We start from the raw sequence: 266,857 nt of genomic DNA, 5'->3' as shown, positions 1-266,857 counted from the left end.
TGCCCACCCACTGCCACCCGTCTCCTCACAACGCACCCCTGAGGGGGAAAAGGGAGAGACAGAGACGCGGCAGCTCGTGCGCGCGCTCTCTCTCGCGGCGGAGGACCCCGAGCCGCTGCTTCCTTCCTGAGCCAGGTGAGCATGAAACCCGGGAAATTTAAGTGACATCATCAATAAGGGACAGCAGTGGAACACAGCGCTGGGATAAGGGAGTTTCCCGCCAAATAAGGGACGGTTGACAGCTATGCTTGGTGCATTGCTTCCTGCTTTGCCAGTTCCAGTTCTGACTGTCTCAGCCTCAGTGGTGGGGCAAAGAGCAACCACTCCATAGAGTGCCTTCCATAGTGATCTGGAATAACAATATCCAGGTCAGGGCTGGTCCTGCCACATAGCTCTTTGCATAAGCTGGTAGCTTAATATCAACTGATATATTATATTGTCCACATGACTTGGAAAGCTGTCTGTGGACAAATGCCGGCCTCCTCGGCCTGAAAGCGGCCATGAGTGCAGTACCCCATAGTCAAATTTGACTGAACTTAACCGTCCAGGGTCCTTTACCTTTACCTATTATATTATGTAGCATGCATGGGAGCTTGTAAAGCTTTATTAAGTTGCAAGTACTAAACATGGAAGCATCAAATATTAAGATAAATGTTGGAAGTGTTGCTGTTAGAGCAGGGACTGCCATCATTTCACACATGGTTCTATTTTACTCTTGTCTTAAAGAAATGCAGTTGTAATGTGACTTGTATTTTGGTCGATGCAGCATAAATTTGGGGAATCTTCATAATTTCTACACATTCCAGCAGATGGCAGCAACTGTTTCAGTATATGATATAATACAGCCTGTTTAAAACAGAGGTTTAGCCACTTGGCTGACTCCAGATTGCCACTATTTTGCAAGAGGGATTCAAGTGCACACTGGAAGGTTAGGTTTGCACAGTTAAAGTGGATTAATGGGTTCTGTCACCCTAGCACAACATATCCAAATTTCAAAAGAATCAGCTTTAATTTTTATTTTTTGTAAATAGTTTTGATTGGTTTTCATAAATGTATAGCGAAATTTAAGCATACAATTAAATCTAAGCATACAGTCATACCACCCCCCATACCACCTCCCCAGACTTTTTGAAGTTTGGAAATGATGGGGAAATGGTTCATAGAATCATAGAAAAGTACATTGAAAATGCATTGAAAAGTGTGGGATGAACAATTAATCAACAGAATGATATCTGAATACCTCATGAGCAAATCAGGATTAATGCAGGATGAATGTTCATTGTTGTAAAACCATCCTGCAAAAAAAATCAAAACAAATGCTCAATGAAATCCAGACATAATTTAACCTTTCTGTCTGCTTTGTGTAAGCAAATGAGGATGAGTGTTCATTAAACAAGTCATCTAGAGAGGGCTAGAGAAGATTCAAACTATGGCTAAGAAATTGTTCCCCTAAAGAATATGTGGTTTACTTGACACCATGTGATGCGGCTTCTTTGCTTAAGTAATTTGAGTTTCTCTTACTAAATTGACTTCCTACCTAAAGACCTCTGCACTTAGTCCTTCCTGCTATCTGCATATTGCATACTATAATTTGACTTGATCATAGACTTCATTCTTCTATTATATGGTTAATCTACCAGGAATGCCTCTGTGCAGTGGGATGGTCTATGTTCCTTAATCCTTTATCAGTGCTGCCCTTTCTTTGATTCTGTAATCGGGAACCTTCCTTTATATACCAGTATGTTGAAAGCAAGCCTGAAGGTTTATCCATACGTCTAGCTTTCCTTCTAATCATCTAATTGAGTTTCGCACAGGCCCCATTACAATTGTGCGGGAACATAATGGCATCAAAAGAAATGCTAATCACACCGTTGAAAATCTGGTTCCACTCCTTCAATTTCTCCTTGTTTCTCCTTCTCCCCCCCCCCCCCTGTATGTGCTATATAATTTTCCTTTGAAAAAGACATAACTCAGCAATCTGCTGACACTCCCAAGTCTCTCTCCTCAGCCCTCTACAATGCAACTCATAGATGGAACTCACAAATCATTTGGAAGCTATTCCTTGGTTGAGCAGAGCTGGAGCTGAACAAAAGGAGGTCACCCCATCCCAGTCCCCTCACCCTCTGTGGAATGGCAGGAATTTCTCCACACTCTATAGTCTGGGGGAGTAATGGCATCGGTGGATGGCTGATTGTTTTTACATCTAAAGCCTGTGCAAGGCCCCAGCTTAGCGCCTGTCAACTGTGGGGGTATTAACCCTAGATCTCTCAGAGTTAATAGAAATCTTGAATACTAGGGAGACAATGGAGGAGGCAATGGCCCTGCCCTTTATTTTACGAACAGTTTTCCTTTGAGTTGAAAAGAAATGCCGGCTGGCTGAGCATTAATCTTGCTCACCTGATACCAGGAACGTGGTCTGGTAGGTTCTTGAGGGTCTCTCTCTGCCTTCATCAGTATTTCTTCAATTTATTTCCTGATAGAGACCACTGATTTAATATACCAATCTGAGTAAGATGGTTTCAAAAAATGGGTTGGACTCAGACTAACCACTGGAGGACTTTTGCTAACTGCTAAAAGGCAGAAGAGAGAGGAGGAGATTTTCAGCGTTACCTCCTTCCTCCCGCAGCCTCTTGTGTCACAGTGTCCCCCACTGAAATTTGCACCAGGAGGTTGGTGGATCCTCAGTAACAGGTTGAGAGGTGGCATGGGACTGCAGGGTAGGGAAATGGTAAAAAATGATCTTCTCCTCCTTCTGCACGCAGGAGCATCCATTTAGTAGAGCACGAACCTCCCCTAGATCAGAATCTGCAAATGGAAGTTGCCGGTCTGGTCATGGAGGGAAAACTCTAGCTCCAACTCACCTTTCATTAAATTCCTGTTTGTGGAATGCTCTCCTCAGGGAGGTTCATCTGGCGCCTTCATTATACATCTTTAGGTGTCAGGTGTTGTTCCTCTTCAACCAAGCCTTTAGCTGATGAATATTTTACGGCCTTTTAAATGTGTTTGTGTTTTGTTTTAGTTTTAGCTATTTATTTTGTGCTTTTGTCCTGTATTTTTACCTTGTGAACCACCCTGAGACTTTCGGATGAAGGGCAGTGTTTAAATTTTAATAATAATAATAGTGATAATACAGTTGATCTATGGTTCTGCAATAATTGTAGTTGTCAAGATGAGCAATAGAGCTAGAAGGCAGGGTTGTTTATGTAGTAGCAGATTAAAAACTTTCTCTTCCCTCTACCATCTTGATTCAGAGGCAGGATACAGGATACACAGCTTTATGCTATATGTAAACTGCTATTAGACTATTTTGTAAACAGTTTTGCATTATTATTTTTTACAACCACGCAGTATAGAAAGTTTATTAAATAAATAAATATGCAATCAAGGCTGGGGAAGGGAGGAGGGAATCACAGAACAACAGACGAAATATCTTTGTGTGAGAAAGTGATAGGTAAGAAAGCCTTACTATTTCTAGTGAACTAGCTAAAAATACTTGGGCAGATTTTTGTAACTCTACACACAGTCCTGTTTCAAGTACTCAATGGGTCTTTTTCTTTTCTTACCTTTTGGCGGTATTGGTGTAGTCTGCCATTCCAGGAAATATCAATGAATTAAGAACCAGTAACTTTGACTATTTGGAATGGAAGGTCATACTGGGTATATGTGGAAAGGTCATTTCCTTGGATTTGCAATAAAGCCTCAGAGCTGCCCTATAATCTCAGCATTACAAGGTGCTAATCTCCACCCAAACCAAAAGAGGCCTGGTCTAGGAGCAGGTATTAACAATGACCTCCATACTCTTAATATTTAAGTAAACATATGGCCTTACTTAAAAGGGCAAGTAATGTTTTCCTACTTTTCTAAAGATAAACTTGGTTTGTAGAACTCCACTTTCCAAAGTGCAGCAAAATTGACATAAAATGAATTCATTCCGCAGGTGAGGATCTCCAGTAGCAACACATAATCTCATTATTATTCTGCTAAACTTTCCAAAAATATTGTGTGCAGTACTTTAGGGACATAAGTGGAACATTTCTTGGTATTTCCAGACTAAAAACCTGACACCAAAAGGATGTGAGGAGACCTAAGGGAAAACAGCCTAGCTTCAAAATGTGCAAGGAACATGCTTGCCTATAATGGAAAATGCAAGTGTCCTTAACTAGGCACATTCTTCATAGCTGGCATGGCACAAGAATGCACACAGTGCTTTGCAGACTGAGAAACACCTTAATGTATGTTATGTTACTGTCTCGGTTTGCATTTGTTATTTCATGGCAAGTCTGCTCATCCAGAGGTACATAGTGTCGATCTGTTTAAAACATCCTTTGTTTTTGTGGCATTCTTGCTGTGCAGGATACTGTATTTTGGGAGCATAGAAAGAAGCAGAATGTGAGATATTACGGTAATTCTTTCACCAGATATCAGGTTCCATGATAAGAGACTCCAGGTGTTAGATCAGCTGGCAACTTGTAAAATTTGGATTTCTGTAAGATTCTGAAGGCAGAAAATATAAAAGGCAGCAGGTAGTTGCAGAGGTAGCTTCTAAAAGGCACTTCCAGCATCCTGTTACTAGTACAGACCGCAAACCTCCATTCTCAGGCTGGACCTGAGAGCTATGACTAGTGGAAGAAACTGGTCCAATCTGACTCACTATCAAAAAGAATACTATTTATGAGGAACGTGTTGGCTATTTTCACATGGCTCAGATAAGGATTTCTCCTAAAGGGAATGCAAATATACACATCTTTATAGAGAAAAACATCTACCCAGGATTTTACAGAAGGGCGAGATTCTGAGAGCTTTTGCTACATTAACCAGTTTCATGCACACACATAAGCTATCCTTGCTACCTTAATTAAGACATATACACATTTAATTAAATAATGTGCAGATACATTTATGTCATGTACCACATGGGATCTGAAGGCATGGTTTTTGGTTTAAAGGATTTTCCGTACTGCATCAATGGCCAGCAAATGTAGAGCAGTGGCTAGATTGGCAGAGACTGTCCAGGGTGTAAGGCAATGCCATTCCAAGGCCTGCTGTTTAATTATATTTTGTGACTTACCTTTATATCACACCGTTCTTCCATCATAGAGTTCACAGCAACATACCTGGGTTCCAAAGTGATTGCTCATACACACACTGAGCCAGACCCAAACTGCTTAATTTCCGAAATTTTACTTTATCATATACTGTCAGACCATGCACTGGAAACTAATGGCTATCTTTTTGGAGATGTCAGGAACTGAGCCTGCTTCAATAACATGCAAAGTTGATGTTCTACAGCCTAATTTATGGCTTCTCCTCAGCTGATGTGCTACTGGTGGCTGTTTTCCAGGGCCCTTATTTTGTTGTTGTTCATCAGTCGTAAGTAATTATAAGGGAAAGGATTTTGGCAAACCATCGTTTTTTACCTCTGTATCCTCAGGCAATCCACAACCTTGCACTGTCAATAATGTTTGCCCTGTAGCACATTCCAAAATGACTCTTTCAAGTGAGGAGATAAACAATCTACCTGGACTGTTTTTGACAAGTGCCCACCTGAATTAACCCAGGCATGTATTGCCCCATTCCAGAACTCTTTCAGATCTTCAGCATTAAAGTGTGTGTGTGTTTGTGTTTGTTTGTCTGTTTGTGTTTGTTTGGTCAGTCCTGTGTGAATGTGTGATGGCAGGTTAAAGTTAAAATAAACTGTAGACAAAGCTTTGAATAAATTTTGTTCTGGCAGCTTCTGTTTCAGTTTCACATCTGAGCTCAGGTCCCTCCTGTTCCAGAGCACAGACCTCTCAGCCTATAAATCTTCCAAGCCCAAATCCCAAAGGATAGTAGTGTGTGTGTGTGTGTGTGTGTGTGTGTGTGTTTGTACCACATCCCCTCCCTCCTGCAGTGGCTGGCAATATTAGAAGTCTCAACTGGCCAAGCTGTGTGTGCGTCTGTGTGCATGTGTGTTTCCTGCAGGTGCTCAAAAGGAAATCGAGTTCCTCTGTAGTCTCCAATGACTTGAAGGTGTAATAAAGGTTGGTGTCCCAGGAGAGCTGTGAGCAAGCAAGTTTATATACTGCTTTAATGAGCTCAGTCGGTCTTTCTGATGAAGTTAATTTCATTTCCCCCCCTTCATCTGGTTCATACAGTTGACACAGATATTTCATCTTAAGTGCTCTGCAGCTTTCAGTATGAGGCTATACTTTACATTAGTTTGTTTACTGCTTTGCAGCCGGGCTTTCCCACCTATGCCCCTACTTGTCTGGTGATGAATTAAACACCAATGGGAAAACAAAACTCTCTCCCTTTGCACTGAGTCTGAAGAGAGCTTGTCTACCACTTAATTCTTTTTTATTATGTTTGTATTCTGCTCTTCCTCAGTATAATTTCCCTCCCCCTTTTGTCCTCAAACAATCCCGTGAGGTAGGTTAGACTGAGAAATAGTAATTGTCTCAGGGTTAACTAATAAGCTTCATGACTAAGCCATGCACGTAGTGGTTAGAGAGTCAGACTAGGACCTGGGAGACCAGGGTTCAAATCTCCACTAGGCCATGAAGCTAAATTTGGGCCTTGGACCAGCCTCTCTTCCTAACTACCTCACAGGTTTGTTGTGCAGATTAAATGTAGGTGGGGGTGGGGATCATGTATACCACCTTGGGCTCCTTGAAGGAAAAGGTGGGATATAAATGCAATAAATGAAATAAAACCAGGAGTGATATTCAGTGTTGGTCATAGTCATAGTAGACCCACTGATATCAATTTACTTAAATCCACTTATTTCAGTGCATATATTCTCAGTATGACTTAGTGAGATATCACCTATATCCACCACATGTACTACCAACCTTACTGTATGCTTGTGAAACATGGACCAGTTACAGACGCCATCTCCAACTTCTCGAAAGATTCCATCAACAGTGTCTCCGAAAAATCTTACACATCACTTTGGGAAGACAGTGTACTGGATGAAGCAAAGATCACCAGTGTTGAAGCAATGATTCTTCAACATCAGCTTCGTTGGACTGGTCATGTTGTGCGGATGCCTGATGATCGTCTTCCAAAGCAACTACTCTCTTCCAAACTTAAAAATGGAAAGCGTAATGCTGGTGGTCAATAAAAGAAGTTTAAAGACTGTCTCAAGGCAAATCTTTAAAAATGTAGTATAAACACCAACAACTGGGAAACACTGGCTTGCAAGCGCTCCAGTTGGAGAACAGCCTTTACCAAAGGTGTCATGGGCTTTGAAGACACTCAAACTCAAGATGCAAGGGAGAAACGTGGTAAGAGGAAGGCTCACTTGGCAAATCCACACCGTGATCAACTCCCACCTGGAAACCAATGTCCCCACTGTGGAAGGACGTGTGGATCCAGAATTGGCCTCCACAGTCACTTGCAGACTCATTGTTAAAACCGTGTTCATGGAAGACAATCTTACTCTGCTACGAGTGATTACCAAAGAAGAAGAAGAATATCCACCACACCCTGTTAGTTGTCTAATTCAGTGGTGGCGATGTTTTGTCAAGGCCATTGACATGGAAGTTAATCCTCAATTCTCAAGAGCGTATTCCATTTATATAATTAATCTGAGTATATTTGGATGTCCTTTGTACATATGCCAGACTTTTTTTGGCTAAGCCCCAGATAAAGGGGCATATAACATCATCATAATCAAACATACATTTGGATTCTGTGATTTAGACACCCAATATTATGAGACTGGTCTTTATAAGTTTGAATGTGGAAGTTTTATACATCTCTTCTGATCCTTGCACCCTGATTTTGAAACTGTTGTTGTTGTTGCATTTTTAAACTGCCCTATACCCGCAGGTCTCAGGGTGGTTTACATTATTGACACATGTATAATTCTGTATGATGATACAGTGGTACCTCGGGTTAAGAACTTAATTCGTTCCGGAGGTCCTTTCTTAACCTGAAACTGTTCTTAACCTGAGACACCACTTTAGCTAATGGGGCCTCCTGCTGCCGCCACGCCGCCGTAGCATGATTTCTGTTCTCATCCTGAAGCAAAGTTCTTAACCCGAGGTACTATTTCTGGGTTAGCAGAGTCTGTAACCTGAAGCATCTGTTACCTGAAGCATCTGTAACCTGAGGTACCACTGTAGTATGTTCCTTTCAATCTTATTTCCAAATTGCTTCCAGCCTAATGTATTATTGATTAGCAGGCATTAGGGCAAATCCTTTAAGAACATGGAATGATGGGTTTTATTGCATGCTGTAACAAATCCCCTGCACCCAATTGTAGCAAATATAACACAATTCCTCTGAAGTGAGCATGTAGAAATTGTACCCTACCGCAAAATCAGATGCTGTTAAGTTGTGTCTGCAGCCAGGGGCACACCATTCCCCCATAAATTTCAATACAAATATCAGATGATAAATGGATTTGATATGCTGTGGTCTCTTGACTTTTCCACTTGCCTCCCTGATAACAATGAGCACAGTGTGCATGGTAACATTCATTTTAGGTGGATGTAGTAATACAAAGCAAAACCTGTTGTGGATAAGCCATTACTTTTGCCCTAGGAACCCTCCAGTTAGAAACATCTAGACACAGCCATTTGGAAAATCCCAGCATGGCCTTCTTGACATTCTGCTTCCCTGCAAGTTCCAAATCTCCATAAACTAATGATCACAAAGAAAATAATCATGGCATCGCTTTCTAGATTAGAGTTGCCAGCCATATTTTTTAAAAAAGAGTTCTAGGGATTACTTCTTTAGTAGATGTAGAGCAGGCAGATTGCAACCCAAACAGCTTTCCCATCACCAACTCTCCAGACTAGGAATGTTATTCGGCCATCATATTGGGGGTCAACATCAAATGCTTCTTTTGAGCTGAAGGTGGCTCTCTTTCCCACTATGGAACCACATGGAAGCTTCATATACCTGTATAGGGAATTATTTTCTATGTGTCTCTTATACTTCAAGAAGTCAAGAGGTGAACAAATGCAGTAGACTAAAGCAGTAGCCTGTATGCTTTTCAGACCTTGCATGTGGATACCTTCATTTTTTCACCCTACATTTGTTTGGGGGGTTGTGCTGCTTTACTGCTTTACCCTGTGACCCAATAGTGTGTTCTGACCTTGAAGACCAGGGGATTAGAGAGCAGGATTCCTATATCACTGTGTAGAAGAGGAAATTTTTCAGTCCTGCTGCACTATGACACAACAAGCTGTAATTCCCTCTCCTGTGCAGCTGTTAGGGTGGTCAGTTATGTATCACCAAAAAGCAAAGAAATTTATCATCAAAAGAAGAGGACAAAACAGGACTGACATTTGCTTAAAATATATGCATATGCTGATTTACGTACGCAAATTTAGAAAGGATTGCTATCGCTTAAATAGGAATGCAGTACATCTCACCATAGTGGGGAGGACTGCTTGTGACCTGTTCACCTACACGGTCTACTGCTCAGTCTGTTGTTGATGGAAAACTTCAAGGTTCCTGCTGTCCCTTCCTATGGTTCTTTACCTTGAATGCAAAATAGCACCAGAAACCTATTCCAACAGTGAACACCTTTAAAAATGAGACTGTCCTCTGTAAAGTAGGTCACATGAGTATCCTAACAACTATTCAAGGAACAGGAGCCCTGTCCTACTTTGTGACTGGTCACATAGGGCAAGAGACCTAAATCAAAGCTGCTGTACCAGAGTCTTCTATCCAAGTAGTGTGCTATATGTCTGCTGTCTGGATCTTATACATAGGCTTCAGCCAGGTTGTTCCTCTTGCCATAGTGAAATTATTTGACAGCACTAAATTCTGGGGAATTCATTATTCTTACTACATTTGCTCCTTTTACGCCCACACCCACACAAACCTTGAGTTCAGCAAATTGTCATTGTTCTGCTATTACATGACAGAGGAATGGCAGGCATCGGCCTTGATTATGAATAAGATAAATGGTAGTTATAAGAACAAGAGAATACTGTGTTTTTTTCCTATTATGTGGCATAAATCAGAGCTAGGATTAGCAGGACAAGGAGAAAATGTGTGCATGTATCTGCAAGTTTGGATGACTGTTTCTGTGTACTTGCACTGAGCATTGGCAGGAGAAGAAAGAGCTGGGAATGAATGTAGATGTTTAGAGTCTCAAAATATGTTAATGCTCCCATTATTTTTAGGCATATTTACCTGGGAGTAAGCTTTCAGGTCCAACTCAAGATGAAGGGCAAGAGGGCACCTCTCGTACTCTGTGGACTGGCAGATGAATATTGTTTCAGCAAGGACAACAGAACAGTGTCCAGGCTAGTTTATGGGATGCAGGGCATGTGGGACGTACAGCTCCAGGGCTAGCCCAACACATTTTGTTACCTGAGGTGAAGGACAAAATGGCGCCTCCTGCCTTTTACCATGTACAAAAGCTGACCAGGCTGCATCACACTGGTGATGGAGCAGCTTCCTTCACTGCTTCTGAGGCAGCAGATTTGTTTAGGGTGGTCAGGGTAGACCAATATAGACCTTTGCTTGTCCACACTTCAGCAATGTTTCCCGGGAATTCTCTTAGAAGAGCTTAGTAATAAATACATTGGGTCAGGTCAATGCCCCTAGGTAACATTTTCCCCTTTAAAGTGCTGTCTCAGTGCCTAGGTAAGTGCAGTTGAAAGGGTTTTATTGTAACTATTTTTTTTTCTAAGGGCTGTACATACATCATCTTGAAGAAACCATGTTTGGAAATTAAAAAAAAGCAAAACACCCAACCTCTAATAGCTCCATTCTGAATGTTGAATCTAGCAGTGGCATTTGTGAAAGTGACAAAATATTTGCGCAGTTGGCTTTAGTCCTGGCTAGAGCTTCTGGAAATAAACAGATGTCTTGTTAAGCAGAATAGAGGTGGGGAAGGAAAACGCAAGGGGAAAATGTCTTGACATATTACACAACATGTGCAAATAAAATCACAGGTTTTCTACAGGGTGAGAAAACTCAGGAATTAATACTCCTCTTTGGGATTTGGAGTCAATCCTGAATGGAATCATGCTGATCCCGTCTTCCAGAATGTCTGAGGGCCACTTCCTGTGTTACCTTTTCCTACACTGTCTTAAATTATTGTGGGGAATGGCCAGAAGAGGGATAACTATGCCTGGCTTTATAATGCACAGAAAGGGAGCGGGGTTGAAGCTACCGATCAGCTGTTAGCACCTGGACAGCAGACTGAGCAGACATGCAGTATTTCTCCATTTCTGTTTAAATTATAATAATGGTTTCTTTACTTGTATCTATACAGCTGTTTGCATCCATACATATAAATTAGCATATGCAAACTGACATCCTTTTTGACATTTTTTTTTGGGGGGTGGGGAGTTGCTTTTCTTCTTCTTCTTTTGGAGATGCCACCCTATTCAGTTCTTGCCCAAATACTTCCAAGCCTGTGATTGATTTGTTTTGTTTTTTGGTGATTTTGCTATTTTACATTGCTTTGATTCATCCAGCGAAGTTGGTGTCAAACTTATTGCTCTGCTTTCCTTTCGACCACATCGGTGAGGCCAAGAGTGGGGTCTTGTCATCTGGGCAGCCTAGGACCTCTCTAGCACCCCGGGGAGGTCACTTCGGTGCTGGTAACACAGCAGTTTGATTTCACTCCTGGAGGTGCACTCCATTGTCTCTTGAGACAGATAGATGCCAACAACAATACAAAAAGGAAATGTTTTTATTTGTTGATCTTTGCTATTGTTGTGAGTTGCTTTGAGCTCAACTTGGTTGTTGGAAAAATGGCATAAACATATTAGATGCTATCAAAATCAAATCTTTGCAACCATATGGACTAGAAACTTGCTTTCCTCACCTCATTAAAACTGATATACTTGGATAGCTGAATTCTGAACCCAATACTGCATTCTGAGCTTTGTGCTTGCATGCCATTGCACATATACACCACACTGCCCGTAATACTAGATTGTATGACAACTGCCACAGTACATACTGCAGAGATTCACCCAGGATACAATCTCTAATCTCAACTTTGAAAGTTCACCCATTCACTTATTATCCTGGTTTATGGAGCCTAACCATGACAAAATGTGAAATTAACACCCTTAGTTACAGTTGCATCCTATCCCTGTTTAGCCTCACTGATTTCAATGGGTTTTCCCCAAGGAAATGTTCAATGTGATGTTCTTCTTTTGAGGTTAAGGGTGACAAATTCTGTAACATGGCAAGATGCAAAGTATAAGGATTTCTAGCTAAGCCTATGCTAAAAAGGCTAATGGACTGAGCTCATCTTTTAAAAAATAAGCAGGTATTTCCCCACAAATACACTTCTATATAAGATAATGCATAGAATAAAATTATTACAAGTCAGCCTAAATATTGCATTCAAGTTTATGATGCAAAAACTTAATCAGATCTTTCTCAGGTCAGATTAAGGTCATAAACATATTTGAAAACATTGCTGAGCATAACTAGAAAATATATATTATTAGAGCAAAAGAGGGAAACGAAAATTAGAGGTAGTCAAGTTATGCCATTTGCTTTTTTGCATATTGTCTGTTTTAGCTGATTAAATGTAATTTTTGGTACGTGAAATTATAGGGTTACTAAATCCTATGATTTTATCTTGAGGACTTTTAGCTATTTCTTAGAGACAGTCTCACAAGATCTCAGCTTTCTTTTTTTCTTTTTTAATGGCCCCAGTCTTAAACATACCCTTGAGCAAATCTCACATTTCTAACCTTCCTGCTTGAGAAGAAAAACAAGATGTTATGACTGAAAAGAGACCCTAAAGTTTTAGAAAGTATAAAGCAAATAGCCTTTCTTTTAAAAATCTCATATTGATAAACCAATCCCATGGGCCCCACTCATGTTTTCTAGGACACTTGGAGTCAGCAGTCCTGCACTCAACACCTAATAACTGTTCTAGTTCCTATGTCAGCAAACAAGCATTCTGTTAGCTGCTTTTGGTCACTGTTTATAATTTCTGACTGCAAGTTGTTAAGAGCTATTGATTCATGAACCGCCTTTGAAAGGGATTATCTTCCAGACAGACCAAAAAGCAAACTTGGATGTAGTTTGCAGGCTCCCAGATATGTGGTCAGCCTTCAGTTTCACTTTATGTGAGGCAGGGAAAAACATGAACTTATGCTGCAGTGAGCCTTGTTATAGCAGAGAACCTGTGGCCTGCTCAATGTTGCTGGAGCTAAGTTCCCACTATCTGTAACCATTGGTCATTCTGGCTGGGGCTCATGGGTGTTGCAGCCCAACAACATCTCAGGAGCCACACTTGAGGTACAGTAAATGGTAAAGGGGACCCCTGACGGTTAAATCCAGTCGTGAAAGACTCTGGGGTTGCGGCGCTCATCTTGCTTTACTGGCCGAGGGAGCCGGCGTACAGCTTCCGGGTCATGTGGCCAGCATGACTAAGCCGCTTCTGGCGAACCACAGCAGCGCACGGAAACTTTGTCCCGCCAGTTGTTGCTGAACTACAACTCCCATCAGCCCCTGCAAGAATGGCCATTGGCCAGGGGTGATGGGAATGGTAGTTTAGCAACATATTCAAGGCCAAATTTTGGAACAGCCTCAGGAGACACAGCTTGCTGGTTTAGGCTAAATTGAAGGAAAGATCACAGTTGTGACTGAGCAACCAGAAGATCCCAAATTCTCCCAATAAAACAGGGATGGAGAACCTGTGGCTCTCTAGCCAGTGTTCAGGGGTGATGGGGGCTGTAATTTTGACACCCACATGTTCTCCAAACCTGAGTTAAAAGAATTTTAGGAAGCACATTAGGGAAAGTCCTCTGCGTTAGCAATCAGTAATCTGATTCAGTGTAAGGGACCTGCTTGGGTTTACCAAAAGTCTTGCATGCATGTGCTCAAGCATGCTTCAAACATTTCTGCATCAGAGCTAGAGCACAGGATTCAAGTGTTTCAGTAGATGCAGCCTTTCACTTTACATGCCATTATTTCCTTTCCCATGAATAGTACATTTGCAAGTGCAGAAGCTGAAGAAGAGGGAATGAGGGAAATCTCTTCAAGAGACTGCTGTTGCGACCTGACAGTTGTCTACAATAAGTTCTTGGAGGAAGTCCTGGGTTTAGTACCTGTTGTGCTGGCGGCTGTTGGTCATATGAATCCATTTAATTTGCATGTGTTTGGCCTATGAAAGCCATCCTCCACTTGCATACTGCTGGACTAGCTTTCCTTCCTCTCCAAAAGTGTGGTTAAAAGCAGCTCTCTCCAAGGAGTGAATGTGGTCTCATTTCTCTATTCATGTGCTTAGGTGAATGCCTTCATTTCAGTCTTACACTCATCTAGCCTGAGTTGTTGCTTTCTGAACTGCTGGACCTTTCCAATTCAGCAGAATTACATTGTTTTAATTGCATCATCTCCATCAGGGCCAGCCCAATACATTTGGGCACATGAAGCAAGCCACAAAATGGTGTGTGTGTCCCTATCCACTAGGGACCAAGGAGGAGTGAAGAGCTACATCGGGAACAGAGTGGAGTGAGGATCAAGTTAACCTTACCCAACGGTTGAAGTAGGAATCAATGGCTGGGGGGGGGCATAGCTGTTAACTTTTCCCTTTTCTTGCAAGGAATCCTATTTGGAATAAGGATTCAGGGTGTTTTTACATGAGTAGATTGTATGCTTTTATTTAAAATGCATCTCTGGGTTATTTGTGGGGCATAGGAATTTGTGTACTTTGCAGATATATCTGGAAATTTGATTGTATTATTCAATAAAGTTATTTTAAAATAAAAAAAAATTGGATCTCATCTTGATCTCATCACTGAAAATGCTTTGAATTTGCACAGCTGTGGGATAAAGTTCTGTGGTAGAGGAAGTCAGATCTGGTTTTTGTTCATAGTCTCTGAGCCCCTAAGCACATGTAGTCTGAAATAGATTTAATTGATTTCTCTTGGTCTTATTTCCAAGTAATTGTACCTAGGACTGCAGCCTTGGACAAGTTTCTCCATTCCTTAATCCAGCTGTAAAACTGGGACAATTTTCTCCTTTCTTCACTTTTTTTTTTTAAATGATATTTATTGAAAATTTTAGAATTACAAAAGAAAACAAAGAAGAAAAAGAAAAAGAAAAAACAAAGAAAAAACAAACCACAATCAAACAATACAAATTAATAGAAATCAAAATAAAAAAATAGCACAACACGATCAAAAGACAAAAATATACCACAAACATTTAAAAACAAATCCAATATTCTCAAATCCTTAACTGTCATTACCTTCTTTCTTTGACCTCCTCCTCCTCCCTTTTTTGTATCCTGGTTGTTAATTGTCGCAGCAAATCCTTTCCATATTTCATAATATTCTGTCATTACATTACCTTAATCTATTTTAATCTTATCTTACTATACAAAACCTTAAAGCTTAAAACTTAGATCTTATTTTTACCAATTTCTCATAACCATAATATTCTTACATAATTCTTTAAACATTTTTGCTAAAGCCAAATAATTTTGTTCGAACATTTTTCTAATATTCATCAATTTTATAAAACAATCCTAATAAAAAAATAAAAAACAATCCAATCTTCATCCAGCGTCTCTTCCTCCTGGTCCCGGGTTTTGTCAGTCCTTTCTATCCCATCAATCTAGCGCATTAGCCTGGTAATCTTATGTCCGAGGCCCTTAAGTCCCTTCCATGTCCCTTCCGCGGCTCTTCTTCATATTTATAGCTGTATTTTCCTTTATCTCCTGCTCCTTTCACTCGTGGGAACTCCAGCTTGACAATGTTTTTGACCCTTCTCGACAAATCAGCCCCTTTTCCATAGTCCACACTAAACTCCATTTGGTATTTAAGAACATGTTTCAAAGTCCCTCCAAAATTAAGAGCCCCCACAACCCCAAACATCTCACGGCCCATTGCCAGACTTGAAAAGTCCAAACATCCCTGCATAGGGGGGTCTATCCAACCCCCCATTTCCAAACCAAACCAAACTTTATCTTTCCAAATCTGGCTTTTTCCAAGTTCATTTGTCAAATCCAAGAACTCATGTTCCTGCTGGGCCACAGCTCCCTCCATCTCTGGCGCCAAGATTCAGCTGCATCCTCTTCCCTCATCTGTTCTGTCAGGGCACACTCCTGATTTGATTCCTGGGTGGGCTCTATATAATTTCCCACTGCCTGTCCAAAATTTCTGATCGCATCAGTCATCAAGTCCGTCTTCTCATGTAGCTGTTCCAGTAGGGCACTTGTTTTACAGAAAGCACACAGCAGAGCTTCTGAATACATTGTCCTGCAAGGTCAAAAGTCTATTCCCACGATCGTAATCTGTAGCAGCTGCAAGCTCCCCGATTCAGAATTGGTTACAGTTTCACAGGATCCCTCTAGGGGAAGAACTTCTATTTGTTCTTTTCTTTTAAAAACAGATCTAACAACAAAGTTTCCTTTTTCAGATATTTTGTCAATATTTGTTCCTTTAAAATGCGAAGGGGAACAATGGAATCACTATGTTTCTCTTCTTTTAGCTATCTGTCAAAAACGTTTGTCTCTGGTCAATGAGCTTCAAAGAACGTCAGTCCTGACACCCCGCTCCAGGATAAAGACGGTGGAAAGTTACTTTGCTTTACACTCACTTCTGCAGGTTTAAACAGTCCGGAAAAAATCCCCCCTCTTCTCCTGCTTCCGAAGGGGGTTCAACAATTTTAAATGATGAAAGTTAATCCTTTACAAGCGATTTTCTGAACTCTAGTTTGCCATGTCTTTGCTTTAATCTATCTACAAAGAAACGGAAGGCTGACTTCCTGTTTAGACCTTCCCGTTTCAGTGCCTAATTGAAATAAACTTTTAAGTCCAATTTTCCTTTCTACTCGCAAATCCTTATTTAGAGTCCAATTGTCCGAAATTTAAGTACTCATGGGTGATTGTTTTAAAAGCCAAATTGTCCCAGGAAAAAGGCAGCGCTCTCCGACAATGGCTGTGCGGCTTTGCTCCACGGAAGAAGCAGTTGACTCTCAGCACCGCGCCACTTCCCCCTCTTCGCTCCGGAGCCCATTAGTGGGTTCCTTTGCGGGTTGGGGGGGCACTAAAGGTGCCCGCTGAGTCCCATGGTCACAGGCTTCATCCGCCTGTGATTTTTGAAAGGGTCCCCGCTTCGCCGTAGCGGAAAAGACCCGTTTCCCGTGGAGCTGGTCCCTCCAGATCAGAGGGAGTCCGCCATTACCGATGGCGCCACTCCGGAAGTCCTTCACTTTTTTTTTCTTTGACGTGCACATTATTTCCTGTAATAACTGATTCTAAGGGCAAAGACTGCTATCTTATACCGCCTTATCTGGGTGTAAGCCCCATTAATTCCAGTGGGACTTAAACATGGTAGGATTGAGCTTTTCCTCTTGACTATATCCCTCCTGTGAATTTTTCCTCTAAAATGAAGCCCCTCCAAAAGAAATGGGACGTGAACTAGGGAGCTCATGATTGCTCAGTGTTTCCTGTTGCATGTACAAGGGCCAACATTGATGCCGAAATCCAGCATCATCTGAGCTCTGCGAGTGCTGCTTTCTCCCGATTGAAGTTCAGAGTGTTTGAGGACTGGGACATTCGCAGGGAAACCAAAATACTTCTTTACAAAGCTGCTGTACCACCAACCTTACTATAAGCTCGTGAAACATGGACCACGTATAAACGCCATCTCCAACTCCTCAAAAGATTCCATCAACGGTGTCTCCAAATTTTTTTACACATACTTGGGAAGACAGGTGAACTAATATCAGTGTACTAGAAGAAGCAAAGATCACCAGTGTTGAAGTAATGATTCTTCAACATCAACTTCCTTGGACTGGTCATGTTGTGTGGATGCCTGATGATCGTATTCCAAAGCAACTACTCTATTCTGAACTTAAAAATGGAAAGCGTAATGCTGGTGGTCAACAAAAGAGGTTTAAAGACTACCTCAAGGCAAATCTAAAAAAAAATGTAGTATAAACACTGACAACAGGGAAACACTGGCCTGCGAGCGCTCCAGTTGGAGAACAGCCTTTACCAAAGGTGTCATGGGCTTTGAAGACACTCGAACTCAGGACGCAAGGGAGAAACGTGCTAAGAGGAAGGCATGCTTGGCAAATCCACAATGTGATAAACTCCCGCCCGGAAACCAATGTCCCCACTGTGGAAGGACATGTGGATCCAGAATTGGCTTCCACAGTCACTTATGGACTCATTGTTAAAACCGTGTTTATGGAAAACAATCTTACTCGGCTACGAGTAATCGCCAAAGAAAGAAGAAGAAGACAACTCTTTAAAAGCACGTGCTGTTTCTAGTTATGTGCAAAGACTTATTGTAAAATGGCAAAAGCAGACAAGAATTGTCAGGTTAGATCAGAATTTGGCCTTAATTGGTGGCCAGCATTGAGGTGCTAGATAAAATGCAGAGTGATCCAACTTTTATTCTGAGGCTTGGGGACACCATAAACATCTATCTTCACTAATAGCTTTTGATGGACCTGTCCATAAATTTGTCTTACCCTTTTAAAAATCCTTAGCAAATCCCCATGGCAATTTGTTCTACATATATAGGGTCCCTTGTTCATGGGCTACATTCACATAATTACTGATCTCACAGATTTTTGTCAGATGGTGTAGCATTTTCTTCCAAAGCTAAGAATCCCATTATTCTTCCATTTCTCCTTGTATGGGAGGTATTCCACTTACCAGATCATTTTTACTGACCTTCCCAATAATTTTTCCTGTATGAATTTTGGCATGGAAATACTCTAGACAGCATTAAAGGGAAAGGATGTGACCATCAATGGATACAGTACTGAGATGTTGTTTACAGTGAATTCTGAAACTAATGCTCGCAGACCAGTACTAAACCCTCAGTACTGTCAACTATGATCGGGGTCAGGCAAAAGTATTTCCTAACCTGAGTTTGAGATTGCCACTTGAAGTTGTCCCTATCACTGTAAGCTGTTCCTATCACTACACCTAAATAAGAAATCAATCTACATCCTGAGAATAAGGCTCCTTTCATGCCTTTCTGTATCTCATTCAAGACTTTAAAGGCACAGGAAACTGTCAGTTAACTGTGATTACAATACCTAAAATCATTTTCACCAGGCATTGGACCTAGGATCTTCTGCTTGCAAAAGGATATGCTGAGCTTTGACTCCTCCTTCTAAATAGTTGCAATAAAGGGCAAGACTTTTCTCTCGGGTGGGGGGGCGGGTGGAGTGCAGGTGTATGTAACTCATCCGCCCGATTATTCCTTTGGAGCTGTGTGTCCCAAATGCAAAGAGCCAAGATCAGCTGCTGGTGTGATTCAGCAAAGTTTCATTGCTTTCATCACACATTAAAGACAATTAACATCAGATGAGGCTCAGACTGCTCAGCCTATTTAGAATCAATATTTTAATCCTATTGACTTCCCTATGGAGTGGCAGCTGGCTCTCTCAGTGCATCTATTGATTCTGAATTTGATTGTGGAGTGCAATGCTAATACCCTGTGTTTTCCTAGCCAGTGTTATGTATGTAGCTGTTTAGTGTTTTGGCATTTGATTGCATGTAATACTGTGGATATAAGCCTGCTTTATGAGTGTTTACACTAGTGTGTAAATGTGTAATTTATAACTTCAGCATATAAATCAACATAGTTAAAGGTCTTGTCCCTTGTGCCTTGAAGTCTGTTTCCAGATTTAGAAGAAATGTGCTTTTTTAAAAAAAAAATACTGTTTAGTTTTCCTCTAGTTGCGGTGTATGGAGGGAGCCATATACTGCTCTGAACTAAAGCAGGCAGCAGCAAAATCAGCCAACCAACCATCATTGGTTAAAGCAAAGTTATATCCATGTAAAAGAAAAATGAGTATGTTTTATCCAAAAATGTTGGGGCAACAACTTGTCAGAAAATTTAATATTTACACAATGAATGGCTTCCTATTTGGATCTTTCAGTGGTGTTGTCATGGCCCCAGGGGCTTCTCTTGTTGAGCCAACATGATTCTCATACTGAGACCCAGCTGTGGGGTGACGTTTAATATTTGAGAGAATAAACCAGCTGAGTTTTGTATCAGCACTTCGCCCAGAGTTACTTTGCTCCTCTAAAAAGTCCATAAAGGAGGCATTTTTACATCTATCATTTGAACCTCTTACCACAAAAACCGCCTTCAAATGTGCACCTTCAAGTGTGGGAACCACTTGCACACAAAACCATCCGACATCGCTGGTGAATAATGTTAACTACGTAGGGAGGGATGACTGCATGAGTTTGTCCCATCCAATGGGCCCTCTCCCTCTTGGAAGAGCATTGATTGCAATAGGGGCGAGGGACTCAGAGCCCACCCCTGTGATCATGTTATATGCACATGGGCTGTTTCACAACAAGTTTACACCACACAGAAGTGGCTCCCACGCTGCTGGTTACATATGCAAAGGGGAATGAAGTCTGTTTCGTTTCAGGGGCAAACACTCTAGCAAGGAGCAAGCTAACCAAATGTATGTATGTATTCCCGGGATGTGTTTAATAGCACCCAGCAAGAGGCACTCCAGTAACCACAATGATTCTCTTTAAAAGGAGGCAGCTCAAAGAGCAGGAACAGGGGTATAAACCCACAAGGCTAAAGTTGTTGTAAGACAATGTTGTCACTGAGACTTGTAACAGCAGCAGCATGAAGATTCCTTGCATCCTTGAATATGGGCTTGGAGAGACATGAATTTAAACTTTCTACTCAGTCATTGGCACCCTTGCTGGTCTTGTAATTTCATCTTCTCTAGGCATCTGCTTCCCGTTTGTAAAATGGGTTGTTACAATGATGAATGATGCATCATAATTGCAATGACGAAGGATATGCTTGTTAACATCTACTTTCATATGAAAAAGTGCTGCAAATGATAAAAGATGAGGCAGAAAATATGCAAAGAAGTCTCTGACTTTTTACACCTCTTGCTTTTAGTCATTATTGCCAAAGGAGACTGAATCATTTAAGAAGATATTTTTAACATCTGACAACTCAGAAGTTTTAGAGTTGGGTGTCATCAGCATGCAGATGACATCTCTCTTAAATCTGATTCAAATGAGGCAGAGAAAATGCTAGTTTAGAGGACCTTGGAAACAGTAACAGGCCAGGTGATGATTAATAGACAAGCTCGTAGAGCCAGCCATGCCGCTGGAGATTGCCACTCACTGACATAGGTGTACAAATTGCAGCCCCTTCTGAACAGAGAAAACCTAGCCACAGTTATCCCTGCTCTAGTAAACCTCTGGTTAGATTACTATGATGCATTGTACAAAGGGCTGCTCATGAAGGCTGGGAACTGCAGTTACTCCAAAACGCAGCTGCTACGGTACCAACTGGGACTGGTCATTGGCAACATATCTCACCTGTGCTTAAAGGGCTGCACTCTCTCTCACTCAGACTCTGAGTCAGTTTCAGAGTGCTGATGCTTACTTTTATAGCCCTGCATGGCTTGGGATCTAGATACCTGAAGAACCATTTATTCCATTATCTTTGGAGACCCTCTTCTGAGTGTCTCCACCATCTAAAACAAGCTGAGTGGTGGGTAGGGAGAGGGAGCAGAAATATCTATCTATCTATCTATCTATCTATCTATCTATCTATCTAAGTGTGTGTGTGTACTCTGGAGCTATTTACTGATGGGCATAAATTAATTAAACAAATAAAATAAAATAACAAGTGAAAGGATATAAGAAGAATCCTGCTGCACTGGATCAAAGCTCCATGTACAATGCAATTCTAGACATGTCTACTCAATAGTAAACCCCAGAGAGATCAAGAGGGCTTACTTCCAGGTAAATGGGTACAGGGTTGCAGCTTGGGAGTAGTACTCTGTTTTCAATAGTGGTGATCTGGATGCCTCTGGAAGACCCACAAGTTGGCTATGTAGGGAACAACCCTCTCCTGTTGTTTGTCCCCCAGGAGCATATTGCTCCTATAGGTAAGGTAAAGGTAAAGGACCCTTGGGCAGTTAAGTCCAGTCAAAGATGGGGGTGATGCCCATCTTGCTTTCAAGCTGAAGGAGCCAGTGTTTGTCCGCAGACAGCTTTCTGGGTCATTTGGCCAGCATGACTAAACTGCTTCTGGCACAACGGAACACCGTGACGGAAACCAGAGCGCATGGAAATGCCGTTTACCTTCCCATCACAGCGGTACTTACCGTATTTTTTGCACCATAACACTCACTTTTTCCTCCTAAAAAGTAAGGGGAAATGTCTGTGCGTGTTATGGAGGGAATGCCTACCGGTGGCATGCCTACGGATTTTCCTCCTCTAAAAACTACGTGCGTGTTATGGTCGGGTGCGTGTTATAGAGCGAAAAATACAGTATTTATCTACTTGCACTGGTGTGCTTTCAAGCACACCATGTGCTATAAGTGCATGTGCTTTAAGTGCATGGTGTGCACATTGCCTGTTTACCACTTTTTTTTGGAAGGGGAGCCTAAAATCACAGGAGGCATATATTCCACTGCTGCAGAGGGGGGCTGCTTAGAACCAAAAGAAAACAACAACGAAAAGGATAGAAAAGCTATAGGGGATAATAGCAGGAAATGGAATAGACTTATTAGAATTCTTTCCTCCTTTAAAGAAAAAAAAATGATATTCATGGAGCCACATTCCATACAGCACTGACTCCAAACAGACACAAGGAGGGAAGACAAGATGCAGAAGTCTCTGGGATAGTAGGGAGCGGGTTTCTCCCATCCCTACTTGGAGATGGCAGCAACTGAACCCGGAAACCTCTGCATACAAAGCAGATGCTCTACCACAAAATGCCAACTCTGAGTACCTCTGAATCCCGGGTGCTGGGAGGGACATAGGGGAGAGGCAGGGTTTGGTCTTCATAGCTTATGGGTTTCCTGGAGGCATCTGGATGACAGCTGTGAGAAACAGGTTGCTAGATTGGTCTTTGGACTGATCCAAGGTATTGTCTTAACACAAAGCTACATCCTTGCTGAAGCTAAGCTGGTCTGGTCAGTTTCTGAATGGGGAGAACTATATGTGGCTTTGGGCTCTATGAGATAGAAGCATCCTTGGGCTTTCAGAAGAAAGGCAGGATATAATTGTAAGAAAACTAATACTGAAAAAAGAAGCCTTGTTAGAAGGGCTCCATGTTGACACCGAAGTTTGAAGGTAACTGAGCCATACATTTGCTTGACTCAAGTTTCGGTGCTGTGGTGCATGGGCCGTTAGTCCTGCTGGCTCCAAGTCTCCGCATGCATTCATGCCAGCATTAGGAAGCATCTGCTGTCAACGTGATCCCACAAGGTCAAAGGTAGGACGTACAACACCGCTGATTTCCGCAACCTGATAGTGCAAAAGATTTTTGTTTCCTGGAAAACCCTTCTTCGCTTGCCGCTGCTACTTTGCCCCTCCCCCACACCAATTCTTCCTGCAAAAATTTCCCGGCAACAACGGACTGCGGTTAAGTGCCGGGGGGAAATAAAGTGACATTTATCACAACAGATGGGCTGCTGAGAGAATGATGTTTGGATTCCCGCAACAACTATGTAACAACTGCATCAGCCCATGATCTCTGACATTTCAGCACACTTTCCGACTCTGACCTTTTCCCCAGCAGCTACAAAATGGTTGTTGTCTCCACTCCCGTTGGTTCTTCTCTGTGGCTATTGACAGATATAGAATGGAAATCTCACAGTACGAGCTATTCAAGATTCTTCAGAGATCAGAGCTGTTGATGGAAGTTCATGTAAACATCCTAAAAACAATAAAGGAAATAGTTTTGATTTTCCACATTATTCATAAATAATCTATGACTGGGATGGGGAGAAGGGGAAATAGGGTGCATCTGTGTTATGCATAGGCTTGCATATGTTCAGGATGTGTCCATGCTAAGTGGTGTGTGTGTGACTGCATGTCTTTGTGTGGCACCACACTCTGGGAATTTGATTTCATGGTAATGTGGCCCTTGGTCCCCAAAAGATTATTATCTCATTGCCAAAACTCCACCAGTTATTCTGACTAAATTGATTACCCTGTGTGTGTGTGTGTGTGTGTGTGTGTGTGTGTAAAAGGGAGTGGGTGGCGCTGTGGTCTAAACCACTGAGCCTCTTGGGCTTGCCGATCAGAAGGTTGGCAGTTTAAATCCATGTGACAGGGTGAGCTCCCATTGCCCTGTCCCAGCTCCTACCAACCAGAATACTGGGAAAGGTAGTTTGTTAAGGGTGATGTAGCTCTGTGAGAGGTAAGCCACAGTTTCCAGGATTATTTGGAGGAAGTCTTGTGTAAGAACATGTTGCACATTTATTGCTGGGATGGATGAGCATTTGTATTTCATGGTTTTAAATGTGATAAAACAATTTTTAAAAAATACAATATATTTTATGTACCCAGAGAAATCCCTTTTTGCTTGCAAATACTGCTTTGCCCACTCAGTTCTTCTTGCAAGCTCTCTCTCTCTCCCCATCCTACCTTTGTCTTTCTATACCTATAATCAACTTGATAGGTATAGTCCCCTGGGATAGTCCCCTGGGATACTGCTGGGTCCTACTGCTATTGATTCTTATTGCATTGCTATTGATTGTAAAGAGCTGAAGTTGGCCTAGAGCTAAACACTTTTCTAGTGTTAAGGCAATCAGCACATGATCTTCAACTTGCTGAGGTCTAGGTTCTTATGTGATGTTGACTGAATGGCAACAAAATCTATATTATTGATTTTCCTCCAGCCGCTTTGTTACATGTGTTCCTTCAGCTCATCTTTGCGCTATCTGATTACACAGCTGATCCTATTTGATCCAGCGGGATGAGATCTATTCTGACAGCTGTGAAGCAGGAACTCCAAAAACGGGCCATTATAATTCTTATTGTTGTCCCATGTAACCCCTGCCCTCTAAAATAAGGGACAGAAGCGGTAATGGACATGATATCTTGAAATGTGGGACATCACATTGCAAAGCCTGCAAACTCAGTCCCCAGGTAATGCAATCTCTGTTTGTTTTAACAAATTTTAGTCCATCTTTTCATATTCAGCTCTGAAGGCAGGTGATGAAAGAGCTTCTCACAACATCCAGAATCATTCTGTTGTTAAGTCTTCTATGTCAGAGCTTTCCAAACTTTTCATGTTGGTGACACACTTTTTAGACATGCATCATTTTGTGACACAGTAATTCAGCTTTGCATTATTTCACGACACGATAATTCAATTCTACTAGCAAACTGGACGTTAAACTAGCCCCTTTCCAGCCCCGGGAGGAGCGTGAGGAGTGTTTGTGTGACACACCTACACACTGCAGCCAACACACTAATGTGTCACGACACACAGTTTGGAAAACTCTGTTCTATGTTGTCTTGTGTGTGACATTTCTGACCTCCCCTTTACTAATTCTCTCTTCTTAACATGAGTATTGCCATAATTGCTGGTAGTTGTCACAGAAATAGTTCAAAGTAGGGGTTAGGATCATTTGCATGAATTGGGATAGGGTGCTGAGGGCTGCATTGGGGACCTGCATTGACATGATATGGTTCTTGGACCTTACATTTGACACCTCCGATTTAGATGCGTCATCTTTTTTTCCATTTGTTTTTCAAAACTTCACATTGGCTAGATATTTTTAAAAGAACTATTTCCCACTTTCTGCCTTGCGTGAGCAAGCTTGAAACTTACAAATTAATAGTAGGACAGAAGTTCAAAGGCCACTTTAGCAATAACTACTACATATTTCATGACAGGGACCATGATGTCATCTCTTGGGCACTGCTTGCCAGGACTCTGCATGCCAGATAAGCTTTTGCAGGGAGAAATCCACCCAATAAGCCAGATAGAGGAGGAGGTAAGTTACATTAACGTATGTGTCTTATAGTTAAAACTGCCACTTTTATTTTGAAACTTTCCAAATCTCTTTAATCGTGACCAACTGAAATGTTGACTCACCTCAAAAAGGAGTTGCAGAGTTGGAAAAGATTCAGGAAAAGGCAACCAAAATGATCAAAGGGATGGAGGGCAACTTCCCTGTGAGTAAAAGGTTGAAGCATTGGGGAGTTTTTAGTTTAGAGAAAAGGTGAGGGAGAGGAGACGTGATCGGAGTTTATAAAATGATGCATGGCATAGAGAAAGCAGATGGTGAAAACTTTTTCTCCTTCTCTCATAACGTTAGTACGCCAGTGAAGCTGTGTGCTGGAAGATTCAAGACAGGTAAAAGAAAGTACTTCTTCACACAGTTAAACTGTGGCACATGCTCCCACAGGAGGCAGTGGTGGCCACTAACTTGGGTAGCTTTAAAAGAGGCTTGGGCAAATTCATGGAGGACAAGGTTAGCATCAGTTACTAGCTGCTATGGCTATGCTCTGCCTTCCATAGTCAGAGACAACATCTGAATACTAGATCCTGGAACCCAAAGGAGAAGGAAATGCTCTTGTGTCCTGTTTGTGAGTTTCCCAGAGGCATCTGGTTGGCCACTGTGAGAAGATGCTTCACCAAATGGACCATTGGCCTGATCCAACAGATTCTTCTTATGTTTTTTTGTCACAAAATAGTGAGCAAGCTTTTGAGTTCACCAGGCTGAATGTTAAACAAAGCGCTGAGTGGAGTGAGAAACGCACAGCAAGGACACATTTCATCCATGACTGCCCACTGGTGTGTTCCAGCTAGGAAAAACATGGCATGAAACCATACGTGTGTGCAGACCCTTGTATACCAGCCACACACACATGTTGCTTCTGGGTTGTATTTTTTTTTGGGGGGGGGCGGGAGGATTCAGTTCCATAGTGGAAATGTAGGTTTGCACAATTAAAGTGCCCTGTTGCCCTGATGGAACAAATCCATTAACACACACACACTTTTGTGGTTCAGAAAGTGATGGAGAAATCCACTGAAAGATGGATGAACAAATGATTAATGGGGAGATGTATAACCCAGTGCAAGCAAACGGAAGCTCATTGTCCTATAGCCACCCTACATAGAAATTAGAATGCTCAATAAAGACTGGATATAACCTAACCTCCACATAAGCTTTGTGCAAGCAAATCAGGATGAATGCTCAATGAGCAGGTCTGGAGAAGCCCACAGAAAAAGCAGATCTGGACAGGCCTGTGAGTTCAGTCCTGATACTGCAGACAAATTCCTGGGCTGAACATCTACTCAAAGGCAAACAATGTTTCTTGCTCCTAAAAGCCTGTCGTGTCCCCCATCACCACCGCACACACCATTTTTCACCTGGCTTCACTTGGTGGATCTCCCAGTTCAGGTAGATCCCACAAGCCTGAAGTCTGCCCAACTGTGCTAGAGCATTTCTTTGTGGGAAATAGACCACCGGTTGCTCCCGGACTTTTCTGTATGTAACTCTTGGGCTCCAAGACAGCAATGATCGTTCTTTAAAAACAATAGTAACAAATCGTTTGACTAATGAGGGATTGCAAAAGGCCGGTCCAGAAAGACGCACGAGGAATGGGATGGTGACCTTCCTTCAGGAGGGAAATCGCCCCCCCTGGGGGGTATTCCTGGAGGAGTTTAGTAGAACGTGGCAAAGACTCTGTCGAGCGTTTCTGTTTTGTTTTGTTTTTAAAAAATTATTTCTGCCTCCTCGCAATCCCACCCTTCCCCCTCCGCTTAGCCGTATGGGGGGGAGAGAGCGAGAGAGCCCAAGGCTCTTTGATCTGGAGTTTGCATTGATCCGAGAGCACGTCTCTTGCCTTCAGCCTAGGCACACCAAAAAAGTAAAAAGAGAGAGAAGGAGGGGGGGGGACTAAAGTGTTGCAGGTCATGGCATCTGCAAGCTGGTTTCTCGCCCCCTCCTCTCCTTCCCTTCTTAATTCTCTTTTCTGAGCACAATCCCCCTTTCTCATGCCCCTCCCCTCTTTCCTCCCGAGCCGGGCAAAGTAGGGGGAAGAGCCTGCGAAGGGAGCTTGTTGGGTCTGGAGCTCGCACGGGAGTTTGCATTGATCCATTGATTGCACATGGTCTCTCGCCTGACCTCCTTGCTCCCAGGGAAGCGGTCTCCATGGCTACTGGCCCGACTCCCCCAGTGGCAGACTGTAAATTCCTGCAGGCAGAGCTGAGCGCAGCCCGGGCGGGTGGGAGGGAGTGAGGCAGGAGCAGCAGCAGGAGAAGGCAAATAGAAAGAAAGGGAGAGGGAGAGAGAGAGAGAGAGAAAGGGGTGGGGGGAAAGGGCGTTGCTTGGATGGACCTTTCACAGGTCCCCAGCACTAGAGAGCAAGGCACTCTGTGGCTTTTTTTAATCTCTCCCCCTCTTTAACCAAACTGGAGCTGGCTGGGAATACTTATTCCAAAAGGAAGCAGCTGAAGGGAGAAGGACGATCAAGTCCACTTAAAAAAGATACCGCGGCGGGTCTGCCTTCCTACTTAAAGTAGCATCAGGGAAACCCAACGGAATCCTGAGCAGATTTGGCCATCCTTTTCTCCTAAAGCGCTTTCTCCAGTATACACCACCAGGAAAGAGTAGACCTCTCTCTCTCTCTCTCTCTTTCTTGGCTTAAAGTTTGCATGCGCTCAGTGCGTTGTTTGAAAGCATCAGAGAAGACCCCCCCTCTCTTTTCCTGGCCCGACCTTTCTGCATATACAAGCCAATTGTAATGGGGGCCCTGGAGATTGTTGGATTGTACACGCTTTCCTTTCTCCTGTACTCTGGCAACACCATGGCTAAAGCCAGTCAAGGTAAGAAGAATCTCTCCCCCCCCCTTCCTATTACCCCAATTGTGTATGTATGCATCGTCCCCCGATTTTTAACCCTTTAGTCAGCCAGTGAGATTGGCAAGCATCAGCAAAATACCTAATTTGATGCAGACCTTTTACTGCCACCCTTTAAACTTTTTTTAGTAGCTGTGTTTTGTCGGAGATTCTGTTAAAATTGCTGTTTGGTTGTGGGGGTGGATATTGTAAAAAGTTTCACTCCTCCCATGAGCTGGAAAGGAGGAGATCATTATCTGTAACCCCTTCCCCGGTTCCTCTTATCTGTTATGGGATCAATAATGGTTTTAGAAATAATTACCTGTGAAATATTGATGAGACATGCACGTGCATGATTATCTTTGTTGAATCCGATGAGTTATTGTACGCTGCGCATATATAGCTTGAGAGCTAGACACAGATATTTGGAGCAAAGAGACATATTTTGCATGTGTCTACCTGCAAGTTGCCTGATTACTTTGTAGTCTCTCCTCATGGAAAAAAGCAGATGCACACATGGACAATTATACAGCCTATCTCTTTATAGTTTTCCTTTTGCTGTAATAGTAGCATATCACCTCCAGTTGAAATGGATGGAACAGCATGTGATGGAAGTAGGGGAATGATCTGGAGATGTTTTAAAGGACTCCACCATATAAGTATTAGGTGATATGACAATATATTAGGCATGTGGCTTGTACCTATTCCTTTTCTCCTAAAAAGTTTTTTTTTTTTTTTTGAGGGGGAAGCACTTTCAAGGTTACTGTGACATATCTTTAGAAGTATCTATTTTTTAATAATGAAACACACAATAGATGATAAAGGAAGTCAGACTGGAAAAGTAGAAGAGTGTGTTCTTTATAGAGGACAAAATAAAAACAATAAAGAGAGGACCTGGCTTCATGTAAAGCTGTATGCTTTTAGCTTAAAAAGGAATGCTCAAGCTTTCCTCTCCTCTCTGATTATCTTTGGTTCATACATTGCTTTCATACCCTTATCACAATATTTATTTATTAAGGCCTTTTGGTTTCAAATTCCATTGAAGCCCTGGCCAGATTTATGCTAAAATAGCAAAGCAAAATTCCATCCTGTAGAGACTTGACGGATACCTTCAGGGGAAGAAGGGGAGGAGAACATGATGTGGAGCTGGGCTTGATTCTTGGTTGGTTAAAAATGAGCAGGTTAAAAACAGCCACTGCCTCAGTTTCCAGTAGAAGAGATCTGAAATGACATTTCAGTGGAACAATGCTGACTTACATTAGTACAAAGTTACTAACCTATCTAAACCAGTATCAATAACTTAAACTTTTTATACATAAGCGTGTATTTTTGTAATACTTTAAGTTGTCTGTTGTTGTTTCTGTTTTCTGTACACTGCTTAGAGATATACTTAATATATTAAGTAGTATAAAAAACAAATAATAATAATAAAAATCAATACATTGGCTGGGGATCCTGACCATTTTTCTTTCTTATTTTTTTTTTAAATTATTCCTGATGTATTGAGGTCATTCTATTTCATACCCAGAACAGTAGCTCATCAATGTACACAAGAGGTGTACATTGATTATGTTGCTAGCGCACTTGCTGCTGTTCATGAGAACGATATTTACTTGGGGAGGAGTGAGCCATAGCTACACACAAAAAGTTTGAACTTGAGGCTCTTTGTCCTCTCCGTTCTTCTGGAAACCGTTGTGATTATGAATCAAAATGGCACACTTTTCCTAAACCCTTAAAAGAAGGAGAGATCCAAGTATGGTGCATGCACACTGCCTTTCCAGTGTTGCCAAACGTTGGCAGTAGAGAGCAACTGGTGGGGTTGGGAGTGAAGCTGACAGCACAATCCTATATATGTCCGCTCATAAGTGAGTCTCGTTCGAGTTCAATGGGACTTACTCCCAGGTAAGTAGGTCTAGGATTGCAGCCTAAAGGAACCATGCTGTTTGCATCTCTGTGGTCCGAGGCCAAAACAAGGGTGAACTCAAGCAGAGGTGCTTCAGTGACTGGTTCCAGAGATTGCTCCATACTGCCCTGACCCTCTGCTTAGAGATCTGCAGGCTGGAACAGTGCTTCTGAGCATGTGTGACCTACTGGATCAGAAACTGAGGATCAGCCAGATCGATGCCCATCCATGCTGCTGCAGTTTGCCTACCCTGCTTTTAGTGGTACCTGCATTTGGATATGCAGCTCTCTGCGGATCTCTGTGCGCAGATCTCTTCGCTGAATGGGGGTGAGATAGCAGTGTGTGGATGATGTGGATGTGGGGAGGCAGGGGGGAAAGGAAGCAACATTTCCTCCTCCTTGCTCTGTCCCTTTTTATTCCAGTTCCACAACTTTCTGTATGTGAGATCCACCCTTAAGATTTAAACTTAAAGAACATGATTAATTTACAGTAAAAAAAGGAGGTAAGAAAAAAGGTGCCAGGGGAAAAAGTGGTTTACACTTGAGCTGAATAAGATACTTAGGAAGCATGTTTATTTTTTCCACCTACATTGTTGTGCAACAGCTGGGCACTGTGGCTCTTACGAAAAGTTTGCCCACTACCTTCAAGAATCAGAGAGTGGGAGCCCCAGGGTCACACCTGGCCTCATGCAGATTGCTGGCTCCATGGCTCAAAAGAGGATATGGAAGAAGCAGTGCCTCTGGCTATGAAACGTGGCAGCTATGAAACTTTGAGGGGTGGGGTGGGGAAGAGGCTGGTCTATCCCTCACCCTCTGACCATCAAATTAGCCCTCATCAATTGCTGAGCAGGCTTTCAAATTATAAATCTGTCCAGCTTCCACCTGTCTACTGCCTAGTCACAGCAGTGCTGTAGGCATCACAGCTATATGTTACAGGATTTGCCTACATTTTAATAAACAATTTAAAACAACAATGATTCTTGCATTTGTTTGGCTCACTGATTTATTTGGAATATTAGACTGCTCCTTGCTGACATTCTTAATAACATTATGAATTTCCCACTGCTTGTTTAGTCTGAAAGAAACAGCTTTATTTCAATCATTCTCCAGCACTCTTTCAAGAGAAGCCAGGGGATACAAGAATGGTTGGATCGCTACTAAACTTGCTGGGTCAGTTTTGGAATGGTGGGCAGAATTATATAAACCCACGTAATCTGGATTTCATAAACAGACAACAAAAGATGGTAACAAAGAATTGTAAGTGTTGAATGTCCAGCACATTCTGTTTCCATTTCATAAACTTGGAGGCAAAGTGCTCAGAAAGTGGAATTTTGTGTGGCTGTTCACTGATGTAGAAAAGCAGAAGGTCTGGCTAAAAGATGAGGCAGTGCTTCAACCTCGTGGCCAGAAAAATCTGAAAAATGTTTGGGGGTGTTTTTTTCATGCTTAATGTGCAAACTTTGACAATTCACATAGGTTGCAATTGAACCCAAACCAACAAATCATGTAGACTGGCACTCCTTTGAGTAAGTGGATTTTATCTTACTAGGCCAGGCATCATCTGGAAGTGAGTATAGTGATGATAACATTTCTACTAACGTTGGAGTCGATATGCTTTGGCAAACATGAATGGGGGGAAATATCTTATGTTCATGGTTTCTGTTGTTTACATCAGTGAAGCCTACTAGCGGACTTTTGCCTTTGTGGGAGGCTCATCTATCAAATCCTCCCTTTTCTGAAAGTAGGGCCACTTGGGCAGATTTTTGCCCAGCATTCTCTCTGATGACAGACTTAGAACACACCCACCAGGTTCCTGTGATGTTCTGATACCTGTCAACCCATCTTCTGGGAATGGCTAATTCAGATAGTTAGAAGTTTGCTTCTAACATTGCGGTGTTAAGGTAGTGGATGGGGACGGATGACTCGCTTCATATCCATTACAGCTCACCACCTGATCACCATTTTGTCTCCCTTATTGGGCTAGGCTGGATCCCGTTTTATCTTTGTGAAAATAGGCAGTGGTAAGATACACAACTAATTCAACTCAGTGCTTATCTTCTCAAGGCATTCTGCTCCTTTAGATCTTCTTCAAATCAGGAAGTCCAGTGACAACCTCCCTGTGTTCAGAAACAGATAACAATGCATTGGGTTAACCCTTTGGCCCAGAGTTCAAAAAGAACATTTTCTGCTAACAATTTTTAAATGCACCTTTGTACATGCTAGTTAGCATATAAATCCTTCGGGTGCCAAAAGCAGTGAAGCTAAATGAGATTTTGGAAGATCTAGTGAGAATTAGATATGGTAAGCCAGTAACTCAAATAAATTGTTAATGCACTGTTAAAATCATTAATTTGGCTATGCTAAAATCTTAATATTCCTGTGGATTGTGTTTCAATGGTGAAATATACTCAGAGTCGCAAAGTGATTTCATGCTCTTTATTCAGCTCATAGTGGTGAGGAGGAATGAATAAATGTCCCCTCACAGTATCTGCTTTATATACATTATTTACACAATGGGCTGCACATGATTGGCTAATTCTGGAATTCTACTGTAAGCCAATCAGGTTGTGGATTCACTTCTATCTGGAGCAGGATTGGGTGGTTCCTGCCAACCAATCATACTGCTGCATTGTTCTAGGACCAATCAGACTGCTGCATTCTGAATCCTATTGTTCTAGGACCAATCAGACTGCTGCCTTTTGGATCCTATTGTTCTAGGACCAATCAGACTGCTACAGTTTGGATCCTATTCAACTCAGTACATAACAAATGGAATTGAAGGGACTCTGCCTCCCATTACAATTTATACCTTCCCAGAGGCAATGGGGCAGAGTATGATTATGAGAAGGCTGATGCGGAGCATTGATGGATTGGGAGATAATGGGTTGGGTTCTTTTAAAGTCAGAAAGCACCTGCAGGGCCTCAAACAAGGGAATTTTTAAAGAATATAATTCACTTGATTGCAGATACATCATGATCTACTCCTCCCCCCTCCCATCTCACCACCTCTTACTGTAACTCATGGCTAGGCAAACTAAGGCCCGGGGGCCAGATCCAGCCCAATCGCCTTCTTACTCCGGCCCGCAGACGGTCCAGGAATCAGCGTTTTTACACGAGTAGAATGTGTCCTTTTATTTTAAATGCATCTCTGGGTTATTTGTGGGGCATAGGAATTTGTTCTTTTCTTTTTTTTCGAAATATAGTCTGCCCCCCCACAAGTTCTGAGGGACAGTGGACCGGCCCCCTGCTGAAAAAGTTTGCTGACCCCTGCTGTAACCTCTCTCCCCCCCCCACATCCCCTTTATCTCCTCCTCCTGCTTATTCACTCAGAAAATCATATGGGATGATGATAGTCTTCCGCACCCCTGAAATATAAAACCGTAAACATTTCAACATGAAGCAGTTCAAAGAAGAACTTTGATTGAAGACATCTAACGTGCCTGTACTTAGATTTGACAGGGGGAGGGGGCTGGGAAAGGGGCTGAAAGCCTTTTTTTGTAACACCGAAACGTTCAGACACCTCGAATCATCCTGTCCTGAGGGGCATTACTGTCTCCCAAGTGTAAGGGTTATATTGTTTTGACTACCACCACCACAAAAAAAAAAAGAGGCACACTGGAGTAATCTACATAGGAAAATATTCCAGAATAATTTTAACCTTCATTTTCAAAGTTATAAGTCCCCAGAGAGGCTTAGGAGAAGCTTACGATGATGGTAAATAAAGTGTACTCTGTCTGCACAGTCTTAAAACTAGCCTCAGTGTGCTGGCTTCTCTTCAGCTTACGCAGCAAACATCATGGGCTTCTTTTCCATCCTCGAGCTCTTGCAACTCTCGCTTTATCCAACTGAGTGTTAATACTTTAAGGATAGTTTTAATTAGTTAAAATCAGCACGCAGAAAAGTGCAGGTTTCTATCTTTGCGGAGGTGGGGTTGGAGAGAAGGTAGATTATTAGTTTTTATGACTAATGTGTCATCAATTTATGTAGAAATTTAATTAATGATGCAAGACCCTACCTGTAAGTTAGCACGTTAATGGCTGTCTCCCCCCCCCCCCCATATGCAGACTTAAGTATAAGCAGTAATCACTAATCCTAATGTTTTTCCAGGATAGATCATAGCAGAGGTGCCAACTTGTGAGGGTGATTCGGAGGGCCTGGCTTCACACTTGCGACACTACATGCATGCATGGTGCAGAGAAGCTTGGGGGTGCTAAACATGGCAGTAGCGCAGCTTCATTGGCTGGCAGCACCTCTTGCAGGTCCTCCTGCTGCCACCACCAGCTAGGACCTGCTCCTTCCCCTCCGTGTCAGAAGAAGGAGTAGGAGAAGGAGTTGGCCACTTAAGCCCCCCCAAAATATTGAGGGGTCAAAAGGTTTGGGCCCCCAGGAGTTGGCATCCCTGGACCATAGAAAAACAGTTTGAGGCCTTACTTAAAACCAAACTTGCATCTTAGGGAAGACAACAGTAATTTAACAAAATATGTGAAGGAAATATAAGTTTTAGGGAGGCATTTGATTTTGCACAGCCCCATTTATAGTAATCAGTTTGTCAGTGTTAAATCAGAGGACCACAATCTGATTGTAAAAAGCAGCAAGAGACACAGGACACACAGGACGCTTCCAGACATTTTTCAGGGGGGATTTAGTTATATATAAGGAAATTCATGTTCCACGATTATAGTTGATTGGAAGGTCTTGTGCCACAAACCTACTTCCTCCAAAGAGCAGACGTTTTGCAATAAGGAAAACGAGGAGAAAACGAACTGGAAAATGGGAAAAAACACTTGGTCTTGATGCAATGTCATCTAACCTCTTTGCAAACAAATCGGGATGAATCCACAAACAGGTTGTCTGGAAGCACCCAGGGAGTACACAGCAACTTTTGAACACAGAAAGTTCTGTCAGATGCTTCATTTTTAATATTTGGCCCCAGCAGACCTCAGGAGAGTTCAGAACCTGCTCCTCTCTGTTCCCATGATTTTAGGGGTGTTCAAACTGACTTTATCAGGTCCAAGAAAGTAGTGGGAGCTTCATTTAATGACTGGTTATTCAGAGGAATGCAGATGAGAGTGGAATTAGCTCACTGAGTCCTCTTAATGGTAGGAAAAAACTATACATCACATATTTTATGAACTTCAAAGACATGCCAACCGTATAATGCTGTCTCATGATTTATGTTTACAAGGTCTGCTATCTTAGTGTAATCATACAGTATAATTACTTTTCCTTGCTTAATGTGCCTAACAAGAAGCAAGGCATGTATCAACACAATGCATTATGATTCAGCCTTTCAGCAAAATGCTCCATGTATGAATGTGGACAGGACACCTTTGGGGAGAATCATATGTTGGGGACTTGTATGGATCAGTTAATTATGTACTGGGCTTTGGTTGTAGCATCTCAAATTCTGTTTTCTGAGCCTTTGTTTCACTGTTCTGTAGGTGGAGTTATGGTGCTCCATTCTGTGGATGATATTTATTTAGTGGACCCACCTTCCCTCCCATGAACTTGGAACCTTGCAGACTTCTCACATTTTATGTTTTTTTCTGTCTAAATCAGCAAACTGGTTTGAGCAAGCCCCCCAAACAGTGGTTTCCAATCCTGGTTTGGAGGGCTCATCCAAACCATAGTCTGCTGGTCCAGACAAAACACCCAAGTGTGTTTTGAGTGTTTAATACATTGAGTAATGTATTACGAGGGGAGAAGAGAGTGCTTGAGCCCCGTGGTGCAGCGAGGAAATTTTAATCCCAGGATTTAATGGTTTTATTGGGGCGGCGGCAAAGGTTTTGGATAGCCATGTTCAGTTGTGAAAGTAACATTTCTCCCACCACTACTCCATGCTTTATAACTGTCCTGATGTGTTAGAGCAGAAAACGGGTTGTCAGCCCTGTTAAAAAGAAATAATCTGAGCACGCGCGGTTTCACATTTTAAACTCACTTAAATCATAGCCCAGTCATGGCTACAGGAATATGTGGGGCTGGCTTCTGCTATCCTGATGCTAAACACATTTACTTTGGACTAAGCACAATATAAAGTAAAAATAATAAAATGAGTACTTGTAACTATGTACATGCCTGGCTGGTTGCCCCTTAAGTTTTTTGTAGTAGGAAATGACACCCCTGAGGTCCAGCCTAGCTGTAGCACTGCTTCAGCCCTCAGTGTATTTGGTCAGTTGTCTGAATGCTTTCGATGTGTCAAGCATGGTTTGGAGGATAGAGTTGCTTCGTTTGGCACTCACCACTGAACATTGCTAATAGAAAGAAGGGTACGGTTAAATGACTTAGACTACCTAGATCAGGGGTAGGCAACCTAAGGCCCGTGGGCCGGATGCGGCCCAATCACCTTCTCTTTCTCTTTTCCCCCCCAATTTTTTTTATTGATTTTCCAAAATTTTAAACAAACAAACAAACATACATACATACATACATACATACATCTTAACTGCGCTTAATCCAATCTTACTGACATTGTTAAATGACTTCCTCAAATCCCCCTGGCTGAGTTTCATTGTATATCATTGTAACAGTTTTCCAGAACCAATTTTCTCATAAAATTAACTTAGTCACTTATCATCTTTCTTCCTTTTCATTTTAACTTTAAACATATTATTCTATAACATCACATATTTAAATCCTAAGCCTATCTGGTATTTGCAAGTTTTTCCAATTAAGTTATCTTAGCATATTTAACTAAATAGTCTTTGAATTTCATCCAATTGTCCTGGTACTCGTCCTCCTTCTGGTCGCGGACTCTTCCAGTCAGGTCAGCTAGCTCTGAAAAGTCCATCATCTTCATCTGCCATTGGCTCAATCACCTTCTCAATCCGCCCAGCAGACGGTCTGGGAATCAGCGTGTTTTTACATGAGTAGAATGTGTCCTTTTATTTAAAATGCATCTCTGGGTTGTTTGTGGGGCCTGCCTCGTGTTTTTATATGAGTAGAATGTGTGCTTTTATTTAGAATGCATCTCTGGGTTATTTGTGGGGCATAGGAATTTGTTCATTTTTTCCCTCCACAATATAGTCCGGCACACCACATGGTCTGAGGGACGGTGGACCGGCCCATGGCTGAAAAAGGGAGTCGGTGGAAGAAGATTGGAAAAAATTTAAAGATTATTTACAGAAATACTGTAAAATCAATGAATGTTAGAAAAATGTTGGAATGAAGTTACATGGCTTTAGTAGAAATGTTATAAGGAATTAAGTATAAATAGATTAATAGAGTATTAAAGGAAAAAATAAGGTTAGAATGAGTTAAGATAATTATAGGATAGTAAACAGAGGAAGATGGAAAGGAATTGCTGAAATAATTAATAGAAGTGGAATACAAAAAGGGAGGTGTGAGGAGGTCGTGGAAACAAGTGAATGAAAGATGGGATAATGAAATTGTCTGATTTATTTTATTGTTTTTGTTTTGTTTGGTTAGTTTAATGTATTGTATTGGTTTTGTTTTTTTTTAGTGTTTAAATTTTTTGGAAAAGTAATAAATATTACTAAAAAAAAAAAAAGGTTGCTGACCCCTGACCTAGATATATGTTTTGGCTGTTGTGATTCCCTATTCCCATTTAGTAAAGGGGGCAAAAGGACTATCCCCAGCCAGTATGGCCAATGGTTGGAAAAAGCTGGAATGTAGTAGAATGTTGGGGACTAGCTGTTGTATATACAGATGATTCTGCTGAAAATCTGCCACAGAATGCCAAGTTCTTTGTGGATGCCCCACAAATGCCTCCTCCAGCTCTTCCAAGCCATCTTAGGAGGGACACGAGAGTTTCAGCAATTCTGACACCCCTTTTCATCTTCTTCCAGACAAAGCAATGTGTTGTCTTCTGACCAGACTCCTTAAGTGCAATACAAATTGCCTTAGCTCCTTCGTCTTCTCCCTTGCTGTTCTCTGAGCCAAACAAACTGTACCACAGTGTCTGAGGTGGTTATTAGTGCGCTGGTAAAGAAAAAAAAGAAAAAAGGGGGGGGGCTGCTGAAGTTATAAAGCTTTAATTTGGCCTTAACTCAAGTGGAAAGTCTGCAAGACTGCCAACAGCTACACATACACATTCACTAAATATTTTTTTTAATCCTGTTAATGTACATTATATTAAATTAAATAATAAAAGTTGCTTTTAAAACTTATGAAGTTGTTTGAGACTGAAGAAAATAATGATTTTTTTTGTTTAATTTTCTATTTTTATTAGCTGCCCAGTTCCCATCTCTCTCCCCCCCCCCTTTACAATCATTGACTAAAACTTTAAACATAAAACACAGGGATTCAATACCTGGAGGGGAAAGTAGTGTGTCCGTATGCAAATTCAAGGTATTTCATACTCATTTAAGAGAGTTGACAAGCATGTGAAGTGAGATAATTCTTTTCTGTCTGCCTATGTAAAGAAAATAATATATAAATCCTACCTTGGTGGGGGACAGTCACTAATAACATGCACTGGGATTCCTCCGGTTTCATCATAGGTGAAGCAACTTGACCACTCCTCCAGAAACATCCCTCTTAAACTGCTAACAAGAAGGACCAAATAATTTTATTCCTCTACAGAAGTGTTTGTTTAATAGGGCCTTGTATATAGCATTCTAATAATCTGTCTTTTTGTGAGGGGTAATGTTGTGTGTGTTTGTAATGTTGTAAGTAGGCAGCATTTGGATTAGAGAAGACAAGGGGCCAAGACTTAATGAGAGAATATCAATGGCTTCTGGTCATGGTGGGTATATGTAGAGTTGCTGTGCCCCAAAAACCAATTGCTGAGGAACAGAGGCAGTGAGCAATTATTATTCTCTGTGTGTGCTCCCAGGGGAACCCAGTTTGCCAGCCTGGGAGACACCATGATGGACTAGATAGGTTTTTGGTCTGACTCCTCTTCTGTTCTTAGTGGGCATTCACATGTGTGAATGCATATCCCCCCTTTCTTTCTACTTCAGTAATCTGGTTTGAGAGCAAGGGTGGGGGACCTCCAGCTCCAGGACCACATGTGGCCCCCTAGGCTTCTCTGTCTGGCCCTTGGGGACTCTCCCTGGGCTGCATCCCTTGCTGACTCTGTTCTGTGTTCTCCTTGAGTGCTTTTGCCTAGCTCCACCCACTTTTACCTCTGCCCCTACCTACCATGCATCCCCAGAAAGTTACCTGTGAGGGATTGAAGAAGGTTGGGTTACCTGAGATGCAGTGCTGTCAGCACTGGAAAGCAGAGGGCCAATTCACGCAACTTGGGGCAGATCCAAACCATACATTCAAAGCACATCCAACACACTTATAAAACACATGACTTCCCCCCCAAAGAATCCTGGGAAGTGTAGTCCCCCCCCAAGGACTGTACTGTAACAAACTACAGTTCCCAGGATTCTTTGGGGGAAGTAATGCACTTCGAAAGTGCTTTAAATGTGTGGTCTGGATCTGCCTCAAGTTGGTATGCTGTGAGTATGGATTGAGGGGATCCGATCCATGGAGTATTCAGCACCTGCAGAAGCGGTTGTGTGATTGCTTCAACATACAGTGGTACCTCAGGTTAAGTACTTAATTCGTTCTGCAGGTCCATTCTTAACCTGAAACTGTTCTTAACCTGAAGTGCCACTTTAACTAATGGGGCCTCCTGCTGCCGCCGCGCGCCGGAGCACGATTTCTGTTCTCATCCTGAAGCAAAGTTCTTAACCCGAGGTACTATTTCTGGGTTAGTGGAGTTTGTAACCTGAAGTGTCTGTAACCTGAAGTGTATGTAACCCGAGGTACCACTGTATTGCTGAACCTGCTGCTCTCAATCCATATTCATTTTGTGACAGCTTAGTTGGCAAAACACTTAACTGCTTTAGCTTGTGCCAAATTGTTGTTGGATCCATTCAATTAATGCACATTTTTAGCACTACGAGTTTGAGCCCTTAGTAGCAGTAGCAGAATAGCTACTGCAGCCCAATAATTTTAGCCACACAACAACCTCCTAAGAAATCGTTGCCTCACAGAAGGGAGCAGGATCTTCAGGGCAAGGGCTGTGGGTGTAGAGCGCTGGTTGAATAATAAGTTCAGAATTCTTCCCGAAGGTAAGAACAGCAGTGTGATCACATGCGACAGAAAAGAAAAGTGCAGTGAGAGCCACCAAATACAAATAAAAAAACTGTGTTTGTTGAAACTTCCTTGTATGAGCTTCCAGTGTGCTTTACAAGGGCATCCACAGAGCTCATATCACATATGAGAAGGCCTGTTTCAATTGGCAGTACACAGGGGCAGAACTAGGCTTTATTTTACCCAGATCAAAGACCGAGTTTGGCACTCCCATATGCACATTTGCGCACGCACACACTGGCTAAAAACCTCAATGGCACCCCTCTGGAGGCTTCACCCGGGGCAAAGAACCCAGTTTAAACCCTCCCTGTGCCCTGTAGCTATGACACTGCAGTACGTACATAGGTAAAAATCAGATTATGAACAGTTGCAAATTGAGCAATATATGCAGCCATCAGTATAGTGGCCACTTAAACCATAGTCACAAAGATAGGACTCTCATAGATAAGCTAGTCATGTGTGGTGGCGCCACATATAATTGCAGTGATTTCAATGATGTGCTAAGTCAAATTAATCTCTCTCCAGACTTGCTGTGGCCCAACTGAAATTACTGCTGCTGTTTGAGGAATCTCTTAACGTAAAAAACTTAGCATGTGATTGCAGCTCATGTACATGGCTACAGTGTGGGGACATGGAGGGAAGGAACCTTTGACATCTATTTAAAAAATAAATAAATCATGGAATTTCTCCAGTTACAGAGATGGTCCATCTCACCAGGGTGCTATTGCACACTCCCCGGCTAACAACAACCCTGTTGTTGTGTTAAATGTCCTAAATAAAGTGCCCCATCCCTTTTTTTTAAAGAGAACTTCACAGCCATACAAGTATATAGTCCAGGACTGCTGTGCTGTAATTTTATTTGCTTGGTGTTACACTTGTTTTCCTAGTTTTTAGACTCCTAGTTTTATTCACATTGGGATGGCTGTATGTTTAAAGTACACAGAGTTCCAGAGAGTCTCTGTCCTAAGTTTGGTTTTCCAAAGGCAGCCAAGGTAGGAAGGATCAAGTGGGAGAAAGAACATTTCTTCCACTTAGGTAACTCATTCCACAAATGAACACTCCATTGCTTTTTTGGGGGGGGGGTGTCAAATGTAGTTCTAGTTTTTTATCATCATCAAAAACGTTGCATTTTAAGTACTCAGTAACCCAAGGTGCAAATGCCACTGAGAAAGAATTTTTACTGCAGTGCTTCTATTACTTAGTACACTAAGACAAAACCTAGAGCCACCCTACCTTTGACACAGTGGAGATAACTGTTGAAGTTTGGTGTTCAGTCAAGATGAGCACAAACCTTGTAGCATCCTGATGAAATAATAAGACATACCACAAGGACTGCCTCCGCCCATATGAACTGACCCAGACCTTGTGATCATCACCTGAGGCCCTTCTTTGTGTGCCTCCTCTGCAAGAGGTCCAGAGGAATGGGCCTTTTCTGCAGTGGCTCCCCACTTGTGGAATACTCTTCCTAGAGAGGCTTGCCTGGTGCCTTGGTTTCACATACTTAGGCACCAGGCAAAAGCATTCCTCTTCTCCCAGGCCTTTGGGTAAATAAAGAAATCTATGAACTTTAAAACTTTTCTGGGGGGTTGGGAGTGTTAGTGTTTTGGTTTGTGATGTATTTTTGTGGTTTTTGTGTTTGTGTTTTTGTATAAAGCATCCCGTGATGCAACTGTAGTATGCCAGAGAGAGGAAAGACCCCTTTGCAAGGTGGCCAGAGGGCTTTCTGCCCCATCACAATGTTGATGTCGGAGGAGTGGTTCTCCTTTTCTCAGCCCGGTGCTGTGAAGGGGAGGAGAACCAGTTTCTCCGCTCTTCAGACACCAGCCTCTGAAGAACAGGGAGAGCAGTTTTCCTCTGAAGAGCAGCTAAGCTATTTGGATGTCTGAGGGTCTGGTAGTTTGCCATGGACTGCAATATCCTACTAGCTTTGCAACTGCAAGCCTTGGAAGTTGCCAACAAATCAGAAGTGCCTGTGAAATCCAATTGTTAACACATAAACTTAGCTTTTGGGGGGAATAGATGCTCTTTCATGACTTTTATAATGTTTCTCTTACCGTTTCCCTTAGCCAGTGTCCCTAGAAGTCCCTAGAATATAGAAACATAGTCATATTGGAAGCAGCCTGATACTGGTTCATCTACCTCAGTATTTTTAAAGCTGACTGGTGTTACGGTTTCACACATGGGACATCTCCAGCCCTATGTTGGGGATTAAACCCAGGACCTTCTGCTGCAAGACAGATGCTCTAGCCCTAAACTAGTCAGAATGGCAGACAGCAGTTATGCTTACTGCCCTCAATGGCCCTTCAAAAGAGAAGGAAAAGGTTACCCAAAGTTAAATATTCCTTTGCAGACGGATGCAATGCCAAATTATTAAGGCCAGCCAATTCCAGGACTTCTGTCTTTGCTGAATTGCCCTTTGAATGTGAAGCAATTTAGATGCATCTTGGCAAGCCCCTGCGGTGAGATCAGGCTTGCTGCTGCCCAGGGCTCTGGTACCTGCACCTAGAATTACTCAGCACCAGCGGCAATTTGCTGGGGGACAAGTTGCTATTGTTTATGCCAAGGCCTTTGCCAAAGTCTGCAGAAGCCCTAAATCTGACTTGGGCCAGAAAGTGGAGCCTGTGGCTACATGTGGGCAGCAGCAACCGCTTTGAAGCGGAAGGAAAGGGTTAGGGGGTGCTGCATATCCTGCTGTGAGCATTTAGTATTTAACTTATGAACCCTCAACCACAGCCTCACTCGTGGGTAACTGGCCTAATATCTCCAAGGGTCTGGAGCCGCTCCCATTTTGTGGCACGCTCTCTATGAACCCCTAGTCTCATTTAGGAAAATGCGGTCACAGAGTTTTCTGTATGGTCTTGTTTGGAAGGCTGGGTTTTATTCCCAGGAGTTAGAAAATATGACTCAAAGTAGAATTTACTTTCTTGAGGGCTGTTGCCATTTTCCCCCCTCATCCGTTTTATTTGCACACATTTTAAATGTGAAAAATGATGTCATTGCAGGTGTGTCGGGTATATCTCTGTGTGCATTGGTTGCATGTATATGTAGATTTGAATAGAAACAAGCTTCTTACACCAGAAATGTTTCATAGGAAGAGAGAAGTCTTATTATTTTACTATGAGTTGCCAGTATCCCAGATCCGTAAATCTGGAAAGCATAATTGGGTCTCCTGCAAAGCAGATACAAGCGCACATTGCCAAATGATGTTTAATGTAACCTGTAGTTTTGGACCACAGGCTTAGATCCCAAGTAGTGTTAAGTCTCTCATTCTATTAGTGCAGTGATTTACCTGTGCGGAAGTGAGCTCCCCGCCTCTCCCCTTCCCTCATTTCTGAATCTGTTCTGTGGTTTCCCCCAACCCTCCAAAGCAGATTTGGGGAGGGTATGGGTGGAGGTGGTGAAGGGTGGCAGGTCCCATTGCACAAGGGTAAATCCTTGCACTAATGGAATAAGGGCTAGGACTGCTTTGTCAGAGGTCATGGCTATCTGTTCTCTCATGAATGAAGAATTTGTGCTTTGCAATACATTAGGTCTAACAACGGAAAACTAATAAATGACTTCTACCATTTCCTTCAGCACCTTCTGGTGCTATCCTCTTTGTCTTTTTCTGACTGGGGGCTGAGTTTCTCTCAACTACCATCTTGCTCACTCTGAAAACTTGGTTGGTAGTGGGGTGAATTAATAATACAGGCCCCACCCTTTGATGCAAAAACATTTCCAATGTGGTTTACAAAACTTGTGATATGCACATGGCTGTGCTCTTACACACGTGGCTCTCTTAATTCTGTAGTGAGCACACTGCACATTCTGGGTCCTATATACATCTCTGCGCTAAACACACTGCGCTAAACAGCACTACACTGTGCGAGTCATGCAAAGAGATCTGCTGTGTGGTGGTGTTTCTAAGTTTGTAGTTTAAGAAAGGACCCCACTCTCCCGAGCACACACAATTATTCAAATACATACAATTAGTTCTACTTCAAATAAAAGTGTATTTCCATATGTCCCTGTGAGTTTCTGGTGGTCTGTATCCATGTTCTTTTGTAGTTTCATAGGAAGTAAAGCTGAACCCAGTTTTATAAAACTTTGTATTTTTTCTTTGGACTCGAACTTTCTTAGCTAGCTTTTCCATTAATATCAAGTCCCATATGTCTATAAACCACATTTCAGACAAATCAGTGTTTAGAGTTCTCCATTGTTGATCAATTGCAAGGTGTGTTGCCATCATGAGGTAAGTTATGAGGTACTTCTGGGTGAGGTCCTGGGCATCTGCTGATTAAATAGAAAGAAGAACAGTCTTTGGGTCTGTTTGAGCTTTGGTAAGTTCTGTTTCCCAAAAAACATAAACCAAAAGTCTATACTCAAGGGCAGGATCACCAGTCTACTGCTGTGATGGGCGATCTGCATGTCCTGTGGATGCCCACAAGAGGGCATTTGCTTGGGACAAACCCAGGTTTAAAGAAACAGGCCTGTCACATCTAATTTTAAGTCGCTGGGATTTAAGTGCAGTTTTTTCAGTTCTACCATAAGCTTCCTACAACTTGTAACATTTTAGTTGGCCTTCATAAAATCATTATCCTAATGTGGTTTTTGGAATCCCCCTCCCCCCAGGTGCCCAGTCATGTTGGTGCCCCAGTCTTTCCCCATCCCTACTTGACGCCTTTAGCTTCATTCTACAAGTGACCGTGCAAAGGCTTTGACAAGCACAACAGAGGGAGCAAACAGTGGCATAAGCCATCCATCCATCCTCATTAATAGGAGACAGACTTGCTCTCACAGTCTGGGAGGAGTAAGAGCTCTGGATGCATGCAAATGCCTCTGTTCACTCATTGTGAACACACACTGCAATTGGACCACCAGATAGCCCTGTTGAGAAAGAAGCAGAACACCTCCATCTGTAATTAACAGCTATTTGCATTATTTAAGGATAGGATTCCCGGTCTCCATTTTGCACTGAGTAAACTGTTGCCACTACACAGCTCATGATGCTACCTCATCTTACCACTCTACCTGGTTGTTAAAAACAACACCATCCATCCTCCTCTTGGCTAGTTGACATTAACACTAACAAAATTAACCTTTCAGTTGCACATGAACTCTCTCTGCTGTTGTACTTCCAATACCTCAGTGTAAGGATGAACAAGCTCATTAAAGTCTGACTTATCTCAGGTCTCAGAGATAGCATTCAGGGGGAGATTATGTGTGCCTTCTCAGGGCTCTTAGGGTTTCAGGTCAAGTCTAGAACACATCAGTTTTGAGTGTTGATAATTGTACGTTTTAGCCAGTATAGTTTTACAACCTAAATACTGATCCAGGAAATGCAATAAAGGAAACTAAAATAAATCCCTACTTCAGCATCACTTGTGAAAACAGCCTCCCTTGATTTAAAGAAGCTGAGATTTTCATTCGGTGATTAGTTTTGGCTTTCATATATGTGGTGAAATAAGGAAACTTGGCAATGCCAAGCGTCACCCCATGCCAGTTTAGCAATCTAGTCATGTTATCAGGCCAAATTACAATAGCACAATGCTCCTTTACCACAAGACAAGGAAGTGAGGCTCTCAACAAAAAGTTGGATTCAGCTTTCCTCTCCCTGTTGTAAATCTTTTCATGTCTCCTGTGGTTTGGGTCAGATTGTAATTCTTGATTGATGACCCAGGGATGTGGTGGTTACCCTGGGCTGTGGTTAATGTAAAATAACAAATATGAATACATTGTGTAAATGTTTATATAGCACATATGTATGTACTGCCTTGCTGATGCAAATTTAAGCTTCCTTGTAAAACATACTGGAAATATGAGAATAATAGTGGGGGGAGTGCATTATTACATGTAGGGGTTTCTCCTGCTTGATATGTGACCTTTTTCATAGCATACAGCAGTTTACGGAAGCTATTTTTGCAGCTCTTCTTAGTGCAAAAAGTCAAACCTAGAACTGTGCTCTGGGATCCTCGTGTTGGACAATAGGCTTGCCTTTTAACATCTAGTGAAGTTTGTTCTTGCAGTGACTATTCCTGCCTGCAGGGGTGAGGGACCAATTCTAATGGTCCACCCCCAGACACTGATGCGCTCCGATGGGTTTCTTCTGATGGCTCTGGATGGACTTCCCAATGTATAGAGACCCTGGTGGTGGAGAGGGTTGTGATAGAACAACTGCAGGTGTTTCCAGGTGACACTGATTACCTAGATCCACTCCAGTCTGGGTTCTGGATTGTTTTTAGGAATGAATCCACCTCTGTTGCTCTGGTGGAGGACCTTTATTCAGAGAGAGGGTCAGGGAGAGTGAAACCTAGTCTCTCAGTAGCTTTCAATATCATGGACCTTGGTTTCCTCCTGGACCAGCATTAAGGATGGGTATCAGAAACACTTTATTGGAGTGGGTCCATTTCCCACCTGCATGGTCGAGTCCAGGAAGTAGCCTTGGGGGAGTGCACTTTGGTTCCTTGGCACTTGTTCTACGTTCCACAGGGCACTATTTTGTCCCCAATGCTCTTTAACATCTACATGGAGCTGTTGGGTGTTGCCATTAGGATTTTTGGACCATGATGTTGTTAGTATGCTGAAAACATGTGGCTCCATAACGTCTGAATCTGGGAAGCCTGTATTAGCTGTATAAGTGGTGCTAGATTGATGCCTGAATGCAGTGGTGGACTGGATGAGGGTCAATAAACTGAATTTGAATTTTGGGAGGACAGATGCTTTGTGGGTAGAATAATAGAAGTGTAGAGTTGGAAGGGACCATGAGGGTCATCTGCTCCAACACCCAGCAAGGTAGTAATCTCAACTAAAGCATCCAAGGCAGATGACCATCCAACCTCTGCTTGAAAATCTCCAGTGAAGGAAAGTAGGTGGCCCCCAAGTCTGGATGATAGGCCAATTGCCTGTTTTGGTTTGCTTTGTTCTGTTCTGGTATGCCAGCTGTAGCTATATTTGGAGCAGGATAGCCAGACTGCTTTAGTCCATGTGTTAGTAACCTTGAGACTGGATTACTGCAATGCATTGGATGTGGGGGCTGTCCTTGAGCCCGGTCTGGAAACTCTAGTTAGTATGGATTGCAGTGGCTGGATGCAGTGCTGATGAAAGCATGTGACATCTCTGCTAAAAAAACCTGCATTGGCTGCTCATATGCTACTGGGCTAGGTTCAAAGTTTCTCTATTAACATACAAAGCTCTGAACAACTTGGGTCCAAGGTACCTTAAGGACCACCTGAGCCTAGGGGCAGCACAGCCCGTTTTGCTGCCTGAGGCAAAATGAGAATGTGCTGCTGCAGTATCCAGGTAAGGGAATCTGTGGTGAAGGTGTGGCAGTGCCCACAAAGCCGTGGTGGCTTCCAGCGAGATCTCGCAATATTCTAATGAGATCTCACAAGACCTTGCCAGAAATTGGCACTGCTGCTGGCACTGCTTCTCCACTGATGAGTTAGGCAGGGTGCCTGTGGGGGTGACACTTCTTCAACTTCTGTCATCCAAGGCGGCTGCTTCGCCCCACCTCATGCTGGCCCTGCCTGAGCCCTTGTATTCCAGCTTGAGCAGTGAGATCTTCTCAAGGGGCACCTTTAATTGTCCCCCATGATTCAGAAACTCATTTGGCTTCAATGAGAAGTCCGACCTTTAGTATCTCTGGCCCCAAGCTGTGGAATACTCTTCCAGAAGAGTATTGGCAGGCATCTTTGCAACTGATTTTCCAGACATCTCTTGAAGACCATTTTATGCCAACATTAATATTATTATTAGTATATATTTAGCTATACCCTGCCTTTTTCCCTGACAGGACTCAAGGCAAAATTACAGATTAAAACAAGTACTTCTAAAAACATAGAAAAATCAATTATTAAAATGCAATTAAGCATTGAGAATTGAAACTATATACTTATATAAAATCTGTTTAAAAACATATCAATGATTACAACAAAAATAACACAGCACCAGCTCCTTAATTAAAAGCAGTCAATTCCCAAAAGCCTGTTGGAACAAGAAACTCTTCACCTGCCAGCGGAAGGACAACAAGGAGGGAGCCAGTCCAGCTTCTCTAGGCAGGGAGTTCCAAAGTCTGGGAGCAGCCACCAAGAAGGCCCTCTCCTGTGTTCCCACCAAGTGTGCCTGGTGAGACTGAAACACCCCCCCCCCCAAATCTCAAAACCTGGGCACATTTGCATGAGAGAATACGGTCTTTCAGATAGCTTGGACTTAAGCCATGTAGGGCAGGGGTCCTCAAACTATGGTCAATGGGTCAGATTTGGCCCGCCAGGGTCTTGAACCCATCCCGCATGGCAATTGCAGAACCCGCCGCTGTCTAAGGTGAAAGGAAGTATGGCATCCCGTGCATGAGCGCGAGCTTAAGCCTTATTGCAAGCAATATCAGCAACGTGGGAGCAGTTGCGAAGCATGAAGCAGCGGAGGTGGGAGAGCACAGGACTGTTAATTGTGCAAAGGCGGCCCCGGGGGTCTCCGATAACCCTGCTCCAATCGCAGTATGGCGAAGGCGCGGGAGCCAAAGCAAGCAGCCTGCACGGTGGCAATTCCATGCCCCAGCCTGGGGCTGCACTCGCTCGCGTTCAGCTGCCTGTGGGAAGCCACTACCGCTGTCGCCCCTGCTGTGGGCAACTCTGGGTGCGAGGAGCGCCATCCTGCCCTGCAGGTGAGGGGGTGGGAGTTTGTGGCGGTAGCAGCAGATTCCCTCCCAGCGCCAGCAGGAAGTGAGTGCTCTGACTGCTGATATGTAAGTGAGGCTAAGCATCACAGCAGCAGCTTATCCACTTTGGGTGTGGGTGTGGGTGTGTGAGAGAGAGAATCCTGTTTATCTATCCATCTTTAATTTAGCTATCTGTGGGCAGCTGCCCCCCCCCACCTAAATCAAGTAAATCAATAAAAATATTGATCCTGCCCCCCCAGCATGAAGCCTGCCCTCCCTTCCATAGCCCTTCCTGGCTATGCCCATGTAGCTATCCCTCCCTTGAAAATACCATTTCTTCCTGTTCAGTCCATCCCTACAGCAATGATGTTCATGATATAAAATATATGAGCAGTGTGCATAGGAATTCGTTCATATTTTTTCCAAACTAAAGTGGTACCTCTGGATGTGAATGGGATCCATGCCGGAGCCCCGTTCGCATCCTGAAGCGAATGTAAAACTCATCTGCGCATGCACGGGTCATGTTTCGCTGCTTCTGCACATGCACATGACGTCATTTTGAGTGTCTGCGCATGCGCGAGCAGCGAAACCCGGAAGTAACACACTCCGTTACTTTCGGGTCGCCACGGAGCGCAACCCAAAAATATTTAAGCTGAAGCGTATTCATCCCGAGGTATGACTGTATAGTCTGGCCCCCAACAGTGTCCGAGGGACAGTGAACTGGCCCCGTTTTAAAAGTTTGAGGACCCTTGATGTAGGGCTTTATAGGTGAAACCCAGCACTTGTGCCCAGAAACAGATGGATGGCCAGTGGAGCTGTTCCAACAAAGAAGTCATATGTTCCCTATAACCAGCTCCAGTCAACAATCCAGTTGTTTAAACTTTTTCAAGATGAGCTAGTCAGTTTTATTATAATTTTTTTTATTTTGTATTGTATTTTATGTTTATTGTGCCTGCATATTTTGTTGTACACTGCCTCAATATTTTATATGAAGGGGAGGTCTTTAAGTAAGCTCATCAATCAATCAATCAATCAATCAAAATCCTGCCAAACCATAGAAATTCAACCTGTGAAGATTTCCTAGGAACATCTTCCCATGTGGCTCACCTGTTGATTTTCTGTTTGCTATGCAGCTTTTTAAATTTTAGGAACTCTGCCAGAGATGGTAACCCTACAGAAGTGAACAAAAGAGGCCATTATAATATTTGGGGCTGCTTTTCTTTATACAACAAGCAATGAAACCCAACCCTTACACAAGTGCTTCCTGAATAAATAGACCATGGGTTGGAACACATCCCCAAACACAAGATCAGCTGTTTAGGTAAATCTGGGCAATTGTTGCATTGGTTTTAGAATGTAAGTTGTACTGCTCTTTGAGGATTATGATGAGAAAACTTGCGAGTTCTTCTCTACCAGTGTATTTCAGGCTGATCTCTTTTCCACCCACCAATTTTGAAATTGATCTCTCACTTCTGCTTTTCCTCAGATTAGTTTCATCTTCTCTGAGGTTTTCCGGTGGCTACTAAATGAATATTTTCAAGAGTCGAAGATGGGAGGTAGAACAAAAACTATGCGAATCAGTTTTCCTGCAACTCAATGAAATAAGCTTTATAAAACCTGAGTTTATAGATCAAAACAGAGCACCTTGTGAAATTTCTGCTCTATACATTTTGCTAAATTTGAGCAGTTTGGTAGCTAAGAATGAGCTCATATACACAGCCAATTTCTGAAAGCCAGATGCAACATAGCTGTTGGATAAACTGGACTTGGGAGAGGATGAGGAAGGCTTTAAGTTTGTCTTTGCATTTCCTAAGACCTGGTGCCAGCTGGAGACTGGCAGACTCCTTTTAGTTGTCTTCTGTTGGGTAAAATGATTTTATTTTTGGTTAAAATACACACTGTGTAGTTTGGAATCTCATGATGCACACACATAGGTAAAGCCAGAAATAATAACTTTGGCTGGGAATACAGCCAAAGTTATTATGTCTGGCTTATGATGGCAACAGATCAGGGGGAAATGAGGAGGACAGGGGTAAATTCTTCCCCATTCCTTTTTAGCACAGGGGGATGGACGGATGGGCCTTTCACCTTCCAGATGTTGTTGGAATCCAACTTCTGTGAGCTCCCAGCCAGCATAGCCAATGGTGAAGGGTGATAGAAGTTGCAGCCCAACAACTTTTGGAGCTTCACAGGTTCCTCTCCCCTGTCCTACAGATTCAGGTGTCTGTTGTTGTTGTTGTTGTTGTTGAGTAACTATTTAGGATCTGGCTTTTTTCACACACTCTCATACTTTTTGAGAAACGTAAAACTGTGGTGTCCTGTTCCCTGCAGCACCAAATACAAATTGCAAGTGTAACAGTAATCACAGGTGAAACACTGCAGACAGAATTCAGTCAGAACTGAGATGAAATATACAGTGGTACCTCGGGTTACATACGCTTCAGGTTACATACGCTTCAAGTTACAGACTCCGCTAACCCAGAAAGTGTGCTTCAGGTTAAGAACTTTGCTTCAGGATGAGAACAGAAATCGTGCTCTGGCGGCGCAGGAGCAGCAGGAGGCCCCATTAGCTAAAGTGGTGCTTCAGGTTAAGAACAGTTTCAGGTTAAGTTCGGACCTCCGGAACGAATTAATTACTTAACCCGAGGTACCACTGTAATGGAATATTACATGACCTAAGAAGATGCATTTTTTGAAATAGTCTTCCTTTCTTTATTTCACATATTTATGAAGAGTTCTGAACTTGTTATTCCTCTACAGCATCCTCTTGGGCAAGTCCAGACCTGTTTAACTTCAGCACCAGATCATGTCCCTTTTGACTATTCTCTGGGCCTTAAGATCTAAAGCGTTGAACACTCCACCAACAATGCCTGGATTACAACCAGTAGAGGAAAAGCTGTAAAGGCTGTCACTGACAGAGCTTTATTCAAGATTCAGGCATGACCCAAATCTGACCATTTACCAACTGAACCACATCCTGAGCAAAGCCAGAGCTTATAGTTGTTATTAATCATGTTATTTCCTGAAGGACCTGAGAACAAGAGTTAGTCACTGTACTGTTGAGGCTTGGAAGGAGCCAGGTGAGCAATCTTAGTAACAATGCTCGGGAGAAGGAAGCCAAAAATTATTCACTTAGAAGAGGCCACAGTCATCTGCACTCACCACTAACTATGTCTCCTGCTGGCTTTGTAGATTCACAGAATTGTAGTGCTGAAAGAGGCACAAAGGCCGTCCAGTTCAGCTCCATGCAAGGAAGTGGAATCCTCTATACCAGATCACTCTGTGATGGAAGAATATAATGTAAATTATAGGGTTCTACAAGCAGAGCAGAAAGAGTCATAGTGAACCTTGCCAATAGGATATGTGGCATAAGGAATACGTTTAACAAGACAAAAGCTGCATTCCTCTTGTTGAGAATCATGCCATTGATTCCCTTATTTGAATACTATTAATTGCACATCCTATTTATATTTGTTACATGCAAACTGCCTGATCCTATAAAAAGTTAGGTGTGTCTAAACCTATTAAACTCAGTGGATTTAGATATGCCTAATTATTGCTAATGTCAAGCTGAATTTTTCCTCCTTTGCTATATAATAAACACAACAATTCAAAACAGTTACCTGGTTTCTTATTAAGCTGAGATGTGCACAAGCTTTGTGCCCACTCAGTTGGTATTTGTACTTCTCCTTCCCTCTTCACATCTTGGTGTATTGTGATTAACCCAGGAAGTTTCTGTCAACCATAGATGCCCTTTACATAAGGATGGGAATCTATAGTTACCATGATCAGAACAAGGCAGCATCTTAAACCAGCTGCAAACTATGGTTTGTAATCCTAGCATGTGCAAATCCTGGTAACCATAATTTCCAGTTCAAGTGTAACAGGACACTATGGTTAATTCATTCAGGAAGTGTTGAATCATGCTGTAGGCGCAGGCATGGCCAAACTTGGCCCTCCAGATGTTTTATGACTATAACTCCCATTATCCCTAGCTAACAGGACCAGTGGTCAGGGATGATGGGAGTTGTAGTTCCAAAACATCTGGAGGGCCATGTTTGGCCATGCCTGCTGTAGGGGAAATGAAGAGGAGGTGCAAGGAGGAGTATATGGCACAAGGCTTGTGCCTATCTCAGCTAATTAAGATGTGATAGATGCATCTGAATTGCAGCACTCTCTTGTATCAAATGCTGTCCTCTAATATAGCATATAATTGATCTCCCTGTTTCATGTAATGGCTGGATATTAATAGCTTATGTTTGATATACTGTCAGATTGACTAATGTCATTATCTCTGTAATGTATGAATTCTGAAGCCATTCCCTTTTATTTAGTTCTGATTGTGCTCTTCAGTGTTTAGCAAAGGCTAATTTTGTATCAGCCAAGGAAACCAGAAGAGAGACTGGGGGTAGGGGGCATTATTCATTTATGTATGAGATTTTGTACCCAATCTTCACCACTAAGTCCCAGGGCAGAATTACAACAAAGGTTTGCTGCAATGGGTTTTCGCCACTGAGGAAGGGTTTGCCATAATCCTGGAAACTGACCTATTGCTCCAAAATGGGATCATCCTGGAGCACAATCTTGATGCCTGGGGAGATTCAGCTGACAGGCCTGCTCTTGTGAATTCAGTTTGCAGGCTTCCCAGAGATAAAGGTTGTCTGGTGTGTTTAATGAAACTCAATAACTCAGGCTTTTATGATGTCATTTCCCCCCTCTCTTTCATTTGCAGATATTGATGAATGTGTTGATGGGACTGACAACTGCCACATTGACGCCATCTGCCAGAACACTCCCAAATCTTACAAATGCATCTGCAAATCCGGCTACACCGGAGATGGGAAGCACTGCAAAGGTAGGGAGAATAGGTCAGCCCATTGAAGCAAAGATGGGGAGGAAATACTTGCACGCTCTTTTATGCTGTTTTATGCGGAGGGGCAAAAACCCATTATATTTCAAAGAGTTTTTTATTAGTTGTGTCTTAGCTGCAGTGAAGTTCCTTTGGTGTCTCTGAAAAATGTGAAGATCACTCTGCTACACTCACAGCCAATGTGGTCAGAATAATGGCTCTTCCAGATGGTTTTAATTTTATTTATTAAGCTAAATAAATGGATTATTCATTTTGTGCGGGGGTGAAACAGCATGGGGCTACCAGACTGCCTCTAGTTAAGCACTGATGAGGGAGAGGCTTGCTTAGCTTTAATAAGTATTCTCAGATAATTTCAGAGCTCTAGAGAATTTGGTGAGTTCTGTTTCATTATCCTCCTTACCACCACCACCACCACCACTGTCAGATGCAGTGGTTTCCACTGGTCAGCATGGCTGAAAGAAACTTGCCCACGGTTATGGTGGACTGTGTGTACCTGTGTTCATAACAAGGGTGCTGATGTGTGGGGTTCCCTTCTACAACACAGGGACCCCACTTATGGGACATGCCCTGAAGGGTTTGTGGATCATAGAATGATAGATCTGGAAGGGACCATGAGAGTCATCTAGTCCTGAGATCTCGTGCTCCACCAACTGAGCCATCTCAGTTTATGTTCATCATGTTTGATAGCTTCCATTGAGATACAGTGACTTGGGGAACAGCTGTAGCTCCATGGTAGAGTATCTGCTTTGCCCGCAGGAAGCCCCCAATTCAATCCCTAGCACCTTCAGGTAGGGCTGGGAAAGTCTTCCTTGTCTGACAGGAACCTGGAGAGCTGCTGTGAGTCAGTGTAGACAGTACTGAGTTGGTTGGACCAGTTGTCTGATTCAGTATAAGGCAGCTTCCTGTATCCCTGTAACCAGTGCTATTTTTCTAGAAAACACACACCTTGTTCTCTTATAATGGCAATGGCACCCACCTTGAAAGGTGCCGGAAAACTAAGTTCCAGCTGACAAAAAGCCCTGCCTGCAATCTATCTCCCCATTGATGTGGAGGCCACTCCTGAACAACTATAAACCCTGACTGCTGCAAGTTGGCAGATACTGGGAGCTCTCGCACCAGCCAAGAAGTTCTTAAGCTGCAGCTGTGACTAGAAACAGGGTGGCCATCCCACTGTGTGGCTCTAATTCAACTGCATCTGTCAGGAGGAGGAGTGAGAGGCGAGGAGAAGGAATGGAGTGAAAGTAAGGAGGGACAGAGGACAGGGAAGAGATTGGAGGGGGTGATCAGGAGCCAAGGGCAGGCAAGGAGGGGATGGTGAGGAGGGGAAAAGAAGAAGATGATAGTGGAACAGTCAAGCCAGAGGAGAATGTGGGGAAACTGAGAAGCTGCACAATAAAGGACCTCAGGCAAGAAGGTTGTTGGGCTGATGCTCCCTCTTACTCTGAGACACCCCAAATAGCAGATGAATAGTCCCCAGATGTTTCTGTGGAGCACCCCTTTCCAAATTCCAAACTCATTTTTAAAACATTCTTAAAAAAACAAACACCAACCTATTTTTTGCTTCCTCCTTATCCATGCAGTTCTTGCTTGCAGTTTGGGCTTTTGCTGGGTGTCCAATAGGCTTTTCCAATAGGGTGGGTAGGTGGGTTGTGGCTATCTGAGTCTCTGTGTGTGTTATACATGTGGTATGTGGGCCTATGTGAGTGTGATCCTCAGTGCAGCCCTTGGACCTAAAAAGTTTAGCCATCCCTATCTTAAAATCCCTGCAGATGTGGCTGCCTCTGCTCTTCACAGATAGCCAGCCAAAATGGTCAGGGAACAATATAATCTGTAGGACCGGAAGTGGTCCCAGACTGGACTTAATAGCCCTCATAGGCTTTCCTTACAGCAAAAAGGCTGCTACTAAGGCTCATACTTACATGTTGACCCAAGGGCTGAAACTTGGGTTAAATATAATTATGGGATTTCCCCCCACCCCCAGCAAACAGATTTGGTTTTCATGAACAGTCTTTCTAAATATTTTTTTTATTTAAAAAATGATATTTATTAAAGTTTCAAAGAAAAAATTACATATATAAAAAAAAGAAAAAAAGAAAAAAAGAAAAAAATACAAAATACAGAAAAAAGAAAACATTTAAAAAAACAAAAACACATCAATCTTTCCATAACTTACATTTCATTTCCTTACTTCCCTGACTTCCTCACACCTCCCTTTTTTGTATTCCAGTTCTATTAGTTAATTCAGCAATTCCTTTCTCTCTTTGTTTTTGTCTTAATCCTTTAACTTAACATATTATAACTTTAGATTCTCATCTGTTAACAATCCATTTGTACATACACCTTTATAACATTGCTGCTAAGACCACTTAATTTCATTCTGACATCATTCTAACATTCATTAATTTTGCAATATTTCTGTAAATAGTCTTTAAATTTCTTCCAATCTTCTTCCACCGACTCTTCTCCCTGGTCTCGGATTCTGCCAGTCATTTCCGCCAGTTCCATATAGTCCATCACCTTCATCTGCCATTCTTCCAGAGTGGGTAAATCTTGTGTCTTCCAATACTTTGCAATAAGTATTCTTGCTGCTGTTGTGGCATACATAAAGAAAGTTCTGTCCTTCTTTGGCACCAATTGGCCGACCATGCCCAGGAGAAAGGCCTCTGGTTTCTTCAGGAAGGTATATTTATATACCTTTTTCATTTCATTATAGATCATCTCCCAGAAAGCCTTAATCCTTGGGCATGTCCACCAAAGGTGAAAGAATGTACCTTCAGTCTCTTTACATTTCCAACATTTATTATCGGGCAAGTGATAGATTTTTGCAAGCTTGACTGGTGTCATGTACCACCTGTATATCATTTTCATAATATTCTCTCTTAAGGCATTACATGCCGTAAACTTCATACCTGTGGTCCATAACTGTTCCCAGTCAGCCATCATTATGTTATATCCAACATCTTGTGCCCACTTAATCATAGCAGATTTAACCGTTTCATCCTGAGTATTCCATTTCAACAGCAAGTTATACATCTTTGACAAAATCTTAGTTTTGGGTTCTAACAGTTCTGTTTCTAATTTTGATTTTTCCACCTGGAAGCCTATTTTCTTATCCAAATTGTATGCCTCCATTATCTGATAATAATGAAGCCAATCTTGCACTTTGTTTTTTAGTTTCTCAAAGCTCTGCAATTTCAGTCTATCACCCTCTTGTTCCAGAATTTCCCAATATTTCGGCCATTTGGCCTCCATATTGAGCTTTTTCAGAGCTTTCGCTTCCATCGGTGACAGCCACCTTGGGGTAAATCATGATGAACGTGGCTCCTGTCCCCAAAGTGCTGTCACAGTGTCATCTCATGTGACATTTTTTTCTGGCCCTTTCTTGCTGAAATCCTGAATCAAAGGAATGGCTAAATTACTCTGTGCGTCTGAGTTACTGGATTTCCCCCCCTATGTGGTCCCACCAATTATTTTCAATTAAGCAACTTGGCCACCTCAGTGTTGGAGTTTTATCTCCAGTGAATGATCAAAGTATCAAGCCCATCTTGAAACAGAACTGAGAGAGCCAAACTCTGAGATCACATAATAAACAAGGACTTGTTTTGGGTGCATCCCTTTATCAAGTTTCCAATAGTACTGCATGCATAAATTCCTGATTGGATAATCAAAAACTAAAGGCTATATTTCTGGGATTATGTTGGACAATGGTAGAGATGCATCTACCATTTAATATAGAAAACACAATTATGGTGGCTTTAACAGATGACCTGGTGCCAAAGTTTTGAGCATGAGTGGCAGTTTCTGACAGGATATGTAGTGGGTCATTTTGATCCATGTGACATGTGAGCAATTTCGTTGTAAGCTACTTTGAGTTAATTGATGGCGAATACAATTGTTTGAACAATACTATTGATGGTCTAGTAAACTTATAAACTCTAGCTAAAGCCCTTCAATGATTTTCATGCATGCGCTCAGTGAAAAGTTGGTAATTCTTGGACCGCTGATGTTCTCTGTTCTATGTACAGATGTTGATGAATGTGAGCGTGACGACAATGCTGGCTGTGTCCATGAATGTGTCAACATCCCAGGGAATTATCGATGTACCTGCTACGATGGCTTCCGCCTGGCACATGATGGCCATAACTGCCTCGGTAAGAGATTCATGCATTGTCAAACTGTTTATATTCAAAACATATAAAAACGACAGTGTAAGATTTGCCATATAGACTTCCTATTTCAGAAGCAGCCTGAAACAAGAGCCCTCAGAGGTATGAATATTTGCATTCTGGATCCAAAAGTTGAATTCTTTCTGTGAATTGCTGGGTGCAACTTTTCTGACTCAATTACACTGGCAGGCAGGTGTCCTCCAGAAATTCCCTTTTTTGTGTTTGTTTGTCAATCTCATCTCTGTTATGTATTTGGTCATAGAGCTCTGCATTGTTCAAATCAGACAGAGGCAATGAGCTCTGAAATGTGCGCTGTATCTGCTGAAGCATGCTTTCTTAGAATCCATTGTTTCTTCTCTGTTCTTACGTATATTCAGCGGAAAGATGAAAACATCTTGGCCCAGAACTACAGTTGAAATGCAGCAGTTTTCTATTTCTGCTGACTCCGCCATCACGTGCCATTGCATAAACACCCCAGCTGTGAAGTTTTGCTGCAGGGTAGATTGATTCTCTATCTCATAGAGAAATACAAACTTTTCTGAAGTGGCTTCTTCTCTCAGGTTGAAGATTAAAGTAAAGTTCTTTAACACTTTCTTGGGAGACAGAGATAAGGCAGCTGGATTTATTTTCCAAACAACCTATGGAGAAAAATCATGTTAGTGAATAAAGCTTCTTTTGTCTATCATTTTGTTCCAGTGGGAAAAAGCAAGGGGTGGGGGAGAGATGGAAAAAGTTAATGTATGTTGAGTGAGTGCCTGTTACAAAAGCTTCTTCCTTTCCCTGCTTAAGTTATGTTAATATCTTATCTTTAAGGATAGTGATCCCGCTTATAGTTCCCCATGTAGGAAAAGATGCTCTGCTGGGGCCTGGGATTGCCTGCCACCTCTGCTGCTGCAATCTTCTACCCCAGGCATGAGAAAGAGAAAGTGCAGCGACTAGTACCCTTGAGCGTTCAGATTGAACCTTTGTGGGGTAAACGCTGGGAGCATCTTGGTCCCTAATTCAGACACTCCTTCAGCTCTTGTTCTAGCAAGTGAGCAGGTCTACAGGTTTTCCTGAATACCGTCAGAGGCAGCATTCCTAGAAAAGTTGCCTGTCTGCAGCAAGTCTTGGCGAGCCCCTGGATTCTGCCAGCTGGCAAATGGATTGCCTGCCTGCCAGGGTGACTCACCGAGGCACTTGCGCAGGGATGAACAAAATCATTAGACTTGCAGGCACAAATGATGAGAAGAATTTAATTATGGGCTACAAAGTGCTTTCTTTTCCCTTTTGATTTCTGTGTTTTCAGGTGGTGTGCACCACTTTGGTTTTTACACTTCTGGAACACGTTGTAAAACAACAAAGAGGAGCGTATGAAGCATCAGGTATGGAGAACCTTTGGCCCTCCAGAACTACTACTCCCATCAGCCCAATGGTCAGGGCTGATAAGTGCTGTAGTTCAGCAACATCTGGAGGACCAAAGGTTTCCCACTCCTGTCTTAGATAGAAAGCATATGCACTGCAACTGAGTCATAGTGGAAGTGGAATGATTCAACTCCCCCCTCCCCAGATTGTAATGATCAATAGGGTTTCCATTCTTGATATGCAATGTGTTGCTCACCATATGTTGTTGTACTACAGCTCCCATCAACCTTAGCCAGCAAGGCCAGTAATCAAGGATGATGGAAGTTGTTGTCCAGCAGCATGTGGAGGGCACCACATTGAGAAACCTCAAAAAATCACAAGCTTGAAAATAAGGTTGTTAAAGCTAGTGCTGTTTTTCTAGAAAAAGAGGTGCCAGAACTCACCATGGACATCTTCCTTGTTCTCTTATAATAGCAGGGGTACCCACCTGAGAGAGAACTGTCATGATATACATATAGGGTGAAGCAGTACCCTATCCCACAGGATCTAGAATGCCATTGGGTTGCAAAAATAGCATAGCCAAATCTGAGTTTGTTTCAATATTGTCCTCCCCACATGCATGAGAACTTTTCTTAAAGCTGCAAAGAGTCTAGGTTGCTGACATCACAAATCCACCTTCACACCTCTCATAGTAGCAAAAGTCTATATCACTCTCATTGCTCATATGTTGGGCCAGATATGCTTTTTAGCCCTCTGTAAGCAAAAACCATTCACTGTTCTGTCCTGGTTGCCATGCAGTTACTAAGGCTTGAACTACAGTATTTCTTATTAAAGTTGATACATTCTTTGGCAAAGCTCATAATTTACATTTTCAATCCAACTGGATTAAGAACACAATTTAACTTTTAAAAAGGATAGAATAGATTGAAGAGGTTTGATGCATGTTTTTAAAAGTATTATGTGTGATTATACCATAAGCATAAATGTCTCTAATAAACATTAACTTACTGTTGTTGTTTAGTCGTTTAGTCGTGTTCGACTCTTCGTGACCCCATGGACCAGAGCACGCCAGGCACTTCTGTCTTCATTAACTTACTAGGTTGCCAAATATACAAGTTGGCCCTAGTGCTTCTGCATATTAGGGTTGCCAGCTTACTAAAGCCACACTTAAAGATACAATATGCATTTTAATTGCGACACTTGTAGGAAAGATGGAATTTAAATGAAATGGGAAGGTATAAACAAACAAACAAACAAACAAACAAACAAACAAACAGGTATCTAGACCTCTAGTGAATGCCAGGGTGTTTAGTCACTTGCTTTTCTGTCAGTGATGTATCTCGGCCCCTTTTACCCCCTCTCATTACCAAATGCTCTGTTTCCTTCTCTGAAATGGGTCTTGGCTTCCTTGTCCAAATTTGGGCTGCGGGCGCATTCTGCAGCCCTGTATCCTATTCCATAGTTGCCTGCTTTCTGCAGCTATATTGGAGTAGTTTTCTGCAGGAACTGTTTTGTAAAACTTTGCTGTTAAAGCCCTGTATACTATTTTTGTTGTGTCTGGACATATGAGTTTAAGTAAAAACAGCAGCAACAGCTGGGATTCTTCAGAGTTATTTAAACACTGACATTTCATCAGTGAAATGCTGCCCCTCCCACCCTCACTGCCCCAGGGTCTCATGTTGAAAGATTGCAATCTCCAAGTTATATATTTCAAACACATTTTTAGGGGAAATTGCTGACAGGGGAGGTAGCTGGCTCTGAATTCTTACTCCCATGCAGTAAATCTGTGAGTGGAGAGCCGCTGATGGGCTGATAGCAGTGTACAAGCCTTGAATGATTTTCTCCCCTTCTGTCCCTTCTCAGCTTAAGGCACTTCCACACCAGGTATTTCTGCACATTTGCAGTGTCCAAAGAACTTTTTTGAGGAGGAGGAAGACACAGTGATATGCTTGAGTTTTATCCCATTTTTCCTCTTCCTGGAATAATCTGATCAGTACTGTATAGATGTGAAAACTCCAAAGATGAGGCTGTTTCAAAATGGAACTGTTCAGTGTTTGGGAGCAGTTTGTTTCTAACGTGTTATGTGATGTTTCTGGAGGGTGATTTCTAATGCCACACTGCCTTGGTTCCTGCTTGGCATAGCTAGGCACACCTGAGCCATTTTATTTCTGGGAGCAGCTGTGGTAAGGTTACCAGAATTTTTTCAATAAATCCGGGGACACTTTTCAACTTCCTACTAAATAGATGGATTTTGTCCGGGGACAGATATGTAAATCTGGGGACTGTCCCCAGGAAACGGGGATGTCTGATAACCTTAAGGTATGTGAAGGTTGTTGCTTCAGAGGTGGCAACCTTGCTCTGTATAGAATTTTATTTTATTTGTTTTTAGTATTGTAATGGGACTTGCATAACATCAGAAAGCATAGCCTGGAATTTATGAATGGCCCCTGTCTAGCTTTCCTCACTTGGTTCTATAACATGAAAGCATTTGAAGGTCATCTGCTCTTCCTTGGTTGATATAACTGCACTGATTTTGGCATAACCTGGATGAGCTGTGTTCCCTTTTGATACTTTGCAAATTCTGCTGGCTTAATTGCCTATTAGTTTAGAACAACCTTGTTCCCACTAAGACCAAAAAAACGACCTTTTTTTAAAAAAAAACCTGAGCACCACGTAAACAAAAATATTTGCTTATAGGCAGAAAATATAATGGAGGAGAGGTTTTTCCCCTGATTTTGAATACAGCCACTTACTGTGTGCTGAGGTAGGAACGATGGGCAGAACTTCATTCTGTATCACAATATGAGAATCAAATGCTGTGATTCCCAGTGCTATACAGTCTTTGTAATAATCTGCAGCTTCCCACAAGGATCATTTAACATCTTTAATGTATCTAAATGTCTAACATCAGTTGCCCCTGCTGCTGTGTGGGAGCTCACCTCTTTTTCCAATTAGCCCTGCTGTGGGCGGATGGGGGGGGCAGGTTTTCCTCCCAGTGTAGAAGCCCCAGGATCCTGCTCTACTGACACAGGGTGAGCCCCACATCTGACCAAACAAATGAGTTAATAGCAAACATGATGAGAATCATAATATGGGGAGGAAGTGTGCAAATAAAGCCCAGGCCAAAACAAACCTCCAGCCTCACTTTGGAGAGCTTGAGTTCGCCTTGATCCGACAGTATGTATGAGCCACACTGTTGTCATTCATTTATAAAAACAAGAGATATCAGTGCTCAGGTTTGCTTGGAAATCACACTGCGACATAGCCTTTCCCCACTCCCCACATCCAGATGCATGGGCATGGTGACTGTGGGAAAGAATTGTTTGTTTTATTGAGACAACTTATATAGCCTGCTATTCCAATGCACTTGCATTGTGCAGGGTGGCTTGCAGGAAATTAAAAACAAAACAACCCCATAAGAAATAAAATCAACAGCATAAAAACAGAAACTAGCTTGGCAGATAAAAACAATTTTAAGCCAAGCATCATTCTACCAGATAAAAATCAAACTGCCAGAAAAGGAAAGTTTTAACCAGTCATAAAAAAATAAATAAGAGGGGTGGGTGTCAGACAGATCTCATGGGGTAAGGTGGATACGACCGCTGAGAAGGCCTTTTTATTTTACTTTTCGGTTCTGTCCAGTTGTGCCTCAGCTATGGCTGGGACATGGAGAAGAACCTCTGCAATAGATCCAAGCCGTTTAGGCAGGCATAGGCAAACTCAGCCCTCCAGATGTTTTGAGACTATAGTTCCCATCATCCCTGACCACTGGTCTTGTTAGCTAGGGATGATGGGAGTTGTAGTCCCAAAACATCTGGAGGGCTGAGTTTGCCTATGCCTGATTTAGGGCTTTAAAGGGAACTAGGGTTGTTTTTATTGTTATTCTGTGCTTCTTACTTGTCCAAGAGTTTCTTGTTCTCTATTGCATGTTCATTCTTATTCACTTGCTACTCCATATACTTGAAATCATCTTCTGGAAGATTTGTGGGTCCGTCCCCCAACTCTGAATGTTCAAATCAGCCTTAAAAACATACCCCCCATTGGTTTTTTAAGATAGGTAGTATAACTAACCATATTTTATCCCCCTACAGACCCATGTGTGTGGGTTAACAGACAAATTAATCAGCCTACCCCTTATGTTTAAAAGCATGGGGCTGAGGAGAGTTTCAATCCCATCTTAAGCAGTTTAATTGAAAGCATAGAAAGAAATAATTGGTTAGGCCGATCACCCCCTTTCATTAACCCGTTTATCAAAGAAACATACTACAGACTGCTGCGGAATAGGTGTAATATGACCCCATGGGTCATATTGCCAACTAACACAAAGCACAGTGCACGTGCTCAGAGGCACTATTTCCCCCTGTTCAGACTATGTGATAAGAAAAATGGGGCTAATTAATCTCAGAAGATTGCAGGGCATTATTTGATTAAGGGCTCATCTATTCCTCTGTTTGCCCCACCATTGCCTTCTGGGGAAACCTGCTGTTTACCTCTGAATCAGATCAAACAGCAGATTGCTGTTTGTTCCAATTCAGTAGTAAAAAGTGTGTTTTCCAAGGGAAAGCTACATGTCAAATGCAAGACCTCCTAGAAAGCATGGGACCAGTGGAAAACTGCTCGGACTCATGCTTTCTAGGCACAGCACAAGTGGAAGTGTGAGTGAGCCTGTATTCTAGTTGTAAAAGCAAAGCTGGTGAATATGCATTCTCCATTAAGAGAGATTGATTCATTTCTGTAGTTTATCACAAGACCTAGAGCAGTGTCCAGACAAGAGGCTAGAATGGCTGGGAGCTTGTTTCTTTTGAGCAAGAGGTACCAACTTCACAGGTTTCAGTGCTGGCACCTGGTGCTAAAAGCAGATTGCTGTGCTGAGTTTAAGAACAACAGCAGCAAACTGTGTTTCCCAGTATACAATTTCCTGTCCACTTAGTCCCTTTGCATTCTTTAGGCTTTCTATGCCAGGTATTGCTTTGACCCACGCATAGGAGTGGGCTTTTGATGTCTTGTAAGTTTGAAAGAGAAGCAAGGGGGAAAGGATAATTCTGGAACTATCTTCAAATCTCCTTGAAGTGGGAAAAATAGGCAGGGCAGATCTCATTCCAATTAGTGTATGTGGGGAAATCGCTAGTGAGCTTATTATGCGAGGATTATTCATGCATAAGCTTTCCATTAAACACAATCCAGTGGATTTGTCGCTCAACCCTAAACTCTACAGTTAAAACATCTGGAACTAGCCAAGGGTGGGGCAATTCTCCTGCTATCTTTTCCTATTATATGGTGAGTTCAAGAAAAGGAAGGGAGGAACAAAGAGAGGCTGAATGGAAGAATAAATATTAAGTCAGATCCATGTTGAATATGGTTTTGGCAGAAGCGACAATGGGGCCAGTTGTCAGTGCACCTGTGGTCTCCCCCCCCCCCCTCTATGGCTCCATATGACACATGCTTTCCAGTTGAACACTTGAAGGAGGAAGAAGAGAAATATTGAATTGGTTCTTTCTTGGGAGGAAAAGTGGCAGATTCACTCTTAGTCTTTTTGCATCTTGTGTAAGGACTGAAGCAGCAACACCACACATTTCAGCCCACAGCGACATATCACTATGGGTTGTTTATGTTTCCTTGGACATTTTATGCTGCATTATTATGAACTAATCCAGTAATTCTGGTTGTTATTTTAAAGATGCTTTTATGGTAATGGTTAACGTGATTTGTGTTCATTTTATGCGGGTTTAATGTTTTAACACACCTTTGGATCAATATGATGATGGGGGTTTCAATTCAAATGGAATCAATCAATCAATCAATCAATCAGTCAGTCAGTCAATGTACAAATGGTTAAATGGCCACCAACTTGATAATGGCTTTAACATGGAATTAGGCAAATGCATGGAGAATAAGGTTATCAATAACTATTGGCTCCAATAGCTGTTGGAGGCACAGTGCCTCTGAATACTGGTCTTTGGGTATCCTAGGCGGGGAGAGTCCAGTTGCACTCAGGTCCTGTTTATGTGCTTCTTGTTTGGCATTATGAGATCAGGATGCTGGCATAAATGGGTCTTTAGTCTGATCTGGCAGGGCTACTCCTATGTTTTTAGGTTCCATGAGACAGAAAGATGATGGAGTACAGATGAAGAACAAGATTCCATCAGGCTTTCCTCTCAGACATGTCATTCCACGCACTGTTTTCATAGTCCAGTTCACTGTACACCAATAAAAATGAAGTTTTCAGTATAAACTAATAGCAATCCAATCACTAATGGGGCACAAAAGTGTACAGCAGTAATGTTCAATGCAATGCTTTAAATGCAGCTTTTAGAAAACTGGTAGCTGCAGACTATACTGCTATCTTTACTCATGACAAACCTGGGTCATTTCCTTCTGGTTTCTGCCTCCTGCAGAGCTGGTTTATTAACAGCTGATTTCAGGGAAGCTGAGTAAGAACTTTGACATTTAAAAACCAAGATCATTAATTTACTTGGCCTTGGCAAGAACATCACTTGGGACTAGTACTGTAGGAATTAAGTGGCTTCTTTCTAGATATTTCTCACATCCATACACTCTTTTTGTACTGTCACCCAGTCAAACCTGTAAATCCATCTTCTGCTTCGTCTGACTTATCAGAGAGACACTAATTTATTCAACATCTTTATCAACGACTTGGATGATGGACTCAAGGGCATCCTGATCAAATTTGCAGATGACACCAAACTGGGAGGGGTGGCTAACACCCCAGAGGACAGGATCACACTTCAAAACGACCTTGACAGATTAGAGAACTGGACAAAAACAAACAAGATGAATTTTAACAGGGAGAAATGTAAAGTATTGCACTTGGGCAAAAAAAATGAGAGGCACAAATACAAGATGGGGGACACCTGGCTTGAGAGCAGTACATGTGAAAAGGATCTAGGAGTCTTGGTTGACCACAAACTTGACATGAGCCAACAGTGTGATGCGGCAGCTAAAAAAGCCAATGCAATTCTGGGCTGCATCAATAGGAGTATAGCATCTAGATCAAGGGAAGTAATAGTGCCACTGTATTCTGCCCTGGTCAGACCTCACCTGGAGTACTGTGTCCAGTTCTGGGCACCACAGTTCAAGAAGGACACTGACAAACTGGAACGTGTCCAGAGGAGGGCAACCAAAATGGTCAAAGGCCTGGAAACGATGCCTTATGAGGAACGGCTAAGGGAGCTGGGCATGTTTAGCCTGGAGAAGAGGAGGTTAAGGGGTGATATGATAGCCATGTTCAAATATATAAAAGGATGTCACATAGAGGAGGGAGAAAGGTTGTTTTCTGCTGCTCCAGAGAAGCGGACACGGAGCAATGGATCCAAACTACAAGAAAGAAGATTCCACCTAAACATTAGGAAGAACTTCCTGACAGTAAGAGCTGTTCGACAGTGGAATTTGCTGCCAAGGAGTGTGGTGGAGTCCCCTTCTTTGGAGGTCTTTAAGCAGAGGCTTGACAACCATATGTCAGGAGTGCTCTGATGGTGTTTCCTGCTTGGCAGGGGGTTGGACTCGATGGCCCTTGTGGTCTCTTCCAGCTCTATGATTCTATGATTCTAATTTCCTCAGCTTGAGGATCTCACCTTTCAAGCAGATGAGAGAAGAGAAAGGTAACTGTGTTCTGTTTATGTTCTGAAAATGCAGCATGGCCTAGTGGTAAGGATGTCAGTGACACAATTGGGAATAAATACATTTTTGGAAGTATGTAAACAATGCCTTCCAATAGCTTAGAAGAGCAAAGTTTAGCTCATAGAACTCAATGGGACTTACATCTGCATAGAACACAAGCTTCTTTTCTTCTGCTCTGGAGGGTAGGACCTGAACCAGTGGATTCAAGTCACAAGAAAGGAGATTCCAATGAAATATCAGGAAGAACTTTCTGACAGTAAGAGCTGTTTGACAGTGGAACAGATTTCCTCGGGAGTTGGTAAACTCTCCTTCCTTGGAGGTTTTAAAGCAGAGGTTGGCTGGCCATCTGTAATGAATGATTCAGTTGAGATGCTTCCATTGCAGGGGGTTGGACTAGATGACCCTCATGGTCCTTCCAACTCAACAATTCTATGATTCTATGAATTGTACATTAAAGGCTGATTTATCATGCTGTTGACTGAGAAGGGAAAGGAAGGACTAATTTTAGGTCAGTAGCTGGGAGAAGCATGAGCTGTTTTAAACCCAAATAGGGAAGCAGAAAATGACTAAATAAGGGGCCTGTAGCTGAGAGAAATGAAAGCCACTTTAACACACTCTAGACAGGAGGACCTATAATGATTGAAAGGTGCAGTCCTAAGCACCCTTTCTAGGGGTAAATTCCATTGAACCAAATGGGATTCACTTTGGAGTAAATGTATTAGGCTGTTGCCCCTGGCTTGTGTGTTGCAAGATTGTTACAGTGAAAAGAAACCTATATTAAGCGTTGAGTGGAACCATTGTTTTGATTCGTCTTCCAGATGATTGTGGAGGAGCTTTGCCCCAGCGGTACTAAAGACTCTATTGTGGAAAGATCTACATAACAGGCTGCGTTCTGTATTTGGCTGCCTTCCTGTTCTGTAATATGGGAGAGAAAAATGTGTAGGTCTGAGGAAGGTATTACAGACTTGCCTCTTCCGAGACTTGTGGAAGTTTTTTTGGAACTTGGTTATTGCTAGAATAAATCCCATTATCATCCTTTTCTTTATCCCTAATAAGATTCCGAGTGACCTTTTGAACCAGAACAGGAATTTGAGCTGTTGTCCAAATCAAAGATGGGGGTCTTTAGTCTTCTGCCTGTCTATGTTGCCTTTAATAAAATAGGCATTAGGTCTGCCGTCTCACTTTAGCTACTGGTTTTAACCAGCATCTTGTCTTTCTTGGGTTGACTTCAGGGAAATTATGGTTTCTTTATCAGTAAGAGTTTTACAGACAGCTATTGGCATTCAGGGGACTTAATGTGCCCAAGATAAAAATCACATTATTGAGAAAACACAGGAGCACACATGATCACAAACACACAGTCCTTTCTGCCTTGTTGAAGCCATCTGACGTAATCTGGCTATGGCTTAATCTAGCTGGAAATATATATATAGCTCCTTCGCACAAATGCATTTGCAGGATGTATGTTTCCCTTGACCTTTTCCACCACAAACTGATTTTCCTTTATATTATTATTTACCTTAAGGTTGTCTCTATTGTATCCGTGGACAGTTTCTCCATTGAACACTGATACTGGCATGGGACACAGTTCTATTTAGAACAAAAGCTGCAAATTGCGTGATCAGGAGAATATTGTCTAGGTTAAATATGAGCAGTGGGAGGCCCTTTTAATACCCAGATCAAATTTTTCCAGTAACCATAGGCACTTGAAACAGCTTTCTAGCTAGCCTCTATTGTCCTAATCGTTTGGACAGGTACAACAACCCTGTGAGGAAGGATTGATCTTACTTCATTTTACAGATGGGACGTTGCCTGAGGCCTCCCAGGAATTCATGGCACGGGTGGTACTTGAATGCTTCTTGTTGGCATTTTGTGAGCTCAGTGCACCCTCTCTTTGTTTACAGATCATTTAATTGTAACAAGATGGGACTTGAAATCAGGCATCCAGGTCCAAGTCTGTCTACTAAACCAGTTGCCTCTGTGCTAATCTTGCCACTAGTCAAAGAATAGTTCAGAAAGGGAAGTCCTATTTGGGCTTTCCCCTCTATGCAGCAATTTGTCTGAAGGGAGAGAGCTGGCTGGCCTCACATCCACCACCACATCCTGCACCACCCTTACCACTGCCATCCTATCACTGCTGGGAATGCCTGTAAAAGGGAGCCTGCTGTATGCCTACCAGTGTCTACCATTAATTAGGAGCTGTTGTCAATTGTGGGCCTTAAGCAACCATTGAGGAAGAAACAGGAGTCAAGCTCAGTAGGCACTATTGCTGCTGTGTAGGCAAAATCCATGGCAGACTGGGAGACCTTTAGCTTCCTTCCAGATCACAGAAGAGCCAATGGCCTTCTGTGGATGCTTTCGCTTGAAGCTTGATGGCTCACCACAGAGGGTGGCAGCACGCAAACCATGGGTCTTTGATTTTAGAGTTGGCAACTTCTGACACAACCTCAGCTTGGATTATGAGTCTTTCTTAGCCCCCAACTACTGATTACTTTGCTATGAGGTTATATGGACAGGTAAAAAGGATATTACTCGTTCTCAGAATATTTGTCCCTGCATAACTGCCACATTTTGTGGTGATTTTCCTTTCTTTCTCAGTTGGTATGAATAATATTTGGTTCTTTATGGATATTTTTGATGGTGGAATGGACTCCCTTGGGAAGTTGTGGACTCTTCTTCCTTGGAGGTTTTTAAGCAGAAGTTGGATGGTCGTCTGTCATGGATGCCTCAGTTGAGATTCCTGCCTTGCCGGGGGTTGAACTTGATGACTCTTGGGGTCCCTTCCAACTCTATGATTCTGTGTTTCAGAATCTGAAAGATCATGAGGCAAGACTCCAAAACACAGTAGTGCTCTTTTAGAACGTTATTATTTGACAAATCATTGAGGAGTTTCTTTTGTTCTAAGCCATTTGCCTATAGTTTATATCTATACATCTTTCCTTTGGCGTCATAAATCTAGACATTGGCTCTGTACACATCATATCTCACATTCGAACCACATTTTCCCCCTCCAAGAATTCTGGACACTATAGTTTATTAAGGGTTGCTGGAAATTGTAATTCTGTGAGTGGTAAACTACAGTGCCCAGAATTCCCGGAGGCAAATAATGTGCTCCAAATGTGCTTTAAAAGAACACTGTGTTGAACAACTTGGTTAAGCAGTCCTTAAAATGTTCATGTTTTGGGATAGAATCTTAATAGTTGGCAACAGTCTGCAAGACGCCATGCATGACAGTGCGTTTGACTTTTCTGTGCATATGAGCTAGTCTGTGTGTTTTAATTAGCCCCTTAGACATTTGTTCAGGTATTCGGGTCTGATCTGAAATTCCTTCTCTCTGCATGCTGTCATCGACCTGCTATTCTGACTTTTCCGGAGTCCGCTCCATGGCCCCACGGCTGATGTCCGAAGGGCTCAACTTTCCACTTAGCTGTTGGGCTTCAAATGCTCGAGTTCACAGGAGGTTTTCTTTGGCACTGGGCCTCTTGCCTTCTGTGTGTGTGTGTGTGTGTGTGTGTGTTGAGAAATGAGTTTGGTTGTATTTCTCTTCTGTTCTATGATAAAGTATGTGAGGGATCCTGAGAGCAAGAAAATGCATCTTTCTCCTGCCTGAGGCACCAGCTCGGCACTCTACTTGGTCATCCATGATAACTTGAAGGAGAAGGTGTGTATTTCTAGCCACCAATATTTCAAAAGATCAGACGTAAAGTGGCAGGCAGATACTGGATAAGCTTTCACAATAGGCTGAACCACTGCTGTGATTAGATCTACATGTTCTGCCGGAAGCTCGTTTAGTTTTGGTTTTCCAAAAAGTATTGGATCAGAGATTATTAGTCAAGAAGGAGACATTGGAGTAATAGCAGCTTACAGAAAATGATAGTTTGTTGGACTGCAGGCAGCAGAAATGACAGTCAGGAAAAAGAGGTACATTAGTCACAATATTAGTAATATGTGAAGTTCTGGTCTTGAAAAGGACAGAGGACAAGCAGGAAGTGGTGAGCAACAATAGTCGGGGGGATGTGAGACATGCCAATAAAAAGTTAAAATAGTTAAGACATTACCTTAGATAAGAGATGAGTAAGAAGAAATGTGATTGAATGATATGAAGTCATAAGTCACTTAGAAAATGTGGCCAGGAACTGGTGGTTAATGCTTTCATGTAAACTGTTGCCAAATTCGTTTGCTGGGTGGGTGTGTAGACACAGCCAACCTGCTGAGAGGCTGCTCCTGAGGGGTGATGCCATTTTGCCACCCTCTGGAATACCTTGGTCAGAAACAATCCAGATCCTTATGATATAGACATTGGAAGCAAACCTCCTAGTGCAACCCCCTCCCCAACAACAACACCCAACAGGAAGAAGCCTTTAGGGTGGCTTCCACTTACTCTCTGAAAGCAATGCCTGCTGGTTCAGAAAAGGTTAGTGCAAATTGTCATTTTAATGTTGACTGACAGCAACACCAGTGTTGGGAGGATGGCTCTGCGGCTCTGCTCCACAACATTGGCCGTTCCTTTTTTAGAAAATAATTTTTATTGAATTTTCAATTTTACAAACGAAACAAACATTTTACATACCATTGAATATGCAGTGACCGCCCTCCCTCTCCTTCCTTGGTTCATTTTACAGTGGTACCTCAGGTTAAGTACTTAATTCGTTCCGGAGGTCCGTTCTTAACCTGAAACTGTTCTTAACCTGAAGCACCACTTTAGCTAATGGGACCTCCTGCTGCCACTGCGCCGCAGGAGCACGATTTCTGTTCTCATCCTGAAGCAAAGTTCTTAACCCGAGGTACTATTTCTGGGTTAGTGGAGTCTGTAACCTGAAGCGTATGTAACCCGAGGTACCACTGTATTTATATTCTCTTCCTGCATATTTTACTAAAACCATTTTTGTCAGTTCCCCATTTTTACATCCCTCAAACAATAATGACACTGTTGATTTTATCTTAATGCTGCCAGCGTTTTCAACTGTGTACAGTTACTTTCCATATAGTCACTAAATATTTTCCACTCTCCTTGCACTGATCTCCTTTCCTTTGTTCCCTTTAATGGCCCATCACCCAGCAATCACCTCATCAGGAAACTGGCCTGGCTTATATTTTAACAGTTGCTGGATCCAGCAGTTAGAAGGGTCTCAACATACAGGCTACTCCCCTCCCCTCCTCCCCGCCCCAAACTCACAACATATCTTTTAGCACCCTGGGCTCTGCCTGCCTAAAGTACTAGTGTAGGGAAGTACACAGCAGTATGTTTTAATCAGGCTAACAAATCTTTAAAGCATTATGCCATGTTTACAGCTTTGTTTTATTAAATCAAAATAGACAAGTGGACAAGAGCTCACAAGAGTGGATTGGGTGTGTGAGGTTCCTTAAAATTAATGAGTTCTGAGGCTTTTCTGCTCCAAATAGCAAAACATCTGTTATGTTCTGGGCCCTTAAAGAAGCCAGAAAGAATGGGAAAGCGGCTCTGCCCAAGATTTTGAAAGTCTGTGTTGCTTAAGGTTCGTGCCTTCTCTGTCAGAAATAAACAACCCCTCCCCTCAAACCAACCCAACTTTTTTCAACTTTTCTTGTAAGTGAAGCCTATTTCCTTCTAGGCAAAACTGTAGAAATGGTGGCTGTTATTTTCTGGTGCTGTGCTGTGTCTTGAGTTACCACCAAGCGATTTTTGGTAACCTTAACACCTTGGCCAGCACAACAGCTGCAAAGGTGCACCAGACCTATGAAAAGTGTGCACTGACCAATCAGGGAAGTCCAGCATGTGTTTGAAAATAAGCCATAGAGCCAAAGAAGTGAATTGTGTGTCTGGCTTGGGCTGAGGTTAATTGCCAGAAGTGACACACACAGAGAGAATCTATTTGCACACAATGTCTTCTCAAAGGAACCTCAGTGAACTTCATTTTTTCCATGTCACCAAATAAAATGAAACCTATGCATTTTCTTTAAGTGTGTGGGGGGGGGGGACAAGAGGGAATGTTAGACCTGGATCTTAGTTTTACAGCAGGTTGCAGTTGAGGTCTAATCCTGGCACAAAGAGGTGAAAGTCAAATGGGCCATAGGGAGGAGACAGGCTGGAGATTAGGCACTTAATCAGGCAAACAGAAGCCATGGTCCAGAGGCATAATCACATGTGGCCCAGTGGCAACATACTGGAGCAGCCAGGTGGGGCAAAGCAAAGGAGTCTTATGTGCTGCTTGGTTCAATGAGTTGCTCACTATGAGGAACTGGCTTCCATGGACAGGTTTTATAAGGTCTGATGTGTCTCTGTTAGCTTGTGAGGTCAGTTGACTGGCAGCTGAAAGTACTTAGCCCAGTAATGCAGCCTAGGGGGTGCCCTTGCCCCACAGACCTTTGGCTGTCTGGCTGAACAAAACACTGAAATGCAATGGGTAAATAATTACTCAGAAAGTGAAATTCAGCAAGAAAACAATGGTGCCATGCGGATGAACAAAATAATGGCAGGGTTTTTTTTGGGGGGGGGGGAACCACTCCCAAGTCTCCACATTTGTTTTTGCCCATCGAAACAGTGTTCTGTAAGGTGTTTATTAATGCTGGTCAGTCACTATGATCAACACCAGAATTTGTAGGGAAGAAGGATTTATAATGCATGGTGTGTCTATTGATAGAGGATGGGGCACCCAGCATTACATGAAAGCGTGTCTAAGAGTGGCACTTACTTTTCCCTGTGGGAAAGGTAAATGAATGTACTCAGGAAGAACACTGGATTTGGGTGTAGCCCTGTTTCCTTGTCCCTGGTGGTCCCAACCACTAAAGATCAAGGCATCTATCTCCATTATCTCCATCCTCTATTCTGTTATTTAACTGTGCTAGAATGTTGGGTCAGTTTAATGGAATATTGGAAACTGCTTTTTATAAAGTGATATGTTTATATACTTTGATGTCTTTCTGTTGTATAAATAGTGTGATGTAAGCATCATACTCTCATTCTCTCCTTTGCTTCCCAAAACAGATGTGGATGAGTGTGCAGAGGGGAATGGTGGCTGCCAGCAAACATGTGTCAACATGATGGGGAGCTACGAGTGCCACTGTCGTGATGGCTTTTTCCTGAGTGATAACCAGCATACCTGCATCCAGCGCCCAGAAGGTTGGTCATTAACACCTTTATTTCCTGCCAGGCATGTCACCCTCTGCCTCTCTATTGGATTTTAAGGTTACATAAATAGATGGATAAACCTCTGTATGGGCATTATGAGATGTCAGATTTGTGTGTGTCTTATTATATGGTTGAGCACACTCTAGCTTACAAGTTGGGCCCTTTCCAATATCACTCCAAACAGTGATGGACTGATAGCATCAAACTGGAAGTCAAGGCCAAAAGGAGGCTGGGGTAGGGTAGCCATTCACTCTGATTTTGCTTCTCTGTCTTGGATTAACAGTGATCATCATAGGGATGGTTCAGTCCCAGTCCCCATATGAACTGCAGGTTTTAATATACTGATTAAAAGCATTCGTCAACCACAAAACTTGGAAATGCCCCGAGTTAACAGCTGATTGTAGTCTTGGTTGGAGAGCCCGGCTCTTTAGCTTAAGCTGCAGAATTCTCGAGACTCTCTGCACTTAATATATCACATGTTGTATTTTGTTTCTTGGATACAGATGTGCTAATAAAAACAAATGCATTTACAGCGTAATGTTAATAATTACTACTAAACCATTTACAACCAGGGCTATTTATATAAAGTGCCAACTTCTTTGGGATATGAGATGTCAGAAATCATGTGCATGTGTTTAAATAATTGTTTTAAAGTTTATTATCGACAGAAATGTAGGATATAAATGTGTGTGTGTGTGTATATATATATATATATATATATATATATATATTACCCATTTTATCATTCACCCTACATTTACACTTGTCTAGCCACATTGGGCACTACAGTAGTGGTGATGCTGTGATGAATATGGGTTATGTTGGAAGCTGGGAGTGGGCAGTCAATTATACACTTGATTCATCTAATGCGAAGTTTGCACTGAACTATTTAGCCCACATTATCAACATAGCAGATTGTTAGTTTGAAATGATACTCATACTGTGCCCACCACAGTCATATCTAATCATTACCATTTCATCATCCATAAGCTTTTTAGAAGAATTATGATTTAGTGTTTTTCCTTAAAGGAAAGAAGAAAGAACAGCTGGATTAGCTATACCTAGTAGCTATACCTAGATTTACATAAAGACCTAGATTTACATAAAGACCTAGATTTACATAAAGTTTTTGGAGTGTTCAAAGCATTTCACACATTTCTGACCCCCATAAAATTTATATATCACTTGATGGTAAGAAACAAAATTCAATGTGGTTGCATCTTGTCATCCTCACAACCACCCTATAAGAAAGATCAGTAAGGGTGTCGCTCTCTTATTGCAGCTGGGGAAACTGAGGCTGAGAGAAAGTGACTTCTATACAGTGGCGTAGCGTGGGGGGTGCCAGGGGGGCCGGCTGCACCGGGCGCAACATGGGCGGGGGGCGCGCTCGCACTAGCAGCTCTCTGCCCCTACTAAAATCCACGGGTTAGGGAGCCCGCGCTCGCTCGGCTTGGCGAGGAGGTCGCGGAAGGGGGAGAGCGAAGCCTTCTGCCGCAGGCAAAAAAAGGAGAGGAAGCCGGGTGGGCGGGCGGGCGGGCTGGCTGGCGGGGGTCTGGCTGCGCCTGCTGCTGCCGGTGCAGGGCAAGGCAAGCAGAGCGAGGAGGAGAGAGAGGGGAAGGGGGGGGAAGCAGCTAGGAAACGCTGCGGTGTGGAGGAGGAATCAATTAAGGAGAGAAAGCGAAAAGCCTTGGAGAAAGGGAAAAAAGGAAAGAAAAGAGGCAGCTCCAGGAGAGCGCGGGGGAAAGAGAAGCCTCGCTGCTGCTGCTGCTTGGGAGAGTAAATTACTGTACTTGCCTTGCCCCGGGTTAGGGGGCGCAAATTATTTGCCTTGCCCCGGGTTAGGGGGCGCAAATTACTTGCCTTGCCCCGGGTGCTGATAACCCACGCTACGCCGCTGCTTCTATAAGGCTGTTTAATGAGTTCATGGAAGAGCTGAGATAAATATCAGGTGTCAAGGCTGACAGCTGTCAGAGGTGAGCCAAGAGCAGGAAACTTTGCGTTGAACCAGGGTGTCAAAGCCAAAGGCCAGGGCCAGGAGTTAGCACAGAAGCACACCAGAGCCAGGATGCCCTTGCTGCTCATGCAAGATCCCAGCCCAAACGGGAAGTCTTCCTAACCTTTCTTGTTCAGGAGGGCCCAAAGCCCAGCCTGGGTGAATGAAGCCAGTCTAGAACAGGCTTCCTCAACCTTGGCCCTCCAGATGTTTTGGACTACAATTCCCATTATCCCTGACCACTGGTCCTGCTAGCTAGGGATCATGGGAGTTGTAGGCCAAAAACATCTGGAGGGCTGAGGTTGAGGAAGCCTGGTCTAGAACCTGGTAATACTTCACTGCCAGAAACAACTGCCAGCTGCAGTTCTGATAGTTCACTGCTTGGGGCAACTGCCTGCAGAACAAACAGTTCTCAGTTGTTAGCTCTGACAGCTCTCTGATATGTAGTTCAGTCTCATAGCCATTCTGCTAGATAAGCTCTATGCAAGCAGAGCAGAAGACTCCAACATCAGCTTTGTCAGGAACAGGCTCATCTATGTTTGATGTTGACGGTCAGGCTTAGTTTTGTTGGAGACTATGTCAGTTAGAGAAGCTGCGGCAAAACCAAACAAGCTTTTTGATGCAAGCATCAAAGACCTTTCAAAAGCCTGTGAAACTCTAATGCCAAGTAGTGGCAGCTAATGCATATCCCTAACAATTTACCGAAGTAAAAGAGGGAAATATCTTGCCACAACAACCCACAGGACTCGCCTTTTCTTGTCATTTCTTGTGTCTTGGTTTTACCACCTCATCTTTGGCATTTATTTTCAGTTGCTTGGAATAACCTCTAAGAAAAGCTAAAAAGCCAAGAAAGAAAGAGTTATTGTTTTTGCCATGAAATTTGCAGTCTCCAGCTGGCACAGGATTCTGTTTTGATTTGTCTGTCCCCCTCAATCCCTGCTTTAGCCACAATAGTTTATTGAGGTAACTTTTTTCTTTGGAGTTTCTGTGCACCTGGCATAATTCAAAATGTTCTGAATTGACTGAACCATGATCTCCGGCATTGTAATCCCAGATCTGACTCCTGCTTCCTAATGATTAGAGTGGGGGGGGGGAACCTGTGGCCCACCAGATGTTGCTGTTGTTAGACTCCAATTCTCATCAGCCCCCAGCTAGTGTTGCCAGTGGTCAGGGATTGTGGGAGTTGCAACCCAACAACATCTGGAGTGCCACAAGTTCCCAGCCCTTGGATTGTTTTGTTTTCTTAATGACTTTCTTGCTAATTATTGACAATTCTCTTCTGCCTTGCGCAGGCAAGGGATAGCGAAAGTGCTTTTGTTCATGTGACGAGCTGATTTCATTTACATATGTAATTTCTAATGCAACATAATTGCCCTTTGAGCATATGTATTTGTTGTCTTCTGGGCAAGATAACAAGGTCAGCAAGGTTGTGATCCATAAGAAGCAAACAGTAATCCTCAACTCTTGCAGTAGAGTAAGGAGAGGAATTTCCCTCAAATGGAACGCATTAATAGTGCTGTATCAGGCTGTGGTAAAAGAAATTGTCCTCATGGGAAAAATGATCTAATTAGAAGGAAGAGAACCTTCCATACGAGATATAATTCAAAGATACAAACCTATCATAGGTTCAGGGAAGACGATGGTTTGCCATGATGACGTGCAAATGAGGTCAATGGCTTGCTTCAATTTTCTCTTTATTTTATTTTTGGACTCTCTCAAGCTCACCCCTTTTTTATCCTCTTCCTCTGAGTAATTTGACTGTTCTTTGGCCTACAATATTTCTGATGGTATCCTCACAAAATCCAGCTGTCTGTTCCCTCCTCCTTTCAGATTTTCATATAGCTACTTCTGTTTACATGCCTGATCATTGTCTTAAACGTTAGAAGTATAGTGTTTCTCACTTTTATTTCTTTGTTGTCTCTGAGTTATCAGCTGTCCAGTCTAGGCATTGCCTTTAATGCTTCTCTTTCTTTCCCAGCTCACAATACTGTTTGCAAGATTCCCCCCTTTAATACTTCTCAGATTTGTCCTCTTACCTGCTGATTCTACCATAACCCTTTTTCAGACTCTCATTCTGTCTTGTGTTGATTAATTGTTGATGAGTAAGTAATGTTTTGCTTACTGGTCTTCCTGCCTCTCAGCTACTTTGAGAATAATTATTTTGAGAAATATTTTTTTGCAGTTGCATCGTGGTATATATTTATACTCTTCTTTTTCGGGTTTTCTTTATTGTTCTTTATACAGTTTAAACTTCTTCTAACCTTTAAATCTCTTTGTGATCTTGCCCCATATCTGTTCTGTTCCTCGGTTCCTCCATTTATCAAATACTAATCTTTTTGCTAAACTTCCACACCCCTCTGCTGTTACCCATCTGTGCTGTTCGTTATGCGTAGCATTTTCTGCCTTTGATATTCAGTTGTCCTCCTCATTGTCCTACTTTAAGAAAAAGATTTCTCTCTCTTTTATTTCTTCCTTAGATCCCTCTGATTTTTTAAAAGAATCACTTTTATCAATTAATTACTGAAGAGGTGTTGTTGTGTTGCTGTAACTCTTTTGCTTCACACACAGCACATGCAATTCCCCACTCCCTCTACATTTCCTTGGCTTTCGCCTCATATGTGAGCCCGTGGGCAGATCAATAAATCACGGCATATGGCAGATTCTGATTCTCAGGTTATGATGAGTTCAGTCACATTAAGCAGATATGCCTGGTTTTATTCTACTCTTGCTGGTCATTGACCGTATTAAAGATACTTGAATTTTTATTCTACTGTCCTGCTCCCTGTGAGACCAAAGAGAAAAGAAGGAGAAACTGGAGAAAAGCAATGGAGAAGCTGGCTGAAATTACTGGAGACTGAAGAGATAGGCTGACTCAGGCACCCATTCTCAGAGTCTCCCTTTCCTTATAAGTTAGTTGTTTTTTAAATTATTATTTTTTGTCAGAATGGTTATTGACATAGCACATAAAATTGCAGTAAGAATGATAAGTGTAATATATAAAAATAGAAAAATAAAATGAGAATACAGAGGGGAGGGGAAAACCAGGAGAGAGTGCAATGTTGTATACAATTGTCACATATAAGAAGAAAAAGGTGAGTCAATTTAGTTCTCAATAAAGCCTCTCCACTTATTTATCTGTAAAGCAGGAGTTTTAGTGGGAGAAAAACGTATAGAGTGGTATACCTCTGGATACGAACGGGATCCATTCCGGAGCCCCGTTCGCATCCTGAAGTAAACGTAAGATGTGACTGCTCATGTGCGGGTCACATTTCGCCGCTTCTGTGCATGCTCGTGACGTCATTTTGAGCGTCTGCGCATGCGCAAACAGTGAAACCCGGAAGTAACTCGCTCCGTTACTTCCGGGTCGCCGCGGAGCGCAACCCGAAAATACTTAACTTGAAGCTACTTCGACTCGAGGTATGACTGTACCAATTAAAATAAAAGTCATCTATTTTTGATGAACCATTAAGGGCTATCTGTTGTATGTCAGGTGTTCTGAAGTGCAATGTCCCATACTTTTGCTACCCGCCTCTGTTGGGAAGCAGGTGAGTCGGATTTCCAATGGGAAACCACTGGCATTCTGGCTGTGGCAAGAAGCATAAACAGAGATTTATGCATAATGGGTGAATTGGTACCACACGACAAGGATAGGAGCACTAGGAGGTGATGGTGGAAATAGTGTCAAAAATTGGGGTCCAGAATCTCTGAACTATGCAGCAATTCCACCACATGTAAAGCAATGTTCCAATGTTTCCACAACCCCACCAACATAAATTAGAGTAACCTTTGCCAATTTTTGACAGGTGGAGTGGAGTCCAAATGCCATCATAACACTGTTTTCAGTGTGACTTCCTGTATTCTTACAGAAATCATTTTAAGTGGGGGTTTGGACCACAACTCTTCCCACAGTTGTTCCTCTATTGTGAAACCCAGGTCACTCTCCCATACTAATCATAGCCCCTGAAAAGAGCCTGATTCCATGCTAAGTAAAATTCTGTATAAAGTGGTACCTCTAGCTGCGTTCCACTCTTGTTATGGACTTTCAGCTTACGAACGCGGCAAACCCGAAAGTGTTTACTTCTGGGTTCAGCATGTGCGCATGCACAAAAGTGATTTGCATGCTTCGTGCATGTGCAGAAGTGCTTGATCGCACTGTGCACATGTTGGAAGAGGCGCTCTAGTTGCTGACCTTTCGGGGTGCAAATGGCACCCCGGAACGGATTAAGTCCACAACTAGAGGTACCACTGTATATTGGAAGCCATGCTCTTTTTACTTGAGGTAGCATTAAGACAAAGTGATTCATAGAGCGTCAGGGAATAGTGACCTTCTCCTTTGCTCAGCAAGAGCTAGGCAAAAGAGTAGACCTGAGTTAGTTGGAGCCAGTTGTGCAGGGTATCATTTAGTTTTTCCTTTAATGAAGTTGCTGAAATAGGACAACCATTAGGCAGAATATCTTTGATCCTACATATTCCCTTTAGTTCCCAACATCAATACTGGAGGTATTTGTCATTAAAACAGAATGCTGAATGGTCCAGAATGGGTGTTAATGTTTTAAAATAACATTATAGCATTATTGTGTTATAGCACTATACTCTTTCTTTCTTTCTTTTGAAGTGTATTAGTGCTAATTAAAAGATTATGTGAGGGGAAAACCTGGTTCATAATATGGCATCCACTGCAAAGGGTTATAATGAATGTTTGTTGAGCTATGGTAGGTTTAGTTTCTCAGTATGTCATTGCCTTTGTCAAAACCACATGACTTTAAAAAGAGTAATGCTAAAGGCATGGAGATTGTGCTGTTTTGAAAAAGCCAGACTTTCTACCACTGGAGAGATGGGATAACCACAGGATGAGAATGCTCAGATGGTGAAGTTGTGTAGATGCCCTGTAAAAAGTGAATCCACGAAGCCTGGCAGTTCCACCTAAAGTGGAAGCACCCTTTGTTTTACTACATTCAGGATGGGAAAGAATGTGTCCAGCTGATCATTTAAATCTTAAATCTTCCACTGGTAGTTGCTGATATAACAGTGTTGTTGTTTCAGGTCCCATTCAGATATCTAGAGTCAGCCAGTTTCTGTTGAACTTTCTATGGACCTTACATGAAATTATAAGCCTTTGACCTTCTCTAGACTTCATCTCCAAATCTTATGAGCGGTCAGTGTTTGCTACCCTCTCTTGGAACTCAGGTATGTCTGGCTAGGCTCTGGTGAACTTAGTCTAGTAGTGAGCCATTGGCTTAACTATTTGTCCCAGGAGGCAGTTCTGCTGCTCAGTTTTGCAGTGCTGGAGCTGCCGATTGTTTGCACTCATCTGTATGTGGATATTGAAAGTTCACTAGAAATGAGCACCATGTTCTCTATTATGATTTGTGAATAAATTTCTCTCTCTGACATACCACCATTCCTCCTTAGTGCTGCCATGGATGCTCAGTCTATCTTTCCTGTTTTTGCTTTCAAAGTAAGACTGCCAGAAAGGGGGAGGTGTTGGTTAAAGTCTGCAGTGGCAGCAGTTTTTACAATGTAAACTGATCATAAACTGCTCCTTCTCAGAAACTGAAGCAAGCTCTTCCAAAACTCATTTCATGCATCTAGCTGGATAGCTATGAGATGGAAACAGACTTGATTTTAATGACTCAGGCTGGATTCAAACCAGTAACTTAGAATTGGAGGCGCTATTATTTCTTACTCATTCCCCTTCCAAACATAGTGTTGGTTTTAGGTGTTTTCAACCCTAGTTTTGTGAACCGCTGGGCCTCTTCGTGTTTCTTCGTCCAACCCCTGCACTCTACAATGAACTCCATCCATGTTGCCTCTCTGTAGTCTTTTGCAGTGCTTTGAAAGGGGGTTTGTGTAGTTTTTATAGTCTGCTTGAATTGATGCACAGTCTTGTCACAGATACTCTAGAAAGCATTCTTGCTTTTTCTATTGATGCTTCCTCCATACTCGAAAATATTGCAGATAAGCTTCCTTTGTGCTGCAGCACTGAATACAGGAAGCCACTGCGCAGAGGTCCCCTCAGTAGAATTAGGGAGATTGTGTTGCATAAGGTTTGGAGCTGCTTCTCTGGGTTTGGGTGTGTGACCCAGTCTAGCTTTCATGCCTTTTGTTCTGCATGTTCTACACACATGTAAATGGCCAATTGCAAAAGAAATCCAACATGGTCAAACATTTGATTTCAAATGATGAAACATATGGAACTCGTCCACAGTAGGCAGTGATGGCCACCAACATGGATGGCTTTAAAAGAGGATTAGACAGACATTCATGTAGGGATAATGCTATCAACAGCTACAAGCCACATTGGCTGTCTTCTGCTTCCACATTTAGAGGTGGCATGCCTCTGAATAATAGCTGCTGGAAATCATAGGTGGGCAGAGTGCTTGTCTTGCTTGTATCCGGTTGGCCGCTGTGAGAACAGGATACTCAACTCTATGGGGGCATTGGCCTAACCCAGCAAGTCAGCATTTCTTCTGACATTGTCTCATTGCATCAAAGACTTTGGGTTATATTAAACACAGCATTAAAGTGATTGTTCTATCAGCACAAGGATTTCTCTTTGTTCAGCAGAACATTTCCCCCTTCTCCCACCACCTTCCAGAGCAGATTTAGGGACATGGGGTGGTGGGGAGATTGGGGCGGGGGAGACCTGTTGTGATAGTGGTCATCCTTGTGCAGTTAGCTGAATACTGCCCTTTCTCAGCTCCTTGTATCTTCAAGGAATGGAGAAATAGATAGAGGTTGAACAGTTAAACTGAGGAGAACTGATCCATGAATAGCTTTCATGCAGAAAAACCTTCTGACCGTTAACATGTCCCTATCCTCATTAAATGCACCTTGTTTACCAGAGGGGATCTTTCTTGGGTTTCCCTCCCCACCTCAGGACCCCTCAGCGTTGTTGTTGCTGGCCCATCCTCTACCAGTATCTGCCCTGAAGTCAAGTAGTTTTTTGGCTCGGTTTTGGCACTCTGTGCCGACAGCACCTCCAAGCAAGCTTGAGATTATACCCTGGGTAGACTGTAAAATAGTCAGACAACTGTTGTGGTTGCATCAATTCCCCTCTTGATGCTATAAAATGGCGTGAGAAACCCTGCGCTTTCTATGTAGTTTTTCCCAGAGGGAGCCAACCAGCAGCTGCTTGCTTGGATACTCATGCTCAAAATGAGATGCTTCTGAGGGAACGCGCCAGAGTATTCTGCGTGCAATCTCTTACTGGAATCACGCTGTGTGTGACCACACTAGCTGTCTCCATTCCTCCTGTCTGCCTGTGGATTTTGTTAAATAATATTTAATATCCGTCGAGTGTTATATTCAGTGTCCACAGAACCCAGCTTTTAGAGCTGAGGTTCTGGCAACTTTTTCTTGTCTGCAATAGTAGTGGGATAGCGAGGCTGTGGGTATCATCAGATCCTTGGTTTTCCAGTTGTGATGGAGCCAAAGAGCTCAGGTAGGGACGGCAGGGGGAGGAAAATATTCAGCAATTGGTTGGTTCTGAAAAAGCTTTAGCATAAAATAGGGAAGGAAGTAGGGAAGCGTGTGAGAGAATGTAAGGTATTGGGAGAGCAAAGCAACTGTAGACAGAAAAAAACCAAGATAATAAAAAAAACTGTTTCCCCAGATGCCTATCCTAGTTATTTCTCCTTGCTTATTCTTCGGTTGCTGATCCTGGACAGTGAGTATTTCATAAACTATGTTTTAGCATATTTGTGGGACTGAGTCCCATAAAACCCTGTTCATTTTCCAGGCCATGTGCAGCAGTAGCAAACTTCTGCTGGTACTGGTCCTTCTCAACCACTAGCTCCCCTGTCCCTTGGCAATGTCTGTAACATGCTCTGATTGTGTACATGGTTAGGCCTATAATGACAGCCACAGTTTCCCTCTGCACACACACACACACACACACACTGCGCTATACTTTCATATTACCAGTAAACAGTCACATAGACTGAATTAATTTCTGGTTATAGTTCTAGCGGACAGGGCCTAATGTGTTGTGCTGGCCTTTGTTAGCCAATAAATATTTTTGTATTGGTGCATTTATTTTTGTGTGATATGCTTATAAAAACAGTGTGAAGAGGAAGTGAGGCACATGCTGCATTTCACAATCTGTCACTATTTCTGCTCTACTTTCAGACTTGTCTACACAAAAGCTTTTGCATAATCTGGGAAAACCATGATTACGTACTTGCACCTCTGTTTTCCTATAGGGTTGAGACTTCACTATTTACTGTACTATGCTTCAAAAAACATATCATAAGTGATTCATTCCAAAGACAAACATAAAGAGAGCCAGCAGTAAGTGGCAAATTGTGATTTCCTACACATTTTCCTAAATCCTTGTTCCAAGCATCTCTAAATCAGCAGCAGTTGTGCTTATCGCAACCTTGCTCTGAGCATCCACTTTGCAATGTGTGACGCAGAACCCTCTTCATGTCCTAATACTACCACACGGCATGCTTTACGCACGCTTTTATTTGGGCAGAAGTCCCATTCTCTCTTCCTTGCCATTGTTTTGTCCCTCCTCCTTCATTAGTAGTTAAGGTCCTTGCATAGAAAAAGACCCATGAAATGTCCATGATGGGTAGTGTTTAGTGGGGAAGGCTTACATGCTTCCTTAAGATGCTTAATGTCAAATGCCTCCAGATTTGAAATCCAAGCTGTGCATATATTGTTCACTAGAGCAGTGGCTAACGAATGATGGGTCTTGTTTAAGGGGTTGCTTAATGTGCTTCTGTCAGCAGTTCTTTGGCAGGAGAGGGGTTGCAAGCACAGAGAGCTCTGCCCTCTCCTGCTACGAGATGCATTAGACTGCCAAGAATAATAGCAGTGGCGAGGAATGAAACAGATCCGAATTGCTGCCGACAACTTTCAGAAGTCTGTCTGGGTTGGTGCTACAGCTCTCTCCATGAAACATGAGTTCCAATATGACTTTTTAAAAATGCAAATTGCAGGCTCAGGGTTGCTGGTCTGGATTAGGAACTCAGCAGGTGGCAAAGGGTTAAAGCCGCCTGCCCTCCTCTCGCATTGCTAGGTTCCAGGTGGGTGGAGCCCTTGCTGACAATTTGTGAAGGCCAAAACTGTATACATACTCGAGAGCAGAACCGTACAGTTAGGATCAGATGTAGTTTGACCCTGCGTGATGCCTGCGCCCTGTTATGTGGAAAACAGCTCCATTTGTTCAGCTGCTGCTGCATCTACTGGTTTAGGTTTTCAGTATAAGAGAAGAATTCATAGTCCTCCTCCATGAATTAATATGCTGTTTCTTCTTTTCAGGCTTCAACATCAGCCTTGTACAACAAGGCAAGCAGACAGACCCAATCCCTGTGGCTCCTAGTCTGTTTCAGCCCTTCCAGGCCATGAGATAGGGGGCATGGCCCTCCTGGCTCTGGTTTCTGCTTGTGGTGGGTGGCCGACATGGAGAGATGGATGCTAAAACTCGGAACTCAGCGGTCCTCCGTGCCAGAGCAAAGCACAAACAATCCAGGGGCATGAGTCAGCAGCAGCACCCTGTTTTGTTTGCAGCTTGGATGGGCCAGACAGCAGTGTCTGTAGCTAATGCTGCCTCTGGCAGATTTACAGCACAGAGAGAGCCTGAGAGACTTTTGACCCCTCTTGGGGCCTTAGTTGGCTGTCTGCCTACAGCATCATTGAAGAATAGAACTAGGGATATGGAAGGAGAGGCTAACTAGGGTACTGGGCAACTGGAAGGATGAAGGGAAGAGGTTGGTCAGTAGGGATGGCTGGAACAATCTAATTGAAGAGAAAGTTTGCTGTTTTGATGTGGGATTTATAATGCGAAAGGTTGGAGGACGCTCAGTTTTGGGCACAATGGAGCAGTGGCAGTGGAGTGAAATGGCAGGGAATGCAGTGTTAAGTGGTGATCATCTCCATAAAACATACAATTCAGCCTAGATTTTTCATCTAGTAAAAGTATGAACAATAAAATATCCATACTGTAGCACATTTTACTGAAATTGAGACTGAGGCTGTGCCTGTATTTAGCATGAAACTTACTGGTACTTTTCAGAAAAGCTTTTTGGTGGTAATCTGCTGATCTCAAATAACTTATTCTTCATTATTTGGTATCTTGAGACTTTGAAGTTAGTAAGATGCTTTACTCTGCTTAGTATTATATTTTTCTTTTACTATGTGCATTGTATATATTTTTAATTTGTATATGTTCAATGAACTGTGGCCTAGATTGCTGTTGAAACAATTGGGAACCAGAGGTTTTTACTTTTCCGTAGTACATTTTCCCCGTATACTTTAATTTCTACCCAGAGATAGATTTTCAGAAGCTGGCTGGCCAGCCCCTTGAGCCAGGGCTTTCTTGTATTTAATAATGGGTGCTTCCAGACAGCTCACATTAACGCAATCAGTGTGCTGTTTCAGTACACCCAAGCCTTCCATGCTAGGCATGCAAGGAACTTCAGCCACATGGCTGCTGCCACGGACTAGTGTCTGGGTCAGGTGTGGGGTGTGCAGTCTAGTCTTCTTGCTGTGAATAGGAAAAGATACTTTACTTTCCACATAACACATCTGTGGCGTTTGCCCCCTAGGATGTGTCAGTGAAAGGGTTAAAATGGGTGTGATGTGATTGGTCAATGAGAATGCAAGGGGGGAGTAAAAGATAGAGTGGGAGGTTTTGAAAAGTCAGTTGAGGTCTGGGGTTGACAGTTGAGGATTGGGAGTTGGGAGTTGAGGTTTGTCAGTTGGGAGTTGAGGCTTGGGTGTTGGAGAAGGAAGAGGGAGGCTTAGGTGTGGGCTGGTTGAGTGGTATTGTGAGAGGAATTGTTAGGGAGTTAGTTAGATAGCTGGAATAATCCGTTTGAAGTTGTAGGAACTAAGATTTAAGAAACCGACAAGAGAAAAATAAACCGAAACCATACGCTTATTCCTGCACTTAAAAATAAACTTGATTATTTGTTTATGTTAACATCTGTCTGGGCTCCGTGTGTCCCCGTGAGAAGCGGGGTGGTGGCAGTGAAGAAAGCAACTGCAGCGGTGGCACAGGGTCAATAGACTGTGAAACGTCCGGGGGCCCTGTGTGATCGCCACAACATCCTTTCCAAATCTGGCACCCTGTGGAGTACAACTCCCATCAGCCACAGGCAACATGGCCAGTGATCAGAGCTGATGGGAATTGTAGTCCAGAACATATGGAGGGCACCAGATTGGGAAAGGCTACTTTACAGTAACCTGCTCCAGAATTTATCTATGCATGCCTTTTCACAGTTAAAGAGTATACACTCCATGTATATATACCTGGAGCTTTTCCTTGCTTCCTTTGGTGTCTTTTGGGTAGCTTTTATGTTGTTTCTTTTCTCTTTTAGAAGGAATGAACTGCATGAACAAGAATCATGGTTGTGCCCACATCTGCAGGGAGACCCCAAAGGGTGGCATTGCCTGTGAATGCCGACCCGGCTTTGAACTCACCAAGAATCAGCGAGACTGCAAGTGTAAGTTACTGCCTGGGGACCCTCTCTCGAAAGCCCATATAAAAAGCAGCATTGGGTGGTTTCTAAATGAAATTGTGCTATTTTGCAGAAGAGGCAGGAAACACACAACTTAAGTCTTGTATTCTTTGGCTAAGACCTGATTTGGCAAAACAACACAGTCAATTTTTACAAATTTTTTTTTAATTGCACATCCTTGTATCTATACACCTAACGGTAAAGGCACCCCCGACCATTAGGTTCAGTCATGAATGACACTGGCGTTGCATGCTCATCTCGCTCTATAGGCCAAGGGAGCCGGCGTTTGTCTGCAGACAGCTTCTGGGTCCTGTGGCCAACATGACTAAGCCGCTTCTGGTGAACCAGAGCAGCGCACGGAAACGCCATTTACCTTCCCACCGGAGCTGTACCTATTTATCTACTTGCACTTTGACGTGCTTTTGAACTGCTAGGTGGGCAGGAGCTGGGACTGAGCAATGGGAGCTCATCCCGTTGCGGGGATTTGAACTGCCAACCTTCTGATTGGCAAGCCCTAGGCTCTCTGGTTTAGACCATAGCACCACCCGCATCCCCATCTATACACCTAGTTGTACCCAAATATATATGATGCAGTGCCCTAGCGTAAAGGGGTAAGCCTTCTCTTACAAAGTAGATCTCAAGTTGGCCATCTCCAGATTGTGAAATTGTCCATGTTTTAGCATGCTGGACATGTGGGCAGGTGTATTGGTGCCAGTTCCCCATTTTTAAAAAAGATGGGGTGGGAGAGCTGCCGGGAATAGTGATAGTAGTAGATTCCCCTTAACATCCATCTTAGAGCATACATCTTTAAGGATGTATGAGCTTTCATGCAAGAAAGCGAGAAAGTGGTGTTTAACCCTGGCAAATCAAAGATTTGTGTATAGAATACCTGCTCATTGAACAATAGGTTGTGTGAAAATCTTCTGGTCTGGTTATACCTTCACTTTAAGCAGGTTCACTAAGGTAGGACTCCAAGACCTGAAAGGTGATTTTTGCACACATACATGGGCCTGTGTCCCTGGCGAGGACTGGTTTCACTGACTCCCCAGGTACACCTCTGCTTTCTGCATCAATTCCTGCCTTCTATCTATATCTTCCTCTTGGTGCCACGTTATACAAATAGTTTTCCCCTTCTATGTGGCAGGGATAATGGAGCCGATTGTTCTTGATTTGGTGAAGTACATTCTACTGCACAAAAGCATATGTTGTTATAAATTTGCTAAGGTGTTTAAAAAATATTGGTGTTTTGGCTGCTGCAAACTCAAAAGGCTACCTACATGGTTTGATGAGTGTCCTTGGAGTGCATAAACCACTGAATTTTATTTAGATCGATATTTTCAGTGTCCTGACAACTTGGACCCAAGTTTCTGAGTAACTGACTTCATGATGATAACATTTGAGAGCTATCATTTAGTATGTGCATGTTTTATTGCCCCTTCCAGTGACCTGCAACTATGGAAATGGAGGATGCCAACACACTTGTGATGATACAGATCAAGGGCCAAAGTGTGGTTGCCATGTGAAGTTTGTACTACACTCTGATGGGAAGACATGCATAGGTAGGTGAGAGCTATAGTGCATACCTTGGCTGAAAGAGCTTTTGTGTATTCTCAAAGGGGAATAGAGTGCAGTACTTATTAAATGTCATACATATAAGGCTGTATAAGACTTCTGCCATAATAAATATGAGAGTTTATATTTTGCCACCTAGTATCAATTCCAAATTATGTTCAAGATGAAAATAATATAATGATATAATATTAATCTAATTGCCTCTGTCCCTCTAAAAGTCACCGCTGAGAGAAGAAAAGAAAAAAGCTAACAGTAAAAAAAATGTGTAAGGTGCCAAACATAAAAACTGTGTTTGGACATCACACTAAACTATGCCTTACAGAGATGTGAACGAACCCAGCTTCTTTGAGATTGCACACTTTTGCCCTCCATTCTTCTCCCCCACCCCATGTGTTTGGGAGGAGGTGGTCAGAAGTTTTCACCTCCATTTTTTGTTAGCCTCAGTTTGTTATGTCATCAAAGCATGAGAAACTTGGTTAACATTAACTATAGTTAGTTTCAAACGAGCCTCGTTTAAACCATGGTTTCTGAAGATGGCTTGTTTAAAATAGCCATAGTCAACATTCATCACAGAGCTGGATTTGGACAACTTTACAAGCTGTACTTAACCAAATGTTTTGGCAGGGTATGTGGTTTGCCTTTGTGCAGGGGGACTTTGAGCATCAACAACCCCCCCCCCATGAAATGGTTATTTCGTGGTGCCCACAGCAGTTTCTTAGATTTTCAAGTGTGTCCCTGGGCCCAGAAAGATTAGCGAACTATACAGTGGTACCTCGGTTTACATACGCTTCAGGTTACAGACTCTGCTAACCCAGAAATATTACCTCGTGTTAAGAACTTTGCTTCAGGATGAGAACAGAAATCGTGCAGCGGCGGCGCAGCAGCAGCAGGAGGCCCCATTAGCTAAAGTGGTGCTTCAGGTTAAGAACAGTTTCAGGTTAAGAACAGACCTCCAGAATGAATTAAGTTCTTAACCCAAGGTACCACTGTATATTAAACCATAAGATACCTTGATGTCACAACCTAGCCTTTGTAAAGCATTACTCTGCATTTAACTGTAAATGATTTCCAAAAGACTGCTTTTTGCCACCTTCCACTTTCACATTAGGAATAGAATCCATAAAAGTTCAAAATGAGTCTATATTGCATCCAAAGGTCCAGCTGCTCTGAATTGTTCACAGTCTTGGTACAATTTGAAAGGAGATGGAGTTTAAAAAAAGTATTTTTCCACAACGACAAGTTATTGAGCACAAAAGGCTTCCCCTGGCAATCATTTTGTATTGAGATTAATGTAATGTGTTGGTTGAACCTGCTACAGAAGTAGGGAATGATAGGTCTGTCTGATTCAATTTTCTCTGTATCTCAGTTTTCCAATCTTCAATTAAGTTCTCAACATTTTTACAGCAATTTGTGATTTTAAGAAAACCCTGATGAATATTCATCACCATTTTAGTGTGGATTTCTCCCAATAAACACATTTTTGTCTTTGATTTTGCCTAATAAACTGTTTTACAATTTCCCCTTACAATACATTTTTTATGTTATCTTCACTAATATATGCATTTGGATTGGGTTTACTTGGCTGTGAATTTTAAAGGAAGGCTGTGTTTTGCTTCAGAGAGTAAGAATTTGGTAGGTTTGTCTTTAAATCAAGTTTTTTCCACCATCCCTATATAGAACATAGGACCACTCTGATTACACATTTTGTGGAGCATATCTTCTACACAAATAGATGAGCATGTTGGAGATTGTAGCCCTGCCGGACTTGGGTCATTAGTTTGGCACCTGAGCCTTTCTGCAATCTCCTAGTACAACTTTTTGCCCTCAGGTAGGGCATCGTCACTGACATATTCCTTTATTTGGAACACACACACACACACACACACACACACACACACACACTGAGAGGAAGGTGACTTCATAGTTTCTTTTGGCAACTTGATTCATTGCTGAACTACTTTAGAGCCAGTGTGGTGTAGTGGTTAAGAGCGGTAGTCTCGTAATCTGGGGGACCGGGTTTGAGTCTCCGCTCCTCCACATGCAGCTGCTGGGTGACCTTGGGCCAGTCACACTTCTTTGAAGTCTCTCAGCCCCACTCACCTCACAGAGTGTTTGTTGTGGGGGAGGAAGGGAAAGGAGAATGTTAGCCGCTTTGAGACTCCTTAAAGGGAGTGAAAGGCGGGATATCAAATCCAAACTCTTCTTCTCTTCTTCTACTTTTTAGAGTTAATATCTTCTTTTCCATCCAAGCTTCAACTTAAATTGCCATGGTATGATTATGTTTCTTCTATTCTCTTCAGATAATACTGTGAAGAAGAATTTTTCCCACCCCAACCTGTTTTAATATGGGTTCATCCACACCTCTGTTTGCATTACCACTTTCCCTGGGGAAAACCTGCTCTTTATTGCTGAATTGGAACAAATGGCAGTTGTGTTTTCCACAGATTCAGTGGTATAGAGCAGGTTTTCCAGGGGAAAGCTGCAGAGGCATACCTAAGGTCCCTTGCTCACTTGGCAAGGAGTTGCATCAGTGCCTCCCACCCAAAAAAAAATCACCTTAGCACAGTAGCCACATTAGAAATTGCAACATTTTACTTGAAGAGTCCAGAGTGAGGACAAGGCAAGGAGGGAAGGTGAAAAAAGTCACACACCCGTGTGCCATGGCACAGGAAGAAGCGGAAGTTTCTCCCACATTTCACCTTGCTGCAATAGTAGTGGCATATCACCACACACATATACACCAAAAACTTCATAGTCTGATAGGTGTTTTTTGTCGTCGTCTCCCAACCAGGCCTGTGCCCCCCAGCAGGGGCCAGTTTCACCAGCGCCTGGATATGTCTCTGGAAAACTGCAGGGCAAATGCAAAATCTCTTGTGCCTGTGCCTAGAAAGTGCACGAGACAAGTGGAAATGTGGACAAGTTTTATATAGAGATTGTCACTGTGCTGCTTGCTCTCCTTCCTCTTTTTCTGGGATGGACATACGCATTTCCTTCAGCCTTTCCACATATGAGTTGTCTCCTAGACTTTTCATTCCCCATATAGCTTGACTCTGAAATGTGTGTTGGCAGAACACAGATATTCTGTTTGCTAAGCTCTCACACAAATGTTGTCTTGATACAAGTAGTGCAGGAACACAGAGAGCCTTCTGTAATATCAGCAATGCTACAAGTTCCTAACGCAGATGCACACATACCTCCTCACCCTGTGAGGAAGATGTCTATTATTCTGTTTCTGGCTGGTTCCAGGCTGCTGCTATTTTTTTCAGCTGTGATTCAGTCACAGACCAGCAAATTCAGGTTACACAATTAAAGTGGATTTGCTGTTCTTGCACAGGAAACCCCCTTCCAAAAACTCCAGGTATTCTGCAGGAAGAAAAGCAAGGGGGAAATGCACTAGAAAGTAAGGGATAACAGACTGCTTGATGCAATGTCATATAAGTCTCCCTGTAAGCAAATCAGAATGAATGCACAACAACCAGTGCAGGGCATATAACCTCTGTACAAACTTTGTGCAGGAGGAATGCTCAACGAATAGGTTGTCTGGAAGCGACTATTATCAGGGGATGCTATTATATCAGCTCCAGGTTTGGAGAGCCATTGGCCAAGATGCCCTCTAAAGGGAGAAGAGCCCTTTTCTCTGAACACCCCCAACTACACCACCTTATTACTGTTCCTGTTACTCATTTGCTTGTTTCCCCCCTCTAGACACAATTTTCACTACCAACCAGAGGAAAAGAACAAGATTAGGTCCCTTTTCCTTGTTCCTGTCACTGCTCACTCACATGGAGAGGACAAGTGAACCAGCTGTGCCTCTGTGTGTGAGCAACTTGACAGACACCCACAAACTAATCAGGAGAAGCTTTTTGATGCACACATTTTGGCTGCCATTTGCTTCTAGGGAGAAATGGCCCCTGTGAGACAAATAGCATGAAGATGCAACAAGCTAGGGACAGGGAGGAAAGATTATTTCCCTCTTAACTAATGTCCAGAGGGGGAAACATGAGGGATGGGAACAGCAGCAATGCCAAGCAGAAGCCTTGGTGGAAGTGGTGCTGATTGCCCTTTCTAAACTCTAGGAGCCAAGCTGATGCCACCCCAAGACACTGTATAGGGTGGCAGTCTTAAACTCTTAAAAAACAGCCAGCGAGAGAATCACAGTTCTGTCATGTGTAGTTTTGAGGATAGCAGTGGGACAGATGAACATAGGAACACAAAAGCTACAAGTACAGGATTGTTCTCTGTGGTGGCTCAGCCATGCTTCAGGTTTCTAATAGAAAATGGAGTTTAAACACACACACACACACACACACACACACACAATTTTGCTTGCCAAAAACATCCACAAATAAAATGTGGTTGCTTAATACTACAGATGCACAGTTGTGCTCAGTAAGTTTGGAAATCCTTATGGGCTGAATAACAAAGACAGTTTCGACTTCAGTCAGTAGATGCTGCAAGAGTTAGCTGGGAGTATACGACATGTTTGGAACTTGGCGTTCATACAGTATGTCTCTTTAAAACTGAATTGCAAACAGAGATAAAAGTCACGGCTAGTTTTGCCCTTTAGCTTGATGTTGTATAGTTGATCTTTTTTTTTAACCAATTGAAAATGGGGGGACGACAATGACCAGCTTGCAAGCATGGTATGGTATGGGGTACTTCAATGCTTTATCCCCAACTTGTGGTCCCAATCTGGATCAGGTCCCCACTCCTAACTATCAGCAATGGGATAAGCCCCCAATTGTTCCAATGGCAGCTTTCTTTCCCAATGCAAACAGCAAGTATGGTCAGCCTCCTACCCCAGCTATTGGTTTAACAAAAAAACAGTGACACAATGCCAAGCTATGTGGTAGAACTCACGTTTAGTCCAGCTCAATCCCCTGCCAGCTATTGGTTAAACAAAAACAGCAACACAACGCCAAACTTTGTGGTAAAAGTCACGTTTAGTTTGGCTGAAATAGTTAGCATTGAGTCTGAAATAAATGGAAGAATGTATAATGGAACAAATGGAATAATAAAGTAATAAAGTAGCGTGGCGTGCTCTGGTCCATGGGGTCATGAAGAGTCGGACACGACTAAACGACTAAACAACAACACCAAAGTGTGGATGAACATCTCTTGTATCTGTCTGTCTAATATAATTTTAATTTAAACATGCCAGTCAAAAAAATAGTTTGAATGTTTCAGACATGTAGTCTTGTCAATGCACAGGAATTTGCATTTTAGATTTTCAGAATTTTAAAACACATTGAATCAATGAGTCTGCATGTTGCACCAGATAGTTGTTGTCTTCTCTTTATTATCCTCTTTTTTCTCTGGGAGGGTTGGAGAGGTTAATATTAGAACATAGCAGCCTGTTCTAACCAAAATTTGGCATCATGATCTCTCAGCCTGAGAACAATTGTCGGAATGAAAGAAAACCCAACACATTTGATTTGTGTGTGTTTTGGAATAATAAAACATCAGAGAGAGATAGAAGCTTTACTGGTTTCAGATGCATGTACAGCTTGACAGCGGATTAATTTTAAGACGCCCCATGTAGGAAGTAATCAAGCCACAAATTGCTGTAAATAATTTCTATTCTTATTGTAGTTTTTTTTAATGGAATAAAAACCAGCTTAGATATTGCCTTTGAGTGCATCTGCTGAGGTTCTCCGTGCTCTCCATACAGTTTTCACATGATAGTTTCTTGCTGGAATCAAGCAAATCTTGACCCTTGCACTGAATACTTTGATTTAACATGCAGTGTGATGATGCTCCCATACCAACCAAAGTCAGCCCAAATCCTGCTCTCCCTCCACCACCACTATTGTAAGTTTAGAGTACATATCTGACCTCAGTTGTGGCAGTAGCCGAATGTCTTACAACTAGTTTGTATTCCCAAGACATCCATTTAGTGCTGTTATTTTTATGTTATGTATGGAGAATTGTGGTCCAGAAACACTGGCGCCTGGATTCTTAGCAAATAAACTTGGAAATAAGTCTCACTCATTTCAATTGAACTTCCAAGTAACGTGCTTAAGAGTGCAGCTTAAAAGCTCGATCCCAAGCATGGGCCAAGCCTCATCTTTAATTTTGCTCATATGGAATAATGATTAGTTTTTTATTTACCAAAGTGGAATTCTAAAAAGTAGTTCTCTCATCTCATCTTGTATGGCTTGTCTTTATGCCACATCCTCCTTCTTGCCATGCAATACTGTGTACAAACTTCGTTCTGTGCATTACATAAGCATGAAAGAGAAAACTCAACATAGATATCTTACAGTGAAGGTTCTTGTTACTTTATATATACAACCCTCTGGGCTTTCTTTAGTAATGTAATGGTATTAATTCACATCTAAGCTAACTGACTGATCCATCCATTTGCTATGATTTCAGGAGATGTTGTGCTCAAAAGCCCGTTATAACCTTTCCTAACAATCAGCTTACAGTGTAACACTTGATCTATAGTTGTTTTTCATTTATAGTTGGCGACTGAGACTTTTCCCTGAAAGTAGCACTTCCATTGAACAACACTTTTATTTTCCCAGAACCCAAATAGCAATATTTTGTTGATGAGAAAACTCAGATGTTTTTCACTCAGCTAATGCATTGAGCAGGGTGGATAGACTTAAACTGCAGCAATTTAAAGCAATGAGTTTTTAAAGACCTACCCCTTCCCCTTTTAAAAATCACCAAGTAAAAAAGAAAGTTTAAATCAACTTTTCCATTTTGAAAGTCAGCGTGCACACTAACTGCTTGCTGAAACAATTAAAAGATATTAACAACTAAATATATACTTTAAACCAGGGATGAGAAAACTGTGGGTTCCAACTCCCAGCCCCCATATTGGTGTGTGTGTGAAGGATGATGGGAGTTGTCGCCCAACCAGTAGCAGTTTATGTGTGGTAGTGCGGCAAAGGTACCCTTCCAGTGTTAGCATAACTGCAGCTTACATGGATGGTGCTGGAGCAGGGTGGGTACATTGGTGGGAGCACTGGATTGGCTCTGCCATCATATCCACAAAGCCCTGAATTTGCCCCTGCCCAGCCCCAGCCTTGTCCTGCTAAGCTGCAGCAATGCCCGGTATTGAAGAGCAGCTCTACAGATCTGCCCCACCTCACTGGCTGCTACTGCTACATCTCGGCCAAAGCTTCCCCAGCCTTGCTTTGTACAGTCTAGGGGTCAGCAAACTTTTTCAGCAAGGGGCTGGTCTACTCTCCCTCAGACCTTGTGGGGGGCCGGACTATATTTTTTTTTGGGGGGGGGGAATGAACAAATTTCTATGCCCCACAAATAATCCAGAGATGCATTTTAAGTAAAAGGACACATTCTACTCATGTAAAAACACGCTGATTCCTGGACCGTCCGTGGGCCGGATTTAGAAGGCGATTGGGCTGGATCCAGCCCCCGGGCCTTAGTTTGCCTCCCCATGGTCTAGAAGCATAATGTAAATCCTTTCATCATGCAACCCACATGCCTTTTGCACTACAGATTCATGTCTCCTTCAAAACAGGAGGCAGATTTCTCTATGTACACATGCAAGGCTACTAGGGGCTGTTTTCTACTACTGTTGTCAGCCACAACATAAGTCAGGGACAGCTACTCTGTGAAAACTTCCAAGAGTAATGATAGCTAAGAAATGCTGGCTCAGCCCAGACTTGGCTGTTTCTCAGGATCTCGCTCCAGAATAGGTGGCTTTTAAAAATGTATCCCTAGTATTCAGGTCTTCAGACAGAAAAAAGGCTGACAGTTGTACAAAAGTTCTGTTTTGTTTAGGAATTTATTCTGGACTCCAAAATGGGGAGCACATCAAAGAATACATTGAAAGGGTGAGGAACGTGACACACGGGACACCCCTGCACCGAAAATGAAAACCTAGCCTTGCAGAGCACATAGCCTGAGCTTTTCCTCCATTTGTCCCTGCTTCTAGCTGCTTGGATGGGAAGGAAAGGAGTGAAGGCTGAAGCATCCCATTCATGTGTACTGCAGGGTACTCTCTGCTCATAGCTGCTCTACTTGTAAAACACTGTCGGATTGTGCAGGCAAGGGTTATTACGAGGCATCTAATCTCCCCTCCCAGTGGGGGAAGCCCAGGGGACAGATTTATAGCTAGGCGAGAGGGTAAGATACCTGCTTGGATATTTATAACTGCCCTTTTTTGTTTTATAGCCGAGTCTTAGCAAACAGCCATCCTCACCCACCCCCCTTCACCCATCCTTCATTTCCGCTGAAATATTTCATCATTTCACAGGGAATAAAGTTTCCAGCAAGGCAAATGCAAACCCACTCCCTTGACCAAGCACTTTGAAATTGAATGCGGTGTGTCTGAAAGGCTGCTCCAAACAGGTCGCCTAATACAGGTCCCCTTCAGATCACGCCGTGGCAGGAAGCGCAGTGAACTTGCTTGAATGACAGTTTCATTAGGCCATGGCTGGTGTTTTTCATTCCCCCCCTACCCCATTTTTTTTTAATGCTGCTTTTAAAAATGTAGATAATGAATAACATTCCTCTTATAGAGTTGGGTCAGTCCTAATGAAGGTTGCCTTGTCCCTGGGATCAAAGGCTGGGGGAAGAGAGGGCAATAACTTTTAAGTATCAGTTATTTATCTTCTATAAAAATGATTAGTGAATAAAGAGCTGCACAATGGTTTTGTGGAATACTAGCCTCTAACACATGGCAGCAGAATGAAAAGAATGAACTTGTATGTGTATTTAAATGCATTGGTGCTGATAGCAGTGTATATTGCACAGCATTCTGAGGATTTAAAATATTTCATTCTTTAAAAAACTAAGACAAGTTTCTAGCCCTTATGGCTGCAGAGGTAAGCATGACTAGTAAAATCTCAAAAAGTAAGCAGAAGTTTGAATAAGCGAGATGCCTTGCATACAGAAGGTCTCAGGTTCAATATCTGGCACCTCCAACTAAAAAGATCGTGTAGCATGTGATGGAGAAAAACTCTTCCTCAGACTCTTGAGAGCCACTTACTTGTAAGAGTAGACATTACTGTGCTTGATGCAACAAATGATCTGATTCAATATGTCAGCTTCTTACATTTGGTCATGGGGGGCGATTGCTTTACATATCCCTTGTCTCCTCCCATCATGGCCAACAGGAGACGACAAATATAAATATATGCAGTTTTGCTTTATTGGCATAATTTATTGGGCACAGAATATTCCAATATGTACATATGTAATAGGTGTATGTGTTGCTGTGTTGATTGTAGACAAAATTTACACCGTCCCCCAAAATTAGTGGAGATCATGGTGATTTCAGAAAGTGGTAGATCTCACAATCTTGTGCATTGATTTTACTACTGTTTAATCACATGCTTGGTATTCAATTTTTTTTTAATATGTCGGTATGAAAGTACTGGCAAGAATGCAAGTGGAAGGTGCAGGAGCAAAATAAAAGTTTTTTTCAAAAATTATTTGCTATACATCCATAAAACTGAAAAACAATTGCATTCTTGGGGACTAGTTATGAAGAAAACATCACCTTCTCTCTGCTGTAGAGGAAAAGAGAACATTTCCTCTCCCCCCCCCCCCCATGTAGACACACATTCACCCAAATGGATTGCATGAAGGGGAAGGCTGATCCTTCACAATCTGCTTGATGAGGCCCGTTCACAAAAGCTCTGCTTGCCAAGCACAAGATACAGAGATATTATTTGTAGAAAGATATGCTGAAAATTGTGGGCTCCACTTGATCGGGAGCAATGGGGAATGAACTATTCCTGCCCATTTATTCTTTCTCATTTTCAGGGTGGATCTGTCTTTTCTCCACACTCTTGACTCTGGGATTTGGTACTCATTAGGTCTAACAAGCCAGCACTCAGACGCTATGACTCTCTCTTGCTCCCTTTGGGATAACTTATTCCACATGCTTGGTGTACGCTGCCCGGTCGCACGCTCTCTTGTGCTGCCAGCTTGTTGCGCTTTGGGTTAGGTTTGTCCAATTAGCTGTTTCTTTGTGTTGTTTGTAAGTGCAAGGCGTTAATATGGGTCAGCCTTGTGATGTCCCAGGAATAGCAGATGGTTTCATAAAGTCGTTCTCCCAGTGCTGCGGTAAACTTCACATATTCATGTCCCTTTAAAGGAGGAACTGGAGGTTTGCACAAGTTCATTTCTTAGGAGGGTTCAGTGAATCCAAAATAGGCCATAGCTCCAGGCTGGGATAAGTTGATCCTTATCTCTTAGTATTCCCTATTCCTTTAGCCCAAAAGGCCTTGTGCAGCTCAGTACAGTGGTACCTTGGGTTACATACACTTCAGGTTACATACACTTCAGGTTACAGACTCCACTAACCCAGAAATAGTACCTCGGGTTAAGAACTTTGCTTCAGGATGAGAACAGAAATCACGCGGCAGTGGTGCGGCAGCGGCAGGAGGCCCCATTAGCTAAAGTGGTGCTTCAGGTTAAGAACAGTTTCAGGTTAAGAACGGACCTCCAGAACAAATTAAGTACTTAACCCGAGGTACCACTGTGTCTGTTCCAAATAATCCTTAATGACATATGTTCATCTCAGGTGACTTCAATATGCTTTGAACCTTTGCTTCTTCCACTGAGCATACTTGCTGGTCTTCAGTTTCAATTGGTTTCTTTCAGAAACAGGATTTTGGTTTGCCACTCTTTTTGAGGCCATTTGGTTGCTATTCCAACATGAAAGTGTGGCTGAATTACATAGCATCTTTTTTTCTTTTTTTTAAAGCCACTCTTGGCCCCAGATCAGCAAACCACTTTTGATATGGTGACGCTTAAAAAAGCATTGCACAATTCAGCACTGGCAAATAATGCATGGAAAACCTTGAGGAAGCCTTTGCATGTGTATAGTTCATTATGCATTGTAGATCATGGCCTAGTTGTCCACAATTGTTCCCAGGCACCAGCCCAGGTATCTAAAACATATGTTTCTTAGAGAAGACGCATGTTCAGTAAAGCACTGGAAGCAGACTTGAGAGAACTCAACTTCCCTAGGAAATAGAAATGTGTGGTACCTTTTATGCATCTCTAGCCATGAGTTACGCACAGCCAATTCTTCAGATGCTGCTATCTGAAGAGTCCCATGTCAAACTCTGGTTAAGATGACGTAAGGAAAGGCATTTATAGCCAAAATATGAGAGGTTGCTTAGAGCAGGACTGTTTTGAATTTATATCCCTTAATGTGAAATAAGTTGTAATCCTATGCACACTTACTTGGGAGTAAGAATAATTTGGCAGCATTCAGTTTATACATCCTGACAGTGCAAGGATTTCTGCTTCTGCAGTAGGACTCCCCCAGCTGCCATATGCCCTCCTAAAATCTGCTTGAGGGGGCATAACAGATTTAGGGGGCATGTGGGGGGATAGTTGCAGCACCCCTCAGGTGTATGGACCCCTAAATCCACCTCTGTTCAGTGCTACTTTGGATACAACTAACTGAATGCAGTGGGACCTACTGTTGAAGGATCATCATAGGATAAAACTGTTGTCATTCATTTATCTTCTTCTGGAATAGCTCAGCTGATTAACTAGCATCAGCAGAGACCTACACCTAAGTTTGCAGATGAAAACCTGACAGATTAGCAGATCTTGGGTTCCAGACTACCTCTTAAAACAGAAGCTGATGGGTGGCTTGTTCTGTATTAGCTGAGGTTCTGTCTTTGCTGTTCTGAACAGTCAGGTTTTCTTTACATGCATGCTGCCTTACTGCCCAAATGTAGTTCTCCTCCTCTGTGATAAACAAGAGCTCTTTCAAAGCTGCTTCTACATCTGGCTTGAGAAACTAGTTTAATATAGTAATAGAGTTCAGTTTTCTCTCTCTCTTTTGTCTGTCTTTTTATTCTCAGCCTATGCTCTGGAAAAACCCACTAGTTAGTATTCTAGCACAGCCTGATATATGGTAGTAGACAAGCGGGGGTGTATGATGATTGGTGAACAGGAAGGAAACCATTATGAAATTGATCCATTGGCCAAGTGATTGGGTAGTTTCTTTCAGCCAGATTTGTGGGGGGAAAGGGGAGGGGAATCACTGAAATTTTGTGACTCATCTGTGCTTTGGGAATATTTACATTTTTTAAAGCCAAGCTCCTTGCTAGATACTGTTTCTAAACCACTTTTTTATAATATTAAACAGGGGAGAGGCACCTCCAGCAGCACGTTACCCCCCAGACGTTTTCTAATGGTAAATATTTTTGTTCTCTATCTCTATGAGGAGTTTTAACTATAGCTGCATTTTGTATTTTTGAATATAATAACTGGGCACAGGGGCCGGAGCTGTTGTACTAACTGCATGCCTCACTTTGCACCCTAGAGAGTAGGGCAGAAGGGCCACTCAAAGGGGCACTGGTGCTTACTAACTCTCTAACCTGCCCCAACTCTGCTATTTCTAAATCTCTTTTTAGCCTTTGTAATCTGCATGGTCCCCAGCTATCAGGGAAGAGCGTGCAGGCCTGGAGCTACACAGATAGTGGAGAAAAAGACATGCATGGCAACAGAATTATCCCACAAATAACAGAACTTTTATGCAATGTGGGGCTTCAGATGGCTGCTTGCTTTGCTTGGGCTAATGGACTGTTCTTTTGCTAGAAAATATAGCCATCCGCTTTTAGGGGTAAGGGGCAGTGTGTGTTCTGTTATTTGCTTCTGTATTGTGTAATCGCTAAAGCAGTTTCCAGAAGCTTGTCTGTCTCTGTTAGGTACTTAGCTGACTTTCATCGCTTACGTATGCAAAATCTACAGCAGTCTTTAATGTGCCATTAATGTGTTCAAGGATAGCATAATTACATCAATGGAACCACAAAGGCAACAAGGATTCAATGACTTGCCCCAAAACAGTGTTGAGATTCTATGGCAGAGCCAAATGTGGAGCCTGTATTTGGGAAACTTGTTTTTGAGTTACCTTTCTTTTTGCTGCCATATATTACAGCAAGTATTGGCTTCTGTTCTACTACCTAATGAAAGATTTGTTACTTAAAATAGCATGCTAACAGACCTGGATAAAGATAGGGGGGTTGTACTTTGATTACGGTAGCAACTATGAACATTGCATCCATATTAAACCTAAGGACACAGCAGGAAATTTTGAAAAACCATGCCAACATTCTATGGATGTCACCAGCTAGTCCCTACTTGCCACTTTTGACTTGATAATGCTGGGTTAGCTCTAATTCACATTGTTTTATGCAGCTCTGAAGTATAGACCGAAGCATAAGGCTGAGCTGAGTGCATGATTACTCACTTCTTCCATGAGGATTCACATGAGACGAAAGGCTATGTGACTGTGAGAAGGAAGGGGATTTGCCCTTTTCTGAGCTGCCTTATTTTGTAATGGTAGAGTTGAGGTAGGAGATAAGCACTGATGAAGCAGAATGGATGAAGGGAAAAAGGAAGGTCATTTTGCCTCTTACCGATGATCAAGACAATATCTTCAGAGACTAAGGTTAGCACCACACACACAAGGCAAAACTCAAATGGGTTGGTGACAACCACTATTTTTACAAACTTAGTATGCTGCATAGTCTTCCAAGGGCTCTTCCAGATGATTATTTTTTTGTGGATGATACTATTTCATCACTCCTTGATGCTAGATGATTTGCACCAGACATGTGCAGTCTGTGTCTCAAATTGTAGCAATTCTCAGTTGTTTTGCTTGTCCCATGCTTGAAATGAAGGATTCCTATTACTAAGCGATAATAATTTTTGTAGGGTCCTGGCATCATCTTCACATTTTTCACAGCACTAGTAATAAGCTTTCTTTCTTTTCCTGTCTGTCTGTCTGCCTGTTTTTTGTTTTTGTTTTGCATCATAAGAGTGCTAAAACTTGATTACGCCCCAACCATCCCCCAGTATTCTACTTGGACCACCCACTGTCTATTTAAATCAAATCAAAGACTCTGCATTTCCTCCATGGGGAATATGTTTTTGTTTGTTTGTCATAATGGTATCAATATAGCAGCCCACCGACATGCTGAATATGCTTGTGGGGAATATGCTTTGAATGTAATAATGCTTCTGAAACATTTTGGTAGGTGATGCTGGGGAGGCTACTTACAATTTTGAGGGGGGAAATAGCTGATGAGGAAAGGGTGAAATTTCCCCCTTTCCTCCTTCCTCCCACCTTGCTGCTCAGCTGAACAAAATTGCTTCCCATTGTTTGGAGCTTCATTACACACATCAGTTACCCATCAAACATTTTTGCACCATAACTAAAGTCAGCATTACCCCACACCTGTACTCTGGACTGGAGATTGCAGACCAAGGTGTCAGCTTTGTGGTACTTGGGAGTAAGGCTGGCCCTGGCTGTTGTACACTCATCTATGTCACATGTTTCCTTGTCTTGGCAGCTCACATGTTTTGCTCAACAGTTCTGCTCCAACTGTAGAAACATTTGTTTTCAGCTTGGAGATGTCTGGTTGACTTTTGTTAAACAACTCCCATGTTCCATCCTGGAAGGCATTACTTCTCAGTGAAAGAGCCAGTGTGGTGTAGTGGTTAAGAGCGGTAGACTCGTAATCTGGGGAACCGGGTTCGCGTCTCCCCTCCTCCACATGCAGCTGCTGGGTGACCTTGGGCTAGTCACACTTCTTTGAAGTCTCTCAGCCTCACTCACCTCACAGAGTGTTTGTTGTGGGGGAGGAAGGGAAAGGAGAATGTTAGCCGCTTTGAGACTCCTTCGGGTAGTGATAAAGCGGGATATCAAATCCAAACTCTTCTTCAAACTCTTTTTTCTGTATTCTGATGGGAGTCAGCATTCTTCACCTGATCTTAACATTGGCAAAAGGTTTACAACCTTAGCCCTCTGGGGATCCTTTGTCATTCAGTTCCTGTGCAAGAGAAATACTAAACACTGGAAAGGGATGCTGCCCCTGAAGATCCTGATTAAAGTTAGAATTGATTCTCACTGCAGGAAGAAGTTACATGATGCTCCTCCATACCACAAAAAAACAAAGACAGTTCAAGGTTTCAGGGAGAAGGATTAAAACCTAGACTTTTCCTTGACACACTAGATTTTAATATGTAGAAGTATTTTCTATGTTTTCCCCTCTGTGGGGCAGCATTTTACTATGTGAGCTCCCACCTACAGCCTCTGAAGTGGTGCAACCAAGACATAGGTCTTCTACTTCATTAAGAACTGTAATTACTGATTTGGCAGGATATCACAAAACAGAGACAAGAGATGTCTGGGATGCTGACTTAAGACGTATAGAACTTTTCCGTTTGTTAGCCAGTTGTGCTATGGCCTGGTGTATCTGCTGTGTAGGGCTCCAGAAGCAAGGTAGTCTTGCTTTTCCCACATGCATGTGTGCATGCTCTTTGTGGTTTTGTGAATCATGTTGATTCTCTTAGATCTGGAGAGCCATGTTCCCCATAGTCACTTAGGATGAATAGAAAATATCACTCAATCTGCTGTCTCTTAATTTTGGAAGAGAAAGTACAGTAAATTGGTGTCCTCCACTATGGTGCTTTTCAGATGTTGTTGGACTGCACCTCCCAACATCTCTTGACAATTGGCCGTGCTGGTTGGGGCTGGACGGAGTTACTAGTCCAACAATATTTGGAGGGCACAACAGTGGCCACAGAAGCGGCATGAAGATGGGAAAATGCTGTTGTATCTTAGAGGCTAGCTGGTCACTGTGATGTGTACGCTTTTGTAAATAACAGTCCATTTCATCATACATCTGATTTATCATGTTTCCTCTCTCCATGAGCCATGTTGCCTGTCTTTATTGATTTGCAACATTTTCTTTTCCTAGATGGCTTATTAGTCCATTTCCTAATAGAGAGAGGTTAACAGCGTGATTTGCTGTTTCTTAATGTGCTGCATAAGATATTCATTAATATGAACAGATGACATATGCAAATAATACAAAATGCCTCAAGGCGATTAAATTCAGTACAGACTGTAAAGATTTACAGAAGGCTCATGTAAAACTATGCTAGGACAATAAAATGCAAAATAAAAATTCATTGTTGATGGGTTTAAAAATGTCTAAACATTTTAACAGCTTAATTGTATAGCAGTCATTGCATAGCTAATTATGTAATAGCTACATACTAACTTAGCATACGAGAATATAGTTAAACACCTCATTAGTGCTTATGGCTCAGTGACCCAGAAAAGATCTTATTTTCCCCAAGTTCTGAGCACCGCAGGATGTTGATGACCTTTTAAAATTCTGTCTGCTTTAAGGCCACTGCGTTCTTACGCAAAAAATGTTCCATATGTGCATTGGTGCCTGTGGATCTGCCTCATATGATAATGGTTACTATGGGTCTGCTATTGATATAATCAGCTAAGGGTACACCCCGTCCAAAGTTTAAGATGGCAAATAGATGTAAATCTAAGAGTGGGATATAAAGAATAAAACGTTAGGCTGTTTGGAAAGAGAGAAGATGACGATCATGACAGTGATGATAATGATAAATATTATGCCAGTCTGGTCTGAATATTTCAGGTTGCATGTTATAATAGGTGCACAATTGCAGTGGGAATGTAACCACCTACATTGCTTAGTCTGAAACCAAATGACTGATCAATGTGTGCTATATTAGTGGAATTAATCAGTCTCAGAATCGTATTTGTGGATTTGTACATGCAGAGAAAAACCAAGTTTACTGTGCACTAATGGTGCTGAGGTGTGTCCCCCAAAAATTGTCCTATAGGGTGGAGCAGAAGAGCCAATGTCTCACCCTCAGATATTGCAGACTCCAACTTTCACCTGCTCTGACCACTGGCCATGTTGGCTGGAGTTAAAATGGGCTGTAGTCCAGGCCATTGGAAGGGCACCACATTGGCTACTCTGGATAAGAGAATGTGCAACTAATATAATCCGTCAAAACGCTGATTAGTAAATTTTGGGGCTTGCTTGTTTTCTTTGTTTTATTAAGATCAAGCCGCCTAGACTACATAAGCTTGGAGTGGGAAGGAGGAGTTGTCACAGGGTGACAGGGAGAGAGAGGCAGCTTCAGTGATGGAATGTTTAGGGAGAAATGTAATTAGCAAGATGCTTCACTTTTATGCCCTGCAGAATGCCTAGCAAAATACTGGTGCAAATGAAATGTGTGACGCATTTCTCCTAAAGCTCCCATTAAATTTAATTGAGGTGGATTGCACCCTAAAATGTGTAGCAGTTGTAGAAATTGTAAATGAAACTGATATAAAATGCTAGTGCAAAGAGGTGCCCAGTTGGCGGGGGGTGGGGGTGTTGATCAGAATTAAACACACCTTTCTTCCTAGTTGGAAGATCAGCTCAGACCATTATATAATAGTCTAGTTATTATATTGTATATATTGTATTATATTGTAAGAAAAATGCTATTGTCTTAGCTACCAGCCCTCCATAACTACACACCTTATCAATAGTTGTGACGTTACCTAATAATTGTATGGAGACTATGATTTTTTCACTTCAGTATGTAAGCAAATTGCTGGTTAAATATGTTAAGAGGGACACGTAGGAGCTTTTCTATGAAACTGGAGTGTTCTTAATGAGGGCCACCCACAACGTTCTGTGCTGAACTTCCTTGTTCTGGAATAAGAGATTACGTGTTGCCCTAAAATAAAGTCTTATGTAACCACTGGTACCCTGAACATGAACTCTTGCTGCCTTTGGAACATATTGTTTGCCTTTTCTATCGGCCTCATAACAAACCATAACTGGCCCTTTTGCATACCAAAGGCCTAGACTTCATGGATGCTTTTCACAAAGTATATTTAAGAGGAAATAAAATCTTCAATGACTTACTTTGCTTTGGCCCAGCCCTGAAACTACAAGAGTTAAAGTACAACATTTGCTTTGATGGGTTACATTACATAAACTGAGTAAGTATGTTTATAGTATTTTAGTTTCATAGGCATGGGTCACTTTTAGACGGAAAGCATTCCAATTTCTTTGCTCACTAATACCCAAAACAGATTACATTCCTTAGAGCCCAAGACACATACTGAAGTCACTAATATTCTCAAATATGAATCTTCATTAACAAGCTACTCCATTTCTATGCAATGTACTTTGTGGCAAGAACAACAAATGAAGATTGATTTGCAAGCACATTTTGTCAAGATGTAAATGATGTGTGTTAAATACTTCCCCGTCCTGAGTAGCAAGCATCTGAGTTGGTTAGAAGAATTCAATTAAAGTAAAAGCCCAGCCAATGCTGCTATTGTTCATGTACGCAAAGGCAGATTATGTATGTAACAGCAGTGGGTGGCATAGTAGGGTGGCCCCAGTCACCTAACTTCTGACTGGTCACATAACATCTGCTTGTGGGGAGGAAGAGGGAGAAGTGGTGAAGAGTTTGGAATAGTTCAAATGCACCAGCAGAGCCAGTCCATGTTCCTGCTGGTGTGTTTGCACTGTGCTAACCTCTTCACCACCTCCCTCTCCACCTTCTGTGTACTGCCAGCCACACAACCGACCAGAAGTCAGGTGAGAAGCAGAGTCCCACCACGCTGTCTGCTGCTGGTATGTATGTATGTATGTATGTATTCATTCATAGCATTTGTATCCCACTCTTCAGCCAGAAAGGCTCCCAGAGTGGCTTACATATCAATATCAATACATATATATAAACAGTAGCTACCAATTACTACAATCCAAAAAGTTACAACATAAATAGAAAACAAGGTGAGGAAGGAAGATGAAATCAAGCTAACTTATGTTACCAGGGTCTCATATCAACTAACTGACATTGAAGCAGACAGGTCTAAAAACAGGCCTTGTTGGACCCTTGAGAAATAGCCTGGTTTTCCTACCTTCCCTGAGGTGTCTGCAGCAGAAATGTGTTGATCTTATGGGGAGTGGTTTGGCTTTCTGGAGCCTAACTGGCTTCTCTTTACTCTACCATTCAGAGCAGATGGTTCTGTTGCTCCATCTCAGTCAGTTCTGAAATCCTTCATGAGTGGGGAGGAGCAGCCCAGGCTTTCTGGTGAGAGCAGTAGCATGTGGAAATGGCAGTTCCTCGTGTCTGCTTGTTCTTCTTTTCATCACATGGCTGTTGGAAATGATGGGCGGTGGCAGTGGCAAACCAATTATTCCCTTTTTAACTTTTCTGCCATGTACACACTATGACAGGAGTGCCCTGAACTATTTTTTGCAATGTCTTTGACTGACAAAATGAATTTATGTGAAACAGATTATCTGACAGGATAATATTGGGCACTCTGCTTTCTTTCTTTCTTTCCTTCTTTCTTTTTCTTTTTGAAAATTTGATGTTTCATTTCCATTCATAAGCAGAAGTGGAATATTTTGTATACATCAGTCTAGTACAGCTCATGGGAAATCATTTGCCTCAATATTCCCATTTTGTATTTTTTTGTGTGAACTGCCCTGGGATCTTTGGATGAAGGGTGGTGTACAAATTTAATAAATAATAATAAGAAGAAGACAGAATATCACCCAGAAAATTTCATATCATTCCTGTCAACACTCGTATAGTCTTCAGGAACTGTTGCTGAAGTTTTGAAGTATTTACGCATACTTTAAAAGTGTTCTCCATTGTTGGTTTATCTTCTTTCAGAAACGTGTGCTGTCAACAATGGAGGCTGTGACAGCAAGTGCCATGATGCAGCCACTGGTGTGCACTGCAGCTGCCCAATGGGATTCATGCTTCAGCCTGATAGAAAAACGTGCAAAGGTAAATGGCAGCCAAATGTATATCCAGTGTATGGGAGAACACGTTCCACAGAACAGGACTGGACCTCGTAGAGTTCCTTCTTCAGTTTACAAGTTGGAAAGTCAAATTTTACCTAGATGGGGCACTATAATTACGTGACGTCTCCCAGTGCCCCTTTCCATGAACTGCCTCATTTAGCTGTTGCCTCCACAGAGCCGTCAATGGTATCCTCATCAACTGAGTTTCATAGTAACTCTGTCCTTAAAATTTATTGTGACATGAATTAAAACGGTTGATCCAAATCTAAGAGATGATTGCAGCATTTTCACCAGAGGCTGCTGGTGACAGCTGTCTTAACCATTGCTTTGACCTGGTTTTCCAAGTGTAGCAATGGATCTGAGCCCAGCTTTGGCTGGGGAGGGCGGGATATAAATAATTTTTTTTAAATTATTATTATTATCTGGTGAGCAGCCCAAGGTAGTGAAACCTCCATGTTCTAGCTTCATTCCCTCTTCACAGCTCTACCAAGTGTCATTATTTCAAAAGCCTGCCAACCTTTTCATTATTTCTTGACAAAGAAATGGGAAACATAGAAAATTGCCTTCTATCACATCAGACCATTGGTCTACACTGACTGGTGCTTGAACTCCAGAGTTTTTTTCAGTCCTGTTTGGAGATACAAGGGATTGAACCTGCAACATTCTGCATGTAAAACATGTGCTTTGCCGCTAAGCTACAGTCCCGAGGACTTTCTCAAAAGATTCTCCCCTCTTCCTCTGCATCCCCCACCACACGCAAGTGCGGTTGTTACTTATTTGTTGAATGGGACATTTTCAATACAAGGTAGCACTTCTGTTGTGGGGATTTCCCATTTACCCAGCACTCAAAACTCTGCTGATTTTTTGCTAAGAAAATTCTGTTTCTGCCCCTACTTCTCAGCTATGGTGTCTTTCTGCAGTTGGGAGTGTTGAGTGAAATATCATTCCTGTCTCCTGAGTGTTTATTGAATAATGCCCATGGCCCCAAGCAACACAACTCCCCAAGATGCCAGTGCCATTTAAAAAGGGGATCAATTTATTTTTTTGTTACTTTTGAAGCTGAGCGTCAACCTGCTATACAGCTCTCCTGGCCTTATGCTGCCTCCCTCCCCGCACCCTCCTTCCCATCACAGCAATGTTCATCCATGGACTGTTGGCATTTTGGAGACTGGGCCTTCCAGAGTTAAAGCTATATCTCCCACTGATAAATATGTACATGCGAGCGCACACATGGCTTCCCTCCCCCTTGGTTAATTACATGAGGACAGGGTATCATGCTATTGCTGCTGGATTGGCATTAGCATGAATATGAGTGAGAGAAGCATGTAGGCTTTTTTATCATCTGGAAAGGCTTGCAGAGAAAAAGGTGAGACTCCACAAATGGAGGGCGTCTGTGTTCTGTCTCTGGCAGCTCCAGGGAACGTGACCTTAGTTAAAAGGGGGGGGGGGAGCCCTTCTGCTGAAAGCTGTCTAACCGCCTTACTGATTCCAGACCCCATTTGCTTCATTATTATTTTTCAGAGCTCACCGCCTCCAAGATGCTAGAGTTCCAGGAAAGCATAATAACCCAGAGCCATATCCCCTGTGTCTGGGATTTTATTACAGTTTGGAGCTGTTTTACTGCTAGTTCACTTCACTCACAATAACAACAACAACAACAATAATGATAATAATAAAAAGCTCCAACTTCATAGTTTCTGCTAGAACTGATGGGATGGGGGAGACACAAGGGAGCAGCCTCAGATGAGGTTTGCTTGAACTTTCTTTCTGGGATTCATCAGCCTTGGTTCATTCTATTTTACAGACCATTTCCTAGCAATAAATTTTCTGGCTTGTAAGTAAAAATATATCTTAACAGGTAGCAGAAGCTATTTGAGAATTTAGGGAATCGTGTGTGTGAGAGAGGGGGGGGTGGATGTGGGAGAGAGAAATGTTGATTTTTGCAAAACAGCCAAATTGTAAATGTGTTTTTTTTTAGTCTACGTTTATTTTCAAATTCACTGTTCTTTGAAAACTATTTCCTCTTCCAATATAGTTATTTGCAGTCCCTCCTGTTCATTATTTGAGTGCTCAGAGCTAGTTAACCATTGCATCCAGACAGTGATTATTGTGATTTTGGACCTAAGACTGGTCTTAGCTTTCATGTGCAGGGAGCTAATAAGGCTAAGCCACTGCCACTTCCCCACCCCTCTCCACTTAGGGCACAATCCTAAGGGGGTGTTGCAAGGCTCATAGGATACAGCAGATCTTTTCCTCTGCCTATGGAGAGGGAGGCCAATGAGCAGATAAGGGGATCTGGTCATACAAGCCTCCCTGTTGCGGGCACAGAAATCCCACTGGCCCTTGCTGCTTTGCTGTTTGTGCTCCGATAGTAGTAATGGCATGTTGGGAACTCAGCAGAAGAGGCTTTGGATCCAGCCAATTCAAAGGTCTCTCATTCCTCCAACACATTCCAGGAATTGTCAGGTTGGTGGTGGTGTGTCAAGTGTGCTAGTCCTGGGACTGTACTTACTTTCCATCTCAATGGGGCAGGCAGGTGAAGAAAAACACCAGATCAGGGGGAACACACCTTTTTTTCTGCTGGTGTGAACCTACCAAGGTGTTGGATATGACAGTTCCTCCATCTTGGATTCTCTCTTTCCCATAAGATTGTCCTGCTCAACTTCTCATCCAGATACAGTAGCAGACAGCCTGCTGGGGCAGTACTGCTCACTTAACCTCCAGTTGATCACACCATTGCTGCTTACCAAGAAGTAGAGGGTGAGGTGGCAGTGAGGTCAGTGCAGTGCAGACTCACTTGCAAGAGCACCGGATTGACTCTGCCAGTGTGTTTGCACTACACTGACCTTACTGCTACATTGCCCCTCTACCTCCCAATAAACAGCAGCAGCACAACCAACCAAGGATCTTGTGAGTGGCAGCAGCCCACCATTGCTACTGTCCAGTCATTGGTTGTTGTGAACCTACAGTCTTAGCCATATAGCTGTCCCTTCTCAACAACTGGTGGCTTCCTGTTCATCTTTAACATAACGCTTCTACTTCAGAACAATGCTCTGGGTAGCCTGCGCACTGTGTGCATGACCAGCATCAACTTAGGCAACAGAACTTGTGCACAAGGATGTATTTTGAGCAACCGCCTCTGAGGAAGGTGGCTACACTTGTAATGTCACTTACTATACCTACATGGTGGGCTACATTCTTCTTACTATAAACAGCTTCACATAGTCCCCTTTGAAGTTCATCTCTCTCACCTTTCCGGTGCTGTTCTGCTTCCCCCACCCCCACCCTGAAAGTGGCAATGGAGGCCACATTCTAGACAGAACTTAATTGCACATCTAAGTCCCTGCTTGAACTGGTTCCTTTCGGCTCAGTGCGCATCTAAGCCAAGGTTTGGCTTAGCATGTTTGTTCAAATCAGGGCTTGTGGTTATTACTGAGGAACCCCTATTTTTCAAAAGCCAAGCAAATCAGAAGGAGTTGAGGTTGGATGGGTGCAGGGAGGAGAGGAAGCAGAGCCCCCTCCACCACATGGGTTGAGTGGGAGGGGATGGAGGATGCATCAAGCTGCTGTCAGTGGGGCTGCCAGCAAAGCTGCATGTCCACTGTGGCTGCTGCTGCTTTTCTGCTACTGAGAAAAGCTGCTCCACCTCAGTGCCAGGGGAAGGTAGTGTCACGGTGCCTGGAAGTGAAGGGTGATCAGCTGCCCCATTCTCCGTCAGCCTGTGGGAAGGCAGCTCATATCAGCAGTGTTATCAACTAAGATCATTGTGCAATATTGGTGGTGCCTTGAAATTAGCTGCTCTGTTCTCCGTTGCACGAGGAGTGATATATTGCCAAGTCAAAATTGTTATCGTGATGTGATTTCAAAACTGATTTTGGCCAATACAGTATATTGAAAAATTGCACACTGCTAAAACAGGCCATAAAATATGTGGTATTACCACGCAAAAATGACAAAGAAATAGTTGGAGGGAAGGCAAGGGATGGGGCTGCAAATCCCATGGATGCATTCCATAGATTCCCAGGGGTCCCCGGACCCCTAATTAGGAACCACTGGCCTAGAACAAACCTTGATGACAGCATATGGGGGAAGGAGGAGAGAGCTTAATCAGAAGCTCTGGTTCAAATGGCATGCTAGACCAAATTTTGGTTTAGCTGTTATGCCACGCTGAGCTAAAAGGACCCAGGAGGAGCAAAACTGCTACAGTTCCCTCCCTGAGATCCTACACATTCATGCTAAGCCACGGTTTAGCTTCGTGTTAACGTCACCTGTGTTTTGAACCCAGGAGTACCACCCACCAATTCCATTTCTTCGTTGAGTGGGCATGCATTCAACTGTCACAGTTTCTTAACTAATTCCCTTAGCTAAGCATGTTTTGCCTTGTGTTTTCCCCCTCCCTACTGCAGATATTGATGAATGTAGGTTGAACAATGGCGGCTGTGACCACATCTGCAGGAACACAGTGGGGAGTTTTGAATGCAGTTGTAAGAAAGGATATAAGCTGCTGATCAACGAAAGGACCTGTCAAGGTAAAGTCATCTTGGGATCTTTGCTTAAAAGAGTGGTGCAACTATTGTATGAGTTCAAAGGCTTTAGGCACTGAGCTAGATTTGCTTACAGTTGTGGCCTGCAACATTGGAATGTTCCTTCTCCTAAGCACACAACATGCTCCAGAGCTAAGAAATTATGGGACAGTTTTCAAGGAAACATGATAGCCAGTCATTTGTTCTGTTCTCCATAAGAGTAAAAAACAGTTGAAATTCTTTGGAAGATCCTGAGATAGGCATGACTGCATGAGCAGGCCAGATACTAACTAGCCATGCTTTCAGGCACCCATCCAAGTAGAAAGGGAAGATGCTAAAATACTGCTTCAAAGATGGAAGTGGGACCTGATGCAGAATGGAACTGTATAAATTAGTCTCCACTCCTATTAACACTTGGCAGCTTTTTATTAAGCAGCAATATAATGAACTTATCTGTATGGCAGTTAATTAACACCCTTAATCCCCTTAGGCTTCTTTCCTAACTTCTTAGTCCTCAGTATAATTTGTTGGGAAAAAATAATGTAAAGTTTGTATTGCTGTCTTGATTTAAAAATAAACAAATTCATAAACATGAATTTTAGTTCATCATTCTGAGCACTATAAATGTTGGTTTTATTACTTTGAAAACAAAGTTTGAAACCAGGTGAAAAAAATGAACTTTGTAGTGTAGAAGAGGGAATTTTACCTGCTGAAGTTCCCTGTTTAATGGTTGTGTAAAACAGGAGTTTGTGTATAAAGGAGTTCTGTCTTTTTTCACCTGGACACTCTGTTTAAAACCCTGCTGTCCTGAAATAGATGTTACTTCAGCATATCTTCAGATTCAGAGTACATGCAGGAGAGGATCCATAGGTGGGGAGTATTTAAGCTGGTGGCTGCTTTCCAGGAGCCAGCCCTAGACATTTTGCTGCCTGAAGCAAAGGACAAGATGGCTCCTTCCTATTTAATGTACAAAGTCAGTAGGGCTGGCAGTTGATGGATCAGCATTGTCCACCAGACCTGAGGGCTCCAGGCAGACCACGTGTCCTGCAACAGAGTGGAATGAACAGGGTCTTGGAAGGAATGGCAAGCGAGAGAGTTGATGCCACTGGCCCCATAACCCAGCATCTGCTGCCTCACTCTACTGTTTCCCTGTGGGTTGTTCCCCTGCCCAGTAGGTTTTATTGGGGTGTCAAGAGGAGAATTTTGTGATAGATCTGCCAGCCCAGCTTTACAGAGGTAGATTTGTTCAAATTTTCTAATTTGAACAAATCTACTTTTGTAAAGCTGTTTTATCTTTTCTTTCAGGGGGAGGGAAAACACCAACATTTAGGCTGCAATCCTGTGTGCACTTACCATCAAGCAAGCCTAGTTGAACTCTGTAGGGCTTATTTCTGCATAGGCATGCATTGCACTATTATTAAGTTATCTGATCAATTTCATTGTAATTTTTTAAAAAATCAAACTCTCATTCAGAAATAAGGTGCAGTAGATTTTTGGGAGATCAACAGCCGAGTCCTCAAAACTGTCATTTCCAAGATAATTGGAATTTATTCTCACTTCTGTGGTTTTTTCCCTTTTGAATAGGATGTATGGTAAATTTGTGCTTCCATGCAATTAACATGGCTAGTCTATTTTACTGACTCATGTTTAGTTGCTGCCTTTTCAGTGTAGAGGCCCTTACAGAAAACAGTTAAAAGCAACATTAAAAGAAGTATTAACATTAAATAGTTGCAGTACAAAAAATTCAATTAAAAACATTTAAATCCAGTTAGCTCAAAGACCATAGCCAGGTCTGACGGAAAAGGGACGTTTTCCTCAATCGTCTGTAAATCCCAGTGGTGCTTAATCCCACTCTGCTAAAGAAATTGTCCCTTCCTATGCTTTACCTCAGCATGACTAATCATAAAAAGGGGAAAGTATTTCTCTTCCTGTACAAATACCTTGGAGACACATAGCACTTTGGGCATGCAAAGTGTTAGCTAGCCCTCATACACTTCACCGCTCACTGACATGATACCAGGTCACAACCCAGGCCTCAAGCTTGGGTCTACAGCTGAGTTCAACATCAGGGCCTGTTTCCCTCTCCAAATCAGCAGCTGTAAGTTCTCCCCTCCCTTCTGGCTGGGGAAGGCAGCTGCTAACATGTGATGTAGTGCAGGTGTTTTATTCTGACTGCATAAGGCCTGGCCCTAGGGAAGCTGGGCGTGTGTTAGAAGTTGAGGTGGGAAGAGTTGCTTTATGCTTAGGTTATGGCCCCTTTCATCTCCATCCAGGTTCTGCCTTCATGGCTTTCTTTTTATGAGTTTGTGGCAATTAGGTAAATGAAGCCAATGACGTAAACATTAAGATAGTAGGCTGGCTGTGGCCAACAGACTGTGCCTTCCAGCGCCAGTGAACTTCCCTTTAGGAAAAGAATAGGTGGCCCTGGCATCTCCCTCAGCAAAGACTCTACTGAGAAAGCATATTTTCTGCTTGTGGTTACTTCTGAGCATCTCACTGGGAAAGTGGCAGTGGAAAACTTGCAAACTCTCTTCCCATTCCCAGCCCTTTTGCTCCATTTGGGGTTCTTGTGTCAGCCCTGAGATTCATCCCTTTGCCTTGCATACAAAGTTGAGGAATGTGTTGGCCCTAATCTTGTGACGCACTCCCAAGCTGATACTTCTGTCCTAATTAGTCAGAAATGATTTCCACCTTTCCTCCCCTCCCCAGTTCTGTACTTGTAGTCACTGGCACGGTTTAGAACCACTTTTTCACTCATAAACATTATGTACTAAAAGGATGGGGAAAATATCCCTTTATTCAGGCAGGCAGATAGGCAGTTTTTATCCCAGCATTCCTCCAAGGAGCTCAGAGCAACATACATGGTTCCCTCTCTTTTATCCTCAACAACCCTGTGAGATAGGTTAGGCTGACAGAAAGGGAGTGTGACTGGCCCAGTTGTCACCCAGTGAGTTTCATAGCTCTGGAGATTTGAAGCTTTTACCTTTTTTCAACCTTCATGATTTTAGTGTAACATTGTGGTAAAGAGTATTAAGGAGTAATTGCTGTGCATGAAATAATATTGAATATGTGTACTTCAATGCTTATTTTACTTGAGGGGGTTAGGTCTGACAATGCAGCCTGGACTGCAGAGGAAATAATGGCAGTTGGACATATACATATACATATATGTACACACGCGCGCACACACATATGTGTGTTTGCTTCTGTTAGAATGACTTTGACAAAAGACTGCTGGCAATGGGTACAGTTTCAAAATCTCTGGTTATTGAGGAAGTAAAATAATCCAGGCCTCAGGGATGTACTGTCTACTTGGTGGAATGTGGCTTATACACTCTTTTCCTGTTCCCAGATATTGATGAATGCTCCTTTGACAGAACCTGTGACCACATCTGTGTAAACACACCAGGGAGCTTCCAGTGCCTGTGTCACAAAGGCTACACACTCTATGGACTCACCCACTGTGGAGGTATCAGTGTGACAGATAAGGATGAGTGGGACTTGGCTGTTCTTTGTGACCTCTTTTGCACCTCTTTCTTGAACTTTAAACCTTCTACCTCTCTCAGGTATAACTGTCCTCTTTCTGTTCTAAGCTGAAACCTAGTGACCTTTGACCTCCAAGGGACCAGTTCAGACTGGTTTTCATTTATGGACAGTAAGCTTTGAGAAAGTCTCCATTGCTCAGATAGTTTCTGCTTCACCCAAAGCAGGGTCCTCCCTGTAATATTGTCAGTAATCATTCAGCTCCCAATTGAACACAGAACCTGGAGAATATCAGCAAGCCCAAGAGCTGAATAGAAGCTAGAAAACAGTTCTTGCAAAGGGAGGTTCTTGCACATTGAGTAGGTAAAGTCATTTTTAAATTCAAAGATGACTAAAAACTGTTCCTATTAATGTGCAAGGTAATATTCATGAATACTTAGTTTCTTTCAGAAGACACTGGTGCTGGCTTCAGTTGGAAATGAGACACTTTACTATGTGATGGTGGATCACAGGCACAGTAAGACAACTGCTGTGTTACTTATCAAAGATAACTCTCCTGCATCTCATGTTGGATGGAAATCTTTAGGCAGGATGCTAATAGCTCAGATTGAGCTCAATCCATTGATTGGGATCTTGCATTCTAAACACCGAGGCCGTGTCTGCTGTTATGCATTGCAGTTTGACATTCCCTCCCACTCCATGAAGTTGTTAGTAATGAAATTTAGACTGTGGTGTCTCTGACATGATACAGCACATTACTGCAGTTTAGACCCAGCAGCTCCTGCCTTCATGGTGCAGACATTAGTAGAATAATGTAGTTCGGGATCAGCTCATAACCAGATTAACAGTGGGTGGCCATACAGGCAGTGAAGTTACCAGCATAGACCTGTGAAAATCTGAAAGAACAGACATGGAGAGCCTTTCAGAGTACAGGTCATTCACTGTTTGTGTACCACAAATTACTGGGTGTCTGGTATTCCAGTGCTTCTGTCTGGATTATACTGGTGGCTTATCCTTTAAGACAGGAAAACAAAAGCAGGTCTGTTCACTGCAAGGATAAACTCTGCAAATCTAAACACTTGTTGGATCTCACATCATCAGCATAAACATATGTATGTATGGTGCTGTCTATAATGAGTCACACCATTGGGCCATATAGCCCAGAATGATCTGTTCATATTGATAGTGGCTCCCCAGTATCTTGGACAGAGATGTATTCTAATCTTGCTGAGATCCTTTTGATTGTAATCACTAAGTGTGAAACCTTGGAACTTCTACTTCTAATACATGTGCTATACTACTGATCTCTTCCCAGTGCATCTTAGTGGCCCTAGTCAGAGAATCTATGTATGGTGAGTTGCTTATTTGATGGATTTTATGGACTCTGTTTGCCCTTGCTTGAAGTGTAGCGAATACTATAGTTTATGCAGAAATATTTCATTTGAATGTTCTTTATAGTCTCTATATAATTTGTCCACAAAACAGCTCTAACACAACAATTCCAGTTTTACACAAAAATTAAACTGAGACTTGCCCAAGCCAATGATTGAACCAAGCAAGGGCTGAACAGGTTTCTTAAAGCCTGGCCTACCATTCCTGCACCTGGACCACAAGAGAGATTTCCGCCCCACCCCCCTCTTTCTTGTGAGACCACATTTAGTGAATTATGTTTCCTCAAATATGTTTGCTACTCTTTTCAGAGAGTGGCAGGACCAGACATTTGTCTCTGCAGCTATAAACAAGGTGACAGGAACGATTTGTGTCTTGTCCAGTGGGATGTGAGTAGGGAAAACCCCACTGTGAGTTTTTGGCAGAGGATTTGAGGTGGGTGGAGGGGAACTTCAGAAAGTTTTATGGTTTCTCAATGGAGGGGGAGGAAAGGGTTGGGGTTGTGCCAGCAAGAAAAATGGAAAGACAGATGGAAGGCGTGGAGGGGTTTGTTGGAGCGTGTTGCTGCAGCAGTGTGGCTTGCCACGATAAATATAAGGGAGAGTTATTTCTCTCAAGATGCCCTAGATTATACAGACTGAGGCAGATGCATAAACAGACTGCAGCAATTACACTCACACAAACATGCACGCAAGCAAAGTATGCAGACTGGCAAAAGTGAAGTGCACCTGAAAACTGAAAACACAAATTCGCCCGTTGGGCTCAATTTGCCACTCCTGTCAAATTGGTGCAGATTCATGGTCTTCAGTATGGTAAAATGTAATCACAAATCAGAAACAGCATATTGTCCGAGTGCCAATGTTGTCACGCAGCTTCGAAAGTATTGTTTAAACTGGATGCTAGACCTTTACTTGATGTCTGTCCAAAGTGTGCTAACATTCTGTGGCTGCCAAGTACAGATCCCCTCTGTACTTGCTTGAGATGAAGCTGTTTCTGCTTAGGCAACCAATTTTGCTCAGTCCTTTGCATGATAACAGGCAGAGCCCAGCTATGGATCACAGGTGTGGACACAGAAATCACATTGCGAAGAGACAGTTGTAGATGGAGTGTGTCTGCATCACTAGCATATTTTGTGAGAAATGTCACATTTAATTGTCCTGCTAGGAGAGGCTTATTGTATGGAATTAGTTGCTTGCAAAGGAAGGTTTCATTTCATTTTTAATCATAGACCTGAGATGCATATGTACAGGAGGCTGCACACTTCCGGTGCACTATTGCTAAATGGGGGGGGGGGGGGGAGATTGAGAGAGAGAGAGAGAGAGAGAGAGAGAGACTGGAAACGCTCCTAACAGAAACAAGGGCTATAGGGCTAAGCAAAGGTTCCTCCACCCTTTAATCTTATTTTGGTTCTGGGAGTGGGACTGGTGACTATGTACACACCATACATACAGTTCCCTATGAAAGCTCTGTAATGGATAAACTACAGCTCCCAATATACTTTGCAGGAAGTTATGCACTATAACATTTTTTAACAACGTTTCCGTGCACTGCTCTGGTTCGCCAGAAGCGGCTTAGTCATGCTGGCCACATGACCCGGAAGCTGTACGCTAACTCCCTCGGCCAGTAAAGCGAGATGAGCACCACAACCCCAGAGTTGTCTGCGACTGGACCTAACAGTCAGGGGTCCCTTAACCTTTATGCACTATAAATATGCTTTAAATGTATGGTGTGATCACAGCTGAGAGAGAAGGTTTTACTCAACGCATACCTATGATATGAAAGTACAGCTGCCTTAGACTACCTAAGGAATTTGATTTGAAGGGTGGGCATCCAGACTCATAGCACATCTTCTTTATGCACTGTGCCATGTTACCTGTTGAGGAAATAAACCAAACAAATCAGTACACAGGGGAGATGGGGGCAACTGGCTAGGTCACACACCAGAATAGAAAAGGAGCTAGATGCTATATCACAAATTGAAAAATGAGTAATTAGACATTTGAAAGGGGGCTGTTTCCTGTTGAAGAAATCAAGCATCATTTTGCAATTTTTATCAAGAGAAATGTACGCAGCACAACAGAAGATAGCAGTTCTGCTGCTTTGCTTGGCGTTGTCTGGGCCCCAGCTGCAGTAACATGAAGGCAAGGAAATATTGCAAAGCTTGTAAGTCAAGATGGAAAGGTTTTGGTATTTGGGGGGCTTGTCTACATTTTGCATTCCTTGGCTCAGCTACAGTAAGTGATTAAGAATTTAAATTATATACCAGACACCTGCAGCCAGAGATTTGCCCAGTTAATCTGAAGTAATATGCAAATTTCTGCCTTCCTCAATTTTCACACTCTTTTCAAAAACCATCCTTCCTGCTCCATGACTTTGTATGATGAGGTTTCCAGCATCTCTTTTCTGCTTCCTTGATCGCATGACCTTCAGCCCTCACCCTCTCAATTCCAGTGCAACGTATCATCCATACATCTTGTGTGGGACTTTCCCCGTCTTCTTCCTTCCTCCATGAACCATACCCTCGGTTATTGTTCCTTGTAGGCTCTGTGTCTCCCTTACAGTAGACTGCACTTCTAATCCCAGGCTCTTGTGTGCAGTGTTCCCCCCCATCTTCCGCCTTATTTTACCTCAACCACAACAACTTTGCATGGTTTTACATTCTACCTGCAGCAAGCATCCCTACAGGTTTCTAGGCCCTGCCTGATATTTTATCCCTTCTGATTTCCCCACATAGAATCATAGATTCATAGAATCATAGAATCATAGAGTTGGAAGAGACCACAAGGGCCATCGAGTCCAACCCCCTGCCAAGCAGGAAACACCATCAGAGCACTCCTGACATATGGCTGTCAAGCCTCTGCTTAAAGACCTCCAAAGAAGGAGACTCCACCACACTCCTTGGCAGCAAATTCCACTGTCGAACAGCTCTTACTGTCAGGAAGTTCTTCCTAATGTTTAGGTGGAATCTTCTTTCTTGTAGTTTGGATCCATTGCTCCGTGTCCGCTTCTCTGGAGCAGCAGAAAACAACCTTTCTCCCTCCTCTATGTGACATCCTTTTATATATTTGAACATGGCTATCATATCACCCCTTAACCTCCTCTTCTCCAGGCTAAACATGCCCAGCTCTCTTAGCCGTTCCTCATAAGGCATCGTTTCCAGGCCTTTGACCATTTTGGTTGCCCTCCTCTGGACACGTTCCAGTTTATCAGTGTCCTTCTTGAACTGTGGTGCCCAGAACTGGACACAGTACTCCAGGTGAGGACTGCCCAGAGCAGAATACAGTGGCACTATTACTTCCCTTGATCTAGATGCTATACTCCTATTGATGCAGCCCAGAATTGCATTGGCTTTTTTAGCTGCCGCGTCACACTGTTGGCTCATGTCAAGTTTGTGGTCAACCAAGACTCCTAGATCCTTTTCACATGTACTGCTCTCAAGCCAGGTGTCACCCATCTTGTATTTGTGCCTCTCATTCTTTTTGCCCAAGTGCAATACTTTACATTTCTCCCTGTTAAAATTCATCTTGTTTGTTTTGGCCCAGTTCTCTAATCTGTCAAGGTCGTTTTGAAGTGTGATCCTGTCCTCTGGGGTGTTAGCCACCCCTCCCAGTTTGGTGTCATCTGCAAATTTGATCAGGATGCCCTTGAGTCCATCATCCAAGTCGTTGATAAAGATGTTGAATAAGACCGGGCCCAAGACAGAACCCTGTGGTACCCCACTAGTCACTCTTCTCCAGGATGAAGAGGAACCATTGATGAGCACCCTTTGGGTTCGGTCAGTCAGCCAGTTACAAATCCACTGAGTGGTAGCATAGTCAAGACCACATTTTACCAGCTTCTTTACAAGGATATCGTGAGGCACCTTGTCAAATGCCTTGCTGAAATCAAGGTAGGCTACATCCACTGCGTTCCCTTCATCTACCAGGCTTGTAATTCTGTCAAAAAACGAGATCAGGTTAGTCTGACATGACTTATTTTTCAGAAATCCATGCTGACTATTGGTGATCACAGCATTCCTTTCTAGGTGCTCACAGACTGTTTGCTTAATGATCTGCTCCAGAATCTTCCCTGGTATTGATGTCAGACTGACTGGGCGGTAATTATTTGGGTCCTCTCTTTTCCCCTTTTTGAAAATAGGGACAACATTTGCCCTCCTCCAATCTGCCGGGACTTCAGATGTATATACCAGTGCTGGTCACATCCAATGTTTAGCCATAAACTTTATCACTTGAAATTATTTGAAAAGAGAGGATCAGGCAGACACCATTAGATAGTTTGATTGTCATTCATCTTGCTTTGCCAAAGTAGGACTTAACTCTGTGCTCTCCTGCTTTAACTTATGGCCTTATTTGAACATTCATTACTCTTCTTTGGAATTCTCTGATTCACACTGAAAGCTGAAAAGGAATCTTATCCAAGACCACATCAAACAATTAATCCATTTTTCATTGCTGGTTTAGGACACTAAGCTCCAGGAATACTGTGTTCCCACAGTAAATTGGATTTAACCCTGTGGAGGAAGATAGAAGTGAAATTAAAAGGGATATGCTAGACCAGTGTTTCCCAAACGTGGGTCTCGAGCTGTTTTTCGCACTACAATTCCCATCATCCCCGACCACTGGTCTTGCTAGCTAGGGATGATGGGAGTTGTAGTCCAAAAACAGCTTGAGACCCAAGTTTGGGAAACACTGTGCTAGACAGGTCTTTTAAAATAAAAAATTAAAGATATATCCCATCAGTATCATTATTAGGCTTCAGAGATAACTCAGACTCTTGAGTGCAACACGATTATTAACCCAACCCAGGGCTATTCTGTGCCCTTGACAAAGCTAGCTACTTGCACTCCACAATTGTTTTAATTGCTAACTTCAGTGCTCAAAAACTGATGTAGAAAAAATTGAAAAGCACAAAATTTGAAACTGCTAAATAATCTTTGTGAATTATGATGTTAAAATTTAAGTCTCTTAATAGTTTCAATTTCAGGCACACCAAAATCTCAATTTGTGTGCTTTTCCTTCTTGTGGTGGCATAAGCCTTGGAAGTCTTCAAGCTATTGCTGTAAGTCCACAGCACAGAACTTTAACGCCAATATCTTTGTTTCCATTGTGAATCAGTGATTCTTTCCAAATGCTTGCAGCCCTTAAGTACATCTTCAGTAGATATTTTGTTGATAGATACTGCATATATGATACAGGAAGCCAAATAGGGAATTATAGTGGAGCTGTTGTAGCTTGTATGGCCATGACTGAAACAACATAGTAGAAACCTACTTTGAATTTCTGCTTTGGTCCTCGCAGTGCCTCTTCTTGGGCCTCATACTCAAACTGCCATTTCTTCCTCCTTTTTCCTAACCTGTTCTGTCTCAAAGTTTGGTAGTATTTCTAGCTCCTTTGCAATCTCAGTAACACCTATCAAAACTTGTTGAAAACCCTCATTACACCTGGAGCCCACAAAGTAATTCTTGGTCATTTGTCACTGAGTTTAAATCAGCTTCCTTATTTTGTAGCATTTTGCTCGTGAGATGAACATCGAAAAGGATGTTGTAACACGTGATACCACAAACTATTTTATTTATTGATTTATATAGAGCATTTGTAGCCTGTTCTTTCACCAAAAAAAACCTCCCGAGTGGCTTGCATAAAAACAAAACAAGACAATCACTACCCACAGTTTTACGAGCTTACAAAAAGTGGCTTGCAAAAAGATGAATTGGCACAAACATCAGTTTGGGTGTTCCACAGATTGATGTTTGCTCTGTGTTTTAGAAGCAGTATTCCTCTGCATGCCAGTTGCCATCTTGTAGTACAAGAAATGGGGGGGGGGGTGTCAGATCCCCTAAAATAGTCCAATGAGGATTGAGGTTGCTTAGTGGCTGTGGAGGGAGGCCAGGAAATGGAAAACTAGGGTGGGGAATGGAATGCACTGGAGTGAGTGGAATGTTGAACAACAACACTGCACACTTCTAACATTTTGCTGCAGGTCCCATTTGTTGACTGTATGAGGCATCTGGACACAAAAATGGGAAATAACTGGAGACAGCTATCACCACCATGCTTTGCTTTGTGCCCTTTGTTGCCCTCAGGGGAAGGTTGTCACATTCCACTCAGGATTATGGTTTTGAACCAGAGTTCTAAAGGGGAGTGACATTCAGAAAATACTGGGGGCGGTGGATTCTTTACCACTGAAATTAGGTGAAGCAAAGTGTTACCTCTTTCCATCTTCAGGGAACTTCACAGACTCGCATGTGTTGCCATGAAGAGTGTGAGAGCTAAGAGTTGTAACTTAGTGGCAGACCACATTCTTTGTATGAAAAATGGTTCAGTCCCTAGCATCTTAATGTAGGGCTGGAAAACACATCTTGGAGACCTGCTGTCAAGTCATTGTGGACCACAGCTGGGCAGCCAAGTGCAGCCCATTGCTGCTCTCAATACGGTCCATACTGAGAGCATACAAAGAGAACCCTGTCTTTTAAAAAAAGCTGTGTTAGAATTGCTGGGGAGTTCAGACTTTAACCTCCCTGGTAATCCCAAGCATCTGGGGAGGGGGAGGTACTTTAAAATGGGGGGGAGGAGGGCAGCCTTGGAGATGCCTGTCCTGCCTCTGCTCAAGTCAGGAGCTGGAGTCTAGCGTGAGTCAGCAATCAAAGAAAAAAGCAGTGTCAGTGAAGTTAACTCTTTATTCAAGAAACCAAAACGGCACAGGCCTAGTGATCCCAGCAACTCTTCCCAGTAGGCCTGCTCCAACAAGTTGCAAGGATTGAAGATCCCTGCTTTTCCACCACTCTCTAAGGCTCCCCCTCTCCAGGGTCTTTCCCAAGCAGTCGCAAACAGCACCAGCACACAACCCCCCTCTTCATTTCTCTGCGTGTTCTAGGAGACCGGGGGGAGGTGAACTGCTTGCAGCAGGATGGGGAGACTTCCTGGCTTCTTCAGCAGCCTGCCTCTCAGTCTCCTGGCCCCATTCCCCTTCAGCTTCAGAGTTGGAACTGCCCTCTGCCACAGCCTCTTCCTGCTCACCAAACCCTGTTACCTCTTCTGCTTCTGGCACCTCCTCCCAGTCTGCTCCTTCTTCTCCCCTTGGCTGCTCATCGTCATCCTACCACCAATCCCCTGGCTCTGAGCCTTCTTCCCCTGGGGTGCTCCAGCTGGTGCCTTCCACCACTCCTATGCATCCAGCCAGTCCATGACAGCCCAGCACTAGGTGCAGCCCTGCCCATTATATGTGGCCCTGGACACCCACCCACTGCTGCATGTGGCCCTCAGGAACAAAAGGGTTGCCCATTCCTGGTCTAGGCAGTACTGAGCTAGATGCACCAAGGGTACAAGGTGCATTCCTAACTTTCTCCTAGCTAAAAGCTCCCTTGGGATGGGAGAAAGTGAGTTACATAAATAAACAAGATGAAATGGAACCAAGCCCAAGAATGGCTTGGCAGTGCCATATGAGTCAGCACCCAGCCTACTCCAAAGAGTTGGGAGCAAAGCCCATGACCTTAGTGTGCCCCATTGTGTGGGAGTGTGCTTTGGCAAAGCCTGGAAGACTGAAGCCTTTGTAAGTGGAGGTTTCAGAACAAAGCTCTGCCTTCATGAGTTGTTTTGACTCTTCCTCTCCCATTGTTTGCTCGCTTCATGCTAGACCTTTAGCATTGATTTCCATGGTTGTGGTTCTCTGTGTGCCATAATGGGGAGAGCTGCTGAAAGGGGGCAGCATTGGTAGACTGTCTGACACAGCTGTCTTTTGGACTTTAGCAACCAAGCCTTTCCATTTTATTCTGATCTCTGCTCATAGTCACGCTCTTGATTTCTGGAATGACTCTAAAGCAGGGTCTGATGAGTTCTTTCTCTCATCGTTGATTACCTATTCTTTATTGGCAAAGGTAGGGATGAGGCAGGCTTCCTGTACAATGGATGGGATTAGACATTTTCTATTGTGGGAAATATTAGATAGACCAAGCAGGCAGCAGGTTGCATTTCCCGACAGTTGCTAAGTTTTCCTAGAATAGGTTTAGAGCAGTTTTCCCCAACCTAGTGCCTTTCAGATTCCCCCACCCTGATTATAAATCCTATCAGCATATCCAGTGACCAGGGATGATGGGAGTTGTGGTCCAACAACATCCGGAAGGCACCAGATTAGGGAAGGCTGGTCTAGGGAAACAAGCAATATTTTCAAAATGTGCCTGCCCTATGTATTTTGGGGCCTATTTATATCTCTGACCTCCATTACCTCTAAAATGTCACTACCACCAGCTGATGGGGTTGTGCAATTGCATGTTAAGTGCTGAACTTGGCATTTGGCAGACCACCTAAAAGGTGAATTAGCAGTAAAATATCAAAAGATGAATTTATCCTGTGGCAATGCAGTGACACAAATGGCAGCATAACTGGGAGTCAGGATGGGCTGGCAGAAAAAGGACTGGCACAAGCTGAAAAGGTCATATTACTGACTAGGCTGCAGTTCCACCAGATGCTTGGGAATGTGTGTGGAGCAGGTTTGTATGTAGAGCTTAAGCACTACTTAGCAGCAAGCTCATTTCCCATGAAGCTCTAGTTTGGCCTTCCCAATTACAGCATGCTTTAAAAAATAAATTGTCTACCAGTCTAAACCTATAATAGGTGTGTGCACACTGGTGAATGGAACATAGGAAGCTGCCTTACCCTGAGCCAGATCTAACTCAGTATTGTCCGCACTGACTGGCAGTGGCTCTCCAGAGTTTCAGGCAGGAGGACTGAACTTTGGACCTTCTGCGTGCAAACAAGATGCTCCACCACTGAGCTACACACTGAATGGAAAGCCCTTGTGACCATCATGGAGCGCAGCATTCTAAATGTGCAAGGAGGACTGTCATCATTTCTAATCATGCCACTCAGTATCAGTACCTCTAGCTACATATTTTTCCCATTCTTTGTTAGCCTTTCCAGTCTGTTTTCCTCTGTTTTCTCCTCCACTGACAAACTTGTAAACTGTTGGAAGTGCGACTGCAGAGATAATCTAGTTTGTACTCTGTTTTATTTAAGAAACTTTGCTAACAAAAGCACCTCAAGGCAGGACCTTATGTCTTTGACTTATGCTGTAAACTCCCATGTATGCTGATGGCACAATATATACAGTATATGAATATTTGATCTGGCAGCTGTCTTTCCTGAATGACAAGGTGAATCAGCAGCAGAGGTTATCGTATGTTTTTATTGTCTTCTCTCCCTCTCCCTCCCTGGTCTCTTTCCCACTTACTCTTTAACACTTGGTTCTTTTTTGTCTGATTACCAACCCATATTATAGTTCTGGAACCAGAGTCTTGGATACTCTAATCAGAATGTTACATTTGTACTATGTTGTCCTATTCATTGCATCTCTTCGTTGCCCTTCAGATGTCGATGAATGTAGCATCAACCGAGGAGGCTGCAAATTTGGCTGTATAAACACCCCTGGCAGCTATGAATGTACTTGCCCTGCCGGGTGCAAACTTCACTGGAATAAAAAGGATTGCATAGGTGAGTGTAGAAAAGGGCTGAGGTCATGCTGCCCTCCAGAGGCAGAATGTATTTCAGCAGGCAATGTTCTAGCTGAGGACAAAATTACTGTAGTAACTGAACAGAGAACAAGGAGACTAATTTTAATGTGGCATTGTTGTATGGCACTGTTTTGATAGTTTGAATTCTGATGCTGTTAAAAACCACAAAGTTATTAATGAGAATTCCACACGCTGGCCTGGTGCTGCGTGATTGCCAGTAATGCAAAACTTCTCACCATGCTGTGATTTATCGAGAGGAGTGAGATTGCAGAATAGGCAACCACAACATTTTACTCAAACACAGAAAACTAGCTTAAGTTTCGCAGAAATGTGTTGAACATTCCCAGGTGTTTTTTTCCTGCAATACAATAAAACCTAGAGAGGCATGTCCAAAAATGAAATATGAGATTCTTAAACAGCTGTCACAGAATCTGTGTTTGGAAATTCAGGCATTCTCAGTTTTTAGCAGATTCTGCTCTTGCTGGTCCAGTAGTGACCCTGCATGCTTTTAGACTTTATTCCTTCAGTGGTGAGCTGAAAAACTCAGTACAACACATGCAGAGAAGTTGCTGTAGCAGATACAAGTGGAAACAGTAGTACAGTAGTAGTAGTAGTGGACTAATGCCTATTTACTTCCACTGGAGAACAAGGTTTGGCTTTGCACTGTAGCCATCCCAATATTTGTGTGCTCTTTTTAAAATTACACCATTTCCTCTGCATATTGCTATCATTGCTGTCTGTTGCTGCTTGTTCTTCAGAGCTGGTGATATGTTTGGCTGGTGCAGTATCTCCACGAGCCACACTTACCTGCAACAAGAATGGCAAGAAGGACAGCTGCTCCCTCACCTGTGCCTCTAAGGCTCGCTTTCTACCTGGTAAGTGCACCAATCTGCCACTCCTTCACCCCAGGAAATTTAATAGCTTCAGATTCAAGTGGCTGCAATATTTGGAGGCTTGTGGGCATTGTGTCATTATGGGACCCTGTTATTCTCTTGCTAAAGGTAAAGGTGAAGGGACCCCTGACCATTAGGTCCAGTTGTAACCGACGCTGGAGTTGCGGCGCTCATCTCGCTTTATTGGCCAAGGGAGCCGGCGTATAGCTTCCGGGCTCTTGCTACAGGATTTTTAATCTTCTGTCCCCATTTTTCTACTGCATTTGAAGCCTTATTCAATTCCATTCCTCAGTCCTATGGCCTGTTCCCTTTTCTATTCCCACATAAGCTCTTGGAGGTTTTTGGCTTTGATTTCAGTGGCACTTGCAGGAGAAGGAACAGTTGACAAAGAACTGGGATGTGAATGGAGGTTATTTGTGCTGCTTTAGTATAGCACTTAACCCATGTGCAGGGCCATCATCAGTACTTAGTATCCTTGGGCAACTGCCAAGGCCCTGATACCCTAACAGAGCCCACCACTGATGCCTACCACTGATGTTGTGGTCCTGTCCATAAAGTGTTCACCTGATTCCAAAGGCTGAATAATATACACATTGGGACATAAGTTGTCACATTAGCTTAAGGATGTAAGTTTGCAAAACGGGAACTCTCCCCCTCTCCCACCACTGTGTGCAGCCTATGCTCTTCCCAATTCTCCCCTGGAGGGTTGTGGAATCCTCTAAAACAGATTAAGGGGGTACATGGGAGGTGATGGATGGGGACGTTCCATTGCACAAGTGGAAATCTTTGGACTGGCAGACTGAGTTAACTTACCACTGCATCAGATGCAATCCCTGGCTGATTGGGGACTTTTTAAGTACTCTTCATGCATTTAGCTTTGGCTCACTCTCCCTCTGGCAAGGCATATGTGATCTCACTCATGAATGGCTCCCACAAGGCTGTGAGCCATGAGAATTTGCTCAGATTATCCACACTCTGGCACCATCTGTGCTCCTTTTATGTGCTTGTATTGCACTGGGATTCTTTGGTGGGTTGTTTATTCTTTCTGAATGGAAATCATGGGGGTGGGGAAACATAGTAACGGGTTCTGGCCAAAACTGGGCTGCTTTCATCCATATGATTGATGGGCAAGATCAGGCTTGGGCTAATCTTTCAAAAATACATTTGGGGTTTGGGCTGGGCTGGGCTGGGCTTGCAAATACAGGCCCATGCAGGCATACATTTAGAAATATCTGGCCACAGGCCTCCGCTGATTACGACTTGATTCTTTCTCTTTGCAGAGTCTGACAATAGCTACACAGTGAGCTGCGGTACCCCAATATTGCGGCAGGGACCTCCACAGAGGCCCAGCAATGTCAGCCATCCCTGTGTTGGTAAGTTTGGTCTCCTGAGTCCTCAGGACTCCTCCTGAGACTCGGTTGGCTCCCCTGATACTTAGCACCTGCCTTTTCTTTTAGAGACTGTCGCTGCTCCAATCAAACAAAAGGCTTCCTTCAAAATCAAGGATGCTAAATGCCACCTGCACCCACGCATGAAAGGCAAGCAGGATGAGGTGGGCAGGAATGCTGCACTAGGTGAGGTACTCCCTCCTTTGTATGTCTTCTCAAAGTCTTCCCTTGGGGCTGTTTTCAGTCCCAAGTCTTGTATGTCACGAAAGCAGCTCTCTGGATTTAGCATGCAGTCCTTGTAAGCATTCTCTTGTGATGCTTTTAAGGACCAGGGAACTGTGCTTTCCACATTTGCCATAGTTGCATACTGCAACTATTAAAAACCAGGCACAAACAGAGAGAGCTTGAGGCTCTGGGAGTCAAGGCTTGCTGCACTCACTCTTGGGCATGTGGTTGGGAAGCTGTGGAATAGCTGAGGCTTTTATGCTTTTGTGCCTTTGAATGTGTGAGAGCCCAGAAGCAGAAAAGAGAGGATAGAAGGGTGAAAAGAACCCTAAGCAAGGGGGCCATCCCCTCCACAGAGGATGATGTAGTGCGGAGGAAAAAACTGATAGCAATAACACCACGAATAGCTGTGTGGGATTGTATCATTGGGAAGTCATGCCTGAGAAAGTGCCTTAGCTAGTGTGGGGAGGGTATGGGAGTAAAATGATGAACTTCCTGCCACGGGATAAAGGAGAGAAGCCCTGCTTGGTTGTCACAGAGGAAAATGCCTGTCAGGATTTCAGAGAGATCTTGCTTGGAGGATATTAACACTGCACCCCATCTTTCCTAGGTGGGGCAGCCCCTTGCTCAGATTGCCAGGTGACATTTGTGAACTTAAAGTGTGATTCATCCAAGAAGGGCAAAGGACGCCGTGCCCGCAACTCCCCCAACAAGGAGGTGACTCGCATCACGTTGGAGTTTGAAGCTGAAATCAAGCCCGAAGAAATTACAGGTAGAGGAGCTTGGCTTTCCCCTCAGGGATAGGGGACAACATCACAGAGTAATGTGAGGAAGAGACCTCATGTTCCAGGAACACCCATCTCAGAAGAGAGTACAAGAGAAGGACTGGTTGACCCAACTTTCCTAGATATTGTTAAAAGATTGTTTAGAAAAGGCCATGTCTTGTTTTATTTATGCATACACACACTGTCATAAATATATACATACACAAATTCATTGAAATTAATGGACATGATTACTAGCTTAGGCCCATTCATTTTAGTGGGTATACTTAGTTGGATACAACTTTATAATATGATGAGTTCTTTAGTTCATAACATCTGGGGGGTGGGGCGATGAGGTTGAGGAAATTTGAAATATATGAAGCTTCCCCTTTCTGACTCAGACCCTTGGTCTGATTTATCCAGCATGGTGCACTCTGATTGGAAGTGGTTCTGCTGGGCCTCAGACAGAGGTCACTCCCTGCTCCACTACCTGAGATCCTGTTAACTGAGGATGCCTGGGATTTCAGCCAGAATCTTCTGCATGTAAAACATGTGCTGTACTACTGAACTATGGCCATTCCCCTAGCATGAGACCGGAATAGATTATGCTGATTTAACAGCAGCTGGAAATAAAAAGGGACATAAGGTTGTCTTTGGAAATGGGGTTTCTTCTTCCTAGTGCTAGGTTAAACAGCACAGTCTCATTCCCTCATCTCCAGCCAGCTGCAATCTGAACTGTGTGCGGCAGAAGGTTGAGAAAAAACTGAAATCGGCAATCAAAGCACTGAAGAAATCCATAAACCAGGAACGGTTCCTGATCCGCTTTTCAGGGATGGAATATGAAGTGGCACGGAAGCTGAGCATGACTCCCGAGAGGCAGGAGAGCTGTGGGCCGGGACAGGAGAGACTGGGACCTAAGTGTGGTAAGGAAACAACCTGAATTGGTTGGGGGTGAGGAAAGGAAGAGTAAAATAACCATTTGCATATTAACTGCAAGCCTTTAGTGCTACACTGCTGCTCTGATGCCATTGCTGCCAACTCTAACATCTATGGCAGCCACATGTGCTTACAGACAATAGATACGGTTACTGTGCTCATTCTTTTGAGGGCCTGAGCTGTATTATTGTAACATGGGCAAGGAGAGATCCTGGGGTCTCTGTCCTACAAGAAAGACAAGGGTTATCTTGGGCATTGTCTTGGCACATGTGTCACTAGCGCTTTTGCCTCTCTCTTAGTTAGCTGCCTGCAAGGAACGTATTACCATGGTCAGATGGAGCAGTGTGTCCCTTGCCCTCCAGGGACCTACCAGGAGAAAGAAGGCCAGCTCTCCTGTGACCTTTGCCCTGGAAGTGATGCTTATGGGCCAGCTGGAGCAACAAATATAAGCGCCTGTGCAGGTACAGGGATGAGCTGCAAGGTACTCTAAACCTATAGCTGAGGTCCAATATCCTAGGACACTTGATAACCTGTCCCAGAGTAGCCAACAGTAGCTCTCGGAACTAGAATGAATTAGTGGCCACAGCAAAGGGAGTGGAATTGATAACACCCACACAAAAATAGTACTGCAGTGATACCTGCACTTTCCCTTCCACACCAAAGAATGGCAACTAGTTCATAAGCATTGGCCCTAAACACAACATTTACAAGAGGCCTAGGATGGTGGTTTTGTATGTAAGTAACTGGCATGGTAGCCACTTCCAGCTTTTATTCACTACTGCACCCTTCGCACAACCTAAGGACCTCCAGATGTTGGGGCTACAATTCCCTTCATCCTTCACCATTGGCTAAGGTGATGGGAACTATAGACAAAATATCTGGAGGAGAAGGCTGACTACAGCAGTATCTCAGTGTTCCCTCAGAAAAGGGCCCCAGAGATAACTGCCAGATTGTGCACAAGATGCTTTACTTCCCCTCTAGCATTCCTCCTGCCCTGTCACTCCGCAGCCAGTTCCACTTTGAAGTACAGAAAAAGCTACAGAGGCTACAGCTGCTGATATGTTCTAAACTGTTTCCTAATTCCCCAACTAATGACAGGAAAACAGCTGTTGCCATTGATTGCACTCAGAAGTAGGGCAGGACGGGCAGCTCGGAGGTGCACCTATTATTGCCGTGCCTGGCGGTTACTCTTAAATGGCAAACTTTATTTAACATAATTTGTTAAATAAAGAATCTAGGTTTGTGAAGCTGCAGCCACGGGGTAGTTCAGCTTCATGACCCATTTCTTCCAAATCTGTTTACGTATTTATTTCGGGGGAAATTCTTCACATCCAGGACTTGGATAAATGGATCCGATTGTGGCGTTTCTCCTTCATACCATGGGCATTATCACATTCCAGTACAGAGGCAGAAACGTTGCCCTAGGCAATTTCTGGGATGGCCGACAGTTCTCATGGTGCTCTCCCATGGCTCGGTTATATTATAGTGCATGTTGCATGCTGCTGGTACATTAGAAGCAATGTGTATAGGGAGGCAATACTTAATCTGGACCAATGAGTATCTCTTTTCTCCTGCATGGCCCACAGGTCAGTGCCCCCCCGGCCAGTACTCTGTAGATGGTTTCAAACCCTGCCAACCATGTCCACGTGGCACCTACCAACCGGAAGCAGGCCGAGCATTGTGTTTCCACTGTGGCGGGGGACTGAACACTAAGCATGATGGAGCTTTCTCCTTCCAGGACTGTGATACCAAAGGTATGCTTGGGGCAACAGCACTGTATAAGACAGGGATGAGGAACCTCAGGCTTGGGGACCAGATGTGGCCCTCCAGACTTCTCTGTTTGGCCCTCGGGCCTCTCCCTATGCCGCATCTCTCACTGCCCTGAATTGCACTCAGTTTGAGCATTTTTGCCTGGCTGGAACAAGTCCTTAAACTCTGGTAATGTGTCTTCCTTGGCTGGATGGAAGACAAAGAGGTGTGTGTAAAGAAACTAGCTAAGAATAAATCATGCTAGTGCTTCAGAATGTTCAGTAACCCACCAGGAAGTCCCTGGGTTGAATCTTGCCTTTGGCATGAACTCACCAGGTGGCCTAAAGCAAGCTGCCGTTAGCCCCAGCCCTTCCCATCTGCAATATGGGGGATTATAATGCTGACTGACCTTTCAGGATTGTTGTGAACATCACAACTAGATAGCCTATGGGAAGTACTTTGGACACTTAAAAGTGCCGTACAGTATTATATTAATATCAATATGGTAATAAATGGAATCCCTGTATTACAAGGGATTCCATATGTCAGATGGTAAAAAAATACATATTTAGGACTAATGTACATTTGGTCAGGAGGCAGAAAGAGAGGTTAGAATCATAGAATCAGAGAGCTGGAAGGGCCACAAGGGTTATCTAGTCCAACCCCCTGCAATGAAGGAATATTTTTGTTCAGTGTGAGGCTTGAAGCCACGACCCTGAGGTTAAGAGTCTCATGCTCTGCCAACTGAGCTATCCATGTTCAGCCAGTGTTACTATGCACCTTAGTGCTCCTGCTCAATTTGCCTTGCATCCTTTCAGTGATATTCATCAAGCCTTCTTGCACGATTAGAGAAAGCAATGTTACCAGCTAATTAACTGCCCCAAATAGCTTTTCATTTCCATGAATGCTTGCTGGTCTTGTATTATTTTGGCAGTCTCTGACACTTTTCTCTTCTCTTCAATGTATAGTTCAATGTTCCCCGGGCCATTATTATAACACCAGCGTCCACCGCTGCATCCGCTGCGCCGTAGGCACTTACCAACCTGACTTCCGCCAGAACTACTGCATCACATGCCCTGGGAATACCACCACAGACTTTGACGGCTCAACCTCTGTGTCACAATGCAAAAGTATGCTTTGTTCTCTGCAGACTGCACGTAACAGAAGTCATTTGCTGAAATTATCTGTGTTTCATTAGCTTCCTATTGGTTTTCCTTATGCATGCAATAGTAAAGTTTATGGACCTATCTGTACCTGTGTTTACACACAACTCTTATATATCCACACTGGCATACATAGACTTGTGTCACATCTGGTGCTTATACAGTGCCAAGGCCCCGTGTCCCAGGTCTCCCTTGGCAATCAATCAGGTTCTGCTTCCCAGATAACATCCTAGTGATCCCTACGTGTTTTGTTGCAGACCGTCAATGTGGAGGGGAGTTGGGAGAGTACACTGGTTATATTGAGTCTCCCAACTACCCTGGAAACTACCCTGCAAATGTGGAGTGTACTTGGAATATCAACCCACCACCAAAGCGCAAAATTCTCATTGTGGTGCCTGAAATCTTCCTGCCGTCTGAGGATGAATGTGGGGATGTCCTGGTCATGCGGAAAAACTGTAGGTAACCAAATGCTGTGTAGGGGCCATGCAAAAAGGGCAGTGTGGCGATGGGGACTGGCCTAGGTTTCCTCCGCAATTTCTGGACTATGGAAACCTAAGGAGCTATGGAGACTTTGTCTCCCTGCCAGCATGAATAAGTGATCAAACCAAGTGATTTGTGTGCCTGCCCTGGTTTGATGGAGAGACAGGATGGCAGTTCCATGACTGGGGACCAAGCCAGTGCAAGCAGCTTTGTAGGTCAGCTGAACTGCTTCCTGCAATGCCATCCCCTGGTGGTGCTGCAGAGTAGTAATGAGCAGCGAGAGCTGCTTCTTCCAACAAAGTGTCATAGTGTGCAAAGTGCTTGTATTCTGCTGTTGGAGATTCTGTTTGAGACTTCTGGTGGCTTACAGTGCTGACACCTACAGGATATTGGGGAAGCTGCAAATACCTGATGTATCCTGGATTAAGTGAAGCATATTATACCCTTGAACTGAGAATGCAGAAAAAGTGATTCTAAAAATCAGGTGTACAATATATGCTTTGAGCAGTCCCTGAACTAACATCACAGTAAGGGTGTAGCCTGCACAGCCCTCACTGATCTTACAGCTCCGTTGTCTCTGACAGCCATGCTGATGGACTTGGGACCATTGTATGTTTTCCTCCCTGCATTCATCACTATGGCTCTTGTGGGGATCTCTGGAGCAGTTTCCCCATCTTGGGCATGGGGAACCTCCAGTCTTGGAGCCGAATTAGAACCAGCAGGGGTCCACATTTGGCCCATGAGGGCATTTCCTCCAAACTATGCTCACCTGACATCAGATGTGGGGCAGGTAAGGATATGGCTGTGAAGGAACAGTCATGAATTTAAAGTGTGCTCTTGATTGTTCCTTTGCAAATGGAGCTAGCTGACAGCATAGATCAGTGTTGACAGTGAACCCCACTGGGATCAAGTGCGCTAGGAAGTTCCTGGTACTGGAGCCAAGGGGACTCGCTGTCAGCACTGATCAGTGCTGAAAGGGAGCCTGTTGGAGCACATGCTTTCAGCACCAGCCAGCTAATTGGCACCTAAAGTGCCCCTCCAAAGGGGCTTGCTGCAGTTCCCACTTTGAATCCAAACCATGCCAGCAAAGGGTCAAAATAGAGAATCTGTTTGAAGGCATGCTGTCAGCACAAGTCAGCTGACTTTGAATTTGTTGCCTGGCAGCATACAGAAATCAGATGACTGACAGGTGAGTGGACTAACCCACCTATCAAAGTAGTCCGTGGAGTAGATGGCAGGGGGTAGATCAGGATCTGGTCCACTAGCCAGGAGTTTCTCCACCCCTGCCGTAGATGGTGCACCACATTTGGCTCCGCAAGCTCTCTCTTTCCTGATGTGTCTCCTGCTTGCTTTACCACTAAGCAAATGAAACACTTCTTTACTTCTGCCTCACCACCCCCGAAAAGGAAAGTTGCCTTCAGTAGTTAAGCTGACAAATGGCATTAGGCTATCCTCAAAGTTTATAACCTTGGAAAGGAAAACACACTCATTTTTGTCTCGCAGATGTTAGGACTTCAGCAAAGGTGTGAGGCAAAGGAAGCAGGAAGAGCTTTGCTTAGATTTCACCGGTGTTTTCCTTTTTGCTCAGCCTTCCTAGATCTTTTAATGGAGTTTATCTTGGGATGTGAGATCTGGGTGATTCCACACAGCACATGGTCCTGTTCTGTTCTGCCTTGCAGCATCTCCTTCCTCCATCACCACTTATGAGACATGCCAGACTTATGAGAGACCCATCGCCTTCACTGCAAGGTCCCGAAAGCTGTGGATCAACTTTAAAACTAGTGAAGCCAACAGTGCCAGAGGCTTCCAGATACCATACGTCACCTATGATGGTAAGAGAAAGAAAGGACTGCAGGTGAATGAAGGGCAAATACCTAGAGGATGAAGTGGGGCTGTAACCTCCTGCTTTTAACGCTATACTGTCCCCACTCCTCAGAGACCATGCACTAAGCTTTCCTTGCCAAGAGAAGGCAAGGCACATACAACTCTTGGTTCATAAGCTTCTGCAGGTGTCTGTGCTCAATGCATGTTTTTTAGGAATCAAGGCTAGCAAGATGTCTGGGGCAGTGCTTGGAGGCATAGCCCCTCTGCATCCTCCATGTGCTTGCCCTACATATGTGTGATGGTTCTAGGGGTTGCTCGTGCGTAAGCCGGTGCAAACACCTGGCTGGATTGCCTGAGTGAACCTTTTCTGTCCAGACAGCCACTCACCCGTGGCTGTCTCAATCGCTGGCAGAATCCGTCAGTGGGCGTTTCTTAAACTTCTTCCAGCAAAGAAGCTCTTTGACGCCTAGTCTCCGCCTACTCTCTCTGTGCGGAAGCCTTCTGCGCAAGGAGGGCGTAGGCAGCGGAGGACCTCTACTCTCCCCGCTGGTCCCCGGCAAGGAGTCATGGGACCGCCTCGCCGCTTCCCCCATCTGCCCCCTTCTCCACTGGTGCTATGCTGATTCTCTTCCCCAGAAGATGGGCTGCCTCTCCCACTCCCGGGACGCTCTCCGGAATCCCCCTGGATTTTGCTTTCTCCCTCTGGCACTGATGGCAGTTCCCTGACAATATGGATGAGCATCTGCATAGGATGAGCATTTTGAGGCCAGTGAATGGGGGCATGGTCTGAGGTGCTACTCCCCCCTTCTGCATTCTGATTCGCATGCAAAACCTCTATATGGTTGGATGGCACAGCCTCTCCTCCTCCTAGGCTGTTGCCTTTTCTTCCCTCTCCCATCTTAGTCCATGATGTTGCTCCCTTCATCTCTTTCTCTTTCTGACCTGGACTGCACCCGGCTGAGGGAGGGAAGAATGAGGCGAGTCCCTTGAACAGTCTCCCTGACCTGCGGTCACTTGCAAACTCAGAGCCAGTGTTTGGCTGCCCTCCTTTGTACACCCCAAGCCAGTGAGCCGTTTTAGAATGTGGAATTGGGTCAGAATTTGGGGGAAATAAAGGAGCTATTCCAAAGAAAGAGACCATTGAAGCAGCTTTGTGCAGCATCAAATTCCTTTTGCCATTGTTTGTAGGTACGTGTTTCTTTTAAATAATAGTAGAAGTGTTAATCCCTTGCTTTTTCTTCCTCATTATCCCTCCCACTTCCTTTCTCAACAATGTAGAGGATTATGAACAGCTCGTGGAGGATATTGTACGGGATGGCAGGCTATATGCTTCTGAAAATCATCAGGAAATACTGAAGGTGAGGCTGCCTTTTTTTTGTTTTGTTATTGGGGTAATAGAGCCTGTGCTAATTGAGCATGCATATGATTCCTGCCCAGGTATCTCCTCTTGAAAAAGGATCCCAGACAGCAGGACTAGGAACTGTGACTTGTCCTTGGAGAGCTCCTTGCAGAGGGTGGGGAAACATTGAATTGATGACATAAAGGGCAAACTACATACGTATTATGTTACATGTGCACTTTAAAGGTCATAGGTCCCTCAAAAGCCATCTACACTCATACCTTGGTTTTTTAACAGCTTAGTTCTCGAACACTTTGGCTCCCAAACGCTGCAAACCCAGAAGTGACTGTTCTGGTTTGCGAACTATTTTTGGAAGCTGAACATGTAACGGGACTTTCATGACTTCTGATTGGCTTCAGAAGCTTCCTGCAGCCAATCAGAAGCCGCGCTTTGGTTTCCAAACATTTTGGAAGTTGAACGGACTTCCGGAACGGATTCTGTTTGACTTCCAAGGTACGACTGCATTCCAGTCCCTATAGTGGGAGAGCACTGATTGAGTAGCAGTAGGAGCTACCTGTCTGCAAGCAGCCCCTGTGGAGTTCTGCAGTGTGTGCTACAGACCCTTGCTCCTATAGTTAACATGTCCATTCTATTTGTTTTCCCTGCAGGACAAGAAGCTGATCAAAGCTTTCTTTGATGTGCTGGCTCACCCACAGAATTACTTCAAATACACAGAGAAACACAAGGAAATGCTGCCACGATCCTTTATCAAACTCCTCCGGTCCAAAGTTTCCAGCTTTCTCAGGCCTTACAAATAGCCTTGTGACACTTTTCACCAGCCTTCCAGGCTCCTCAACAGCCAAGAAAACTTTTTCTTACACTTAATTCTTATTTTTCAATGACTTTTTCCTACGAATACAAACCCCATTTTCTCACTATGCAGATGACTCTAACCATTGGTCTTCCCTTGGCTTTTTCTCCAAACCAAATTCACTGATGACATTGCCCTTGGAAGAAGCAGCTGGCAACCATCCCCTGAGCTTTCCATACTGGAGCCTCAGCCCATGGAGTTCACATATCCCAGTAAGTGATACACTCTTCACAAGTGGCTTCTACTGGGACCTGTAACTCCAGGGCCGTTTCCGCCTTCTCCCATATATGCAAATTATGTACGGCCTCTTCTGCTGCAAGGCAGCTGCCAAAGAGGCTGTTTGTACATCTCTCTGCACATGATTGTCTGCTTCTAGATAGAAACACCCCTGCTACCATATCATGCTCCACTCCTGGGACACAGAAGAAACGGGGAGACATTGAGCAGCTTCTAAGCAGCGGAACTGGTCCAGCTGAATTCTTTCGTAAAGAATTGGGGGCAAAGGACACCCAGAATGCGGAAGGTTATGCCTTATTTATCAGACTGTTGGGGGGTTTTTTTAAAGAGAAAAATAAACCAAGCACAGTCTTGCAGAGAGGATCAGACAAAATAAAGCGTAAGTTGCGGGGAGGAAGATCATGTAAAAGAAAAAGACGTATCACAGAAGTGTGAAAGTAAATCGCCCATGTTCGTGATGGCAAGTTTGGTGACTTAAGAGCATCGTTTTGTGACGGAGTCTTGCCTTTTTGCATTCAGAGAAAACATTGGCCTAGCCACAATCTCACATGGAATGATGTCTGGGAAAAGGGGAAAAAGCATGGTAAAAAGTGAGACTTTCCAATGTGATTTCTTCCCCCATGGAGACTGGTGCTGAGAGATCAGACTTCTTATAAGCTCTGCCAAAGAGTAACTCAATGACAAAAAAAGCAAGCAGTGTGAAGGGCAGGAGTGAGTGAATGTTTGTGCACTAGGACGTTCTCCTTTCTACCTTTTTCATATTATTAAGTGCAATCATTTTTGAGTTGTCTTTATATTATTTAGAGGGAAGTTTTTTTTTCTCCTAGAAACTACAATATTTATACCTGTCTGAGAAAAGAGAATGTGTGTGTTTGTGTGTGTGTGCGTGCATGTGTTAAAATGAAACAGAAATGAATACAGACAAGGATTTGGGGAAATGGTGACTAAATGTGACGTAAGTTTTCAGCTCTTGGAATCTTTTGTTTTTCCTCACCACAGTAAATTCCAATGTAAATCCTGAAGATCAAGCTCCTTGATTATCCTGTAACCAATGAAAGGGACATAGGACTTGCGCAGAATATTTCTAGTGACTTGGAAATTATGTTTTGGCCACAAGCAGCTCTTGAGAGTAAATTCAATTCAATATCAAGAATGCATATTAGGGATCACATATTGAAATGCATCCCTGTGTTAAAGTCTTCTAGCATTTGCAAAGTGTCATCTAACCTTCACTCTTTCTGACAAGTTAGCTTTGCATGGGCAGGGAGGTTTTGATATATTTGAACCTGAGGTTCCCCATTTAGATATTGAGGTGGTATAGTTCATTTTCTGAATGTTTCAGTAGGCTCTTATTTCTTAAGAGGTGCTGGGGCTCAAGTTTCCTGGGAATTTGCATCGTCCACCTGAAGGCTCTTTCCCCTAAACTCAGAGCTGTAGCCATGAATTCTCAGTGAGAAGGGGTTGCTCTCTGCCCCTGCTCAGAGGCACTGTAATGTTCCCTTTTTCAAAGCCTGAGTTCAGCACTGAACTCAGGTTTTGAGATGAGCTGTAGTGAGCCCTAACTTGAAAACTGAAGTATGCCATTGTCAGTTTAATTCTTCCCTCTGTAAGGTCACTTGTCAGTCACTGATCCATAATCCAGTGCAAATACTAGTGATGAAATCCCAACTTCTATGGGTGAAATTGTTGCCTTCTCTGAGCCATGACCTGAAACTAACAATTGGAAATGTGTCTTAAAAAGCTGCAAGGCTGCACTTGGATCAGATCATCTCTGTTTCCTGTAGTGGTATTGAAGCTTTTCTGCCTGAGTGTTAATAGTTTGCTTTTCTTCTCTTTCGGATCCAGAATTGGAATTTGCCCCATTAAATTTACTCTAATCATCTCAGCATTGAAGTTGAATTGCCTCTGATGTGAACATTTTTGCAGTACTTCAGCAGGACATATGGCATCATAGGAACACCTAAGAATTCATATCTGGCGCTGATGTCATCATATTCAGCAATTTCTTATGGCATATAAGCATTTGTTTATCTGGGGAGGGGAGGGGGAGATGCTCAAGTCCAATTGCTTACTGTAGGCAAAAGTACAAGGCCAGCTCTGAAGGAAAAACTTGTATTGAATTTGGCTTAGAAATTCTACCCGATTTCCTTCTAGCTAGATCCCTTGTTTTTCCATTCTATCCTTAATGAAATGTAGAAAATCTAAAGGTTTGAAAAGCTGAAAATTCCATCTCAACATAGGAAATATAACAATTTAAAACAACAAAGCTGAAATATTTATAATTGCATTGTGCAGTAATCCACAGTCCAGTATCTCCTATAAAGTAATGATTAAATGATGAAAAAGGTGTAGTCCATAAAGTTATTTGCACTTGATAAAAGAAATTGTATCTGAACTTGTAAAAAGAAAAGTTTGCATTTCATATTGTCTTTTTTTAATTATTAAATGGAATTTCTTGGTGTTGTGTTGATCTTTCAGAAGTGCTTTCCACTGCTCTTATTTGTAAATTCCAAATTCATAGCATTGCTACTGCTTAGAGTTTTGTTCTGTTCCTTTCTTTCTCTCTCTTTCATTCCCCTCTGGAAACTGACTGATTTTGGCACTACAGTATAAGGCTGTAAGATACCAACAGTTCTTTGAGCTTCAAAACCTCAAAAAAACGAGTATTTTGGTATGGCCCATAATTATGCCAGATGAAGTAAAATAAAGCCTTAAAAAGGTAAAGGACCCCTGACAGTTTAGTCCAGTCGCAAATGACTCTGGGGTTGTGGTGCTCATCTCACTTTACTGGCCGAGGGAACCTTAGTTTGCTTTAAAACTTGGGCTAATAGCAAAGAGGACCATACCCAGAATGGATCCTGTTAGGATTGGTGCTTAGAATTACTGTTGCTTGCACATCGTTGTTGCTGTCCTTGCATGTAGTGCTGATCCTGCTAGTATATTTTGATTAGTGGCAGGCAGTCCACAGACGCAGCTGATGTCTGGCTTTTTGATGGGCAGCATATACACACACCAATCATCCACAAAAGCACTATTACAATCTTTGGAGAAATGAAACATTTGCCAGTATTTTTAGCAACTAATGGTCCCTGTCAATAAAAGGATACTTTCACTCCCGCGAAGCATAATCCACCAGCAATTATTTCCATTGTGTAGTCCTCTCACAACTCTCATTCAGGGTAAAACTAGATGTTGTGGAGAAGGGGTTCTTAAACTTTCTTTTCCCAATGTTCACCTGAGACGGCTGAAAATTACTGAAGCTCGCTTACCACAAAATGGTGTAGGGGCAGAGCCAGTCAAAAATTGGAGGCAGTGTCTGGCAAGTCAGCTGGAAATTGCAGACATCGCTTTCTTCTTTGTCATGTCAAAGGAGCTGCACAGCTAAGACGACCTCAGGAGGCTCTTGCTCAGGCTTCCTCAAATTCAGCCCTCCAGATGTTTTGAGACTACAATTCTCATCATCCCTGACCACTGGTCCTGCTTAGATAGGGATCATGGGAGTTGTAGGCCAAAAACATCTGGAGGGCTGAGGTTGAGGAAGTCTGCTCTAGCTAAAGAAGCCTTTTTCTTTTGTATTTTTCCCTTCCCACCCCCATGTGCCTCTCAGAGAATTTTTGCCCATCTTCTTAATTTCTTCTCCCATTTTCCAACCTGTGCCTTGCACTGGCACAAGCAGGTCAAGGGAGCCGTAGCCCTGTCCCACAATGTTCCGCAGCAGCTGGCATTTAGAGGAATCCCACCAGTGAACCTTTATGTACCATATAGCCATCATGACTAGTAGCCATCAAGAAAAAAATAAAAGGTCTGGGGAAACAATGGGGCTGTGTGTGGAAGAGAAAGATAGTTTTTCTAATGCTTGACACATGGTTCATTTAAAGGGCTGGAGAAGACCTCCACCACTTTAATCAGAGCTGTCTCCAGGATTTGGGGGGGGCAGGGGCTATTGGTACCCTCAACGGAGCACTCCCTAACTTGAAAAGGTGGAACACGCTGAGAATTCTTTTAAGCTGTGCCTGATCTTTTTGAATACTCTGTGTACACTGAAATAGTAGCACTGTTAAGACCATGGGTAGGCAAACTAAGGCCCAGGGGCCAGATGCGGCCCAACTGCCTTCTCAATGTGGCCTGCGGATGGTCCTAGAATCAGCGTTTTTACATGAGTAGAATGTGTCCTTTTATTTTAAATGCATCTCTGGGTTATTTGTGGGGTACAGGAATTCGTTCATTTTTCTTCTTCAAAATATAGTCCAGCTCCCCACAAGGTTTGAGGGACAGTGGACCGGCCCCCAGCTGAAAAAGTTTGCTGACCCCTGGTTAAGACACTACAAGTGGTTTGTAGTGAGGTTTACAGTGAGGAAAGCGCTTCTTTCAGTAGAATAAATGAATCCTAAAAGGTACACAAAACAGTACATGCATGGAAAGGGAGAGGAGTAGAGCACTTATCTCATGAGTGCCCATGGCACTTAGAACTGTAGTTGGAAAGGACCCCGAAGGGTAATCTAGTCCAACCCCCTGCAATGCAGGAATCTCAACTAAAGCTTGACTGCTTAGAGTCCACCATACAGCTCTCTCAAAAAATAAAAGTCATTTGGGAAGGAAAATCAATTTTTTCCAACAAAAATACTTTGTGGCTTGAAGAAGATTTCTTTGCAACACAATCACTACCTTAAACTAAGCCCAGGGTTGAGCGCTGAGGTGGTCAAACTTCCTGACAGCACCAAATAATTCAGGGTGGTAAAAACAAGAAAGGAATTCTGAGCTGCTCCAGGGGCATCTTCACCAAATCAGGTGAATGGGCATTAAAATGTGAAATGGCAAATGCCTCTTCAATAATTTCTCCTTTAATACCACTTTGCACCATATGATGTGAACTAATTGAAAATAAAATTACAAGAGCAAATTTCTGGTGCGATGTCCGCTGTGCGGCCCTAATGATATATTCTTGCCGTTTGCGTTCTACCAAGACAGAGGAACTCGATCTGTGGTTTTCGGTACGTGGCCAGCAGAGGGAGCCGCTCGCCCATGACTTCGCTTCCTTTCGAGGCATCGTTTGTTTTTGTCGCACCTGCAAAGGCGGGTATATAAATAGAAGGAAGGGCAGATGCTTCGCCGGGATATCTGCGCATGCCGAAGAATCCGGGGCATGCGCACTAGCAAGCACCGTGGGGTCTTAGCTTTCCTTTTCCGGGATTTGGAAGCGACCTTGGCGGGGCCCCGGAACCTGGATCACAAAAAGGACGAGCAGGTTGGGGAAGCTGGATAGAGCTTCGTCATACAGGTTGCAGGGCAGGTGGCTGCGGGCGAGGCCTGGTGCATGGCGGTCAGGCGGCGGACTCGGCCCTCCACAGGTCGGTGCCGGCAGGGAGGCGGGGATGAGATGGGGAGATGTGGGGGGTGGATTTCCATCTGTTCCGCCGATACGCTGCACCCTGGGAGAGAAAGAGGGGGCGCCCCCCGGGTCCCCTCCACCAGCAGAGCCCCCATTGCCCCCTCCTACGTCCCAGAGCCCTCCTTTTTTGCACGACTTACCCCTCAGATTCCTGCCCCGCTTTCTTTTTTTTCCTTCCCGGACGCCTTGCAACAGCTGCTTGGCAGGCAGAAATTCGAGTGGAGATCTCCCCGACTGTGTGGGGAAGCTGTACCTGTTGGGTTTCTGCCTGCCTAAATCAGAGGAGATCTTTCTCCATGGAGAGGACTATAGATGACGTTGGGGACCCCTTTCCAACTCTACCATTCCGTGGGGAAAGGTGGCTGGCTCCCTTTTCTGCGAGGGCTCTTGCGTGCAAGCAGAGATGAAGTGACCTGATCATTTCCCATCAAGCATGCTGCGTACTGGTAAAATGTATGGCCAGGAAAAGAAAAGAGAAAAGTGACCACAGATGGTTTTCTGTGGAATATCTCCCAGCTCCTTTCCCGATTGGTAAAATCTCTCCCAGTTCAGCATCCCTCACCTACGTGGAGCCCCAGTTATATCTCCTCAATCCAAATGCTAACACTTCATCCGTGACTTAGGTTTGGTTGCTGAACCTTCATCTATAACCCTTGGTTTGTTAATGTGCATTACCATTTGTACCACAAGACCCCTGCTAGTAAAATTTTAGAGAATACATTGGTCAACAGAATTCACCAAAATCAGTTCTGTCATTTCCCTCTTTCCTAAAGCTTTTCACAAAAAAGTAAAGCTTCCTTACAAGTTCTGTTGATCTTATTCTATGTTTAAGCAAAGAATATGGAATGATGCCCTTCAGGAGGCTACTTAGCAAATGCCAGTTATTTTCCTGGCAACAGGAAAGGGGAGAGGAACACAAATGTATAAAAAGCACACACAAAAGTTTCTGTAGCTCCATGGCAGATCATGCAGAATGTCCCAGGTTCAATCAATATATGGCATCACCCTATAGGCCTGGGGAAGACCTCAGCCCCTGAAACCCATGGAGAGCCACTGCCAGTCAATTTAGTAAATCCAGAGCAAGATGGTCAGACTCTTTAAGGCAGCTTTTTGTGTCCCAAATTATGGAACAGTAACAGAAAGGAGACTACCTTCAATGCTAGCCCAAGTTTCTTCCAGTTGTATGATGAAGGTTTCACCACAGGAGGTGTGGGGGTAGTTGAAATGGCTTAATTGACCAGATTCAGTTTGCAGACTGCCAGTTCATCACTCCAGACTGAAGCTGGTGCTATGCAGTTATTGTCTTTCATGGGTCTAAGGGTGTAGTTGTGCCAGTTTATGGACCAAGAGATTTTGACAAGTCAGCAAAGCTGCAGTCTCATGTTTACAACATTGGCCAGCCAGATATCTTTGGGGAAAACCACAAGTAGGACATGAATCCAACAGTACTCCCGTTATTTGACCCATATCAGAGGTAGGCTGTCTCCGTACATGGAGATTTGTCATGACGAAGAGCCTTTGGTAGACTTACATTCTAATCCTGTCCAAAGAATTCAACTTGGATTACTTTTCATATAAATGTGAAGAAGAAATTTATATATAACTTGCTGTTTATGTTTTAGTTCTAATATGGAGAACCATCTTATATGTGGAATACATGTCTAAGGAGCCACCACCAGAGCACAATGGAGAGCTTTGGCTTACAGGCAACGACCCTTTCTGATGGAACAACAGCCTATGTTCAGCAAGATGCTAATGGTGAGTAACTTTGGTGCTGTAGTGGCTGCCTTCTTGTGGCTTGTGAGATTGGGACTGATCCAACCATATGATTAATGTTCAAAGCACTATACATGTAGGAAGATCTTTGGACATATACACTAGGTTAAAATATTTTGTTGGACAAAATTATAGTGGACAAATTGTTCATGTTTTTCAATTTAAATAAATTAAAGATAAAAACAGAGTAGAGTTTAATGTGGTTTTAATGGTGAGCTTTTAGAAAGAAGAATGTGATCTGTGAGTCCTGATTGACCACAGTATGTGTTTGAATAACCAATATGGTACAGATGCAACAAACAAAGCAATGTGACACCTAACTGCCACACTGAATTGGATGGATATATGCTACAGAAGCAAGAGTGGAGTAAAAATGTTCAATTTTAAGGATGTCTCAGTTGGAATGTGGTTTCTGACTAAGTGATTATAAAGTGTTTCCCAAGGAATCTCTATTTAACCAAATGAGGCAAAGGAGAACTCTCATTTCCTTGTTTTAAACCATTACAATATCTTTTTTAAATGATGTGCATAATTGATTGCAAAAGGCTATTGGCAGAAGAGTTCTGATTTTTATTTTTATTTTTTTAAAGTAATGTTTGGGTTTCTATATATTTACTGACATGCCAATTCTTGTACCCAAATATCTTATAATGTAGGTATATATTGGCTATGGTTGCAGTTTTATATATACATAGCTGGGCATAAGTCTCATATAACTCATTAAGACTTATTTCTGAGACCATATACTTAGATTGCACTGTGAGGCTGCAGTTAATGCATGTTGGTTTTGAAATTACCTTGCTTCTGAATAAACATGCAAAGACTGAGCTTCCGAAAAGCACTTTGCTTTGTAATTATTTTCCTTGATAAGAGATTGTCAGGTGAGCCTGGGTGAACATGTTGAATCTTGTTAACCTGGAGGGCTTTTTCAATGCTGTAACAAATTCTCTTGTCATCTGTTTCAGGAGAGAAGTTAATTGAAGGGCAAGTGATTGAACTTGAAGATGGATCCACAGCTTTTGTCCAACAAGTAACATTGCAGAAAGGTTAGGAGTAATAGATGTATACCTATTTCAGAAATTTGGGGAGCTTTCACTGTTTTTTTCTGTTTGCAATTTTCTCTGTGAGTGAACCTCTTGTGGAATTTTCACCAAGCAGTAGTGCACTTCTCACAGTTAGAGATGCATATTTCAGGTAGAAACTGTAAATCAGCAGGAGGCACACACTCATGTAGAGAAGATAAAATGTGCTGGATTTCAACAGGGCTGCTAATGAGTAAATTTGCCTAAGGGCATCTGTTTCGGACCTACTTGATACTAATCTTCCGCAAGAATAATATTTTGTGTGTAAGCTGCTGTAGCATTGCAGTGCAATCCTGTTCATGATTACTTAGAACTGAGATTCATTGAGTTCAGTGGGCTAACTCCCATTTTGGTGTGCCTAGAGTTGCAATCCTATTCATGTGTGTACATACCATTGTTTCCATGAGAAAACATGCATAGAATTGAGCTGTTAGTTTGATCAAATATACATCACAACTTAAATACTCCGAATTTCTTATCTGAGACTCATGTTACACATCATGAGGTAGACAGGTTGTAGATTTCAGCTTGTAGAAATCTGGACTGTACTAATTCTGGTTGGAAGCTGTATGTCGTTTTCCTTTAATGCCCAGAAGGCAGGAGGCTTCTGAATGCCAGTTGCTGGAAAGCGAAGGAGCGAGTGGTCTTGTGCTCACATCCTGCTTGTAGGCTTCCCATAGACACCTGGTTGGCCACTGTGATAACATAATGCTGGATTAGATGAGCCATTGACCTGATCCGACAATATATTCTTACACCTCCATGTAAAAACAGATACCTTGCATGTAGTCATGTTGTAAAGAAGGGAGAAAGGTTCCTCTCCCTGGTGTCATCATTCATCACATGGAAGAAGCTTTGCAGTGGGAGGAGCACTGAATACTAGCTGTGATAATAGGCTGCATTGCTGCCTTTTTATGCAATTAGATTTTTTCCCCCACTCGTGTCATTGAACTGACATGGACTGGCTTCTCTTCAAGGATTATAGAGCAAGGGCCCTGTAGGCCTTTGAGCAAACCATGGCTAGAATTCTTGAGTTGTTCTTGTCAAGTCAGCTTTGTTTACTTTCTGTTGCATAACAACCTTACAATGCATGGGGTTTATTTTTGTGTATGTTCTGATTTGTTCTGTAGAGTCCATCACATTTGAAGATGGTCAGCCAGTAGCGTTGGAAGACGGCACTGTGGCTTTTATACATCATGCTCCGCAAGGTAACGATCAGGCTTTGAACCTTCCTTTCCACATACTAGGTAAAATAATTCATACACAGTGGGTAGTATTCAATGATAACGAGTCGCTTGCTTAAAGTTAATAAATATTACTAACTTCAGTTAATTCATTTCAGTGCATCAACTCTGAGTATAACTTAGTTGAATGCAACCCAGTACTCTAATAAATGTGATCACAGCTGTGTGTGTAGCTATTGGGCTGGACTCAACTAAATTGTTGCACTAGCAGGAGCCAGTGCAACAAGTCCCACTAGCACAATGGGACTTCATCCTCCCCATATGCCTCCCAGTTGGCTCTGGGGGTTTGGGAAAACTTCAGAACAGTGCATGGGGGGAGGAGACGGGAGCTCATGCTGGGAAGCAGAAATGCTTGTGCTGACAGAACGATCATAATACTGTGACACTGAATTCCTCCCATAGTATTTTTAAACTTAAACCTCTGTGACTTAGAATATTTATTGTTACCTCACCCTGAGTCAAGTCATAAAACAATTCAGGTTAGTGATGAAGAGAGAGAGCTCTGAAGGAAACTCTCAGGGGGGGGAATCAGATGTGCAGAGAGATGGTGTGGCTCTTTGCATCACTGCCAAACCTTGAGTTGGAGAACAGAAAGAGTCGGCTTAAGAGCTCTCTTCTCCCCTCTCTCAGGATCAATCCTGATTTGGAGAGATAATTGAAGGACTACCCTTGACTGGTTTGGATATCATGGTAAATGGTGGTTTAAGGAAACTAGGTAACTTTCTGTTAAGAGTTGGAAGGGCAAGTGCTTGAGCATATCACTCACTCTTGATGCTTCACAGTATGGTTTGGTAACAGGGAATGTGGTCTGTTTCAGTATCTTATCAAATCCTTTCCCTGTAGCCATACAAAATCGTCCTATCCAGATTGACAAATAACTACCAAGCAAGTAGATTGTTCCTTATTGCTCTGCAAACAATTCAAGGATGTGTGGAAATCATTCTGTGGTGATTGTATAATGATTCCACACAGCTTTTGATTGTGGAATGTGTTTCATGTTGCAATTTTCAGCCATAAATAGAGTTGGATTCTATTGGTGTTTGCAATGATTGAATTTTGAACTGCCGTGAAGATTTTGCCATTGATGCTTTTAACTCTTCATCTTTTTGCCAGCTCTAAATGATCAAGAGGTAGATAAGTAGCAATTAGAGCTGACATGTGCTACTACAGTGTTTGTGGTCCCCTCCAGAGGGTTATGACCCCAACACCTTAGAAGCAATCCAGCTGGAAGATGGATCCACAGCTTTCATTCATCGTCCTGTCTCCCTGTCAGTGGGCAGCACCACACTGACAGTGCAAGCAGATGTGGCACTGGAGGAATTGGCTGTAGGAGAGAAAGATGATTCCTTTGAACTTGATTCCATTACTGCCCTCAAAGACTATGCCAGTAAGGTGAGGATATTATTCTGCTTCTGTGGAAGATTCAAATCATCCTGCTTTGTGATTCTGCAAACAGAATGAAATACCAAGTTTCTAGAATGATATAAAAGTATTAAATGTGTTTATTTGAAGCATTTATATTTTGCCTCTCCATCAGGATTGGCCCCCAATATCTGGCACTCGTGGCATCAATTCTCCTTGTCTGGTGACATGACTCCACTTTTAGAGTATGTGTGTTTATAGCAGATGGGATGGTGACTTGCAGGACTTGTTCAAGTTTAACTACTTCTTTATGTTGCTTCGCAGGGCTTCCACGAGGAGGAAGTGGAGAGCAATGGGAAGGAACCAAAGGTTCCTGATAGAGTTTACCGCTGTGGTTACAGTGGTTGTAGCCGCCTCTTTACCACATCTCATCATTTGAAGGTAAGTCATCATCGTAAGCTCACAATGTTGCCTTTTAGAGGACTAAAAGCTCTGCTGTACCTATAATGGGAAACCATTGATGCTGTGGAAGAGACAGTAATTCACCAGTGCAAGCTTAAAAAAAAAAAAATCTTTTGGAATAGTTTTTAAGAGGCTGGATCTGATGCAGTGATGCCAGAGAGAGCCTGGGTACAAACCTCTTCTCAGCCTCTATATTTTAAATTTTAATCCGTTTTAGTATTTTTACTTTTTGTACGTTTTAAGGTAATGCTGTATTTCCCCTGTTTTTCTTGTTTCACCTTTTTGTAAACAGCTTAGGTTTTTTCAGTCAAGTGGTGTATACATTTTATGAAATAATTAAAGATAAATATTCCAAATTGGAATCGCCCCATTCAGTTCACCTGAGCTTTCGCTGTCTTCACAGGTGCATGAGCGGGTTCATACAGGTGATCGTCCATACAGATGTGACTTCTCAAGCTGTGGGAAAACCTTTACTACAGGTAATGTGTATCAAGAACAAAAGATGATCTTGTTCAAGTGGAGTTATGCAGGTCTGAGAAGGAAGATCCAAATGTAGCAAGCTGAGGACTATTGAGCCTAAATGGATAACGAAATTGAACTAAGTACAAGGTATAGTTCCTGGTGACTCAAGCTACTTAGCTTACCCAAATCTTCTAAAATCAGTGTGCTGCATTTTGGGTAGTCTCTTGGAGTTGCTGTGCTGCTTGCGCCATCTTGCCACGCTGCTAACCTTGCATAACCTTTTCCCTTGCAGGTTATAGCCTGAAGAGTCATGTGAGAACCCACACGGGTGAGAAGCCATACAAGTGTCCAGAAGATTTATGCACCAAAGCCTTCAAGACTTCTGGAGACCTGCAAAAACATATCCGGACGCATACTGGTATGTCCCAAAGTGTTTATTATTTTATTTTGGGGCTATTCCAGAGCAGAAATCTAAACCGGGGGAGGGAGGTGAGACAAACCCAAATACTCTAGAAAGAGGCAAAAGGGCTACTAATATTTTTTTTGTCCAGATTCTGTACCAAATAATTCCATAATTTTAATCTAGAATAAATTGTGTAGACTTATATAAGTGTATTTCTATGTATAATTTTTGGTATGGGATTTGCTGGCACCATTTATCAGCTCATTTCCCATGCTCAGCACTTTCCAAGTATAACAGTTAGCTGATTGGCATACACTTTTCTTTTCTTTTTTTGCCCACATGGTTTGATTTCAAACTGTGTGGGCGAAAATAGGTCACCGAATGTCATGTGACCTGAAGTGACTGATACCCACCTGCCAAACCTGTCCCTCGGGTGTGTGTGGATCCAGCTCCCCACCCCTGATCTAGAATGAGGCACTATTCAGGTTGTAGCTGCCTAAGGGAAAATGATGGAGGGCCTTTCAAGCTGTCATGCTCATACTAGCTTCACATACGGCAGTTGGCTCTTTGACACTATAATGAAGATGGAAGACCTCTGCCCAGCCTGGCAAGGTAGCATTTTCACAGTTACAGGCAAGAGGGGCAAGAGTGTCTTAAAATGTCAGTGCTATCACAGGCTTGCTAAGGATGCCTTCTCTCTCTTCCCCTGAAGGTGAGAGGCCTTTCAGGTGCCCTTTTGAGGGCTGTGGCCGCTCATTCACCACCTCAAATATACGGAAGGTCCACATCCGGACACACACTGGTGAGCGACCATATATGTGCCCAGAGCACAACTGTGGGAGAGGGTTCACTAGTGCCACCAACTTCAAAAACCACATGAGAATCCATACAGGTAATGTGTGTGAATGTGTGTGTGTGTGTGTGTGTGTGTGTGTGTCTTAATTTTCATATTTCATTAACGGGAAACACCATACAGGCAATCCTCAGCATGGTATACTTTCACAGTCTGTGGAGGTGGTGTCACTTGGTTGAACTTTATTATGTGTAACACACCATCCCAGTGACACATTACTGCATTGGGGGGGATCAACATGGAAACTATAGTGTGCTTGCTTGCTTGAACCAGTTGTCATCTGTAAGATGGCCAGTTAAAAGAAAATGTGTATTGAACTACTAAAAACAAGTAGAGTGAGATTTGAAGCCCCCTTCCCAATTGCTTAAAGTACTCTTGCAGTGTAATCCTATACCTTTTTGAAAGTAAGCCCCACTACAGTGGTATCTCGGGTTACATACGCTTCAGGTTACATACGCTTCAGGTTACAGACTCCGCTAACCCAGAAATAGTGCTTCAGGTTAAGAACTTTGCTTCAGGATAAGAACAGAAATCGTGGTCCGGCGGCGCGGCAGCAGCAGGAGGCCCCATTAGCTAAAGTGGTGCTTCAGGTTAAGAACAGTTTCAGGTTAAGAACAGACCTCAGGAACGAATTAAGTACTTAACCCGAGGTACCACTGTATATTCAATGGGGCTTATTACCTAGCACATGTGTTTTGGGATTGCAGCCTTTGCTTTATGCCACAAAGTGAGAGATACCCATTTCTTTATATTTCCTTCTTCTTATTTCCCAGGGGAGAAGCCATATGCATGCCTGGTACCAGGCTGTGGGAAGCGCTTCACTGAATATTCTAGCCTTTACAAACACCACGTGGTTCACACACACTGCAAGCCATACACCTGCAACACCTGCAGCAAAACTTACCGCCAGACCTCTACGTTGGCTATGCACAAGCGCACTGCGCATGGAGAGCTGGAAGCTACAGAAGAGACTGAACAGGCCCTCTATGAGCAGCAGATGAGAAGTGAGTAGGCACTAAAGTTTTGTGGGAAGCTTCATACCTTGAGCCTATATATTCTTGTCGTTTCCTGGCTCACTGCCATGCTTCCTTGTGCTTCCTAGTCCTTAAATCAGGCTTCCTCAACCTCGGCCCTCCACATGTTTTGAGACTACAATTCCCATCATCCCTGACCACTGGTCCTGCTAGCTAGGGATCATGGGAGTTGTAGGCCCAAAACATCTGGAGGGCCGAGGTTGAGGAAGCCTGCCTTAAATGCTCCCTTCTGCTGTTCCTGCCTTACCTTCAGATAACTTTTTCAAGGCTGTTTCAATGCACTCTGCTGCTCAAGTAGAGCACTCTGCTGAATCTCCTTTCCTTGTTCTCCCAGTTGCCACGTTTGATATGCCTTCACTGAAACACCAGTGTATTGTTTCTGTGAAGGTGGAACATGAGGAGGAGCAGGAGGATTGCAGGGCTGTGCCAGTGACTCTCGTATCTCAGGATGGAGCAGAGCAGGTATGGAGTCTGCAGAACTTGAAACTAAATCCACAGAGGTAACAACTCTCTGGTTTTGTTACCTAGGACAGGTCAGATAATCTTTACCCTGAAAATGCCCTAATCCTAAACATTGGCTATAGTACATCTGCATGCAACATCTACTTAAATCATGTTAGCCCCATCCTTGGTACTTAGTTGGACACGGGTTCTAATCACACCAGTTTGGGTGAATGACAATTGCAGAGCAGGGTTTTATTTATCTGTTTGTTTCATAAAATATATACACCATACACTTGATTGTAAAATAAACCCCTCAAAATGGTGAATATCACAGAGCCTGGGATAGCCCCACATTGGACAAAAGATTCCTGCATTGCAAGGGGTTGACTAGATACCCCTCATGGTCCCTTTCAGCATTACAATTCTATTACTCTATTACCATATCTTCCTATTAGTGGTGATGTAACCCAATTTTTCACCATTTGCATATGCAAGGAACGTTATGATTTCAGGTGAAGAACATGCCCGTGTGAATGAGCTTTTTCTCACTTTACTACTTCTATTCCCCATGCTCCCAGCCCATGAATCGGCTTGAATCTTTTCTTCTTAATCTGTAGCCTTCAATTTGGCCTGACTCCATTTTCACCTGCTCTTTGCAGGTCCGTCTGTCTCCTGAAGACTTGCAAGTACTTGGCTGTGATATCACCATGCTAACACAGAATGGCACAGCAGTATCAGTACCCCAGGAAGATATTTCAGCAAGTGGTACAAATGTGCTGACTATGATTGGCTCCGATGGGACTGAAATACATCCGGTACTCATTTCTTCTAAAACCTTTGACATAGTATGGGAAAGTGTGTGTGTTTTTTAAAATGTAATGGTTGTGCTGATGTGATACTTTTCAGGTTACAATAGTCACTTCTGGGACAAAGGCATCTGAGGATTTGCCCACAGCATCCATCCACCACCAGCAGCTGACAGTGCTAGCAACAGCAAAGGACACTTATATTGCAGTTCAGGTACTTGGCATACACATCTTGCTTAGAGTTTGCAGGCACAGGTGTTTTTGTCATGTTGGAAGAGAGCCTCCTGTCCCCCTCCCCAAGGATGCATATAGGTGATGAGTCTGACCTCATACTGCCTTACCACTATGCAGCAGAAGCCACATTTTTAGGGCATTGATTGACACAGAGACCATCCAGTCATGAAACTAACTACTACTCCTTGGCAGCCCTTGTTTCAGTCACACAGAGCAGGTTTTTAAGTGTAAAAATAACTGAGCACCAAACAAATATTTGAGCAGAGAACAATGCAGGCTCTTGAAAAGCTAATCAAACGGGACAGCCAGTCTGAAGCATCAGGTGAAGGAGCAACTATTAAAATTCAGTTTGAAACCAGGTACTTGTGTTCTTTGAGGAGTGAAGTGGGAGAGCAGACCCTTTTTTTTTTAAACTTGGTAACTTCCATCTGGGTTTTAAGACTTCTTTGTTCCCCATCAATTACGATAAGGAGAGATTGCCTTTGTTGTGAGTTTTTGTAGAATGTTTAGGGATTTCAAAGACCACAAAAAGTACTGTATTTTTTTCATCTTGTGATTTTAGGATTTACAAAGAACACATTAATAGTCATACAGAGCAATATTACTGTATTGGTCTGAATATAAGTTACACTTTCCCCCCAAATCTGGCTTGTATAAAACCTGAGTGCAGCCTATAATCACACTCTTACAGGTAAGGAAGCTATGATTTCAGAGATCTCATTCTGGGGCTGTGATCTCTTTCAGGGACAGCTTATATTCAGAACAGTACCATAAGTAGCTGTCCCTTGTAAGAAGTCAGTCCATTGAGTTAAATGGGGTTTCCTCCCAGGTGACGCTGTATAGCAGCGGTAGGGACCCTCTGGCCCTGCACCAGGCTTGGTCCACCAGGGGGTCCAATTTAGCCTGTGATTTCCTCCCAAATAATGCCTATCATCTTATGTCATTGGTAACATCATCTGATGGATGGAAGGACAGGCTTTAATTCTTCACTAGCTGAGCACCCAATTTCCAGCAAGGAACAGGATTGTGCAGCGGGATTGCTTATCATTTGAAAGGCATTAAAGTCCTTTGCCTTCTACTTTAAGTGAGCTGGGGAGGGGGCATCTTAAAGCTGGAAAGGGCTCTTTGAAGCAGCATCCCCACCTCCGTTAAACAGTTTAAAAAACATAGGGAGGCTGCTTCAAAGAGTGCTTTGACAAAGCTCTTTAAGAGGCTCAGTGCACAGGGGCTGTCTTAAAACTGCAAAGTACTATTCAAAGCAGCTCCCCAAAAGCACATTTTAAACATGACTTTTAATAGAAAAGGAAGTGGGGGCTGCTTCGAAGACAGGTTTTGCAAAGGCTTTAAGATAGCCCCTTGTGGTCTTGTTTGAGCCTCTAGGGGCATCAGGGGTTTGAAGGGGGAGCGTGGGGAAACTTGCAAAGTTACAAAAGGGATTTTGATAGGTGGAGGCCTCCACCTTCTCCCAGTTGTGATGCCATAATGACGAGTGGGTAAAATTTGGCCAATGAGGTGGATCCTGATCAGGCTGTGACCTGCAGAGCCAAAAAAGATTCCTCACCCCTGATGTATGGGATAGATGAAGTCAAAGACTATATTGTATGTTCACAGCTGCCTGATTTCCTTTTGTGCCCCTTTTACATTGCTACCTATTTTCTTTTCCCACCATGCAATCACTTCATTTCCACATAACTTCCTACGCTGTTTCTTCACTTCCCCGTTGAGCTACTTCTGCTTCTGCATATCTACTTCCAAATAATATGCAGTGGTACCTTGAGTTACAAACGCCTCACGTTACAAACGCTTCAGGTTACAAACTCCGCTAACCTGGAAGAGTTACCTCGAGTTGAGAACTTTGCCCCCCAGGATGAGAATGGAAATTGTGTGCTGGCAGCACAGCAGCAGCAAGAGGCCCTATTAGCAAAAGCACGCTTCTAGTTAAGAACAGCTTCAGGTTAAGAACAGACCTCCGGAACGAATTAAGTTCGTAACTAGAGGTACCACTGTATGTATATAGTGTCTTAAAATAATTTGTATGTGAAAGAAAGCCAGCAGTGATTAACTTTGCATCCAATGTTTACTTCGAAAAGTTACGTGTCTTTAATATTATCTTTCTCTCTGCCAAATTGCACTTCGATGCTTGCTTTGTCTTGGGAGCCAGTTCGTAGGCCAGAGATTAGCAAGTGGACAGTCCATAACCAAATCCATCTCCTTGGATAATGCTGGTTGGCTCTTCAGTTGCCAGAGACAGAGGGTGTCCAAAAGTGGAGTTAATGATGTCTGTGACAATATGGGGCAGCATCCAGTGAACTTGTTCCACCGGTGGACCATAACCAACCAGTGTTCAGTCTGCATGCAGGGCTGTTTGTGAATACGTCCTTAGTGCTAATCTCATATTATTATTATCACTTTTCATCCATGTCCTTGACCATCACTTGTGTGTCTCCTAACCGAATACATATTTTTCTGCCATTTGTGTTCCTTTATTTCACTTGGAAACACCAGGCAACTCCATGTTGTCATTAGGCAGCTTCAGGCAATTGATTTTGGGTGTCATGAAATGTTAGCAGATTATTGATTATTCTGATTTTTTATTATATATTTTTACTGCCAGGGAGAGAAAGAAGTGCTTGTGATAGTTTCTGCCTCAGACCTCAAAATTATTTGACCTTAGGTATTAGTCACCATGACTTGGAGCAGTGGGTGGTGGAGATGGGACCACAACTCTATTTAGCTGCCAAGCAAACTTGAGAGTGATGCCATCTTTTTCTCTTTCCAGGTAAAAGAGCAGCAGAGCTCCGATGATGTCATTAGTGTGTCAACCTCAGCAATTCAACAGGAGTCTGCAACTCTTAAGGTATCCACATCAAACAGTGGGTGCTGAGACCTCACATGGAGCTGGAGCAACTGAAGCTGGATGGACCGCTGGAGTCTTCAGAACCTCCAACTCAAAAGCCAAGTGATGGGTGCTTATCCTTCTGGACCTTCTGAAGAGAGCCCTTACTATTTGCTGCCATCTGCCCGGCATGAATGAGCTGATAACTGAGAAGCACAGATGGTGAAGTTACATGAATTATTGAATGAGACTTGGTTTAGAAATATTCCTCCTATAAGTGCTACAACATGTTTTATGGCCTCTTTAAGAAAGCCTTCCCTTAACTTTCTGAGGTGGCATCCGCACTATCATTCTGGACCTTTCTAATTCCTGCTGAATGTTATCGGAGGAAACACTTGTATTTAATTTCTTGGAGGGCTAGAACAGCCTTCATAAGATTATGGGACTTGCATGGCTGGGGAGATTTATCTCTTTGAAGTTTTTAGCATTAAATGTGTTTTTAGCCATAGAAAGTTCAGGAAAAGGAATTACAGGTAGATGGGTGCTCTCTACTTTTCCTTACCTCAGATACATGGGAGTAGAAAGTGTTGGCACAGGAGCGGTCACTCACTCTCTGAGAAGAACTGAAATGCACAGTACCGGAGAAGGACAAATATTAATGTGATGGCTGTGCTATATGTATTTCCCCCCAATTATCGTGGTTTCTTCCCAGCCCCAGCAAGTGGAATAGACTGAAGCAGACGAGCAAAGGAGAAGAAACAGCTTTGTATTACATTTTATTTGCCTCTTTCACTCTCTGAAATAACAGAAGGCTCTAAATGTGTATTTAATAAAAATTTGGACTTGATGTTTTCGATTTTCTCAGCAGTTGCCTGGACTTCCTTATTAAGGAATTGAGACGTGAAGCAGAATGTGCCTACCTCCCTGGTCATACTTCACTACAATAAGCTGTAGAAATGTGTGATCCAGTTAAGCAGCCAACAGAGATCCTTACTGATGTTACCATACAGGGTCCCCCTGAATGAGTGACAAGTCAAACAGCATTTCATTCTGTGAGGCTGTTCTATTGTTTGAATTGCCTATAGTTGTATAGGGAATACCGAGTTCCCCCATCTAAATTGGTGTTCTGTTGTTGTAGCATCAGGGAGAAAGTCATCTATATCACAACAGCCTTAGCCATGACCTGTGAACATTGCTCTGAATGGGCAATATGGTGCTTCTTTGTTTTTTATATGTTCGTTTTGCATATAGCTCATGCAATTGTATTTTTTTACTCATTTTACGAAGCTGTGTTGGTATGAATATAAGAGACACACCCAGCTCAAACAGTACTGCACTGTTCTGTTGCAGTTACAACATGTGCAGTGCTTTCTTTTCAAGCCTCCCTAGACCATAATTGTTTGTTCTTAGAGCACTGCCAGGTGTTCAGGCCTCTTCTTTTTATCTTTGTATGTTCTTCTGGCATTTAAGTTCTCAGACTAAAACTCAGACCAGGTTCATAAACCTGGAACACAAGTTGACCAAAGAGCAAGCAGTATTCTGTACTCCAATATTGACACATCCTTTAGATAAAGAACTTTTAAAACTAGTAATCCCATCAACTTTGGGGGGCCCAACTCCCTCAAATATTTTATTGGGGTGTGTGTGAAGGGACCTAGGAGTCGGCACTTAAGCTACATACTATATACCATGATAGCACATTCTTTCCCTCAAAGAATTCTGGGCACTGTAGTTTGTTAAGGGCTGCTGGGAATTCCCTGAGGGTGAACTACGGTCCCTAGAATTCTTTGAGGGAAATAGTGCTTTGAATGTGCTTTAAGGGTATATATAGTGTGTAACATAGCCTGAGTTTAACTTTCCCTTCAGGAAATTAAGAGCTGGAGCATCCTTATCTGATGGCCTCTGCTTGGAGACCTCGTACTGCATATTGTAAACTGCCTTGAGTATGCTGAGGGGCAGGCAAGATTAAAACAATTTTTTACAACAAAATTTTGCCAAGTAGAAAGAGGCCCAGTTCCCCCAACAGGTGGCATTAACCTTGAGAATAATGCATTTATGTAGCCCCATGAAATGAGTAACCGGGCAGGAGATTGCAGCCGTGAGGAAAGAGAACTGGTAGAAAACGAGCGACATGCCAAATCTGAATGTTGTTGGACTCGAATACAAATTGGACTCCCACTAGTGTTTAAAGACGGGCGAGCTTCCTGTCTTAAAATAAAAAAGATTTGTATTCATTGTTCTTTGCTCAATTACACTGAACAACGAAAAGGGGGAAGGAAAAAGAGCGAGGTGGCGGCGCGCAAGCTCCCCGAGCGTCGAGGCGACAGGAGGCGCTGCGGCTGCAGGGCGCCCTCGCTGCCGGCTGCGCGGCGCAAAAGCGGCGCGTTTCCTGAGCGGCCCGAGGGAGGATCCTCCTCGCCGAGCCAGCAGACTCTGTCCGCGGGGCGCTCGAGCCATGGAGTTGCGAGCCGAGCTTCTAAAGTCCATCTGGTACGCCTTCACCGCCTTGGACGCGGAGAAAAGCGGCAAAGTGTCCAAATCTCAGCTGAAAGTAAGTGGAAGCGGGTCGAGGGAGAGAGAAAAGGCGGCGGAGGCGGCTGCCTTCTCCCTCAGAGCCCGCGGCGGGCTTGGGGCGCGCACTCCGCCTGTCCCCAGCAGGGCTGCCGGCGCTTTGGGAGGCGGAGGGCAACTTCGGGAGCGAAAAGAAAAGAAACCCCCCTCACAGCTGTGGTGGCGACTTAGGGTTGTGGGATTGCTCGTGAAGGCGGGGGATATCTAAGGAGTTGTGTTCTTCTCTTTTTTAAATAAAGGGAAGGAATAAACATTATGCACTTAAACGTTCTGGTCTTTAAAATATGCCTTCCCCCTTTCTCTGCACTGGGGTGTGTAAGCATGTGCGTGTTAGAAATAGACATTTGCCTTCTTCCTGTTGAATTTCCTCTGCCCTTTTCCGAGGCAGCTGGTTGCAAATGCTGCGTTCCTACCTCGCTCTCTACCGATCTCATAGCTGGCTGCTTTTAAAATGGAGCAAAGGTGGTGCAGAATGTGGGTTCTGCGCCACCCTTTACAAAAAGCGTTTATTTCTCTCTCCTTCGCAGTAATCTTGTTGGATGGGCATGACAGATCTTCTTGCTGAGTAGACAAGACTCGCTTTCTTTAAAGGGGCAAAATGAAGAAGAGCAAAACTCTCCTTCCTTGTAAAATCCTTGTAAACTTTGAAATAGCAACAAAGGCGGTGCTTTGAATTACAATGTGGACGCTGGGCTTTTGCTTAATCACAGTTTTCGGAGCGGGGGAGATGGCAGATGAGATGCAAATGCATGCAGGCCCATCCAAAGTAGGGCAGAAAAGATCTGAGGAACGCTTGATGCAAATAGTGGCGACACCTTGTGAAATCAACACAAGCCGATGAGCGTAAGTGATAAAGGTTAAGGCTGGCTTCCTGCACTGCTCTTACATAAAGTGGCGGCTGAACCAGTGGGGAAACTGTTTTGCCCCCTCTGGACCACCATCCTTAGCCCTTGAGCCCTGCCAAATGAATGCAAATGCTGGGCAGCTGCCCGGCATCCCCAACTGTTTGCAGAGAACTCCCACGTTGCTGTTGCTGCTGCTCTGTTTTTTTATTGCATCCTAGAGTTTACCCAGCAATGCCAGTGTCTCAGATGTGTTTTTGCTCCTGCAAATAGGCTGTGTAATAATAACTTTCCAATGAAGGTTTGTTATAGCCTTACACTTAAGCCCCTTCCCGGATTTTTGCACCTTTCCCCAAAGTTCATCATGATTGGCCACAGTTTACCCAGGACAGGACACTTGGAACCAGCCTGGGAAAAGATTCTTTTTTTTTTTTTTAACGCGTTTCTAGTAGCCTCAGACTAAGCCTTAGATTTAACTGTGCAGCTGTACATGACTTTTGAGAAAGTATTTGCTTGTTTGCAAAAGCGTCTAGTATGAAAAGGAGCACTGATGAGGGCCTCTCTGTGTTTATTTGCACACACTGGCCTTGCAAGGCGGGAAGGGTGAAGAGCAAAACAAACAGCAGCATTGAGCCATTGCAAGAATTACATCACTGCCATTTCTTCATGGAGTCTTGCTGAGAGCAAAAAGGGGTTGTGTGTTTGTGTTTACAACTTCCACTCCTTGGTTTAAACGCTGCAAAAGCACAGTATATTTATAAGCAAAAGCATTTTTTGTGGTTACTTTTTACACATCATAATTACATTGCTACAGTTTATGATAGGCATGGCCAAACTTGGCCCTCCAGATGTTTTGGGGCTACAATTCCCACCATCCCTGACCACTGGTCCTGTTAGCTAGGGATGATGGGAGTTGTAGTCCCAAAACATCTGGAGGGCCAAGTTTGGCCGTGTCTGGTTTACGAGCACAGGTCAAGCAGTCCCTTGGGGTGTGTGCTTAAGCAGTGGGATCTGTGCCTTTTGACATACATCCATAATACAGCAAAATATTTAGTTGTTTATAATGATCAGTGGGCTGGAAAATTTTATTCAGCTATACTTTTCCATTGAAAACGTTTAATTTTTAGAAATGCAGTATTTTATAAATGTAATTACTACCATAATGGATACAATACCAGTCAAACTGGATAGCTGGAATGGATATAATGCCAGTCAAATCAAGAATTGAAGTTGTAATTAACTCCTTTCAAGTGAATATCCATAGAAAGCAGATACTTTTACGCACATGGTTTTTCAGGCATACTAAAATTAATGTTTGTCTTCTGCTACCTCTGTTTATAAATTTAATAAATAAATAATAATTAAAACAATAATGTATCCTCTCCCTCTTTTGCCTCCTCTATTATTATTATTATTAATATTATTATTACTTTCCCTTCTCCAGCAGGTCCCTAAGTGGATTACCACAGTCTAAAATTCAGAATTTAAAACAGTTAAAACAAATCACAATCACAGAAATAGAGTGGATCCTTTTAAACCACACTAACAGCACCATTCTGTTCTTGTTTACCTAGAATTAAGTGCTACTCTATTCAGTGGCTCTTGTTCCCCAGTAAGTGTGTTTAGATCTCCCCCTCCCTTATAGTTCAGTTACATTTGGCTATATGCAGCACATAACAGTAACATGACGTACATTTTAAAATTTCATTTATTAAATCTAAGTCAAATGTTAAATCAGATCTCAGTTAATTTAGGGTGGTGTTGAAAATATTTCCAGGAAATGTTTGGACTTTTTCTGGAAAATCACTATTGATGAAAACCAATGAGTATGTAGAGCCAGTTTCGTGGCCAAGAAATACAGGTGCACCTGAGGGATTATTACATGTGGTCTGAAACACACATGTGGTCTGAAGTCCCTGTTCGAAGGATATTGTAGAGTAGGAAAGAACCTCAAGTTTATCTAGTAACTAGGTCAACCCCCCAACACAGGAAATCCACTGCAACAGCATCCCTAGTTGTTGGCCACATAGCCTTTGTTTAAAAACCCTTAGAGCTTATGTGCTATACATCAGGGGTTTTTAAACAATGGTCCATGGATCCCTAGGAAGTCCATGGATGAGCTTCAGGGGGGTCTGTGAACTGGGTACATAAAAATATTCAGTTTTTAATTTCCTACCTGCTACATTGAAAAAAGTCTTTGTGGAATGGAAAAAAATATGAGGAGGGGTTCCAGAGCTTTCATCAGATTTTCAAAGGGATCCAATGACCCCAGAAAGTTTAAGAACCATTTTTTTGTACATAATTAGACAGTGTTGTTAACTATTTATAGAATTGCTTTACGCATGTGCCAGTGTTGGTGCTTTAACTACTTTTAGGTGAGTGTGGTGCTCATTTTGTGCGAGTTAAGTCACTGAAATTAGGGACCTTTTGGAGCATTTTAATACGGACGATAATGTAAAATAGGTACTGTGAGTAACGGAATAACACCGTATACTTAACCAGCAGGACTCAGTTGCCTCTCATCTTAGTAATTCCTTTAACTTTAGAGTAGTTTCTTCAACAATGGAAGGAAAAAATGAGTGTGCATTCTGTGTGGGGCTCCCCTTGGGCCTGGTTTGAAAATTCCCAACTGATGCAGAATGTAGCAGCCAGACTACTGCTGGGGGCACCTGACTGACAAAATGTGACACCGTTGTTAAAATGTCTGCACGGGCTGGCCATTTATTTTATTTATTTCATAAAATCTATATACTGCTTGATGGTAGAAGACTTCAAAGCAGTTTATAAAAACAATAAAACCACAAGATTATTATTAAAAGCAATAAAATCAATAAAAAATAAAAATCAATAAATTAAAAACACCTCAGCATTCAAAATATCTGGTAGGGATATTTACTACCAAGCCAGATTCAAGGTCTTGATATTCATTTACAAAGCCTTGAACAAATTAGGTCCAGGGACTGCCTGAACCCTTATATCTCAGTTCAGTCACTGAGATTGTCTGTGGAGGTGTTGCTGGTTGTCCCCTGAGTTGATGGAGCTCATTTGACATGGACAGGAAACCAAGTGTTTGGTGTCATCAGCCTAGTTCCTTGAAATGCCCTACCAGTAGAGATTCAGAAGGTATCTTGTATGTTTACCTTTAAACTTTTACTGAAAACTTCTATATGCTGTCAGGCTTATGCAAACAATTAAGAAAACATCTTCTGAAACAGTTGAAGATCTGTGATTTCAAATTTTTATGTGGCTTTTACTGTACATACAGAATTGTGGTAAACTGATATATATTGGCCAGTGGTCAGATTATGGAAGCTGTGGTCCAGTAATGTCTAGAAGGCAACTGCTGCAATAGGTGATAATTTTCTCAGCATGGGGATACAGCGCGTGCCACTCATTTGTTCACCTGCTATGCAACTGTTAAAAGTGCAGGAGCCCTGCTGAAGAGGAAAGTGGTAATTCTAAGTATCTGATAACGTAAACAGGCTCCTTTTTGTGGTGCTTCCCCGCCCCCCATTTATGGTTGTGCTGTGCCTCACAGATATGTTTCCTGTGGGTATGCCGAAATGATGGTTCCAGTGTCAGCATTAAGACTTTTCTTCCTGTTTAGTTGCATAAAGCTCTCGCTTCTTTAGAAATCTACATGGTTAGGATTGTACATCTGTGAAACCTGGTGATTTCAGAGCTGGTGCTCATAGGTAAAATATTTTTTGAGTTGACTGGCGACCTTAGAAATCCACGTGGAGTAAATTTGAACTTGGTGGCTATAATGAACCCCTGATTCCTGTAAGACTGTTTGCTGCAGCACTGCATTTGAGTATGCGGTACTTCCATGGTTAAAGCAATGCTCACAACTTGGTGATAAATGCTGCTGAGCTTACAAAGTACTTACGGCCATAAATTGAGATTATGGCTACTACTCTGAGACTGCTGTTCTTAGCATGCTTACTATGGAACCTGTTGAACTCGATAGAGATCACTTTTGAGTAAACATGCTTAAGATAGTGCCATTAAAAAAATGATTCCTTAGAAAAAATATTGTGAAACCAAACTCAGGTTTGCACACAGCTGAACAAATCCATGAATGATAATTTCATGGCTATAATTATAGCTTAGTTGCTGGAATGTTCAGTGGTGGTGTATCTCTGAGGTCTGCCTTAGACCAGGGGGGTGGCTAACCTGTGTCACTTGAGATGGTGTTGGACTACAGCTACCATGAGCCTCGGCTAGTATGGCTAGTGGTCACAGATGATGGGAGCTGTAGTCTAATAACTCTTGGAGGGCAACAAATTAGCCACATTGGACTATATTCTAAGAACAAACAGGAGATGACTACTTCCATCATGCTCTAAAACAGCGGTTCTCAACCTGTGGGTCCCCAGATCTGCTCTAAAAGATGCTTTATAATGTGTCAGATTGTTTGTACAGCTAGGCCAGTGTTGTCTGCTTTCGACTGGCAGGGTTCAGGAAGAGACCTTTCTCATCACTTACTATGTGATAAGAAAACTGGAAGTACCAGGCATTCAAACAGAGTACCTTCTGCAGGGAAATCATATGTTCTGCTTATGGTCTCTTCTGTGATAAAACCGTAAGTGTACCTCTTGACTTGTCAATGGATTTAACCTGTTTTCAAAGCCAGTCATCAGGCGAGGGACCTACAGTGGCCATGTTTGAACATAGCAATAAGCCAGATTTTCTAATTTACCTTAGTTTACTGTGATTGAGCAGTGTGCTAGTGCACCCTGCCTGGTTGTTTCTGCTTTGCTCTTAGTCTGGCAAGAGCAAAATAAGCAAACTAGAAAACCTTGGTATCCTATTATGTCTGAACCAGGTATTGTGGATTGTTTCTCTTGAACAAGCCATGATCACTAGCTAACCTTAAAACATGGCCTGTTGTTGACTTGCTGGCATTGGCTTGTTAGGGAACAGCAAAATATGACCCCTGGTTTGATTTTAATGGAAAGCCAAAGCTTCCTGGTTTGTTTGTTCTGCTCATGCCAGGGGGGAAGCAGAGTGGAAGCAATTGGGCAGCACGTACCAGCATGTTGCTCATTTACAGTAAGCCACAATAAGTCAGAAAATATTACATGGGAATGCAGTCAATGTTAAGAATATGAGTGTCTCTCTGCTTGTGCAGAATGCCTTTTTTCCAACATCTGCTTTTAAGTGAGCAGGACTTCAAGAGTGAAGTATGGGGTTTTGAGTAAGGCTTGAGCTGCCAATTCTTTTATTTATCAAAATTATCACCTATTTAAAACTTCATCGCCCAGTCTGCTTACCTCTAGAGCCCTTTTCTCATAGCAGGTTCACTAATAATTTTTTAGAGCCAACATTATAGCAAAGTCTATGCGAACAGAGGTTGCAACGGGCGTTTGTGGCTTCCTGGGCTGTTTAGTAAGGGGGATTTTTTGCAGGCAGGGAGCCACCTTACTGTTGCCGCTGTGTCTCCTTAAGCTGTGCATGTTGCAACAAGGCAGTTTTCACGTGATTTGAACTTTCCTCCTTTTAAAATCCAGTAGCTTTTGCAGCTTATGAATCTTCTGATCTAACTCATCAGTGATTTTTTTTTTTTTTTAAAAACCTTTTATCTTGCAGCAAAATTATAGTGGGAAAGCCAAGTAGGCTTTAATTTACTGTTAACTAGGGCAATACCTGATTAGTGAAATCATAGTCACTTAATTGTATAGATCGTAGTTTATTTTAAATTTGCATATAAAAAGAACACAATGAATCTAAATAAATTGTTTGTTCTATAAGTGGTGCGCGTGTATTGCAGGAAATATCTTGGACAGATTTTGCATTTTCCTCCTCTCACTCACTAGAGGGAATGCCTTTTCTAGAATGGTGGTTGCCATGTGCAGTTTTTATAAGTACTTTTACAAAAAAACCCTACTTTTAAAATGTGTTTCCTGGTTTATCAGAGGCACCTTTTTTTAAACTGATCAGAATGTTTTAAATTCCAATGCTACTATTAACCCAAGTTTAGGCCTAGCTCCCTTAGGTTACAGTTTGATGCATGGCAGTGGGAAAGTAAGGAACACAACAAACTAGTAAGCACGGAACAGGGGTAGTAAAAGTGATGTCCTCTCAATATTGTTGGACTCCACTCAGAGCCAGATCAGCTCATAAGGCAGGGTTAGGGCGTTGCCCCTGAGGTGGCATCCCCATGGGCCACCAGCCTGCCTTGCCGCCTCTGCCAGTGCTGGTAGTGGAGAGGCGGTGCCCCCACTGGCGCCCATTTGGGGCGAGATTGCGTTCATTTTGGTTGAGATCTTGCCTCAAATTGGTGATCTCAATAGGCAACGAGTTCCAAAGTGCAGGTGCTGCCACGCTAAACGCTGAAGTTCTTACCAGTGTGGAACGGGTATTATGTGGCACCTGTAGATGGAATTACTGCATTGCACTTTATATGGGGCTTCCCTCGCTGTTGATCTAAGAGTAGTTTATAGAGAAAGTTGCAGCACAATTGCTGACAGAAGTGAGAGTCTGTCATCGTATTGCACTCCTGCTCAGAGATCAGTGCTGGTTGCTGATTAGTTACCAGGCCAAGTTCAAAGTTTTGCTATTAGTATATAAAGCACTTAACAGCTTTGGACTAATTTAAACAGGAACCTTTGCTGTATAGTTTTGGACACACTCAGTATAATTTAGTTACCCATATTTTACTGATTTTATCTATATTTTAATACTAATCTTTACTTTTGTTTTTTAACCGGTTTTGTGAGTTTTAACTGTTTCTGTGGAGAGCTCTTTGATTAAGTGGTTGATAAATCTCTCTAAATAAAGCAATCCCTGGCCATTGGCAATTCTAGCTGAGGCTGATGGGATTTGGAGTCCAGTGACATCGGGGAGGCACCCCATTGGCTACTCCTGTGTAAAATGACATAATAGTATAATAGTAACAAGTGGGACCAGCAACAAAACATTCAGGACACCTCATTCCCTCCTCATCTTCCACCCAGTCAGTCATCATTCCAAGTCAGTCTCCCCCTCCAAATATCTTGTGTGCTTCTGCAAATTTTGGAGTTTCCCCATTCAATGAATGGTGTCGTTTTGCTACATAAGGATCAACATTCAAAGAATGTGTCCACCATTGTTGTATGAGATATGCTGTTTGCACGATGGACAACAGTGGGTCACTAGACCCTCCTCTCCATCACCCTTCTCTGGGCTAGTCCTTTGCTGGCATGTGGGGTTGTAAAAAGGGGCAAAAGGAGGAGATGCTGAGCCATCACCATCTGATATGCAGTTTTAAATAGGTGATTGAATTAAATATAGAGAGCTTAACTAAGCTGACGGTGGTAAGGTTACCCAACAGAAGTTCAAGAATACCATAATGTTTCACTGACACAATTCAAATCTACTTTTAAGTGTATTCTGAATTCCCTGGTGCAGCTTCTAAGCATGGGCAGGAGTCAAGGGACCTGTTATAATCTACAGCAGAAGGAAAAGCTATTTTTGCCCAAACTTTCAAGTAACCTTAAGCCATGCTCCCGGCTGTTGATCATAAGCAGTTTTTCTGCAGTTATTCATTACAAAACAGGGAAGGGAGCCAAGCAATAGAAGCAGCATTGTTATTTTATTTCATAACATCATTTTTATTCATTTTAATCTTTAAACTGTTTTATATGGTTATGTTGAGATATATCTTATGTTTACATTAGATTAGAGTCTATGGCATGCAGCAATTGCAGGTCTACTCTACACTGTATTCAAGAAAGATTAGCCCAGGTAAAATGTGTGTACAGTATAGGATTGCAGCCTAGATTATATATCTTCTTGTTATCAATGACTTGGAATGATGTGTGTGTATGTACTGTGACACAAATGTCCATTTGGTCATGTGGAAGAAGGGAGAAAACTTTGCAGCTCCTCAGTAACCCCAAGATGCTTGGTAGAGGAGCTTGTTGTGTTTGGGTTCTTCTCCAGGAATGTCCATACCATAACCAATCACAAATAATGTGCTCTGACAAACTGGTTTCTGCTTGTGTTTGTTTGAAGTGGGGAGCTTCTTGTGACAGACGAAGAACCCAAAGACTCAAGCTGTGACTCATCCTTGAAATTTGCCTGATAGCTGGTGGTCTTCAGCTAAAAGAATAGGTATGTGCTTGGTATTACTTATACAGGGTGAGTCCTTTAAAAGAGGCCCCGTGGATACAGAGTACACATGTTCCATGGGGCCTCTTTTAAAGGACTAACCCTGTATAACTACCCTAATTGAGAAAGCCTAGACAGCAGGTGAGGTGCTAGATGACTGGAGATGGGCAAATGCTGCCCCAATCTTCAGAAAATTGGGATGGTATGGGTGGGAAGAAAGATCCAGCAAACTGAAGACTAGTCAGCCTGACTTTCATACCAGGGAAGATAACCAGAACAGTTTGTAAAGTACTCAGTCTTTTTGTTAATGTTGTGGTTGGTAGGAACCAGCATGGATTTGTCAATAAGTAATCATGCCAGACTAATCTTATCTCTCTTTTTTTATTGGCTTACTGGTTTAGTGGATTTTGGAATGTGTTGTGGTCATAGTATATCTTGAGTTCAGCAAAGCATTTGATAAACTCCCCCATGATATTTTGGTTAGCAATTTGGTTAAATGTGATCTAGTTGATAGTATTGTCACAACTGTTGGGAAATGATGCCCAGTGATTCCCAAAGCTTTCTCATTTATGGCCGTTCATCACATTGGAGCAAAGTGGGGGGAGACAGAGCAGCACAGGACTCTCTCTCCCCGCCCCCCCTCGTCAATTACTTAGGGATGGAGGGATTCCTCATCAAGTTTGCAGATGGTGCAAAACTGGGAGGGATAACTTTACACCTCCAAGATGGGAATAAAACTCAAAATAAATTTGACATCTGCAGCGGAGGAGGGATACGTAGCTTGGCAGCAATACATGTGAAATGATCTTGGGATTGAACTTGGTCAGAAACTGAATGTGAGTCATCAGGGTGATGTGGCTTCAAAAAAGTCTAATGCCATTTTAAGGGTTTCAATGTAACTATAGGGCAATATTCAACTAAATAATTGCATGAGTGGAATGAATTCAGCTTGTGCAATAGCACTCCCCTTCCGCTGTCCCCCTGTGCAGGCCCAGCACAGTCCCCAAATCAGCTCTGTAAGGTTGGGGAAACCCTGAGAACAGTCGATGGGGAGGAGAGGGGGAAAACTCCCACTGTGCAAGAGAAAGTTGTCTGCTCATGCAGGAAGGTACTTTGTGCTACATTGAACTAAGTTTTCCAAGCCATGGGAAGTAATCGTTTCACTTTATTCTGCACTAGGCAGACACCATCTGTATCCAGGTTTGGGCACTGCACTTTGTACCTCGGCTCCCGAACACCTTGGGAGTTGAACATTTCAGCTCCCAAACAATCGAAAACCAGAAGTGAGTGTTCCGGTTTTCAAACATTCTTTCAGAAGCCGAACATCCGACGGAGCTTCCAGTTGGTTGCAGGAGCTTCCTGCAGCCAATCAGAAGCTGCACTTTGGATGTCAAACAGTTCGGAAGTCGAGTGGACTTCCAGAACGGATTCTGTTTGACTTCTAAGGTATGACTGTATAGACATGTTGGGATGGGTTCAGAGGAGGGCAACAGAAAACAGGTCCTGTGATAAAAGCTTGAAGGAACTGGGAAGAGAAGACTGGGGTGAGGGGGCCATGCCTGTTCTGATATGGAGCAGCTCTTCACAATCTTGGAAGCATAGGTATTTTAACTGGAGGGGCCAGGGATTGAACCTGGGACCTCCTACTCTGTGCTACTGAGCTACAGCCCCTTGTTCAGGGTTTAAGCTGTGTTTAGAGCCCATTCTTTTTATCTCCTCTCTTTCATTTCTTAGGTGGAATTCAGATTGAGAGTGAGTGACTTACCCAAGGCCATACCAGTTTTTGTATCTTATTGCATTCAAATACCACCTTTTCCTCCAAGGAGCCTTAAGGTGGTGTACATGATTCTCCCCTCCCCATGTTATCCTCATAACAACCCTGTGAGGTAGGTTATGCTGAGGAACAGTGGCTGGATCAAGGTCAGCCACTGAGCTTTATGGCCGAGTCCCAGAGACTCAGAAAGTAGCAAACTCCTCCTCTGTTAGAGACATTTAAGCAGTGACAGGAGGATGTCACGAATGTTTGCAGCAGATTCATTGTATTGGCAGGTAGTTTTAACTAGATGACTTTTACGGTCCCTTCCAACCTTATGTTTCTGTGGCATGTGCCCAGGTGCCCCAGGTCCAGAAAACAGGCAAATTGGTATTGTATAATCTGACATGGAAGAAATGTGACATTTTCACCAGACAGATGGTCAGAACATCCATTTATCTGTTCCTCACACAGAATCAAGGCTTGTTGAATCTGTTCTTCATCTTTACTCCCTATAATGCTGAAATCCTTTGCAATCCTTGCCCCAGGACTCACCACATGTTGGGGAAGGAGTTCACCTCCTCTGACCATTTTGGAGCATGTCTTTCCTCTGTGTTACAGAACTTCAGTCTGCTAACCCTGGTTTTGCCACGAATGCAGCGTCTTGTCACCTTTTAACATGCAAAGCAAGCTCCAGATCTGAAGCTAGAAGGATCATTCCAGACTCTGGCAGTCGCCTCCAAGCGTCCCCAACCAGGGAGAAGAAAAGGAGCTTCATTCTCCTTTTGCATTAAACATTCCACCCCTGAGTCATGCTGGCGCCTGTTGCAGAGCACGGTTCTATGCCACACAAAAGCCAATTATAGTGCCACATTCAGCTTAGAGAAACGAGTCCAGTGTGCTGCAGATATGGGGAAATGGCACCAGAATGCATATCTACCACCTGCCTTGAAGCAATGAAGCTGTCTTTTTCAGGGGCAGATTATAGGGGATTGGAGCTCACAACCAAGTGTTCAGGGTATGGGGGTGTATTTTAATCAGTTGTTCACAGCTGCTACCACCATTCATGGAGAGTGGTGGATACAAATAAATACAGGAGCATGCACACCCTCACAGTCTTCATCACCAGGTTTGTTAAAAAGATTCTAGTTTCTGTCCTAGGTGCCTCTGCTTTGAAAGATGTTAGGTAGCAGGGAATGAGAAGGGGCTATGCCTGAAACCCTTGGAGAATCACTTCTGGTCAGAGAGTAGGCAGGGATAGGTTATATCAAGGAAAAGGTATACTGTAAAAGGTAAAGGACCCCTGGATGATTACGTCCAGTCAAAGGCAACTATGGGGTCGCGGCGCTCATCTCACTTTCAGGCCGAGGGAGCTGGCATTTGTCCACAGGCTGGTTTCCGGGTCATTTCTGGCGCAACGGAACACCGTGACGAGTGCCAGAGTGCATGGAAATGCCATTTACCTTCCCACCACAGCAGTACCTATTTATCTATTTGCCCTGGCATGCTTTCGAACTGCTAGGTTTCCAGTTGCCGTATCAGGGATGGGGAGGCTATGACCCTCCTACTAGTCCACAACTCTCATCATCACTGGTAGACCATTCTGTTTTGGGCTGATGAGTCCAACAACATATTGAAGGGACGCATCCCTGAGCTATATAGCAGCCTGGCACGTTATAAAGCAGCTCCTTTTTTTTTTTTTTTTTTTGCACCTTTTTTTCAGCCTGTGTTTAGCACAGGGTGTCCCATCTTTCCTCGTATCTCTTGCATTTTTGACATTTCATTCTCTCTTGTTTCCGCCTTCCATATTGTGGTGGTAAGGTATGTATGTGTCACCCCTGTCTCTCACGTTAAGCTAGTCCTGGTTCATATTCCCTCTGTTGTTGCCATGACTGAATTCAGCCCCAATCTGCAGCACCCACAGAACATGACTGGATTGTAATTCACTGAGCATATTCCTGTACCTACCTGTAAGAGCAGGAACCTCAGGGGCCCAGTCAAGGATTTGGAGGGGATCTTTTATGTTCTTAGACAGGGCATGTGACTGGAAAAACAGTGAAAGAGGAATGCACATTTGGATGTGTCTAATTACTGAGCCAGGCCAGTAATCAACAAGTCTCCTACCCAGGAGGCACTGGACTCGCACAGCTGCTGCTATGAATTAGAGCAAAGAACACTGTGCGCTCCAGCCCATCAAGTGATCTCATACAGAGGAGACGTTGTCACAGCCCAGATTACAACTCTGTGACTGGGGTTGGGATTGCCAGAAGAGGCAGGGGAAAGTATGCGTACATGTTTAGCAGCCAGCACATCACTCAGCCTTGGAATCGGCCCATGCACATCCCTCTGGAGGCACCTGGCCTAGCCATGCAGGCTTGGACACTGGCTGAACTGTTGACTCACATAAAAGCAGGAGTGTCAGTGTGTGGGAGCAGAAGGAAGTGTATTGCTAGGTGTGAAAGCAGCCAAAAATAGGCCAAGGAGGGGAAAACCTTCCTGATCATTCAAAGTCAACATAAGAAGGCACTTTGTCAGTAGCTGATCCTTTGCTAACTCCAGCCTAGTGCTGTAGCCATAGTATGTGTGTCCATCCCTGTCTCTTTCTCTCTTTGCTAGCCTCTGTGACCCACTCAGATATATTTTGGACCTCTGCCCTGAATTTCCAGCTTTCATTTACTAAAGCTTGTGTCTGCCTTAGGTGGCTGCAAGAGGCCACTGATTTTCGCAATGATGTGTGTGTGGGGGGGGAACCTGTGAAATTGTGCCTGGATAGGTGGCACCCCAAACCCTGGTTGGAATGCAAATTGCCCCTCTCACTGGTCATCGGATGGATTATCTGAGCGGGATTAATCCTTCATCAATTTAATCTCCACTGATAATAACTGAGGCAGGGTAGCTGCATGCCTTTGTACCTGTCTCCATGTGTGTGCACATGCATGTATGTGAGAGTGTGAAATGGCCACATGCACCACTAGCATGTGGGGTCTAGTTAAGAGTGAATGTGGCTGTCAGGCCAAAAAATATTAGCCACCCTTGCAATAGCTTTTTAAATTTTAATCACAGACTGATAAGGGGAAATGTTCAGACAAGAAGGCACGCACATTTCGCCTCCCCCACACCTTCCCTGATGGGCTTGTACTGTGCTTACCAGGTTCTTGTGGTGGGCAGGAATCTCGGGGGCCCACGGCATTAGACATTATTGAGAAGAAAGCCCTAAATGTGTAGAGCTATATGTCCTCCAAGTGACAGTGATCCCTGATCAGCAAAGTCTCCAACCAACGGAGGAGCCCTAAGTATGTACATACAGTGTCCCGACAGCAAGCAGAGTCTACAGATATCAGCAGGTAGTTAGCCATGCAGGTGGCAGGTAGGGTCAGATGGGTGTTGCAGGACCTTGGGTAGCTCCAAGCAAATAACTTGCTCTCCTTCCCAAGCTCTAAATGTAAAGGTAAAGGACCCCTGACAGTTAAGTCCAGTCGCAAACGACTTTAGGGTTCCGATGCTCATCTTGCTTTACTGGCTGAGGGAGCCGACATTTGTCCACAGACAGTTTTTCTGGGTCATGCGGCCAGCATGACTAAGCCTCTTCTGGCGAAACCAGAGCAGCACGCGGAAATGCCTATTTATCTACTTTCAACGTGCTTTCGAACTGCTAGGTTGGCAGGAGCTGGGACCAAGCAACGGGAGCTCACCCCATCACAGGGATTCGAACTGCCAACCTTCCAATCGGCAAGCCCTAGGCTCAGTGGTGTAGACCACGGCACCACCTAGGCTCTACCCCTTCTTGAAGTGGAGAGTCTCAGCACTCATCCCCATGTTTCTAGACACAGGCCCAAGCTTGAAAGCTCTGTGTCCGAGTGCTTTCCTACCTGCCTGTGCTTTCCCCACAAAAACCTGCTCTTTACTGCTGTTTGTTCCAATTTAACATTAAAGAGTGGGGGAAATGGTGGGGTGAAAAAGAAAAAGAAAGGTGCTCGGACACAGAAAAACTACAGATGAAGAACTGAGTGGAATGCAGGGGGCCTTTGCAGGAAGCCTTAAATACCTTGGGAACAGACCTGAAGGAAGCCTATGTTCTCCATCAGTCCCACCCTCAAAGGGAGCCATGCCTCCAAGCCTGTGTGCTATTGACCAATCCGCAGGCAGGTTTGGATCCACTTTCTGGCTGGTGAGGTGAGTGTTAAGCCTCCTTGCTGGCCAGGCAGCCTGCAGCACCACAGAACCGGATAAAGCTGGCTTACCTTCTGCCCCACACTTTCTAGGCCCTGGTATTATCATCAACTGAGGCCCTTCTTCATGTGCCTCTTCCATGTGAGAGGTCTAGAGAGTGGCAACAGGAGAACGGGCCTTTTCTGTGTTGGCCTCCCTGTTTGTGGAATGCTCTTCCCAGGGAGGCTCGCCTGGCGTCTCCATTATATATCTTTAGGTGCCAGGCGAAAACATTTCAACATTCTATGGCTTTTAAATGTGTTTGTGGGAGGGGGTTTGTTGCTTTGTTTCTGTTTTTGTTTTATCATGTGTTTTGTATTCTCATTTTGTATTTTTCTGTTGTGAACTGCCCTGTGATGAAGGGTGGTATGCAAATTTAATAAATAATAACAATCATAAGGGTGAGGCAGCGGGTGGACTGCATGCTGTGATGGAAAAGTTGGTTTTTGCTGGGCAGGTTGGTTCACCAAGTGTTTTCATTTTCTTTTTTCCCTGCCAGCAAACTCTTAATGAAAGGCAGCTTCTGATTGGCCAGGGTTCCAGGAGGGAGAGTTGAAAAGGAGAGACAGTTTTTAGGTTGGGAGTGAGAGTTGGTTCTGGGTAGAAACATCTACTCTGAGGAATATATCAAAAGCTAGCGAAAGGAGTCTCTGAGCTTAGTGTGAAGGATAGTGTGTGGTGTCCTGTAAGAGTAATAGGCCAGGAATTAACTGGGAGGCTGAGCCAGGATAAGTAGAAGCTGTGAGAATACAGTCTACTTAGAACTCATTCCAGTCAGGAGGGGAGAGATTCTTCTACATTGAGAAGACGTCCAAACCAGTTAAGAGGGGTGTGGTGATCCCTTGGGTCTGTTACTTGGAGTACCTCAGGAGTAGGGTTGTCAAAGGGGTGTGTAACTGACAGGAAGTACCACCTTGTTTAAGAAACAAAGTATTAAGCAGCAACAGCTGTGCAACAACTGAGAAAGAGCAGAAGTGAAATAACATTAGTATCTGAAATATCCTTTGTTTTACCCACTTTGTGTCGTACACTTCCTATGTTTAATAAAATCTTTCATGTTTATTTGACCAAATCCTGCCTAAGACAACAAATTATTAAATTTTCTCTCACACAAGTCCCCCATAAGATAATCTTGGGTAGTTTGTAGGAATTCGGGTAATTGGTGTTCTGTGAGGTGGGTGCGCTATATTTAAGTGAGGGCAGGCCCAACGGCACCGGGGGGGAAATACTGTCGCGCCATCGCACATACAAGCTCTGCACTGCCTGAAATGGCAGCATGGGGCTTGCGTCTGCCTGCTGCCTCCCCCTCAGCCACCCTATGGCTGAGGGGGAGGCAGTGGGCAGACTCCTTGGAGGCTCTGCGCAGCGTGCCCTGCCCTGGCTCACCCCGCCCTGTTGGTGGCTTGCCCCACCCTCGGGTGCAGGGCAGACACCGCCCCAGGTGCCCAAGCAGCTGGTTACACCGCTGCTTAGTTCCCCAAATTATGCACAGCCAACAGGGCATGGCCAATAGCAACAAGCTCACACTGCCCCCTCTCACATTAACCAAATGGAATGCCTCTTCTATCTCTATGAAGAAGTCCTTGATTGCCCCCACTCTGGCCTCTGTTTTCTGTAGGCCATTGTTTGAATTTGCATGAACATATTTAGCAGCAGAAATGCTGAGTCATCGAACCACAGTTGTACGATTTGGCTGATGCTAAAGTCTTTATTTCATATCTTTTATTTGTTGCTTGCATTTTAAGAGGATGAAGAAACTAGATTTGGTAAGTTTCAGTACTTTGTCTCCTTTTTTCACTTTTAAAAGGGCATGCTAGTTTGGTGCTGTAGAAAGGTAGCAGATAGTTAAATTTGTTGTTTTAAAGATTTGTTTGCTGAGAGGGGAAAGGACAGGTGTTTGTAGGATTTTTATTTATTTATTTTGCCTTAGGTGCCAAAATAACTTGGTTGATCTTGGGTGCAATGCATCTTGACAATTTTTGCAGGTGCTGCCCTATCTCAGACAGCAACATTCATTGAGAATTATTACCCATCTGGCTAGGTTTCCCCAATTTAAAAATATAAAAACATAGTAAAACATCAAACACTAAAAACTTTACAATACAGGGCTGCCTTCAGATAATGCTATGACTACTGATCATGGTGGCTATATATGATGTGATCTGTCTCTGAATAGCAGTTGCTAGGGAGCAACAGTGGTGAAAGAATATTGCCCTTGTGTTTTGCTTGTGGTCTTCCCGTAGGTGTCTGCAATGGAGGCTAGTTCATTAAGGCGAATGGTTCACTTTCCCACTCACTTCAGTCCACTCACAGCCAATCTTCACTTGCTGACCTCCTTAATTACAACTAGTCCAGAGGTGGCACTGCCTGTCAGAGCCCTCCTTCTTAGACTTTAATGTTGCCCTTGTAGAACTCAGCAGAAAGGAGGATGGGGACAAACCTAGAATTAGCTGGCTCTACCTGTCATTGCCTCTGCCTCTACCTGTTGTTGGATCTTTCACCCCTCCAGGCCCAGTGGGCCCCAGCCACCAATAGGTACCTGACTTGACGACTGTGGGGAAACAGGATGCCAAGCAAGACACACCTTCAGTTTGATCTTACCATAGGTACTTAGGTGCCAGTTCTGAGCCTACAGAGCACAGTTTCGCCTTAGTCACATGCGATAGGGAGAAAAGTTTATGGAAGGTATATAAATGGACTTTGCTTAAGCATTAGCTCATATGGTATGAGAGTGTCCTTGAGCTTGTTCACAAGCTTTTTCAACAACAGTGATTGGCTCGGCTAAATAGCAGCCCATTAAATCTTTGCAGTAAATAAATGCAGTTAATGGTTGTGCTGTAGGTGATTTGCAAATGTAAGGAGCACACTTTTTAATGTTAAATTTTTATGTGTTTTCTTCTAAGCTGCCTTGAGGGAGAATATTATTAGAGTAGTAGATCAACTTTAACATCAATTAGTGAAATAGGTTAAATAATTTAGGGTTTAAAGCAAGATTAACCACTGTCCACAGGGCATTTTAGGCTACACAGGGAAAGGCTACTTGAAGTGGCCAGACAGCAGCTCACTCAAACCTACCTCTTAGAGATGAATGTTAAGGAAAGCAGATAGGATGTGCCCTCTAACAGTTTCCACTTAAGATAGTTAAGAGAGTAAAGCATGAATGGACTGTAATTCTAATTCAAGCCCTTAAACCCATAAATTTCCACCCACCCTTGTGGCCAATAGCACCTTTGGGGGAGGGCGTGATAATAGATTGAGGCTGTGGCATCCTTTGCCTGCACTGTGGCCCTAATCCGAATCCCCCTCCTCCCACAGCTGCTTTTTGAGAAAGAAGCTCCAAATATGGAGCTCCCAGGTCACATCTAGTTTGATACTGCAGACAGGTTTTGGCAGAGCCCAACATAACTGCAGAGGTGATACTTATTCATCTTCTCACCTTTCTCTAGCAGACTTGATTTTCTGTCTCCTCCTCCGCCCCCCCTTGCTTTCAGACTTATCTCATGACTGGGATGTTTGGGGCTATGCATGGACCTAGAAAGCTAAAATTTGGTTGTCAGGAAGGGGAGTACCCTCTCAGTTCCAGAAGTGGCTAAAGTAGCCTCTCAGAGAAGTGGCTAACTTAACCTGTTGTGGCAAAACCAGAGTATCTACAAATGCAATATAAAACATAGCTAACATAATCTGAGAGTAGTAAAACTCGTCAGCCAGTTAACTTTCCAGGGGTTGCTGGTTGCTTCCTAAAGAAATATCCAACTATATCATAGTCAGAGAAGACTGAAATTAAAGGAGAAGTCTATTGATTTCAGCGGGTTTCTTGAAGCCTAACCATGTCTACTCAGAAGTTGGTCCCATTGAATTCAGTGGGTCTTACACCCAAGTAAATGAGGTTAAGATTTCAGCCCTTGCTGATACAATGCAGAGGAAAGGCCATACCTCAAATTACACCCTCAGCATCTCCACCTAGGGCTGGGAGAGACTCCCTGTCCCTGAAAACCTGGAGACCTGCTACTGGTCTGTAGACATACTGAGATGGACCACTTAGTCAGGCTCAGTATAAAGCCGTTTCCTGTCTTCCTGAAGTCACACGCTCCCAGTTCATTCTGTTTGTATTGTTTATGCTTTTACTTTGTTTATATTTGATGTTTTATTATTTTTAATTTGTATGTTATCTGCTTTATAAATAAACTCAAAGAAAAGCAGAACATAGACATCACTGTTGCTACTATTCCCCTCTGCCAACACGATGGCCTTGATCCAATTTGGGGTCTTTCTGCTGTTGTTTTTTAAGTAAAGAAAATGACTGTTGGGAGATCCTTTCACATATATCTGACTAGGCCCTCAGGCAGACACTGCAGCAGATAGCAGTCGTTTTTCTGGCAATAGTGAGCCTCTTCTGGCTAACTAAGCTTTATTCACCTTGGCAGCCTGGTCTTTTGGAATTACCCAATGTGCCTTTTATGTAAACTTTCCCCAGTCTCTCCCCCCCCCCGCCCCCATGCCCAAGTCACCTATGGCAAGCAGTTTGCCTACCTGGAGTGCAGCCAGGACATCTGTTCTACAACAGCACGTATATCGGTTCCAGAAGTGGTACACACTCAGACAAAGGAGAGAATTTTACATTGTTTGGAGATTATTTACCCTCCAATAGCTGAGCACTCAATACCAAACACCATTATGCTGGGTTGAATGTGAAAGATGAATAGGGTGAGTTTCAGATGATGCCAGCTAATCACAGCTTGGTTTTGAGGGAGGGAGCAGTTGCCTTCTATTTTTTGGTTATGGGGATGGAAAATCAGGGATGAGACATTCAATGCAGGACAAGGTCCCCTTCTCCTCTTAATATTTGCACTGAAGAGATTTTCTCAGCAGGCAGTTTCTCTTTCATTATAGTGCTGCTGTAGGGTTGCCAACTTCCCCACCCCTTTGCCCCTTGCAGAGCTCCTATGCACAAACAGCTGGATGAGAGCTGAAACTTAACAGCTGAAGCTTTTTCCAATACGAAGCTACTAGCGATGGATGGTACAATTCTGAGCTGTTGAATCTCTGCCTGTCATGTGACTATTAAAGGCACATGAGACCTATGGGGCAGGGGGTGGGGTGGGGAGCTGGCAATCCAATACAGCAAAGGTAGAAGAAGCTGCCCTTCCTAGTAATCTCTTTTCTACAAAAATTTAAGGCACACAGCTGCACCCCCTTTTGAATCTAATAATCATATGGAAAAGATCATAGTCCTAGGCACACTTCCTTGATAGTAAGTTTTATTGACAGCATGTGGGATTTTCTTCCAAGCAATGCATTTATTATTTGGGTGAAAGCTTGATTGGGTTAATAAATCCCTAAACCCACCATTTATTTGCAGAATTGTTTCCTTCTTTCTATTTGAGGGTAATTTCAGGGTGTGAGTCAGAAGTGTATTCTGGGATGCCTTTAAACTTTAAAGTGTTGGATATTCTTTTATAGAAACATAGGAAATTGCCTTACACCGAGTTTCTAGGTTTTCAGACGAGTCTTTCTCCAGTCCTACCTGAAGATGCTGGGGATTGAATCCGCAGAGCATCTTGGCTATGGTGCTGCTCAACCCCACTTTTCATCCAATTGCTTAGCAGCTAAATAGTTTAATCCTTGAAGTGCCACATATCAAATGGGAAGATATTGCCCTAATCCAGACTGTTTTATTTTTTCAAGTATCATGGGACCATAGTTTTGGCAGCCAAGGTTATCATTCATGTGTCTGCATTTGCTCATGTTTAAGCCAAAAAGACATGGGGCATCAGTAGAGATGTGTGGGTGAGGGAGGCTGAACCCTTCCCCACTCCATTCCCTACTTGTTATGTCAATAAGGCAGACGTGAGAAAAAAAGAAAAAAGTCTGCCCTCCTTGTGTCTAATTTGGTTCTGTCTTGTCCTGATGGCCTGTCTTTCCTCTGCTCTCTCAGGTGCTTTCTCACAACCTGTACACCGTGCTGTGCATCCCTCATGATCCTGTGGCATTGGAGGAACACTTCAAGGACGATGACGATGGGCCAGTATCAAGTCAAGGGTATATGCCATATCTCAACAAATACATCCTGGACAAGGTAAGCCCATTTCCCCTTGAAGCTCCTTCTTCTTAGATCAGGGATGGGGAACTTAGGGCCCTACAAGTGTCTAGGCAGTATCAAACACAGGACGGGAAAGGAACAGTTTTCCTAGTTTCCAGCAGCAGCAACTGTGCACACTGATGATTGGCTGGTGATTTGAGATGTAACAGGAAGAACCATAGCTGTCAACATTTCCTTTTTTTTAAGGGGAATTCCCTTATTCCGAATAGGATTCCTCACAAGAAAAGGGAAAAGTTAACAGCTATGGGAAGAACATAGGAAGCTGTTTTATACCAAGTGGGACCATTAGTCCATCTAGCTCTATAATGTCTACACTGATTGGCAGCAGCTCTCCAAAGTCTCAGGCAGCAGTCTTTCCTAACCCTATTTGGAGATGCTGGCGATGGAACTTGGGAACCTTCTTTCTGCTAAGCAGATGGTCTATCATTCAGCTGCAGCTGTGCCTTGTCCACCTCCCACCCCATCCCCAAAGCAGTTTTTCAATTTAAAATCCCCCACTGACTGAGTTTGGCTTTTTTAAAAAAAAATGTAAATAAGACACCGAACAATTGTTTAAGTGGATCAACTTACTTGGAGCACTCCCCTGAGTGGGGAAAAGAGTAATAATAATAATAATAATAATAATTTATTATTATTTGTACCCCGCCCATCTGGCTGGGTTTCCCCAGCCACTCTGGGCGGCTTCCACAAAGACCAAAAATACACTAATATGTCATACATTAAAAACTTCCCTGAACAGGGCAAAAAGGAAGAGGCAACCCACATTTTATGTGAATGGGTAGAGGGGCAAAAAGGAAGAGGCAACCCACATTTTACGTGAAAGCTGTGTATGACGTGTGAGGCACAAAGGAGGAAGGAAGCAGAAATAGGATGTCACCCCTTCCAAGTGTGGTCAGATTTGTGCTACTTGGAGGATTTTCAGTTAATCATAGTTTCTTGAGTACCTCCCAGGCTTTCAAGGAAGGAAGCTGTTAATCCTGATTTTCATATTCATGAGCACTTTATATAGAGGGACTGTGAAGCAGTATCAAAGCCCCTTGCATGGAATACTTGGCTTTGGTGGGTTCAGAGCATTTCAGTGTGAATGGAATCCTACTTAAGGTTGAGAAAACGGGACAGCAAACAGGTGCAGGTTTGCTGCTTCTCTTCCTCTCCCCACAACCCACCATCAAGCCCTGGGGAATGTGCAAATCTGTGTCAATGAGATTCAAATGAATTTTAAAAGTCTGCTGGCAAAAACCCCATCTTAAAGATCTGTTTGGATGCTTGTTAGGAAGAGAAGATTTTAAAATAAGAAACTGGATTCCTAAAGCCTGATTTTTCTCTCTGGTTCTCTGTATTTCAAAGGCATCTTTGTTCCTTGAAGGGGAATGTTATGAGCTGTCTTCTCCAGGCTTAGACACACACACACACACACACACACAGAGAGAGAGAGAGAGAGAGAGAGAGAGAGAGAGAGAGAGATCCATGGCAGCTTCATAGGGTTGTTCCTGCCATGTGGCAAGTTGAGTTTTTTGGATAAGGAGGTGGAGTCCGAGGGTGGCAGAACAAGCAAGGGCTTGCTGCCTCTCCACTTCTGTTGCCCACTACTTTCCCACTGCAGCTGCCACCAGCCACTTTACACAAACACACACCAATCTTGCCAGCCATAGAGCAACTTGAAGCCTAGACACACCATGAGCCATTTTGCTATGGTGGCAAAAACTGTTCAAAAGTTTCACTGTTAAACCACAACTCAGGGGTGGGGGGAACCTGTGGCCTTCCAGGCCTCGTTGGACTACAACTCCTATCATCCCTGACCAACAGCCCTGTTGGCTGCCGGTGATGGGAGTTGGGGTTTAACAAAAGCTAGAAGGCCACCAGTTCCCCATTCCTGCTTTAAACAGTATTTGCCATCACAGCAAAGTGGTGGCAGCACTCAGCATTCTGAAGGCTCCCTCTCGGTTTTTCTGGTCCCCCTAATGCCTGATTTTCTGATGAAGGACATTAGCATCCTTCCTCAATTGTGCTACACCGTGATGACTGGTTGTGGGAGAGGGGGGCAGGTAGGAAGAAGAAGGGGAGGAGCAGCGAGCATGTGAGCCCTTTTGTTATATACAACTCTTGAGCACAAAACTCTTCCTTGTAAGGTAAGGTTGTAGCCTTCCAGTTGCTAGACTCCACCTCTCATCAGGGAATTGGGAGTTGTGGTCCAGCAGCATCTGCAGGGGCCCTTGTTCTACATTCCTGCTGTAAGTGAATTCAGGAGAGCTCAAATTACAGGGGCCCAGTGCCCTTGCCTTTTGGGATGCCATACTTAAGTTGCAGTGCAAAGCACACCTAGGAGGGAGTACACCCCATTGAGTAGATTTGAGGAAGCCAGTTTAGGATTCCACTGTTTTTTATTGTTTTTAGAAGGCTTTGAGGGGCATGCTTTGGTGCAGTCCTGGGGTGGAGTTTGTGAATGTCATTTGGGGTCCACTCCCTCCCTCCCTCCCCCCCCACTCCACATTATTGAGTAGGCCTGACTTGCACTGCAACCACAAGCCCAACAGAATAATCTTGCCTCAAGGTGGGAATGCAGTCTGAGAATACTCTTTCTGTTAATTTGGATATCTCCTCCAATTAGCAGGAAACATGCTACCTTCTCCAGTGACTCACCACCCAGCAGCAGCCGAAACAGCTCAAGTGTGAAATGATTAAGGAAACAAACTCATGCATATAGAGAACATGCTGTTTTGAAATAAATGATCTGATTGTGATGTCGCTCTCTATCAGTTGTGAAGACATGCTGTTTTGAGTCAAGCACGGGTTGGGGGGCGGATTTGCCCTCAGGAAAGCCCTTTTACCCTAGTGTAAAAGGTCACAAATATGCCTACAGAAGATCCAAGTGGTTTGCATTGGCTTCATAGCTATGGATTTTAGTCAATGCTGGACCTACTCAGAGTAGACCCATTGAAACTAATGAACCTAAGTCCATTATCTTTAGAGGGTCTACTGTGAGTAGGACTAGCATTGAAAACACCCCTATGTGTGCCCTATGTTTCTCTTGGCATAGCAGGGAATCTCAGATCTTGACATACAATCAGGTTTTGTTTCAGAACGAACACGTTTCTCCTTTCCAACTATCACACACCCCAGTCTTTGCCAATGCACTCCCAAAATTCTGTGAAATTAAAATTCCAAGGCTTGTAGGTCAGGTTAATGTATATGAATTTGCTAAACACACTCAAACTAGCTTCATTAATTATGAGTAGATGGGAGGGGTATAAACAATAAAATAATAAATTATTATTATTATTAGAGAATTCTGGATTTTCAAGGTGAATAACTTAGGCTTTGTTTTTCTTTTTCAACAAAGATGAATGGTACAATTTATCAAGTTGGACCCCTGTAATCTGGGCACTTCTGAATTCCCTTACAACCAAGTACACAGAACACACTCAGAACATATTCCTAATCTGTATCATCTTGTATGTGGCTGCTTTTCTCTGCATCTTCTGGATTTTGATGCACTGGCACGATTAGGACACATCAACAGAGTGCTGATTTTGAAAACTGGATGCACTTTACCCTGTGCATCCTGTTTTCTGTAATCTACATGGTCTAGAGGTTTCAATCCTGATTTGCCCCCCAGAGCTAGCAGGTGGTGCTTTCTGCATAGTCAGACTTTTGCTTAGTGGCATATTTGTGACCTGAAGCAAAAAGGTAGCTACTTTTGCCAGGGAATTTTCTGATAATGCACAAGTGTTCCAACTTGGAAATCTAGACAGCTTTTACGTGGATGTAGCCTTAAGACTCTCCCAAATAACAGGCACACTTTGCAGGACTGTAAGATACCAGAAAGGCCTAGTTGGCAATGCTAGGCTTCAGGCTTTAAAACTTAAGGTTTAAATTCAGAGAGAATTTAGACTCTTTTATTTGCAGAACATGGTTTACGTGTCAGCTGTGCATTATGCAGGGAGCTCTGGACTCTTTCGTGCCTTGGATAAAGCACAAGCTTGAGTCATGGGGCATGTGCTGAATTCCTGGCTGGCTGCCACTCGCTGCCCACTCCAAATGATCTGAATGCCAATTTATATGCAGGCAACCCCAGCTACAAATCACAAGGATGATCATAGCTGTTTCATTATCCTTTTGGTCCCCATTAACTAGTGGCAGAACTGGCACATCTGCCTAGTGTTATCTTGGCATGGTAACCTTTTGCTGGATGAAAACTGTGAAACAGTAGTTTAGAGACTAGCTATGGAAGATGGCCAGATAACTAACACACACACACACACACACACACACACACACACACACACTCCTGTTTAAAGAGCCAGGGAACAATTGTGTATCACTTCCCTTACTGCATAGTACTTTTTGAAGCTTGATGCAATTGCACAGGGGAAGCAAATGGAGTGCTGGTGGCTAACAGACTGGGCTATGAATCGGTATTTCCCTAGTTCAAATGTCATCTCTGCCATGAACTCGCTAAGTGGCCTTGGGCAAGCCAGTCTCTCTCAGCCTCAATCTCTCCCAACCACCTTTCTCCTCTACCACATGGGAGATGATAATATTGATGATTCACAAGCCACTGGTTGGCTACTGTGAGAACAGGATGCTCGCTGAGAGGGTCACTGTCCTGATCCAGCAGGCTCTTTTTGTGTCCTCACACTATCTTAGTCAACGTCATGGTTCCCTTGAACTTTGGGGAATTGTTGCATGTGTTCATCTGAGCTATGACTAGTATCTAAAATTCTTATGAGTAGGTGAAATAGTATGTTGTAATTGAAAATTAACAGAAATGCAAAAGTGTTTTTTTTTTTAAAAAAGAGAACAATGACAAAAGTTAAAAGACTAATTAATCTGTATTATCTGAGTCAATTTACTTGGATGGTTTCTTGTAAATGTGTGGTTTATTCTCCCCATCTGGCTCTAAAAGCCTCTTTTATTCCAGGGGTGGGGTTTGGGGGGGGGGAAGAGATGGTGGCTGGATTTTCCAAGTACGGTGGTACCTTGGGTTACATACTCCGCTAACCCAGAAATAGTACTTCGGGTTAAGAACTTTGCTTCAGGATGAGAACAGAAATCGTGCTCCAGTGGTGCAGCAGCAGAGGGAGACCCCATTAGCTAAAATGGTGCTTCAGGTTAAGAACAGTTTCAGGTTAAGAACGGACCTCCGGAATGAATTAAGTATTTAACCCGAGGTACCACTGTAGTTCTCCACCATGGCTGGTGCTCGGAGCCACACTACCAAAGGAGGAATATTATTATTAAGGTGCATTAGGACACATCTGCCAGTGCAGTGTTATAAGTTAGGAGAGAGTGCTCAGAAAACAGATGAACTATTTTCTGAATACTCAGCAAGAAAGTTTGTAAATGCCAATACCCCAGCTAAGCAAAAATGAGTTCATCCATTGCTAGTTAGTTAAAGTAACCAGATGCAAAAGGATATTGGACTCTTTTATCACCAACAGTTGTGCAGATAAGGACATTGCAGAAGAAGAAGCTTTTCTCATCTCTTTATGAGAGGGAAATTGCTGGGTCCCTCCCTGACTAGTGTTTTATGGCAAGTGTGTTTTGCAACAAGTTCTTGACACAATAATAGTGAAGGGAGTGGTGAATTTATTCTGTTTTATTAGCTGTTTTTGCGATGCTTCCCCAGTACTACCGCATTATTGCTGTCCTGGGGTGCTATAGCAAAACAGGAACAGAAATAAACCAGAACATTCATGGTATAAAAAGTTATGGGGTTTTAGCAGGATGTTACATGAGATGCACTGATTGGAAATGAAGCAGTGTGACACCCCAAAACCTATGTAGGTGAAAACTGTGATGAAAGCAGGACTGCCTCAATATCATCACAAGCATCACAAACATGAATGCCCAAGAGAAAGGGCACCTGGAGGGTTCCTAAGCCCAGTGTCTAAATGGTATGTCCCTTAGAAAGAGCTAAAACAAGGTGCTTTGAGATAATAACTGGCTACCATCAGATGCGAAATATGTATATGCACTCCACTGCCAAAGATTAAACCGTAGGAGAGTAACCTCTGGTCTGAAGGCCATATATATCGCACAACTGAATTTGAGTGGGAGGGGGGAGCCCAGAGGGAGAGAAGGAAGGTGTCAGAGGAAAAAATGGGGAGTGAGCCAAAACAGATGTAGCAATGGAAGGGTGAGGGGGAGAAGCCCTTTCCAAATGGTCAGTTCAGACCTCTGGAAAGAGCGACCTGTCTTTCCACTGACAGTCTGTTGGATAGAAAGGAAGAGGTAAAGAGGGGTGCGAGAGAGAAAAGGCTGTAACATAAAGAGAGAGAAATAAGAGGGTGTCTCTGGCCCTACCCATTGCTGGCTTTGACCCTAATCATTGCCAGCATGCACCACCTGACTGGACACCTGAGAGCCAGTGTGGTGTAGTGGTTAGAGTGACCTCCTGTTGCTCTGTCCCAGCTTCTGCCAACCTAGCAGTTTCAAAGCATACCAGTGCAAATAGATAAATAGGTACTGCTGTGATGGGAAGGTAAATGGCATTTCCATGTGCTCTGGTACTCATCACTCCACTCAACCAGTCACTTGATTAGGCCACTGTAATTCTGTTGATGCAGCCTAGAATTGCATTAGGTTTGTTGGTTTGCTTGCTGCTGCATCACACTGTTTGCTCCAGAACACTAGAGCTATCACTTACGTTTTGTTTGCAGGTAGAAGAAGGTGCTTTTGTCAAGGAGAGTTTTGATGAGCTTTGCTGGACCTTGACAGCAAAGAAGAATTACAAGCCAAACCGGAATGGGAATAGCGTTGTATCCCATGAAGATGCTTTCAAACTTTGGTGTCTCTTTAACTTCTTATCCGAAGACAAGTACCCTCTTGTTATGGTTCCTGACGAGGTATGATTGCTTTTAAGTAACACAATTTCTTGTTTTGCAGTGCTTTTGATAAGGGATGAGTCACACTATGTATATTTTGCATCGTTAGGGCTTAGCCAGGTGATTATAATCATTGTCTGAGTCTAGCTATCATAGATTTCTGTATACAGGCCTGCAGATCCAAACTATGCTGCTTCTTGCATCATCTGATCGCTGCTCAAGATTCCACCCTGTGTGGCCAAGGGATGAATATGGTGAACAAGAAGACGCCCTTTTCTACATGTTAGCATGTTGCATGGCCCTATGCAATCTGTGAGAGTTGCTGCTTTATAGCCCCTTTTGGTCGTGCTTACAAATCTCCTGCACAATATATGATCTGTTATACTCATGCCGATTCCTCTATAGAGAGTTCTACCCCATTCATGCTTTCGAGTGGTATTGTTTTTTGATGCACCCCAAAACAAGCATTCTTGTATCTGGAACATAGGAAGCTGCCTTATACAGAGTCAAATCATCAGTATTGTCCACTGACTGCCAATGATTCCCCCAGATTTTGGGTGTGAGTGTCCTGGCCCTGCTAGATGAAGAACTGGAACTGCAGACTCTTGTTTCTGCCAAAGGCTTTACTGCAAAAGTCAAAACAGTGCATGGACCAGGCTCAGGTTACAAGGAGCCACAGAGATACATAGGCATGGCCAGGCACAAGCTAAGATGTTGACCCACAAGCAACATGCCTCCTGCATCTTTCTTATAAAAGGATGGGGCAGGCATAGCAATTAGTGCAAGCAGCCAAAGTCTCAGGGCTAGGCAAATGAACATGCACTCCTCCAAGTTAGGCGTGGGAGGTCTACTTGTGTTAGAGCTGGCATCTCCTTGTTCTTGGAAGCACTGTCAATGTGTGCTCAGCATCAGATTTATACTCTGTTGCCTCCTTAAAAGCAGGAGGCTCTGCGCTGACAGGAGGAAGCACCTGAATAGCAACCCCATATCTCATTGGGGTTGAATTCTCCTCTGTTAAGCCACCTGGCCCCTCCCCTGGATCAGATTCCCAGCTCCCCTTCCCCTCCCTGATGTTGGACACCTGACAGGGATTCCCTGGAATTTCTCCTGTCCCACTGGGGCCCTCCCCAGAGTTATCTAACTGCAGCTCCCTGATCTCCTCCTGCTGCTTCTCAGGATCCAACCAACCCTCCATGACAGCTCCATGGGGCTCTGGCTGGTACTTACCATCCCTTGTCCTGGATATAGCAGTGACTGAACTTGGGACCTTTGGCCTGGAAATGATGTGCTATACCACTAATCTATGGCCCTTCCCAAAATGCTGTATTTCACTTCTGTTTCTCAGTGTCCCAATAGCAATTTTCATCTGCTTCCCTTACATCCATGCTTCTCCTAAAACTGCAGGTGCTTTGGGTTTCATAAATGTTGAATTTGCACAGTTGCACTCATACATGCAATCACACCTGATACATTTTCTTTATTTTTCCACACACACAAATGGAGATGGCCTGGAGATGGCCTCAGGCAGGGTGGGGCAGGGAAATATTTTTTGGGGGTGGGGGAATAAGATTCTGTGAGGTGGTTGGATTCTGGGTTAACACTGTGGCTGTGTTTAGCTTCTGCTGGGAGGAGACTAGCCAACATACGGACAAGGCGTCTACATGAATGCATGCAAAAGGGTAGTGCCACAGACTCAACGTTAAAAAAGAACAACCCCAAACCAAACAAGCCAGCTTGGAGGCGGAGAGAAACAACGGCCAGGAAATGGGATAGCGTGTGACTTTCATTTAGGCCAGTCAGGCAGAAACATGCATGTCTAATTAATGTCATCCGTCCTTTAGAGTGAGAGTGTAAACCCAGTTCACGTGTGCAGTGAGAGGATGCGGGCTGCTCCTCATGCTGCTTTCTGTTGTAGACTGAAAAACTGCAGGTCTGGACACACCCATTCTTGAAACACGTTGAGATACGAATCTGGAACATGTTGGCTCCACCCAAAGGGTTAATTGCAATAAAGAAATGCTGTTCAGTCTAGCAGAGCCAGTAATAACAGCAATAATCTCTAAATTCCACAAGACATGTTGTTGGAGGGAAGGGGATTTCCTTTGCTCCTTAGTACAGAGGCAAAATCTCAGTCAGGTGGTTTGTAAATCTAAAGACCAGAAACTAAACCCTGACACATAGGTCCCAAAGCCAATAAAGACCTAGCCAGAAAATAATCTCATATAGTTTCCAGGAGTTTCCACTGCATCTAGCTCATCAGCTGATGTCAGGTGTGATGACAACCATCAAGCTTTTCTCTCCCCTGTGTCTGACACTCTTGCTCCATCCCCCTTATAGTTCAGCAGAAAAGGCCCTGTGTGCACATGCAGTCATCAGCTACGCTTCCTGTTTCCTACCAAGGCATTTCCTGTTCAGCTCTTGAAAAAGCATGCTGTCTTTCTAACTCCACCAACAGTGGAGTTGAGCATCCGCTAGCGTGCATTTGTTTTTAAAGAATTTGGTGGTTTTGTGTAAGAATCCACAATGGATGAGGATTTTTGATTTTTAAATCTAGCATTGGCATCTGGCTTCTGAGTAAATAGTCAAAATAAACAATAAATCCTAGGAGATGCTGCAAACTTCTGTGCATCCCATTGATTTCCGTGGGACTTCACACCTAGGGAAGTGACTACGAGATTTCAGCCTTCAGGTGTATTTAGATACCTTTTCATACCACAGGTAGTGGCAGCTGTGGCTAATAACTATGGGGACTAGTAGAGTGGAATGCAGGAAGGCCAAAGTAGACAAAGCCAATGACAGGCAAAACCAACTAATTTTTCTTTTGTTTCTGTCCATTTCCTTGTTGGAATGCAGGTAATGGAAAACTCAAATGGGAATAAACACATTATTGTGCCTGTTTTGGTGGCAGCGATGGCAGCAAAGAAGCAATACTTCTCTGCCATTCTGTAATTGGGACGTTGTTTAGCAGAGCTTTTCTGAGTCGTTCATAGTTTACTCCAGCTTGGCCTGCAGGTGGATGTACAAGTGCCCTTGTAAGCTCCATATAATATGTTTGCAAAACACTTCAAGCATAAAGATTTTTGCATTTGATATAACTTGGGTACCACAAATGCTGCATTCAGTTGAATGAATCCAGAACTCTGGTTCTTTTTAGAGGGAGGATTTTCAGTTATTGTGGCCTTGTGACACAGACATGGTGCTCAGGGGGGGGGGGGGTTGAGGGTACCAGATGTTGACTCGGCGCTTGCTTTCTCTGATTGATAACATCAAGCAGAAGAGGATTGATTTGTGGAGTCCATTAAGTAATAAATGTCTTTTTTGTGAGAGTGGGTACTCCCAGTCAACTTGAAAGAGGTGGCTGTGAGTCCGCCCCCAACGGAAAGGAGATCATTTGCTGATTGAAATTTGCAGTTCTAAATATACCTTCTGGGAATAAGTTCCATTGAACTGAATGATACTTCTAAATAAGTGGACTTTGAATCTTTCCCCTGGGTACAGTTATTGGAGAATTTTAATGGAGAATATGTCACTATATATTGTTGCCATGTGGAACCACAGAATTCTTGAAGCAAGAACTGACTTGAAGCAATAAGAGTCTATGGAGTGAAATTCCACGGCACAAGAAGGAATTGTATGTGATCCCAAGGGGAATTCAAATTACATCTGATACCTAGAAGTAGAGAACATGGTTAGTTCCTTCTCTGCTGACTTCCCCTGTTTGTTCCAGGTGGAATACCTCCTGAAGAAGATCTGCACAGCCATGAGCATTGAGCTCAACTCTGGGGAGTTAGAGGACTTCTTTTCTCAAGAGGCTCAACAGCAGAGTGGTTTGACAGTCTGGCAGTTTCTTGACTTGGTAAACTCTGGCCGGTTCCTACGAGGAATTGAGCGTGAGGCTATTAGCATGGCTGTTGAAGAAGTCTACCAGGAGATCATTGGAGATGTGCTCAAACAGGTAAAGAGCTGTCCTTGATTAGGAAATCCTTTGCTTGGGTTTGTGGAACTACCTATGAACAGGAAATAATACACGGGGACCCAGCACAGCTTTCTTCCTCTCTAATAAAGTCTGTATTGGCCTGATGGGGACTGCATCTACTGCACATTCTAGTTACCTTTTTGGACAATGATAACAAGAGCATTAAAGGGGTGGGAAATGATCTAATTTGTGGTATTTGAAGTGAGAGGAACAGTAGAACAAGGTAAAGGGGGGGGGGAGCAACCATCTGGGAAGAGACCAGAGAACCTACACTGATGTTTATTTGTCTTTTCCTATAGAATGGTAACTGCATATGCTAAGGATAATCGGGTAGGCAACTTTTAGGCTTGTATGCATGTTCCATTTTTCTTCTGGGTTCTGTACACCAAGATGTAGTTACTGTATCTACCAGCTAGCATGGGATTTTGCATGCCAGTCCTTTGGAAGATTTCCCACACTTTGCTAATCCTGATCAGTCCTGATCGCCAATCAGCCTGTCAGGAATCACAATACCCTTGTGGCGTGTGAGCTGTCAAAAGTGCCAAATCAGCATGCCTGATAGTGGGAAATTCTGGAAGCTTGCTGAGTGTACAGCATTGAGGATATGCCAGCAGCCAATGAGGAAATAGGACACTGTGCTAAGTCCACTGCGCAAAGAGGAAGAAAACAAGTCAGCATTCCTGACACCCACAAGCCACATGGTCCTGTTTGTAATAGTTCAGATGGCAGATCAAGCTCAAGGTTCATTAAGGTTGATATCCAGCTCATTCAAAGGAAAGGTTCGAGTAGAAAGCCTCCTGCTAGTTGGTGGCACTTGCTTATTCCACACCAGAAGTAAATTGGCCATGTGGGAAGTTACCACATGGATGCAACCTCATATAAAGCTAGTGATAAGGTATACCTTTCAGAATATACAATATGCATGTATACACTTACATATACCTGTGTAAGATAAGCTGGAGATCAGTTCACACAATCCATGTTCTAAATGTGCCAGTTTCTTTGGCTCCTTTGTGACACAAATCTGTGCTATGGCTGTAATATAGGTGGAGTCTTGCAAAGATCTTTGGTACAAATATCTTTGTTTACTCACTTTCTGTTTCTCTGTCTCTTTGGCTGGGAGCAGGGCTATCTATGGAAGAAAGGTCATCTGAGAAGGAACTGGTCTGAACGATGGTTCACCCTAAAGCCCAGTGATCTCTCTTACTATGTGAGTGAGGAACGGAAGGAGAAAAAGGGGAGCATTTCTTTGGACAGAAACTCTTGTGTGGAGGTAATTGGACATACTCTGAAACAAAAGGAACATGATAGGCAGATGCAGTCCTCTCATGAGGCAGCTGGTGACAGTGTGTGGCTTCTCCTCTCCCCAGTTGCGTACCCCAGTGTCATTCCCTTCACCACAATGCAGGAATATGCAACTGTAACATACGTGGATTGTGACCTTGACATTATCAGCACCTGCGAAACTGACAGGACCTTATCAAGGTTGCTGTTGAAGCCTATGTACAGGTCCTTTTGAGGGAGGAAAAAAGCACATGCAGATGAAGCTGTCTGTTTTAAACAAATAAACTAAACATTTGTAGACTATGCTTCAGCCAATAAGAGTTCAAGATGGTCAATGACAAGTCCAAAATAATTCATAGTGCATATTATAAAACACTAAAACAAGCAGTAAACCATAAATATTAACCATAACATGAGGCAGCAGCTTAAAACATACAGCAGGTTTAAGCAATTACATATATTAAAAATGCCGGGGGGGGGGGGATAAATGTTTTTGCCTCGTGCCAAACGAATTGTAATGTAGGTGGCAGGCATACTTCTTTAAGAAGAGGGTTCTGTAACCTGGCATCACCAGCAGGAAAAAGTAAAGCCCTCTCCATTACTGTTTTATTCTGTGTTTCTGATATGGAAGGCACTTTGAGAAGAGCCTCAGCAGGAGATCTCAAAACAAAGGGTGTTATCCAAGATGATCAAGGGTCAGGAAACCAGGCCTTAAGAGGAATGGTTGAGGGAATTGGGTATGTTTAGCCTGGAGAAGCAAAAATTGAGAGGTGTTATGATAGCCATCTTCAAATATCTGAAGGGCTATCACATGGGGGATAGAGCAAGCTTGTTTTCTCCTGCTCTGGGGGGCAGGACTCAAACCAATGGCTTCAAGTTACAAGAAAGGAGATTCCAACGAAACAGCAGAAATAACTTTCCGACAAGAGCTGTTCAACAGTGGAACAAACTCCCACAAGAGGTGGTGGACTCTCTTTCCTTGGAGGCTGTTAGGTAGAGGTTGGATGACCAACTGTCTTGTATGATCTAGTTGAGATTCCTGCATTGCAGGTGGCTGGACTAGATCACCCTCGGGGTCCTATCCAACTCTATGATTCTGTGATCTCCACTTACACAGCAGAATGTCCTCTTCTCCCTGTGTGCTTCCTGCGCCCTCCCCATATCTGCTCCAGAGGCTTAGGGGATCCCCAGGACGTATTTAATGGGTGTGAGGAAAGAGGAGAGAAAGGGGAAGGTTCCACTGAACAGCCGGAAGTCCTTGGTCTGGTGGAAGCACTTGGATGAGCACTGTCCATACTGAGAAGGCCTTCCCCCAAATATTTAAGACCTTCCCCGAAAAGGAGAAATAAGAAGGAAATTACTATATTACTGACAGCCAAGTATGGGGAAAACAATGTAGAATCAGTAGTGCCATCGTGGCACAAAGTCCAAGTCCTCACTTGACAAAATGAATACAAGAGCCTCCAAATGCAGCAGGACTTGTTTATCACACTTTGAAGTGAATTTTAGTACACATTAATGTCTAAAAATCTGCCTCCCCTACATAAGTCCATTAAGACCATAGGGCAGTATCCAGTGAAATCAAGGACTTATGGCTGCACAATTGAACTTCCTCTCCTCTCTGCACCCCCTAAATATGTTCTCGGTTCCCCCCAACCCTCCATAGCAGGTTTGGGGAGAGGACATTCTGTTGCATGAATAAAAATCCTTGTGCAGATGGAGCTATTTTGTTGGATGCCACCCAGAGTCTAAAATTACCTATTGCACCACTGAGAGGAATTGAGGAGACAAGCCATGCTGTGCCTGTTAATAGTGAGGACAGGGGATGGACGGACTGGATCCAGTCCAGAACTGGCCCGCCCTCCATGGCCCACTTTTGACAGGTGGGGAAGGCCGCCATACCTATCAGTTGCCTGAAGTCAGGTGACTCTTCCTTTGCAGCCCCAGCTCATACTGTATGGGAAGAAGATTTGCAGCCATGGATTGAAGTCAGGCCAAGGCTGTAAAGATAGTTGCTGAAAGTAGGGCTTGCAATCAGAACTGGATGTAAATTCAGTACTGACTGTTAGCTCCACTTTCAGTAAGGACTGGAAGTCAGCAGGGTTGCAGCTTCTCCCAGGCTGGGTTGCAAAGCCTTGATGGGGATGTTGTTTTGTGGTTGGGAAAGGCAGGGGTGGCCATCCTTGGCTTGAGGCATTTCAAGCCTTGGCAGTGTTCTAGGTGGGCTTGTGGCTGAAGGGAGATGTCAACTTTTCCTCCTTTATTCAAAGATCTTGCCTGACAAGGATGGGAAACGGTGTATGTTCTGTGTGAAAACACCTTCTCGGACGTATGAAATGAGCGCCTCGGATACCAGGCAAAGGCAGGAGTGGACGCTTGGTGAGTACTGTGGCTCTTTTCTCCTAACACCTTTGGAGATTTGCTGTAATTAAGATATGAAACTGAAAGTAGCAAGAGCCTCTGGCCCTTTAGGTAGCCTTCATTCATGGATTGACTTTCTCCCCGTATGACTTGAACTGCCCAAGCTAAAGTAACTCACATGGCCAACATTTTATGAAAACATAAAAACACATGATTCTGGATTGAAAGCCAGTCTTGTGTAACTATTTGGGACTTCAGTGCAGATTATTTTAATATTGTCTTCTGCGAGAATCCTAGTAGTAGCTAAATAATATTGAGTGTTAGAGATAGGAGACAAGATAATATAGAACCACAGGGTCTTGCCAGTCTGACACTTCCGTGTGTGTGTGTGTGTGTGTGTGTGTGTGTGTGTGTGTATAGAGTTCTTCGTTTGCATACCACAAAACTTTTATGAATTTGCAGTATGAAAAGGAAGTTTGGTTTTGCTTCCTGTTGAATAGCATCAGCCAAGAAAGCAGACATCCCAAAACTCTGGGGGTCATGGGTGCTGAATGTTGCAACTCTTCCTTATTTCATTTCTCTAACGTATTTTTATATTGCCCATCATCGAACTCAATTACAGGGAAGTTTTTAAAAAATTAGAAGTGCAATTCATGAAAACAATGAAAATGATTAAGCAAACAAGCAGATAATGGAACAGTTCAATGAGGTAAAAAGCCTAGGTTGCTAAGGAGGTTTATGCTTATGCTATGTTGCTTCAAAGCGAGCCTCCTTGGAGATGGTGTCCCCATGATAGGGGTGCTAAATCCCCTCTCTTTCTTTACCTGCCTCACTTTTGAAAAGGGGGAGGCTTTAGAGAAGACCCTCACAGGAGATGGCCCTAAGGCATTTGTGGGCCACATCCCTTTGAGGTAACCTTCCAGGGGCTACATGCCAGTGGTGGGTGGAGCCAGAGGCAAAAGTGGGAGGAGCAAATAATGTAAATCTTACCTTTGTGCACTAGGCTTTGTTTCTACATGCACTCACCTCCATCCATGGGTGCAAGAGACATTATCACAATTCAAGGTCACATTCCAGCCAGGCAAAACCAAGAAGTTATGAAGCAGGGCCAGTAGAGGGTGTGGCCTAGGAAGATCCCTGAGCACTAGATATAAAGACATCAAGATCCACATTTGGACCCTGGACCTGAGTTTCCCTGACCTTAAGGGATAGAGAAGTGGTTGTGAGTCAAGGGGCTCTTTATAGTCGCTAGCCAAGGCAGCCCCTATGTCCCCTTCTGACATCTCCGGCCCTTCCTCCCTCGGCAGCCATCCAGATGGCAATCCGCCTCCAGGCCGAGGGCAAGAAGTCTCTGCACAAGGACTTGAAGCAGAAGCGGCGGGAGCAGCGGGAGCAGCGGGAGCGGAAGAAGGCTGCCAAGGAGGAGGAGATGCAGCGCCTGAAGCAGCTGCAGGAGGAGAAGGAGCGCAAGCTGCAGGAGCTGGAGCTGCTGAAGGAGGCCCAGCGCCAAGCTGAGCTCTTGCTCCACGAGGAGGAGGAGCGGCGCCAGCAGCAGCATGAGGAAATGCAGAGGACACTGGAGATACAGTTGCAGGAAGCTGAGAAGGTGGGTTCAAGGAGAAGGGCAAGGGGGCTCCCATATCCACAACCTGCCTGGTCGACCAGGTCAGCAAACAAAGATACAAATCCGTCCTTGGCATCTTTGGTGGGTCAGTCAGCTTGCCAACAATACCCAGGAGGGGTTAGGAATGCCGTGGATTTTTTAGGGGCTTGTTCAGTGCTCTAGCTTGTGCAATAAGTCTCCTTGGGATCTTCAGCCTAGACTGGCTGGGCAAAGCCAGTCGGGTGAGGAGGAAGCACATCCTTTTGAGAAGCATGAAGTGATGGAAGGCCTGCTTTTTCTTGGCTTAAGATTAGCAGCTCACACTCCTAAACACTACACTATGGTTTTGCTGTGTGGTGCTATCCAGATGTTCCAAGTAGTGCAGAATACAGTGGCTATACACTACTGATGGAGGTGCAAGACAACAGAATGTGACATCTCTGCAAAAATATCTGCATTGGCTGCCCATGTGCTACTCTGCCAGGTTCAGGGTTCTTGTAATAATATGCAAAACTCCTGAAGCCAAGCTGGCGCCAGATGTATTGCTCTGCTTTACTGTGGTCCACATCAGCAAGGCCGAGAGGGGGGTCTTGTGCGGGCAGCCCAGGACCTCCATACACGCTGCCTAGACTTGTGCCCCGGGGAGATCACCAGAGGCACACTCCATTGTCTGTCAAGACAGACAGATGCCAATAACAAGCTTATATAGTTGTAAACTGCTGATACTAATCAAATAGCTTGTTATAAATAGGAGCCTGCTGTATACTAGAAACTGTACTGTCACCTTTTTTTTCATGGCATGCAGATTACTTATTATTTGTTGCATAATTGTGGCACATCTAATGCAAGCAAGCAAGCAAGCTGTAAAATGAGGCAACATGCATCAAGTATTACTCAGGCTCTGTGCAACAAAGAACTGTGTCCGAAAAATATTTTTCTTGCTTCAAGTGGAATTCTGTGCAGTCACTACCCAGCTTCAGAGTGACAGCCATATTCCATAGTGCAAAACGTCCAACTCAGCATTGTTATATTCATTATGGCATCATTTAATAGCCACCAAGGCAAACAGGCAGAAATCTCCTATAGGGGAGGTCATGGTCCTCTTAACATTCCAATAAGTGTTACCTCCCCCCACCCCACCCCCACAAAAAAAGAATTCCAAACTGAGGCCCACAACCCACTGAGCCACTCAGTTTTGCTTCTTTTTTGCTTCTTTCTACGCTGCTAATTATTGCATGCCTGTCTTTGTACATCCACAAATCTGGACTGGAAATGACGAAAGCCATACCACAGTCTGCACCAACGGCTGAGATGTAGGCTGTGTTTAGGTAGCTGATTCTGCCCCCTGCTGTTGGGCTGTGTACTCTACATACTAACCGCATGGTATTATTATACCTGCAGGCTCGTGCTAACATGCAGGCTGAGATGGTACTGAAGGAGGCAGAGGCAGAACGTCAGCGCAAGCGCATCACAGAACTGGAGGAGATGCAGCAACGACTCCAAGATGCTCTGCACCAGGAGGTTAAAGCTCGTCAGGATGAAGAGGCCGTGAGATATGCACAGGCCCGGTACGGATAATGAATGCTCAGCTTCCTTCCTTCAACTAGGTCTGGATATAATGTCCTTTGACAGATGAAACAAATGTTCAGCTGGCATAATTGTGAGTTCCCTCAGTGATGGTGGACTCATGTACTCCCTTGCCATCTACCCCTCTGGAAGAACTGGGAGCAATTCCAGGGCTGAGGCTTGCAGTTTGCTGTAACTATAGCTTTACAGGACACTACTATTTATGAGTGTAATTTTTATGAGAAAAACTGAAGTCCCTTCAGGTGTTTTCGTTGCACTTTATACACCTCTTGCTGGGGGAAATCTGGAATTGATACAGCTGATCTGTGCTAGTATCAACACAAATGTCCTCTACTGCACCATTTGCTTTATATTATATTATATTAATTATATTATATTCCCATGCAATCAATGTATGTATACTTTACAAAGTATAAGACAATGGTTCCTGCACCAAGGAGCCTACAAGAGAGGACGAGGAAGGAAATGGAGGCAGGGGTAAACAGAGAGGATATGCATCTATTTCAGCTGCATGTACTTAGGCTGAATTGCAGTGGGGTATAGATGAAGGAAAAGTATTAATAGAAAAGAGAGTTTTGAGGAGGTGTTTGAAGGAAGAGGAGTGACATGGCATCTCTGAAGTCTTCTAGGAGGCAGTTAGCTGAAAGCGAAAAGAAGATTAAGAGGAACAGTGGAGTATTTTGAGGGAGCAGGAAACCGTCAGACAACAGGGTGGAGGTGCAAAGGTCATGGACAGGGACACATCAGAATAAGAGCAGAGAGATAAAATGGAGATTGGGCCTTGGAGGACTCTAAAAGAAAGGGCAGGGGATTTGTGCTGGATCTGGGAACAGACAGAAGGCAGCATAGGGATTTAAAGGGGGGGGGCGTTGCATTGTCAGAGTGACAACAGAAGTGAATGAATTTGACGACACAGTTCTGAACAGAGGTCAAGGTGAGACAGTGGAAAACTACACATGAGAGGATTGCACCAGGGCATTTGCTAAGGGGGTAGAGAGGAAGTTACAGTAGTTCATGGTGGACCGAATCTTGAGATCAAAAGAAAAAGGAGGGACATGGGTAAAGCCCCAGGCTTTGCAGAGATTTGAGATGGGACAAAACATTTCCCAGAAAACTCTTTCCCCAGTATCTTCACCGTGTCCTAAGCAAGGATTCCAGGAATGGAGGCAGTTGCACACACTTCTTGCAAATCATACTGTTTTCCTTCACAGTTATATGGACTTTCCCTGTGTGTACTGGAACTGACCAGAGGCTTAAACAAGAAAATTGCTCATAGGCAGGGTTGGTGCCAACTAGGCAGCTGCCTAGGGCACTGACCTCAGAAATGCACCGTACTGACCTTTGAGGGGCACAGATTACTTTTTATTCTAACCTATACCTTTCTGATAATATATGACTTTTAGATTTTGAAAACAGTTTTTCACAAGTCAAACTTACAAGAACTTACATATGCTCAGCAGTGTTGCAAAAGAGACATACGGCTTGGCAACTATATCCATTGAACATGCCCAAATATCAGCACTTGACCTGAAGGAATTGGTGACAGCATTTGCAAAGGAAAAGGCGTGCAAAGTGAGATTTTGATGTGCCTGAAACCAAAACTTTTAAGAGACTTAAATTTTAACATTGCAGATGACAATAATATTCAAAATGATTTGTGTGCTAAACCATTTTCTTGTTTATTTGAGAAGGAAATTCAAAAACTGTTATATTACTTATTCTAGCAATTCAAAGTAAATTTAGCAGTTTCAAGCCTTGTGCTTTTCATTTTTTTCTACAAGACATCTGTTTTTGAAAATTGAAGTTTTTTATTTTATTTATTTTGCTGGGGAGTGGAAGTAGTTAGCATGGCCTACAGGGCAACAAAATTGCCACGGCACCAGCATTGCTCATAGAGTGAAATGTAACTGACTTCTTTTGCAATTTTGTTAGGTTGCTGAATGAAGAGGAGGAGAAATTGAAGCAGCTGATGAAGCTGAAGGAGGAGCAGGAGGAGTACATCATCAGAACCCAGCATGAAAAACTGATCCTCAAGCAAGAGATGGAAAACAAGAGCAAGTTTCTGGAAGAGGCCCAACAGCAGCTGGAAGAAGTGAGAGTCAATAGAGAAAGGGTGGACCAGGATGTCATGGTGAGTGAAGGAGCTGTCTCTGCTTCCCATTCTCTCTAGGAGAGTGTTACTGCCACAGAAACATCTTATTTAGCCACTGTCTATCCCACCTCCCCATAAGTAGCTCAAGATGGCAAGGTAGAAACTACATGCTTAAAACAGTAAACTGATTATAGCATTTGCATGGTGCAAAACTGAATTGTGCAATTCAAAAAGGGCTCAAATTGCCTCCTTATGTAGTCTCCTTCTCAAAGTAAGGCAGTCTCTTCCCTGCTTCTTACACACACAGATGCACTTATTTACTGCTAGATCAAACTATCAAATCTCGGCCAAAGTAAATCACTAGTAGAAAACAGGTATGGTACACCTGTGAGAGAGAGCTCCAGAGATTTAGTTCAGATGATGTATGTCCTGTGAAAACTGCATCCCAGTACCTGTGGTGCCTTAAAAAGGAGACACTGTACTTGTACTCCCTTGGACCAAGTTGGTGGACTCTACTTCATTGGAGATTTTTAAGCAGAGGTTTGGTGTCATGGATGTTTTAGTTGTGATTACCCTCCGAATCCCTTCCAATTATTCAATTCTGTTTCTATGAAGCTAGCATTTTTTTACAGTTATCAGCACTTCTCTGAAAATATTAGGTGATCAAATCTGCAGTCATATAGCAACTTAAAAAACAACAACCACAAAGCAACTTACTGTGATTTATCATAAATTTGCTACCTGTTGCCTTTTGAGAGAGATTTTGGAATGAAAGATTATTCCTAAGTGCACTTAGCATAATGTTGGGATAATTGCACTTGAAGTACAGGATAGTAACCAGATTTTGTATGAACAGTCCCCCTAGAAGGGCCCACTGCTCCTGGTTTTGTGCTGATTTTACTGTATGCTTTGCTAATTATGTTAGAATGTTTGGGCTAGCAATGAAGAACATGGGAACTGCATTGTGTCCCATCAGTGCAAGGATTTCCTCTTGTGCGATGTAATAATAATAATAATAATAATAATAATAAAATTATTTATTACTTATACCCCGCTCATCTGGCTGGGGCTCCCCAGCCACTCTGGGCAGCTTCCAACAGAATATTAAAAATGTGATAAAAACATCTAACATTAAAAACTTCCCTAAACAGGGCTGCCTTCGGGATGTCTTCTAAACGTCAGATAGTTCTTTATTTCCTTGACATGTGATGGGAGGATGTTCCACAGGGCAGGCACCACTACCAAGAAGGCCCTCTGCCTGGTTCCCTGTAGCCTCACTTCTTGCAGTAAGGGAACCGCCAGAAGGTCCTTGGCGCTGGACTTCAGTGTCCGGGCAGAATGATAAATCTGTTCTAGGGGTTCCCCCAACTCTCTGGAGCAGATTTGGGAGGGTGTGGGGTGCACATGGGGAGAGGACAGTGGGAAAGTCCTGTTGCACAAGTTGAATTCCTTGCACTGACAGGATGCAGTAGTTGAATACCAGCCAGAGTTTTTATTGTAATTTGTACTTTTTATTTTATCGCTTCTTTAAACTGCCCTGAGAACTTGGTTGGATGGGTTGTATATGAAGATAAGTATATACATTATTGTTAATTTGTGATGTTGCCTGATTGATTAGTGATTTTTTCCTGTTTCATTGCAGTTGGCCCAGCGGAAGCTTCAACAGGCCAGCACAAATGTAAAACATTGGAATGTTCAGATGAATCGACTGATGCACCCCATTGCACCAGGAGGTAAGTGACCGCATAAAGTATTTGCATATGGAGCAAATACACAGCTAAATCTGATAACTGCAGCCAATTGACCCACTGCTTCAAACTTGCACACAGCTGTATCTGGTAGTTGTTTGCTTACCAGGGAATAATCTTGCATTGCAGAAAGTAATATCGGCGATTCTTTTTGATCTTCCTCCTAACTGTGCACAGAGGTCAGATCCCTCCAGGGTTTATGAGCCATGTTGTTGTTCTAAAGATCCTTTGTGCTCTTATACAAATAAAAATGTCCTTGTTTGGAACATTCTGCCTTGTTTGTTTGTTCAGTGGTACCTCGGAACTCAAACGTAATCCATTCCGGAAAAACGTTCGCGTTCCAAAACGTTCGAGTTCCAAGGTGTGGCTTCCGATTGGCTGATGGCTAGGTTTTTTCATAGCGGAAGCCGCATCGGACATTCGTGTTTCTAAGAACATTCAAAAACCAGAGCACTTACTTCTGGGTTTTCAGCTTTTGAGAGCCAAAACTTTCGAGAACGGAGCCATTCAAATTGCGAGGTACCACTGTATCCTGTTCTGTTATTTACTGTGACTGGAGTACTGTCCTCTGGAGACTAGCAGATTTAATTTGAACACACATATTCTTGCATGCACATTCTTGAAGGTGCTTTGTTGCAACGATAGTGATGAGCTTATGCATGGCAATACTCTATTGTTGCTTCTAAGTGCTTTTGTTCATCTCTTTCTAGAGAAACGTACAGTGGTGAGTGGAGGGTTCCCTGGTTTCAATCCTGCACTCCTGTCCAGGAGAGATTCCTCCCTCAAACTGAAGCAGAATCTGGAAAAGAAGAAATCTGATGCTATGAAGAATGGAAGCAAGGAAAACTTAAATGGGGAGATGGAGAAGCAGCTGCAGGCACCTGATAAAGATAATCCTAGCTCAGAAACCCTCTGAGTAGCTGCAGAAGCCAGGCCAACCCACTTGTTGAAATTTTGGGGCCGGGACGTAAACATCATGACAGTTTAACAGTAACTATAGTATATACATATGAGCACTGGACAGATGTAAAGATTGTATAGGGAAGTATGATAAGAATTCTACTTTGTTAAGCCATGGGCTATGCTGGCAACTTGCTTAATATGCAAAAGCAGCACCTGATGTATATAAAATGGACAAACCAGAAGTTTCCTTATCCAAAATGCAGGAGTATGGTTCTTTGGGATTACAGTTCCCTCGAAGGTACACTTTATTTGGCCTCTGCAGAAGATGAAAGATCCTCATCACACTCTCATACTGGCATGAGGAATTTCAAACTGCTGTTGTTGCTGGTAACCACTTCTGTAATGTGCCAAGATGTCTCATTCTTTTAAAAACATTTTTTTAAATGGTAAAATATATATTGTGCTCCATTGTGGTTTGCAATATATTGTTATAAACAGTCTGGGTCCTGCTTCTTTGGGACAATATTGGTTAATTTTCCACGTCATTAATTAATTATTATTATTATTAGGCAGCTGAAGATACAGATATGGCCCAAGTTTATATAATGAATTCTGAAAATGTTATGTTTCTAACTTTTGAAACCAATGTGCAAGCCTTGTCAAAGAGTTGTTGAGAACAAACAAGTTGATGCTCAGTTTCCCTGAATCGCTGTGCAATGTAGAGTATGAGTTTTAAATGAAATTTCTTTGTTTTTCGTTATCAAGCAAGCATTGTGAAAGATATATAGAGGGGGAAGGGCATTGGAGGAACTAGCACAGTTCTTTCGGGGTGTGTGTGCTGTGAGTTGTGTCATTCTGATTATGTTACAGGAATACGACTGGTGTCCTAAGGAGAGTCTCTTATAAAAGCAACTGTAAATAGAATTTCCTGGTGCACAGCTGCGGGAAGGAAATGGAGAGGGGGAGAGAAGGGCTTGTGGAAGACGCAGAGGGAGAGTGAAGGAGAACGATACTGTGCTCCAGGGCAGCAAAAAATAATTCTAACTGAAAAACAGTAGTATTTTCAAAAGTGATCAAAGTGGGGGACTGAGTTTTCTCCATAACATGACATAGGGCTCATCCAGTCTTCCACTTGTGGTGCCACTTTCCCCTGGGAGAACCCGATCTTTACTGCTGAATCAGAGGAAATACCAGTCAAGTTTTCTGTGGATTGACATTTGCTCTGATTCAGCGCTAAAGAGCAGGTTTCCCCAGGGAAAGCAAACAGAAAACCGCTCTGCCCCGTGCTCAGAAAGCAAGTGGCAAGTGGGAAACTGCTCAGATTCCTGTTTTTCTAGAAGTGGGAGAAGTGGAAGTGTTAACCTAATCATAGAAACAAGTCCCACTGGATGCAGTGAGACTCTGCACTAAGTGTGCTTAGGCTGGCAGTCTAGGAGTCTGAAAAGCTAACAATAGTTTCTCAGTTTCAAATGGTAAAAGAGAGCCACTGTAGCCTGCGGTATGCCCCCTCAATTCTTTTGTCCCATTTATCATCCGTGACAAACAAGTTTTGCAGGGTTTTGAAGCACTATGAAAAGTTAGTAAAACCTGTTTGGCCACGGGTGGTAGCATGCCTACAACATGAGCAGTGATGGTTCTGACATATCCCATTCCCTTTGGGAAACGGCTGCCAGGGTCTAGTCTCAATAAAAACAATATATAATCTTTTCTACCAGTAGACAAATCAATATTGGGGAGAGGAATTCTAGCCTAGCCTTCTTCTCCCTGATAAGCTAGTTTTAGGTGTGCATAGATTGCCCCCCACCACAACCCCAGCAGCATTGATTCATGCTATTTCTCAACTGTAGTGAGAATGGGCAGGGGTTTTTTTTTAATGTCTACTGATTGTGTAAACTAGCTCATAAATACATGTTAATAAGGCATGAACAAGCGAAAATGTATGTACTGGGAGGTATTCGGCTGAGTATTACTCCGCGTAGAACCATTGAAATTAATGAAATTTATTCATATCATAAAATTTAATTGCTTAAAAACAAAGCATCAGCAATCCCAGACCAGAGCCAAAGTGTAAGTAAATGTGTGATTAATTAATGATGAAACAAATAATCCTTCCTGAAATCAGTGACTAAGTTACGTCCATTAATTTCAGTGGTCTCCTCTGGTTAAAACTTAGTTGAGTACCACTCACTGCCCTTGAGACACAATTTCTCAAATCTCTCCTACTGCTGCAGTATGAATTCATGAGGATGTGAATTCACTCAGAAGGTGATAGCAGTTAGAGCTGTATTTATCCTAGGTGAACGTACCGTCACCACAATGATTTGTTTCTACACAGTGAAGGGTTCTCCCGTTTCTTTCCTTTGTGCACCCCCGGCAGTTCCTCCAGCTCTCCAGAGCATATTTGAAGATGGCTCAAGGAGAGGAGGGGGAAAATATCACTGTGCTGGCACTTTCCCTTCAACTGGTGCAAGAATTTATTTGACTATCACCCTTATCTTTGGCAGAACTTGCAAAGTGGTGTGTGTGTGTGTGTGAGAGAGAGAGAGAGAGAGAGAGAGAGAGACAGCAGGGGGGGCCTATAGTCAGTCATTTTTTCTTCATAGCAGGTGATAAAACTGCAAACTGACAGCTAGTTCATGGGATTTAGCTATGTCCATATAGAGCAGGATTGTCTGCTCTGACTGGTAGCATCTCTCCAGAGCCCCAAGCCTTTCCCATCACCTTCTACTACTTGGTCCTTTTTTCTTTTCTGTGTTTACAAGAGTTGCCAGGGCTTGAATCAGGGAGCTTAAGTACTTCATAATAATATTTTTTTCTCTCATCACAGAGATATAGACTACCACATTGCCAATGAGGACAGAAATTGCTGTTTTGCATCTCCTTGCTTTTGGGCAATTAAACATTTCTCATGCCTTAATAGTTCAGCAATGAGATTTCCTAGAGGGGCCTCTTTGAAAATGGAGATCGGGCCCTCTTTATCCCTCAAAGTAGCCTAAGCAAGTTCAGCTGCCACATTTGCCGTTGCCTCCACATCCTTCCGTTGCCCCTGGACATATGTATACACCATACACTTAAAGTATGCGACTTACTCGAAATAATTCTGTGATCCTACAAATTGTAATTTAAGGGCGTTGCAGCTGGGGAGGAGGTTAACTACAGTTTCCATGATTCATGTAGGAAACAGCCACTATAGATGTATTTTGTTTGGACTTACTTTATCTCTTCTCAAGAAATGAAGCTGAACTTGCTTTCTACCTCGTAACAGGTGGGAGCTACAATTGGCCTTATAAAACAACATTTCTTATTTTCAGCTAAAACAACACTGAGCAAAGCTGTTTCTGTTCTTTTCATTTCTGGTCTTGCTATGCTGACATCAGAAAAGAAACTCCTTGCATCAGCTTTTTTCCTGAGTGCTTCCTCTGCCGAAACACCACACACCTGCTTCTTCTGTTACTGCTTATCTAGATGATCAGTAAAAGCATGATTCAAGGAGAGAACACTAAAGCATGAGCCCTAGTTCACATATGATAGATGGTGGTGGGTGCAGGGAATAGCCACACTGTTGCTTGCTCCCTTTCTTGGGTTTTTATTTTTTAAGCTATCCTGGTAGTTGTATACTTTTGCATAACAGAGACCACACAGGTTGGAAAACTTAAATGTACATATATATTGTTAAATGTGAAAGATTTGCAGAATGAAACAATACTGGGGGGAAGTTGGTAACAGGTCGCCAAATGGTACAGGCATGCAAACTACCACTTTCTGAGGCTGGGCAGCTGAATTCCTAACTTGAAAGGAGATATCTGGTACCTTCTGTAACAGATTTTCAAGGCCAGAGCCACTTTCATCTTACAGCAGGCTGCTGCCTAGATTGATTATATATTCTATTACATATTTTGGAAAGTTGTTTGTCTGTTTGGACACCTCTTAAGATATCATAACCAAATTTTGCATGGTTCCTGAGATCAAGGAGCAGGTTTTTGTCCATGTTTGGATACAGGTAGATGCTGTTATGATGGACTGAACATTTTGAAATTGCACTGTCACTGATTTTAACCACGGATTTCAAAACACCGCTGATTTCGAGGTGGGGGGGTGGGAAGCAGTGTTCTTAGAATTCCCAAGCAACACCAGGTACAAGACTGCTAGTTCGAGACAGACAGAAAAAACGTATTGTGGTAAAAGTTTTTAAGGACCTGCATTTCTTTAGCTGGATTTTCCTTCCTTCCTTGGTGTGTGTGTGTGTGATAAAAGTAGATAAAACTTAGAAAGTACTTTGGAGGTGTTCTAATCCAGTGCCCTGCTCAGTGCTGGATGCCTCAGTTGTCAAAGGCCAGGGAAAGAATCTTAAGAGTTGGAAGGGACCCTGAGGATCATCTAGTCCAACACCCTGCAATGCAGGAATATGCAACTGTAACATAAGTGGATCAAAACTGTGACCTTGACATTATCAGCACCTTGCTCTATCCATGCAACAGGAGCCCTGATAAATGATCATGCTGTCTTTACTCAAGTTCATCTAGTGAAGGTGAGTCCACAAAGCCCATCTGTTTCACTGCCAGACAGCTCCTACTGTTAAGACATTTCTCCTAAGGATTTGCCGAAAGCTGCCTCTTTGCAATTTCGGTCCATTAGTTCTACCCTATCCTCTGGAACAACAGAGAACAGGTTTGCTCTTTCTACTGTGTGACAGCCTTTTGGATATTTGAAATTAACTCTCATGTCTCTGCTTAATTTTCTCCAGACTAAACATACTCAGTTCCATACCTGCACATTGAGGACAACTCTTTTATGTATCTGAATAAGTGGTCTCTTGTGCATAAAGGCTTAAGCCACAGTAAATCTGTAAGTCTTTAGTGTGCCATAAAACTCTATTGTGTGTTTGCTGTAGCCTGCCTTATCCTCTGGAACAATTCAAGGTGTGGCTGATGATCAAACTGTTCCTTTCTGGCTTTCTGCCCTGCAGAAAAGGTAGCCAGAAATCAGTGTGTGGGAGAAAGTGGAAGAAATATTTTTCTTCCTTCCATGCCCCATTCTCTGCCTTTCCACCATCTACAATGGTTCTGATCCTTGACAAGCTTGCTTAGCTTCCCAGTAGTATTCAGAATGGTAAAGAATAGCAGCAAAGTCAAAGAAGAGAGGCAGACAGGAGAGCAATACTACCGGGGTAACAGTTAACTTACACTTGGCTACCACTTCAAAGTCTGGAGACAATAAAGGGCTAAGGAGTAGTCAAGTCTACCTCAGCAGGACACTTGATAGTGCAGAAGTGGAGCATTGAGGTGTAGGGCCTAGGAAGAGATGAGTGAGTCTCCTGGGGGCAGAGCAATCCATAGGAGGGGGGGGGGGTACCATGGCTGAGAAGGCATGCTCACTACTCACAGCTCACCTAAATTCATAGGGCAGGGCATGTGGTGAAGGATACTGTACTAGAGTGACTTTACCTGTGGAGGCCAATAGTAAAATTTTAATTTGCTTATATATGCTGTTCCCCACTTTCCAACACTGAAATAAGTCCAGGGCAGGGGCAGTTGTACATAACTTCCTTTGAATGAGAGGGTACACCAGAGACTTAAAAGTGCCTTTGTAATATTTGTATTTAAAATTATAAAAGCAGAACCTATTGTAACTGGGCTTCTAAAAAGCAGAACCACAACTGCTAATCCTGTTTCAGATTTTTAAAGAGCAACTGCACCCCAAGGATATAGCCAACTCCAGCTATAAAAACTTCCATCTCTGCCTCCCAAGTCTGCAAACTGCTTCATGTCCCCTCCCCCAATTTCAAATTCTGAGGTGGTTAAGGAACTATTCAGACCTTCTATGAAGTCTTTGCTCCTTCATCAAATGATATTTTAGGCAACACCATAGTATTAGGCATATTCACAATAATTCCTATTTCTCATTACACCTCCTAAGTCTAATGAAACAATTTCTAAGGTGACATATATATTTAAAACTTTTATGAGCGTGTCACTTGGATTAACGAGATTTCCTTCCCAAACAGGCCACTATCAATTGCCTCAGTTGAAAATCCAGACTTTCATTCGTGCCACAATTTGCAGGCACAGGTCTCTGCTTTTCAGATGTGGGTCCAAGCAGCTTTTTTTTTCATGCCGCTTTCCCCGGAAAAACCCATTGTTTATCACTGAATCGGAACAAATGTCAATCCACAGAAAACCCAATTGACATTTGTTCCATTTCAGAGGTAAACAGTGGTTTTTCCTAGCAGGGCCAAAAGAAAAACCATACACACCACTCGGACCCACTTGTACGCGCGCCCTTTAAAGATGGGCGGGGTATAAATAATAAATTATTATTAATTATTAAATTATTATATTTCAAATCAAAGGTGCTCCTTTATTTCTTTGCTTTGGTGCCTCTGCTATTTTCCTAGTCTTGTCCTATTGCCATTAACTCCATGAAATCTAGAATTCTAGATACAATGGTTTGCTCATACTATGTTGTTTTTGCTCTCAGAAACTGCTTTTAGAAAGATCAGAGGTAAAAGCCCAATATTTCTTTTCTGATTGAAATTTTGATTTGCAGGGAGTCACTAATGCAGCCACATTGTGTAGGTAGTTTTTCAAATATGTTTCCCTTATCCCGAATAGCTTGGTTGGGGATACCCTGAGTTTAGTTTCTGTAAGTGTCTTGGGGTGCTAGGTGTCTCCCAGAAGATCTGCTGTGGGAGCAGCGGACTGTGACTTCATTAGAGTGCCTAAGCTATGTCTCCACCCACACTCAACCTGTATATGTATGTAAATAAATGCAAAGATTACAAAACACTAATAAGCCTCCAGTGACATCTTTCCGCAGGGAATCAGACTTGGATAAGCACCGTGGCTTAGAAATTTCTTGCCATTTACAGAAGTGGAGTGAGCGTTCACAATACTGTATTAAGTAGCAGTAAATTGCCGCTGTGTATGTGTCAGCTACTTCTGTGTCCTGTTGCCTGTGCTTGTAACAGGGTGAGGAGAAGAGTTGGGAAGTATTTGTCAATTTCAGTTCTCTCGGTTTCTCATTTTTCTTTTCTTAAATTCGGTTTTCCACATTTCTACAGCAATTTTGTCTGTGTTTCAATTCCGTGTAGTGTGAATTTCAGGAAGTGTGGATTTGATACTTGCTTTTAAATCTGAACTGATTCAGATTTCTCCCTGATCCCTAGGAGGGGAAGCATGCAGCTTTCCAGGCAGGCCTAAATCCAGCCCCCTCTCTTTTATATATATAGAAATTAGCCAGTGGTCTTAGGCTGATCTAAAATGCACACGGCACAGTAATGTTACTGAATATGAAGATCTAATGCCACCACTTTCCTAACATACCAGTACATCATCCTAACGAGGTTTCTTTTTCGTCTGAAATTCTTTAATGTAATAGAACACATGGACGTATAAAGCTGCTTAACATTAACTTAGACCACTGGTCCGTCCAGCTCAATACTGTCAACATTGTCAGCAGCTGCTCACCAGGGTTTAAGGCAGCAGCAGCAGCAGCAGCAGCCTTCTGCATCCTTAACTGGGGACATGGGCATAGCTAGGGCAGCTGCCCCCCTAAATCAAGTAAAGAAATTTTAATAAAAGCTCGGTTCTGCCCCCCCCCCCCCAATAAATAAATCCAGGCTATGCCCATGACTGGGGATGCCGGGGATTGAACCTGGCACCTCCTGCATGCAAAGCTCTGATGGTGTTTCCTGCTTGGCAGGGGGTTGGACTCGATGGCCCTTGTGGTCTCTTCCAACTCTATGATTCTATGAAAGCAGATGCTCATATACCCCCTTGAGTTCAGTGGGGCTTATTCCACGGAGTAAGAGCACCTTCAATGGATTGCAATAGCCTCAGTGGTGCCTTCTGCACCGCGACCAGATGCAGAAAGTCCCTGGCCCTGTTTGCACCCGCCTGTCCGATATCGGAGACGGGCGTCCACTTCTCGCTCCCGCTGGAGGGACTCTCCGCCCTCGGACGGCCGCTTCCACGGAAGAACCCGCTGCCACTCGACGAGCACCGGGGAAGGAGGTAGCCAGCCACAGGGTTGGCCTCCTTTGCTGACGAGAGAGCACCTTCTCTCCTCAGGGGGGCGGGAACGGGCTTGGGCCGTCGTCGTGGCGATATGCTAATACCTCCCTCGCGCCTCTGACTGGCCAACGGGGGTGGCGATGCGCGGTGACGCCAGGCCCAGCGCGCGTGACGCGAGCGAGAGGGTGGGCGGGGACAAAAAAAAAAAAAAAAAAGAAGAGAGAGGTTGCTGTGGTTGTCGGGCCGGGTTGGGGTTTCTCATGACAAAAGTTCTGCGCCGAGGGCGGCCGGGGAGCGCGCGCCCTTCGCGGCCGGCAGGTGAGGTGGCGGGGGAAGCGGGCGGCGTTTGTAGGGCGGAGAAGGGACGGGGGCAGTTCTGTGTGGCGCCTCGCGAGACGGGAGCTTGGGGGGGGCGGTTGTCGGTGCCCTGGGGTATCTGCCGAGGCCTGTCCGCCTCCGGGGTGCCCTGTGGCGGCTGCTCCGGGTCAGCTGCAGCTGAGCTTGGCCCCGTTGCCTGGCTGCGTGCCTTGCCCGGTGACACCAGCAACCCCCTTTCACCCTCCGAGGCTTGGGGGGAAGGATGGAGGCACACGGCACAGGACAGCTGGTGCTCGCTTGCCCCTTCCTCCCGTCCCCCACCCCTCTTGGAAGGAGGGGGGAAGAAAACAAATAAGGAAAACCTGCGTCTTAGCTTTTCCTTCCCTCCAGCCCAGTCCTAGGTTATGCTGCTCCCTCAGCAACTCGCCCCCAACAACAAACCCCCGTTATCCAAAATCCACCCCCCCACCCACCAAAGCGAGTGGCGGATCGGGCGTGCTTGTAGCATGCTGTGGAGGATCGGGCCCCATGGCGTTGCAGGATCCGCTGCTTCCTCTCCTTGGTTGCTTGCCCTCTTCCCTCTACATTGGAAGTAGAGAGGGTGAGGATTGGACTTGCTGGGCCCAGTCCCCTTTGCCTAGTGTGTCCCCCGAGGGAGTGGCAGCAGTATCCCCTCCTCACCCTTTCCCCTTCCCACTCAGAGGCAGATGGCAAAAGGGCCGTTGATGCTGCTACCTTTCCCAGCAAAGTAGGGAAGTGAGAGGCAGTGGCAGGGACCGGCTGACGCTGCCTGTAGGGAGGTGCAATGATAAGGGGCTGGGCACACCACCCAGTCAAAGAGTGAAGGTAGCTGCTGTTGCCTTTGCCCACTCTCCTCTGTAGATGGCACTGCGGAGAGAAGTTGAGCCAACCGAGATGCCCAGAGAAAATAGTGGCTATCCTGGCAGGAGTTGCTTGCCTACTGTGTTGGGAAGGAGGAGACTCTGCAACACTTTCTGAGCTATCACCTCAACCCTCGTACACTCTCTAGGGGGTGCAGTACTGTAGGTTTTACCCAGTCCTCACTACTTGGGAACCCAGAATGGTTAAAGTCAGCTGGCTCTGCATGGAATAGTTGCCTTATCCTCTCTCTGGGTGGCACGTCAATGGGAATTGGGGCCAGGGACTCCAATCCTTATTCTCCCTACTGCGGTGAGAAGAGGGACAATGAGAAAAGAACAAACAAGCTGAGGGGGGCAGCATCTCCCCCCCCCCCCCCGTGGCACCATGAAGACCAGTCCTTCCTAGCATGCTGCCCAGAGAGAGCAACCATGATTTGCCACCTCTGCCCAGCTGGTTATCCTCGTTTTAGTAGTGTAGTGGGCTGCATTGCTTTGATGGGGTCTTGAGAAGGATGAAGGAAAGTGGAAGCATGTGCTGGCAAACAGTCATACTACTAAGCCACAGAGGAGAAAAACCCCAAAGTACAGCTGTCAACAAAAGTGATAGAAAGAGACAGAATAGTAGATTTGTGCTTCACTCTGTTCTTATCCTGATATAGTTTTATCTCAGCCTGATATTCAAGATAGATTTAGAGTACTGAGTGGACTAAATAAAATACATTCCTCATTATGATATTTGATTCTAAATAACTTTTTTATGGAAAGAGATGTTTTAAAAGTACATTAGTTATTGCCCTTTATTATTTGACAGTTGGAATAGTGATAAAGTTATCCTTGCTAAAGTTCTTCAGGGATAGCTCTGCCGGTAGATCATGAGACTCTTAATCTCAGTGTTGTGGGTTTGAGCCCCATGTTGGGTGAAAGACTCCTGCATTGCAGGGGGTTGGATTAGATGACCCTTGTGGTCCCTTCCAACTCTGCAATTCTGTGATGTTAAAAAGGTTTTGAAGAAAATGCTGTCGTCTTTGATAGTTGCTGCTTTCTGAAATTTATTAAAGTAAAAGGTTCATATTTGTCATGGTGTAGAGTCTTTCAAAATGCACTGGTTTGCTTCTGGTTTTGGTGCCTATCTTGTGAAAAATCCATAAACCAAAGATGGTGAAGCTCCCATCTGTGGGCCAACTGGGCCCAGCACAGAGTCCCAGACCCAGTTTGGTCCTTGAGGACACCTCCAAACCACCCACACCTGGCCTATATGTGACATTAGGTGTTGGGCTGGTACAGACATGCCTTCAAATGAACATTGGGGAGCTTAACCTGTAAACTCCTGATTACTCCTTTGCTTGGAGCAAAGGGCTCTCCCATTACCCATAATGACATCATGGGATTGGCAAGTGGGTTGTCCTGTTAAATCTGTCAAAGTTGGCCTGCAGGCTGGTGAAAAATGTTCCCCACCCTTGCCCAAAGCCTTTATTAAAGTTGAGACAGATTCGCATGATGCTTGGAGGTGTTTGTTCAGATTTACAATGTGTCCATGATACCTATCTGTTACATGCATGCAAAATTAGCATGGGGAGGAAGCTATAAGGCAGACTGGACAGCAATGTGATAATGCTAGCCTTAGCACAGCATCAAACAGTCCCCCAAAGCAACAGCAGACTTCTGATACTATTTCTTACCAGACAGCTGCAAGGACTCAACTTCCTCTTTTCCTGGATATATTTAAACTACTACAGTCACACCTTGTGTTGTGTTAGGTTCATCTTGCGTCTTTTTGGCTTGCGAACATGGCAAACCTGGAAGTGTATACTTCCGAATTTTGCCACACACGCACATGCAGAAGCGCTCTATTGCGCTCCGCGCTTGCACAGAAACGCCGCTCTAGTTGCAGACTTTTTGGGGTGTGAACGACACCCAGGAACGGATCGTGTCCACAACTAGAGGTACCACTGTATACCTAACTTTTCGGTTCCCACACAGGAACATGGGATGTGATGCAAACATTCTAGTGGCTTTGTGGTAGCCACCAGCCATCCAAAGAAATTGAGCAAATACCTTAAAAGTTATTTAGCTACACAAGAGCTGGACGGGAGGATCTGTGGGCCTTCCAAATCAACCCCATCCAGCATGGTCAGTGATCAAAGATAGTGGGAGTTATAGTCCAACAGTGTTTCGTAGACTAACAAGTTTTCCACTCCTGGCCTAGTAAGAAGGTCATTCTCAAGCTTTGCATGACAGAAAATACCACTAACAGGAACCATATTTTGAATTGAGCAATGAAGGGCCAGCGTCATTGTCTGAAACTTATCACAAGGGAGTGAGTCAGTGGACAAGGTCAAAAGGTTCTTTAACTTCTTTCTCCCCAGCATCAACAGTGAATGCTCAAAACCTCTCCTTAATATGCACCTTAGCTCATTCTGTCCATGAGCTAAGACAATGGAAAACAACATTGAGCACTGAGGGATAGAAAACGCATATAAACTTTGGTTTTGTTCACAATTTGGGAGGTGTAGGGCAAGGGTCCTTGTTTTCTCTCTTGTGATAAGAGGGGATCCATACTTTATGTTTACTTCTAGGTATTTTTATATTTCTTTTGTCTCTCTAAGGAACTGAGAACATACTTCTCTCCTCTCCTGTTCTATCCTAATAACAATCCTGTGAGACAGCTGAAACTTAGAGAGTTGTGTGAGTAGAGTTCAGAGCTAACAAGTGAGCCGCATTGATGAACAGGGAATTGAGGCCACGGTTCCTAGGTCTTATTCTGACACCCGATTATTACCTGCTGCACCACACTTGAAATGTTCCCTCAGCCTCCTCTCCTCGCCCCTCTCCTTGGAAGTCCTCTGGGCTTCCGCAGCTGCTGCCCCTAGTCTCTGAGCTGCCCCTCTGCCCCAAAGAGAGGTGCCTCCTCACACTGCCCTACAGGGGCCTGGGAAGCACCTCCTGGCCAGCCTCAGAGTCACCTTGGGAGCTTATAGCTGCTGCAACAAACAGTCACACATGCCTTTGGGAGGCATAGACGTAAGAGGGAATCAGAGGAGGGAATAAAGGAAAGAGGGACAGAGGCCATTGTTGCCCGTGGCACCCCCCCAACCATCATTCAAGGCACCCCAGGGTGCCATGGCACACTGGTTGAAAACCACTGCCTTAAGAGCTCTTCAGCACTACAACTAGATCCTTAATAAGCGTCCATCTAAGTGCACAAGAAAAGCGTAGCTATGTAGCCAGAATATGACTTTCTGGGCTTAGGATGGGGGAGTTTGTGGGCCTCCAGATGTTGTTGGACTCCATCTACCATCAGCCACAACCAGTGTGGTTGTTGATGATGCAAAATGTAATCCAAGAGGATCTGGAGGGCCACAGGTTCCTCATCCCTCTATGTGTTTATCTCTCTCTGTTTATCTAAAGCAAATCCTAAAGCTCTGTTTACTTGTTTGGAATGAAGCCCAGTTCAGTACATTTTTCTTCACATGTGCTTCAAATTGCAACCTTTTTTTTGGTGCCGTTTATGCATGGAGTTGAAACGTGTTTTGCTCTCTTGCAGTTTCTTTCCACCTGGGACTTCCTTCATGCTGACATGGTAACGACAGGTTGGCTTTCACCAACAGGTGAACGGAGAAATTTGGTCAAAAGAGGTAACCTGCTCTTAAAATCTCAGTTTGGGGGTTCTAGGTATATTTGATTATATATTGGATTATACTCTGGAAAGTCCCAGCAATGGATGTGGGGGTTGTTTTCAGATTCTGTTGGTTTCATATTCTGCATGTGATAATAGTACTTCTTATTGTTTGAACAGCTGACAAATATAAATGAACAAGATATCTCTCAGTGTTATCTGTGAAATACAGTAATAAACGAGAGAATGTATATTAACCTTCTGTTTTAATCTGTGCTTTAGAGTATTATGGAGTTAGAGTGTGAGTTGGAGTTGTGGGTAGCATGCTGCTAAATTCTACTCATGTTTGGTAGTTTATTCTCTGTATCTTACAGCACTCCCTCTGTGAAAAAGAAGAATTATTAGCATTTAAATGAGTGCATGTTAGATACTGATGCTTTCCTGTGTTTTTGTAAAATACTGTCAGTCCCTGAAATTGTTCCAAATCCTGTTCATTAAATGATATGGGTGGTAATTAACTAAGTTTCGCTCAGAGTAGACCCATTGAAATTAATGAACATGACTGTATAAAGTCAGCTAATTTTAATGGGTCTACTTTCATTGAAACCTAGTTGAATACCTTTCTGTGCAATTCTGCTGCATGAAAAGGATTCACATATAGTTTGTAAATACTGTCACTGCCTATCTTTGGAAGGCTTAGCTGACTGATTCACAAGCCTAGTTACCTTGGTTAAGACAAGGCTGTTGTTTCTTAGTACCAGGTATAAGTCATGTATTTCCCTGGCTTTACCAGGTTTGATATAATGCACAACTCCACCCTCTGTGTAGCCTTTCAGAAATGAGGACAGAAAATTATAGTGGTTTTGTTTGTGCTCTTCTGCAAACTCATCTGTTCATATTTAAGGCATTCCCACACTGCCAGTTCAGTAAAGCTAAAGGTTGTAAATTAATGTTTGAGTAAATGGAGGAGCTACTATGTTTCCTGGAATTTTGTGCAATGTGATCTTGTCTCGCCTATGCTGACCCAGTGGTGTGCTGAAAGAATTAGCATGGACCATTGTCATTGTTTTGTGGTATATGGAGATTAGCTGGAATGAAGTGGAGCATCTGAAACCTAAAAGAAATCCCAAGTAGCTTTCTGTTTATTATTGCCACCATTATTTATTTGTATGCCACTTTTCCATGCTGAACCATCCTCAAAATGGCTCACATCAAAAAGTTTATGTAAGATAATTCACTAACAATTACAATACATAACAAAATTTAAATAGTCATATAAACAACAGCCTAATGAAAAAAATCATGTTAGCAAATATGCATTAAAATTAGTCCATTGATAATTCATAATAAGGCCCAACAATAAAATACAAGAACATAATCTGGATAACAGCAAAAATGATATAATGTATATCCAAAATGGAATCTTAAACTCACTCTTACATTTACTTTAATCTTTAACTTTATGATGGTAACAAAACTGTTTATTGCAGAAGATTTATTTCTATAATTTAATATTGTCTTAATCATATCACCATTGTATCTTCATTGGACTTGTCATATTTTATTAGAAGAAGGAAGAATTGTTATTTATTAAGGGTATTCAACCTGCCTTTCATCCCAACATCCTAGGGGCAGGGTACAATAGATTTCACTTCTATAGTTGCTGTAAAATGAATGCATCTGTATTAGAACTATATTGAAACTGTTTTTAATTTGTGGAATTGTTTTTAACTTTTTCTAAATGGAAGTGTTTTTACTTATCTTGCTTTATGTTTATAACTGTTTTACTTGTTTTATAATTGTATATTTTTATGGTTGTAAAGGGACTTTATAATAAAGGGCAGGAAGCAAATAAATAAACAGACGCCTTTTAAATATGAATATGTAGCTTGATATTGATTGCGAAATGATTGTTTATTTTGTTGCTTTTGTAAAGAAAATGCCAAACTTTTAGAGTGCCCTTTGTTACACTGTAATCACAAGGCAGATTCCTTCAAGAAGTGATACTCATGATAGAACAAGTTTTGTGCATGGATCACACCCTCTGTAAAAACAAAAGCCTGAAATGGGGATACAAAATCCCTGTCATACCACTGCAAGCACTTCCAGAGTAGGAACAGTGACCCTGCTGTTGCCTTTTTGCTGGGGATGAAGAGTAAAATCCAAATATTCCTATTCACCAGTGGGCAACAGAAGGGGAGAAGAATGAATTTCTGAACTGGTTGAGAAGCAGTGATATTTAGTGTGCTTGGATTGCTTTGTGTTTGGGAGAGTAACAAAATGCTTTAATAGAAATTGCACCCTTTTACTCTTAAGGCGAATTACCAGTTTTGAAAATATACTTGTGTTGCGACAAATACACAGGATTAATTGTGAACGGCTCTTGTAATGCAGGATTCTTTTAAAGATGCACATGTAGTATAGTTCACTCAGTGACAAGAGCATAAGCAATTTAGACGACAGAGGGCACTGTGCTGCCTATTGTTTGTGCATGCAGGTGGCAAGATGTAGAGACCACTCAGTGCACTTAGAGCCCAAGGCCAAATGCAGGTGCTGCCTGCGAGAGGACGGCTTCCCTGTGCACTAAACAGTGTGTGACTGCATTTCTTCTACACATCATGTGCTTCCACGAAGCAGCAAATGGGAAGCCATCTGCACCCTTCACACCCAGAAACTAACCCTGCAACCTGGCAGATGCTCTGTGTGTTCATGTTTAAATTGTGTATGGGGTGTGGTGGTGCTTAGAGTGTTGGACTAGGACCTAGGAGACCAGGGTTCAAATCCCCACTCAGTCATGAAGCTCAGTGTGTGATCTTGGGCCACTCACTGTATCTTAGCCTAACCTACACCCCAAGCTTGTTGTGGGGATAAAATGATGAGGGTGGTTGGGGGAGCCATGTACGCCGCCTTGAACTCCTTGGAGACAAAGGTGGGATATAAATGCAATCGGTCAATAAAATAAACCATTGTAGGTGAAGGAATATGGTTAGGAAGATCCATATAATTATTGCTGGGCAGACTTACCAGTTTTGGCCAGGAAAAAGGAGTTGGCTAGAACAGCACATTTGGATCCACTAGCTTCTGCAAAAGCTGGGTGCAGGGTGGTCAGTGTGTGCCAGTTCAGCTACGTCTTGAATCCTTTATCTGCCTCAGTCTGATGAGTCAAGGTGATTTTGAAGAACTTTAGGAATGGCATGCAGGTTAGCACCTGCTTTATCCATCTCCATGAGAAAAGGCAAGATTGGGAAGTGTGTGTGTGTGTGTGTGTGTGTGTGTGTGTGTGTGTGTGTAAAATATGAGTTACAGTAGTGTGTGTGTTCATGTGTTCTGGATATATCATGAGTTAGAATGGTATAACTCTTCTCATTCCTACTGAGGGTAGGATTATTGTTTTTCTGGCATGGAAAGAGAGACTTAGAGAGAGGTGGTTAAAATTACTTGCTGGCAATATGTTTGATACAAGATTATTTAATGATATTGTGAAATTAGAGAGATTTTAGTGGTAATTTGCCCTGTTGTCTTTTTTAAAAATAAAAAAACCCATCTTGATTAGGGTGGCTAACCAGTGGCTTTACAGATGTTTTGCACTACAGTTCCCATCAGATTCAGCCAGTATGTCCAATGCTTGGGGCTGATACAAGTTGTAGTCCGAGCATTTGGAGTCCTACACTTTGACCACCTCTGCCCTAGATTAGTCAGTTGGTTAAAGATTTTTGATTCTCTAATGAGGTGACATTAAAATTCTCTCTCTCTCTCTCTCTCTCTCTCTCTGTGTGTGTGTGTGTGTGTGTGTGTGTGTGTGTGTGAAGATCTTGAAAGCATTAGATACTCAGAGCCTTGTAATTAAGGTATCTTTAAACAATAAACATCAGGAGGCTTTTCAGTGAATAGTAGGTATGGGATGAATGATAATTCTGGCTTGTGTTTGTGGTCATCGGTCTGGTTCAGAAAACTACATTCCCTTCTCATTTCTAGTTGGTAGTCATGGGAGATTTACAAGTTCCAACACCCTGTTCAAAGAGGGAGAGCTCACTCTGAAACCTGCCTGCTTATCTTCTCTGTATTACCTACATTTGGCATAATAGCAGGGAGTGGTGTAGTGACTGTGTCATTTCCATGGCAAAAGAACAGCTTCCGCCTGTTTTACTTTTCTGATTTTTATTTCAAAAGCTCCTTTCAGGAACTTTATAAACATGAATGAAAAAGTGTGTATGTTGGGGTGGGGAGCAAAACTGGTATATATGCTCTGGGTCACTGTGGGTGGCCACTGCCTCAATTCAAAAGAAGCCTCCTGCACCCTGATCATGACATGGGTCTGAATTACTGACTTGTAACACCACCAGTGAATTTTCTGGGGACTCCCTGCTTCCCCTGGCTTCATGTACAACCCTCTTCTAAAACTGTACTGAGAAAGGGCAAGGAATTTGAGTGCAGTCATGAAGCAGTAGCTGTGCTATTTTCTTGGCCAGCAATTCCATAAACACTCTGAGCAGGTGGCAGAGGCAGAGGCGGAGCGATAGAGAAGTACACAAAAGTCACATGCTCCTTTCAGATGCTGCAGGCAGTCTGCTGAATTCTCCTGGCGGGTGAGTTGCTGTTTTTCATGGTTTTAATATACTGCGGCCAGTGTGCAGGCAAGAGGATGTTTAGGGTTCTGTAATGTAGGGACAATATATTGCTTGGAGTCAGTAAGACCTTAATTTCTGTTTTCTTAGCATTTGGAAAAGGAGACGCTGTGTTAGGGCGTACAGAGATCTAGGCTGGAGACGTGTGAGTGGCCTCTGATCTATTCTCGGTTCTGTTTGTTTGAGCTGCAGGATCATGAATAAGTGGTGTGAGTTTTGTTATGAAAATTCTCATGGAAGGTAGTTCAACATGCCACTGCCCTGAATCTTTCAAAGCAACTGTGTTAATTAAGCTCAGTATATCAGCATCGGGTTTCTGCTGAGGCTGCTTTCAATAGGCTCTGCCTTTGTTCAGAGACACAGATCAGCTGTGTTCCATCTCACCCGAATGAAATGAAACCCTGCAGTGTGATTTTCTGAACTTTTTGGTGAGCATGCAACATTAGTATAACAGTTTCTCACCATAGCAGATTATATTTGAGCACCTGGTAATAATATGCTATTAAAGTAAAGCAGTGGCATTTCTCTTTCTAAGTAGCTGAACACTTAGAATATGGCCATTTTAATGTGGAAGATGTTGTAGGATTTTAGGTGTTGGCAATGTACTGTCTTTCTTCTTTTAGAGACTGAGCATTAAAATCTAAAATTGAAAAGCAGCGTAACATTCCAAACAGACTCAGCAGGAAATTGTGGTTCCCACAGAGCAATTTCACAGGTCAAGTAGAGCTATTAAGGTGAGAATGCTGATGAAACATCAATTATGATACTTAGAGATATTGCCATTGTTGTGAAAACTGCTGTATAGTGCATACAGCAAAGTCATCAAAATATTCAGTAGTAAACAGATGCTGGGCACAATTGAAAACTGATTATCTTTGAGGCTTTGGAGGTTTACATTACGTTCTATTTTTTTAAGCAATGGGTGATATTCAACTGAGTTTTCCTCAGAGTAGATCCACTGAAACATGACTGAATTGGGTCCATTAATTTCAATAGATCTACTCTGATTTCACTATTTGTTTTTTTTAAAGCCACCATTCCTTGGAGAAGGACATGGTATATAAATTTACAATAGTGATGCAGTTACTTGCAACTGTTATTCTTTTAAGTGTCTCTGTTTGCCAACCCATATATAGGATCTGTGCATGTACATGGCCCATCTTTCAAAGACGACTGTGACATGTTCATCCCTTCTGTTGACTAAAATTTTTAGTACCCACCCATCAACTCTATTAAGGCATATAAGACTCACCCATTCAGTTCCTCTTTAGTTGTCACATACTAGAGAAAGTCCTATCCTTTCTTTTCACAGCTGGAATTTTGTTTGTATCTGAAACAAAACAATCTGCAAGATAAAGCCCTTTTCTTTGGAGTTTCGCTGTCCTTTCCCATCCTCTGAGAGGATCAACATTATCATTTCAGAAACACTGCCCTGGTGGTGTACAGTCTTTAAGAAACATGCAGAGTGCAGGAACAGATGCCCAATCAAATGGTCAGCATCTGTGGTGAATTTGGCTGGGCAAAGACCATATAACGGAGACATGCTAAAAGTCTACCAAAGAGAAAAGCATCCATTTGTCAAAGTTCAGAACTGCCCTCTCTGGAAAAGCCTTTGCTGCTCTTGAAATGACTTCTCAAGGCCCTTATAAATAATTTCTTACTTAAAACTCCACCACCAAAACATCTGGTATTCTGATCTGCATTTCTTGGGGAAATAGAAGGATATAAACCATAACCAATTAATCTTAGATTTATAGAGTTGGAAGGAACCCCATGGGTCTTCTTGCTGTCTTTACTCTTAGTATAACTATATCGCAGTCTGTTCCCACATTCATTACATTTCTGAGTTGAGTATATGACCATGGTCTTATTTGTATTTATTGACAAAAAAGCTTCATTCTGTTTTCCATATGCGGCCTTGATGCTGGCAAGAGAGCTGACTGGGAAGAGATGCTGCTCTTCAGATGTACAGATAGGGTTACACCCTGGCAGGAAAACTTTCTCATGGGCCTTTTGTGTTGCTTTAAAATAGGAAATAAGATACTAGCTTTCAGGAGTAACCAAACCTATTTTTAACAGATGCTTCCGAGTAGGGGCATTTTATATCTTCCTATATACGAGAAAGTTTTTCACACTGCAATTTGTGTGACTGCCAGTTGGCAACCACATAAATTGCAACACAACAACAGCGGGCAGAGTGAGTGACCAAAGCAGGCAGGTCAGTAGCATGAGTAAACAGGCCTGCAGAGCAAGCAAGTGGGTAGGTGGGTGGCCCAGGTGGGCATTCACATGTCCCTCCTGTTGTTGTTGCAGCCACCCGCTGCCTCCTAGCTTGGTTTCATGCGGGGACAATGAGGGGAGACAAGCTGAAGGGGTGCTCCCTGTCATCGTCGCCACTGCTGCTACAGGTTGAAAACATTCTCCCCTTAGTTCACTGCCACCAGAAAGAAGTGTCCATTTATAAATGCACGCTTTCTTCTGCCAGTGAAAGTGGTGCGTGCTGAAAGAGGGGAAAGCTCTCTTCTCTTCATGCCCCTCTTCTCTGTGATTGACGGTGACAGCGGATCTTGAGACTAGGGTGAAATGTTGGAGGAGGCACGAGTTTTGGACAAACTGTGAGACAGAGATTGGAAACCGGGTGGGTTGTGATGGGTATATGGGGGTGTTGGGGTGAAGGAGCTGTAAGGGTGTTGGGGTGATGGGAGTTGTCAATACAGTGTGGGGTTTGGCAGGGTTGGTGAGCAAATGAGAGTCCCAAGTGGTGATCAAAATACTGATGTTGAACATTAATAGGAGCAAAGCCTTTCTTTGTCTCCTCTACTGCCCCATCCTCCCACCATCATTTTTTATTTGATGTGTAAATGTTTTTCCCATATATATATATATATATATATATATATATATAGTTGAAAAATCTGAGATTTCTGAAGACAAGTACAGGCTAGTGAGATCCTGCCATTTTTGCTGCCACTTCATTCTGTGTTCGCTTTTATGACAGGTGAAGTCGCTTTTCTTGGCAACTCTTTCTTAATACCTTTTGACAATCCATCAATTCCAACATATTTCTTGTTTTGGACTCAAAAACCAGTAACAGTGATTGATGTCTTTTTTGGGACGGGGAGGGGAGAAAAAAATACACTGCCCTGAGAAATGTGGGAGAGCTATTATGCCTTACTAATCCCTGTGAAAATCATTAACAGAATTGTCTCCTGTTGTTTGCTCAGTTTTTAATCCTCACAGTGTTATCTAAAGTAATCTTACTTCTGAAGAGACAAGATTTATAGACCGCTCTGATTGGAGGAGGTTTGGACCTGTCTTTTGTAATACTGCAATTAAATGCTCCAGACTTGAGGGGTTTTTCATCAAACCCACTTTGTTGCATGAAGGAACTCCCCAAACCCCTTATTACCAGAAGAGCAATTTTTGAATTGTTGGCTTGAATATGCATTTCTTTATTTTATATATATAGATATATTTAAAGTATTCACCATAAAAAAATTCCCCTAGGTGTAAGCATGCTAAAATTTCCACAGGAAAAATCTCTAGATTTCTATAGAAAGCCTTTCTTCCTTCTTCATGAATGACTCATAGAGAAGTTTCTACACAGAGCTTTGAACTTCCTTGTGAAAAAAATACGTTCCTATGACATTGTCTTGTTTTTCCTCTTTACTGATGGAGTTTCTAGCAACTGCTCTGTAAAGTGTGGTTTAGATTCTAATCCTCACTTGTTTTGTTATTCTGGATTAGTTCTAAATTCACGCTTGTGAAAAAATGGCCACTACAGTGTTACCTCAGGTTACATACGCTTCAGGTTACAGACTCCGCTAACCCAGAAATAGTACCTCGGGTTAAGAACTTTGCTTCAGGATGAGAACAGAAATCGTGCTCTGGCGGCACAGCGGCAGTAGGAGGCCCCATTAGCTAAAGTGGTGCTTCAGGTTAAGAACAGTTTCAGGTTAAGAACAGACCTCCGGAACAAATTAAGTTCTTAACCTGAGGTACCACTGTATTCTTAAAGTCTGACAAATTATTGTTGGAGGCACCTCTGCCTGAAGTTAACCTTTTCGAGATTCTCTCCTTTCTTCACTCTGAAATAAGTAGACATATACGACTCCTCACATTTTCTGTAATCTTAAAATATAAAGATACATCTTAGATCAGCCAAGAAGGCCCTCTTGATTGTTTGGAAGCAAGGTATGCTTGGTGGCTGCAACATTAATTTGGAAGTTCTGTTATTTTGAGATTGATCAAGCTTCAGCACTTTTGAGAAGCATTGGGAAATCACCCTTTTGGGGGTTGACTTCCAGTGGTTAGATTTAAGATTTTAAGAGGCAGGAATTTTAATAAGTGTTTTCATCTTATTTTATTACCCATGTTGTTGTTAAACTGGAACCTTTTCCAGGGATAAGGGAACCTGCCATGATGCCCTTGGAACTTGCTCTGAAGCCTCTGGTTCTGATCTCTTCAGGAGACTTTGTCCTTGGCAGAATGGATGGTACGGTAGATTTTGTTATGACTTAGCACTGCCTTGTTGGCCTTGGTGCCATCGTTTGTTGGTGTACAATGATATGACTCTTACTCTCTCATAGGCATAGTGTCTGAGAGTCTTAGTGTTGCAGGGCCATCTGTTCATCCGCAGGTGTTTTAGTTTTGCACACTGAAAATGTATTTGGGTGCCAGACAGGAAAGTGTTGATATGACTGGCAAATGAGGTGAGAAAATGCAACTCTGTAAAGTTAATAGTTCCAGATTTCTCACTGTTCAGTCAGCAATCTCAAGGCATCTGTAGAGGGGGCAAAAGGGTTGCTAAACACTTTTCCAGCTGTCTTGGATGAGTGCAGCCTAGACTGCAATGCTACCAGTACAAAGCTGAATTGTTGGTGTGAGTGGCAGTTTCTCTCTGTGCCTAGGAAAACAGAGAAGGAGAGGAACCTACTAGCTTCTGGCTGGAAGTTCTTGAAAAATAAAATTAACTTATATGAAACTTCAGCATAGGCTTTCGTTCAGAATACAAAGCATGGGCCACTTGCAAAAGAAAGTAAGGCTACAGTCTTAACCCAACTTACCTGAGCGTAAGCTTCATTGAACTCAATTGGACTTATTTCTGAGTAGACATGGTTAGACTTCTGCTGTAAATCTGGGTTTAACAGCATTGAACAGCTTTCCTCAGCCTGGTGTGTCCTCTAGTGATTTGAATTCACTCCCATCAGCCCCTGTCAGCATGACCAACAGTCAAGAATGAAAGAAGTTGTAGTCTGAAGCTTTTGGAGGATAACAGATTGGAGAAGGGCGACTAAGAAGGTAAGGAAACAAGCATTTAAGGCAGAAATAAATCAGAATTTCCTGATGTCTGTAATGCCATTTACAGGTTTTATTCAAAAAGCAGCAATTATATTGAGAAAATAATAAATACAGTTTAATATAGCTTACATATCATAAATATGCAAGAATGCCATCACCCTGAAGTTTGATTGGGCACAGATAGGTGGCTCTGTGAATTATAGTATGATGAAGGGAAGTGAGCTGCGGAGGGACAGTTGGAACAGGCTGCAGCAGCCCTGGACCACTGGCTGCATTTTAAAATGCAGGCTTCTCTGTGGCTTCCTTCAGCAGCAGCAAGTGCTTGGAAGCCCCACAAGGGATTTTGAAAGGAGGGTGGAACAATCATGTGATACCATAATAATGTCATGTGCGTGGCAGGTGGGTTGCTCTCCCTACTTGTCAAAGCTAGCATGTGGGGTGGGACCCAGAACACTTGCCCACTCTTGGTGTAAGGGGTTAATGGGGAAGGTATGGAGATGTGGGGGGGGGGGGATAGGTGGGATTGGCAAGCATCTTTATATAGGCGGCTGCTTCATCAGCAGGAGAGCAAATCTACAGGATGACCACGCAGTTTTTGTCCTGTTAGATCTCTGCCTTCAGGTTAGAGAGTGTTTGTGCTGATTGCAGTGAGTGGTACTGCTTGAATGCTAGTTGAGTGGACATAGCTGGAGTGTAGATGCAGAATCTGATGTGTGCAGATTCACACATCAGCTGTGGCAGGGTATCCCCAAAGCCTTATGAGGAATGGTTGAGGGAGTTGGGTATGTTTAGCCTGGAGAAGTGAAGATTGAGAGGTGATATGATACCCATCTTCAAATATCTGAAGGGCTGTTGCATGGAAGATGGAACAAACTTGTTTTCTGCTGCTCCCGGGGGTAGGACCCAAAGCAGTGGATTCAAATTACAGGAAGGGAGATTCTGTCTAAACATGAGAAAGAACTTTCTGGTGGTAAGAGCTATTCAATTATGGAATTGACTACCTCAGAGGTTGGATGGTCAAGGATATGTTAAGGGTTTCTCAGCTATGATCCCTGCATTGCAGGGGGTTGGACTAGATGACACTAAGGGTTCCTTCGAACTCTACAATTCTATGATTCTAGGATACTGAAAATGAGAATGTGGAAAGCAGGCCTGTGAAAGCCAGGAAGAGGAGAAACTTGGTTTGGTGGGTTCCCTCTGAGTGAGAGACAGCATAAGGAGAGTTGTTATGAAGTTACTACCTTCCATCTGAAAGTGTGGGATGTGCCCACTACTGGACCTTTGTTTATCTGTGGCCTTAATTGCCCAGCTGTATAGTATGACATTGGATTATGGTGCCAGGATGTGTCTGGATGGGCAGGTAGGAAGGAGTTGTGAATATGTTCCCCCACTTTCAGTGGTGATGGGCAGGGGAAAGTATAGCTGGAGTTGTGTGGCTAACTGGGAATGTAACTGGTCTATCAACTGCCCTGTAGCCCAGTGGCAGAGCCCCATGGGACTGTTTTAAATGGTTGTTGGTCCAACACATCAGGCAGGGCACAATCTTGATGTTGTCTTTAGCCCAAGTGATATGAGGGATAGATCAAACTTTTTTTGGTGGTGGTGGGGGTGCAATTCAGTCCCTTGTCAACATTAGTAGTAATTAGTAGTAAAGTAGGCCTATTTGGATGGCCCACTCTCCGAGACTAAAGGAACTTGAGGAGCTCCTGAATTCTTGAGGAATTCCTAAACAGTCTGAACAATCCTGTTGATGCTTCACTATGGAGTAGTGAGATGAAATGAGTGGTTGACATATTCGCTCCTGAGCATCCTCTATGGCGTTGTGGAGCTAGGGCAGCTCCTTGGTATTCTAGAGAGCTTCGGGCTATGAAGCAAGCAGAATGAAGACTAGAGTGCAAGTGACACAAGTCTCACTCTGAAGCTGACTGAACGCTGGTTAGTGCAGTAACTGTGCCAACCATGTGGCAGTGCATGCAAGTTGCAAAGAAGGCTCATTCACAGCTTGCATTGCATTCTCTAGTCACTGGCCAGTGGAATTATTTCAAACATTCTGAATGTTACTGACTTCCACAGAGGGGGAAGGACCTCTGGAGCATTAGAGGACCTACTGTGACCAACTGGCTATATATTTTGAGGATAAAGTCACTTGACTTCAGAGTGACCTTAATTCTGCGGTTATTGCAGTTCTAGATGAAATACCCAGTGCCATAGTCAATGATGTGTTGTGAGATCAGTTTCAGCTGATGCAGTCTGCTGATGTAGACAAGGTCCTGGCTGTATGCCTGACCATGTATCCTCTTGATCCCTGTCCCTCCTGGCTTATTAAAGCTAGCAGAGGGGGTTTGACTGTTTGGGGCCAGAGTATGGTTGGCACTGAAGTCCGTAAGGGGATGGTGTCTACTCCCTTGAAAGAGGCTGTGGTGCAACCTCTCCTGAGGAAACCAGGCCTGAACCCCTTGGACTAGAATATCAACCAGTTGCAACTACCTTTATTGGGGAAGGTGGTGAAGAGAATTCTGGTAGGGCAGCTGCAAGCATTATTGGATGTCATGGATTATTTAGGTCTGTTTCAGTCTGGGTTCAGGCCTGGCCATGGGATTGCGTCTTGGTTGCCCTGGTGGATAATCTTTTCAAAGAGTGGGACAAGGGGAGTGCAACTTTGCTTTCTCTTCTTGCTCTGTTTGCGACTTTCAGTATCATTGACAATGGTATCCTTCTGGACTGACACTGTCAAATGGGAATTGGAGGGCATTGTATTCCAATGGTTCCTGTCCTACCTACAGGACAATGCTTTTAGGGAGAGTGCTTTGTGGTCCTTTGCACTTACATGAAGCAGGATGACACTATTCTTTCCCCAGTGATATTTAATATTTACATGAACCTGCTTGGAGTGATCATTAGGAGTTTGTGGGCAATGAGTTATCAGTATCCTAATGACACTTCACTCTATTTCTCCATCACACCTGCATCAGGGCAGGTGGTGCGGGCCCTGGACTGGTGCCTGGATCCAGTGGTAGGATGGGTGAAGGAAAATATGTTAAGCTTGAATCCTGGCATGACAGAAATACCGTGGATGAGCGATTCTTTAGTCCAAGCAATTAGTCAACTGATTTCCCTGGATGCGCTCTCTCTGAAGGAGCAGTTTGGGGGTGCTTCTGGAACCTGTTCTGCCAGTGGATGCCCAGGTAGCCTCATTTGCTAGAAGTGCCCTTTACTTCATGCAACTAGGGTGACACCAACAGCCAGTCCTGAACCAGGATAGCTTGGCCACAGTAGTTCAAGCATTGGTGACTTCAAGATGGGATTACTGCAGTGCACTTCAGTTCAGTCTTTGTGGGGCTTCCCATGCACTTGAACCAGAAGCCGCAATTAGTTACTGCACCGTTACTGACAGGAATGAAACCCTGTCTGCATATACTGCATATACACCCTTGCTTGGAGTTCTGCACCAGTTGCCCATTTGCTACCAGGCCAAGTTCAAGGAATTACTATTAGAATATAAACCCTTAACAGCTTGGGGCCATTTTACTTGCAAGATCACTTTACTCCATATATGCTCCCTCAACTGCTTTGATCTGCAGAACTGACAGCATTAATGGTGCCACATAATACTTGTTCAATACTTACAAGAAATTGTTCTTCCTGTGTAGCAGCACCTATACTTTGGAACTCCCTGCCTGCTTGACATCAGGCAGGTACCTTCGCTGTAATTTTCACCACCTGCTTAAAACATTTTTGTTTCGGCAATCCTATTCAGACATGTAGAAGCTACATAAGCATCTTCTCTTTTTTTGCTAGTGTTGATTATGATAGTCTTCTACATGTTTTTAAATACCTATTTTAACTGTTCTTATACTGAGGTTTAATGCTTTATTTTATACTTATGTAAACCACTTAGAGGCCAGTAAAGCGAGATGAGCGCCGCAACCCCAGAGTCGTCCACAACTCAATAGTCAGGGGTCCCTTTACCTTTAAACCACTTAGAGGTTTTCTTACAGGCAAGCAGTATTTAAAATTTGTTAAATAAATAGAATAAATCTCTATCCCCATGCCCAGAATACATTCTGGATTGTCCTGTCATCTCAGTAAAAAAGAAAAGAAAAACAAGTATTTAAACACTGATAATTGTTGAACTCCCCTAGAATATGCAGAGTGGAAGTTTCCAGTGTTGGGAGGAGTGGAAAGTTTTTAAATTTCATAATTAAAGTAGAAATTGGTTTGCTATTCTTTGACTGTCTGTTGAGCATTACAGCCAAAAATTTCCATGTTGAATGCCAAGTGTGTAGACAACTAAATAAAAGGGTTTCTCTCTCTTCTCTTTTCAGGGATGCCAAGCATCTCTTAATCTTGGGTCACTAGAAATCCCCTGATTTCTGGATACTAAATCTGGAAAAGATTATTCTGGAAGAAAGCTAGTAAAATAAGTAAAATATGCTAGCTGGCTGATGCCACTGGCATGTATTCCAGGTGGGCCACTAGTCCCTTGTTATAACCTGCTTTCTGAGCAGAAATATATACCCCCAGGATTCTTGGTCTCAATCTGAATCCAGTCCATCACTTAGTAGCCATTCTGATTGCTAACTTGGACCAGCAGTCCCTTCTTTTTCATGGATTCTGCACCTGTCAATGATGCCTCATCAAAGAACTAGAGTTGCAGTAGTGATGCATACCCAGGCAACTGGGGTTTCGGAGATCCTTTTTCTGTTCTCTTTCTCTCAGGTGTTTTCCAGGATGTTGTTGCCTTTGCTGCTGTTCCTGGGGAACGGATGGATGGTTGTTTCTGCCAGCCCGAATGTGTCTGCCATCCCTGTGAAGTTGTGGGCCTGTCTGCCGAAAGGAGGAGTAGCTGAAGCAAGGTTGCTTTGTCGCATGCATGGATTGTATGCCAATGGATCCAACCCTGGAGTGTTCCAGAGCTTCTACATGTTCCATGCCGTCTCAGACTCAATCAGCTGCCACTGGAGAGACATAGCCAATTGCACCCTCAAGACCAGTGGAGAAGTTGGACATTTTTGTTACAGCATGCAGACGGCCAGTTCAAGTGTTCGCATTCCTGTTTCTTGCCGACCTTTGCCTACACATCTGGATTCTCGTTCAGCCGAAAGCAGCAGCATCCAGGATGGTTCGTGCGATGTTGCCCTCATTTCTGCTGCTTTATGGAAACCTGGTGCACCGCTGCATCTGCGAACTGTTGTTGGAACCCAGAACACTAGGTTTCCTGGAGATCAGTTCCAGCTGTCCTTGATTTCGCCCTCTGGAAAGAACATCACCCGCCTAATCGTTAATTGGGAATCTCAGGAGTGGGAATTAAATGGAATGGACTTAATTAAACAGGGGCCACCAGACTGGGTGGTGCCGATCAGGGGGACACACTGTGACCAACAAATGTCCTCTATTAGGTTTAAATTCTATGGTTTTGTTGCCATCACAGAGGAAATAAGTGAGCAAGGTTCATACCGGGTAGAATTTGGCTCTCAAAACAAAACAATTCTTACATTTAATCCCCTGATCACAGACATCCTCCCACTTCGCCGTTTGACCAACCCCATCATTGGGTCTCATGTGTTGAAATTAGATCAGCCTGAACAAATTGTCATGCACCCCCAGACCTCACTAAAGGAGGTGCAGATTCATTTTGAGGGTTTGAATGTGTCACAGAGAGCACCTCAATGTGCTCCCTTTCTCGGAGTCAGCCACAGAGGTTGGATGGAGTGGGTTAAAATGTGGGATGGAGTACATCATGGGGAAAGGGTTAAAAGAGAACTGATGGATTGGCTTGGGCCCCTAGGAGCAGGTCTTTCTTTCATAGATGCAGCCAACATAGAAGTCTTGGCTAATAAACTTTCATATTCCACAAAACAAATAGGGAAACTGACTGCTCCATTAACCAAATCTCTCTTGCAGCTCACAGAACAACCACAAGCTATCAGTAAAGTGCTTCCAGTCTGGGAAGCAATATTAGAAGAGGACAGCATGTTGATTGTGTCTGGAATCCAGTCCCTCCAAAGCAATGTTTCATTGGCTTTAGCATGTGAACAGGCACAAGCAATCACACAGAATGTAGTCATGGGAATGATTCGAGAGGCCAAGGCGGGAAACATTCCCATGGAGGTGAGCAATTTAATTCGGCCAGAGCTCACTTCAGGAGAAATAGCTTTGGAGAATTGGTGGAGGTTGCTAAATGCATCTTATGATTCTGCCCAGAATATGCTGCGGTTATTTTTAATAACCGTAGAAGCCACCCAGATCATCCCAATCTATCCAGTGGTCCCCTTGGGATTCCAGATTGACAAGGATTTGGTCATGTATTCCAGGGACTCCAATAGGTGGGCACGGATGAGGAATGGTGACTGGCAAACAGTTAATGTGCAAGGTTGTGTGAAAAGGGAAAACTTGGGCTTTGTATGTGATGACAACAGTTTAGAAGAACACCACGAATGCTTCTCTCCTCAGCTTGTAAATAGTTCCCACTGCTCTTTTGATGTAATCCAAGAAGAAAGTTCTATTGTTGTGTATACTGGGAAGGGCTGTATTTGTGTAAGAACGCCATGTGAGTTTGTAATCATTAATGGTCTGGTTATCCAGCCTATGCTGCCTTATATTAACCGTTGTTTTTGCAATATTAGTGTGCTTGTAGGCTGTGATTTCCAATTTCGGGTACCTGTTTGGACTGTGCAGCACATGAAGGCTTACCCATCTTTGTATCGAGAAATCTCGCCTATTTCTCTAGGCCTTGGCCTTTCTACTCTGAAAAACCTGCTTTCTCACCCCTCCCTGAAGCAGGAATTGTTGAAAATCAAAGACATGGGTGAAAATGCTGCACTTGAGATTCTGCATAGCAATAGGGAGATTGCCCAGATTGTAGCCACAGTTAAATCTGCTGGAGACCACGCTTGGTGGGAGGTGCTTCTTGGATGGTCTCCAAGTTCAAATGGAGTGCTAAATATTGCTCTCCACCCTATTGTGGTGATTTTATTATTTCAAGTGGCGCTAGTGATCAGTTTGTTGCTGCTGGTCAGCTGGATGAGGCGGCAAACACAAAGACTTTATGATTTAGAGAACCAGATACAGGCCGCCAGAGGAAGCCTGTGATGGGAATACTTGCTAGAGCAAACACTCCTTTAATGGAAGGACGTTGCCAGATACCACAATTGTGATTTTAAGCTTCCATCTTGTCTGTTTATGGTCAGCTGACATGGTCTAGCAGCTAAGGACAAGATGCTTGACCTCCAGAACGGTCACATTCTGTTGAATGGCTGTGAAGAGACAGGAAAGATCTGTTGTATGTGGTTGTCAGTAGGGAAAGCCCAGTGCATGAGATCCTGTATAAATGGAAGGGCTATGCTCAGTTTTAGAAACTGAGATATGAAAGCTAGGAGCTAAATGGCACCTTAATCCTAGGTTATGGGTGCAACAACAGAATGTCTAGGCGTGCTTTTTTATAACAAGAATACAAAGCTGAAAATGAATGAACTGCAGCTAAAATCGTATGTTCATTTTTCACTTAGTCTAGTCCTTCCCCTGCCCACCCACCTAATATTCTTAAGAGGGTCTCTTCTCCAGTCTTCAGACAGTAGCTGGAACTGGGGAGGCAGAAAAACGTCCTCCTGCAGTTTTAATCTGAAATCTTAGGCTCAGTACTGTACCCAGAGCTCAGAAACTGCTCAAGCTAAAGAAATTCCCTGTTGCAAAAGGCGCCTAGAACAATGGGAGTTTCGAACACTGGCTATGCTTGATCGGGGCACTTGCTCTACACAGCTATGACCTATACATGAATAACACAAGCACAGAGCTGGGGAAAAGGGCAGAGCCTAACCCTAACCACCCTGCACTACAGAATCCTTGGATTCAGACTGTTGAATGGGAGCCATCCATGCTGCTGGCATTTATTGAAAGCACACCTATTGGTTCTGCATTTCCTGATCGTTAACACTGGATCATACAGCCTGGAATTTTTAATATGTGTGCATATAAAAATGTTTTTTAATGTTTTAATATTGTAAACCAATTCAGTATTTTTAAATAGAAAGTAGTCTAGAAATATTTTTAAATAAATAAAATCCTCTGCATCCAATTGCAATCTATTTATCTTGCGTGTGCACACAATCCCACACATTCAGCAGTAGTACTTTACCTGGGAAATAACCAGGATCATTTGTTTTTATTTCTCTAGGGGCTTTGTACTCTGAAATGAAATGAGCGTAGAGCTTTATTAATTTTTTCTTCTACCAGTTGCAGTACAGTACAGAGAAGCTTTATTCATGGAGCTTAAGTTGAGATTCCATAATACAAGCACTGTAGGATTCATTTATTTCTCCTGTCCATAACTTGCCTATTCCTTGGGATGTTGTTCCATGGTCTAATGTCCTTGGGAAACGTTCCAGACATTCTGGCTATCTCTAGCAGTAGCATGCACTTAGCAGCGCCTCCTGTTTTACAGCCAGTATGATTGGTTGTCTGCCAAAGAGATATGCTTTGCCACCTGAGAAGGTCTGGGACAGTACCAAAAGAGCACAGTGGCAGCTGCTCTCATACACAAACCTGAAAATAATATACTGTACTTGGAAAAACAAAAATGGGAATTATTATTTTTCTGAAAAACTTAAATAAAAATAAATCCTAGGCATAAACCAATGTATAAACTCATTAGCTGTTGACCCTTCCTCGTAAATTCAGTTCTGGGAATTGGCTGCTGCCTCATATGTTTGTGTACACAAAGCAGGCAGTGGACTGCTAACATATGGCCTTACTTTAATGGCAGTGAGTACAAATTGAAATAGATGTCCTGCTGGAATGGTGCTTGCTCCTCTGTAGTCTTTGAAAATCTAAATTTGATTCCCAAACTTTTGGGGCACCAAGGTTCTGCTCACCAGGCCTTCCTACTGTATTGTGTCTCTTCTCCATTAATTCACCTTCCTTTATGGCTTCCTCTTTGGGCTGCTTCTTCTGAGTTTCCACTGTTAACCTCACAATCTGCCATGGGTGCTGGTCATAAGAAATACCTTATGAAGGGATGCTTTTAAAGACATTCCCTTTATAGGTTAAAAGGGAAATCGTGTAAAATGCATAAGTGAGACAAAGAGATGTAAGGCGTTGTTGTAAGAATGACATAGTGGAAGTAGTACTCCATTTAGTTTGAGGAGTAATGCCTCATGCTACTATCCCCCTCCAGGTGTTCTACTCTTGCTGTAAAAGCAACACGGGAGTGACAAATGTGTTAAGCTCCTGCCATTGCCATCCTTCTTGCCTCCATGAGCTGCTATCTGAAGCAGAAAGCCTCCTGTACTCATGGAAGCTTCCTACATGATTTAGCACTCCAATTTTTTCAGCATTAAAAAAACACCACCCCACAGCTTTTTAAGAATATTACCCTTGTAGAGGGAAATATGGACAGGACGATCAGAACTTAACATTCTCATCCCCACTTGCATGTTGTTATTTGCACATAAGCAGAATGTCTTAAGAAGGCTATTCTAATGCAGTAAGTCTACAGTTTGAATTTTCACCTGAGTGATAGGGGAACCCTCTGTTTTCTCTTTGTCTCTCCTTCTGCAATAAAGAGAGAATAGTGCTAGCCTACTATACTGGGAAGTTTTAAGGACTCCTGAGCTCATGCACATTAAAGGCTTTGAATGCTTGATACATGCTATATAAATGCAACGTATAATGTGAAAAGGGTGTTCTGTTGGTTGGATCAAGTGTTGTAACAAAAATATGCAATTTATTGGGGGGAAAGGAGGAAATTGGATCCAGCTGGATTAGTGCAGATCCCGGGACAAAAAATATTCAATTGGCAAACTACCTTATAAAAATAAAATGTGTACTGATGCCAGATATTGTAACCACAAATTTAAAGATTTAAATGGACTCAATCCATACTTAAAATTAGCAGTGTGTGCTAATTTTATAGGGTGAGAAAAATGCAGGCATACGGTCATGCCAGATGCTTGAAGAGCTGAATAATTTAATAGTAAGTTATTTCACAAAGCACTGTGCCACTTGAGTAGAGGGCATTGTCAACAGCTGCTAGTCCATCAGGAAATCCGAAAACAGATCATAAGCACTTTAAAAAACATATTTTTTAAAAAAGCAAGTTCAGTTCAGAACTTTTGGCATTGAAGTCTACAGGGGGGTTACATGTATTTTAGACTACTATTGTAGCAACCTGACACATGTCACTGTCCCCTAGACTGACTGGTGCTTACCACTGGGTTCTATTCACTTCAGTGGGGCAATGATGGGGCAACATTACTGAAGCCAATCTGGGTCTGGGATCTTCTGCGTGCAAAGTAGATCCGTACCACTGAGCCACAGCTCTTCTTCCATCATCTTATCCGAAAGCAAAAATGGGGCAGGTAAGGTACCAGAATACAGTGGTACCTTGGGTTACATACGCTTCAGGTTACATACGCTTCAGGTTACAGACTCTGCTAACCCAGAAATAGTGCTTCAGGTTAAGAACTTTGCTTCAGGATGAGAACAGAAATCGTGCTCCTGCGGCGCAGTGGCAGCAGGAGGCCCCATTAGCTAAAGTGGTGCTTCAGGTTAAGAACAGTTTCAGGTTAAGAACGGACCTCCGGAACGAATTAAGTACTTAACCTGAGGTACCACTGTATAGGGACTGCCCCGGTAAAGAGCAGTAGGAGACAGTGCTAAAAGGCTCCTGTGTGAAGCAGAAGGATCACGAAAAGCATGTTAAGCATTTCATGTGAGAAATGAATTTCTGCAGAGGTGGCCAGCAAATCCTGAAACTGTAAACTGGGCAGATTCTAAAATACTCCTGTGCAAATGGTGATTAAAAGTGGCACACTAGAAGAAACATTCCATGCTACATTTTAGCTATCTAACTTCTGTGTTATTTCCCATAAGATACATCTTGCCTGGGCACGCATAGATGTAGTAAATAAAACATGTGACTTTGCACAAAAACTCAGAATCTGAGTTTGCCAGTGGAGGGAGTGATTAGATTGCTGACTAGAAAATCAGTTGTGGGGATTTGGTTTGAGAACATGATCAGCCTCACAGGGTCACCAGTCTCTTATCCCCCACTGCACTTGTAAACATTGCAGAGATTATTGTCCTCTCACCGCCGCCCCCCTTTGCTAAATTTTCTTCTCATGAGGTTTATACTCATAGACAGAAAAGGTACATGTGTCACAATAACTTGAGCTGTGTAATACTGTGAAGTATGCAAAATGGCACCACCATAGGCAGGCCATACTTAAACACTGCCTTGCTGAAGCCAAGTCTACACTTATTTTTTTCAACTTGGAGGAAAGTTCCACTCAGAGGAAGAAGGAGATGGCTGACCGCAGGAAAGACACAGTAACCTTTTTACTGGCCTTGCTCCAGTGCTTTTAGAAACAGTTGGATGTGAACAGTTAAGCAGGTGTGACTTTTCCTGGCATGAACTTAATCAGCTCTTTAAATATGTTTGTGTGTTGCTGCTAAAGTCATAGGAGCAAGACCTCTGGGTATAGGATGGTATACAATAATAAAAAATAAAAAATAAGGTGGCCGCACTCCTCAAAATTCAGCTTTCAGTATTTAGCAAAGCCAGCCCGGTGTCAATATGGAAGGAATTGGAATCAGGGTTTCTCTCAAGGGAAAGTCTCATTGTGTTCCAGACTAGGGATTGTGCATATTATTTATATAAATATTTCTGTACTACCTCTTGGTTTTAGAAATATGGTTAATGAAAGCAAGATCACAGCAACAAGGCAAGTGACTTTTCCAATGAAAGGTAATCTAGGCATGAAATTCAAGGTGAGCCAAATGCTGACTGTTCAGTCCAACTTACAATTTACAAGGAAGTGGAACAGGAGCTGGAGGAAATGAGAATAGAGACCTGAGCAGAAGCTAGTATAGCCCAAGGAAGCTGAGAAGACGACGACGACGACACAGAAGTACTGTAACCTGTTGCAATCAGGAAGTACTTGGAAGTACTGTCCAAGATTAGCAATAGCCAAAGAGCAGTGGGAAGGCTCTACATAATGAAGTTTTTTTTAATATATAAAATAAAATAGCAGCAGAACCTTCAGACCAAAGATTGAATGCGATGGCAAGAAAGGCGGCTGCCAACACCCAGGGCTGGTTGCGTACATGAACCAAGTTTAGCACTTGTTGGCCAAGGTGCAGCTGAAGAAGCTGGAGCAGCTGCTGGTGGATGGGCTACAGCATGAGCATCCTGAGCGTGGAGGCACTTCTGGACTTCCTGGTTGGCCTCTGCACTGAGTGCAGTCGTGATTCGCTGCCCCAAGGGATAGGCTTGTCTCAGGCTTCCTCAAGTAGGAGTGAACCCCCTGATTACTGAGAGCAATGTGGGCAGGCTACCCAGAGTCAATATCAACGTTTCCACTGGCGGTAGGCCCAAGAGTCCCACCATCTCCATCATGGTCCACAACCTGAGGACCCCAGCCAGCACAGCATCTGGCTGAGCCAGCTTAACAACGGGCATTATGGGTATTTTATGTGTATTTTAATGAACTAAATAGAATGAAGGATCATGAATCATGGAGGCATGCAGAGTGTCTGCATGAACCTAGTAGTGCTTAGCTTGTTTTTTTAGTTGCTGTTTTGTTGATGTTGTTAATATTGTTTTATAGATTATAAATGCTGTATTGATTGTTAATCATATAATATGCTTTTTGCTGTAATTGTGATGTTTAGCTTAATTCTTTAGTTGCTGCTCTGTTAATAGTGTTTTATAGATTGTAATTGTTTTAGAGATGATTTGTTAATTATTTTATATGATTGATGCTGCATTTGTGATTTTTATTATGTGATTGTTATTTATTGTTTGTAAGCCACTTTAAGATTCATTTGAATGAAAAGCAGCATGGAAATGCAATAAATCAAATATTCAGCTGACATATGGAATGTGCATAGCATATTCTCTTCAGTAACTAGGAGGAGAATACTAGAAAGAGACAGTAAGAGCCATAAATATTTACACATATTCTCTTTTTCTGTAGAACTTCAAGGAGGTAGTGAGTCAAAATCCAGCAATTGAACGTATGCAAAAGTTGCTTAGCTAGGCTGGTAAAGTTATTGAAGAGAGACCACACAGTTATTTAGCATGAATTTGTGCACCTGCGCTTTATTTTGATTTTACTAGTGGCATGAGCAGATGACTCCCACCACCTTTCTCTTGACAGTAGAAATGCTGATTGTGGCTTCAGTTTCCTATCTGCCCAAGACACGGGGGTGTGTGTGAGAGAGAGAGCAGATAAAATCTCAGACAGAAAGAAAAAAAAATCTCAGACAGAATGAAGGAGGAGAATGTTCTCAACGCTAATTCTCTTAAATGAGATCTTGTCCTGGTCATGATGTTGGTGATGTGGGCACAGTCTGTTGGGAACTTGAGTGAGCCTCCCTGGAGCATTTTCACAATTGTTATCCTAATGCTGCTAGCTGACAGTAGCAGAAAGCTTCCCTTCCCCACTCATTTTATATAGTCAATTAAAAAAACACACCCTTTCATCTTGTGTCCTTGGAGCCAACCCCTGAATCGCCTTATGGGCACAATGTTCCTTTGTGTTTGTGCTGCTCTCTGCTTCCTTCACTCTGTTTTGATTACTTACTACTGCTAACAGCTGCTTTCCGAGTTGCTGTGTTAGCTTTACTTAGGATGACGGCTGGTCTTGCTTTCATCTGCTGAAATGGGTGAGGCTTTTAAGCGAGTGCTAATTCCACAGGAAACAAATCCCCCTGCCATCTTCGGAATGCAGGGTGTTGCAACAAAAACACAGTTGTATGAATATGGGATTTTCAGAGATCTGGATAAAGCGTTATAGGCGCAGTAACCATGCGGAACACTTGCAGCCTGATTTGAAGCATCTTGTTTAAAGGTAACTTTCATTGATTTCAATGAGAAATATTGTTAAGTGTTAGGATTGTGTGCTTTATAACTGATGCCAGCTTAGGACAAAGTGTGAACTTTTACCAGAGACTTGAGCAGTGTTGCAGATTTTCCCTGCAGTGCAGATGAGATAACGGTCCCCAACATTCTGAAAATTTTATTTTCAGAAAAGGATTCCAGATTGAAACCATAATACCTCTAACCTAGAAGCTGACAAGCATGAGATGAGTGAATTAGCACTCTTCTGCTTGTGATTCCCAGCAACTGATCTTCAGAGATATCTGGAACCAGGATCCTGAAGGTAGCCATGATCATGAGCCTTAAAGTTGCACCAAATGCTCCTGGAGGTTTGACATGCACTGTTTTTCATAGGGAAAATTAATGCCTCTAAGTGGGTGGACCATATTTGTTCTACTTAAATAGCTAGCAGTGTTGTTTTGGGCTTACTGAAATGAACAGATTTGTATGCAGCAGAGACAGCACATTATATTCGAGTCCCGGTATATTGTAAAGAAAGTGAACAGCGGCATAACCTTCTAAAATAAAATACCCAAGCCCATTGAGTGACTGTATGTGCTTTAGTATATGCCTTGCCTTGCCTAGCTTAATCTCAACCCTGCACTAGATGCTTTTCCTGAACGTCTTGCATTCATTTTTTATGCAGGTATTAAAAACCGGATTCACTTCATTACTTTCAAACTACAGTGAATAGTTTTTCCTCTGTGTGTGCCATTTCCTACAGTGCAAGTGTGGGGAAGAGGGCCAAGGATAACACTGCATGTGAATGGGGTCTCAGTTTCCTTTTATAAGGCACTAAAGGGGAGCTCTCTTCACTTGTTTAAAAGCATGCTGTATTATTTTTCTCACTTCTTTCACATGATTTCACTGTAAATGAAAACAAATGTTGTTTGAGCAGAACCTTGGGAGGCACCTTCTTTGATCCCTAACATAGATAAATGCATAGAACTAAAGCTCTGAGCAAGAAAAGAAGTGATCCTGCATTTATTTTTGTAAATACAGGCAGAAGCAAGTGTTTGTGCTTGTATGACACATACAAACGCATCCACACTTTTCCTCAAGGATCTGAAATGCTTTTAAGATTGTTCACTGTGTCTCACACAGTCACTTTTAGAAACAGAGTTGGGAGGATTTGGGTGTCAGTTTTATTTTTCAGCACTTACATCTGTAGCTTTTTATATAGCCATATGATTGCTTTCCTACAACTTCCTTGATCTCTCATATTCTAATGTAGAACTTTCCCATTAATTGAGTGCTACTTAGTGCTGTGAGTTCTTAATGTATAAAAGTAGCAGGATGCAACCCAGCTGATAGAACTGAACTCTCCTCCACCAAAGAGACGTTCAGTTTTCTCCAGCTGCTTTAAGGAGTCTGTGTGAACGAAACGAGAGTGTTCTGTACATTTATTGGTAGAAGTAGCATTACTATTATTATTAGCCTTGAACACAGATTTCAAAACCTCTCTTTGGCTCAGATGCGTATCTCCAGGAAACACTGAAATGGCTGCATGGAAACAGCATCCCTAAGGCAGGCCAAAGGATTAGCATCCAAAAGGCTGCCTCTCCATCTATTGCATACTTCATTTTTGTTTCTCTCTTGCACTCTGAATCCTCATACAGCAAACCTCGGCTTTAGATTCACACAAACATCTGCCCGCAATTCTGGAGCACAGGGGAAGGGGGAGTGGATAAGTAGAAAACTTTACTCATAGAAATCAATGTTATGCTGCACAATCTCGCCCCCCCCAACCCCTTATTTCTTTAACTATAAAAATATGTTTTCTTAATTACACCCCCCACACACACTTTTAACTTAATTGCTCTAAGAAAGAAAGGGGCTTGGATATTAAGTATTCCTGCTTGGCCAGGCATCAGAATTGATGCAATGCTCACAACGAACGGAGCTGCTGATTATTTGCATGAGTTGGCACACTTTTTGACTTAGGATGAATTCAGTGGAAAGCCATTCTTACAGCTATTTTCCATCATGATGGTGATGCATTTGTAAAAAAAAAAAAGATACAAAAGAATGAGAGTGATTTCTCATGGCGAGACTCCTCTTCAGGGTTATGTCTTAAGTTTGCTAAAAGGGTCAGTATGTTTGGTGTCCTTGGGCAGGGCCTTAGAGATTCAACTCACAGTGTTTTTACCCCCTCCCCCTTTGCTTCCTGGGTTAGACATTCTGGGTATGGTTAATCATAGAAACAGGAAGAGATGGGAAACTAGCCCATCTTACATTTCTGTCTGCAAAGTTTGCAATGATAGTTTGGCTGCATTGACCTGGGTATGAAATGTTATTTACTTATGAAATGGATAGCTTGTTAGTTGGTAATGAGCTAGGATTCTGTAGAGAGCATTAAGTATATGTAAATACTTTTTCCTTCTCTTGATAAAATGGCATGTTTCAGTTGTCCACTCTGAGAAATTCAATTTCAACATCTTACTTTAGCCTTAGTTTTTCAACTGGTAGATCTCTAGGAAGAAAATCAGATAATATCTACTAGAGGAGGTGTTATTTAGTGATACAACCTTTCTACTAAGGTCTGGGCTCAGTGCCACCAAATCATTTTGCATCAGCAACCAGCCAGTAGATGTTTCTTTTTCACCTCTTTAGAAGGCAGAACACTGGTGTGAATGTTCTTAGAGAGAAATCATTTAACATAGCAGACAGAAGGATAATATGATCAGTTGGCTGGCTGCTAAAACTTAGGTCTCAGCTAGATTGGTAAAGAAAAAGCATTTTATATGTTCAGGTAGGTAGCTGTGTTGCTCTGGCACAGTTGAAATAAATAAAAAAATTGTCCAGTAGCACCTGAGAGACCAACTATGTTCTGGGTATAAGCTTTCGTGTGCATGTATCTGAAGAAGTGTGCATGCACATGAAAGCTTATACCAGAACAAACTTAGTTGGTCTCTCAGGTGCTACTGGACGTTTTTGTTTTATATGTGTTGTATATGCATTATAACACTGTGACACCAGATGGCGCTGTGGAGTCCCATTTTTGCCAACACGATTTCTTATACAAAATTTACAACACGTTTCCCTGAAACTCTTCTTTGATGTATCTAGATCCAACCCTAGGAAGGTCAGGCTAGAAAGAAGGCACATTTCTATAATAGGGAATTGAGATTTTGTTCTCATCAGTGTGCCACTGCCCAGATACAAGGGACTGATTGCTAATGGCTGAATATTTTCCCCAGCATTATAGCATATTTTGTAAGCTTGGTACCATTCTGTTGTATCTGATACCAGCTTCTGCCACAGGGTTAAGTGCACAAAAGTTATATATCAATGTTTTGAATTTAAAAGGTGCATACCTGGCCATGAAATACCTAACACCTGTGCCACGAAGTCTGATCAATATATTGGAATCTTGCACTGAGATTACAGTATAAGGCAGGTGGGCTTACAAATAGCAGTGAAGTCTTCTGCGTGGTATTTGTATGCTGTGCTTCAGTTTTGTTTTACTTTGCTTTGTTTTGTTTACCCTTCAGTTTTATTTCGTGGTGTATATGTTGATTATTATTATTATTATTATTATTAAATTACAATTGACTCCCATTTCCTCAATTAGGTAGGGTGAGGGTGAGGCTTGATTGTCATTCTGTCGCAAGACAGGAATGCACAGCAGATCTTCTTGTTATTGCTCCTTGTGCCTGGATCAGGCTCAACATCTGCTTACAGTAAGAAAGCACTCAAGTGATTTTGGCAGCAAAAAGAAGGATTGGTTATAACATGTTGAATAAAAATAAACCTAAGCTGGGTGTCTCAGTGCATGGGTGTCTCAAAACATCATCGAAAGTGGTGTGATCCCACCTGAGCTGGAGAGGTGATGACTCCAGCAAGTACCGTAATCAGTCATGCTAGCTACTTCTTGACAGCTCAGTATATGATTGAAATTTGATAGCTAGCCTGTGCCTTTTGTCTGATACTGTCTGTGTTTTAGTCATGAAGTGTCTAGTTGCAATTTTGTGCTGGATTTATTAACTCCTGTAAATAAATGAAGTGTATTGGGGACCCAGTAAACAGTGTCAGTTCTAGAGACCTTTTGATGCCTGTCCTTCCACGGATTTCTTTTTTGACCTACTTCGTCTGTACAAATATATAGGTGTTCAATTTAAGTATATTGCAAGCACCTTAATTTCAAACTGCTTCAGAAGCAAAATGAAACTGTGTCTGTATATACCAGTATCTGCTTCCCTAAACTCATATAACCTCCTGTCTTATAAATGCAAGTGAAGATTCCACTCTTAAGTGCATACATCCATAGCCTAACTGGCAGGGATAGTGCTCTTAACCTAGATAAATTTAAGTAAATATTAAATTGTTTGAATATTAAAGCCCCCTTTCCAAATTATCATTTTTGTGTGAGACAAACAAGTTTTTGCTCATTTGCTTCTTGCGATCCATGTGCCTTTCCTCAGGTGCTTCTTTGGCAGGGATGTTGTACTTTTTGAGCAAATGACTGCAGCATTTAATCACTGAGAAAATGGAGTGTCAGCTCCTAGCTACCCTGTCTGTCATGACTGTTAGTCCTGCAGGTTACAGTGCCTGTGACATGAGCTCTATCAGTCCTGACCTGTGATGACTATGTTGTTCTATGATCTCTTCAGAAGTTTTATCTGTTGTTGTGTTAAGCATGTTTTTTTAAGAGTTTGAGTGCTCCCCATTACTTTAGTAAAAGAGTGCTCATCTAGCCTTTTAACAACCAAAATATGATTAAAACCAGAAGCCTTATCCTACCCCCTGCAATAGTTTCCTACCTTTGCACTCCATTCTTCAGAGCAGAAGGACTTAATATTTGCACTTATGTGAGCATGCTCAGGCATTCAGCTGTAGAGGCCCATCTCTGTTGCCCATCCAGGACAGATTTTAGGTTGATGGGTACCAGGGACAGGACCTTCTCAGCTGTAGCCCCATACCTTTGGAAGTCACTTCTCTATGGAATATGTTTGTCCCAGTTTCTATTAACTTTTAGGAGAGAGCTTAAATCATTTTTATTTCAAGCCAGGAGGGTGCTTGTTCCCTGACTTGTTAAAAATTAAATAAAGAAACAAACAAATAAATATTAAAAACAGGTATCAGAAGTAGAGCTGTGTGCCCATGGTAAAACTCTCAGCAAAGCTTCCCAGCAAAGTTAGCTATTCCATTCTGGTACTGTATCCATATCGGCATGAGTATTTTGCCAAAGACAAGTATGCAGGTGGGGCTGTTCTAAAAGCCCTTACACAGCAGAAATAAATCTGTGGGATTTAAATCTGTGGTTTAAAGTGATATGATACTGCAGATGGGATCCTAAAGGCAGCTTTGAGTAAACAGTTGTCATGTACGCAATCCTCAGGTAACTGCTGAATTGCAACTTCTCCATTCATTTGGAGAACAATTATTGCCTTTCACACTACAGGTATTGATTACAGGTGCTAATATTATTGTGTTATCACCAATTACTGATGTTGTGAAGGGTCAGTTTGCATACATTTTAAGGTCTTGTACTGAATTTTTGCATTTCTTTACTGTTCAGCCTTACATTTATTTTCTTTCACACCAAATTGTGTATGCATCCGATGAAGTTGGCGCTAGTCCATGAAAGCTTATGCCACAATAAATAAAAAAATTGGTATTTAAGGTGCCGCAAGACTCTTTGTGCATAGAATGAATTTCAATGGATTCTCTGCAGCATTCCCTAAGTTGTGGAATTTCCTCCCCACAGAGGTGCGTCCGGCTTCTTTGACAGCTTTCAGCTAATGCTGAACACGTACCTCTTTACCCTAGCCTGTAACACCTGAGATAGGTGTTTTCAGGGCCCACTCTGTTCCTGTGATTGTACTCTGTTTTAATTTAAAAATCTAAATTGTTGTAACCTGTCCTGGGACCTGCTAGTGAAGGGCAGAGCATGATGATGGCTACATCATTGTAGCATATTGAAAGGCTGTGTGTTTTTAAGGCTAAAATCCAAAGAAATTATATCGAAGATATTGCTCAAATACAAAAAATGAAGAGACTTCTGAGCGAATTAGACATAAATACGTAGGATGTTACTATGTGTTATGAGCAGTTCTGATATTCTTTTATTGTTTTTCATATAATGCAGCTTGTTGGGGCAGCAATCTGAAGATGACTCTTGGGGAGGGGAGAACTTGAGGGGGAGGACGTTCGGCAGAAAAATAGACCAAGAGGAAAGGGTTAAGCCCTCCCATCCTCTGCTGGTCTTGTGCTTCAAATTGCAGCCTCAGCAACTGCATTGAATAGCAAATCCCTCAGCATATAGAGAAATAGTAACATCTCTTTGAGGGGCAGATTACGCAGTGTGGTTTATGTACATACAAGTAGTCTATTCCTGAGCAAACCCTCAAATGGACAAACATAATGTATGAGGTGGATACTCAAGGATGTGATTGTCAGCAGTTCCCATGATTGTAGTAACTGGAAATAGTGCCACTGTGATTATGGGAAAAGTTGCTGGCCATAGTTGTTCTTTCCTGAATTGTATCTTGTTTCCCCATGCGATCCATTCCTAAGGAAGGCCAGGAAATGGAATATGTACACAGCAGATACAATGTAAATTGGTCTTAAGAGGGAAGGTGACCAGGATATGGAAACATTCTGTAAAATGCTCAACACACTCTGGAGATTGTGAGCACCTTGTATTTATGCGGAGGGGAAATTTTTTGCAGAGTTCTGTGCTTGTTGACAGTTCAGAGATTAAAGTGATTGTCCCATGACCAATGGGAAGGCACTTGTATTTTTCGTAGCTTCCTATTCCTTTCCTTATACAACCTTGAGTTGCCCGTGCTCCTCTGTCCTTGAGTTTGAGGACAGCTGTCTTTGCCATCACATCCCAAGCCTGTGAAAATCGGCACATTACCATTGGAATACATTTGCCTAGTTTGCATTGAGTGCCGAGCTTGTGGTCTTAGCACAGATTACCAATCCCTATATACACAGTGGTCCATTGGCCTTCTAAGACTCCATAGCACAATGTTTCCCTGTCAATGCTCTTTAACATTTTCCTTCTCTTCCTTGAAGGCTAGCAGGAACAGCCTGATAGGGGCCCTTTTCCAGACAGACGTGGATGATGCCAGAGCTATGACAGGGACTGCAGTCTGGGCACTGAAGGGTGGTGATCAGTTATGCAACAGCCAAAGGAGGAAGTACCTGAGGTCAGGGAAGAGGAGGAGGAAGAGGAAGAGGCACTGACGGCAGTAGGTGGAACCTCAGACCCAAATGAAGGACCAGATAATTCAGCACCTTCTATCAGCTACACAGGTAGGTTGGGGAAGCAGGCTAATGCATCCAACACATTTTTAAAGCAGCAATAGGTGGCTTTTACAGTGAGCTTTCCCCTCAGTAGGCAAATTTGTCACAATATGACAAATTCATTCTTTTATGCTGATTCCCCACCCCAAGCTAGTTGTCTCGGTATCTCTTTTCCTTTCCACAACACTCTTTATCTCTTGTCTCTGATTATGGTTTTTTGTTTTTGTTCTCCTTTTCTCCCTCTGTTTAGACGTTCACCCCTTCTTGATCACTCCTCCCTGCAGATGTCCTGCAGGCTCAGTTCTGAGCCTCTTCTCTCTTGCAATACTCTTCCTCTGTGTTCATGCTTGTACTTTCATTTTTTTAAAAAAGATATTTATTAAGATTTTCAAGAAGTTACAAAATAGAAAAAAATAAGAAAAATACAAAAGAAAAAAGATACAAAAATAAATAAATAAAAATAGTTAAAAAACAATTCAGTCATCACATATTTTTCATTTACTTATTTCCCGGACCTCCTCGCGCCTTCCTTCTCTGTATTCCAGTTCAAATTATTATTTCAGCAAATCCCTCCCCTCTTTCAAATCCTTTCCCTAATTCATAATATTCTGTCATCACATTACCTTAATCTATTTTCATCTTCATATATATATATATATATATATATATATATATATGAAAAAACCTTAAAGTTTAGAACTTAAATCTTATTTTTTACCAACTTCTCCTAGCCATAACATTCTTACCTAACTCTTTAGACATTTTTATAAGAGCCAAATAATTTCATTTCAACATTTTCCTAACATTCATCAATTTTATAAAACAGTCCTAATGATAAAAATAAAAAAGTAAACAATCCAATCTTCGTCCAGCGTTCCTTCCTCCTGGTCCCGGGTTTTGTCAGTCCTTTTTATCCTATTAATCTAGCACATTAACCTGGCAATCTTATATCCGAGGCCCTCAAGTCTCTTCCATGTCCCTTCCGCTGCTCTTCTTCATATTTTCCTTTTATTCGTGGGAACTCCAGCTTGGTGATGTTTTTGACCCTTTTCAACAAAAAAGTCCCTTTTCCATAGTCCAGACTAGACTCGATGTAGTATTTAAAAACATGTTCCAGATTCCCTTCAAAGTTAAGAGCCCCCACTGCTCCAAACATCTGACAGCCCCTTTCCAGACTCGAAAAGTCCAAATCTCCCTGTATAGGGGGGGTCTATCCAACCCCCCATTTCCAAACCAAACCAAATTTTTCTTTCCAAATCTGGTCTTTTCCAAGTTCATTTGTCGAATCCAAAAATTTATATTCCTGCTGGGCCGCAACTCCTTCCGTCTCTGGCGCCCAAGATTCAGCAAAATCCTCTTCTCTCAACTGTTCTGTCATGGCACACTCCTGTTTTAGTTCCTGGGTGGGCTCCATATAGTTTCCCACTACCTGTTCAAAGGTTCTGGCCGCATTAGTCATCAAATCCGTCTTCTGGCTTAACTGATCCAATAGGGCATTTATTTTGCAGAAAGCACCCAACAGTGCTTCTGCAGACATTGTCCTGCAAGGTCACAAACCCTTTCGCACGGTTGTAATCAGTGACAGCTGCAAGTTCCCAAGGATTAGTTACAATTTCACAATTCCCCTCTAGGGGGAAAAACTTCTGGTTGTTCTTTCTCTTAAAAACAATGGCAACAAAGTCTCTTTTTAAAGATATTTTGTCCATATTTGTTCTTTTAAAATGCGAAAGGAGGCAATGGAGTCACTATGTTTCTCTTCTTTTAACTATCTGTCAAAAACATTTGTTTCTGGTCAATGAGCTTCAAACGTCAATTCTGACACCCCGCTCCAGGATCAGGACGGTGGAAAATTACTTTGCTTTAGATTCACTTCTGCAGGTTTAAACAGCTCAGAAAAGAGATCCCCCTTCTTCTCCTGCTACCGAAGGGGGGTTCAGCGATTTTAAATGGTGAAAGTCAATCCTTTGAAAGTGATTTTTAAGGCTCTAGTTTGCTTTGTCTTTGCTTTGTTCTGGCTACAGGGAAACGGAAGGCTGACTTCCTGTTTAAACCTTTCCGTTTCAGTACCAAATTAAGGTGAATTTTTAAGTCCAAATTCCTTTCTATTTCGCCAGTTCTTATTTAAAGTCCAAATATTCAATGTTCCAGTACTCACGGTTGGTTATTTTAGATGCCTAATTGTCCCAGGAAAAAGGCAGCGCTCTCCGGCAACAGCTATGCGGCTTCGCTCCGCAGAAAAAGCGATTGACTCACAGCACCGCACCACTTCCCCCTCTTCGCTTCGGAGCCCGTTTGTGGGTTCCTTTGCGGGTTGGGGGGGCGCTGAGGGTGCCCGCCGAGTCCCACAGTCACAGGCTTCATCCGCCTGTGATTTCCAGAAGGGTCCCCGCTTCGCCGCAGCGGAAAAGACCCGTTTCATGCGGAGCTGGTCCCTCCAGTTCAGAGGGAGTCCGCCATTGCCGATGGCGCCACCCTGGAAGTCCCATGCTTGTACTTTCAGTTTGAACTGCCACCTTTACGTGACTCCTGTATTTATTTATTCTTTCCATCCCTCTTTTCACTTTCTGTCAAGTCCCATGTTTGAACATCTCGCTGACATTTCCTTCTGTGCATCTGCTGATGTCTCTGACTGGCCATGGTGAAAATGGGATTTCTAATGTTTCCATTGAGCCTCTCATTCTTCCCACACACCCTTTCACTGTCACACACTCACACACTACATCCATGGGGTGATATTCAGCTCCTTCTAATGCTCTTCTTATAGCCAGGCTATGGTCATTCTGCTGATGCTTCCTCTTATTGATGCTTTTGGTCAAGTACTTGGCTGATGTTGTAAAAACTATCCACGGTTTTGACAGATATCTATCAGGCTTAGATAGGACTTGGATTTGGCCCACAGGTCACCAGCTGGTCATTTCTGGTTTGGACTTCTGCTTGTTGGCTTCCCTTTGCTTTCTCATATGCGAGACAATTTGGAGCACCCCCACTAAGATGGTAGTTTTGCCTCTCTTGCTATGATTATGCCTCCTCTCATCTTAATGCCCCAACATGGCTTTCCTATCACTCCTCATGCAAGGAATTCTCACATTTCAGGTTAATGTTTTTGTCTGTGACCCTCTTTCATCTTACTCTCTTCTGCTTATTGCTCCCTCTCTGCTGAAGCTCCTCTGTAAACTACACTTCCTTTGCACCTAATCCAAGCCTCACCTTCATGTTACTCCTCAGGCATGAAATAACTGATGCCACCCACATCCTGTCTATCAAAGACAGCACCAGTTGCTCTGAACTCCCCTAGCACAGGGAACCGTGCAAGTAGTCATGCAACAGGACACAGATGGTTTAATCAGCCTGGACAGGAATTCATTACTGTATGTTCTGTTGTCTCTCCTCTCTGTTGCTGTTGAGCAAGGGAGTTTGCATAGCAGAGCTTTACAATGTTCACTGCAAGTGAGCAAAACAGGAATAAAACAGGATTAATAAATCTTGTGAAAGCTGTAGAATATGGTGAGTGCAAACAAATAATTTTCTGTTCAAGGGGGAGTTCAGAGAATACTGGCTCAGCTACCTACGTACAGCACTATTTGGCTGGTGCCTGTTACATCACAAACCCACCTACCTCCCATCCCTGGTTTACTTTCTCAGCTCTTAAACTGATTGCCTCTAACAAAAAATAGATGATGAATGAACATTTTAAATTACTAAATGGACATGTGTTGCTTTCAAAAGAATACATTTTAAAAGATGATCTGAAATATTGGGGAGGGATAAATCTGTTAACTAAATCAGGATTCAGATTACCAATGTGTGCATCTGTCATTTATGATTTAAAGGGGAAAGGCAGCTGGGCTCATCCTATGGGGGAAATCCACTGTAATTACTCTCCTTAACTTATGTTTGGACATGATCTTAAGAGAAACAGTGCTGAAGTTAGTATGGTGCTATATTAATACTTGCTGGTCTGAAATAAAGAGGCATGTGTGAACATATCCAGAATAAGAGAAGTTATTTGAATTAACCTTTCAACAGATGCGGAAAAGAATGTTGAAGTAATAATGAGTGTGAGGGAAGGCAAGTTAACTTATTGGGTTAAGGTTTCAAGTATATTTCTGCCACAAACTTTGGGTAAATCTATGCTCAGTTTTATGGACTTGAATGGTGGGAAAGTTTTCCTCTGAATATTGTATGTTGGTCACTTTCAGGTGTTATGCCATAACTTTTGCCAGTGACTTGCAGAGATACCTGCGTTGCCTTCTTTTGATCTTTTGTGAACTAATTTATTGAAAACCAAGGCTGTCAAAGACTCAGTGATTCTACTGAATAACAAATGATTTTGCCTGACCGGGGTATGAAAAGGAAATATGAAGGCACCCAGAACATGCCCAAACTGAGAAGAGAGATTCTCTTGCTAGCAGTGGCAATAAATTCCATTCTGAACAGCAGTTCTGTGGTCTCATGTGTTGAAGAGTGTTGGTTTCAGACACTTAAACCTTCTGTGCTTTGGGGAGGGTGGGGGGAGCGTTCTGATGCCATAGCACTGCTGGATTCTAATGCATTGCTAGATTCTGTGAACTGGAAGGATGAAATAACCAGTGAAGAAAATGATAAGCATGTTATGCACAGTGGTAAGTTTGCATCAGATACAGGCTGAAGCTGGACTTTCTCTGAAACCCAGTGCTTTACAAATGCAAACTGGTTGGTTGTATCTGGGGAAAATGCAAAATATGGGTAAGGAAGTTGTGCTGTAGAGATGCTATGTGTCTGGTGCAGAACAGCAATGCAATGACTTCTTGTTTTTGTTTCCCTGTTAGATCTTTCCCAGAGTTCTTCACCTTCTCTGTCAGACCAACTCCAAATGGGCTGTGATGAGGCAACCTCAGGAAGTCTGAATGTAGAGTGCAGGGTCTGTGGTGATAAGGCATCGGGGTTCCACTATGGAGTGCATGCATGTGAGGGTTGCAAGGTATGGACAATATGCAATGTACAAACTCTATACAGAAGGGGTGGTAAACTTGTGACCCTCCAGATGTTACTGAACTACAACTCCCATCATCCCAGGTCATTGGCCATGATGACCAGGGCTCCTGGGAGTTGTTGTCTAACAACACCTGGAAGGTATTAGATTTTGTGGCTTTAGCATCCTCCTTCAAGACTCTTACCACTGTGTTTGAAGTCATACATTTATAGAGTCCATAGGAGTCTCTTCACCAACCGAACCAGGCAGTGACTGATCAGGAAAATTCAAATGACTATAAAGTTTTAACAAGCTACCACTACAATGCACAAAAGAATAAGCAACAAATACAAAGATACCAGTTCTTATATTTAATGTTCTCTTCCCCTGTTGGTAAACTTTTGCCCTGTTTCTTGCTCCTTTTCTAACAAGAATAGATTGCCTCATTTCCCAAGACAGGACATCAAACCAGTTCCTTTTTCTTTCTTTAACCTAGAAATGTGTTGGTCTGTGCTGCTAAAAACCCCTGACCTAAGCACATTGATTAGAAAAGTCTGTGTTCATCATCTTTTGGTCTGACCCAAGTGTATTCAGTTCTAATTACGTGCCAAATTTCACTTCTGCTTGTTGTTTTGAGTTCTAACTGCATTTAACTATGCATTTATTTTAGCCCCTTTATTCCTCAAAGCATGATTTATTAGCCATATATTGTATGACATACACATGTTATAGTAGATCTACAAGGGCCACGTTTTAGCTACTCCTTTATTCACAAGGTTCTAGGAGGCTTCAGTGAGTAAATTATGGAAGGAAACGGAATCTTTTCTTCAGACGTTAAAGATCCAAGTATCTCTAACCCACAACTGGAACAATGGTATAAGACCAACCTTTATTCTGATAGCATAGAACAAAAGCACTATTCTGCAAACAGTATTAACAAGGTGCTGCATTCTGAGGACATGAAGTAACAATATCCCTTGAAATGAACTAGTAGTAATATTCCTAAGCGCCACAGACTAACGTGGACACCGTTCTGGAATTTGTCCCTAATATGCACATGAGTTTTGCCTGGGACATTTTCCTGCTTTACATCTTCTCTACCCTTCTTCCCTGTCACTATTCTCCATCAACTCTGGTCTCCTTGAGAACATAGACATTACTTTTAGACGTAATCTTTGGCTGACATACTTCACGGGACACCTGTGAACGTATTCTGCTCCTGATCATTTGGCTGGCTGTTGGAATCGCAGAATGCCAAAGGAGATGAGTTATTCAATGTCTAAGTGATGCCAAAATTATCCAAAGGGGGCGGGGGAGGGGAAGCTGAAGCGAGAGAGACAATGATGTTGAAAAGCTGGATTTGTTTATTCATATCCCCCTGCTGGATCTTTGCGATACTACAAGTCTGTTTTTTGCTGTTTTTTACACGGGATAATTATGTTTAGGCTCTCTTCCTCCTTGTACTATTCTTTTCTCCATGTGTATGTTAAAAAAAAATTTTTTTTTTGGAGAATATTTCAGTTGAAGAAAATAAAGTAAAAATTAAAAGTGAATAAAGAAATAAAAATAAAAGGTATATTATATCACTATATATGCAGACAACTACAATTCCATATATGCAAGTCTAGTATGTAGGTATATGAATGTTATTATTATACAGATAGATTTATGGTTATTTATAACCTACCATATTTTTTAATAAAGGAATTCCAAATATTGTTATGCTTGTCCATACAAAACCTATGTCTGTAAACAATTGGTTCATAAGCTGTGAGTGTTGTCCTACCTTCAGTCCTTCTCCATGTGTATGTTAACATGTAGTGTGGTCCATTGTTCTAAAGTCTCTTTGCTTGTTGCTGAAAACGATATTCTGTCCTGAGACTCAAGTTGACAGCAATCCTGGGACATTTTATAAGGAGCTGCTGTGTTATCACAATGACCCATCTCCCTGTTTCTTTTCTCCCTCTGCCTGCTCTCCAACAGGGCTTCTTTCGTCGAACAATCCGTATGAAACTGGAGTACGAGAGGTGTGAGCGGAGCTGTAAAATTCAGAAGAAGAACCGAAACAAGTGCCAGTACTGCCGCTTTCAGAAATGCCTCTCCCTGGGCATGTCGCACAACGGTGAGACTCCTCTCCTACCCTTAGCTCTAGATACAGGAAGAAAAACATAGCTAGATATGGAACTTTGTGTTTTCTGTAGGCAACGTGTTTAGTATTGTGTTTGGGGGGGAGTGTCTAACTATGCTGCTCTGGCAGTCATCCTCATTAGCCAGGTAGTAGGTTGGAATCATTGCACAGCCTGCATGTCTTTCCTTCTGGAAATGATTGTTATGGACACAGCCTAAGAAAGGCATGTCAATGTCTATTGCTTCCAGTCTATTTTTCCTTGTTTTGTCTTTAGAACAGTGATTCCCAATTAGCTAAGTACTGTGGACTCCCTGTTTTTTAAAAGCCAAGCCATAGACCCCCTACTTTTGAAAACGTTGATATCTCTGTGGTAGTTTTTGTTATGTGCATGGTGCCACGATGCCCTCCAACATGTCCCAGCAGAAAACTGGGATGCGCATCTTCTGGGATGTGCTCTTGCATTAGTCACGTGACCTGTGCAAGAGCACAGTGCCCCAAAACACCACCTTGAGCTTCCTGATGGAAAAAGAGGGATATAAATGTAATAAGTAACACTCTTATTTTTTGTTTCCCTCCCCGTCCACCTATAATTGTGTAATATGAAACGTCTTCAATAAATAAATAGTTGGAAAGACATGGGGATGCTATTTTGGCCCAAGACTCCTAACAGTATCTTCTTTGTTACGTTTCTTCAGCCATTCGTTTTGGCCGCATGCCTGAAGCTGAGAAAAGGAAGCTAGTGGCAGGACTGACAGCAAGTGAGATCACCTGTCAGAACCAGCAGGTAGCTGACCTGAAAGTATTTTCCAAGCACATCTACAACGCCTACCTGAAAAATTTCAACATGACCAAAAAGAAGGCACGAGGCATCCTGACTGGGAAAGCCAGCAGCACTCCAGTGAGTACCTCAGTCCCAGAGGGATGAAAGTGGAGCAGAACTTGCCAGGCAAGCTCTTGGCATCTGCAGTCCAAGAGATTCAATGCTGTGCCCAAAGCAGACTCTCTGACATCAAAGAACTTTAATCAACTATTTGGTCTTGCTCATAAAGAGAAGCTTGGTGTTTTGTTGATATTGAGGCTGCTGGTGTGATCAGTGTGACCTGAGTTACATCACCAGGATAACCAGAAGTTTTCGGTACTCAAATTATTCTACAGAGTTTTATCTGAAGAAGTGTGCATGCACACGAAAGCTCATACCAATAACTAACTTAGTTGGTCTCTAAGGTGCTACTGGAAGGATTTTTTTAATTTTTTGTTTTGTTTTGACTACGGCAGACCAACACGGCTACCTACCTGTACAGAGTTTTAGTTAGTGCAAACGGTGATGACTGAGTTCAATCCTAAATGCACAAAAGAAAAGAAAAGAAAAAATTATAATCCATTGATTCCACTGAGGGAATGTTTCCCATGAAAACACATTCCCCTTCCTTTTTAAGGCTCTATCCCATGTGGCTTCCCAAAAGAAATATAGAAGTTTATTTATACATATAGCTCACTGGGGACTATAAAATCGAGCTATATAGACATCAGCATTACCATGCAGGAAAAGGTGGGAGAAAATTTTAGGGTGAAAAGTTGAAAAAGTAGGCATCCCTATAGCATTATTAAATAGTGGTAATACATATTCATTTGTACTATTGAAAAATGCTTCTTTATCATTGTACACAGGTGTCATAATAACTATAGATAGGTAAGATGAGCTTTCATTTTATATCCTGCTCCATCCTAGGAGGTAATTATCCTTGAAAATAATAGCAGAACCCAAGTTTTTTTACTCTAAATTGGAACCGGTGTCTGAAATATCCAGAAGTGCTTATTTTGTATTTCACTTCAAACTTCACTGAATTCAGTAAATTGAAGTTTTGTATAGTGCCTCACCATCCTGATTATAAACAAGTCCTCAGTGCAATCTTTCTTCTGTATCAGCAATAATTTTGTTTTAAAGAAGTTGTTTGCCATTCTCCTCCTCCTCCTCCTCCTCTTCCTCCTCCTCCTCCTCTTCCTTCTTCCTTCTTCTTCCTCTCTTCCTTCTATGAATTCAGCACAGTGTTGTTTGCTAGGGACCTTTGTAGAGGAGGCTATTTTCTACACAGACTCTGATATTCTCTGTCTGCCATCGTAGGAAGCTAGAGGCATTATCAGAGTTGAAGAACACATTCCAGTCAAGCAATAACACGGTGGGGGGGGAGCAGGGCCAGTGAGGGGGTGGCTGGCAGAGCTCTGAGGTCCAGATGGAGAGATCTGGAGGGCCACATGTCACCCTCAGGCCTGGGCTTCCCCACAACTGCACTTCAGCCTGTGGCTTGATTCCCCACTGCAGAATCCTGACTCTTATGTGTTTGTTCTTTGTAGCCTTTTGTGATTCATGACATGGATACCCTGTGGCAAGCGGAAAAGGGTCTCGTGTGGAAACAGCTAGTGAATGGGATACCACCATCCAAGGAGATTGGCGTCCACGTTTTTTACCGCTGCCAGTGCACATCCGTGGAAACTGTGCGGGAGCTCACAGAATTTGCCAAGAGCATCCCTAGCTTCATTAGCTTGTACCTTAATGACCAAGTGACTCTGCTGAAATACGGGGTGCACGAGGCCATCTTTGCAATGCTGGCCTCCATTATGAACAAAGATGGACTCCTGGTGGCCAATGGGAATGGCTTTGTGACGCGCGAGTTCCTGCGCAGCTTGCGCAAGCCCTTCAGTGACATCATGGAGCCCAAATTTGAGTTTGCTGTGAAGTTCAATGCCCTGGAGCTGGATGACAGTGACCTGTCTCTGTTTGTAGCTGCCATCATCCTGTGTGGAGGTGAGAAGGGGGAGTTCTTTGCTAGCAATGGTATATGCTTTCTAAAAGCTTGCTGATGAAGACTGGGCCATTATCCTGCTAAGTTAAGGGCAATTAATATTAGTTTGAAGGTGTGATTGTGATGCTGGCAATTCAGACAGGATGAAAAAGCTAGAAAGGATTAAATCATCTTCTCCACAGTCCTGTGCAAGCTTACCTGAGAGTAACCGCTACTGAACACAGTTGGACTAACTTCTAAGTGAATATGGATAGGATTGCATCCACATCCAATTTCCACTTACCACAACATCCTTGTTACTTTCTTTTCATTCAGGATACCACCCACTTCTTCATTTTTAATCTTTAAAAATCCTTATTGTTGTTATTTCTTTGCTGACTCTTTCTCTCCTTTTTTACCTCCTATGACTGTTTGGTCCTCAGTATCTCTCTTAACTCTGTTGAGATCTTTGGCCATTTTGACCTTGTCTTTGGTACCACATCTCACACACCCCAGTTCAGCTTCTATAACTGATTTAACAGACAGTTGTAGTGAAGAAGAAAATGAACCCTGCCGTGGAGAAATCCTGTTCATTCCTTAAAGTAAAAATAATGATAAATGTTTGCTGTAGTGCAGCATTGCTCAGTAAAGTGTGGTTTAAAATAAACAAATCTTTAAATAGTGAGTGAGAGGTCAGGGCAGCCTTGGCACTACTCTGTTTGTCTTCTTGTTTATAGAAGCACATTTGCATGTATGTGCTCATTCTGTGCATTTCTGTGTGTGTATGAAATCTTTTTTAGAACAGTTGGAAAACTACTCCAGAGATTGTGGGGAGGGTGGAATAGAATGTGTTAGCATCCTCAGTGATGTCATGCAGCACTAGTCACACATAGCCTTACACACAACTGTTTTCATAACCTTTTTGAGGGGAGAGTTGGGTATTTCCCATTCAGACAAAGTGTGCCAAAAATCTGCAGAAGTTACACGATTGGAGCCTGCAGGAAGACAGAAAAGAAACATAGTTTGTACTTGGGGAACTGACATCAAAACACCCACCTTTTGCTCAAAACGTCTCATCTGAATTCATCCTGGTTTCCCCAACCTATATAATACACATTATCAAGCGGTTAAGATCACTTCAGGCAGCAGACATGTTTGCATTTGTTCAGGAGAGAGGGTGCTACATGTTTGAATGCTCTTTCATGAGGAAAACTCACTACAGATGTCAAAATGCCACGCTGAGGAGCAGGCTAGTCTGAGCTTCTCTTGGTGTTCGGACAGGTAAAGGATTGGAAAATAATGTTGTGCGCTCTCTCTCTCTCTCTCTCTCTCCCTTTTGTAGACCGTCCCGGCCTGATGAACGTTAAACAGGTAGAGGAGATTCAAGACAATATCCTCCAGGCCCTCGAGTTCCACTTGCAGGCCAACCACCCAGACACTCAATACCTCTTCCCTAAGCTGCTGCAGAAAATGGCTGACTTGCGACAGTTGGTGACTGAGCATGCGCAGCTGGTGCAGAAGATCAAAAAGACAGAGACAGAGACTTCTCTGCACCCGCTCTTGCAGGAAATCTACAAGGACATGTACTGAGGAGCCTATATTTAAGAGATAGGTTAAAGCCATGGAATCCAGCAAAATGCTTTGTACATTAGCAAAGAAATCCCCTGTGTCTTCCATTCCTTCTACTGTAATTGCTTTTTTCTATATGATTGCTGCATTCTGTACATAGAGGGGAGGGGTGTTGTACAGCAAAAGACTTGGCATCTACCACATGGTGGTAGATCAGGGCTTCCGTTAACATACACTAAGTGAAACTTAAAGGCACATCATAAGCTAAATATCTGTTGCTACAGTTCAGCTGTTACACTGTTCCAGAGCAGCTGATGTGTTTACACACAACCTTGCAAACGTGTTTGAACTGTGGGTTGGAATCTGCGGTTGGACAACGCGGGTTTTGTCCATCCAGTTAGAGCAAGCAGTAGCTTGGCTGGCAGGTACAGGAACAGCACTTGCAACATATATCCGTTGTATATTATTTTTATATTGCACTCTGAATTCTAGCTTGGCCCTCAGCCGTAAATTCTAGGGTGTTACAAGGAAAGGGCGTGTGTGTGTGTGTGTCTGTGTATACATTTCCCAAAGAAACCTCCAAGTGTTTGATGAAGGGTACGGACACTCCTTGTGGAGATACTTTGAGGGGGAAAGGCCTTTGCTTATCTCCTTGGTGCACAAAAACAGAAATGCCTTCTCCGTGAAAGGCCATAACTCCTGTCCTCTGCATTTCTCTCTCTCTCTCTCTCTCTCTCTCTCTCTCTCTCTCTCTCTCTCCCCCCTTTGGGTTGTTTTATAGTGTAGTTTGTTGAAGCCCTTTATGGGCATGTGTGGCACTTGCAAGCTTACAGCAGAGAGATGGGCTTCTTTTTCTGTTCCTTGCCCTGTGCTTCAGTGCTTGCCAAATGAAGTTGAGCCTGATGTCGTGGAAGTTTTGCTCTCGGATAGTACCTGCCAAAAGTCTATTTGCTTCCTTCCAAGGTAGATCCTGCACTTGAATAAGCACTTGGGTGTCTCCTTATCTGGGTTAGATATAATGTGGATTTTGCTTTTCAAAGGGCAGCCCATGGACCACTGTGAGGTCACGACAATACAAGGATCTTAGTGAAGACAGTGATGACTGCTTTTGTTTTGCTGCACTTCCCCACCTCCTGCATCCTGGTATTCTCCAGACTGCCCAAGAGGGGCACCATCTGGGGGTACCGAGTGCCCCCCAATTTCCAAGGAGGGGCCAGGCCCCCTCAATATTCCCAGCCTGCTGGGAAGCCTGTTGGGCCTTCCTGCTGCTGCGACAGGCCCCATTGGGCCTTCATGTGGCTACAGTGGGCCCCGCTGGCCCTACCTGCGGCCTCCTCCCACCACACATGTTACACACGTGTTGCCCCTCCTAAAATAAGTTACGGCAGAATCCGGTGCCTGTGCTGCCCAAAATATCTGAGGAAGACACTTTATATGTGAATTGCAGTGCCAGAGGCACATACAGCACTCTGTGCTGGTTCTGCCCATTGTTTCTTACACCTTCGTAATAAAAAAGTGATAGATAGCAAAAACCACAGCATTTCAACGTCACCCCCTCAACATTTCCTCATCAGATTACCAATTTTTACTGTATTTTTAAAGGCCTTATATCAGATTCTGGCTCCTTTTGATTTCCTTGAGTTGGTCCTGCTTCAGCCCTTGAGGATCTCACCAGACACCTTTTGCAGTTGTCAGCTTGCTTTGAACACAGGTCTTCTTTGTTGGTCATTTGCAGCAAAGTGGCAGCAGGGAAGTCATTGTCACATGTCTGCGTGAACAGTGTGAGACCATTCTGCCTAGACATGGTTGATGCATTGTGTGAGTTGTCAAGTTTCTTCCAGCTGTGACTTCCAGTATAGTGTTCCCAGATTAGCATGATGTTTGGGTATGGCCTGCTAGCCTTGGCACTGAGTTACTGTGTTGTTGCTATGTGGCCTTAGGCAAGTTTGCTTATTTCTGCACATTTCAAATAGACAGTATGCTTTCATAAAGGGAGAGAACTTTCTGTCCAAACAATCTTGACATAACAAACAGAATGTAATAATTTACAACTTTGTGGTGACGGATGGTAGATGGCACAAAAGCTTGTTTGAAACTGCTAGTTGTCCAACCATTTCAGCTCAAATCATGCAATTTCCTTCTTTCTTTCCCTCCAAACAGAAATTTTAGCAGCTTGTCTTCATTTTCTAGATTTGGGTGCAGAGAACTCTAAAGACCATTCACTAGAAGATAGGGATATTTTAAAAGTCTGCTGCTATAAAGTTTACCTAATATATCCGTGGAAGGAGCATAGCTCAGCAGAACACATGCTTTGAAGGCAGAAGGTCCCAGATTCAATCCCAGGCATCTCCAGTTAAAAGGTCAGGGGGTAGGTGATGGGAATCGCCTCTGCCCAATACCCTGGAGAGCTGCTGAAAGTCAGAGCAGACAGTGTTGGGCATGATGAGCAGATGGGTTGATCTTTCCGTGCTTTGTGTTTGTGATATATTTTTAATTTGGATTTCCCTTGACAGTCTATGGAGAAGGGAAATAATAGTTACAATAGTTCTTCTCTCTGATGCTGTAGTTCCTGACGAGTTCCTGTCCTGCAACACTCCATCTTCGGGAACTTGATGATGTGCAGTTTTTAGTGCCTATGTAACCTGAAAGAGTAAGCCACATACCTCCGAGATTTTTCTCCACTCAAGCCACAGTAAATGAGACAAGAAGAGAAACTCTTCCATTAGGAATTGTGGAGTGGATTTGCTGAACAAGAGAGCCTAATCTGTGTGAATTACCAACTCCATTGCTTCATGCTGAGATTACTCTGTTTTCATGTGTGCTTGCTTTCAGCAATGCTGAAATACATGTCTTTGGGCTGGGACAGAACTTTGAGAACTTAATTTTGTCCCAACTGTGGCTTTTGGGGAGGCACTGTAGCTCAGGGGTAGGGCAAATACTTTACCTACAAAAGGCTCTTGGTTCAATCCCCAGCTGTCAGGCAATGTAGGAAAGACTGAACAAGATGGCTCTAACTAGGTATAAGACAGCTTCCTGTGTTTCTGTTTTAAAGCCACAAAGCTCAGCTGTTCTGAACTACTAGTAGAAATCTTTTATTGCAATAACTCATGATTTATCATTTTGCACCCTTCAGAGAGTAGATGCCTTTAACCCATGATATATCATTTTGCACCCCTTACTGGAAAGATGCCTTTAACCTATGTGCATTCCTTATTAAGTAAGCAAAAATGTAAAATCAACACCCTGGACATTTTACTCGGCCACTCGTTTGCCTAGAGTTTGATTATAACCTAGCTAATTTGCCACCAGCTCTTTTTCAGGCAGTACCAGAGTCTAGGCTCTTTTTGCCCTTGGAATGCAATCTATATACAGTGGTACCTCCGGTTACGAACTTAATTTGTTCCGGAGGTCCGTTCTTAACCCAAAACTGTTCTTAACCTGAGGCACACTTCCGCTAATGGGGCCTCCTGCTGCTGCTGCGCCACTGGCACGCGACTTCCGCTCGCATCCCAGGGCAAAGTTCACTACCAGGAGCATCTACTTCCAGGTTAGCGGAGCTCGTTACCTGAAGTGTTCATAAGGAGGACGGTACATAACCCAAGGTTCCACTGTAGAAGGCTAGAACATAAGTTCAGTTTCTTAAGTGGTAAGTTCAGATGAGTATAGAATTGTAGTCCAAGTGCTCATGTGTTGTCTCTAAGCTCCTCTTCTACATCTGCCAGACAACATTAAGGGCTGTATCTAGCACTGTATGAGCAGAATTCCACTCGGACAACAGCGCTTGAGTTTCTTTTTCTCTCCCTGCGTGTCCCCCAAATCTGCTCCGGGGGGTCTCCCAACCCTCCAGAGGAGGGTGGAGGCAGGGGCTTTAGGGCAGAAGTTCAGTTACACTGGTGGAGCTACAGCTTTGGATTCTACACTTCATCCTTTGAATACAAAATTACCTTTTGGTGATGTTGGTCACATGATAGCAAAGGCAAGACCTATTTAAGTAGCACCTAGAACATCAACATGGAAAACAGGACCTACTTCCAAGACCCTGTGCACACAGGAAAGGTCACCCATCTTTGCCACAAAGCAAAATGGCGGTGGTAGCATTGCCACAACCCATCTCTCTTGCCTGTTGAAAACCACTGCCCTACAATGTTACAATGTCTGACTCATCTTCCCTTAGGCTGATTAGTGCGGAAAATTCTCAGACACATAAGATCCTGCAAGCACTCATCTGAGCCATTTCAGATCCTTTCTGTCTCAGATACAAAGCAAACACTTACTGTGCTTTAAAACCCTTTCTTTTTGGCACAGTCTCTGTGTGGTTCCTGGGATCATAGTTGTCTGGAAACAAGAACTGTTTCCCCCCCTACCACTTCCAATATCAGGGACCCTTAGTGCTTTAGCAACAAATCCCATTACATAACTGCTTCCACCACCCGCAAAGTCCATAACAGTTATGGGATCCTTTGTGGTTTTCAACCTTAGGATTGTTCACTACCAAGACATGATGGCTAATACGCAGAATTGGTTTGAATCTTGTTGTTTTCCTTATGAGTGTAGGGAAGTAAGTTGCTTAATCCTTGTGATCTTCTTCCAGGGCTGCACTAATGGACTGGTTGGTACTTGATTTTGCTGTGCCTCTTTATTTCCAGATTGAAATAACTGGTGTGTTTCATCTCTACCTCACAGGAATGCTGTGAGGCTGGTGGAATGTGTCTTAGTAAAGCAATTTGGAGCCTTCATGTAGCAGGAACCAGAGATCACTGACAAGAATAGTTTGTGATTTTTAATTTCACCTGCCCTAAACCTTCATCTTTACCCACCACCCTTGAAAGCCTCTTCACCTGCTATCTTGCTATCCCTCAGGACTTGCTGGGCATGTATTTCCAGCACTTGAGGACTGCACACTCTCCTTTCTTTTCTTTTTTTTCTGGGATGTTGTAGCAATCCTGAAACTGAAATGTATATTTTTGCTAGAAGTTCAACCTCCAGGTGTTTTTAATAATATAAATAGTGACTGACAATTTTAAATTGGAAATAAATATTTAAGAAACTTTTACACTACAGCACTTCTTTAGCCCATTTCAGGGGCCTCTGACGTTTGAAACATCAAACATTAAAAACTTCTCTAAACAAGTAGACTAAAGAATAAGCCCATATTTCATCCAACTCTTCCAAAATTCAGAGAGACTGTGGGGTTGTTATTGTTTTTACAAACCCCCATTCACAGTGTATTATGCTAGCATTTGAGTTACACTAAATAATTCCTCAGAAGGGATGATCAAAACAATCTGAAGGGAGAAATTGTTTCTAGGTACAAGTGTTGTATTAGGCCCTACCTTTAGGGTTTTTGTTCCAATTTAGTGATAATGGAGAGAAGTCTGCTAGCTAATTAGAACGGAACGCCTTGTAAAAAAGAGAGTCATCCAGAAACAGGTTGGGAAGGGGGGGTGAGCGGAGAGAGAAATTGTTTCTAGGAATGTGTACAGTATTGCTTTCATGGAAGCTCTCCACAAGCTCTGGAAGAAACACATGATGAAACATGCTCCATTTTTCAACAAAGAGACTGGGGAACAGCAGTGCAGGATGCCGTGCTCCTCTTTGTACATGTAATAGGAGCGCATTGCTCTAATGGTAGTAATGGATTTGTCTGTGTGGATGGGGACAGTGGTACCATCAGGGTACTTGGGGGCAGACGTCCAGGGCCCCATGTAGCGGAATAATCAGAAGGTCCCCAAATATAGCTGCGTCGGATTGTCACAGTCAGAAGCAAATGAAATACTGCGTATTATGACGTTAATATGACGTTATCTTGTGAACAGCCCTGAGAACTGTGAGTACAGGGCAGTATACAAATTTAATTAATAATAGTGATAATGATACAATATTATCTGAAGATGGAGAAATGCCTTTTAAGACTATTAAGCCCAAAGTCTAAAATTACTTAATTGCACAATTGAATGGGATGTTTGAGGATAAGAAAGTTCATTTTTGCCATGCATACTGTGGCTGTTTCTAAACCACAGAAAGCCATACTTATTACACCTGGGTGAGGCAATGAGAGATAGCAATGAAGGGGAGGAACTTTTCCATCAGTATCTGTTTTAGCACAGCATTAATGGGTCCTGCGGCTAATGCTGCAGTTGTCTGTTTTTAATAATAATAATAATAATAATAATAAATATTATTATTATTTATACCCCGCCCATCTGGCTGGGTTTCCCCAACCACTGTGGGCTGCTCCCAACAGAATATTAAAAACACGATGAAACATCAAACATTAAGAACTTCTCTAAACAAGAAAACTAAGGAATAAGCTATAGCATGTGTGGCTTAAGAGCCAAGCAAGTATTCACCCTTTTAAAAATGGCTGCAGTTGAATTAGAAACATATAAAAATGGTAAAAACAGCAATAAACAAACACTGTTTACTTGATGAGGACATTGGTGCAAGCTCTTATGTAGTAGTGACAGCAGTGTTACAAACTGTGATATGAAAGCTAGGAGCTAAATGGCACCTTAATCCTAGGTTATGGGCACAACGGAATGTCTAGGCACACTTTTTTATAACAAGAATACAAAGCTGAAAATGAATGAACCGCAGCTAAAATATTATGTTCATTTAGTCCTTCCCCTGCCCACCCCCCTAATATTCTTAAGAGGGTCTCTTTTCCAGTCTTCAAAGAGTAGCTGGAAGTGGGGAGGCAGAAAAAGGTCCTCCTTTCCTTCCACTCTGCAGTTTTAATCTGAAATCTTAGGCGCAGTATTCAAACTGCTCATGCTAAGGAAATTCCCTCTTGCAAAATGCGCCTAGAACAATGGGAGTTTCAAACACCGAGTGACAGTGGTAGTAGTCATGAATCTAGCACTTTGAACACATTACTTCAGTAATCCTTACAACTCAGGAAGATAGGGTAGCATTATTATTCCATCCCCCGGATAGGGAGAGACAAAGAAAGAATAGCTGCCCCATGGCCAGCTGGTGAGTTGCTATAGGGGGGGCCCAGACATCCTTTTTATTGTGCATTCCTGTAACTGATGGGGTTTATAAAAAGCAAAGTTAACTAGGTAGCCATGTTGGGCTATAGAAGAAAACCCAAAACCCACAGCTGGAAATTACTTATTGGGACCAACAAAAATGTCTGGCAAGCTTTCAAGTTCTCCAGAATGCTTAATCATGCAAGATGTTGGGAGGTGAGGGACAAGGAACTTTTTAAAAAAAGAAGGTACAAAAATTTGGCTGAGGTAGGTATGGCTACAGCTTGCAGACTCAGTTCCAAGATGGAGGTTGAAGGCTGAATAAACCTGTCCCAGGTGTTATAGATATCACAATACACACCTAGGTTTCTAGGCTAAAGAAGCTAATGTCTTCATTTCTGAGGTATGAAAGACTAATCCAGATCAGTCCCAAACCCTAAATGCCTAGGGTAAGCAGAGAGTAGAAGTGAAGAGAAACATGAATCTTTAATTTAGCAAAGCCAGGCATTAATTTTGAATGTGGGATAAGTAAAAATGAGTAAATTAAAACCAAACTGTATAGT

At 43.0% G+C, this 266,857-nt stretch overlaps 4 protein-coding genes and 1 long non-coding RNA gene across 23 annotated transcripts; 4 read left to right on the top strand and 1 right to left on the bottom strand.

Moving 5' to 3' along the window:
• The first annotated feature begins 27,997 nt into the window (after positions 1–27,997).
• On the top strand, positions 27,998–142,149 carry SCUBE3 (signal peptide, CUB domain and EGF like domain containing 3). Of its 7 annotated transcripts, none has more exons than XM_081010042.1 (23): positions 27,999–28,526; positions 53,855–53,977; positions 58,018–58,143; positions 74,105–74,239; positions 87,575–87,697; positions 89,155–89,271; positions 101,382–101,429; positions 108,767–108,883; positions 113,307–113,429; positions 116,776–116,892; positions 127,658–127,780; positions 128,559–128,675; positions 129,974–130,066; positions 130,151–130,267; positions 130,917–131,078; positions 131,790–131,993; positions 132,306–132,467; positions 133,593–133,760; positions 134,724–134,885; positions 135,176–135,373; positions 137,078–137,230; positions 138,501–138,580; positions 139,230–142,149. In XM_081010042.1, the coding sequence occupies exons 1-23, from the start codon at positions 28,445–28,447 to the stop codon at positions 139,377–139,379; spliced, it is 3,000 nt and encodes a 999-aa protein (XP_080866168.1). In that variant the 5' UTR covers positions 27,999–28,444; the 3' UTR covers positions 139,380–142,149. The 7 variants fall into 7 exon arrangements, with proteins under 7 accessions (XP_080866171.1, XP_080866168.1, XP_080866167.1 ...); XM_081010041.1 differs by having other exon boundaries at positions 87,572–87,697; XM_081010045.1 differs by lacking the exon at positions 132,306–132,467 and having other exon boundaries at positions 27,998–28,526; positions 87,572–87,697.
• Positions 142,150–144,861: 2,712 nt separating this feature from the next.
• Positions 144,862–158,903, top strand: ZNF76 (zinc finger protein 76). Of its 2 annotated transcripts, XM_081010085.1 has the most exons (14): positions 144,862–145,017; positions 146,681–146,816; positions 147,800–147,880; positions 149,047–149,124; positions 150,350–150,552; positions 150,847–150,963; positions 151,388–151,463; positions 151,739–151,864; positions 152,562–152,741; positions 153,476–153,706; positions 154,071–154,198; positions 154,840–154,995; positions 155,087–155,200; positions 158,000–158,903. In XM_081010085.1, exons 2-14 carry the CDS (start codon positions 146,705–146,707, stop codon positions 158,102–158,104), a joined length of 1,707 nt encoding a protein of 568 aa, XP_080866211.1. In that variant the 5' UTR covers positions 144,862–145,017; positions 146,681–146,704; the 3' UTR covers positions 158,105–158,903. The 2 variants fall into 2 exon arrangements, with proteins under 2 accessions (XP_080866211.1, XP_080866212.1); XM_081010086.1 differs by lacking the exon at positions 152,562–152,741.
• Positions 158,904–160,432: 1,529 nt separating this feature from the next.
• On the top strand, positions 160,433–208,247 carry DEF6 (DEF6 guanine nucleotide exchange factor). Of its 3 annotated transcripts, none has more exons than XM_081010074.1 (11): positions 160,433–160,607; positions 181,461–181,601; positions 188,288–188,473; positions 192,180–192,407; positions 193,555–193,701; positions 195,983–196,091; positions 197,381–197,679; positions 199,078–199,244; positions 201,196–201,394; positions 202,998–203,088; positions 203,814–208,247. In XM_081010074.1, exons 1-11 carry the CDS (start codon positions 160,512–160,514, stop codon positions 204,017–204,019), a joined length of 1,869 nt encoding a protein of 622 aa, XP_080866200.1. In that variant the 5' UTR covers positions 160,433–160,511; the 3' UTR covers positions 204,020–208,247. The 3 variants fall into 3 exon arrangements, with proteins under 3 accessions (XP_080866200.1, XP_080866202.1, XP_080866201.1); XM_081010076.1 differs by lacking the exon at positions 160,433–160,607 and adding an exon at positions 161,358–161,470; XM_081010075.1 differs by lacking the exon at positions 160,433–160,607 and adding an exon at positions 177,165–177,291.
• A 3,981-nt stretch (positions 208,248–212,228) lies between these two features.
• PPARD (peroxisome proliferator activated receptor delta) lies at positions 212,229–264,376 on the top strand. 10 transcript variants are annotated; one of them, XM_081010057.1, is made up of 8 exons: positions 212,239–212,336; positions 216,762–216,852; positions 247,665–247,904; positions 252,704–252,855; positions 254,830–254,968; positions 255,670–255,872; positions 257,327–257,777; positions 259,097–264,376. In XM_081010057.1, the coding sequence occupies exons 3-8, from the start codon at positions 247,769–247,771 to the stop codon at positions 259,342–259,344; spliced, it is 1,329 nt and encodes a 442-aa protein (XP_080866183.1). In that variant the 5' UTR covers positions 212,239–212,336; positions 216,762–216,852; positions 247,665–247,768; the 3' UTR covers positions 259,345–264,376. The 10 variants fall into 10 exon arrangements, 5 of the variants coding, with proteins under 5 accessions (XP_080866182.1, XP_080866183.1, XP_080866185.1 ...); XM_081010059.1 differs by lacking the exon at positions 212,239–212,336 and adding an exon at positions 226,619–226,759 and having other exon boundaries at positions 216,758–216,852; XM_081010056.1 differs by lacking the exon at positions 247,665–247,904 and having other exon boundaries at positions 212,229–212,336.
• Positions 254,861–256,936, bottom strand: LOC308479474. The gene is made up of 3 exons (XR_013987694.1): positions 256,853–256,936; positions 256,268–256,314; positions 254,861–254,994 (listed from the first exon to the last, which is right to left on the bottom strand). It is a non-coding gene; the product is annotated as an uncharacterized lncRNA (long non-coding RNA).
• Positions 264,377–266,857: the final 2,481 nt, after the last annotated feature.

Source organism: Podarcis pityusensis, assembly GCF_964106645.2.
Source record: "Podarcis pityusensis genome assembly, chromosome: 6".
In the NCBI taxonomy this organism is placed as follows: Eukaryota; Metazoa; Chordata; class Lepidosauria; order Squamata; family Lacertidae; genus Podarcis; species Podarcis pityusensis.
The sequence above is the reverse complement of the archived record's forward strand: the minus strand, read 5'-3'. Positions and strand labels throughout refer to the sequence as shown.

What these genes read in the sequence shown, in the direction of transcription:
- PPARD (XM_081010057.1), top strand. Translation starts at nt 247,769, where the DNA reads ATGCAACAGCCAAAGGAGGAAGTACCTGAGGTCAGGGAAGAGGAGGAG. An exon ending in ATGCATGTGAGGGTTGCAAG is followed by an intron (nt 252,856 to 254,829) that starts GTATGGACAATA and finishes GCTCTCCAACAG; the next exon opens with GGCTTCTTTCGTCGAACAAT. An exon ending in GGAAAGCCAGCAGCACTCCA is followed by an intron (nt 255,873 to 257,326) that starts GTGAGTACCTCA and finishes TGTTCTTTGTAG; the next exon opens with CCTTTTGTGATTCATGACAT.
- DEF6 (XM_081010074.1), top strand. Translation starts at nt 160,512, where the DNA reads ATGGAGTTGCGAGCCGAGCTTCTAAAGTCCATCTGGTACGCCTTCACC. An exon ending in AGTTGCAGGAAGCTGAGAAG is followed by an intron (nt 197,680 to 199,077) that starts GTGGGTTCAAGG and finishes TTATACCTGCAG; the next exon opens with GCTCGTGCTAACATGCAGGC. An exon ending in GCACCCCATTGCACCAGGAG is followed by an intron (nt 203,089 to 203,813) that starts GTAAGTGACCGC and finishes ATCTCTTTCTAG; the next exon opens with AGAAACGTACAGTGGTGAGT.
- ZNF76 (XM_081010085.1), top strand. Translation starts at nt 146,705, where the DNA reads ATGTGGAATACATGTCTAAGGAGCCACCACCAGAGCACAATGGAGAGC. An exon ending in TCAAAGACTATGCCAGTAAG is followed by an intron (nt 150,553 to 150,846) that starts GTGAGGATATTA and finishes GTTGCTTCGCAG; the next exon opens with GGCTTCCACGAGGAGGAAGT. An exon ending in TGGGAAAACCTTTACTACAG is followed by an intron (nt 151,464 to 151,738) that starts GTAATGTGTATC and finishes TTTCCCTTGCAG; the next exon opens with GTTATAGCCTGAAGAGTCAT.
- SCUBE3 (XM_081010041.1), top strand. Translation starts at nt 28,445, where the DNA reads ATGGGGGCCCTGGAGATTGTTGGATTGTACACGCTTTCCTTTCTCCTG. An exon ending in CCCCCAGACGTTTTCTAATG is followed by an intron (nt 101,430 to 108,766) that starts GTAAATATTTTT and finishes ATCTTCTTTCAG; the next exon opens with AAACGTGTGCTGTCAACAAT. An exon ending in GAGACTGGGACCTAAGTGTG is followed by an intron (nt 131,994 to 132,305) that starts GTAAGGAAACAA and finishes CCTCTCTCTTAG; the next exon opens with TTAGCTGCCTGCAAGGAACG.